Source organism: Panthera tigris, chromosome B4, assembly GCF_018350195.1.
Source record: "Panthera tigris isolate Pti1 chromosome B4, P.tigris_Pti1_mat1.1, whole genome shotgun sequence".
NCBI lineage: Eukaryota > Metazoa > Chordata > Mammalia > Carnivora > Felidae > Panthera > Panthera tigris.
The window spans coordinates 25,201,318-25,445,110 of record NC_056666.1 but is presented as its reverse complement, the minus strand read 5'-3'; the positions used below and the strand labels follow the sequence as shown (position 1 = coordinate 25,445,110).

General features: G+C 38.2%; 1 protein-coding gene across 4 annotated transcripts; it reads left to right on the top strand.

Moving 5' to 3' along the window:
• Positions 1–1,818: 1,818 nt before the first annotated feature.
• ODAD2 (outer dynein arm docking complex subunit 2) lies at positions 1,819–201,103 on the top strand. Of its 4 annotated transcripts, none has more exons than XM_042991290.1 (21): positions 1,819–1,926; positions 4,173–4,435; positions 11,108–11,265; positions 13,455–13,647; positions 14,275–14,381; positions 14,571–14,707; positions 16,985–17,101; positions 30,331–30,533; positions 31,870–31,968; positions 36,149–36,293; positions 54,595–54,741; positions 55,133–55,342; positions 57,316–57,558; positions 57,890–58,000; positions 60,226–60,380; positions 61,476–61,718; positions 99,011–99,125; positions 132,061–132,249; positions 133,539–133,760; positions 179,150–179,248; positions 200,729–201,103. In XM_042991290.1, exons 2-21 carry the CDS (start codon positions 4,212–4,214, stop codon positions 200,900–200,902), a joined length of 3,291 nt encoding a protein of 1,096 aa, XP_042847224.1. In that variant the 5' UTR covers positions 1,819–1,926; positions 4,173–4,211; the 3' UTR covers positions 200,903–201,103. The 4 variants fall into 4 exon arrangements, with proteins under 4 accessions (XP_042847224.1, XP_042847226.1, XP_042847225.1 ...); XM_042991291.1 differs by lacking the exon at positions 1,819–1,926 and adding an exon at positions 3,937–3,962; XM_042991292.1 differs by lacking the exon at positions 200,729–201,103 and having other exon boundaries at positions 1,822–1,926; positions 179,150–179,605.
• Positions 201,104–243,793: the final 42,690 nt, after the last annotated feature.

Sequence of the window (243,793 nt, the reverse complement as noted above, 5' to 3'; positions counted from 1 at the left end):
AAACATAGGCTTTTCTGGAGGTAAAGGCTACTTTAGGCAAAAACGATTCCACTTCAAACAACTTTTTTTATACTCTCAAAAAAGGAAGAAAAGAACCCCAAACAAAGGCCTATTCTATCTCATTTCTCAGTGTATCTGCAGAAAGGCTCCGCTTCTAAGCCAGGACAATATAATCTCCTGACGTGTAATATCCTAACATCATCACATATCTGCCCTTTTGACTTTAGGGAAAGAATCCAGTTCTAGTTCCTAAATACTCCGCCACCCTAAATTATCCAGTATCAGTCCCTAAACACTCGTCCCCCAAAGACAGTATACTGTTTTTTATCTCTTTTATTATTTTCCCCCCAATATTTTCTTTTATCTACTCCTTCAGCCCCTGCTGGTTTTTCAGAGCTTGGGACTCTTGTTGGTAGAAGTATCTACAGGTGGGGTTAAGGCCATCTTGGTAAAAGGTAAAAGACATTTACAAAGAGACGGGAACGCTTTCATTTCATTCCAATTCTCGGAATTAAACTACTGAAGAGCACTTTCTGCTTTTCTAGTGCGTATTAGCTTATTCCCCCACATTTGCTTTTTGGGAAGCACACTCAGGCCTCAAATATCCTGAGAGGCTCTGCGCTATTTTGCGAACTCCACGGAGATTTAAGGTGCATAGAATAAATACCTTATGGAATATTACGGAACATCTGTCCAGAAGCCTATGGAGACCCCAAAAACGGGGTTTCTAACGAACATTTTCTCTTTGCTGCCGGTCATATTGATTTGCTGCTCAAACCCCTAACTGCTGTGGCCTTCTTTAAGGTAAACGTTTCCCACCTGGTGGAGTGATTCAGGGAGAGTCCTCCTGGCAGAAGGAGGTCGAGTAACACTATTCCCAGGGAGGGGACGCGGCGGCTGCAGGCGTTAGCGAAACCCCGCGAAGCCGGGCGCCACCAGGGCCGGCGGCGGGGCGGCGGGGGCGCGGGGCCGCCGGGAGCACGCGGCTGTGGTCTGGGCGGGCTCCGGGCGCGATCGCACGGCAGGCAGCTGCGGCGCGGAGGGCGGGCTCAGAGCTTTCCTCCGCGGGGCGGCGACGCTCTGCGCGGGCGCCGGGCGTTTCACTGGCGTCCTAGCAACAGGCGGGTGCGCGGCGAGCGGCGCCGGGCGCAGTGCGGGCGCGGAGCTGAGCGCTGCAGGTGAGTGCGGCTGGTGGGCGCGGGGCGGCCGCCGGAGACTCGCCGCCGCCCCTGCGGCCGGGGTCTCGAAGTTCGCGCTCGCTCCGCGCTGGGGTCCTTGCCGCCTTCCGCGTGGTTCGAGAAATGGGGGTCTTTTCCGGGCTCCGCTTCTGTCTCTCTCGCCGCTTCTGTCTCTCTCGCCTCTGCCCTTCCTCCCCTCGGGACTGAGATCCATCTCTCCCCTTCTCTCTCCCACCCCCGTTTAGCCCCTGCCCCCCCCCTGCGGACACCCTGCTCCTGCCCAGCCACCTTCTGCTCCTTCGCCCCCGAGCCCCCCACTCCTCCCTGTCGGAACCACATCTCCTCTGTAATCCGTTCTGTTTCTCCCGCCGCCTCCCTGCCTCTTTCCCTCTTCGCCTTTCCCCTCCGCCCGTTCAGCTCTGCTCCCTCCTCGCTATCCAGCCTTCGCTGCCTGCCCCTTCCTTCCTGTCTCCACTACCCCGTCGTCCCTAGAAACTTCTTAGCCTTCAACTCTAACGCTTGTCACAGGTCTGATCGGTGCCATCATCGCGTGTTTTCACACAGGGTTTGAACGTAGTTTTTGATTCAGGGCCCTGTTCATATCAGTTCTCTGAAATTTTCATTTTTCTGAAGCTTCATCATTCTAGAAATGCCAGTGTGTGCACAGACTCCCAATCGACCTTACCAGCCACATTTCTAGATCCTAGAGCGGATGTTTACAATTACCTTAGCTTCATTGAGAATTCAGGTTTGCTTTTGCTCAAGTATTACAGACATTATTCACGGACGTGTTTCATTTTATTAATGATACAAGAAGCTTGCAACTAACCCTTAAAAAAGAAAAACAAATTGTATTATATCGATTTGATTAGTGGAGAAAATGAGTAAAATTAGAGAAGATGAATATGTGATTCTCAATCTATGCAAACACATGCACAAAAACTTTTTTCCTTTTAACCGTTAAACGTAAAAAAAAAAAAAAAAACTTAATGCAAAGGCATGTACTATGTATTGACATGTATTCGTTGTAACCGTGGTTCTTAGGCCAAAAGAACTCCTGGATGGCAATGGGTAGAAACTGGGGAGTAGCTTGTTTTAGGGAAAAAAAGTGTTCATTTTATATTTTTACCTGAGTTACACTGACCATTTTTTAACACCTCTGGGTTAGTGGAATAAATGCTGTAGCTTTGGTTCTTTTGGTAAATTAAGCCATCAGAAATTTCTTACATTTCTGATGAAAAACATTACCCTGTTTTCTTTTTAAAATGTATTCAGCCAAGCCTGCAAAGTACCTCTTTTTTTTTTTTTTCTTTTTATACCTGTCTTGTCTTGTTCGGAATTTCCTTCCACTTTTTCCCCTCTGATAATATTTTATTTGCCTCCTGGATTGTCCTAGTCCCCCTTCCTGGAGATTTTCTTACACCTGCCAACCAGCCTTCTCAAATGAAACCTGTTCACTGTCACAGCTCCTGGTTTACCAGATTGAGGAAAAACAATTTGAAAATTTCAAATATGTTACACTTACTTTTCTATAAAAATTTATCATGATGAAAAGAAGCCCTTTTGGCATTTCTTAGCTCTTGTTAAAGTGTCTTCCGGCAAGGTGTTGCCTGTATAGGGTGTACCTATAGGGTGTACCTATACAGGGTGTTGCCTGTATAGGGTGTACCAGCATTTTGGTACACTTCCATATAAAATTAGTAAATTCCATATAAAACAAAGTATGTTCAGCCTTCCTTTGGTTTATATGATAGTTGCAATCCTGACGGATTTAGTGTGTGTTAAAACTGTGAAAAAAAATAGTGTGATTATTTGCAAAGTGGAAGTAGGTTCTGAGCGCAGGTATTACTTACCTGAAGTTTTCCACTTACTAGATGCCTGGAGATTGTAGCGTAATTCTTCCTTCTGAGGACTGTCATGCATATTGCAGGACATGGAACATTCTCAGTCCTCATCACTAAACGCCAGTGATGTCCCTTTCATTTCAATAATGAAGTGTCTTTTATAATTCTTCTGTATTATGAGCACTGCCTCGCTGAGAGCCACTGATCTGGATGTCCTGTTACTGGATTTCAAGATGTAATACAGTACAAACCCCGAATCTCCAAGTCATTTCTGTAGACTCTTGGTTTTTACTAAAACCACTTCTGAGGTTTAGTAGTAATTATGGGGGGGAAAGCTAATTATATTTTATATTTAACTTTATAACCATGTTAGTATTCTGGAAGGAAGGCTTTCATGATCACTTTTAGGAGAAAGCAAACAAGTATGGATTATCCGGGAAAAAAGCCTTGAATCTTCACAATTAGGGTCAGAACTTGCTTTCTAACTTGGCTCTTATTTAATGTTACACATAATGTTACCTTTTAAAAAGAAAGTCACGGGTCGCCTGGGTGGCTCAGTTGGTTGAGCATCCGACTTCAACTCAGGTCATGATCTCACCGTGTCATGGATCAGCCCTGTGTCAGACCCTGTGCGGACAACTCAGAACCTGGAGCCTGCTTTGGATTCTGTGTCTCCCTCTCTCTCTGCCCCTCTCCTGCTCGCACTCTGTCTCTCAAAAAAATAAAATAAAACATTAAAAAAAAAAAAAGAATAACAGTTCAGTTTAATGGCACGGTCCCAAATGATGAGCAGTCCAGCCCGGAAGAGCATTGCTCACTTAGCCTCCAGCTCCGGCAGACCTGGGACCCATTTCTTTTTCTGTTTTCTTGTTTCCAGTTACTTGAACTTTCTCTCTTAGGCCCAGGGACATGAGAAAGTTATTCACCTCAGGGCAGACAGGTATGGGAAAATCCAAGTACTAGTCAGTTTTCCATAGAGTTGGTTCAGTGAAAATGCACTGTTTTTATTGCATTAAAAGTATAATTTGATGATTTAAAAATCAGCCTTGAAGATTAAGAAGCAGAATGTGAGTTGGATTGCTTGAAAGTGAAAATGTTCCAGGGACAAGGTGGCCGCAGTCCTCTGTGTCTAACTCTTTTTACTCGGCAGTGCGTGTGCTAAGCTCGGGTTTGAGCATTGACTGATACTATGGGCGTGGCGCTGACCAGGTCGGCGCAGTGGACCGCTGCCGGATACGGGACCAGAACCTTGGAAATTACTCCTCTCAATGAAGCAATATTGAAAGAAATTATGATGTTTGTGGAGAGCTTTATCTACAAATATCCCCAGGAGGCAAAATATGTTTTTGTAGAACCACTCGAATGGAAAACAGACTTGGACCCCTCGGCATTTGAATCAGGTTATATTGTCAGGTAAGCCAGTGAATTGCTTCTGGAATTTAATATCTTCACTGTACATATTTCTATCGATTGGTTGTAGGCTTGGGGCAAATAATTTAACATCTCTGAATCTCAGAAATACGCTGACCCAGGGATTGCAAGCAGAAGGCGCTCGGGTGAAATCTGAGACTATTTTGTTTGGCCAACACACCAGTCATCTAATTTTTATTTTTTAATTTTTTTAATGTTTAGTTATTTATTTCGAGAGAGAGCGTGTGTGTGCACTTGTGCACAAGTGGAGGAGGGACAGAGAGAGAGAATCCCAAGCAGGCGCCACACTGTCGGTGTAGAGCCCAACATGGGGCTTGATCTCATGAACTGTGAGATCATGACCTGAGCCAAAATCAAGAGTGGGATGCTCAACTGGCTGAGCCACCCAGTCATCCCATCTAATTTTTTAAGTTTGAAGTTGAATTTATTTTGATAGAGGATGCATTCTCCAGGTCACCACACTCCAACATTTGCTGTTGCTTTATGTCTGGGCTTTCCGACTCATTCATATGACCGTACAGGTGCCGACAGCATTGGTTTTGTGACCTCTGATATGAATAAGATCCCTACTGGTGTTTAAATATATTAATCCCTGAGGTAGCAGAGTGAGAGTGGTAAATTTTTTCAGTATACGGGAGAGGTTTTTTTTGACAATTGGCATTGTCTTCAAATGAGAACCTTCCAAATCTGAGACTAACAAAAAAATTCTACGTCCACCTCAAACAGGGGGCTGTCAACTTAGCTCTTGTGAACATGAGTAAAATGTATATGTATTTATATAAGTGTGATTATACTGTAATTACACATGATGAATTTATATATACATATGTAAATAGTTTTTGTCGTTTTGGTCAGCTTCAGTGTATTTTCTACTTTAGGCATTCTGATCCTCCTTCATGTTTGCACATGAACTTTTTTTTTTTTAATTTTTTTTTTTCAACGTTTTTTATTTATTTTTGGGACAGAGAGAGACAGAGCATGAACGGGGGAGGGGCAGAGAGAGAGGGAGACACAGAATCGGAAACAGGCTCCAGGCTCCGAGCCATCAGCCCAGAGCCTGATGCGGGGCTCGAACTCACGGACCGCGAGATCGTGACCTGGCTGAAGTCGGACGCTTAACCGACTGCGCCATCCAGGCGCCCCTGCACATGAACTTTTAAAGTCTGACCTTATCAAAAACAGGTCACTAACCAGCCGAAGCTTCCTGTAGATGCCCTTTTCATTTTTCCCCTTTAGGATTATTTGTGAGCATAAACTCAGAATTTCATTTTTGGAACTGAAAACCATTCTTGAACTGTGTCTCTGGAGTGTTTTGGTTCTGCTGTTATGCTTTACCTTCTCCTGAATTTCCTGAAGTCTTTTTTTTTAATTATGTTTGATTTCTAAAATTCTTTTCTAGCATTTACTCATTTTTGAGAGACAGAGACGGAGCGTGAGTAGGGGAGGGGTAGAGAGAGGGGGACACAGAATCGGAAACAGGCTTCAGGCTCTTAGCTGTCAGCACAGAGCCCAATGTCGGCCTTGAACTCACAAACCACGAGATCATGACCTGAGCCGAAGTCAGCTGCTTAACCAACTGAGCCACCCAGGTGCCCCAAATGTATTTGATTTCTAAGTGTGAGAGGTCACTTCCTCTCAAAGCGTTTGTCATTATTTATTGCTCCCACTTAAGTTTAATATAGTGTCACACACTGTTTTTTCTAACCTTTGAAGATGAACTCATGTGCAAAACCATACAGTTGAAAAACATGTGGGCTACTTAGTACAAACATGGATTTATTTATCTACTTATTTTTTACTTATTTATTACTTATTTTTGAGAGAGACAGAGTGTGAGCAGGGGAGGGGAAGAGAGAGAGGGAGATTCCCTCTGAGCTGTCGGCACAGAGCCTGACGTGGGGCTCGAATCCACAAGCCATGAGATCGTGACCTGAGCCGAAGTTAGACACTTAACCAACTGAGCCAGCCAGGTGCTGCCATACAAAGTTGGACTTAAAGCAGATGTCAGAAGAGTATCAAGAGTATCCTTGTATCTTGCCTCTGTACTTACTCTGTGTTCCAAGTACACGCATGGCCACGTCTGTGACCTCCTTAGGTGGGCACCTAAGCACACACATCTCAATCATATCACTATTTCTCTGTCTTTATCCTCGTCCAGTTTCTCTTGCGCTATTTCCATTGTTACACCTCTCCATACAGTCTTTATGTACAGTGTTCCCTCTTAAGCGGGATATTTCGACATCTTGATACCACGTGTATCCTGTCTTTCTCCTGTCAGACTTACGAGGCAGCTTTTCCTTGGGCCAGTTTTTTTTACTCATTGGTCTTGTTTCTGACCCATATTAATAATATCTTTGATGTTGGAAGGAAGAAGAAGGGTCTGATAGTAGCCCTTGTTGTATCTGAGGGAAACCATGCCTTCGTGGCTTGATGAGAACCAGGTAGGTACTGATTATCCTGAAGAAGGTGAAGAACACAGCTGAGATTTTGGTAGTAACGGAAAATACCAAATGCTTTCACATCCAGGTCTTGATGTGAGCCCTTGCTCCATCCTTCAAACCAAAGAACTGTCAGCAGCCCATAGCCACTTGTGATGCTATATCTAGCAACAAAGACAAGTCCTATAAACCAGAGATGCCTTCAATGGCTAGAAGAATGCATTGTTAAAACAGCCCCAGCTGCCTCATTCTTTGCCCTTTGGTTCACATGCACTCTTCTTGCTTAACTGCTGGCCCTTAGGACACCTTTTATTCACTTATTTAAAGGGGGGAAGCTGCTTTCCTTCCAGGTGGGATTCAGGTCTGTAAGTCCATGTAGATATAAATACCTAAGTCATCATAAAGACTTGGAGCTTGGAGTCTCTGGATGGGTTTCTGCCAAACAGGAGTATTCTTGAGTATTTTAGAATATTTAGGCAGACTCCTCTTCTTGGGAATATACATCTTCTCAGCCTCTTGTTCCAAAACATCACTTTTATCTGCATGGAAAGTCTGTTGGAGTAAGTAAGCTATCCTCTTTCATTGATCTCCGCAGATATTTGGGGAATATACTTATACTTGTGGCTTCATTTCTTATTTGATGTTGCCCATCTCCAAATTCACTCTTGGTAGCCGTCAATAAAAAGTTTGCTGAGCCTTCTTCTAAATTAGGCTGACAGGCATCTGACGCTGCAACTGATCTGCTAGTCACACACTGCACAGGTTTCACATTTCATCAACCACCTTCTTTTGTGCAGATCATTACTGAGTAGATGGGCACAGCACTTTCCACATGTTAGATGACTCATTCTTTTCCTTTAGAATCGTTTCCAACGTACGGCTCTTCATCCTGTAATAACATTTGTCATCATCCTTCCGTGTTCAGTGTTTTGGAGAAAAGAGCTCCACTTTCATTTTAATGGAAATCAGAAGTCTCCTTGTATTACCATTCTCAATTGCTTTGTTCTTATCAGGCAGGATGAGATTAATAATCTCTCTAAAATACCTCAGCATGAAGCCCAAGTCCACTGGAAGCTAAGGACAAATGACACCCTCCGATGATCAACACCATCTGTTGGTGGTTCACAGAGCTGAGGTGCTTTGACTCATTAGAATATAGCTTGGGAAACTTCCAGATTCGAGAAGCATTCAAAACCACTTAGTGACAATGTTATTACCTGTTCTTTTCTCTCCTTCTTTGGTAGAACTCTGATCTTTGAATGATGTCAGCTTTTTGTGGTATTTCAGTTGTGAATGTCTCTCTGCTATCTCAGGGATGTGTCTGATTTGGGATACAGTTCTCTTCCGGTAAGAGTTGTGTGTGGGTGAGAAGTCGGGTTCCTAGTACTGGCCCTTTTCCCCCTGTCCTGTACGCTTCCCTCACAATTGGTACCTTCCTTGTTCCTACTTTACTTTTCTCTTTTATGAATCTCCACAAGCATCTTTTTTTATTGCTTATTTACCAGTACTCCTTGGGAATGGGCATTGTTTAATCCTTTTGCTTTTTTGTTCCAGTCATCTTATCAGTGTCATGAAGGCTCAATTACATGATCTCCTGTTTTATGAGACAATAATTATTATGTTTTGGTAAAATTTCTAAGTCATGGTAATAAGATCAATGCCCATAACATTTATTATTGAGCTCTTTGTTTCTCTTATCTGAGAATTGCTAACTAGTTTCTCAAGTATGGTCTTATTTCCCTTGCTACTATTTAGACTCATTTATTGAGTAATTACTGTGTCCTAGACACTAAACTAGGCACTAGGGATGAAGTAAATGAGATATTTTCCTGCTCTCTCACTTTATAGTATAAGCTATTGTATTTCTACGTCCCTTCTACAATTCCAGTGTAAAAGTCTTTTGATCAGGTCAGTGGATTTCATTTATATCACACTCGTCTTTTTTTTTTTTTAAATGATTTTTAAATTTATTTTTGAGAGAGAGGGAGAGTGCAAGTGGAGGAGGGGCAGAGCCAGAGAAGGACAGAGGATCTGAAGTGGAGTCTGTACTGACAGCCGAGAGTCCAATGCAGGGCTTAAACTCATGAACCACAAGATCATGACCTGAGCCAAAGTCGGATGGTTAACCAACTGAGCCACCGACGTGCCCCTACAGCACATTCTTTTTTTTTAAGTTTATTTATCTTGAGAGATGAGAGGAGGGAGGGACAGAGAGAAAAGGAGAGAGAGAGAGAGAATCCCAAGCAGGCCCTGCACTGCCAGCACAGAGCCCTACATGGGTCTCAATCCCACGAACCCCAAGATCATGACTTGAGCAGAAATCAGAAGTCAGATACTTAACCAACTGAGCCACCCAAGCATCCCTACAGCACATTCTTCTTGATGTCATGAGGTGGGTGCATTATTTTTCTTTCTGAGAGCTCTTTCTTCAGGTGTTAGAAACTGTGAACCCAGAGACAAACCTGCTCTTCTACATCCTCCCTATAGCTGACATTTTACTTCCTACCGCTCTGTTGAGTTACAGGTTTCAACTGGTGGGAGCAAGGAAAAATGTGTCCTGTGCCCTTGACTTCCGGTTTCTCACCAGCAGTTTCACCTTCTTGAGTTCAGTGGCTTGATATTATTGGCATTCACTTGGCTTATAACTTAGTCTTGTCATCATCCACTTAGCACGAGTGTCCAGCCCTGTACAAAACTTTAAGAAATATCAATCCAGCCCTAAAGACACTATTCCAAAAGGTTTATGTTAGAGAAAACGCACAGTTTGTAAACAACACCTATCACCGATCAGTCTAGAAATCTTTCATTCATTTATTCCTCCTCTATCAAGCACTTTCTGTGTGCAGTTACTACATAAGTTCCTGCACATAGAGTTGTGGGCAAGACTGATGAAAGTCCCTGTATTAGCCTCCTGTTGCTGCTGTAACAAATTATCACACACTTAATGGCCTAACACAACACAGATTTAATTTCTTACAGTTCTGGAGGTGAAAAGTCTAAAATGAGTCTGTAGGGTTAAAATCAAGGTGTCAGCAGGCCTGTATTCCTTCTGGGGGCTGAAGGAAGATCCATTCTTGCCTCTTCCAGCTTCTGGAATCCACCCACATTGCTCCTTGGCTCCTGGCTCTGTGTTGCTCTGACCTCTATTTCCATGTCACATCGGCTTCTCTGACTTGACCCTCCTGCGTATTCCAGAATAGTCTTCCCATCTCAAGATCCTTAACTTTACCCATCTGCAAAGTTCTCCTTTGCCATGTAAGATAACACATTTATGGGTTTCAGGATTAGGATGTAGACATCTGTGGGGTGCCACTGTTCTGCTCCCCATAGTTTCTGTCCTCTTGTTTATTTCCTAATGAAATAGTGCTGTAGTGGCAGGTAATCTGAGTCTTTCAGGTTTACTTTTTCTAATGAACTGGCAACATTTCACATCTGTTTATCTGCATTCCAATTTAAAATATGTTAGATCAGGTCCTAGGATGAAAGCAGCTTTACCAGGGATATCAATATATAGTAAAAACCTAGGCAGTTTAGTTAATGTTTTAAGTGGTAGAAATCTACAGAAATATCACTGCCACAAAAATATCTTAATATTTTTTAAATGCCAACCTAAAAAATAATTAAAATGGACAGAAACACAAATCTAGGAGACCCAGTAATTTCTGATCAGGAAAAGTCCATTTAGAAAAACGGCTTATTATCCAAAAGTAAACCAAATTAGGGGGTTTGGAGTGGGAAAGCAATCCACAGATGGGATCTAGTTTGTCTTTTTTTCATAGTTTTTTGTTCAGAAACACAGAGTAGCCAAGAAAACGTCTAACCACTAATTACTGTGGTGTAAATTTTATAAATAGTATAACATTAGAAATCCCCAAAACATGAATGGTCCTGTAGAACCAGTGATTTTTTTTTTAAATATATCTGACACATTGTTAGAAAAACAAAAACAAAAACCATGAGTTCATGAAGGTATTCAAGAAATTGCTTACCATTTTCTTCCTGGATCTATTGTGTTGGTCACTATGGTTGCTAATAAGGCTGAGAATTTAAGGGTCTGAGTGTGTACAAAGTAGGAAAGGAGATGAGCTTCTAACACGCAGCATTTATATTCTGTGTTTTATAATGAGACATAGGAATAGTTCATCAAAATGTCTTCCACTTAACTTCACTAGCATCCAGGTAACCTTAAGTTTTCTTTTTTGTTTTCGTGTTGTAGTGAAACAACAGTCAAATCAGAAGAAGTGGATGAAAATGGACAGCCTTTGCTGTTTCTCTCTGTACCTCACATTAAAATCAGGAACTTTGGGCAGCTGTCACGTTTTTTACTTATTGCCAAAGATACAAAGCTGAAGGAAGCACAGGCGTGTGTTGAAGGTGATATTTATACTCCAGTCTATGATTTGAACTTTTAGAAACATAACCTCGGTGGTGGTGGGGAGGGGATCATTTGTTACAGTCTCCTGGACAAAGTTCTGTAACCTAAAAGGTAAAAAAAATTCCTGTGTTCAACTTCATAAAAAAGTCATTATTTTTTCTTGGCTGAATGTTAATGCTCATATCAAATTTCTACTTTAAAATGAAAGGCCTTAATAACTTTATTTACCACTAGAAACCTTCTTCTAATTTTCATGTGTGGTTTAAAGACAGGCTTCCTAGCTTCTGTAAAGACCAGAGGACTCTAGCCTTTGAGGTCCACACAGGAGAGAAGACGGATTAGAAGGGCCAGCACCGGAATCCACACTCTACTCTCAGTACTGCTGTGATGGATGATGATTTGTTTCCCTTAAAATGAATGTAGACTCTTCTTTTAGCAGAATTGGCTCATAATAATCTCACTGTCCATTGGTCTCAGCCCTACTCCATTGTGAGCTGCACGGCCTTGTGTGAATAGTTACATTCATTCGGTGGGAAATATTTTTCCTCTCCATTACGGATGAAGATTTTCATCCTTGTCTGATCGTCTAACATGCTAAAAGAATGCGATCAATTGCCTGCCATAATTGTACTCCAGATTTTTCTCATGAGTAGACAAATATCTAACAGTAGATAAAGATGCTGTATACATGGTTTGCTTCTTTGGAATCGTGTGACTGGAAGGTCCTAAGCATAAGGTGCCTGGGTTCTGCCTCTTGTCGTTCTTTGCTGTGTCTACTGCTGTGAGGTAGGAAGATGATCTTTTTTTTTTAAAAAAAAAATTCTTTAAGATACGAACCTCAGGGCAGCAGCCTCCTTTTTATCTCTTGCCTACTCTTCTTTATTAGGCTATCTATACATCAAACTACTCTGCTGAAGAGGAACAAAATCTTGAGAGTAAAGCTGAATTCAGGAAGGTCATTAATAGCATTAAATTCAACTTAATATATGAACATAATACATAGACTGGCTGCTATATATCTAGTTTGGCTACATATGAATCTTTGCTGCATTTTGTCCTTTCCGTGGGAGTTCTAGATACAACCCTTAGTTTTGGGTCCAAATTCCATGGTGCACAGCAATTTGGGGATCAGGTTTGTGTCTTTCCCCAGAATTCATCTAGTACCTTCTTTTCATGAGTCTTTATGAAATGACCACCATATTGGTGATAAGTTGAGATGCTCAATCGGTGGATGATTCCTAGATCTCCTTCCCCTGCCTCTCCCCTGATGTGGTCTTTTCTAAGAGGTCCTAAGCCTTTTCTGCTATTTTCTGGTGCCCTAGTCCCCTTCCTGTTGCAGAGTTCATGTGATCCCTGTGCTCTCTTCATTTCAATCAGGTCGAGCTTTCTGAACTAGTTCCGTAGGCCTTTTCCCCTCCCTGTCCAAACGCATCCATACTTCATCTTACTTGAATTCCTCCTTTCCAGATAAGGCTTTGCCACTTTCTTCCTTGTTTGCAACTACATGGTTCTTTGGCTTTTCCCAAATCCTGTTTTCAGCATCTCTAAGTTCGACTTTCACACCTGTGTCAGCCTTGATTGTGCATTGGTGTTTCAGGTTTTCACTGTAACTTTGGTATGTGCATAAGTACTGGCCAGTGTTTTTCCAACTCTAACATCAAAAGGCATTGAAAATATGAGCAGTTTGAACAGGTGGAGAAGACGGGCGGTGGATCTGTAGACTGAGAGAAACACACTCTCTTGGAAAGAAAGCATTTGTGAATGCACTGGTACACGTGCACACACACACACACACACACACACACACACACAGACACACAGTTCTAGTGATGATTCTTCTAAGGAGACCAGTATTTCCCTATCTTCAAATCAATTCTGAGTATATTAATTGAATGCCCATGCTGGACAATGCCCCACAGTCAACAAAAAAAAGAAAAGAAGGTCTTGGTCTTTGTCTTATTAGAGAGGTGACGTAACTAATGATCTTACAATACAAGGCAGGACATCCCAACGAGTGCAAGAGAGTTCCTACTATAGTAGAATCTGAGAAGTAGAGATCAATTCAAATGGAGTCCATCAGAGAAAGCTTAATGAAAGAAACCCATCTGGGTGGGCTTCAAAGGATTTGTTAGTCTATGTTTCTTGTAACAGAAGACAAGAGGATCATTTTTGTTTATTTTTTGGTCAGCTAACAGAGATCCTGTAGCAAAAATCCTGGGTTTAGATTATAATACAATGAAAGAAGACACATCCACGGTAAACATTCTTGATAAAGTTACCAAGGGTGAAGATTCTGAAAATGAGATTAAGATGAAGATCGCCAGGCTGCTCAGCCAACTGGATCTGCACCTCCTGAACCATTCTCTAAAACATATTTCACTGTGAGTCTTTAAAAAAAAAAAAAAGAAACCTCTAAAAATTAGTTACAAAAAGTGCTTTCGGAGGTTTTTCATAAACACACAAAAAATATAGACGTTATTGCCATTGACTTCGTGTGAAATTTTATTGGATTAAGATTGTAGTTTATCGCATGAATATTTCTAAAACTAAAAAGTTTGCAGTCAGCATTGCTAAAGTCTTCCGTGGGGTTTCGCCTAATTCTGAGGACATGAAGCGACCTTATTATTTTCAGTCTCTTCAGGCTGTTAGGTAAATTATTGAATGATAATGCAAATATCATGTAGAGTTTGTAAGATTAAAAACTTGTTCATTTTTCTAGTTTTTTTCCTGGTATTATAGTGTTATCACTAAGAAACGAAGTGAATATTTAAATGAGTACATTTAATGCTGCATTATACGTGAGTCACTGATTTTCTGATGTTTTGACAGTGTTGTCAGATTACAACAGGGCTAAAATTAACTGCAGTATTTTTGTTGTTGTGTAATTTAACCACAATTTTAACTATAAAAAACAATATTCCCCCCCCTGCTAAAATGGAATGTTTTCATGTGCTTTCTGCAGGTTCTCTTTTAAAGTGTCAAAATGAATTTCTTACCATTTATTTCAGAGAAATAAGTTTAAATCCCACAAGTGTTAAGAACGATATAGAAATGCTGAAAAATTTCTCGGGAAAAGGAGAACAAACTGTCTTGGAATCTATCAGCTATACCTCAGGTTTATATTATTCTCAGTTTCATTTTGTGTTAAATATAATTATTTCCAAATGCTTCAATAGCGACCTTAGGATTGAATATTTGAAAAGATGAAAACTTAAAACTTTAATCATATTTATTTTTTTAAAGCCAACATATTTTATTTTTAGGAGCTCCTTTTAATTGATTGAAACTTATTAATTGGTTTCAGATTATGAATTTTCAAATGGATGTAGAGCCCCACCTTGGAGACAAATTCATGGAGAAATTTGTTACGTGCTGGTGAAACCACACGATGTTGAAACTCTGTGCATTACTTGTAGTGCAGAAGGAGTATTTTTAAATGGTGTAAGTAATTTTTTAAGAAGTCTGTTGGTTTTGGTGCTTAGCTCAGTCTCTGTAAACGCAGGCATGTGTCCAGGATTGAATCCTGATGACCACAGAAAATGCGATACTGCTCTGTGGGATTGAAGCAGATCCCCTTGCTGAGTTTGCCAGGCAAATCCAGAATGGCCTCAGAATTAGCCCAGTGTTCCCCATTGCAGATCATTAAGTCAGTCTCCTATGAAACGATCTCCAAAGGGGCCTGTGCCACTTTATACAACAAAAACCTCCTTAATCAGTTCCCTGATTAATTATACAAGTATTAGGGAAAAGAAGAGGCAGAAAAGGAGCAAGGAAGTAACACAGAAGCAATAACTACAGCTTTTACCCTAAGAGTTGAGAGGGCAAAGGGAAGCGAGGCACTAAAATGTGGGAGCTTGGAGGAAGTACCCCATGAAGCTGGGACCTACATGTCTGGTGAGGGGCCAACTGCTGGGCTGGGCTGGTGGCTTAGGATCTCAGAAGATGGACCTTCCAGAGCTGAGATTTAGACCTGTGAAGAGTGGACCCCACTTACATTGGCAATGGTGTGTTAGGAGTTCAGAAGGGGGACCGCACAGAACTGGGACCCGCAACTCTGAGGAATGGTCAGTTCCAGGAGAAGCTGGCCCCCTCTGAGCTCAGGTGGTCCCCCTGAAACTGGCATCCAGACCTCTGAGGAGTGCATTGCCCAGTTAGTGTTGGTACCTTGGGAGCTCAGCAGAGGATGTTTGCAGAACTGGCAGAGCTGAGACCCAGACCTTTGGAGATGGAACCCTGGTCGGTTTATAATGGTATTTCTGAGGGGTCATAATGAGCCTGGTTCCTAGAGTACAGGGGAAAACCCTGGGAACTAGAACTAATTGTTCCTACTGGGAGCGACTGCTGCTGCCAGCGGTGAAGGGCCGTTGCTGGGGTAACTCTAACAGGGACAGCAGATGAGGAAGAGGGAGTATGTCCCTTTCTCCCTCCAGCTTGTCAGTGTTCCTTTCACTTCCTGCTGACTGACGCTGAACTAAGCTGGCAAAGGAAAAACACAGTGTTGCAGATCCCAAAGCCCTGAGCATCACTAAGCAGAGAGATGGCCTTCCAAAGCCTCTAGATTAAAAAACGTTTAGTCTTCTACCTGTTCACTGAGGTCAACTTTCTCCTTTGCGGTGTAATTTGGGGCCTCACAGGCAAAGTCTGCAGGGAGAACCCAAATCTGTAACGGGGACCCAGCCGTCGGAGGGGACTGTTTGGAGATTTGCTACCTCTTGGTTTGGATTGGTGTCAACGTTTCGGTGCCGCTTTCTTGATTCCCGGCAGACATCTGTCCTGATGTGCCTTGTTCGTGCTTTTTTTCTCAGCGTGATGCTTAGCTTATGTCTGCACAGAGGAGGGAGACAGCCTAAACATGATTGTACTTTTGGTTCGTCTTGATACTTTAAGTGAAATTTCCAATTAGGCAATAAGAGGTAACAGAAGGAATGACTTTCTTTGACTTTCTAGAGTGGGGCAAGGAGACTTGGTCTCTAGCAAAGGCTGTTGACCTACGTACAACTTTACTTGATATGGAAATCTAAGTATTCCTGTCTATTAAAAAAATGAAAGATAAGGAACATGAAACTATTCAGTAATTACAGAAAAATGCAGAACACACTAGAGTTATATGTATATGCATGATGTTTATGGATATATAACACACTACAGTTTTTTATGTATACGTTTGGTTAAGGGAGAACCAAATTTTTTCTATTAGGGTAGGAAAAAAAGGGAAATGATCAAAGGAAAGACAAAAAGAAAGAGGTACAGAGACAAAGAGTGGAGGGATGGACTGATACATAGAGATTAGAATTCTAGAAAATATAAGCCTATAGCAACCGTGTCACACAGAACAAGAGCAAGGGTGTGACAAATAGAAACAAGCTTTTCTGTGCTGACATTCTAATCTTGGGGCCTTTTATGACTTCGCCAGAGGCTCTTGAAGTCATATTGCTTTTTTACATTTGAGAGGTACAGAGGGAAAGAAATTTTGATTCTTTGCTGACCAGCAGAGTGCCCTACATGCATATAGGAGGTAGTCAGTAAAAGCATGCTGAATGAATGAATGGATGGATGGATAACTGTAAGAGAGAAAGATTTTGCCTATATTTCTTATGTATAAAGACTACCACATGGGTCCTTTAGAGAGGAAAACGATATGTGGGCTTGGGTTGTGATGTATTGATCAGGCTCAGTTGCTATTACATTAATAACAGCATCAAACTTTTTCTCCCAAAGGGCAAAACAGACAATGAGGGGGAAATTAATTATGAGAGAAAAGGTGAAATTTATAAAGACCTTGTCACATTTTTAAAAGAAAAATCAGCAAAATTTTCAGAAAATATGCCTAAACAGGTAAGTTTATAGACTCTTAAAATTTCATAGCATAGTGTTACTTGACTCAACTTTCTAATGAGAGTGATTCTGCCTATATTTGGACTTTGCTTCTATTTTCAGTGTTTTTCACAATATAACATAAAATACGAAATAAGTGTAGTACTTTGAGAAAGTTTCTGATTCAGGTAACAGGTGTAAAATATTTCAGATTGCTTTCTAAATAGCACTCTTCATCTTCCCTTTTGAATTAATAACACTAAGAACAAAGGAGTCAGCCCTGTTAACGAAGCCCAGATGTTTTGATTATTTTTATCCTTTCTCAACATCCCATGATTACTACCGAATTGGATTGCCTTAATAAGTGTCACCTGCATATGCATAAGAACTGTGCTTCCTTTGTGTCTTTCGTGGTTTTTGAAATAGTGTTGCACAAAGAAATGAGTTAATAGAGTTATTTCATGAAGTAAAATCTTGATTGAAGCTGATGTAGGCAAGAAACAATATGCAAGAAATACTAATGAAACACACTTAAACTCCAGGCTGATTCCCAAGAGGTCAATTCCACAAATCCCACAAGAGATAACTTATCGGGCCCATTGTTTCCCTTCTGACCCTGCCACTTCCGGAGGACTGTTTTCTTACTGCACTGCTGCTACTCTTGTCCCGAAACTTCTCTTTGTCATCATCCTGCAAAGGCTTTTTATTGCCTGGTGTTTGAGCACCTGATTTCCTGGACTCCAGTTTTTCCTTTGTTGTTATTGTCGCAAAATAACTATACAAAGCATAAAATTTGCCGTTTTCACCACTTGAGTGGTATCACTGAGTGGTGTTAATTACATTCCTAATGTGCAACCATTACCACTGTCTACTTCCAAATCTTTTTCATCATCTCAGACTAAAACTCTGTTCCCTTTATGTAGTAACTTCCCCTTTTGCCTCCCCCAGCTCCTAGTAACCTCTCTACTTTCTGTCCCTAGACATTTGCCTTTTCTAGATATTTCAGATAAATGGAATCACACAATATTTGTCCTTTGGTATTTGGCTTAATTCATTCAGCATAATGTTTTCAGGGTCCATCCATGCTGTAGCCTTTGCCAGAACTTCATTCCTTTCTATGACCGAATAATACTCCATTTTTATATTACGCCACAATTTATTCATTCATTCATCTGTTGATGGACACTTGGGTTGTTTCCACTTTTTTGACTATTGTGAACAATGCTATAAATACTGGTGTGCAAGTATCTGAGTCCCTATTTCAGTTTTGGAGAGTATATACCTAGGAGTGAGATTTCTGGGTCATATGGTAATTCTATGTCTTAACTTGTAGAGGAACTGCCAAACTGTTTCCACCTAGACCGAACCATTTTGTGTTTTTACCTGCAATGTACAAGGATTCTGGTTTCTCCACATTCTCACCAATACTTACTATTTTCTGTGTGTGGATTTGTATGTGCATTTATTGTAGACAACCTAATTATGAAGTGTGGTATTTCATTGTGGTTTTGATTTGCATTTACCTAGTGATGAGTGATGTTGAGCATATTTTCATGTGATTATTGGCCATTTGTGTATCTTTTTTTTTAAAGAAATGTCTATTCAGTTCCTTTGTCCATTAAAAAAATGTTTTGTTTTGTTGTTGAGTTGTAGGAATTCATTATATATTGTGGATATTAACCCCTTATCAGATCTAATATTTGCAAATATTTTCCCCCATTCTGTGGGCCGTCTTTTCATTCATCTTGACAGTATCCTTTGATACACAAACATTTTTAATTTTGATAAAGTCCAACGAATACATTTTTTGTTGCCTGTATTTTTGGTATTGTACTTAGGAAACCATTGCCAAATTCAAGGTCATGAAGATAGCTATGCCCCTCTTTTCTTCTAGGAATTTCATGGTTTTAGCTTTTAAATTTAGGTCTTTGATTCATTTTGAGTAAAGTTTTGTATATGGTGTAAGTAAGATAAGGATGCAATTTTATTCTTTTGCATGTGGATTCCTAGTATTATCTGAGGAAGAGATTGTTCTTTCCCCCACTGAATGGGCTTGGTATCCTTTTGAAGATCAGTTTACCATAGATGTAGGCGTTTATTTTTGGATTCTCAATTCTATTCTATCTTGTTTATCCTTATACAAGTCCTATACTATTTTGATTACTATATCTTTGTAGTAGTTTTGAAATTGAGAAGTAATGAGTCCTCAAACTTTGTTCTTGCTTTTCAAAACTATTTTAGCTGTTTGGGCTCCCTTGACTTTTTATCTGAATTTTAGGTTTGGTTTTACCATTTCTGCAAAAAAAAAAATAGCATTGGGATTTCTAAGGGATTGTATTGAATTTATAGATTACTCTGTATAGCATTGTCATCTTAATATTCTTCCAATCAATGGACACGGGGTGTTTTTCCATTTGTTTTTATCTCCTTTAATTTTTTTTCAGCAGTGTTTTATATTTTTCAGGGTCAAGTCTTTGTCTTCTTTGTTAAATTTATTTCTGAGCATTTTATTCTTTCCTGATGCTATTATAAATGATATTGTTTCCTTAATTTCCTTTTTGATTGTTTCCTGCTACTATAGAGAAATAGAACTGATTTTTTTCATAGAACATGCAGGCGTGTACACAGGGTGGAGAGGGGCAGAGGGAGAGAGAAAATCTTAGGCAGGCTGCATGCCCAGCGTGGAGCATGATGCAGGGTTGATCTCACAACTGTGAGATCATAACCTGAGCCAAAATCGAGAGTTGGATGCTTAACTGACTGAGCCATCCAGATACCCCACTAGAACTGATTTTTGAGGGTTGAAATCAGTTCTGACTTTTGAATATGAATTTCAAAATCGAATCCTACAACTTTACTGAATTCATTTATTAATTCAGTTTTTAAAAAAAATTTTTAACGTTTATTTATTATTGAGAGAGAGAGAGAGAGAGAGAGAGAGCATGAACAGGGGAGGGGCAGAGAGAGGGGGAGACTCCAGGCTCCGAGCTACCAGCACAGGGCCCTACGCAGGGCTCGAACTCACAAACTGCAAGATCATGACCTGAGCTGAAGTCAGTCGTTCAACCAACTGAGCCACCCAGGCGCCCCCATTAATTCAGTTTTAAAAAAAATCTTTTGGTCTTTCTACATATATGATCATGTCATCTGCAGAGAGAGTTTTACTTCTTCCTTTTCAATTTGGATGTAATTTCTTTTTCTTGCCTCATTACTATAGCTAGACCTTTTAGGACTGTCGAATAGAAGCAGTGAAAGGTACCTCCTTGCCTTATTCCCGGTATTAGGGGAAAGGCTTTTAGGCTTTTAGGCTTTTGCCATTGAATGTGATGTTAGCTGTGAGCTTTTCATAGATGGCCTTTATTGTGTTGAAGAAGTTCCCTTCCCTTTAGTTTTCCTTTTGTTGGTGTATCCCATCATTTTGGTGGAGCTTCCTAAGCAAAACAGGCACATTAGAGGGAAAAAATTGAGGGTTAGTGTGTGAAAATATCTTTATTTTTCTGTCCATTATTGTTTCTGTAACGATAGTTCAAAAATAATTTTTACTTAGAATTTTTAAGGCAATTTTTCCTATGTGGCCTGTTTTAGCCTTTCCCATCTATCAAAGCCTTTAGGATCTTTTCTTATTCCTGATGTTCTGTAATTTTCATGATGATATGGTTGGTGCTGGTGTTGTTTGTTTTTCATCAATGGTGACATATGTCCTTCAGAACTAGAAAAATACTTTTTTTCCTAATCATTCTAATCATTCCTTCCTCTCTGTTCTCTGCTCTCTTTTTGAAACTTACTAGTTGTTTGTTGGGACTCTGAGATCTTCTGATTTTATTTTCTGTCACCCACTTTCTGTAAATATACTTTTACTTTATCTTCAAGACGTTGTGCATGTCTTTACAATTTAAACTCTCATATTTTTAACATTTTGTTTTCAGGCGCTTATCTGTACAGATCATATGCTTTTATTTCTCTTGGAAAATGTGGGAATAAAACAGCAAGATCAAACGGTAGTTGTATGTTTAACTTTTTAAACAATTTGTAAACTGCTTTCCAAAGTGGTTGTAATATTTTACATACACACCAGCAGTGTATGGAGAGTTCCAGTTCTTCTGCTTATCCGTCAATAATTGGTCACGGGCACCTGGATGGCTCACTTGGTTGAATGTCCAGGTCTTGATTTCAGCTCAGGTTGCTCTCAGGGTCATGAGATGGAGCCCTGTGTCAGGCTTTCTAAAAAAAGAGAGATTCTCTCTCTCCTTCTGCTCCACCCTGGCTCACATGTGTTCTCTCTCTCTCTCTCTCTCTCTCTCTCTCTCTCTCTTTCTCTCTTTCTCAAAAAAAAAAAAAATAGGTAAGGTCAAACCTCTAATTTTAGACATTCTAATAGGTGCATGTACTGGTATCTCCCTGAGTTTTCATTTACGTTTCTTGAATGCATTCTTTCATATGCTTATTTGCCATTCATCTATCTATCATATGTGATGAAGTGTCTATTCAGATTTTTTTGCCCAGTTTTTTATTGGGTTGTTTGATTTCTTACTTAGTTGTGAGAGATCTTTATATATATTCTTGGCTTACATATTCTATCAGATATATGACTTGTAAATATTTCCTCCGGGTCCATGGCTTATTTCATTCTCCAACCATTGCTTCTAAAGAGCAAATGTCTTCAATTTTTATGAAGTTTAACTTGTTAATTTTTTCTTCATAGTGTTGTATCTGATAAAGCTTTGCCAAACCCAGTGTCACAAAAATTTTTTCCAATGTTTCCTTTCTAGAAGTATTCAAATGTTAGGTTTTACATTCAGGCCTTTGTAATTTACTTCTTGTACATGATATGAGGTGCGGATCAAAGTCCTTTTTTTTCTTTTGAATGTAAATATCTAGTTGTTTCAGCACCATTTGTTGAAAAAAAAAACCATCCTTTCTCCATTGAATTACCTTTATATCTTTATCAAAATTCAGTTGTCCGTTTGTGTGAGCGTATTTTTGTTCCACTGATCTGTTTGTCTGTTTTTATACAAGTACTAAACTGTGTTGATCACTGTAGCTTTATAGTAAGTCTTGGAGTCAGGTAGTGTAAATCTTCCAATGTTGCTTTTTCAAACTTGTGTGGCTATTTTACATCTTTTGCAAGTCCATTGGAATGTTGGGATCAGCTTATTGAATTCTTCATAAAAACACTGAAAGAATTATGGTTGAGATTGTGATAAATCTGTAGATCACTTTCGAAAGAGCTGATGTCTTAACAATATTGAAGTTTCCAGTCCATGAATATAGTAGGTCTCTCCATTTAGTTAGATATTCTTTAATTTTTCTCGGCAATATTTTGTAACTTTCAGTGCATAGTCCTTACACATCTCTTGTGAAACCTACCTGTAAGCATTTCATATTTTGGGGGTGTTACAAAAGAAAACCACAAGCCCGAAGTGGCATCACTTAGGCCAAGTCAACCACCTAACAGATATATTATTATATATCCTAAAATATGTGTTACTATTATTATAGTATTTATACCTAAATAACTACAATTTCAACCAACCAGTAATGTACCCTGCAACCAGTCAACTGGAATTTCCTGGTCAATACCAGGAAATTTACTGATTTACCCCTTCTTCTCCTCTTAAGAGGGCAACCTTGACTAAACAATATATTCCTTGAGAGTCAAGTCCCTTTTTTAAAATGTTCTTTCAGCCTTTAAAAACTTTTCTTTTGTTTACTTCAGTGGAGCATCACTCTAATTACCAGATGGGATGCTGCTGGATTCATGAATCCGTTAATAAAGCTAGTTAGATCTTCACACTTACTCATTGAGTTTTTATTTCACAAGGGCTATGGTTAATGGTAGTTTTAAATTTTCAATTTGTGATTATATGTTGCCACTCAAAATACACTTGGTTTTTATATATTGATTTTATATTCTGAAACACTTATTAGTTCTAGTGTCTGGTTTGTACATCCCGGGGAGTTTCTATAGAGGATCATATGATCTGTATATAAAGATCATTCTGCCTCTTCCTTTCCAATCTCAGTGCCTTTTTTTCTTTCCTTAATGCCCTAGCTGGAGCCTCCAATATAGAATTATATAGAAAAGGTCTTTTGTTCCTAGTGGTAAAGGGATAGCTTTCAGTTGCTACTACGTATAATGTTAGCTGTAGCTTTTCCACATACTAAATTTATAAGGTTGAAGAAGTTCCCTTCTATTTCAAATTGTTAAGAACTTTTATTAGGAATAGATGTTGGATTTTATCAAATGATTACCTTTTGAGATAATCATGTTTTTTTTTCTTTTTTTAGTTTGTTAATGTAGTAAATTACATTGATATGAGTTTTCAAAAAATAAACTAACCTTATATTTCTAGGATGTAGTATCTCTATTTATATATGATTGGATCTAACTTGCTAAGATTTTCAGTTTCACATCTATATTTATAAGGTTGTTGGTGTGTCATTTTCTTTAATACCTTTGGTTTTGGTTATCAAAGTGATACTGGCCTTATAGAATGAGTTGGGAAGTTTTATCTCCTCTGCAATTTCTGTAAGAGTTTGTGTAGAATTGTTATTATTTCTTAAATATTTGGTATGGAAGCCATCAGGGTCTGGAGTGTTCCATGTAAGGTAAGTTTTTTAAAAAGAGATTCAATGTCTTTAATAGTCATAGGGCCATGCAGGTTATCTATTTCTTTTTGAGGGAGTTTTGGTAGATTGTCTTTATTTTATTTAAAAAAATTTTCCACTGGTGTAAAGTATACATAGCTTTTGCTATTTTAACCATTTTATTTTTATTTTGAGTAATCTCTACCCCCAGTGCAGGGCTTGAACTCACAGCCCCAAGATCAAGAGCCACATGCTCTACCAACAGCCAGCCACATGCCCCAGTAGATTGTCTTTATAGGAATTTTTCCATTTCATCTAAGTTGTCAAATTTATTGGCATAAACTTGTTCAAAGTTACTCTTTCATTGGGGTGCCTGGGTGGCTCAGTCGGTTAAATGTCTGACTTCGGCTCAGGTCATGATCTCACGGTTGGTGGGTTCAAGCCCCACGTCAGGTTCTGTGCTGACAGCTAGGAGCCTGGAGCCTGTTTCAGATTCTGTGTCTCCCCCTCTCTCTCTGCCCCTTCCCCACTTGCACTCTGTCTCTCTCTGTCTCAAAAATAAGTAAGCATTAAAAAATTTTTTAAAGTTATTCTTTTATTAATCTTTTAATGTCTGTAGAATATGTAGCTATTGTTATCTCTCTCATTCCTGATAGTGGTCATTGGTGTTTTATTTTTTCTTGATCTGTCTGGATAGAGGTGTATTGATTTTCACAGTTTCCTCAGAGACTTAGCTTTTAGTTTCATTGATTTTTCTCTATTTTTTTTTCTACTTTGGTATTTATTATTTCTTCTTTTCTTTTTACTTTGTGGATTATATCATGTGGTTTTGGTGGTAAGTTCTTCCATATTCTTATTGATATTCTATCAGTTGTCAAGAGAGGTTTTGAAGTGTTTTAACTATAACTGGGGATTTGTCTAATTTTTCTTTTAGTTCTGTTTTTTTTTTTTTATTTGAAACTCTGTATGTGCATTTAAGATTGCTATTTTCTCCCTCTCTCTCCTTGGTTGTTTTTCTTTTTCTGAAGTCTACTTAATCTGATAATTTTATACCACTCCTGCTTTCTTTTGACTAATATTTGCATGTTCTATCTTTCCCCTCCTTTTACTTTCAAGCTACTTATATTTATATTATTATATTTGAAGTGAGTTTCTTCTTTTTTTTAAGTTTTTATTTATTCATTTTGAGAGAGAAAGAGAGCACAGGAGGGACAGAGAGAGGGAGAGAGAGAGAATCCCAAACAGGCCCCACACTGTCAGCATAGAGTCCCATGTGGAGCTTAAACTCACAAACCAGGAGATCATGACCCAGCCAAAACCAAGAGTCAGACACTTAACCGACTGAACCACCTGATGTGAGTTTCTTTTAAATAGCATATAATTGAGTCATTTAAAAAAATTTTTTTTTCACATTTATTTATTTTTGAGACAGAGACAGAGCATGAACAGGGGAAGAGCAAAGAGAGAGAGAGACACAGAATCTGAAACGGGCCCCAGGCTCTGAGCTGTCAGCACAGAGCCCGACACGGGGCTCGAACTCACGGACCGTGAGATCATGACCTGAGCCGAAGTCGGACGCTTAACCGACTGAGCCACCCAGGCGCCCCATAATTGAGTCATTTTAAAAAGAAATTTGTGAAGCTTTCTATTGGTGTATCTACTGATGTGTTTAGATCATTTACATTTAATATTGATATGTTATGGCTTACACTTGCCAGTTAACTTTTGTTTTCTGTTCTTCTATTTTTCATTTGTTTTCTTTTTCCAGTTTCTATGGATTACTTGAACATTTTTTAGAATTCTATTTTGATTTATCTGCAGTTTTTAGTGTATCTCTTTGCATAGATTTTGTGTGTGTGTGGAGTTACTCTGGGTATTGTACAATATTATACATACATAATTAATAATTATCTATTGTTTGACATCATAACAGTTTGAGTGAAACATAGAAACCATGTCTCCTTCAAACAATAATTGTATATGCCTCAATCCTTGCAACTCCTGGTATGTCACAAAAAGAAAAGCTGTCGACATATTCTTCCTTTACAAATTTACTCTATGAGAATATGTCATTTCTCTTTCAACATAAACTTCTTACAAAAGCTGTAATAACTATTACACTGATGTGACTGAAAAAATAAATACAACTTTAGTAAAAAATTAAACCATATTTTCTTTTAAGTCCCTTTACCCTCTCTAATTTCTAATTGTCTTTTTCTTCTGCATACATTGATAACTATATGAGACAATGTTATATTTTTGTTTCAACCATCAAACTTCATTTAGAAAACTCAAGAGCTGAATGAAAGTCTTTTGTATTTACCCACACTTTTATTCTTTTCCATTGTTCTTTTCTGATATTGCAATGTTTTCTTCTTTTATCACAGTCTTTCTGTTTAAAAACTTATTACCCTTTTAAGGTAAATTTGTTGATGACAGATTCTCTTCGTTTTTCCTTCATCCACAAATTGTTTTCGTGTTTCTTTCACCCAAGAACTTCTTGACATCCCCTTCATTTCTAAAGTATACTTACCCTGGATATAGTATCAGGCTGACAATTCTTTACTTTCAGTGCTTAAAAAAATGTTGTTTTAATTCCTTCTGTCTTCCCTGGTTGCTTTTGAGAAATCTGTTATTATTTTAATTGTTTTTCTCTTATAAGTAAAATATTGTTTCTCTCTCAACTGCTGTTAAGAATTTTCCTTGTCTTTAGTTTGTGAAGTTTGATTATTGTGTGTCTTGGCATGGATTTCTTTGAGTTTTTCTTGAGTTTGTTTAGCGTTTTTTCAACTTTTTGAATCGTAGATTTATGTCTTTTTCCAACTTAGGGAAAATTCAAATCATGTTAGAATACATTTTTAGTCTGACCCTCTTCCTCCTCTTTTTCTGTTATTCTGAGGACATGAATTTTGGAATTTTTGTTTTGGTCTCACAGATCTTGAAGCTCTATTCATTTTTGTTTCCAATCAATTTTCTCTTTGTTATTCAGATTGGGTAATTTCTGTTGATCTATCTTCAACTTCATGGATTCTCCCCCTCTGTCCTCTCCATCCTGTTGCTAGGCCTATCCACTGAGTTTGTATTTTGTTTTGTAAATTTAAGCTTCAAAATTTATTTTTGGTTCTTCTTCATATCTTCCATTTACTTGTTGAGACTTTCTAGTTATTTGTTTCAAGTCTTTGTAATTGCTGCTGAAGCCTTTTTATGATGGCTGCTTTAAATTCTCATCAGATATTCCAACATTTGCTTTCTCTCAGTATAAGCATCTTTGCATCATCCTTTCACATTCAGTTCTTGATCTCCCTGGTTCTTGGTATGATGAGTGATATTTTTATTGTCTTGGACATTTGGGGCATTATGTTGTGAAATTCCAGATTTTATTTAAATCTTTTGTTTTAATGAGCCTTCACTGGCACATCCTGCAAAGTCTGAGTCCTTCACTTAGTTTCCGTTGACAACTCTTGTGGTATGGGGTGCTTCGTTACCATTGGACAGGGGTGGAAGTTCAGTCCCCACGAGGCTTCTGCTGACACTACCCTGGCTGGGAGGGAAAGAGTGCCTTCTTATATGCTTCTCATGGGGCCTCCATGTAACCCATGGGAAGTGAGCCCATTGGGGCCTGGAACTGGTGATTTTATTGCATCTTTTGAGATAATCACATGATTAGCCTTTTGTCTGCTGATGACCATTACATTGATGTTTGAGTACTGAATTAGTTGACATTCAATCCTGGGATAAATCCCACTTGGTCATTATGTCTTACCATTGCTGGGTGAAATTTGATAATATTTTATTGAGGACATTTGCATCTATAATCAAGAAGGATATGGGTAGTGTGGCCTCAGAAACTAAATTGGGAAATATTCACTTATTTTTCATCTTTCTGGAATTCTTCATATAAATTGGATATTATTTCTTTCTTAAATGTTTGATAGAATTTGACAGTGAATCCATCTGTACCTGGCTTTGTTGGAATGCTTTTATATTGAGGATCTTATTTCTTTAATAGATATATAACTATTCAGATTTTTTTCTTGTTGAGCTTTGGCAGTTTGTGTATTTCACTGAATTTGTACATTTGATACAACTTATCTGTTTTATTGACATTGAGTACATTCCATTATTATTCTTTAATGTCTAGGGGATCTTTTGTGATGATACCTCTTTCATTTCTAATATTAGTCATATATGTCTTCTCTCTTTTTATTCTTGATAGTCAGGAAAGAAGGGATTGATTTTGATCATTTGAAAGAACAGCTATTTGTTTCATTGATTTTCTTTATTTTTAGCTGCTTCCCTTTTTATTTCTACTCTTTATGATTTTTTTTCCTTCTGATTTTTTTATGCTTAATTTGCTCTTCTTATTTAATTTCTTAATTTGGAAGCTTAACCATTGATTTGAGACCTTTATTTTTTCTATAAGGTTTTATTCTGTAAATTTCTTTATAAGCACTACGTAAACTGCATCCCATAGATTTTGATATGTTTTCATGCAAATTAATATATCTGAAGCTTTTCCAGGTATTTTTCTTTTACTGATTTCTAGTTTAATTCCATTGTTTTGAGAGAAGATCTTTTGTATGATTTTAGGTTGTTTTTTTTTTTTAACTTTGTGGATGTTTGTTTTATGGCCCAGAAAGTGGTCAGTTTTGGTGATTCTTTTTTGTGTGTGCATTTAAGAAAAATATGTGTTTTTCTGCTGCTGTTGGGTACTGTGTTCTCTGTCAATTTTATCAGTTTGGTTTGTACTATTGCTCAGGTCTTCTATATTATTAATTTTTATGTGCTTATTTTGTTGATTACTGACTAAGGAGTTTTGAAGTCTCGTAATTGTGGATTTATCTATATTTTTCTTTTTAGTTACATTTTTGTTTTATGTATTTCGAAGTTCTGTTGTTTGGTGAATACACAATTAGAGCTGTGTTGACTCTTTGTTATTATGTATCTTCCTCTGGTCTGATGATATTTGTTTTGAAGTCTACTTTGTTTGATTTTTAATATAGACATTCCTGCATTTTTTGATTACTGTTTGCATGGAAAGTGGGTTTTTTATACCACAAATAGTTGGTTTTCCTTTTTCATTCAATCTGATTTCTTTTAATTGAAGTTTTTCTTTTAATTTTTTTAATGTTTATTTATTCTTAGAGAAAGACAGAGCTTGAGCAGGGGAGGGGAAGAGCGAGAGAGGGACACAGGCTCCAGGCTCTGAGCTGTCAACACAGAGCCCAACTCAGGGCTTGAACTCATGAGCCATGAGATCATGACCTAAGCCGAAGTCAGATGCTTAACCCACTGAGCCACCCAGGCTTCCCTGATTGAAGTTTTAAAATCATTTTTATTTGATGTAACTAGTGATAGAGTTGAATTTAAACTTACTCTCTTGGGGCGCCTAGGTAGCTCAGTCAGTTAAGCATCTGATTCTTGATTTTGACTCAGGTCATGACCTCACAGTTCATGAGAGAGAGCCCTGAGTTGGGCTCCATGCTGGATGTGGAGCCTGGTTAAGATCCTGTCTCTCTCTCTGCCCTTTCTCCTGCTCCCCTCTCTAACAAAAGAGTTACTTTTTTGCTGGTTGTTTTTTATCTGTCCCATTTGTTCTTTGTTCTTTTTTCTTCTTTTTCTGCCCTTTTTGTACTAATTGAGCTTTTAGAAATTATTCTATTTTATTTATGCTATTAGTTTGTCAGTTATACTTCTTAAAAGTTTCATGGTTGCTGCTCTAGGGTGTATAATATATGTCTCTAATTTATCATGTCCACCTTTAAATAGTATCTTACCTTTCCACAAATAGTTTAAGAACCTTGCCACAGCATACCTTGAATGCTTCTCCCTACCCTTGGCACTATTGTTCTACATTTTACTTTTGCGTGCTATAACCCCTCAACACATTGATACTATTTTTGCATTAGAGAGTCAATTATATTTTGGAATGATTAAAAATAATACAAATGGTCTTTTATATTGATTTTTACCATTTCTTTGTGTAAATGTTGTATGATAGTCTTCCTGGCATGATATTCCTTTTGAATAAAGAACTTCATTAATATTTCTCTAGCGCAAGCCTTCTGGCAGTGAATTCTCTGTTTTTTGTTCATCTGTAAAAGTCTTTATTTTGCCTTTATTTTGAAACCTTTATTTTTGTCTCTGTTTAGAATTTTGATTTGGCAGTTCCTTGGATTTTTTTTTTTTTTTTTTTTTTGGACTTTAAAGGTATCATTCTCTTTTCTTCTGGCTTGCACTGTTTCTGATAGGTCTCTTTTAATTGTTGTGTTTCTCCCTCTGTCTGTCATGTGACTTTTGTCTCTGGCTCCCTGCAAGATATTCTCTTTATCTGTAGTTTCAGTAGTTTGTACATGATGTGTCCCAGTCACTATAGCATTTGAGTTTACGTTTTTTGACAGTGGCGAGGAGTGAGTAGGTCAAATGCAGCTATTGGATCTGTGTGTGCTACAGCAGGGGGTGAGTTTAGGAACATCCATTACTATCAGCCTAGCTCTGTTAGAGACCTCAGTCCTGAAGTGGCCCTCATCCAATGTGTGCCACTAAGCAACAGAAATTAGATGCATCAGAGACTTGAAGTTACCACCAGTGTTAATTTTCAGATAGCACTAGATAATTCAGAAATGATATCATTATAAAAATTATTATTTTTTTAAATAAAGGAGAAGAGATTCAGCGACGAAAAGGAAAAGAAAGAACCAACTAATGAGCCACCTGAGAAGGAAGAAGCAGCCCCCGTTCAGAAAGCTATTACTGGTTCAGGCAAGAGAACACTGGAGAAGAACCAAATTAATTTTGGGAAGAGTCAAATGACCAAGAGATTAGAGCCAAGTTTAAGCTGGAAGGCTACCGTTCGTTTCAAAGAGTATGTGGAAATTTGCGTGATGGGTTTTCTGATACATCCTCAGTGACCACATTTGCCTAGTTTTTCACATAAGTTTATGTCATAGCAGGAAAGTACTAGAGTAGATATTTACATTCCCTCCGTAATGCAAGTGGATCCCTCCCTACTCCTCTTCATATACCAAGTAGAAGGATTTGATGTGAATAGGGTTTACATGTGGGCACCGGAAGGGAAGGGAAGGGAAGAACACAATTCACTCAGTAAGTCAGGGGAAATAACGCATGAAAAAGATGAGAAAACACATGGAGACATCTCAGGAGCAATGTGAACATAGTTGTAGGGACCTGATTAAGTAAGTGCTAGGAGCATTTAGGATGACTAAAATTATGTGGAGTTAATCAGGGAAATCTTGATAGAGATAATGTCTTGTCATTAACAGAACTTTAAGTAAATACTATAGAAAGGCTAGTAAATATTAACAAGCCTAAGTAAAGTAGACACTGGTTTGTTGAATGTCTGAAATATACAAAACTAGTTCCATTTTGGGCCATCTATAAAGAGGTGCCAGAGCACAGATTAAGGACCAGCGTTATGTAAATATCAGAGCAGTCAGAAGTGCCTAGAGCACTTTTTAAATTAGCAAATAGGCTTACAAGTTTCATGTCACCTGATTGGGCAGGGATTCTGAGGACCACTGGGTGATTGCATTTTGCCTACAAACCCAGAGAGCAGACGGAAGGAGTCCTGTGGAAAGAGGAGACACTCCTGCTCCTCTAATTCTCAATTTTGAGGTGTTTGGCCTTTGTGACTATTTGAGTCTGAAAATGACAAATACATGGGCTGCTCTGTTACCTGGAAGGTGAATTTTAAAAAAACTGCGTTGCCCACGGGCTTACGTTTTTCAATCAGGAAATTACCTAACAACAATTTAGTGAAAACTCACTATGTGCCAAGGACTGTGCTCAACCTGGGAATACCTGGAAAACCAGATATGGGCCCTGCTGTAGTGCTGGGTGTGGAAGATCAGAAAAGGCAGCTTTCAGCCAGGGCAGTAGGCACTGCTAGTAGAAGGCACAGAGGGCAGGGCCACCACAGTGATGGCAGCCTGTTCCTAGCACCTGTTCCTCACGAAAGGCCTATTGGACCACATGCTCCTCCACTACATAAAGTACATGGCTGTGCCTGAGAGACAGAAGGGACATCTCAGATGTCAGATGAGGCTGGAACTCATAGCCGTTTTCTGTATTAGGAGAACATCACTTGGGTGCATAAAAGTGATGGAATATTTGTATGTATTTCTATTTTTAATTTCCAATTAATCCGCATAAATTAATTTTAAAAGTTTGTGTGTTTTTAGGTACAGAAGCTTACTAAGAGACCCCCAAGAGGAGAAACACAGAAGAAGACCTGAAAGGTCAGGGCCACCCGTTAAACCCGGAAGAGCGCAGTTAGTTCGGTATGTGTCTATTAACATGATCTATTCTCCCACCACCCTCTTTGTTTATTTGTTTGATTTATTTGAGAGAGAAAGAGAGATGGGGCTTGACGAGGGAGGAGCAGAGAGAGAGAGGGAGAGAGAAGATCCTGAGCAGGCTCCGCACCGTCAGTGCAGAACCCGACATGGGACTTGAACTCATGAACCATGAGATGATGACCTGAGGCCAAACCAAGAGTCGGACACTTCACCACCTGAACCACTCAGGTGCTTCTCCAGTTTCTTTAGATGCAGGTTTATATTGTTGACTGAAACTTCTCTTTACTAATGTAAGGATTTAGTGCTATATAGCTTATAGGGCTATAACGCTAAAAAGCAGTGCTTTCTGCACTGCTTTAGCTCTGAGCTGTGCACAAAAGTTTTTGATATGTTGTATTTTCATTTTCATTCAGTTCAATGTGTTTTTTTGTTGTTGTTGTTTGTTTGTTTGTTTTGTTTTGTTGTAATTTCCTTTGAGACTCTCTTCTTTGAGCCAAGAGCATTATTTTGTTTCCAGGCACTTGGAGATTCTCCTGTTCTGTTTCTGTTACTGATGTTTTAGTTTGAGTCCACTGTGGTTAGTGATCATACTCTATATAATTTCAATTCTTTTAAATTTGTTGAGGTTCTGTGTGGTCAAGTTATCTTGGTATAAGTTCTTTGGGTGCTTAAAAGAATGTGTAACCTGCTGCTGTTGGGTGGAGTGTTCCATAAATGTGGAATAAATAATGTTTATTTGGTGGTGTTGATTTCTTCTATATCCTAGCTTATTTTCAGTCTAGTTCCATAAATTGATGAGAGAGAAGTATTGAAGTCTCCAACTATAATTGCAATTTTTCTGTTTCTCCTTTTAGTTCTGTTTTTGCTTTATGTATTTTGCAATTCTGTTACTTGGAAGTACATATTTAGGATTATCATGACTCCATCTTTATGTAATTTCCTCTGTGTCCCTGGTCGGTTTTGCTCTGTTTTGTTTTGTTTTGTTTTTCTTTTTTGATGTCTACTTAATCTGATATTATATAGCCATTTCTGCTTTCTTTTGATTGTTTGCATGGTGCATTTTTCTTCCTTTTCTTTCAAACTAACTATAACATATCATTATATTTGAAATTAGTTCCTTGTAGATGGCATTTGGTTGGTTCCCTTTTTTTTTTTCTTTTTTGTCCATTAAGTTAAACTCTGTCTTTTAAGGGATATTTAGATCATTTACCTTTAATGTCATTATTATGTTAGGGCTTAAGTTTGTCATTATGTATATTTTTTTCTGTTTGTTCTTTTTGATTTTTATTTTCTTGGTTTTCTTTCTCTCCCTCTAGTCTCTCTAACTCCCCCCTACTCCGTTCCATAAAAGTCTTTTTTAATTTATTCCATTTTGAAGCATGGTAAGAGAATGGGTAATTTTTAAACTGTAATAATTTTTGATATTTTCTGAGTCTTAATTGTTGGATTAATTCTTCTGAATTCTTCCGGGTCTTATTTAAATCTTATGTTTTAGCAGGCCTCTGATACCACATTGGCGGGATAAGGTGTATGGTGCCTCCTCAGATTAGAAAAGGAATTGCAGGGTTCAAGTGGGCCCTCACTTGACACCTGGCGGGGGGATGGGGGTTGGTGTAGGTGAGGGATCCTCATTATTTATGAGTGGTAGTGGAAGTTCAAGCTCTGCCTAGGCCTCTATGGATACCAGCTTGTCTGTGAAAGGCATGGGCCTTTTATTACATTGACATTGGGGTTTGGGATCAGTGGAAGTCCTGACTCCCTTTTAGGCCTTCTCTAACACCACCCAGCCTGGGGATTAGGGAGCTTTGCTGTAGCCTGATAAAGTTCTCTGGCCATTGCTAGCAGAAGTGGGGATAGGGCACAGTGTTTTCTGTGGTGTTGACAAGAATAAATCATTTGTTGCCTAAAAGTTTTCTGTTGTGTTAAGCTATTCCTTTTCTGTTCCTCTGACGAGAAAGAGCAGGCTTTCCTTAGGTGCTTGTTTTTAAATTTATTTCTGAGAGAGAGAGAGACAGAGAGAGAATGAGCAGGTGATGGACAGAGAAAGAGGGAGACACAGAATCCGAAGCAGGCTCCAGGCTCTGAGCTGTCAGAGCAGAGCCTGACACGGGGCTTGAACCCACGAGTTGTGAAGTCATGACCTGAGCTGAAGTCGGATGCGTAACCAACTGAGCCACCCAGGCGCCCCCTCCTTAGGTGCTTTTCTCCTCTGTGCCCACTGGTATTTCCACACCACTGTCTTCTCCAGTACCCTGTCTGGGATATGTGAGACAAAAAGAAATCCAAGGAACTCCTCACTGTGTTGCTTCTCAGGTCTCCAGGTCCCTAGATAGTCTTTCTTCTCCATTCTACCTGTCAGAGTTCTCTCCTGTTGGTTTTACATATGATATCAAGGATTTTTATGTACTTAGTGGGAGGAATAAGGAAAGGTATATCTACTTCATCTTTCCTGAAATGGATGTTTGCTCTAAAGCATTTCAATTTTAAATCAAATTTTAGTGAGTCCGAGAACTCCAGAGTGATAGATAAGGGTAAAGGGGTAGTGTATCCAAGCAACAACCATTAGTCAGCGATAAAAATGAGAACTTCTCTATCTCTTCTTGCTTAAGTGGGTACAATGATGTGGTAGAGAAGTATTTCTTATGGTCGAGTTCATAGCTCAATGAAACATTGAGGTTTGCTTCTTTTTACCTCCTGAATGTACAGCTGCTGTGGGACAGGACAGGACAGGAAGGGAATCTCATAAAAGGGGAAAGCCATATAAAGTTATATGTCAAAGGATTCATCACTGGAAAAAGAGAACAACTTTCCTTTGGGGTATTGATTTTTTTTTAACATGATTTGAGAGTGATTGCGTAAATCACCTGCTCTTAACTCCAGGAGTTTGTTAAGCTAAAACATTTAGAGATTCCCGAGAGAATATAGGTTTATTTAGTATATGTTTATATCTGGGACCTTTGAGTTAAATTTACCTTGGTTCTTAAGTCAGCCTTGTCTACCATATTTTGCTCTGTAACCAACCTAGGTTTCTGGACATTTGTTAGACGAGAGAATACATTAAATTAAAACTCAGCTCATGCGACTTGTTGAATTGGAACAGACGCTTCAGTTCAGGATTTCATTCCACTGTGGCCCAGAGAACAACTCTCTGCGCCACAACACCTTTGAGAAATTAAAAGAATTATAGAATCTTAATAAAACTTGCAAGTTACTACTACTATGAAATTACTAGTAGTATGCTTTCTACTGTGCTTCAAAACAGGTGAGAAAAGACATTTATAGAAGAGAGCACATGAGGGTTGGAGGGAAGAGAGGATGGAGATAAACAGAAAATGAGAATTAGATATGGTCGTGAAAGCTTGAGTGAACTAGCTGGTGACCATGACCTTGAGGTTAAGTTGGAAGCTTCTAGAGCAGTGAGGAAAAAGTGTACTTTCTTCCATAAGGGAGACACTCTCCCTGTGAGGCATTTGCAGCACTGCCCGATTAAACTTCCTATGATAATAGAAATGGTTTATATCTGAGCTACCTGGTATAGTAGTCACCAGCCACATGTGATTGTTGAGTGCTTGAAATGTGGCTTCTACAACTGAAGAACTAATTTTTTTTTAATTTTTTTTAACGTTTATTTTTTGAGAGAGGGAGACAGAGCACGAGCCGGGGAGGCGCAGAGAGAGAGGGAGATACAGAATCCAAAGCAGGCTCCAGGCTCTGAGCTGTCAGCACAGAGCCCAACACGGGGCTTGAACTCACAAACCATGAGATAATGAACCTGAGCTGAAGGACGCTTAACCAACTGAGTCACCCAGGCACCCCTGAAGAACTAAATTTTTAATTGTATTCTATTTCAATTCAATAAAGACATTTAAATAAATATAAACATATAAATAACCACAAGTTATTTAAATACTGTGACTGGTGGCTATCTTTTTGTACAGCACAGCCATAGGACATATACTAATTCCCTGTTCATTTCTATTTTCTTAAAACAGCATGCAATTATTCATCTCCTCACTTAGATCTTAACAAAGATCAAGAACTGAGAAGGTGTTAGATCTTCTAGAACTCGTTGCTTAAGTTCGTATTGCTGAAAGAGTAACGATTATAACCAATTCCATGTTGTAGCATAAATATGTTATGTGGTGATTGTTATTGTTCTTAGTAAGAGTAATGAGAAGATTGAGGAAATCATTAGTGAGAGCTCCTCAGAGAGTGAGGAAGGTGAAGAACCACTTGATCGTCAGGAAGCAAATGCAGATTTGCCATCAGAATATTGGCAAATTCAGAAGCTGGTGAAATATTTAAAGGTAAGACAGACCTTTTGTATTGTGTTTACAATGATTATTTTAATTCCTTTCCCAAAAAAGGTATATTCTGCTTCCACATTTATTGTATGTTTCTTTCAAATAAGGGTAGTAAAAATCCCTGTTATTATTTAAGTGTGCACAGGGGAAGGTCTTACTACCCTGAGGATAGTAAGGTTACTTCTCACAGAGCAGCCAGGCTGCCTGGTACCAGCCCTCTCCCCTGGGCCACAGTAACCAGCAGGTATTATGACTTGCCATCCTTTTACAATTTGTGGTATGGTGTGGTGGCAAGAGCATGGAGTTTTGAAGTTGTACTACAAATAAATTTTAGGCCATGTCACTTAGCAGTGTGGCTTTTGGTTACAGTTTTGAGCCTTATTTTTCTTAACCCATGGAATAAAATTAATACCTGTCCTGTAAGATAACTTTAGCATTGGAAATACATATTTGAAAGATGCAGCATAGTGTTTGGTACATTGTAGTTGCTTAAAATATGTATTGGTCCATTTCCATTACTCTCAACATATGTGAAAACATGTTACATAATAATGGTCTATATAATGTATTTAAGACTTGAATGGGGGCAGGGCAAGACAAATGATTTGCCAAAACCCAGATTAATGTTAATAGATCGTTGATATTGATAACGTCTAGGTAGGCCATGTCTAAAGCTGTAGTTCAGAAGCACTTGTAAAAATAACATTTTTACTTAGCTCTTAGTTTCCTCTAGCTTCCTAGGTCTTTGATCAGATGAACCAAGGGCATTTGCCAGTGGCTTTGCATATGTAAAGATGTGTATGTGACTCCCAAATTACTTAAGGATACTTTCCTGGTGCCTTTGAGGTCCTTCCAAGCTGACAGGTAAAATAGTTTATGTGAACATTTTTGTGAATTCGACAAAAGTCTTCTGCATGGACACAAGATTGTAGCTGAAAAAGTTCTTTTTGCAAGAAAAATATGCCCCTTTTCTTAGCATGGCCCCAGCTGCAATTCCCTGCATTTCTCAGAAAAAAAATTTCTATGTTTTCCTGAATCCTGAATCCCAAGGAAACTTAGTCAAGAAATTGGGAAATTGGGAAAAAGTATTCTAATTCTCCATTGCAACATAGATTTCAATGGCCAAACTGGAATCTGGGCAAGCAGATGAAATTTTCATCATTAAAAAAGGATATGAGCTTCTGTGAAGCAAGCCTTAATGCCCACCTTGGCTATGCTTTTGAAAGCCTCCTAACAATTTGACCAATGTCAATGCAAAATGCAAGATGCATTTGACCAATGCCAATGCAAAATGCAATGCAAAATGAAGAATTTGTTGTGTGTGTCTGGTGTATTTGTCGTGAAACAAAAATCAAGACTATTGGAATAGACAGTTAATGCTTTGTTTTAAAACTTAATTTAAGAATAATATCTTATAAATAGTAAATATTTTTACATCATCTTTCAATATTTAAAATGACTTCCATTTGGCATTTATTTGTGGTAATGTCTCCCTCTTTTAGTGTTATCAGCTATCAGGTGGAGATCATTTTTACATGTTACTGTAGTAGATATACTTTGTTTTTTTAATGTTTAGTTAATTTTTGAGAGGGGGGAGGGGCAGCGAAAGAGGGAGAGAGAGAATCCCAAGCACAGAGCCCAATGTGGGGCTCAATCTCACAAACCGTGAGATCGGACCTGAACTGAAACCAAGAGTCGACGCTTAATTGACTGAGCCACCCAGGCACCCCTGGTTTGGGTATTTTTTTAACAGAAAAACCTCTGAAATTTTTAGTATCTCTATCACAAAAAGTGACTTACTGTTTATTATTATGGAAATTCTTCACCATTATGGTCATCATTAATACCTAAAAACATATAAGTAAAATTTGGGGAAAAAACATGGAATAACTTACTATTTTAAGAATTCCACAGAATTGGGAGGGTATTTTGATTTCTTATTCTCTGATCTTGAATATTCATGTCTCTGTCGGGAATTTAGAAACCCTATCTGGAGCACAGGCTGGAGTTCAAACTCCATGGTCGTGCACAACCCCTTGGCAGGCGTCTTTGTACACAAACCATGCAGTCAACACAGTGGCCCCACTGAGCACACATAGCACCAACGTCCAGACTCAGGAGACCTTCCTGATCCTTTACTGAACCATGGATCTTCCCATGATCTCTCCTGTCTTCATAAAGCACATGTCACTCTGGGGGAAAAATGGCATCAGAGAACTTTGCCACCCCACACTTAAGTAGCTTGAGCCAGATGGACATTGTGGCTTGGACATACCTTTTTGGAAGGAGATTGGAAGAGCCCTGGTGTTTTTCCAAAGAATTCTTTTCTATTAACTTTATTTCCTTAGTCAAAGGAAATAAAGACTCAACAGGGAAGATGCATGGATGGACCAGGAGGCAGACTAACAGAGCAGTCTTCCATGTTGGAAAGACTTTAATGGAGTCGGTGTTCTACTAACTCAGTAGCCTTGAGGGAGTTGGCTAACCTCTCTAAACTTCAGTTTTCTCATCAGTCAAGATGGCAAAAGAAATGTTCTCATGTTTTAGTATTATTATGAATATTAAGTGAAATCTAACATGTAAAGTGCTTAACAGAAAGTACTCGATACTTGTTAGCATTAATAATGATTTCTATTACATATTATTATTGTAGACAACATATGGTATGGAATCTTCTTGACTTGCACAGCTGGCCCTTCAATTTTTGCTTCACATTTTCTAGCAACCAATAAAAAGGAGGAAATGCAGTGAGTTAATACAGTGAGGGAAATACTCTTACCATCATAAGGTAAAAACGGCCCAGTTGCCAATGTGTGTAACTGATCCTGGTACTAAGAGCAGAAAGAATTTTCTCTCTGAGGGCTTAATGGAGCAGACAGTGAGTGTGGTAGTGAGTGACATCCTTAATCATAAGCTCCCAGTGAACATGGCAATGAGAGTTTCTCATAATAGCCTGACTATTGAATAACTATCTTGAGTTTTTCAACTATTTAGGATAAGTCTATATAATATTAGGCCAGAAAGGGATGCACTGTTTCTGTCCCAGAACAGCTAAGGAAAACATGTATTGATGAAGTGCTACTTAAGCTTGCACAAGTTATTCATCAATAAATCATGTGCAAATGTGATACTTTTGGCCAGACAGTAAATTGCTGGGAATTATTATAGTTCCCACAGGTAGATATTCTTAACATAGCCAGCAAAAGAAAAAGTATCTACAAGTGGTTTTGGGCTTTTTGACACAGATAAATGTTTTATATGGGGACACAAAAGGATATTAAATGTCCAAGAAATGCAAAATTGAATGTCTCTAGATAATCTCAAAATAAATACACCTGACATTTTAATTTGCAAAATTATGCCTTAAATGTAGACTTACACTAGCAGAGAAATGTTAATGTTGAACCGACTTTCTACTTACCATTTTCCAAGTGATTGCTGAAAAAAATTCGAAGAGCTCATTAATACCCAAACAGGTCAATGAACTATAGCTTGTTATTTATCCAGAGCTATGAGCTCAGATCTTGGCATGTAAGTAAAGGGAGTTTGTATTTAATTATTTGGCTTTGACATACATTCATTTCAACTTACAAGTTTTATGTATGTATATATTCTTTTAATCTGGATTTTTAGAACACAATTTAATTTTTAAACTATTGAAGACTTTGCATTTTTACTCACCAACCTTCCAACTTCTCCCCTCCCCCCACACACGGAACTGATGACTCTATGCCCTAATTCTAAACGAAGCAATAAACCACCTCTTCGGCTTCCTTAGTGAGAAACACTTACATTCTGCCTTGTTATCTTTATTGTTCAGCTTGTCTGTCGCGTCAGTTACTTGAATGGAAAGACCGAATTAAACTCATTGCTGTGTCTTGCAGGGTGCCTAGCCAGTGAGCACAGGCTTGCCCTCCGCTTAGAAAGTGTGATGGGGAGAGAATGAGGTTCCCTAGGGGCTGGGCTGTGCTGTTCTTCACGCTCAGTTCCTTGAGAGCAGTTTTTCCTTCTTCTGAGCCAGAGCTGTTCCTCCTGCTGTTCACGGTCTTTCCCACCTTCCCTTACTTTCCTCTCTCCTCCTTTTCCTGCTCCCTTTCTCCTTGTAGATATGCTATTTTATTGCTGTATTTGCTAGCTTTATATGGATATTATTTTCTCCCCTGGCCAGGGCTGCTTTAAAATCTTGCAATAAAATGTTTCGCTTTGGATCTATTCCAGTGACTGGGAAGATGGTTCAAGTGTATGTCCCACAGTAATCTGTAAAGGTAGTGTGAAAATAATTCTGCAAAGATACAGAAGCTTTACCCATTACTAAGTCAGTTATATGGAGAACCCCTTTGTGCAATAGGAGGAGAGTTGCTGAATTTTATTTTGTTTGGAAATGTGGATTTATTAGTCACAAGTATTAAATGTTATAAATTAATACAAACAGGTTCTCTTCAGTAAAGTGAGATAAAATATTGAAAGGTTGTCACCATAAGTAGATCTGCATTTCATACACCTTAGTGTATCATTAAACTAAAGACTGAATTTCTGGACACAGGGTTGCAAGCCTACGAAATCCATTTTCTATGTGGATTGAAGGAGGTCTGGGTCTGGAACTCAATACTACACGATAAGTAAATCCAAGAGAAAACTGAGGAGACTATAGAGTGATGCCAAGAATGTGGTTGGTCAGACTTTAGGTAGTTGGAAGGGATTTCAGAGGCTGGGTCTAGAATCATGCTTTATCTCCCCCGTAGGCATTTCCTTGTCACTTGAGGATAAGATGTCAGTGTTGTCCTGGCATCAGCTCCAGGCTCAGATGGGGGATTATTAGCAAGCAGGTTTGTAGACATCTGCCCCTCCTCTGATGTGCTTCATTCAGCTGGTCTTATTCCTGAGTCCTTGCGGCAGGCAATAATGGAAGAATCTAGGGTTAATCCCCAGGGCCATTTCCCCAGTTGTGACTCCTCCCTGCAGGATGCCTCTTTCTACACCTGGGATTTTGATCAGAGTCCAGCCAGGGGACCAGGATGATGAAAGCAATGCTTTAGAAAGCATTGTCCAGCAGCAGGTGGTATGTGGAATGAATCGGAGTGGGAAGAGGCAGAAGGCCAGTGACAAGGGGGCTTCAAATAGGATAATGTCCTTGGAGGCAGCAAAGAAATGGATGGGAAAGAAAGCAGGCCAGTTTATGAGGAGGCTTTGGTTGGGGCAGATGAAGTTTGAAGAGTGTGAAATACCCAACAGAAACTCCTATACCGTAGTTGGAAATAAAGGACTGGAGCTCACAATATTCGTTAGAAATTGAACTACTGCTTCAGGAGCTCAGGCAATAAATGTGTGGGGCATGTGGGCTGGGTTTGGTTTTTTTTACTCATGGTCAAATAGGACCTCTTAATAGCTAATCAGAAAGCAGCTGCCTCCCCCTCAAGTTAGTACAACCAAGGCAATATTTTTAGATCAAAATTCCAATGCTACGCTGACAGTCTTTCCATAAATGTTAGTTTGCCATCTTACAAACAGATTGCTTCATCGGCTTTTTTAAAAAAATACTTAAGGAAAGTAACATTTTATTTGGTAATTTTACACAATCAGCTAGTAGGGAAAAAAAACTAATTAAAGAAAGATGAATAGGAAAGTTTGAAGTAAAAAGAGAAAAAGATTTATTTTTAAAGTAAGTTTCCTTCCAAATTGAAAACTCCTACACACGCAAACCATAAGGCGCTAGCTATGAAATCAGGGAATGATGGGCTTTTTAATCTAAATTCATAAATGTGGTATCATTCTTGCATCTGAGACCATGCGATCATTGTTCCTGAGTCCCAGGGGATGGTGACGTTATCTGAACATGTGTCACTCCATGGAGAATGGCTCTCATCGGCTGCTGAGTGGCAGCTTATGATCACAGCTGGGCATCACGTCACATTTATCCTCTCCCAACCCTCCCCCCCCACCATGTGTAGGTGAGGGGTAGTTCCTAATTTATTTATCGTATGTGATCAAATTCATAAAACACTGGTGTTGATTTCACCTTTCCTGTGAGCTGGGGGTCTTGCTTGTTATTCTTCTGTTCTGTTATGTATTCACAAATTCATATTTCTCAGACCATGACAGGTGAAGGTACTTGGTGGCTCCCCCAGCTTAGCAGTGACCAGGACCCTACTTCACAGTAACTTCTCAAAGAATCACCTCAGAAATTCCACAGGCCTTCCCAAGAGACACTCCAGGCTCCGTCCTTGGCATGTTTTAGATTTCCACTCTGGAAGAGAATTTGCTCCAGAGACATTTTGAAATTTTCAAAACCTTTGTTAAAGAATACTTTTGTGGCATTCAATTCCTTAATCGTCTTTCATGAACTGATTAAACACACACACGCGCGCACACACACACACACACACACACACACACACACAACTACCTTAATTGGTTAACAAGTTCTTCTAAGTGGTAATTGGGACTTATATGATTTTTCATTGCAGGAATTTGATGTACTTTGCAATCAATTATAGTTAATTAAATTCCTTTCCCATTACTCGGGTTTTGGGTATGGAGGGGTAGGTAGTGTGATCCTTGTTTCATTGGTGGAAAAGCTGAGAAATAGTTCACTCTGGCCCACACAGAAGGCAAGGCGGCTGTGGGCCAGGCTGGCGCCCAGGCCTCTATCTTTATTGCCCGTTGCCTGGTTATTCTGTCCTTCTGTCAAGAAATTCAGGGCCCAGCAGGCCTGCAGACCTTGCTGTTGTATGTTCGTATTTTCTCTCCCTTGGTTTTCTTCATTTAAGTAAGAGACTAATTAAACAGAGCATTTCTTAACAAAGGAATTCAATGTTCATTTTTGGAAGGCGGTATGAGAGTGTACTCTTTTGCTAGGTTTTACTTAAAGAGATGGAGAAGACTGTGATAGTATGGTGTTATTCATGCTCAACAGAATCTTTCAAAAATAGAAGTAATGTTCACTGTTTATGTATGCAAATAAAAGCCAGTAAGAAAGGAAAATTACTACCACCTTCCTAAGAAATGGTCTTTAAGTTAATACATATGGTATTATATTGATGTGGGTTAACTTTAAAAAAAGTCTCCATGACATTAAGAGTAGGAGTTTTGTGCTTTAAAAAAAAAAAAACACTATCTGTTAGAAATTATGAATATTTTATTTAAATTTTTTTAAATGTTTATATGAGAGAGAAGCGGGGGGCAAAGCATGAGTGGGGGAGAGGCAGAGAGAGAAGGAGACACAGAATCTGAAGCAGGCTCCAGGCTCTGAGCTGTCAGCACAGAGCCCAATGTGGGGCTTGAACCCATGAACCGTGGGATCATGACCTGAGCCAGAGTCGGATGCTTAACCAACTGAGCCATCCAGGCACCAGAAATTACAAATATTTTAAATTGCATCATCTAAAAAAATCCCTACTTAGCAGAGTTTGCATTTATGTTTTCTTAAATAATGCAGCGTAAGACAACACAATTTAAGTATTTGGGTTGAGATGTGTGTTAACTTGTATGTTTATATATTGCCCACAAAAAATTTATCCCTTTTTATTTTTATTATAAAGAAGGCGATGAAAATAATGGAGAGGCTCCCATCTCCACAGAGGAATCTGTACTCCACAAATAAACTAATAACCTTAGTTATAGTTTTTGAGCTATAAATTATTTTTGCCTCTTGACTATCATAAACAAGAGTGGAGAAGGGCAAAGATAATTGGAAAAGTATGATAATATAATGCTACTAAATCATAATAGTTTATACCACCATTAGCTAGCATTCATTATATAACCACATCAACTTAACTGCTGAAAAATGACAATATTAAGAATCTCCAGGGAGGTCTTTTAAGCCCTATCTCATTCATTCATTCATTCATGCATTCATTCATAAATGGATACTGTAAGCTCACCCAGCTAGACCATAATTATATATTACACATTGCCCATCTAGCTATTCGTAAGATTTTTGATTGGAAAGAATTTTGCCATCTAAGTTTTATGTGACGTTCTGTTTAGTTTTATGTAATCTGGAAATGTAATAGATCTTTGGGGGGAATGTGTTGCCTGATGTATTTGCAGCAACACTATTTTTTGTTCCTCAAAGTACACTTTCCCCCAAATTGATTTGAGAGGCTAAATAAATTGGAGGAAAGTAGTGTTGCCTAGTTCCCAGTTTATATAATGCTCTAGACTGCTTTACCTTTTTTTTTTAAACATTTATTTATTTTTGAGAGACAGAGACAGAGCATGAGCAGAGTAGGGGCAGAGAGAGAGGGAGACACAGAATCTGAAGCAGGCTCCAGGCTCTGAGCTGTCAGCACAGAGCCCAATGCGGGGCTCGAACCCACAAACCGCGAGATCAATGACCTGAACCAAAGTTGGATGCTTAACTGACTGAGCCACCCAGGTGCCCCTAGACTGCTTTGATTTTTATTCTAAAAACACATAGTCGTGTCCTATTATAGAAGTTTGCACACTGAAGAATTTATAAATGTAAGGGTTAAGGAGTAAAAGGTACCAGATTTGGTATAAGTGATCTTTCATTTTGCATGTATACACTTCTGTTGTACTCATTTTTAGAAATTGCATATTTGTAGGACAAACATTAAAGCCCAGGTCCATTTTGGTCCACTAGCCTTTGCTCTTCCCACTGGCAAGGGCTGCGCCCCTTTACCCACCCCTGCTCTCTGGTAGGTGTGGCCTCCTGATATTTCTGTGACACATATGGCTGAAGCCTGTGTTCCTCTTCTAGTCCTTCCTTATCTCCCTTCGGTACTTAAAGTGCTAAAATCTTATGGGGGCTCCTGGGTGGCCCAGTCAGTTGAACATCTCACTCTTGGTTTTGGCTCAGGACATGATCTCATGGTCGTGGGATTGAGCCCTGAGTCAGGCTCTGTGCTGATGACATAGAGACCACTTGGGATTTCTCCCTCTCTCTCTGCCCCTCCCCTGCTAGTGCTCTCTCTTTCTCAAAATAAATAAACATTAAAAAATAATATTAAAATCTTATAAAAATAACCCATTAACACATACCCTTGGTGAATATTTAAGCCATGCCAAAGAATAAAAGGGAAAGACCTTTTCCAGATGTTTCATATATATATATATATGACAGATATATATATACACATGTATATATATATATATGTACACACACATATATAATTTTTATACACAAAATGAAGTCATACTATGTTGCTCTATATTTTGCTTTTTATATTTCGTGTTTTCTTGGTGATCTTCCATATCTACCACTGTCCTTTTAATTACCACATAGCATCTTATTATATGTATGTATCAATAATTTACATACCAGCTCCCTTACTGATAACTTTTTCCCTTGTCCCCCATGTCAATTTTTATTATTACAGTGTTGCTGAAACAAATATTTTTACGTATTCTTTGGATATGTATACTGTTTCTGTAGGATAGAGTCTTTTTGATGTCGAATTGCTTGGGTCAAAGACTATGTACATTTAAAATTTCAATAGTTCTAAGGTGGAGGTGTTGTTCAATGGGTATAAAATTCTAGTTTCACAAAATGAAAAAGCTCTAGAGAGCCCTACAACATAGTGCTGATAGTTAACAATACTGTATTATGCATTTAAAAAAATGTAAGAGAGTATTTGATCCTATGGTAAGTGTTAATGCCACAAAAAGGGAGGAGGCATGAGAAAACTTTTGGAGGTGATGGATGTGTCTGTTACCTTGATTGTGGTGATGGCTTCACGGGTGTATGCATATGCCCAAACTCATGAAATTGTGTACGTTAAACATGTACAGTGTTTTTGCATATGATTTCCTCCTCAATAAAGCTATTTTAAACAAGAAAGAATATATGCTCAGGAAAGTTTGAGAGGTACTACAATGAAATTTTTTAAATTTCAAGAGAAGTAATAAATCAACCAAGCTTGGATTATATGAAAAAGTTTTTGATAGTTCCTGACACAAAGCAAATGTCAATTTACACTCAATTAGTAATATGCCAAACAGAATGAAATCAGCCAGGCTCCTAAAAAAACAAACCAAAACAAAACAAGGGCCCTGATGCCCAGGAACCATTCATGGAGGTTTTAAACAGATTGTTCTGAAGTGGGGTCTAGGCATCGATGTTCTTAAAATCTTTTCAGGGTATTAAAATAGTTTACCTAAAAATAAGATTCGTTGGTACAAATTCTCACTAATCTACAGTCTCTTTTTATGTTTTATTTTGGCCAATTCTAATCGGGATGGGAGAATGTATGTTGTTTGAATTTGCATATTCCTGATCACTAATGAGGTTGGTAAATACTTTCATGAGTCTAAACGCCATTGGATTAGATACCTTACCTATTTTCCTGTGGTTGTCTTTTGATTATTAATGAAAATTAGTCCTTTGTTATATTATTTGTAAATATTTTCTGTCATGTCTTTTTATCTGCTCTTTTGTTTGGAAACTTTAAAATTGTACATTAATAAATATTTTGACTGTTTCTTTCCTGACTTAAGAGTTTTGTGTCTTAGGAGCTGGGAAGGTTTTTCTGAAGCCATTCCAAGAGAACAAAATTTTTTTCTATTTCCTTCTGATAGTTTTATAGCTTAAAAAAATGTTCAGATCTTGATCCCAACTGGATTTCACTTTATGTATAGTGTGAGGTAGGGATCTAATTTTTTTTTCTTTGATGGATTGTCAGTTGTATCAACACAGATTATTGGTTCATCTACTCTTTCTTCTAATGGTCTGAGATGCTGTCTTTATTGAATAGTCATCTCATATGTGAGAATTTGTTTCTGGATCTTTCACTATTACATTGAGTTATTTGGATGCGCCCATGCCAGTTCCATGCTATTTTAATTACTGTAACTTTCATATATTTTAATATTTGATTGGCCAGAGAGTTTTCTTAAAAATTTTAAAACTACTTCTTGCATATTTTCCATTCCAGATCATTTTTAGAAAAGCTGAAAATCAAGTTTAAAAAAACTTAAAAATGCTGTTGGGGATTTTGGTTGGTCTACATGAATGTACAAACTACTTTTGGATAAATTGCAATTTTTTTCAAGTTTTTATTTAAATTTCAGTTAATGACAGTGTAATATTAGTTTCAGGTGTAGAACTTAGTGATTCAACACATATACAACACGTGATGCTCATCACAAGTGCCCTCCTTAATTCTCATCACCTAGTTAATCCATCTAACCCCCCCACCCCCTCTGGTAGCCATTAGTTTGATCTCTATAGTTAAGAGTCTGTTTCTTGGTTTTCCTCTCTTTTTTACCCTCTATGTTCATTTGTTTTGTTTCTTAAATCCCACATATGCGTGAAATCATATGGTATTTGTTTTTCTCTGATTTATTTCACTTAGCATAATACTCTCTAGCTTCATCCACATCATTGCAAATGGCAAGATTCCATTCTTTTTGATGGCTGAGTAACATTCCATAGTGTGTTTGTGTGTATACACACACACACACACACACACACACCACATCTTCTTTATCCATTCATCAGTCGATGGACATTTGGGCTCTTTCCATAATTTGGATATTGTTGATAATGCTGCTATAAACTTCAGGGTGCATGTATCCCTTTGAATTAGTGTTTTTATAGCCTTTGGGTAAATACCTAGTAGTGCAATTGCTGGCTCATAAGGTAGTTCTATTTTTAACTTTTTGAGGAGCCTCCATACTGTTTTGCACAGTGGCTGCACCAGTTTGCATTGCCTCCAAGAGTGCAAGAATGTTCCCCATTCTCCACATCCTTGCCAACACCTCTTGTTTCCTGTGTTGTTAATTTTAGCCATTCTGACAGGTGTGAGGTAATGTCTCATTGTAATTTTGATTTGTATTTCCCCGATGCTGAGTGATTTTGAGCATCTTTTCATGTGTCTATTGGCCATCTATATGTCTTCTTTGGAGAAATATCTGTTCATATTTTCTGTCCATTTTTAGATTAGGTTGTTTGTTTTCTGGGTGTTGAGTTTATACATTCTTTATATATTTTGGACAGATACTAACCCTTTATCAGATATGTCATTTGTAAAAATCTTCCATTCAGTAGGTTACCTTTTAGTTTGGTTGATTGTTTTCTTCACTGTGCAGAAACTTTTTTTTTAATTAAGTCCCTGTTTTATTTCTGCTTTTATTTCCTTTTGCCTCAGGAGATCTCTCTAGTAAGTAATTGTTACAGCCAATGTCAAAGAGGTTACTACCTATGTTATCCTCTAGGATTTTAATGGTTTTCTGTCTCACATCTAGGTCTATCATCTATTTTGAATTTATTTTTGTGTCTGGTGTAAAAAAGTGGTCCAGTTTCATTTTTTTACATTTAGTTCTCCAGTTTTCCCAATACCATTTGTTGAAGAGACTGTGTTTTTTCCATTGGATATTCTTTCCTGCTTTGTCAAAGATTAATTAACCATATAGTTGCAGGTTTGCAGTTTTTAGTAAAATTGAGTTATCCTATTCAGGAACATAGTATGGCCATTCATTTATTTTTAAATTTTTGTGAATTTTATTAAAACTTAATAGCTTCTTTTCCATATATTTTCAACATATTTCTTGTGAAATTTACTCCTAGATATTTTTGTTATTATTATTTTGCTAATACTAGCATGGAACATTTAAAATTTTTTTTTAATTTTTTATTTTTATTTTTTATTTTTTTATTTACTTTTTATTTTTTAATATAATTTATTGTCAAATTGGTTTCCATACAGTAACCCAGTGCTCATCCCAACAGTTGCCCTCCTTAATGCCCATCACCCACTTTCCCCTCTCCCTCACCCCCATCAACCCTCAGTTCTCAGTATTTAAGAGTTTCTTATGGTTTGCCTCCCTCCCTCTCTGTAACTTTTTTTTTCCCCTTCCCCTCCTCCATGGTCTTCTGTTAAGTTTCTCAGGATCCACATATGAGTGAAAACGGATGGTATCTATCTTTCTCTGCCTGACTTATTTCACTTAGCATCATACCAAGGGATATAGGAATGCTGATGCTAGGGGCACATGTACGCCAATGTTTATAGCAGCACTTTCAACAATAGCCAAATTATGGAAGGAGCCTAAATGTGCATCAACTGACAAATGGATACAATTTAAAAAATTTGTAATGTTTATTTTTGAGAGTGAGAGAGAGCACAAGCGGGGGAGGGGCAGAGAGAGAGGAGGACATAGAATCCAAAGTAGGCTCCAGGCTCTGAGCTGTCAGCACAGAGCCCGACATGGGGCTTGAACCCATGAACTGAGAGATCATGACCTGAGCCAAAGTCAGAGGCTTCACCGACTAAGCCACCCAGGCGCCCCTTCATGGGAACATTTTTCAAATTACACATTTTGATTTGTTATCCTTAGTGTATGAGGAGTTACTAATTTTTGAATGCTGCCCTTATATCTGGTCACTCTACTGAGCTATTTTTATTAATTATCATAATTATTCAGTGTATTCTTCTGAATCTTTTTAGGAATGCAGTTATATTTGCTACAGATTTTTCCTCATTGCAGTGACTAGGGCATTCCAGCAGATTGTCTATGTCTGTAAATGTTCCATGGGTATTTAAAAGGAATGCGTAGGGAATGCTTGTATTGTTCCTTACCCATTCCTAATAAAAATTCTCAGCAAGCTTGTAATACAAAAATCTGAGTCTAATTTCTTTTTTCTTCTGGAACAGTATTTTCTTATTTTCTTTCTTGGAGATCTCTTGAGTCTCCTCTCTTGAGTCTCAGGTTTATGAGTGCTGAATCATCAGGATAAAATAGGTTTGCAAATAAACAGAAAGCAAAGCAATATACTTTACTACCTTGACTTAACATAGTCATATGCCACTCTCTTTGAGCATTGACTTTTTCCCGTTCCTGAGCCTGGGAGATGAGAGTATATGTAGGCCAACCTCTGTGCTGGATGCCAGGCCCTCTGTCATCATTAATAAACAGTCACTGGCAGAGCTTCACTTTTCTTGCTCTCTCAGCAGCATGTTCAGAGGCAAAAATGCCGAGAACATTGAAAGCCAGCTGGATAGCCGTGTGATGGCTGTGTCACCTCACTGGGTCTCATCCACTGCCCCTTGATTGCAGACAGTGGGGAACAGAAGAGGAGCCTCCACTCCTGATGGTGCCTCTGCCTGCCTTCTCTTCCGGTCGTCATGTGGGACTCGGACAGTAAGCTCCAAATGGTGGCCCTGTGAGCATGGAGCCCATCAGAGTTTCGTCTACTAGTTTTATAGTCTCCTTTTCTGAGCCAATTTATTTGAAGTCTTTATGACACATGATGAGTCACCTTGAGCTCTCCATCCCGGTTAGCTCTTCTCTGGAGAGCTGCTCTCCACGTGTCCCACTTGCCCTGTCTAGCCAGGGGCCTCTTCAGCCAGAATGATCTAAAAATGTACTCAGCTCATGTTGGTCTTCTCTGCCTTCCCTAAAACAATAACCCTTGAATATTTCCTATCAGTCTTAGAGTAATGATTAAAATATTCAGCCTGGCCTATGGGTCCGGCAGGTGCCTTTGCCCACCTAGTTTTTCAGCTCATCTTGGACCATCTACCACCCACTCTCTGGGTCTCAGCCACACTGGCCTTCGTTAGGCCATGTTCCGCTTCTCCATCGACCTTTGCAAATACTGATTCCTCTGACTGGCGTGCCTTTCATCACTTCCCTCCTCCTTCACCAGGGAAGGTCTCCCACTCTGTCCACACTTCAGTCCAGACATACATTCCTCAGGGAAACCTCCCCTGTTGTCCCCACCCAGTCAGAGTCCTTGATTGCAAGTTTGCATAGCACTTCTTCAAGTTTTCGTTTATTTGAATGGGCTTCAGAAATTAAAATCTTCTCTACTACATTTGATGAGCTCCACGAGGCAAAGACCATGTCTGTTTTTGTTTACCAGGATGTCTCTAATGCCTGGCCTCGAACTTGGTGAAAAGTAAGTGTGCAAATTTTTTGAATGCAAGAATAAAAAAATGACCAGAGACAGCTTGCCCCCTAATCTAGTCTCGAATACATTCTTCATCTCAACTCAGTAAATGTTTATTTCTCTGTTATCAGCAGTAAGGGGGTTGGAGGTAGATATTACCCTATAGACCAGATAAGGTAATACTACTTTATTTCAAAAGTTCTATTTAAAACCACGAGAAACATTATTTAGAAACGTGTCCTCTATTGATCTTGTCCTTCCAAAAGAAATTTTGAGAAAAACGAGGGAAAGCAACATTCATTAAACTTTTGCCTGTTTGAAACGTGATTGTAACAAGGAACAAATGCTTCCTGGTCATAGAAAGGAACACGAGCCACAAAGTATCGGAAGGCACACTGAGCCTAGAGATGTCTGAGGAGAAGCAGGGGCAGGAAGACAACCAGCAAAAGACTTGCATTAATTTAAGAAGTGGAAAAGCTTATTGGAAGCATTCTTCAAAACCCTTCAGAAGCTAGTAAAATAATATTTTACTATGTTTTCTCCAGCTCTTAAAACTTTACAAATGCAAATATGTGATAAAATGTGAAAATAAGTATTGGCAACTAATTACATTCTCCGGGGAGATTTAATTGAAAAACAAGCATATTTGCACTGCTTCTCCTTAGTAAGATGTTTATGGCATCTGGTCAAAGTAGAACAAACATTTGAAAATCCTTTGACATAGCTGGTATTTAAAGAATAGCAATTGGCTAACATTTGCGGCTCTGTATGTTGAATATTTTGGCTCCTTTCCTCTGGTATTCATTCTGAAAGATTTATAATCCTTTGGGGAGTGTGGTCTACAAGAGTAGAACTGAATCCTGAAATGTGGAAAAACTAACTTTCCCTAATATAAAACTGTTCTAAAAAAATCTCTCAAGCCTATGAATATGTTTCCAGATTTTCAGAAAAAGCTGATGATTTACAGAATTTTTTTTTCTAGAAGGATCTAACTTCCTCATGATAAATGTAAATTTTCCATCCTTTGGCTTCACAATTGGCTTAGAGATAATTCAGAAAAATATAACATCGTACCTTTCTGGGCATCTGCTGAAATGACACGGCCCTTTAAAAATTTTATGTCACTGGTTACAATGTATATAATGAAATAAAGCACAAAAGGTAGGAATAATCTAGAAGAGAAAAAGTAAGAAGCCTTGAAGTGACATAGGAAACAATGATTGTGCTGAATGTATAAGTAGGAAAATACTACCAAAGAAAACACAGTGCAAGAATAGCAGTCAAGAAGGTCCTTGATCACGCACAACTGAGAATGCTGGGACGGCACTTTCTCCTTCAGAGTCTGACGGGTGTGGGTGGACTCCCTTGGCTTGACTGAGGTATGACATGCTGTTTGACGTCTTCTTGCTTTCAAGCCATGCTGGGGTCTGAAGCCACTGCCTAAAGAACTCTATCTGAAGCTCTTGGTTTGCACTGGCAAACTTTTAATGTGGGAGCCCAGCTCTGTTCCTTCAGGTATCCATCCCAGGGGAACTTTCTTTTTTTAACCATTTAAATTCAACAAAAGAGCCTTTTAAAATTAATTTTCTCCCTCTCTCTCTCTTTCTGTCTCTTTTTTTTAATGCTTTTTTTCTGTAGTATTTTCTTTAATTATGGTTAGCATTTAGATTATTCTTTATGGTTTATGAAATACCTGGCTTCTGTTTTTAAGTGCTTGTGTGTGTGTGTGGGGGGGTGTCCTGTGCCCCCAAACAAGGGAGATTATAAAACTGAAAGTAATAAATGAAGGATTTACTGCTTTATATTTCAAACCAACTGTAGGAAAATTGGTGGTGTTAAAATTTCTCTTGATATCAAGAAAAAGACATGAGGAGCTGTAAGAACAAAACTTACTATTTTAAATGTAAATAATAAAATGAAGGCTTTTGTCATTGTAAACTTGATCTTGAATATAGTGGACAGCCTGGATTACCCAGAAAGAAAATTAGTATGAAAAGCAGACAATGACAGTGATGTCAACACAGGATAGTGGTTCATAACATTTTTTAGAGATGTAGAGGGAGTTTTCTGGAAGGGTAAGAGGAAAGGCTGAAGTCTCGACCTTTCCATCTTTTGGATGCTTAAGTTCTTATAGTTCTATTTCAGCTTCTTATTTTAAAAGGAATACATTTTACTGAATTCACAAGAGGTTTTACATATGTGATAGAAGGAGGGGCTTGGGCTGCTTGAATATAATTTCCATTTTTGTGCTAAGTGTATATAGACTATATCTCTGTACATTTATATATAATAGATGTAGCAATATAAAGTAATAATTAGCAAATGAGAATAAACATAATTTGTAGGTGTCTTTCCTCAAAAAGGAAAGAAAGGTTTATTTGAGGCCATTGGTACTATGTTTTGAAGTAGAGATCCAAAGCCATCTTTCCTGACCACACTTTACAAAAATGTCTATTCTTACCTCTGTTAGAAATATTGCTTTTGTTATTTGCTCTGTTAGAAATATTGCTCCTACAAACTATTTCAGCACTTATACTGGAACTCTTATTTACCACCTAGTCTTAATAGCGGGAGAAGTAATAGGTACTATGCTGTGTCCTTCAGATGATTTTCAAAGCATTAACGATCAGTGGACATTGCCTAAGAATTCCTGCAGTAAATTCTGATGATAATTTCCTGGCAGGTTTGTTTCACTGATCAATCATTACTTTGTTGTTTAATATCCTAGATTGTTTTACCTTAAAGGAACAGTTCCCCACTACCCTTTACATTTGGTGATCAGCTAAGCAGACGTTGATTGCATGATTCTCTACGTTGGGCCAACATTTTGCCCATGATACTGAAGGCTTCTTTTTTTCTCCTTCATCAACCCACTGAGTCATCTCCAGTTCTTAATGGAATTGCCTCCTCACTCCCCACCCCACAGCCCTTCCCCTACCTACCGCGGTCCCAGCATGACTGTTATACTGCTTCCCACAGGGTTTCCCTTTCTCCAGAAAGACTGTTCCAGACTGTTCCACATACATCTGTAAGAATAATTTTCAGGCACAGTTTGGATTGCACAGTACTCTATTCAAGAACTTATAGGGACTGCCTATTACCTCTACATAAAACTTACATTCCTCAGTCGATCTCTCAACGCTTGCCCCTTGACTCTATTTAATGTACTAATACCGCCTAATGTCATAGCTGTTTAAAGCAGACAGACCACCTTTAAATGTTGACTCTTAATTGGAATAATGTTTTATGATACTCTGTAAAGCTTTTTCATGCTTCAGCTCTACATGATTCATTTAACAAATTATAACCCACTCAGAGAACTTAAAAAAATTTAATGTGCCATGTAGGGGGAGACACATTTCCCAGTTCATGGATTCATAACCATTAAGTAAATTTCCATGGAAGCATGACCTTATTTAACCTTTCTGTGGCATTGTGTCTTCCTAGGGAGGAAATCAGACAGCTACAGTGATCGCACTGTGTTCAATGAAGGATTTCAACTTAGCGCAAGAGACCTGCCAGTTGGCAATCAGGGATGTTGGAGGCCTTGAAGTTTTAATAAATTTGCTTGATACAGATGAAGTCAAATGTAAAGTGAGTGGCTTACCTGACATGGGTGACGAACCTTCTAAACAACTTCTCGTGCTTCTCTTTTTACCAATAGGTGCCTGCTACTTCTGCCTACTTCTTGTCTTTGTCTGCTATTATCACTGATAACTTGCTCCTTGTACTGTTAGCTGCTCTTTGCATCTCTGCCTTTCTTCTTTATCTTCTGGTTCCTTTCCATTAGTATGTGCTTCTTAAATGATGAATGTTTGCTTACATAATTGAGGGACAATAAGGAACATGCGTGTAACACCCGGGAATAGAAAGTATTTCTTTAAAAAACTTCACTGGGGAAGGATTTTAAGTAGACTTGGAATTTTTTAAAAACTTGTGCTGGTTAAACACTTATTTTCACCTCTAACTACTTTTTCTCATTTAGATTGGTTCATTAAAAATCCTGAAGGAAATCAGTCATAATCCTCAAATCAGACGTAATATTGTTGACCTTGGGGGCTTACCAGTTATGGTTAATACACTTGATTCTCCACATAAGAGTCTGAAGTGTTTGGCAGCTGAGACAATCGCAAATGTTGCCAAGTTTAGAAGAGCCCGACAGGCAGTGAGACGCTACGGGGGCATCACCAAACTGGTGAGTACTGCGGACATCATCATCAGCTCACCCTCTGCCACTAAGATGTCAACTCTCTGCTGTCCTTCCTAAAGGAGATGTTGCCTTTGCTGAGTCTTTTTTCTTTAATTTTTAAAATGTTTTTTTTTATTTTGAGAGAGAGAGAGGGAGAGAGAGAATCTCAGGCAGGCTCTACACTGTCAGTGCACAGCCTGACACAGGGTTTGATCTCATGAACTGTGAGATCAAGACCTGAGCTGAAATTGAGTTAGATGCTTAACTGCCTGAGCCATCCAGGTACCCAACCTTTGCTCAGTCTTGAAAAGCGAGTAGGTATTTGTCATGCAGACACACCAGGGAAAGGCAGTTCAGGAAGATGAAGCTGTGTTGATAAAAGCCCAGAACTGGAAAACAACAGAGTATTTGGAAACCGCAAGTGGCTAATGTGGCTAGACCTAAGATGAGATGGGCTGGGTAGTAGGAGGTGAAAGTGAGGGACCATGGTGGTCACACAGGGCCTTATCCAAGAGCTGAAGAGTTTAGATTATTTATAGATACTAAGGGAATAACTGTTGGGGACACATGTTTTCAAGCTGTCTGCTCTCTGTTCATCCCATTGTTTTAGAATGAAAAGCCATCTGGGGCGCCTGGGTGGCTCAGTCGGTTAAGCGTCTGACTTCGGCCCGGGTCACGATCTCACAGTTTGTGAGTTTGAGCCCCGCATCGGGCTCTGTGCTGACAGCTCAGAGCCTAGAGCCTGTTTCAGATTCTGTGTCTCCCTCTCTCTGACCCTCCCCCGTTCATGCTCTGTCTCTCTCTGTCTCAAAAATAAATAAACGTTAAAAAAAATTTTAGAATGAAAAGTCATCTAAATGTCCTTCCTTGGGCTGTAACTAGTTAGGCCATGAGTGTCCACTTGACTCAAGCTAGTCCCACAGATGTCTCTCCCAGGAATTTGGAATTAGGAATCAGAGACTCTACTTAGTCTGGACTACTCTTTACTAAACTCAAGATGGTGGTCATGATTATGTGGACATATCCATGGAACCTGGCCTGCAGAGAGAAGAATGAACTAGACACACACAGGGTAGAGATAACCCTGGGTGCCCTGGCTTCACTTCCTCTGGAGCACCCTTACTTATATAAGATAAGTAGCTTATATAAGATAAGCAGTAGCTTATCTATATAAATTGCCTTTCCCTTAAAGTCTTCAGTGACTTTCGTTATTGCAAAAGGAAGGAAGGAAGGAAGGAAGGAAGGAAGGAAGGAAGGAAGGAAGGAAGGAAGGAAGGAAGGAAGGAATAAAAAGAAGAAAAGAAAGGAAAGAAATGATCCTGGCAGCTGTGCCATGTGGATTGGTTGGTTTTGGTAGCTCAGGTGGGGAGCCATGTTCTCCAAAGAGGTCTCATGGTTTTAAGAATATACAAGCCATTCAGTCCTCACAGAAAGTTCTAATGGCTTTAGGGACTCTAGTTTTCTGAGATACCAGGACTGAGGATATAGTTTACAAATCTTCCTAATGCATATATTATAGCTATGTTAAGAAAATACAATCTTGGTGAGATTAAATTTCTTATAGAAAGGAAATGTAAACACTCCCAAATTTGGAGGAAGGTGTTTTGAAGGGTTTTGTTTCTTTGTTTTTCATGTGTAGTATGAAAGTTAATTTGTAAAAGTATTCTTATTGTTTTTTAAGTTTATTTTATTTTGAGAGAGAGCACACACACGTGAGAGGGGGAGGGGCAAAGAGAATCTCAAGCAGCTCTGAACTGTCAGCACGGAGCCCAATGTGGGGCTCGAACTCATGAACTGTGAGATCGTGACATGAGCTGAAATCAAGGGTCTGAAACTTAACTGACTGAACTACCCAAGTGCCCAGTAAAGGATTCTTATTTTTGATGGAGATTATCTTGGTAGCAACCCTGTAGCTATTGAGGGATATGTTGTTTTATTTTAAAGATTCCCATGTACATCATATTCATCTATTCTTGTAGGTCGCTCTACTCGACTGTGGAAAGAGTTCAGCAGAACCGGCTCAATCGAGTCTGTATGATGCCAGAGACGTGGAAGTGGCTCGCTGTGGGGCTCTGGCATTGTGGAGCTGCAGTAAGAGTTACACAAATAAAGAAGCCATTCGTAAAGCTGGGGGCATTCCTTTGTTGGCTCGCTTACTGAAGACGTCTCATGAAAACATGCTAATTCCAGTGGTAGGGACATTGCAAGAATGTGCATCAGAGGTACTCAAGCCAGCTCTGCTTCCCTTGCTTTCATTTACCTTGACTTTCTTTAGTTGAAAAATAATTTTCAAGGTTATCATGACTGCTAAGGATTTTTTTTGAGAAGTCAGCAGTCTATTAAAGAAGATGAAACTAACAGAACATTAATTAAGTTGGTACCCACGTGATGTATTTTTGAAAATGTTGACTAAATTCTCTTCTTATATAGTTGTGTGAACCTTGGACTTTAGTGTTTATTAAGAAAGTTTGTTTGGCATAATTATTAGTAAGTGTAGACAGGTACTTAATATTCGTGTCTTACACACATAAATATTTAAATCTGTGTTCCTAGGAAAACTACCGAGCTGCGATCAAAGCAGAAAGGATCATTGAAAATCTGGTGAAGAACCTAAATAGTGAGAACGAACAATTGCAGGAACACTGTGCCATGGCCATCTACCAGGTGTGGGGGACTCTGTGGGCAGCTGTGGTCTTCTTCTCCATGTAGTTAAGGTGGTGTTTCTAAACATGGGTTCTCATTCTCTGGTGGAATGGAATCAGCATTTTTAACAAGAACCCTTTAGGGATTTTCCTGTACACATAGGTCTGAGAACCACTGTCCTGTGCTAATGACAGATGCCTGTATACGTGAGAGAGAAACCTGCACCAACATGTCTTGATTATTTACATTTCTAGAAGGCACTTATATGTCTTTCTCTCCTAAAACAAATTACTTAGTGTAAAATAGGAAAATATATACATGGTGCCTTTACATTGCTTTACAGGCACCCTATTCAAACATAGTGGTCTTGAGAAATTTATCTTCTACCAAGACAAAATGGATGGATGAATGAGTGTGATGTTGCGTGTGTGTGTGTGTGTGTGTGTGTGTGTGTGTGTGTGTGTATTCCTGTTTTATCTTTTTATTTACTTTAATCTTTGTTAACTTTTTGTGAGCTATACACTTTATAGTATAGCAGAAAACAGATTAGAAAGAAAGATGGCTTCGAAAAATTAGTAGATGGCTGGTTGCTGGCCATGCCAGCTTCTACCTATCAGAGACATCAGAGTCCATTTCCTAGAGGAATGCATTTAAAACATGCATATTGGGGCACCTGGGTGGCTCAGTCGGTTAAGTGTCCAACTTCGGCTCAGGTCACAATCTCACAGTTTGTGGGTTTGAGCCCCACATTGGGCTCTGCACTCATAGCTCAGACCCAGAAGCCTGTTTTGGATTCTACGTCTCCCTGTCTCTCTGTGCCTTTCCGCACTTGTACTTTCTCTCTCAAAAATAAACCTGTAAAGATAGGTAGGTAGGTAGGTAGGTAGGTAGGTAGGTAGGTAGGTAGGTAGATAATAAAATGTGCAGTGAGAGTATGCCAAAAAGTCAGAGTCAGAGAAAGGGGTTCATGTCAGTAGAGGATGGTATTAGTTTGCTAGAACAAAACAAAATACCAAAACAAAATACCATATGGTGGCCTGTTAAATAACAAATATTTATTACCTTATAGTTCTGGAGGCTAGAAGTTTGAGATCAAGGTGTACGCAGCATTAGTGCTTTCTGAGGACTCTCTCCTTGGCTTGTAGGTGGCTGTCTTCATGTTCACATACCATTCCTCCTGTGTCTCCACATGTTCCTTCCTCTGTGTCCTTATATTTTATGACATCAGTCATATTGGATTAGAGCCCACCTCAATGGCCTTATTTATCCTTCATTACCTCTTTAAAGACCTTAACTTACATCCTGAGGTACCAGGGTTAGGACTTTGACATATGTGAGTTTTGAGGGAACACAGCTCAGTTCAAAACAAGGATATATAGCCTTGACTTGCATATGTAAGCCTTATCTGAGTAACTATGAATGATTGGTTAGAAATAGTGATTATTTTTTCTAAAGTTGGAACTGAACCAGAAGCAAAAGTCATAAATAGAAGAAAAGCATGACAGGTGCCTTGTGGTGCATTACAATGAGGATTTCTTCTAGTGGCCCTCGTGGATGATCCATGACATGCATCTGTATCATATGGCCTCAGAGACCAACTGTATACTTAGGATGATAGCATATCTATACTAAATTTATCATCTTTTTGCTCTTTAACCTGGGAAGGGCGATCAGCTGGGAACATCTATGTAGTACGTATTTATTTCAAAGGATGACACAAACGTGTGGATAAACATATGTGAATATAATGTCAGTTGCTATTGCTATAACTTACTGCTCTGGGCATAGAAACTCTATTGAGGAAATGCTCATCTCCTAGATTTTGGGGGTCATTGAAGCTCTGACTAAATCTGTATCACTTGTGTTTTCTCTGCTACATTTTCCCAAGACTGTGTGTTGCATCACTGCAGAAATCCTCTGTCCACGCATGTAGTGTTCTAGGTTTCTAACCAACCAATCTCTGTTTCTGTCTTGGTGGAAGCCCAGGTTACCTCAGAATTGGCTTGGCAGAATTTCTAAGTATGTAGAAACTGCTAGACGCGGCCAAAATTATGTAAGGGAAAAGAGACAGTGTCAGATAGCTGCCAGTACAGAGAAGAATTAGATTTTACTTGGAGGCCCCTTCAGAAAATGATACTCTTTGAAAAGAAGTTTCAGCGCCACTAAAATGGCAGCCTCTTTAGCAATTACAGAAAGCTTGATATGCTTTGATCGCTGAGAGCCTCTGATTTGATTTTTGTGTGTAGTGTGCTGAGGATAAGGAAACCCGTGATCTCGTTAGACTGCATGGAGGTCTTAAACGCCTGGCCAGTCTGCTCGATAACACGGACAATAAAGAACGGTTGGCTGCTGTCACTGGGGCAATATGGAAATGTTCCATCAGCAAAGAGAATGTGACCAAGTAAGAGAAGACATTCAATATTCTGTAATAAAAATATGGCCATCGAGGAATAGCTGTATTCTTAACTTTCAACTAAAACATCTTTCATTAAGATATAAATGTTTCTAAATACAAGTATAGATGCATAAAAAATATGCCTGTTGAAACACATTCCCGTAATGTTATTTTAATAAACAGTCAATTATGATGCTACTCGTAGTATAGTTTCCATACTTGTGTGTTCTAGACTAATTTGGCAGTATTAAGGATTTTTAGAAATGAAAGACTTCTACTTCTTATCCCACCACCTGGCTATGGTTTTCTGTGCCTCACTTAGTAAGGCTAAGGGATGTGCTGACACAATCTTATCTGTGTGAATGGGCTCTTTTGCTTGTGGGCAGCCATTTAAATGACAAGTACCTCTGATCTCCTGCAGAGACCTGTCAAGGTGAGGGGATGAATTCCCACTGAATCTTTAGAGATGGAAGTGGTTCCATTCTTTTTGCTTTTCTAAAGTTAAACAAGATGAGTCAGCTAAATGCCAGCTCAAGGGCTGTGTAGCCACTGTCAGATAATTTCATTGAATTTTAAAGTATTTGTAAACTTTATAACTGATTTAATCTTCAGATTTGTCTCTTCATATATTTTTAGGGTTCTCAGACTGTGTGGTGGATATTCTGAGGCAACCTTCCTTGTCTCATTGTGATGATTTTAACAAGAAATTCACATGTCATATTTAACACAAAATAGGTTTATTTTGCTTTGTTCATGTAAAATAGTCTCTGTGACCTGGGGAAGACACCCGTAGCATAGTAGAATTGCTGACACTCTGATTTGGAAGAAGTTGGTAGTTGTCTTAGAGACCATACAGTATAGTGATTAATGGCGCGGATGGCTGGAAGTGGAAACCAGCTTCACTATTTACCAGGCTTCCAATTAGCTTTCTGAAAATGGGGATTATGGTAGTATCTGCATCATAGAGTTTTTGTATAGACCGTATGAGCATGTAGTTGGCATTTAGTAATTTTGGGCTCTTAATGTTATTAGCTAATTATACCAAAAGTAATACTGTTTCTCCTCCCCTCCCCCCCCCCCTTCTTCTCTTGATGAATTTAGGTTTCGGGAATACAAAGCCATTGAAACTTTGGTGGGACTTTTAACTGACCAGCCCGAAGAGGTACTTGTGAATGTGGTTGGTGCATTGGGAGAATGTTGTCAGGACTATGAAAATCGCGTCCTTGTCCGGAAATGTGGTGGCATTCCACCACTCGTGAACCTCCTCGTTGGAGTAAACCAAGCTCTTCTTGTCAATGTCACAAAAGCAGTTGGTGCTTGTGCAGTAGAACCTGAAAGTATGATGTAAGTGGCCTGGCAACGGAAAGATTTTATTTGAGAGTGATGGGGGAATGCTTGGGTAGTCAGAAACAGTGTCCTCCCTTAGAATTGGGGTGCACAAATGATGCAAAAGTAAAACGGATTTATATATAAATAGCCACGAGGTTACCAGTAATGAGTTACTGAGCCAAATTGTTCCCTAGGAGGAGCTGGAGGGCTAAGGCTAGGCATATTGGGAGGACTTAAAATTCCCAGTAATTAATTTCCCATGCAGAAACCTTCGTACAATCAACAGAGTTTTTCTCTGCTTCCTAGGGAAGAATTCTCTCTCTCTCTCTCTCTCTCTCTCTCTCTCTCTCTCTCTCTCTCTCTCTCTTTCTGAGAGCCTAGGTAGTTCTAGTATAGTATCCTTCTTGTTTCTCAGTTCGGTTCAGCAAACTTATTTTGAGCACCTAACAAGTGCTGTGATTTGATGAGGGGAGAAGACAAAGGGTTTTCACCTGTGATCTTAGTCCTGAAACAAATTCTTGTCTAATTAGGAAGAAAAGATTTAAATGTAGTACAACTTAAGAACAATAGCAAGGGTTGCCTGGGTGGCTCAGTCAGTTAAGCATCTGATTTGATTTTGGCCCTGGTCATGATCTCACGATTGTGAGATCGAGCCCCACATTGGACTCTGCACTGTCACAGTACAGAGTCTGCTTGGGATTCTCTCTCTGTCTCTCTCTCTCTCTCTGCCCCTCCTATGCACTCTCTCTTTCTCAAAATACATTTAAAAAATTGGGTTGTTTGTCTAAAAAATAAAAAGAACAATGGCAAGATTATATAGAGATTATATATACAAATATATACTTAAACATAGAAATAATAACTTGTATATAAATTAAACATATATATTTATATGAGACATAAATATATTTAAGTGTGTGTGTGTGTGTGTGTGTATAAAGTCCAGAATGGGAAGAATCCATATAGGCCAAAGCTATTGTATAAGGGTTCTCTAGAGAACCAGAAGCAACAGGATGAGAAAGGTAGAGGGAGGAGACATATGGAGATATATTTAAGGAATTGGCTCATGTGAATGTGGTGTCTTGGCAAGTCCACATTCTGATGGGGGAGCCTGGAAAGCTGGAGACTCAGGAAAGAGCTGCAGTTTGAGGTCAAGGCAGTCTGCTGGCAGAATTCCACAGAGGAAGTCAGCCTTTTTCTATTAAGGCCTTCAACTGATTGGATGAAGCCCACTAACATTATGGAGAATAATCTGCTGTACTCAAAGTCTACCAATTTAAATATCATCCTCATCCAAAAAACACGTTCACAGAAATATGCAAAATAACATTTGACTAAATATCTGGGTATCCCTTAATCCAGTCGACTTATAAACATTAGCTATAACATGTCCCCTCTTTGTCAACTTGGTACCCATTCATGCATCTCCTTAAACCATGCTTAAGTCTGTAGAAAGATAATAACAAGGCCATATTCCTGCCTAATACTATACAGCTATCCAGTGTACCACTGAAAATACACTAACCCTTTTCCCAGAAGAGGAAGCAGAGTTCTTGGATGATATTTACTCTTCTTCTTGATATCCTGTTACTTAAATACTCTGATATAAAGCTAACCATTCTTAAAAGCCATGATATAAAGTCATTATGTCTCATGTTACATGACAAGAGGATAAGAGAGGGAAGAAAACAAAGATACACACATATTTATAACAAAATAAAGAATATTCATGACAATTATAATATTCATTCTGTAACTGGTCATGTGGTCATAGCTGGTATTTATAACTACCTTCTTTCATTCCTCATTCCATATTCCCTTTGCCCTCAGCAAGCACTTTAGCTGGATGTGGTTCTTTACCTGGTGGGGTAACCCAAACCTTCATTCCTGAGGGTCTGGGCCATTAGTAGTCCTGCCTGGATTGGGCTGTTGTAGTTTTCCATCGACCTTAATCACAGGGCATGGTAATACTTAAGACCTGCCCTAAGGGATCTCCTGTTTTCCAGATATAGTCTTCTTTACTTCCATTGTGGAATAGCAGTTCAATTTACCCTTGGTAATTGGGATCACCCCAGCCAACACAGTAACTCCCTTCGTTGCTTGTTGATTTAGAGGCATGGGGAGGCCAAAGTGGTCGGGTGGCAATTTTAACTTTGAATTCAGTGCCCATGAATCCTGGCTATGGAAACAATAACACCTCATTATTTGCAGCTTGATAGCTCTTTTGGCCTATCCTATAGACTCCCAGAGGTCTGAAAACCTTCCTTCATTTCATCCTATCTCTGTCCCCTTCAGTCGAAGTTGGCAGTTTCTTGAGATGGTTGATTGGATCCATGAGTCACACCTGTAATCTTGTTATACTATGATTCTCCTATATATCTCCTATATAATTTGATTTTGATTCACTCATTCATTCAACTCTTCAATATGTGTGACCAGGCACTCAGGGCTACTGTGTATGGATATACCCTGCACAACCCTAGGGAACACCATTCACATAGACATATACAGAGTACCACATATTGTGGGGCCATACATCAACTCTGCTGAAGTGTAGTTTGCTATTTCACCATTTGATTATTAGAGGAAGCTCATAACGTACGCCAGTAGTCTCTGGTAGTACCTTCCTTCTGCTCACTTTCCTGGCATTTGTGATTCATTTGTGTTCAGTCAGGTCCTCTTCCTTCACAGGGAGCCTGGAACTCGATAGCCTTGGAGCCCTGTTAATGTGATTCTGGTCTAACCACATGTCTGGTATACAAGCACTAAAGCCACTATAACTCTTTTTGGATTTGGTTATTGGAGCCTTAGGCTCAGGTGTTTCAGACACCAAGGAACACTAGTTGTTACCCATGATATCTTCGAGAGAAGAACATCAGCCAGACTTAGAAGACACTTTTCTGATGTATTTATCTTTCTGAAAAGCACAAGGTGTAGCACCTGATAAATGTTTGTCAGAAATGGTTTTGTGTATTTCTTTTGACCTATGGCTCTTGTTTACTTTTTGTCTGCTCATATCTGCCAACTACACCCACTGCCTCTGAATGTTTTTTGAATGTGTCCTCCTGCTCTCTGCCCTCAGTTGAGGTTCTGTCTTCTTTTACCTGGACCATTGAAGCAGGTCCTGTTTGGTCTCATCTCACATCTGTCCCCTTCCATACCTTTCTGCATGGCACTGAAATTTGGTTTCCTAAACTGTAGATCTGATAGGGTTGTTTCCTTGGCCTAAGGAACCGTCAGGGACTTCTCAGCCTTTAAAAACCAAACCTAAATTCCTTCACCTGGCATTTAAAGCATTTGCTTCCTGGCCCCTTCTGCCTCCCTAGCTTCATCTTTTCCCTGCAGATGTTAGTTAATTAGAGTTATATTGTTATTTGTTTATTCCTTATTCATTACACAAATATTAATCAAATATCTTTTGTGGTAGGCACTGAAAGGATAGCATACCCAAAGCAAAGTTCCTGCTCTCTTGGAACTTACATTCTGTTGTGTATGTGGCACACAGACTCTAAACTCTTAAACAATTTCAGATGGTGCTAAATGCTATAAAGAAATTAGCACTATAGGGGCACCTGGGTGGCTCAGTCAGTTAAGCATCAAACTCTTGGTTTCGGCTCAGGTCACGATCTCGTGGTTTCATGGGATCGAGCCCTGCATTAGGCTCTTTGCTGGTAGTGCAGAGACTGCATGTTTTTCTCTGTCTCCCTCCTGTCCCTCCCCCATTGGCGCTGTCTCTCTCAAAATAAATAAACTTAAAAAAAGAAAACTGCACAATTGAAAGAGAGTGAGTGAAGGTGGTTACATTAGCAGCAGTGGAAAGAGGAAAGAGAAAGTGGAAGACAGGACAGTAGTCTCTGAGAGGATAATATTTGAACAAAGATCTGAGAGATAAGAGGACAGCCTGAGGGAAGAACACCAGACAAGGAGCAGCAAACACAAAAGCCATGGGATGGGGTTGAGCTCAGCTTGAGAAGCTACCTTGAGGTTGTTGGGTTTTTTTTTTCTATATATACTTTTCATATATATTTTATCACTGTGTGTCTTGTTAGTAGTATGTGTTTTCCTATATCACTGTGTGACTGTGTCATGAATCATCTTTTTATCTCTTGATGATTACTAATTGATTTTTAATTGAGTTCTTTACTTTAATTTCAGTATAGTTAACATGCAGTGTTATATTAGTTTCAGGAGTACAATATAGTGATCCAACACTTCTATACATTACTCAGTGCCCATCACAACAAGTTCACTCCTTAATCTCCATCACCTATTTCACTCACACCCCCACCCACCTCCCCTTTGGTAACCATCAGTTTGTTCTCTATACTTAAGAGTCTGTAGGGGTGCCTGGGTGGCTCAGTTGGTTAGGCAACCGACTTCAGCTCAGGTCATGATCTCACAGTTCGTGAGCTCGAGCCCCGCGTCAGGCTCTGTGCTGACAGCTCAGGGCCTGGAGCCTACTTCAGATTCTGTGTCTCCCCTCTCTCTACCCCTCCCCTGCTCATGCTCTGTGTCTGTCTCTTAATAATAAATAAACATTAAAAAATTTAAAAAAAAGTCTGCTTCTTGGTTTGTCTGTTTCTTTTTTTCCTTTGTTCATTTGTTTTGTTTCTTAAATTCCATATATGAGTGAGATCATATGGTATTTTTCTCTGACTTATTTCACTTAGCATTATACTCTCATGTTGTTGCTAATATCAAGATATTATTCTTTTTATGGCTGAATAATATTCCATTGTGTATATATACTACTCCTTTATCCATTCATCAGTCGATGGACACTTGGGCTGCTTCCATAATTTGGCTATTGTAAATAATGCTACAGTAAACATAGCTATGCATATATCACTTTGAATTAGTGTTTTTGTATTTTTTGTGTAAATACCCAGTAGTGTAATTCCTGGGTCATAAGGTAGTTCTATTTTTGACTTTTTGAGGAAACTCCATCCTCTTTTCCACAGTGCTGCACCAGTTTGCATTCCTATTAACAATGCGATAGGGTTCCTTTTTCTCCACATCCTTGCCAACACCTATTGTTTCTTCTGTTTTTGATTTTAGCCATTCTGACAGGTGTGAGGTGATATCTCATTGTGGTTTTGATTTGCATTTCCCTGATGATGAGTGATGTTGAGTATCTTTTCATGTGTCTGTTGGCCATCTGTTTGGATTCTTTGGACCAATGTCTGTTCATGTCGTCTGCCTATTTTTAAATTGGGTTATTGGTGGGGGGGACTATTGAGTTCTATAAGTTCTTTATATATTTTTACTAATTACCCTTTATTGGATATATCATTTGCAAATATCTTCTCCCACCCAGTAGGTTGTCTTTTAGTCTTGTTGATTGTTTCCTTCTCTGTGCAGAAGATTTTTATTTTGATGAAGTCTCAATAGTTTATTTTTGCTTTTATATCCCTTGCCTCAGGATACCTATTTAGAAAGATGTTGCTATGGCCAATGTCAGAAATCACTGCCTGTGCTCTCTTTTTATGGTTTCGCGTCTCATACTTAGGTCTTTAATCCATTTTGAGTTTATTTTTGTGTATGGTGTAAGCAAGTGGTCCAGTTTAATTCTTTTGCACATTGCTGTCCAGTTAACCCAACACTATTTGTTGAAGAGGCTGTCTTTTTCCCATTGCATATTCTTTCCTCCTTTGTCAGTGGTTAATTGAACATATAACTGTGGGTTTGTTAGGGGTTTTCTATTCTGTTCCAATAATACATACAAATATATTGAATTTCATCTGTATAGACTAGAATTCATTCTTGCAAAGCCCCTTCTTCTATCCCAGATTTAATGACTTCCACATAAGTCATCATCAGGTTATTTAGTTGACACCTAAAAATTACTTCTAAATATCATCATTATTTTCACAGTGCGCCTCCAAACCCATTTTAATATAACTCTGTTAGATAAATTGTTATATTTACTGATTTTTCAGTTGAACCCATTCAGGAAAAAGCCAGAGAAAACACTTTCCTTGTTCTGAATTTTAATGTAGGTTTTGAAACAACAAAATGTAATGAGAGAAGAACAACAACTCAGTGACAAACAACAGGCCTTAAAGACCTTTTGACTGAGTTGGGGAGACAGACAAGCAATTTTAAAATGTCAGAGTAGATGATGAAATGGCAGTAAGTAAAAATTTATTTGTAAATACACAGACTAATTTGAATAATTTTATGAAAGGCTTAACTTCTGATTAATAATCTGAAAACCACAAAAAAAGAACAAAAGTAGGAAAGAAAGCATATTCTCCCAAACAAGGATATGTCCACAATTCCAAATCTTAAATGTGAAACACACCTGTAAAATGTAGGTAAATTATTAACCCGTGTGTAATATGCTGACAGCTAACACATGCTGCTTCATATCTTTAGATTTCCCCTCAAATAAGTGTCATGGTCATGAAATGCATGGCCAGTCTTTTTTTTTTTTCCCCCATAGCAGAGATTAGGGGAATGAATCGGCCTTGGAAGAAGTGAGGAATTTCCCATCAGAGACCTAGTTTTGCATTGTAAAACAGCAGAAGTGGAGCCTAAGGAAAAGTCATATGGACATGTCGTTTTATATTGTCTATGATAGTCTTCTAGCCTAAGGAGATTGCTAGAGACCCTTTGGGTAAAAAGGATACTAGAGATGATGATTTCGGGATTGCAACACAATGAAGCTATAAATTTTTAGAGATTTGGAGTAAGCTAGATTGACTGAACGCTCAGAACTGAATGGAAGAGTTGTGTTCACAAGGCAAAGAGAATTGAAGATTTTTGTAGGATTGTGTTTGAGGTAATTCTATCATTAAAGGAAACAGACAGATTCTGACAAATAATTTCCCCACAATCACGAGGCTATTATATACCCCCTGTTAGTAAAAGAGCCAAAAGAAATCACATAAAATTTTACTAAAAGACTGTATCAGACAACTTAAATAATTGTGACAAGCAAGTAGTCAGAGCTCAGAAGAGAAATAGAAAAATTATTGAACTTAAAGCCTGAATGAATGCAAAAGAAGTATAATAAACAACTGAAAACACAGGCATGTGATGTATAGGACATACAAAATGAAATGAAGAATATACTAAAATTACAGTAGGGAAATTGATAAATATGGAACCCAAGGAGATCCAACATAAACATAATGGGTATTCTGTAAGAAGAGGTTGGAACCAGTGGAATGTGATCGATCTTAATTAAAGATGCAACAGGGATGCCTGGGTGGCTCAGTTGGTTAAGCGTCTGACTCCGGCTCAGGTCACGATCTCATAGTTTGTAGGTTTGAGCCCCACATCAGCTCTGTGCTGACAGCTCAGAGCCTGGAGCCTGCTTTGGATTCTGTGTCTCCCTCTCTCTGCGCACCTCTCCTGCCCCCCACTTGTGCTCTGTTTCTCTCTCAAAAAATAAACATTAAAAAAAAAGATACAATAGAAGAAAAATTTTTGTGTGAATCTGTAGGTCAAACAACCCAAAAAAACCCTGGTAATATTGATACAGAGTGGCCAACAGTAATGAATTCTGATAAATCTACTTGCATTTCAAAAGTAAAGGAAGAAATATCTAGGCAAAAGAACAAACCATGAGGACAGAATGTCTTCACACTTCTCCATAGCTTTGGTTAAGGTCAAAAGACATTGATTGAAGGATCAAATCTCTCTCAGATTAACATTCTGAAGGAGAAAAAATATTGCCTAAGAATTTTGCATCCAGCCAAGTTGTTCTTCAAGTATGAAGGTAGAAACACATTCTCAATCACACAAGGAATTAGTGACTACAGTACTAGCTCTTCTTGAAAAAACTGTCAATTATAAAAAGTCAATCAAGAAATTACTCAAAGTATTTGAAAAAAAAAAAATATGGCTAAAAGGTATTAGTGGAAACCAAAGAAAATAATGGAGGAGTTATCATTAGGGGAATTATCTACATTTTATAAATACTGATGATAATGTAATAATACAACTGACAAAAAATAAAACCTAAGTGCAAGGGGGGTGAGTTAGTGTGCAAATTTGATCATCTCTCACATAAATGAATCAGTAGATACTATATACAACATTCTTTTACCTATTTGTTTATCATCTATCCATCCATTTATCTATCTCTCTTACATATCCATCCATCCTGTTATCCAACTTAAGTCATAAAGAAATGTTCAGAATCACTTATATTAGTTATCAATGATTGTTATTTCTGAATGGTAGGATTTGGGATCATTTATTTTCTTCTTTGTATTTTTCTGTACATGTATATGATGAATATGTATCATCTTTACAAAACCAAAGTTCTTGTTGAATGCCTTGCATAATCCTCTTTTATTCTGTATAGAATAATGACTGAGAGCGTAGATTCCGGAACCATTGCCTGGGATGCCAGTCTCACCATTTACCAGCTATGTTTCCTTTGACAAATTATTGACTACTTGGTGCCTTGGTTACCACATATATAAAATGGGAATATTAAGTGTACCTGTCTCATTGGGTTGTTGTGACTATTATGCAAACTAATATGTGAAAAGTGCTTGATACATAATAAGTGCTGGGTAAATGCCAGCTTGTATTGTTCATGTAGCAGTAGCTTCAATTAATAACAATTTTAAAATGATAATACATAAATAGAAAATTAAAGTCAGACTGTCTGGTGTTTGCACTCATCTATAGATGAGTTCCTTGTTTTTTGTGTTTCTCTTGCATCAAATTAATCGTGTTATTTAACTTGTTATAAAATTTTGAACAAGTGACCCCTACATGGTGACTAACTCACTTTAAACTCTCAGCTGCAACTAAGGAGCTTGGAGGGTGTGGCATTGACATGTAAAGAGGCAATTATAATTCAGGTCTTTGCATCATGTTAATAAGCTTGTTTTTTGTTTTAAAGTTGACTGAAGATTACTGAAGGGTTTTAAGTATAACTTGAGATAGAGGAACATGTTAAGGGATCATTGTAGGCCAGAGGTGAAGGTGGCTTAAACTAAGCCAGTGGAATATAATATAATAAAGAATAAAGAAATGAACAGATTAAAGAGAGATATAAAAGGAAAGAATGGATAAACCAGGTGAACGATTGAACATGAGTTCTAAAGAAGAAGGAGGAGTGATGGATGATATTTAGGTTTCTTTTCTTTTGTTTAATTGAATAAATTTGAGGTGCACATTGTGTAAGAGTATGATATATGTACAGCATGTTACTTTGATATATGCATATTTAGGTTTCCGACTTTGGCAACTAGATCAATAATGGTACCACTTACTGATATAGGGAATATAGGTGCAGGACTAAGTGAAGGAAGACTGAACTTCACTTGGGGAGATACAAGGTCAATTTGTTCATCATTTTAGTGCCTAACACAGTCCTAAGCTTAGGGTAGGCACCCAACAAACATTTACTGTATAATGAATGGATGGTGAATTCAGCTATGGTTGGATGGGCACTGAGGTTCCCATGATACACATCCAAGTGTGATGGCAACCAGTCTATTGGATATTTGTGTCTAAAGCTCAGCATAGAGATGCAGGTCAGAAATAGTGTTGTATTTGGTAACTGAAGTCATGGCTATATGTGAGAGATTGTGAGGAAGGGAAAGCAAAGTGAACAGAATCCTACTGAACCCAGTCTTTTAGGGAGAATGCACGTACCCAAGAAGTAGCTATAAGGAAGCTGAGAAGGATCAGCCAGAGAGTCGGGAGGAAAATTAAACAAGTTATTGAAAAAGAGAGGGAAGAGAGCGTTTAAAAGAAAGTGTTCAAAATTGTCAAATTCCATGAGAAGGCCTCATAAGATAAAGATAAAACTGTCCTTTCTTGGGCAACAAGGAGGTTGATGAATCCTTTTGTACTTGTAAATACGGTTTTCCCACAAATGTTTTTATAAACGCACTAAAGCAGTTTCAGAAAACAGTGTTTTGAGTTTGGTAGGAATCCAAACAGCATTACCCTTGGCATCATATTTCAGACATGGCTGTTATTGGTAGATTTGCAGGATTTATTGCATCTTTGAGCTTTCAGTTAAATGGCAAGGAAATGACAAACAAATAAATACCTCTCCCCTGTGTAAGTCTTATATAATTCATAGGTTAGGAACTTATTTTAATGACTAGCGGTTTTATGTTTCAGCGATTTGTCTGTGGCTGGGGCTAAGACTTAGGTCACAAAGCAGGATAAACATATATACTCATAGCACAGTTTTATTAACTTTGTGCAATATAATGCCTAAGCAATTCTCTTCCTTTCTATATATTTTTAATAAGAAACACTGTAATAGTAACAGTTTGACTACTGAATCAAAAGTAATTTTTAAGAAACCAATGATTTCACAAAACTCTATTGACTTTTTTCCACACTTCAGATTACTGCTTTTAGAAACTCAGTATAAATTATTTCATATTAATTATGCCCTCCCCTAGGATCTAAAATGGAAACAGGTATTCTCACATACCAAGTTCATGAAAAAGTAGATTTACTTGTGCTGAATTTTATTCTTTTATTGACTTTGAATATCTATTTAAAATATATAGAATTCATCTGGAGGTAAGCTGGCCTTACCAGATATATGAAATCCCACCAACACTGCAAAAAACATTTGTGTTTTGGGGAGTGTAGCTTTCTATTAAAATACTATAAAATTCCAAACAACTAAAAAATATTGAAGCTAAAAATTTTAAGAAATATCTATGATTTATTTTCTACATGTCAAGATTTTTACTTTTTTAAAAAATTCTTTTTAGCTTTTATTTTGCAATAGCATTAGACTTATAGAAAAGTTGCACAATTGGAGAGTAGAGACTACAGAGAGTTCCCATATACCCTGCATCCAGCTTCCCTTAACACTCTCCATAATCATAGTGAAATTATAGGAATTTTTATTTGTTGAATTCTAGTTTTTTGACTTAGAAGAGTCAAGTTTCCTTCATTGGATTTTGTACATTTTTGTTCAGTTCATTCCTAAGTATTTCCTCTCCCTTGTTGATGGGGTACATGTGTTTTTTCCTGCCATGATGTCCCTCCATTTATTGTCTCTATGAACACTATTAAATTTTATATATTAATTCTATGTGCTACCACCTTGCAGAATTCTCTTATTGTTTAAGTTCATTTTATTGTTAATTCTCTAGCACAGTGGTTGACACACTACAGCCATGGGCCAAATCCTATCTTTATTAATAAAGTTTTATTGGAACATAGTCTCACTCATTCATTTATTACCATCTTTGGCTGTTTTTATGCTACAATGGCAGGGTTGAGTAGTTGTGACAGAGATTGAATGACCCACAAAAACTAAAATACTACCTAGCCCTTTACAGAAAAATTTGCTGGCCTCTGCTCCAGGGTATTCCAGAGAAAATTGTACTTCTTCATAAATTCTTTAAATTGATTTCTCTTGTCTAATTTCACTAGTTTCCTAACATAATGTTAAATAATAGTGTAGGCAGTGATCTCCTTTGCCTTATTTATTCCTGATTTTAGTGGAAATGCCTCTAGTATTTTTCTATTAAGTACAATAATGTCTTGAAGACTAAAGTATATATATTTTATCATCTTAAAATTTAAATTAATTAAATTAAAACTCAATTTCTATTTTAAAGTGTTTTTTTTTAAATCAGAAATAAGTATTGAATTTTGTCAAAGGCTGTTTACACACTTTAGGAGATTATGCTCCATATGTTTCATTGTGATATTTCCCTTATATCTATTAATATGGTGAGTAATATTAAGTGGGTTTCCAAGGGTGCCTGGGTGACTTAGTTGATTAAGTGTCCAACTCTTGATTTCAGCTCAGGTCATGATCTCATGATCGTGAGATCAAGTTCCGTGTCAGGCTCCACACCCAGCATGGGATTCTTCCTCTCCCTCTCCCTCTGCCTCTCCTCTACTCTCCCTCAAAAAAAAAAAAAAATAATAATAATAATAATGGGTTTCCAAACACTGAACCAACCTTGCATTCCAGAAATAAATTTTATTTACTATAATGTACTATTTTTTAGTGTAGTATATGATTTTACTCATTAATATTTTATTTAGTATTTTTGTAATTGACACCAGTGATATTGGTCTTTGGCTAGTTTCTTTTTCTTTTTTTCTCTCTTCTTTTTTTTTTTTTTCCACTCTCTATGAAGTCTAGGTATCAGTGCTATACCTGCTTCACAAAAATGCCTTAGGAAGTTTTCTTTCATTTCAGTACTCTGGAATAATTTATTGACCAATGGGACCACCTAGGCTTTAAAGGTTCAGTAGAAGTCTTCTGTGCAATCATATGGCCTTGCTGTGTGTGTGTGTGTGTGTGTGTGTGTGTGTGTGTGTGTGTGTGTGTGTTATTAGTTCCTTATTAGCTTTCTCTAGTTCTTCTATGGAATCTGTTCTATTTACATTTCCTAATCTAATGGTCAATTATGGCATCTGCAGTTCCTTATAAAAAGGATAGATTCCATTTACATTATCAAATTTATTTGAATTAGTGGTGTGCAAAGTAATATCTTATGATTTTTAAATTTTGTCTTTTTTTAATGGTTATTTTCCACTTGTCATTTTTTGGTTTTGTATATGTGAGCGTTAGTCTAGTACTTTCCTCAGTAAGGTATCCAGTATAGCTTTTCTATTTTTATTTTTTTCTGAAAGAATAGTTTATTAATTAGATGTAGTGTTCTATTCTCTACCTCAAATTTCTTCTATCTTTAGTAATTCCTTGTTGCTTTCTTGTGGTTTATTTTGTAACATTTTTCATAATGTTTTGAGCTGAGAAGTTATGTCATTTATTTTTATTCTTTGTTTAAATAATAAAAGTAGTTTGTGCGTAAATTTTCCTTTTACATACTTTAAATATCCCTTGTATAGTTGATATGTAGTGATTTCATTGTCTTCATTTTTTAGAAATTCTTTTATTTCAGTTTGTGTTTTCCTTTTAGCCCTAGGAATTGTTTAATAAATATTTTTTGTAATTCCACAAGGAAGAACCTTCTGATTTTTTCTTGTTAGCTATTTCTCATTATAAAGATATCCCCCACTTTTTGGAAGTTAACATTATGCCACTTCAGTTTTATGAAAGACCTACATTAGTACCTGTTTTCACTAACTGAAAGAAATCCAAAGAGTTTTCTGCTTTTATGAGAAAAGGCAAAAAGCAAAAATAGCGTGCAACATTTGTTTCACAGTGAGCCATTACAGAGGCAGTGTGCACACCACACAATGAGAGTGGCAGCCTCAAGCTTCTTCCCCAGGAACTACAGTCTGCATCTCGGCATCAAACCGCCATAGTTTTTTTTAACTGTATCTGCAAGCATCTGTGCCTTATCTCAATTAATTTTGGGCATCTGTTAGTAAGATGTGTCATAAGGTATCAGAAAAGCCTAAGAGAGGTTATTTTTGGAGTCTGGGAATGCTCAAAGACTTTTTCATATAAATTAATGGTAATTCTTTGCTTTATGCCCTGTTGGCTAATGAAAAGTTTCATGGGAGCACTCTAATTTTAGATAAACTTATACTGTGTTTTGGTCAGAGTGTGTTGATTTTTTAATTTCTACTTTTTATGGAAGTTACTGATTTTTTCCTCATGAGCTAATACAAGGTAGATTTTTACAAAGCATTTAGAGCTACTTGGAATGACAATATATTCCCTATCAATGACGAGTGTAGAGTTTGATCTGCTTTATTATGTCCCTTAGCTCTTCTATCTCTACTTATTGTTTATGCACTTGATCTGTCTTGTACTGAAAATCGTATATAAAAATCTTTCCATTAGTGGGCTTCTGTCTCTTTGTACATCTCATAAGTTTTTACTTCTTAAAGGCAGGTGCTATATTATTTGGTACATGAATGTTTTTAATAGTTGTGAATTTGGGCTTTTAATATTCTAAGAACTGTTCTTTGTTATGTTTATTGAGTTTGGGCTTGATTTCTACTTTGTCTGGTATCAGGAACTTTCTTGCTTTCTTATTGTTTGAGTTTTCCTGGAATATCTTGGTCTACCCTTTATTTTTAGTCTTTCTTGAATCATTTTTTTAGGTATTCCCGTTTAAATAGTATATATAGATGGGTCTTGCTGTGTAAACCAAATTAACAATACTTTTTCTTTTAATGAGTTAGTGCAGTCACTTATTGATAATGCTTAATATTTTTGGTCTCAACAATGTTAGAATATTTTATAATCATTCATATTTTGTTATATTTGCTACTTTTCTATAAGATTTATGGTCTTTGCTCTTTAATTTTTATTATTATTTAGAAAGCTTTGCATTTTTGTTTTATTCTAGTTGTTTGTCTTTGTACCTGTAAAATTTTTTAATTCTTTTTTTTCTTTTATGTAGATATTTGCTGTTTAGTTTCTCAGTTTTTACTGGTAATCTTTTTTTTTTAAAGTAAGCTTCATGCCCAATGTGGAGTCCATTGCAGGGTTTGAACTCATGACCCTGAGATCAAGACCTGAGCTGAGATCATGAGTCAGAGGCATAACCCAACTGAGCCACCCAAGTGCCCCTTTACTGGTTATCTTTTAACTCTTGCCTATTGTCTATATATTAGTCAATGGGCATATTCTGTTTTTCTCTTTCCTTCCTTCCTCCCATTTTAAGTGCATTTTAAGTGCCTTTGTCATAACATATAAGATTTGAACATTATTATTCCACCCTTGACCCTGTCCCCCTTGTTTAATCATACATGTATCTCCACACACACACGTATGCACATGCACACATATATGTATATACACACGCACACCCATTGGTTTTTTGTTCTAGTTTAGTCATTTTATTTTTTTCTATTATTTAAATTTTATTATTTTTTAATTTACATCCAAATTCGTTAGCATATAGCACAACAATGATTTCAGGAGTAGATTCCTTAATGCCCCTTACCCATTTAGCCCATCCCCCCTCCCACAACCCCTCCAGTAACCCTGTTTGTTCTCCATATTTAAGAGTCTCTTATGTTTTGTCCTCCCTCCCTGTTTTTATATTATTTTTGTTTCCCTTCCCTTATGTTCATCTGTTTTGTCTCTTAAAGTCCTCATATGAGTGAAGTTATATGATATTTATCTTTCTCTGACTAATTTCACTTACCATAATACCCTCCAGTTCCATCCACATAGTTGCAAATGGCAAGATTTCATTCTTTTTGATTGCCGAGTAATACTCCATTATACATATACATATATATATATATATATATATATATATATATATATATATATCACATCTTCTTTATCCATTCACCCATCGATGGATATGATGGGTGCTCTTTCCATACTTTGGCTATTATTGATAGTGCTGCTATAAACATTGAAGTGCATATTTCCCTTCGAAACAGCACACCTGTATTCCTTGGATAAATACCTAGTAGTGCAATTGCTAGCTCATAGGGTAGTTCTATTTTTAATATTTTGAAGAACCTCCATACTATTTTCCAGAGTGGCTGCACCAGCTTGCATTCCAATTTGCAACAATGCAAAAGAGATCCTCTTTCTCCGCATCCTCGCCAACATCTGTTGTTGCCTGATTTGTTAATGTTAGCCATTCTGACAGGTGTCAGGTGGTATCTCATTGTGGTGTTGATTTGTATTTCCCTGATGATGATGATGTTGCACATTTTTTCATGTGTTGGTTGGCCATCTGGATGTCTTCTTTGGACACGTGTCTATTCATGTCTTTTGCCCATTCCTTCACTGGATTATTTGTTTTTTGGCTGTTAAGTTTGATAAGTTCTTTATAGATTTTGGATACTAACCCTTTATGTGTCATTTGCAAATACCTTCTCCCATTCTGTCGGTGGCCTTTTAGTTTTCCTGATCGTTTCCTTTGCTGTGCAGAAGCTTTTTATTTTGATGATGTCCCAGTAGTTCATTTTTGCTTTTGTTTCCCTTGCCTTTGGAAATGTGTTGAGTAAGAAGTTGCTGCGGCCAAGATAAAAGAGGTTTTTGCCTGCTTTCTCCTCGAGGATTTTGATGGCTTCCTGTCTTACATTGAGGTCTTTCATCCATTTTGAGTTTATTTTTGTATATGGTGTAAGAAAGTGGTCCAGGCTCATTCTTCTGCATATCGCTGTCCAGTTTTCTCAGCACCACTTGCTGAAGAGACTGTCTTTATTCCATTGGATATTCTTTCCTGCTTTGTCAAAGATGAGTTGCCCATACGTTTGTGGGTCCATTTCTGGGTTCTCTATTCTGTTCCATTGATCTGAGTGTCTGTTCTTGTGCCAGTACCATACTGTCTTGATGATTACAGCTTTGAAGTATAGCTTGAAGTCCAGGATTGTGATGCCTCCTGCTTTGGCTTTCTTTTTCAAGACTGCTTTGGCTATTCGGAGTCTTTTCAGATTCCATATAAAGTTTAGGATTGTTTGTTTTAGCTCTGTGAAGAATGCTGGTGTTATTTTGATAGGGATTGCATTGAATATGTAGATTGCTTTGGGTGGTATCGACATTTTAACAATATTTGTTCTTCCTATCCAGGAGCATGGAATCTTTTTCCATTTTTTTCAATTTCTTTCATAAGCTTTCTATAGTTTTCAGTATATAGATTTTTCACCTCTTTGGTTAGATTTATTCCTAGGTATTTTATGGGTTTTGGTGCAATTGTAAATGGGATCGATTCCTTGATTTCTCTTTCTGTTGCTTCATTGTTGGTGAAGAGGAATGCAACCGATTTCTGTGCATTGATTTTACATCATGCAACTTTGCTGAATTCATGAATCAGTTCTAGCAGTTTTTTCATTGAATCTTTTGGGTTTTCCATGTATCATGTCATCTTCAAAGAGTGAAAGTTTGGCCTCCTCCTGGCCGATTTGGATGACTTTTATTTCTTTGTGTTGTCTGATTGCAGAGGCTAAGACTTCTAATACTATGTTGAATAACAGTGGTGAGAGTGGACATCCCTGTCTTGTTCCTGACCTTAGGGGGAAAGCTCTCAGTTTTTCCCCATTGAGGATGATATGAGCATTGGGTCGTTCATATATGGCTTTTATGATCTCGAGGTATGCTTCTTCTCTCCCTTCTTGAGGGTGTTTATCAAGAAAGGATGCTGTATTTTGTCAAATACTTTCTCTGCATCTATTGAGAGGATCATATGGTTCTTGTCCTTTCTTTTATTGATGTGATGAATCAGTTAATTCTTTTGTGGATACCAAACCAGCCCTGCATCCCAGGTATAAATCCCACTTGGTCGTGGTGAATAATTTTTTAATGTATTGTTGGATCTGGTTGGCTAATATCTTGTTGAGGATTTTTGCATCCATATTCCTCAGGGAAATTGGTCTATAGTTCCCCATTTTAGTGGGGTCTCTGTCTGGTTTTAGAATCAAGGTAAGGCTGGCTTCATGGAAAGAGTTTGGAAGTTTTCTTTCCATTTCCATGTTTTGGAACAGCTTCAAGAGAATAGGTGTTAACTCTTCCTTAAATGTTTGGCAGAATTCCCCTGGAAAGCCATCTGGCCCTGGACTCTTGTTTTTGGGGAAATTTTTGATTACTAATTCAATTTCCTTACTGGTTATGGGTCTGTTCAAATTTTCTATTTCTTCCTGTTTAGTGTTGGTAGTGTATATGTTTCTAGGAATTTTTGTCCATTTCTTCCAGATTGCCCATTTTATTGGCATATTATTGCTCATAATATTCTCTTATTATTATTTTTATTTCTGCTGTGTTGGTTGTGATCTCTCCTCTTTCATTCTTGATTTTATTTATTTGGGTCCTTTCCTTTTTCTTTTTGATCAAGCTGGCTAGTGGTTTATCAATTTTGTTAATTCTTTCAAAGCACCAGCTTCTGGTTTCATTGATCTGTTCTACTGTTTTTTTGGTTTCGATAGCATTAATTTCTGCTCTAATCTTTATTATTTCCTGTCTTCTGCTGGTTTTGGGTTTTATTTACTGTTCTTTTTCCAGCTTGTTAAGGCTTAAGGTTAGGTTGTGTATCTGAGATCTTTCTTCCTTCTTTAGGAAGGCCTGGATTGCTATATACTTTCCTCTTATGACCGCCTTTGCTGTGTCCCAGAGGTTTTGGGTTGTGGTGTTATCATTTTCATTGGCTTCCGTATACCTTTTAATTTCCTCTATAACTTCTTGGTTAGCCCATTCATTCTTTAGTAGGATGTTCTTCAGTCTCCAAGTATTTGTTACCTTTCCAAATTTTTTCTTGTGGTTGATTTCGAGTTTCATAGCATTGTGGTCAGAAAATATGCATGGTATGATCTCGATCTTTTTGTACTTGCTGAGGGCTGATTTGTGTCCCAGTATGTGGTCTATTCTGGAGAATGTTCCATGTGCACTGGAGAAGAATGTATATTCTGCTCCTTTAGGGTGAAATGTTCTGAATATATCTGTTAAGTCCATCTGGTCAAGTGTGTCATTCAAAGCCATTGTTTACTTGTTGATTTTTTGATTAGATGATCTGTCTGTTGCTGTGAGTGGGGTGTTGAAGTCTCCTACTATTATGGTATTACTATCGATGAGTATCTTTATGTTTGTGATTAATTGATTTATATATTTGGGTTCTACCACATTTGGCGCATAAATGTTTACAATTGTTAGGTCTTCTTGATGGATAGACCCCTCGATTATGATATAATGCCCTTCTTCATCTCTTGATACATGGGATGGAGAACCATCTATCATGCTAATGATCAACAAAAGAAAGCCAGAGTAGCCATACTTATATCAGACAATCTAGACTTTAAAATAAAGACTGTATCTAGTTTAGTCATATTTTAATTTTTTGGAACTCATACTCTAGTAGAATCTTCAAAAAGGACTTATGGGTACAGAATTCCCTAATTTCTTAAATTTTTAAAGTGTCTTTACTTTTATCCTGCTTTAGAAGTATAATTGACAGTTTTTAAAATTGTGTATATTTAAGGGGGACAACATGGTGTTTGCATATAATATACCTTGTGTAATAATTACCACTATCAAGCTAGTGTATTACCACACACAATTACTAGTTTTTTGGTTGTGTGGTGAGAACACAAGATACACTCTCTTAGCAAATTTCAAGTATAGATTATTATTAATATAGTTACCATGCTGTACAGTAGATCTCCAGAACTATTCACTTTATAATTGAAATATTGTACATTTTATCAATATCACCCTATTTTCTCCATGCAGCCCCTGGCAACTACCATTCTATGTTTCTCTAAGTTCAACTTTTTTAAAAAAAAATATTTATTTTGAGAGAGCATAAGTGGGGAGGGGCAGAGAGAGAGGGAGAGAGTGAATCCCAAGCATGTTCTGCACTGTCAGCACAAAGCCCCATGTGGCACTTGAATTCACAAGAACAGTGAGATCCTGACCAGAACCAAAACCAAGAGTTGGACGCTTAACGCACTGAGCCACCCGGGTACCCCTCAACTTTTTAAAAAGTTTTTTATTTTAATTCCAATGTAGTTACAGATATTAGTTTCAGGTATACAGTATAGTGATTCAACAATTCTATGCATTACTGAGTGCTCATCTCAACAAGTGAACTCCTTAATCCCCATCACCTGTTTCATACCCCCCATCCACCTCCCTTCTGGCAATCATCTGTTTATCCTCTATAGTTAATAGTCCATGTCTTGGTTTTTCTGTCTCTTTTTTTTCCTTTCTTCACTTTTTTTCTAAATTCCACATATGAATGAAGTCATATGGTATTTGTCTTTCTCCATCTGACTTATTTCACTTAGCATTATACTCTCTAGTTCCATTCATGTTGTTGCAGATGGCAAGATTTCATTCTTTTTATGGCTGTATAATATTCCATTGTACATATATGCCACATCTTCTTTATCCATTCATCTATGATGGACATCTAAGTTCATCTTTTTTAGATTCCACATATAAGTGATATCATGCAATATCTGTCTATGTCAGGCTTATTTCACTTAGCATAATGTCTTCCAAATTCATCCACATCATCACAAATACCAGCATTTCTTTCTGTTTAAGGCCAAATAATATTCCAGTGCGTGTGTGTGTGTGTGTGTGTGTGTGTGTGTGTATATATATATATATATATATATATATATATATATATATATATACACATATATATATATACTCACAATTTCCTTCCATTCATCTGTCAATGGACACTAAGGTTGTTTCCATATCTTGGCTATTGTGAATACTGCAATGCACAGCAGAGTGCAGGTATCTCTTTGAGATACTGAATTCATTTCCTTTGCATATATACCCAGAAGTGGGATTGCTGGATCATATGCTGGTTCTATTTTTCATTTTTTGAGGAATATTTATCGTGTTTTCCATAATTACTGTACCAATTTACATTCCTAACAACATTGTGCAAGGGTTCCCTTTTCTCCACATCCTCGCCAGCACTTTTTATCTATTGTCTTTTGGGGACTAACCATTCTATAAGGAGTGAGGCAATAGTTTATTGTGGCTTTGATTTGCATTTCCCTGATAGTAATGTTGAGCATGTTTTCATATACCTGTTGTCCATTTGTAGGTCTTCTCTGAAGAAATGTCCATTCAGTTCCTTTGCCCTTTTTTAAAAAAAAATTTTTTTTAACGTTTATTTATTTTTGAGACAGAGAGAGACAGAGCATGAACGGGGGAGGGTCAGAGAGAGAGGGAGACACAGAATCTGAAACAGGCTCCAGGCTCTGAGCAGTCAGCACAGAGCCCGACACAGGGCTCGAACTCACGGACTGCGAGATCATGACCTGAGCCGAAGTCGGACGCTTAACCGACTGAGCCACCCAGGCGCCCCTCCTTTGCCCTTCTTTAAAAATTATTTTTAATGTTTGTTTATTTTTAAGAGAAAGAGAGAGAGAAAGAGAGAGAGAATATCTATGGCAGGATCCAGGCTCTGAGCTGTCAGCACAGAGCCCGATATTGGGCTCAAATCCAAGAGCAGTGAGATCATGACCTGAGCCAAAGTCAGACACTTAACCAACTGAGCTACCCAGGCACCCATACTTTGCCTATTTTTAATCAAGTTGTTTGTTGTTGGTTGTTATTTGGGGGGGGGGGGGGCTACTGAGTTATATGAACTCCTTATATATTTTTAATTTTAACTCCTTATCAGATTTATGGTTTGCAAATATTTTCTCCTATTCCATACATTGTCTCTTCATTTAATTGTTTCCTTTGCTGTGTAGAAGCACATGTAGATATCCAGTGAAGTTATTTTCCTATAAATACTCAGAGAACAGACTTGCTAGCTATAAAATCTTTGCTCTCACTCTTTTCATGGAAGTAATAATAAATTCTCCATTTTTTTACTTCATACCTTTGATTTTTTGAAGTCTTATGCTAGTCTAATTCTTTTGTCTTTGTAAGTTATATGATCTTTTTTTCTGAACACCTTAAGGGTTATTTTTTTTGTTTTTTTGTTTTTGTTTTTGGTCTTTATAATCTAACATCTTTTATTAGGTTTATATCAGAGTTGATTGCTAACTGTTTGGTTAAACTGAAATATAGTTATAACAGGAAAAATAGGATAGTTGATTTTCCTTCCTTTTGAAAAAAGTCAAATTTCAGATATATGAATTGTTAGGAACCCTAGCAAACTCCAGTAGTAACAGTAAGGGCTATTTTGGGGATTTATTATGAACTCCTGGGTCTTCATGATTTACTTCAGTCTCTACTGTTCTTTTATATACAATGCCTGGTGTGGGGCACCTGGGTGGCTCAGTCAGTTAAGCATCAAACTTTGGCTCAGGTCATGATCTCACAGTTTGTGAATTTGAGCCTTGCGTCGGGCTCTGTGCTGACAGCTCAGAGCCTGGAGCCTGCTTTGGATTCTGTGTCTCCCTCTGTCTCTGCCTCTCCCCCACTCAGGCTCTGTCTCTCTCTCTCTCAAAAATAAATAAACATTAAAAAAAAAATTAAATGCCTGGCGTACATGAGCCAAAACATGTTAAAATCCTAATGTCCTAAGTTTTTCATTACTTCAAAATAACCTTAAAATCTAAAGATCAGCTTTCAAATATAAATGCCTGCCTATGAAAGAGTTAAATTTCATGTTCTTTAGAAGATAATCAAGAAAAAAAAGTGTTTCTGTTAATATTCTATAAAGGCCCAGGATTTTCAGAAATTTTACATAACAATCTACCTAAATAGTGTACTAATTTCCTACAATTTGTCCTATAAAATATTTTCCTTCCACACATTGTAAAATAAACATTTGCTGAACTGATTGTTACATGGTACAGTGTTATGTGATCATGTAATGAAAGACTCTTTTATAAAACATGTACACAAGGATAGAATTAAAACTTACCATGGAATCTGTAACTCTAAATTTCCTGTCTTCTGTGGTTTAAACATAATTATGTTGCATTTACATAGTTTTTTCTTTATTTTCACATTGGGTTTATTTGTCCTTTTTAAAAGAGGGGGAAAAAAAGTAAAGCTATGCTTGTTTGTATGCAGAAGAGATTTAATCTCTTTGTGGCTGCCCAAATATTTCTTTTACCACAGGACCAGTCTTTGTGACCTTTTAAGGTTTCTGCAAGACATGAAATAGACGATGTTTTATATATTTGTATCAGTAAGAATATTTGTCCTTCCTTTCACATTTTTTCTGTTGTTTCTCACCTGCCTACTTTTAAAAGCATATGGATTTACTTGAGATACCAAAATGACAAATGCAAAGTAACGACGTGAATCAGTTAATCTCTGAATCTTCATTTTCTCATTTTAAAACAAGCTCTGGGGACTTTTAATTTGAAGATGATGCAGATCTTAGTTATCCACGTTATGTATTTCATCCAGCCAGTTGTGATGTGTGCTTAGCTTAATAGCTGAATTAAATGAGTTGTTCAGTACCATTTCCTGTGGGAGAGAGAGAATATGTATGTGTATGGAAATTAAAATGCATTTTTAAACATTTATTTCATGAGATATAATGTGTGTAAAGGAAAGTACATGAGGCAAAGGTACATATTAGTAAATTATTGAATAGGGAAGACTCCTATAACTGCAACACAAGCCAAGAAGTACATTATTGTCATGACCCTAAAAAGTCCCTGACTGTTCCTCCTTACCATATGGTACCCACTGCAACCTGTCTTCACTCTGGAGAGTGCCCTTCTCTTGCCTTTTTTTTTTTTTTAAGTTTATTTATTTTGAGGTGGGGGGCAGAGAGAAGAGAGAGAGAAATCCCAAGCAGGCTCCAGGATGTCAGTTTGGAACCCTACTTGGGGTTCTATTGCACAAACCATGAGATCATGACCTAAGACAAAACCAAGAGTTGGATGCTTAACCAACTGAGCCACCCAGACGTTCCCCCTTCTCTTGCCTTTTATGGTAATTCATGTCTTGCTTGTTTTCATAATTTTATTGTTGAAGATGCCTCCCTATAGAGTATAGTTTAGTGCTGTCTCTATTTGGAAACAAATGGAAGCATATAATATGTGTTTGTTTTGTCTGACATTTTTTGTACAAAAATTAGAAGTTATTTTATCACTTAATAAATGTTAGGAATCTATACAGATCAATTTATAGAGAATGAAAATGTTAACAATATTGAGATTGCCAGTCCACTAATATGGTATATGTCTCCATTTATGTAGGTGTTCTTGAATTTCTCTCAGCAATATTTTGTAGCTCTCAACATAGAAGTCTTAGATAATTTTCATTATAGTTTTTCTAGGTATCTATGCTATTGTGGTTGGTAATAGTTTTTAATTCATTTTCCAGCTATTTGTTATAAGCAGTGAATATATGTGGTTATTTAATATACTTGTATATATTCAAATATATCTTTGGGCATTCTTACAACCTTGCTAACTTCATTTATTCTTTCTAATAATTTTTTATAGATTTTGTAGGTTTTTTTTACATATAGAATTATGTTATCTGCAAATAATGACAGTTTACTCTTTCCCGCCAGTCTTTATGCCTTTTATTTCTTGTTCTTTGTTGCACAGGCCAGGACCTCTGTTACAGTGAAGTGAGTGCAGACATCTGTGTGCTTTCCTGATCTTGGGGGGAAAACATTCAATTTCTTACCATTATGTGTGCTATTAATTGTAGGGTTTTTATAGATGCCCTTTATCAGATAGAGAAAGTTCCATTTATTCCTAGTTTGTTTTGAGGGGTTTTTTAAAATCATAAACAGGTTTTGAATTTTGTCAATGCTGCTTCTGCAGCTTTTGAGATTATCAGATAAATTTTCTTTGTTCTAATAACAAGGTGAGTTGCATTAATTGCTTTTGGAAGGTTGAGTCAACCTTCCATTTTTTGGATAAAATCACTCTGATCATGTTGTATTGCCCTTTTCGTGTATTCTTGGATTTTATTGGCTCGTGTTTTGTATTCTATGTTTATGCTGATGAGGTATATCGATTTATAATCTTATAATATTTTTGTCAAGTTTTAGTTTATGGGTTATGGTAGCCTTATAAAACAAGTTGGAAGATCATCTTTCATCAATATTTTCTAATAGAGTTTGTGTAGGATTATTTCTGTCTTAAATGTTTGGTAGAGGTCACCAGCAAAACCATCTGGACTTGGAGTTCTTTGGGGAAAGGATTTTTGTTGATGGTGATTTATTTGTTTTGAGTATTAAAGATAAATTATATGTCTTTAATAAATATGGTACTACTTAGGTTTTCCATGTCTTCTTGGGTCAGTTTTGGTAATTTGTGTTTCTCAATGAATATATTTGTTTTCATTTAAGTTTAGTTAATTGGCACAAAGTTATTTATAAATGTCCTTGTATTATTTTTATCATTTTATCACTTGTAGTTTCTGTAATGATAGTAATTTGTGTTCTCTCTCTCCATGTGTCTCTTTTTTGATCAGTCTGAAGCAGCTCATGGTCCATCTTTTAATAACATGTGAACTAAAAGTGGTTTTTACATTTTTAAATATTTATAAAACAAAAACAAAACAAAGAATATGAAACAGAGATCATATGTTGCCTACAAAGCCTAAAATATTCACTGTCTCTTTATATAAAAAGTTATCAACCCTTGCTCTAGTGGTTTATCAGTATTATTCATCTTCTTTTTATTTTTTTAATTTATTTTCTTATCTCAGGTTTAAGTTTTTGCTGCTTTTTCTGTTCCCTTGAAGTAAACGTTGTGATATTATAGGTCAATTCTTTTGCCAATATGAGTATTTAAAGCTATATATTTTCCTCTAACTACTATTTCAGCTCATCTCATAAATATTCTGTTTTCTTTTTATTCAGCTCACAATATTTCATTAATTTCTTTATGATTTCTCTCTTTGGCCCAGGGGTTATTTACAAGTGTTGCTTAATTTCTATTAATTTGGTATTGATTTCTAGTTTAAAACTGTCAGAGACTATATTCTCTGAGATTTTAACTTTTTCATATTCAGCTTTATAACCTGGACATGTGGTCCGTTTTTGTAAATATTTTATTTGAGCAGGGGAAAAATGTGTATTCTGTAGTTGTTGTGTGTCGGGTTTTTAAGATGATGAGGTCAGATTGGTTAAGTGTGTTTTTCAGTCTTCTAAATCTTTATACATTTTTTCCTATACTATCAGCTCCTGAGAAAGGGGTGTTAAAACAGTTCACCACGGTTGTAGATTTGTTTATTTCTAGTTTTCTCTATATCTTGGTAGTTTCCTCCATTAGTAGTAAGAAACTGATTCACATCTGTACTTATTAGACCCAGGTCCCTGTATATAACCATGTTCACCCCTATCACGTCCCCTTTGCAGATGCCGTGCTCACCCTGCTTTAGTTCTGATTCAACATGCTGAACTGCCCAGGCTCCTGTGTGCTCTCTTTATGCTATTCAGGCTCCGGTCCCCCATGCTGGGCCACCTTCCTCTTGTATGTCTTCACTGCTCACCCTCTGTCAGTCTCTGATTTCCCATGGCAGGCTGCTCTACTGTGTTGTTACCCTCCTCACCCTGTTCAGGGTTATTTATCATTACACAACAGGCTGATTCTCAGGGGGGCTATCCTTCTGCTAGAGTCTGTCTTCCCACATTGAGTTGTACCCCTAGAGAATGTTCTGATCATGTTAGGATTGGATGCCCCATGCCTGATTTACACTACACTTAGAGATTCCCTCTTCATCTTCTTGGGCTCTAACATCCCATGCGGGGCCACTAAAGCACTTTTACCTTCTACCGAGGGTGCCTACATGGTTCCGCCCCACATAATGATTTTGGGGCTGAGTTATTCAGGAGGCAGAGGGAAGGGGCTTTACCATTCCTTTTGAAGGATAGTTTTACTTGGTTTGGAAAAATAGCTGTTTTTCTTCTAGTACATTATAAATGCCATTCTTTTGTCTTTTTGCTTTTATTGTTTCCTGTGAAAGGTCAGCTTTTGTTTTTATTATATTTCCCTATACCTGATGTATCTTTTTTCTGTAGCTGGTTTTAAAATCGTCTCCTTATCTTCGGATTTCAGCTGTTTGATTACGATATGCTTCAGGGTGGTTTTCTTTGTATTTATTCTGTTTAGGTTTCACTGAGCTTCTCAGAGCTGTGGATTAATGTCTTCCATAGATTTTAGAAAGACCTCAGTCATTGTCTTCACAAGTATTCTTGGTCTTATTCTCTCCTTTCTCTCCTTTTCCTGAAACTCCAATTGCACACATATTTCATGTAATAATACTCCACAGACATTGGACTCTGTTTTTTTTTTCATATTTTCTCCTTCATTTTCATTTTTTCTCATTTCTCCTTTTATTTTATTTAAGTTCACAGACTCATTTCTCTGCTATTTCCAGTTTGCTAGTAAGCCCAACTAATAAACACTTCATTCTTATGCTGCAGTTTTCAAGTCTAGCATTTCTGTTTGTTTTTTTGTTTTGTTTTTTAATAGTTTTGTGTCTCTGGCTGCAGAATTTTCTTTCTTCTGAACCCAATTATAAACATTTTTGAAAAGTACATAATCTTAGCCAAATTATATAAATGACCCTTAATTAGGAAATGACAAATTATCTCATGCAATTAAAGGATGTACATTTGGTAGGTTATTGTTCAGTCACTAGCGCTCACACCCATACTATTAAAAACAAACAAGTAATTGTGCAGGTATGGAGAGATTAACGGAATACAATAGATACACTAAATATATATTTATATCTCTATCACTATATATCAATATAACTACATATCAAAATGTAAGGTATTATGACTGATATGAGGTGATGGATCATTGTGGTTTTGACTGGCATTTTCCCCTGATGATTAATGATGTTGAGTATCTTTACTTGTGTCTCTTGGCCATCTGAATGTCTTCTTTGGAAAAATGCCTATTCAGGTACTGTACCTATTTTTAATCAGATTATTTGTGGGGCTTTGTTGGGTATTGAGTTGTATTTCTTCGAATATTTGGATATTAACCCTTTATCAGATGTACTTTCTCTCATTTAGTAGGTTGTCTTTTTATGTTGTTGATGGTTTCCTTTGCTGTATGAAAGTTTTTTGGTTTAATGTAGTCCCAATAGTTCATTTTTGCTTTTGTTTCCCTTGCTTTGGAGACTGAACCACTATACTTAAAATCTTTTTAATTATTTTTCATTTTTAATTAATTTAGGTTATTATCATAGAGTGACCATAAAAAAAAAACACTGGATCCCTACTTCCTTCTTATAGAAAATTCAGATGATTAACAGATTTAAGTATAAACAAAGTAAGTTATAAGAGAACAGAAGAAACATTCAGTTTTATTATCTTGTAGTGTGGATGGCTATTCTAAGCATAAGTTAAAGGTCAAAATCATAAAAGAAATATTTGATAGATTTAATTACATAGGATTTTAAATCCTGAGGAAGAGTGCAAAGAGAGAGAGAGAGAAGAAAAATCTCCTTTGCTTCCACTGGAAATTACCATTACAGTAACTCCTTATTCAACAAATTAGTAATTAAAGGGAAAGGATTAAACATTTATTCTGCCTTTCTATAGGGTAACTAAGTCCCCGGTTGATGAGAGGAAGCTCTTCTTTGTAAAAGAATGTCAGTTAATAAATAGAGTAGACAGAATTTTAAAAAAATCACTGTAACTCCCAATAAAATAGTTCTTTTTGGCAAGGATAATTCATGGATGCTGAAACTTTAAGGTAGTGAAAATGTTCTTGGGACAGGACCTTCTCAGAGTGACAAAGTGTCACCACACAGATTGTTACTTAATGAAAATGGAAACATACGTCTTTATAATGAAGATATATAGTGGTTATAAGTGTAGTTAAACGACCAAACTTGGCATCACTAAGCGTGGAACACCTGGCATTATGAGCCTCTCAGTGTGTTGTGCAGTGTGAGTTGCATGGTATCACCCATGATGGATTCTGCCAAAAATATGTAATTTGAATCAAACTCAGATTTTAGTTCTAGTTTCCTATTCGTAGAAAACACAGAGAAGAGAGGAGAAATTTAATAACACCTTGAGGAAGACACATTGTGAGACTTGATCTCTTTAAAGAGTCAGTGCCATAAAGGTGTTCTAGAATAAAAGAGACTTTTAGACATATCAGAAATACAGTGCATGATCCTGGTTTGAAACTAGGTTTTGTTTATAAAGCTCTAAAGGAGGTTTTCAGAGCATTTAGAAATATTTGAATCTGAACTGGATATTTGGTTATTATTAGGGAACTAATTTTAATTTTCTCAAATGCAACAGTGGTACAATGATAGTGTAAAAGATTGCACTTTGTTTTAAAAGATGAAAATTTGAAAATTTTAGTTGTGAATCGATGTGATATCTCTTGTTTGCAAATGGTTTATAAAAATGAACACACATTTATATTGATAGATGACACAAACATTTTAGGTTTTGAAAGTTGTGTTATTGGTATTTATTTTACCATTAAAACTCTAAGTATGTTTGATATTTTGCAGTTAATGGCAAAATCAAGGTAGTAGCTAATGCTGGTGACTGGTATTCTTATGATCTGTAGATGTGGAATCAAATTGACATAACTTTTATGGAGAACAGTCTTTTATGTATTAAAAATTAAAATATATAGGGGCGCCTGGGTGGCTCAGTCGGTTGGGCATCCGTCTTCGGCTCAGGTCATGATCTTGCGGTCCGTGAGTTCGAGCCCCGCGTCGGGCTCTGTGCTGACAGCTCAGAGGCTGGAGCCTGTTTCAGATTCTGTGTCTCCCCCTCTCTCTCTGACCTTCCCCCATTCATGCTCTGTCTCTCTCTCTGTCTCAAAAATGAATAAACGTTAAAAAAAAATTTTTTTTAAAATTAAAATATATAGAATCTTTACTGAGCAGTTCCATTTCTCAGTATTTTTGTCCTTAGCTGATAAGCAGTGCATTGCAAAAGGATGCAGGGATGGCCTTTGCAATGTTACTTCTATTCCATTATTATGCAAAGCCAGAAAAAACCTAACTTCAATTAGTAAAGGACAATTAAATATATTATGGTGCATCAATACAGCAATACTATCTAGTCATTAATAATGATTAATATAAATCCATATTCATTGACTTAGAGGTTCCATTACATATACTGAGTTTAAAAGGTGGATTATAAAACAGAAGGGGTAGTGAGGGGAATAGGTGTCTTGTCATTGTGGTGACCATAAATACTAACATTTGCGTTGGTCCATTTTGCTCTTTTGAGCAAACCATACCTCAGCTGTTTTTAAATTTTTTTTTAACGTTTATTTATTTTTGAGACAGAGAGAGACAGAGCATGAACGGGGGAGGTTCAGAGAGAGGGAGACACAGAATCCGAAACAGTCTCCAGGCTCTGAGCAGTCAGCACAGAGCCCGACGCGGGGCTCGAACTCACAGACCATGAGATCATGACCTGAGCCGAAGTCGGACACTTAACCAACTGAGCCACCCAGGTGCCCCTCCTCAGCTGTTTTTAATGAAGTCATCTAGATCATGTGCATTTTTTTACAGACAAGAAAGAAAAGATAAATTATGTCTTATTTGCTCTTACAACCAACATTTACTGAGTTGCTTAGGCACTCTACTTCTGTTTTCTCATTGTGTAGTACAAGTGTTGAAGTAGATGTTCTCTAGGATCCAATACTAATATCTGATTAATGTAATGATGACTGAGTAACATTCATTTAATGTTTACTGAAAATGACTAGTTCTCCAAGCCAGGGACTGCACCAGGTACCAGAATACCCTTCCCATAGCCCCATCCCAGCTTCCCTCACCACCACAGGGTTGCTGCCACATGTCACTATCACATGGACACTCTCCTTGCACCCTCCACTTCCATCCCACCACACCTGTCTGTTTCGTTTTTCTCCAGTCACTTTTCAACATTTCACACAATATGCAGATTATTTCTTTTCTATTGTATGTGTTTTCCCAAAAGAATATTAGCTCCATAGAGCAGGGATTTGTTGGCTTTCAAAGTGGAAAATTCCCCCATGCCTCAAAAATTGCCAGGCACCTGCAGGCACTCTCTTAATATTTACTGTAAGAATTATTTTTTTTCTAAGAAGATGTTTCTAGAACTTTTCTGATCATATTGTTTACACAACTATAAAAGGGTAGACTATCATCCTGTATTACCAGGGCCAAGAAATTCTGGGACATACCCTTTCCTGGGGCTGTCACATTCACTACTTTTCTTCAAATTTGATCTCACATAGAATTTTTCAAATAATAGAGATATAAAAACTCTGAGAATCTGTATAAAAGAGTACAGTTCTTTTTTAATTACAGCTTTTCACAGGGTTATTTAATTCTGACATCCTTTTCATGTTTCCATTTTTATTATTGCCAAGTTGGTTTCAAAACCTATGGATTTCAGTTGCATCCTTTCATGTGGTATAAGAATATCGTGTTCTCCTTAGGCTAACCACATTTAGCAGAAGTCCTTGTCATGTATTAGTATTTATCAGTGTAATTTTCAGTGAAAATTGTGAAATTTTTAGAAATCATGAAAAATTATGGTTTCAAACTAGTTTCATTGGCATTGTCAGAAAGAAACTCTACAACCTTGGCATTGCCTACCATGTGGGAACAGACTCTTCACTTTTGTTCATATATGTGTCCTCAATGGGCGGGCAAGCCAGCCAGACTTCTTAACAGTCTCAGCAAATGTTATGATAACAACAACAACAACAGCAAAATTAAGAAACGTAACAAGCAGCTACATCATTTTTGGCTTGTTTGGATTTAATAGCCAGAATATGAATATGTATTCATCTTTCATCTTTCTAGAACTGTTTTTCTGCCAGCCACACAGTTTGACATCTATGATGAAGTTGAAGATTTTGGTTTTTTTTTTTTAAATCATTATTATTTTTTTACAGATAGTTATTTATTTACTTAAGTGAGCTCTATACCCAACATGGGGCTTGAACTCAAGACCCTGAGATCAAGAGCTGGGTGCTCTCCCAACTGAGCCAGCCAGGCACCCCGTGAAGTTGAAGATTTTGAAAACACAAGTCAGTTTTGTGTTTATAATGTCAAAGAATTAATGTAAAATTCAATTGATAACAAAAATGGGAAGAGTTTACATATTACTAGAAATGAATCAGAGCAAGATGCTAATGAGATTTAAAAACTATACAGAAGGATATAGAACCATCACAATGGACAGTGGTGTCAATTAATACTACCTATAAGACCACCATTGTATATGCAAAAAAACAATAAAGTTATAAAGAAATTCTATGACAATGTACTTTCAACTGAAGTCAACTTCAAATGAAAACTTACTCTAGAGGTTAGATTTAGAACTTGGACAGGTACTTTGCAAGAATGAGGTTAAAATGAATGTATTTGTGTTGGGAGAGATTTTTGATTCGTTGCACATAGACTGTCTTGTTTCAGGTCCATTTGACCAATATTTCATTGGCTGTGGTAAGTATGCCTGAAGCATAGTGCATGATTCCTGCTGCCAAGGAAATTACACAATAATTATAATAATGGGGAGGGAAGTATAGACACATCCCTACAAGGCAAAGCACTGTGTCATGAATACCAGAAAGGGGGAGAGCAAAACTCAAAAGAGGCTTAAGGAGGGAGAAGCCAGAGCATTTGTGGGAGAGGTTTTGTTATAGACCTTAGAAGATGGGTTATTACAGCAAAAGATGGGGATGGCATAGGGAAAGGCTTATAGCTGAGAACATTTCTGTAGCCTGTGAGTAAACTATTGTCTCCCCTTTGTGTTCATATGGAACCCCATGCACACATGTATTGTAGCATTTATTATAATTGATTATAATGGTTTCTTTATCTCTCTCATTAGACCGTACTTTCCTGAAGGACAGTTACAATCCTCAAAATTTGCAGATGCTGTATTTGTGAGTTCATATCCCTGCTGAAATTTATTTGTGACGCCCAAAGCAATACTTAACAGCCCTTTCGCATGTGCAGAGCAGGGAAAAATCTGAGTCACCTCATGCAGCTGTCCAGCTGATGCTGAACAAAGCCAGGCTCTGCCTTCTTGTTTCAGCTCTCATACTATAAACAAGTGTCCTTTTTTACAGCCTGTATAGTGCCACATTTTCACACTTCTGTGTTTTGAGTCGGTTATTTTGCTGTTTCAAATGGCCCCTAAGCAGAGTGCTGAAGAGCTATCCAGTCTGATGTTCCCAAGTGCAAGAAGGTTGTGATGTGCCTTACAGACAAAATATGTGTTAGGTAGGAATTGCTCAGGATGAACTGCAGTGCTGCTGGCCATAGGTTGGTCCAGTGTTAATGAATCAACAGTATATATTAAATAAGGTGCTTTACATAGACACACACATAAAACATGGTTATAGATTGATCTGTTGATAAATATGTTCTGACCAAACGCTGTCAGGAAGAAAATTTTGTGTTTCCCCCAAGACCAGTGGTTCAGTATTTACTAATCTCCTGTTTTTAGTGACTTTATAGAACATAAATACCCCGTGTAATGAGAATTAACTGTATCTGTTATTTCTGTATGCTGAGCACTTAGTGTTTAGTAGATGGCCCAAGAGTTTATGAGCAAATGCCTGAATATAGGGAATTGGGAGGAATAAATCAGCTCATTGGAAATGTTAGAGACTGAGTTCAGGAGTCAGGGGTTTTTTTAATTTAAATTTTATTTAGTTAACATACAGTGCAACACTGGTTTCAGGGATAGAATTCAGTAATTCATTACTTATATACAACACTCAGTGCTCATCACAACAAGTGCCCTCCTTAGTACCCATCACCCATTTAGCCCATCTGCCACCCACCTCCCCTCATCAACCCTGTTTTTTCTCTATCATTAAGAGTTTCTTGTGGTTTGTTTCCCTCTCTCCTCTCCCCTTCCCCTCATATGTTCATCTGTTTTATTTCTTAAATTCCAAATATCAGTGAAATCATAGGGTATTTGTCTTTCTCTGATTTACTTACTTCGCTTAGCATAATACATTTTAGTTCCATCCACGTCATTGCAAATAGTAAGATATTCTTTTTGATGGCTGAGTAATATTCCAGTGTGTGGGGGGGAGGGGCATATCTTCTTTATCCTTTCATCAGTTGATGAACATTTGGGCTCTCTACATAGTTTGGCTATTGTAGATAATGCTGCTATAAACATTGGGGTGCATGTACCCCTTCAAATCTATATTTCTGTATTCTTTGGTTAAATACCTAGTAGTTCAATTTCTGGATCATAGGGCAGTTCTATTTTTAGTTTCTTGAGGAACCTCCATACTCTTCTCCAGAGTGGCTGTACCAGTTTGCATTCCCACCAGCAGTGCAAGAGGATTCCCCTTTCTCTACATCCTTGCCAACAAATGTTGTTTCTTGTGTTGTTAATTTTAGCCATCCTAACAGGTGGTATCCCATCATGGTTTTGATTTGTTTTTTTTTCCTGATAATGAGTGATGTTGAGCATCTTTTCATGTGTCTTTTGGCCATCTGGATATCTTACCTGCAAAAGTGTCTGTTCATGTCTTCAGCCTATTTCTTAACCGGGCTATTTGCTTTTTGGGTGTTGAGTTTGATCAGTTCTTTAGAGAGTTTGGATACCAACCCTTCATCACATATGTCACCTTGCAAATATATTTTCCCTTGGTAGGCTACCTTTTACTTTTGTTGATTGTTTACTTTGCTGTGCAGAAGCTTTTTATCTTGAGGTCCCAATAGTTCATGTTTGCTTTTGTTTCCCTTGCCTTTGGTCACATGTCTAGTAAGAATTACTGTGGCCAAGGTCAAAGATATTGCTGCCTGCATTCTCCTCTAGGATTTTTATGATTTCCTGTATCACATCTAGGTCTTTCATCCATTTTGAATTTTTTTTGTATATAAGAGTGGTCCAGTTTCAGTCTTCTCCATGTCTCCATCTAGTTTTCCTAGCACCATTTGTTGAAGAGACTGTCTTTTTTGCATTGGATATTCTTTCCTGCTTTGTGAAGATTAGTTGACCACAGGGGTGCCTGGGTGGCTCAGTCGGTTAAACGTCCGACTTCAGCTCAGGTCATGATCTTGTGGTCCGTGAGTTTGAGCCCCACGTCGGGCTCTGTGCTGACCGCTCAGAGCCTGGAGCCTGTTTCAGATTCTGTGTCTCCCTCTCTCTCTGACCCTTCCGCATTCATGCTCTGTCTCTCTCTGTCTCAAAAATAAATAAACGTTAAAAAAAATTAAAAAAAAAAATTAGTTGACCACATAGTTGTGGGTCCATTTCTGGGTTCTCTATTCTGTTCTATTGATCTATGTGTCTGTTTTTGTTCCAGTACCATACTGTCTGATGAGTATAGCTTTGTAATATAGCTTGAAGTCTGGAATCCTGATGCCTCCAGTTTTGTTCTTCTTTTTCAGGACTGCTTTGGCAATTCAGGGTCTTACGTGGTTCTATACAAATTTTAGGATTGTTTGTTCTAGCTCTGTGAAAGATGCTGGTGGTATTTTGATAGGGATTGCATTAAATGTGTAGATTGCTTTGGGTAGTATGCACATTTTGACTATGTTCTTCCAGTCCATGAACATGGAATGCTTGTTCATTTTTTTGTGTCCTCTTCAGTTTCTTTCATAAGTGTTCTATAGTTTTCAGAGTATAGGCCTTTCACCTCTTTAGTTAGGTTTATTCCTAGGTATCTTATTGGTTTTGGTGAGGAATCAAGATTTTGCTACCATACAGGCAATAGGAAACCATTGCAAAGTTTCTCCTGGGAGTGCACACATTTATTGAATATGCTAGGTGGTGTGATGGACAGAATGAATATCCCTGGGGCCCTGCTCTCCAGGAGCTATTACAGAAGCTCCAGAAGCTCCCTTAGGAAGATTAATGTCACAGGAATTTATAGGCTGGATGGACCTGAGAGAAATTGAAGCCCCCAAATCAAGGGTGCAACTACAACAGCCATCCTGATGTGAGGTGGTAAAGACCAGAATTAGGGTGTTGGCAGGAGGAGCAGGGACGTAAGGGGCAGATACTTGGGTTATGGTGAAGTGAAAGTCATCAGTAAATAACTTGAAACAGAGAATAAGGAAAATGGAAAGGACAAAGTTAAACCCTGAAGTTTGCTACCCCCTGACTTTGTTAGCTCCTATATTTACAAATGTGATTCAATCATGTTTTCCTCATCTAAGGTTATTATTCTGTGCTGTGCTGAGTCTTTTAAGGCATCAGTTAATGGGGTCACAATCCTCAGCCCTTACAACTATGCAGCCACCGAGTTGCCTAAGGCTTCAGGTAATGGTTGGGGACAATAGATCTAGCTTTACAATTAATAGTGAATTTTAATAGTTAATTGTGAAATTTTGCCTGGGGACCCCACACTGAATCCCTCCTTTAAGAAAACCTGGGGATGCATGGGGTGCTCAGTCAGCTGGGCATCCGACTTCGACTCAGGTCATGATCTCACAGTTAGTGAGTTCAAGCCGCACATCAGGCTCTCTGCTGTCACTGTCAGTACAGAGCCTGCTTCGGACCCTCTGTCTCCCTCCCTCTCTGCCCGTCCCCTGCTCCATGAGCTCTCTCTCAAAAATAAATAAACATTAAAAAAAAAACCTGGAAAAGTGTGTCATGCAAATGACTTCTGCTCTATGTCAAGTTATGTCCAGCACTGTACAGTTAAATATTACTAATGCAAGTTTTACTGCTACATTTACAAGAGGGCAGGACAGACCTATCGTTCATTGAGAAATTGCATGTGAATAAATACAGAGACCCAAGGATCAGCAACAATTATGCTTTCAGTGGTATATGTAAAGCAGTAAGATTGTTTAACTTTGTAAAGTAAATCTTTCATTGTGAAGTGCTCAGTCTCTTTACATTTTCCACCAGTTGAGAAATCAAACTTTTTCCGTCAGCAGAAAACTGACAGCTATTGACAGAAAGCTTTAGGTTTAGAAAGCTGAAGTTAAACTTTGTGTTAAAATACTTTCTCAATGTGCATTTTTCTTACTACAAGTCATTCTCTAAGGAGACAATTTATGTCTTACTATAAGCTACTTGCATTAACAATTATTTTATAAGGTTATGCAAAACTGATCTCATACTTGGACCCTTTGGAGTGATACATTTTTCCCCCTGGCAAACTCATCTCAGATAATCAAGAAATGTAGTCGTCTTTATGTCAACTTTCAAAAAAGAATTTGAATGGCATTCTAAGCTGGTAGTATTTATTCTGTCTGGGGCTAAATACTACATGTGTTTAACTCAACTTGAGATTAAAAATCAAAGGAGTTTTGATGTTTTTTATCTTTTTTCATCTGCGTTGAGTTTAACGTATCTTTCCGAACAAAGCCATGTTTGTCGAGGATATTAAGTTTTGTTTGGCCACCTTCTCAACTGCAAGTACTCAATGGACCTTAATGCAAGGTTATGCTCCCTGGACTGATTGATATATAAACAGAAGACAGATGGTGTAGAGATGACTCTGATGATAATTCATTTTTCAGCTAGTCATGAAGATATTTTGATTACAGTGTGTTTAAGTAATTATAACACAGTCTGCAATGTTAGTCTTGCTGGGAAGGAACCACATGGAAAACAAGTTACGTGTTATCCGTGCCTAACAAAGGGTGCACTGTGGTGTAATGATTTTAATTCCTAATGCTAGATTAGGACTGGAGGAGTTTAAAATATGTCATACGGTAAGGTAAGTCAATTAAACATAGACCAAATAAAAAAGGTAACTTCACAGTTTTGAGGCATAAATATTTGTTTTGGAAAGTATATAGATGTTACTATATGAAAGAAACCAGTATTTTGACATTTAGGTAACAGTCTGTGTACTGCTAATTAAAAAATTACATGGCTTGATTTTGAGTTTATGTGAATCATAATTATCACGGAGCTTGCTTTCTGTGTCATGAATTTAAAACCGAAATCCACACTGACAGTTCAGCAGCATGTTATATTCCTGCTATTGTTAAACTTTTGGGGAAAAAAATCTAAGCAAAATGTTAAAAGGAGAAAAGTAGAGTTGTGTGGATAGAAAGGCCATTTAAGTTTTCATTTTCAGATATTAATTAAAATTTATGCTTCTGTTTTTGGCTTCACAAATAGGATAATTGATCGCTTAGATGGAGTTCGTTTGTTGTGGTCCCTCCTGAAGAATCCTCACCCGGAAGTGAAGGCCAGTGCAGCATGGGCCCTCTGTCCCTGCATCCAAAACACTAAGGTAAGAACAGACTGCAAATCAGCCCATTCTAAAATATCTAATACTGTATTGAATAATGTCATCACAGGTCACTAGTTACTTTCAACTTAATTTTGGTCCAACTTATCTGGTAGAAAAGTGCTGAATGTTTGTGCCATATGAGCAATGCCTTTTCCTGGTTGGTTTTTAAATGCCAAATCAAACTAGGCTTAGGTGGCAGTGCTTACCAACTTCTGCCTGGCTGGTGCAATTGAAACAGGTACCCCAGGGGCACTTGGGTGGCTCAGGTAAGTGTCCAACTTCAGCTCAGGTCATGATCTCACAGCTTGTGGGTTCAAGCCCCGCATCAGGCGCTGTGCTGACCACTCAGAGCTTGGAGCTGCCTCAGATTCTGTGTCTCCCTCTCTCTCTGCTCCTCCCCCACTCTGTCTCTCTCTCAAAAATAAATAAACGTTAAAAAAGAAAAAGAAAAAGGTACCTCAGGTAAAATCAAGGGGAAGAAAAGTTGACTGTTCTTATCTCTTGGGTGATAAGAAAATTGCCTGTGTTTACCTGCTACTTTAAGAAGCATAAAATTGCTTCTATCTTATTTATATAGCCTGAAATATGACAGTGAAAGATCACTAAGTTCTTTGTTACCTTGAAAAAGTCAAATAATTTCATGAATTCCACTTTTCTTAGCTGTCAGTAAATACTGGTATATAAAGCCGAAAAATAAAATTTTTACAAGACAAAAAAAAAAAAAAAGACTGAAAGTTTCTGAAGTCTTTTAGCTCTTCATTTGTAAATTTTATTATTTTCTTTAAAGATCCCTTTTCAGCCTATTTCTATTATCTTAAATTTTTTTCTATAGATTTGGAGATTGCCTTTTCAGTTCCTGGTTGCTAGAGATGTTTTTCTCTGTTGAATATTTTTATCTAAAGGATTTTATTCCTGTAATAAATCTAACATGACTCTGAATATCATCCTAAATATTTGTGACTAGCAATAATCTTTTGTAAAAAGTGAATTGTGGTGTGTACTAATAATAGAAGGAGACCTGTTACAAACTGGTCAATAGAACTATTTTTTTTATAGCAAGGACATAAAAATAAGAACACCTCAAGTGTCAACCTACAGGAAAATGGACAACAGGATGATACTATGGTCATACTGTATCATACAGAGCAGCAGTAGAAAAGGAATGTATTTCAGTAATGGATTCATCAATATCAGCACACCTCATAAACATATTGCACAAAAAAAAACCCCAAGTTTCAGAAGTAGATACACAATGTAATTCCTATTCTATAAGGTCCAAAGAAAAATTTTAAATGCAGAATTTAGGGGCGCCTGGGTGGCGTAGTCGGTTAAGCCTCCGACTTCAGCCAGGTCACGATCTCGCGGTCCGTGAGTTCGAGCCCCACATCAGGCTCTGGGCTGATGGCTCGGAGCCTGGAGCCTGTTTCCGATTCTGTGTCTCCCTCTCTCTCTGCCCCTCCCCCGTTCATGCTCTGTCTCTCTCTGTCCCAAAAATAAATAAAAAACGTTGAAAAAAAAAATTAAAAAAAAAATGCAGAATTTAAATACTATTTAAGGAGCAAGGAAGAGCCTACTGAGGAAATACCACTACCTATCTTTGAAGGATATCCTTATCAGTTACCTGAACTAATCAGCCCAGTCCTTCACTTATAAATATGAACAACTAAGGATCACCAAATATTTAAGGAAGACTAATGGTACTTAAGACAAGCCAGTACTAAAAAGCAGAGTTAACTTCAGAGGAAACAGAGATAATGTAAGGAACAGACTATAACATGAAATTTTAAAAATTTATATCCTCAGAATGAGCAAAAAATTTAGATCCTCCGAATGACCCAAGGGGAATAAATACTATACCTAAAAAGGCTGTTATTAAAAAAAAAGATACATTTATAAATTAACAAAGGCTTTTGGAAATTAAAAACATTTGAGAAAACAATAAATTTAATAGAAGAGACGAATATTAGGTATGACTGAGTAGTTATCTGCAAGTTTAAGTCTACTAAATAATAATGTAAAGTAAAAGTAAAAAGAAAATAGCACAAGAAAATACATGAAAGGAAAGAGCAGTGGAAGGGTAGAAAAAATCATCATTAAAAAAAATGGAAGCATCTGTAAATCGAGGAGTTGAAGAAAGATTCTAGTCTTCAGGTTGAGAAGATGTACTTAGTGCCAAGCAGAAAATACAAAGGAAACTATCTATACCTAGACACAAATTCAAATACGGTGTTTCCAGAAATTAGAGGAAAGGAAAAAATTCTATAAGAATAAGGATCACACCAGTATTAGACTCAAAATTGTTCACAATAAATTGTAAAAGAAAATGGAACAAATCCTCTACTGTCTTTAGAGGAAGGTATTTTTATCCTGGAATTCTATATCCTATAAAAACTAGCATTCAAGTGAGTGTGGAGTAAGAACAGAATAAAGACATTTTTCTTTTAGAAATGTCAAGACTCAGGAAGCTTATTCTCCATAAACCTTCTCTGAAAAAATAAAAATAAAAAACTTTAGACTATTTTCCAGCAAAACAAAAGACTCTAAGAAGGAGAATAACGTTAGCTATAGAAACAATAATAAGCAAATAACTCACTGGAATTGAGTTAAATATAAATTTGTGTTGATAATATGACTTTCAAATTTTATAAAGTTTTTAAAAAAGGAATTTCTTTAAAATAAAGAAATGACATAAAGTAAAATAAAAGCAGACAGTATAATCACAGTAACAATCTGAATTTAAACTACCAGATGATTCCAAAAACATGTTACATAGTGTAAAGTAATAGGTAAACACATAATAAAGGTCTTTACTTTTCCTGGAGAAGGATGTTATAGATACTGGTTCATTCTCAATCATCATCAAAAATAAAATCTTATTTAAATATACAGTTTAATTTTGTTTCATCGATGAGATGCCATTGTGTATATAGATACAAAATTAACATAGTGCTGTTATTATGTGTAAATTGTGTCCTTTATTCTTGTGGATTTTTAACTCCAAATCTGCCTATTTATCTATCGCTAGCTGTAAAAAGACAAAGACATTCTGTAAGAGACATTTTAATATTTTCATTTTTATTATTCCTGCCTAGGATTTTTTTTTTTTTAAGACAAAGTGAGAGCAGGGGAGAGGCAGTGAGAAAGGGAGAGAGAGTATCCCAAACCGGCTCTGCACTGTCAGTGTGGAGCCCGATGCAAGGCTTGAAGCCAAGAGTCAGATGCTCAACCAACTGAGCCACCCAGGCACCCCCTGTCCAGGATATCTGTCCGGAATATCTGACTGGTCTCCTGTGCTAGCAACCTAAACTGAACCATAGTCAGACATAACCCAACATGTTTGTCTTTTAGCCCTTGGCCCCAGGGCCTAGACTGGATCCAAGCCTCCGTAAAGAGTTCCTACTTGTTCACCTCTGTTGAATCTTACCTGCCCTCTGCACATTCTCTACTGCTACTACCTGAGTGTCTTTGAATTTTTCTTAAGAAGAGGACACCTCGGCCCCCATCTTATCACTCCTGATAGAAAACAGACGCACGATCTCTGCTTGTTCACTACTCTTTTTTTTTTAATGTTTATTTTTGAGAGAGAAAGACAGACAGAGTACAAGTGGGGGAGAGGCAGAGAGAGAGAGGGAGACACAGAATCCAAAGCAGGCTCCAGGCTCTGAGCCTTCAGCACAGAGCCCGACGTGGAGCTCAAACTCACAACCTGTGAGATCATGACCTGAGCCAAAGTCAGACACTTAACCCACTGAGCCACCCAGGCACCCCGATTGGCTCACTACTCTTACCAATAACTACACTCTTCTGTATGCATTATCATTTAGGTAACATGAACATTTGAAGAATTTTAAACAAGGAAGTGATGTGAGCATATTGGTTAATTAGAAAATATGAGTGGGTGACTAATTAGGCTATTGCAGTGGTTCAGGTGAAAGCAGTTAGAATCTGACCTAACACAGTGCCAATGTGGGCAAACAGAAAGAGTCAATATAAGAAATAATTGTGAAGTAGAATCAGAAATTGGTGTATGATTGGATGTTGGCTGCGAGAAGGAGATCAAGAGAGAGTTTGAGGGGTTTTTTGTTTGTTTTTATATTTTAACTTTGTCAACTAAGAACTAGTAACTTTAAAAACATGAGAACATGATTTGAGGAAAAGATGGCAGATTTGTTTTCATCTAGATAGAGATGGGCAGTCACTTGAGTATGTGAATCTGGAGAAGACTCAGGACCAGAGATGGATGGATATGTGAGAATCATCAACATACCAGAGGTAGCTGAAGTCTGAAGGGTAGAGGACAGGCAGAGGGTGTGGAATAAGGGAAGAAGGGTAATGATGAAGAGGAGTCATAGAAGAAGACTAAGGAGTGATAGGTAATAATCAAGAGAGGGTTGGGGCGCCTGGGTGGCTCAGTCGGTTGAGCGTCCGACTTTGGCTCAGGTCATGATCTCGCGGTTCGTGAGTTCGAGCCCCTTGTCGGGGCTCTGTGCTAACAGCTCAGAGCCTGGAGCCTGCTTCCGATTCTGTGTCCCCCTTTCTCTCCGCCCTACCCCTGCTTGTGCTCTGTCCCTGTCTTTCAAAAATGAATAAACATTAAAAAAAAAGAGAGGGTGACAAGAAAGCCAAAAAAGGAAACAAATTCAAGAAAGGGGGGAGCATGTTCAATAATATCATTTGCCCCTAGGAGGTTATTTACCTTTGAAAACCAAAACAAGTATGAAAAAATATGAAAAAATAAGTGATCATTGTTCATAGACATTTTAATTGAGAACAGAGAATTTAAGTCAAATGGCAGTGGGGTAAGAAATAAGGGGAGAAATAGATGTAAAGATGATTAATAGTTCTTTCTAGAAGTTTAGCTGTTAAGAGAAGGAGACAGTATGAAGTTTAGAAGACACCTAAAGGAATGATTAGTATAGGAAAGGTATGAGAGGGAGGGAGAGGGTGTGTGTGTAGCAGATATGGAAGGGAAGAAGGAGGAGAGGGAAGGGAAGGAGAAGGGAAGGGAAGGAGAAGGGAAGGGAAGGAAGAGGGAAGTGAAGGAAAGAAAGGGAAGGGAAGGGAAGAAAAGGGAGGGAGGCATGAAGCAAGGAAGGAAGGAAAGCTCTCACTATTCCTTAATCTTATAAAGCATCATCACTGAATTCAGAAGTGAGAAAAATATCAAAAGAATCTGAATTAATACCCTTATGTGAATTTTAAAAAAATGAAGTCAGACTTTTCCTCATTGACAATAAGTAAAATTTGGCTGATTATTTCAACAATGAAGACTGGTTTTCTGATTAGGTAATACAGAAGATATATCCATAAAGTAAATTAACTAAATATTCAGAGTCAAAATTTTGATGGCATATATGTAAGACAACATATCTTCTATGATTAAATTTATGATGAACATTTTTAGATATCAATTTGAAATAGATGAGGAGGATACATATGTTTTCAAAAATGTATTTGGATTTGTGAGCAAAAATTTTGAAGACTGTTAGTGTAGTATACTGGTTTTGGCCCTTGAAATGAGAAAGAAGGAAATTTAGAACATCTTTCCTCAAGAAAATAGCCTGATTTGCAAGCCTTTTTTCTTTTTGAAAAATCCTATTTTCTAGGATCAGAAAGTGAATGAATATTACATGGGTCTCTTTCCTTGCATCTTTATAAAACAAAATTCATCTTCCCAAGGTAGAAGGATACCTCAGGGGTAGAGTATGAAAGAGGCCATGTGCTCAGAAAGGCAAAAGGAAGAAAGCACATTTATAATACTGAAAAAAATAGCATCTCATAATTTATACATATACCAATCAAACCATGGTTTAAGACCACTCTGTCTAACAGAACTTTCTATGATGATCAAAATGTACTCTTCAAATATGGTAAGCATTAGCCGCCTGTGGTAATTGAGCACTTGAAATGTGACTAGTATGACTGAGAAACTGAGTTTTTAATTATATTAAGATTTAACTTCATTAAATCATTTAAATTAACCTTAATTAACTTAAATTTAAATAGCCACATGTAGCTAGTGGCTGTTGTTTTGGATAGCCCAAGTCTAAGATATGCAAATAATGGAGGGTTGTTTTTTTAAGGCAACCCCTGCAAAGAGCTATAAATCTCAAGATTTACATGATTACCTATGGTTACATGCTTACTATGTAAAATATAGAAAGTAAATAAAAACAAGGAGCTTTGTGAGTTTTTTCCCACAATTTAAAAAAGATGTTTTTTCATTAAAAACAAAAGCAAAGGAAAAATACTACCTGTAATTTCAGTACTCAGGGGTAACCATCACTTAGTGTTAGATTGGGTTTTTTCCTTAACAATGGATTGCAAATATCTCTCTTGTTCTCTATATATGTCTTTTCATACCCCTGTCTAATTCTTGGCTGTGTAGTATTTTGTTGTATGGCCATATCAAAGTTTATTTATGCAATTAAATTTCCAATATTAAAGGAGAATGAGGTTAGTGAACAAAAAAAATGTTAGAGCTTTTCTAAAATGGTCTTTTCACATAGAGAGAGAAAATAAAGTTACCTCTGATCCACTGGTAGAAACCTGAGCATAGTTTCCCAGGGCTTAATCCATAGTTTCCATTAAATAGTTAAAAAGTATAGCCCCACAAAAAAAGACACCACAAAAAAAGAGAACAGGCCAATATCTCTTATGAATATAGATGTAAAAATCCACAATAAAATATTAGCAAACTGAATCCAACAATGAATTTTTAAAAACCATTCACCACAATGAAGTAGGATTTTTTTCTTGGGATGCAAGCATGGTTTAATATTTGCAAAACGATCCATGATATGTCACATGAATAAGAGAAAAGAAAAAACCATATTATCATTTCAATAGATGCTTTTTTTGCATTCAACAAAGTACAATATCCATTCATGATACAAACCCTCTGCAAAGTAGGTCTAAAGGGAACAGGCCTCAACATTATAAAGGCCTTATATGAAAAACCCACAGCCAACATCATACTCAAAGGTGAAACACTGAGCACTTTTCCACTAAGGTCCAGAACAAGACAAGGATGTGCACTCTCACCACTTTTATTCAACATAGTACTGGAAGTCCTAGCCACAGCAAGTAGACAACATAAAGGAATAAAAGGCATCCAAGTATGTAAGGGAGAAGTAAAACTCTCACTACTTGCAGATGACATGTTACTGTATAGAAAACTCTAAAGACTCCACCAAAAAATTACTATAACTGATAAATGAATTCAGTAAGGTCACAGAATACAAAATCTGTGTACAGAAATCTGTTGCATTCCTATGCACTAATGATGAAGCAGCAGAAAGTGAAATTAAGAAAACAATCCCATTTACAACATAATAAAATATTTAGGAATAAACTTAACCGAAGAGGTGAAAGACCTGTACTCTGAAAACTATAATATGCTAATGAAAGAAATTCAAGATGATGCAAAGAAATGGAAAGACATTCTATGCTTATGGGTTGGAAGAACAAATATTGTTAAAATGTCTATAGTATCCAAAGCAGTCTACACATTTAATGCAATCCCTATCAAAATACCAACCACATTTTTCACAGAGCTAGAACAAACAATCCTAAAATTTGTATGGAACCACAAAAGACCTTGAACAGCCAAAGCAATCTTGAAAAAGAAAAATAAAACTAGAGGTATCACAATTCCAGATTTCAAGCTATATTACAAAGTGGTAGTAATTAAAACACTATGGTACTGGCACTAAAATAGACACATAGATCAATGGAATACAACAGAAAACCCAAAAATAAACCCATGGACACAAGGTCAATTAATCTTTGATAAGGGAGGAATGAATATCCAATGGGAAAAAGACAGTCTCTTCAACGAATCGCGTTGGGAAAACTGGACAGCCACAAGCAAAAGAATGAAAACTGGACCACTTACTTTCACCGTACACAAATATAAATTCAAAATGGATTAAAGAACCAAATGTGAGACAGGAAATCATAAAAATTCTTGAAGAGAGCACAGGCAGTAATCTCTCTGACATTGGCTGTAGCAACATTTTTCTAGATATATCTCCTGAGGCAAGGGAAATAAAAGCAAAAATAAACTATTGGGACCATCAGAATAAAAAGTTTCTGCACAGGAAGGAAACAATCAATAAAACTTAAAGGCAACCTGTGAACTGGGAGAAGATATTTGCAAATGGCATCTCTGCTAAAGGTTTAGTATCTAAAATATATAAAGAACTGCTATAACTCAATACCCAAAAACCAAACAATCCATTTAAAAAATGGGCAGAAGATATGGACATTTCTCTAAGACATACAAATGGCCAACAGACACACGAAAAGATGTTCAACATCACTCATCATCAGGGAAATGAAAATCAAAACTACAAACAGATACCACCTCATACCTGTCAGAATGACTAAAATCAAAAACAGGAAACAGCAGTTGCTGGTGAGGATGTGGAGAAAAAGGAACCCTTTTGCACTGTGGGTGGGAATGCAAACTGGTACAGCCATTGTGGAAAACTTTATGAATGTTCCTCAAAAAATTAAAAATAGAACAACCTTAAAATCCAGAAATGAGATTACTGGGTATTTACCCTCAAAATACAAAAACATTAATTCAAAGGGATACATGCACCCCTATTTACAATAGCCAAACTATTGAAAACAGACCAAATGTCCATCGATAGATGAATGGATAAAGAAAATGTGGTAGATTTACACAATGTAATATTGTTCAGCCATAAAAAGAATAAAACCTTGCCATTTGCAACAAGGATGGAGATAGACAGTATAATGCTTAGTGAAATAAGTGAATCAGGGAAAGACAAATGCCAATGATCTCACTCATCTGGAATTTAAGAAATAAAACAAATGACCGAAGTAAAAATAGAGACAAACCAAGAAACAGACACTTCAGAACAAACTGATAATTACCGAAAAGGAGATGGGGCGGGGGGATGGAGAAAACAGAGGATGGGGATTGAAGAGTACGCTTATCAGGATAAAAAATAAATAAATGAAATGATATGATGGGGATTGAGGAGAGCACTTGCTGTATGAGCACCAGGTGTTGAATCACTATATTTTGCACCTGAAACTAACATTACATTGTATGTTAAGTAACTGGAATTTAACATTGAATCGCTGTATTTTGGAAGTGTTGAATCACTATAATTTGCACCTGAAACTAACGTTACATTGTATGTTAAGTAACTGGAATTTAAATAAAAACTTAAAATGATTTCAAAAATAAACAAATAGATGATAACAAAAAAACAGAAAAAGAAGTAGTATGGGCCCATAGATGAATTTGTCCAGAGAGTTTCTACTTTAGTTAACACGGTCATCCCTAGAGATGTTTCCCTCTGGGACTCTCAACTCTTCATCCAGATTTATGTTGTAAAGCAGGTTGCATAGTACTTATCTCTTTTCACACGAGACTGTCATTCTACTGTTTTCACCATAACCATCATTATTTATATGTGTAAACTATAGCCTTTCACATACATCATCTCAATTAACTGTGCAACCAATTATTTTTGCTTCTGAGGAGAAAGTCATCAGAGTATTTAATAACTTGCTCAAGATCACATAACTAGAGGTACAATATGAACCCCAGTTCTGCCCCCACATCCTGTGCTGTGGTTCCACCACAATACAGCTGCCACCCACATCAACAAGCAAGTCTATACAGTTTTCATTTCATTTCCAAGAAGATTTTTCTGGGCGGTTCCTTTGTGAAGAAAAGCCCCAGAAAAATTGCTCCAGAAAATACGGGATTTCCCAAAAGTCTTAGGGCTGTCTTAAGCTTTGAGAACTTGAAAAATGTAGATACTGCAAACTTTAAAAAATATATCATTTAGTGTACCGCTTTAGAGGGGTATTTTAAAAATATCTTTGGTGTGCCAAAGACATTTAAAAAAAATCTATGGTGGGTACCATTGATTATGTTGATAATGGGAGGCACTGTGCATGTGCGTGGACAGGGTATGGGAAACCTCAGTACCTTTTGCTCAGTTTTGCTATGAACATAAAACTGCTCTAAATAATAGAGTTTGTTTAAAGAAAGAAGCTTTAAAAATCTCTTGAAATTTTCATTATTTAACTTTCTCTAAGTTTTAGAAACTTGGAAGTAAAATTCTACCTTTAGCGTTTTGTTTCCATCAGTATTTGCCATCTTCAGTGAGAGAAACTAAAAAGTTAAAATTAAAAAAAAACGTGCTTTTCATAGGTCACCTGGGTGGCTCAGTCGGTTAGGCATCTGACTGGCTCAGGCCATGTTCTCATGACTGATGAGTCAGAGCCCTGCATGGCGCTCTGTACTGACAGCTCGGAGCCTGGAACCTGCTTCGGATTCTGTGTCTCCCATTCTCTCTCTTTGCCCCTGCCCTGCTCAGACCCTGCTCACACTCTGTCTCCCTCTTTCTCGAAAATAAATAAACATTTTAAAAAATTAAAAATTCACAAAAAAAGTGCTTTTCAAAAGTCACAAAAGAATTGAAAATGAAATGCATATCATCAAATTTTCAAATTTTGAAGCATTTATACTTCTGAAATACAGTGTAAGCCGCACTAAGACATTTGGGTCTTGCTGTATCTATTTTAGTAAGTTTTCGACAATGTTTTATATTTTATTGAGTAATCCTTTTCATGCTAAACCAATTTAATAATTCAAATCCATTAATTGTTGATCTCTTTGGTTTTTCAATGCTTATGTCAAAAATGAATCACAAATCAAGAACAAAAAAAGTTTTGTTTTGGTTTTGATCCCATTTTTAATCTATGACATAGTAACCTGAGGATTGAATCAGTTTTGGGTTTTTTTATGTTTCTTTTTGAGAGATGGAGAGAGTGCTCATGTGTGTGTGAGGTGGGGGGGGGGCCAGAGAGAGAGGGGGTCAGAAGACCTGAAGTGGACCCTATGCTGGCAGCACAGAGCTGGATGTGGAGCTCATGTTATCAGGAACCACAAAATCATGACCTGAAACTAGCATTACATTGTATGTTAAGTAACTGGAATTTACTTAAGTAACTTGGAATGCTGCTTAACTGACTGAGCCACCCAGGCACCCCAGAATCAGTTGTTATCCCTGTTTCATCCATGTATTATACCCAAGCAGGTACAACATCTTCTGTTACTTCCATTGGCTTCCTTGAAGTAAGTGTGAAAGACAGCCATTGCATATAAAATGATGCCTGAGAGGAATATGTTGTAATATTAATAATTGGACTGGCTTTACACTTCTTTTTTTAAAATTTTTTTTTCAACGTTTTTTATTTATTTTTGGGACAGAGAGAGACAGAGCATGAACGGGGGAGGGGCAGAGAGAGAGGGAGACACAGAATCGGAAACAGGCTCCAGGCTCCGAGCCATCAGCCCAGAGCCTGACGCGGGGCTCGAACTCACAGACCGCGAGATCGTGACCTGGCTGAAGTCGGACGCTTAACCGACTGCGCCACCCAGGCGCCCCTGGCTTTACACTTCTTAAGCATTTACATTTAAATTTTCATTTTGCCTTGAAGAGCTTTGTGACAATACATGCATATAATAAAATTAAAGGTTAAAATCAATATAATTAATATAATAGTAAAACTTAGCAATGATTTAATTTAATCTCTAGGCATATCTTCACTATAACTTCATTAATTCAACATTATTTAGCACTGTTGGCCAAACCCTTTGGAGGTGCACATTACATTCTGTATGCCTTTTTAATATCATCGTAACAAAAATGTGTAACATTACTCAATTAAGTTTCCAGGGTTAAAATAGAGAATGAGGTTAAACAAAACAATTGAGCCTTTCTAGAATGTTCTTTCACATAGGGAGAGAAAATAAAGTTACCTCTGACCTATTGGTAGAAATTCAAACATAGTACCCCAGGGAAGTGTTTTATAATTCACATTGCATCATAGGTTAAAGGGTAGTGTTTTCCTTGGTGGTATGTAAAATAATAGTGCATTTTATAATCAACTGCCTTTTTGGATTAGCTGAAATAATATGCGTAAAGATACTTGTAAATGTCTGTATGCAAGGAAGTTATGTGTAGTTGGGACTTTTTTAGGGTCTCCTGTATTTGACGTCACCCTCGAAAACTTATCCCACTTGATTATATTCAATTTAGCATTTTCAAGTAGCAGTTTGGATATTCTGCTGTTTTTAGGTTTTCTAAGAAGATTGTAAGTTCTGAAGGAAAGTAGAGGCAGGAAACATTTTTTGAAAATGCTGGGTATCCAGCTTGCAGTAAAATAATGAACTAGAAGATATCTTGCCAGATATTTTGGTCCATTTTTCCCTCCTCCTTCCCCCCATTCAGGTAAGTTAATGACTGCACTTTCTAGGAAAAATTGCCTTTTATTTTGTAAGAAAGGATTTCCACATTTTTTTCGCATAAGATGTTTTTTTTGTAGGTCATTTAGGCTTATTAACTTCTGAATGATAGGATTTGGCACCATTTTGAAATAAAGGACTTCTTTGTCTGGATTAAGAGCACTGACAGAAATGCTGCAGAAATAAGCCATTGTCAATTATAGCTAAGAGCAACACAAATGGGAAGAAAGCATAAGCCTAGCCTCCAGTCAAGTTATGGCAACCTCAGGGTCCCTGCCACGGCTGTCTGTCAGGCATCATGAAACCTAAGTGCACTCTGTATGAGTCCATGTGGAATGGATGTGGTGAAATGTCAACTGTTCAAAACAGATGTTATCCATTTTTTATATTTTTAACAGCATGTGTATGAGAACACATTTTCAGATCTATCTGCTAAGAAAATGAGATGTGAAAATTAGTTCTAGTGAATGTATTGCATCTTTTCTTATAAAGAAATATTTAAAGCTACCTATCAGTGAGTGAGCCAGGCAGCAAAGTACCAGAATCAGAGACTTTGGTAATGAACTGTGGGATCGTTGAGACAAACAAAGATTCATCATGTAATTTTGCATTGTAGTGGCATTATAGTTGCTGTTAGATGCACAGAACAAATGGAATGTGAGATCTTTGTAATAAGGAGGATTGACATTTTCACTGGTAGACCAGTGTCTCAATTAGAAGGCATAAAATTTTCCTTTGTTTTGAGAAGGTCAACATAAAATAGTTTTTGATAGCTTATGAGTGATAAGGAAAATGTGCCAAGTGAAAAAGATATGTTTTGCAAGCTTAATAACTATTTGTCCATTCTTTCTATGATTGGAAAATCAGAATGTGAAATATGAATCTGCTTTATGCTCCTATACAAAACTTGAAAGAATAAGACAGAAAAAAAGCATCTTCTGTTAGAAAACTACCCAGTGTTCTTCAGTCTACCAAGAACTGAAGAACAGAAGGCTGACTGAAAGTGAACTAATCACAAAAAACTCATTGCATATTTTTCTAAGTAACTTTATTTAACAGTGCACCACTTTACGGTGAGTTTTTTGTGTTAGGCTTAAGGAAAGTTTGTTGTTGTTTTTTTCCAGTTAAGTTTGCTAAAAAGAATAAGATCCTAATGACCTCTGTCTACAGTGATGTTTATTTGGTAAATTTCATGAGCTGCAAGTATGGTTGCAGACAATTAAGTACTTTGTGAAAAGTGTGAGAGATTTGTAAATGGAAGTGAAAAGCTGTTCCTTTCAAGCTGAATGATCAAACACATTTTTGGAGAAAAACGGTGGTTGAACAGGTGTTCAGTATTACGAACTTGTAATGTAAAGAACGCAACAGCTGAGTCTGGCAAGAGTCCATACATTAAATTCTTTGTTCTTAAGAGGCAAAACTCTGTTGCAGAAAGTCAACTCAAATTTGTGCTCCATGAACAATAAGGTATTGAAAACTACAGAAACTCAAATAAAAAATATATCATTACATCGCTTCTAATCTCTTTCATGTCTTTTCCCAGCGTAAGAATCATTTTCTTTCTTAAAATATCATTGCATTTTTCTGTTGTTCTTTTTTTTTCATTGTTGCAAGATAGTACTTGATTTTCTTAATTCTGTTTCTTTTCATTGATTTTAGAAAGTTTTAGTAAGAAAAAATAAAAGCTTAAATATGTTTGTATTTTTATAAGGCAATTTATATTAAAATTTTATATTATAACTACCACTTAGGAATTAGATAGGAAACAGGTAGTCTCGTTTTAGAATAAATACTCTGAATGTGTAGTAAGCCAATTATAGAACTAGGAAGAAAACTCAATTTGTCTTCCAAATCAGTAATACATCCATGAGATCATTTGGCCTTGTAACTTTTTAAACTTCATTTTGCCACTTGTTTAGAAAATACCATCTGGTTCTGAATTTTGATCTTGGAGAAAATAATCTCCAGTGATTTTGAAACAGTGGCCTAAGGATCTCCTCTAAACAGAGAAGCTAATCAGAGACATTTCAGAATGTTTCCTCAAAAGAGAAGAGAAAAAGTTCCTTTCTGTGAGGTTGGAATACATGCTTTGGCAATTCTAGCCAGGAATGTTGAGCACTGAGTGTGGACGAGGCCAATTTCTTGACTCCAGGTGTGACAGAACACAGCTGATCAAACAGGACAGGAATTTGACATCACTCTCTGTTTAACTTCAGCCGTCCAATGACCCATGCCCAATCAGGAAGCCAAAGAGAATCTGGAGAAGGCATGTGTAGGGGTATAGTTACATGCTAAGAATACTGCCATAAACATGGTTTATGAGCTTTGATTTGGTCATGTTTGGGCCCTAGAATGTATAGTTGTCTAACAATATACCAAAGAGGCTATGCAGTTTTTTAAAAAATCTAAAATCTCTTTTAAAATGTAATCCGTGTTTGTGTTCTGCCTCCCTATTTGGGGTCTGCTGTCATTTTTAAGTCACCAAATAGTTCAAAGTATACTCATCTGGCCCTCAGTTCCTAAAATCCTAAAAGACTAAAGTGAAATGTATTACAAGTATTTTTTTCTGCACGTCAGATTTTCAAGTGGGGACATGAAGCACAAAAACAATAGTGAGGGTATTAAACAGCTTATCTTTAGACTATGGCCAGAAGGACCACCATGTAAGGTCAAATCCGTTGCTTTCACCTGGATTCCTCTCTGGCTCTGCTATTGCTCTCCTGTTCCATGTGCCCTGCTTCTCAGACCCTACTCTGAAAACTGCTGCAATGCAGGTTGCTAGTCTAGGAAAGGGTAGAATTAACAGAGGTGTAATACACAAAATGGAAAGTTACAACCAAAGGTGTAGCCTATTCTAAACCGATATGTACAAAATCATGCCAACAACTAGCTATTTATGAAACCACTTAACTATCTTATTTTGGAAGTAGAGTTATTAATTACCAGTTACTTTATTAAATTAATAACCTCATCCATTAAATTGATCTTATCATTATGTCCACCTCAGCCAAGAACTCCCAGGATCACACACTGTACTTTGTTGCCATCAGAAACGGTACCATCTCAGGACAGCTGAGTGGCTCAGTCAGTTAAGCATCCAACTTGACTCTTCATTTCGGCTCAGGTCATAATCTCATGGTTCATGAGTCCGAGCCCTGCATCAGGCTCTGCACTGACAGTAGCGTGGAACATGCTTGGCATTCTGTCTCCATCTCTCTCTGCCCCTCAACTGCTTGTTCTCTATATCTCTCTCAAAATAAATAAAATAAATAAATAAACTTAAAAAAAGAGAAACTGTGCCATCTCAAAATTCACTGATGCAGACATCTAACTGGGACCCATATTTCTAGTCACAAGGTCACACCCCTCTCTAAGGCCCAAAGCTTCATACAAGAAGTAGCCATAGAGAACAGTTAGGAGTAACGTTTTCCTGCATCCTTTCATGAATTGGAAGCCCTTGTGTACCCCTGTTTTTAAGAAGTGAAATAGATTTGGGTCCTGTGCCTGGATTACTTTTATTATACTGCCTCTAGACCATAATTCAGCATGCACATAACTTTAGCTTCATTGTCCTTTGGATTCTTTTCTTCTAGGATTTTTATAGTTCAGGTCTTACATTTAGGTCCTTAATCCATTCTGAGTTAATTTAAAAGATTTTTAATATTTATTTATTTTTGAGAGAGAGAAAGAGTGCAAGTGGAAGAGGGGCAGAGAGAGAGAGGGAGACACAGAATCTGAAGCTGGCTCCAGGCTCTGAGCTGTCAGCATAGAGCCCAATGCAAGGCTCCAATCCACAAGCCACAAGATTACGACCTGAGCCGAAGTCAGATGCTTAACTGACTGAGCTACCCAGGCACCCCTCTGAGTTAATTTTTTTTAATGTATTAGAAAGTAAGGGTCCACTTCATTCTTCTGCATGTGTATATCCAGTTTTCACAATACTATTTGTTGAAAAACTGTCCTTTCCCCATTGAATGGTCTTGGAAGCCTTGTCAAAAATCATTTGACAAAATACCCAAGGGTTTATATCTGGATCTCTATCCTATTCCATTGGTCTACATGTCTGTTTATATGTCAGTACCACGCTCTTTTAATTACCATAATTTTGTAGTAAATTTGAAATCAAGAAGTCTGAGGAATCCAACTTTGTTTTTCTTTTTCTGGATCATTTTGGTGATTTAGGATCCCTTGAGATTCCATATGAATTTTAGGATGAATTTATTTATTTCTGCAAAAATTGTTGAGATTTTGATAGGGATTACATTGAATCTATAGATCACTATGGGTAGTATTGACATCTTAACAATATTAAATCTTCCAATCTATGAACAGGATATTTTTCCATTCATTTGTGTCTAATTTATTTAGCAGTGTTTTGCTAGTTTTCAGCATACAAGTCTTTGGCCAAATTAATTCGTAAGTATTTTATTCTTTTAGGTGCTATTGTAATTGGCACTATTTTCTGAATTTCCATCTCATATTGTTTATTATTAGTGTATTAAAACTCAACTGATTTTTGCATGCTGATTTTGTAACCTACAATGTTGAATTCAGGTATTAGTTCCACCAGTTTACTGTAGAATTTCAGGCTTTCTACATATAAGATCATATCATTTGTGAACAGAGATAATATTTTTTATTCCTTTCCAATTTGGATTTTAAAATGTCTTTTCCTTGCCTAATTGGACTTAAGAATTCCAACTGGCTAGGACTTCCAGTACTATATCGAATAGAAGTGGTGAAAGCAGGCATAGTTGTATTGTTCCTGATCTTGGAGGGAAAATTTTCAGTCTTTCATCATTGGTTATGATGTGAGCTATGGGTTTTTCCTGTGTGACTTTCGTTATGTTGAAAAAGTTTCCTTCTCTTCCTGGTTTGTTGGAGAGTGTGTGTGTGTGTGTGTGTGTGTGTGTGTGTGTGTGTGTGTGTGTGTTAGTGTGTGTGTTAATCATGTAAGGGTGTTCAATTTTGTTCAACGGTTTTCATGCATCAATTGACATACTCATGGGTTTTTACCTTCCTTCTCTTAATGTAGTACATTCTACTTACTGATTTTTGTATGTTGAACCATCCATACATTCTAGGAATAAATCCCACTTGTCATGGTGTATAATCCTGTTGAATTTGGTTTCCTAGTATTTTGTTGAGAATTTTTGCATCAATATTCACAAGCAGTATTGGTCTACAGTTTTCTTTTTGTGTAGTGTCTGTCTAGCTTTCGTATTAGAATCATGTTGCCCTCATTCACTGAGTTTGAGAATGTTTCTCTTCAATTCTTTGGAAGAGTTTGAGGGGGATTATCATCAATTCCTCTTTAAATGGTGGAATTCACCAGTAGCACCATCTATTCCTGGACTTTTATTTATTGGAAGCTTTTTTATTACTGTTTCAATTTCATGACGAGTTACAGGTCTGTTCAGATTTTCTATTTCTTCATGATCCAGTCTTATTAGGTAATTTTCAGAAACATATCCATGGCATCTAGGTTATTCAATTTATTGGCATACAACTGTGCATTACATTCTCTTATAATCTTTTTTATTTCTATAGAATTGGTTGTTATGTCCCTTCTTTATTTCTGATCTACATTACTTGAATCTTATCTCTCTTTTTCTTGGTCAATCCAGCTAAATATTGGTCAATTTTATTGATCTTTTTTTTCTCTGTAGGAAACATATGTGATTTCTTCTTTAACTCATTGGTTATTTACAAGTGTGTGGCTTAATTTCCACATATTTGTGAATTTTCCAGTTTTCCTTCTGTTGTTGTTTTCTGTTTGCATTCAGTCATTGTGTTTGGAGAAGATACTTTGTATTATTTCAGTCTTTAAAAAAATGAGATTGGTTTTGTGGCCTAAAATATAGTCTATCCTGGACAATGTTCCATGTGCACTTCTGCTGTTGTTGGGTGGAACACTTTGAGAAGACTTCTGTATATCCATGTATTTACTCAAATTTGGGATGTTTTTAGTTATTATTTCTTGAAATAATCTCTCTGCCCCTTTATTTTTTCTTCTGGGACTCCCATAATGGCCATATTGACCTGTTAGTGATATCCTTTACATCTCTTGGGCTCTCTCTTTTTGCTGTTTGGACTCAATAATTTCAAATGTCTTCAAGTTCACTGATTCTTTATTCTGCCTGTTTGAGTCTGTTATTTTATCCTAGTGAAATTTTTAATTCAGCTGTTGTTTTTTCAGCTCCATTTCTATCTCTTTGTTGATATTCTCTTTTTGTTCCTATATCCTTTTCCTTATTTTCTTTTGTTCTTTATGTTTTCCTTTAGCATTTGAACATACTTAAGACAATTGTTTTAAAGTCTTTACCTGGAAATTCTGATACATTTGTTTCTTCAGGGATGGCTTCTGAGGATTTATTTTGTTCCTTTAAATGAGCTGTGTTGCCTTGTTTCTTGGTATGTTTTGTGATCTTTTGTTGAAAAGTGAGCATTTGAAAAAACAGCTACCTCTCCTAGTTTTTCCAGATTGGTTTGGAAGACCTTTGTAGTTAACAAGATCTTGTCATTCCTATTGGAATCAGCCCAAGGTGAAGGTATAAGGTCTTCTCAGGTCTTTTCTGAGCATGTGTCCTACATGGGCCTGTGTGTATGCTTTTTTAAAACTTCCCCTGTGTTCATGGCTGCTTTTAAATGCCCTAATTTCCCAAAGAGAGTCACTCCAGCTTCTCTTTGGGGGCATAGATGTTTTATTATATTCCTCAAGTATCTGTGAGGCTGTAGTACTCCTGTAGTTTTTACACATCACAATGCCGTCCACAGCTTTCACCAACTGAGATCCAGACTCTGCCACAATTTCCTGTCTGAGCTCTGAGTCAGGTGAGACAGAAACCAGTCTCTTTAGGTAGCCCATGGACAGGCCAGAGCGTTGCAAATAATTTCCATTCTGCTTCTTCTGGCCACAGGAAGGAACTGCGAATTGGTCTGCTTCCTCCTGACCACATTGTGCCATTGCCAGGACTGGGTGGAACAAGAGAAAGTAAAAATGCCAGGAAATTTCTTTAAGTTTTTATTTTGACTTTTTCTTGCTTCTTTGCTATAGATCTCTGAATTGGTTTCCAGAGCTCCTATAAAGTTATATTAGTTAGTCTGTAGTTGTTTATTTAATATTTCCATGGGGGAGCAAGTGTCTGGAACTTCAGACTCCCCCATCTTGGTAGCATCTCCAAGCTTTCTGAGAAGAAGTCAGCTGTTACTATAAATGAGGTTTCCTTTTATGTGACGAGTCATGTACAGCTTTCACATACAATTTTCAACTTTCAAGTTTCTCTCTTTGTCTTTCACCATTTGACTATAATGTGTCTAGGTGTTTATATCTGAATTTATCCTCCTTGGAATTCATCAAGATACATGAATACATAAGTTAAGGTTTTTCATAAAATTCAAGAAGCATTTGCCATTATTTCTTTCAATATTCTTTCGCCCTCTCCCTCCTCTTTTTCCAAAACTCCCATATATGTAGGATGGTATGCTTGATGGTGTTTTATAGGTGTCTGAGGATGTGTTCATTTTTCTTCATTCATTTTCTTTTAGTTCCCCGGACTGGGTAATCCTACTGGCCTATCAGCAAGTTCACTAAATCTGTCTTCTGTCTGCTCAAATCTGCTGTTAGTCCCATGAAGTGAATTTTCTACTTCATTTATTGTATTTTCAGCTCCAGAATTTTTAATGATTCTTTTTTTACACTTAATTTCAATCTCTGTATTAATATTCTCTACTTTCTGAGATATTGTTCCCAATCTTTAATTGTTTAGGCATGGTTTCCTTTAGTTCCTGGAACACAGTTTTAAACAGCTGATTTAAAGTCTTTATCTGTTAAGTCCAACATGGTACAGGCTTCCTTAGGGTCCAGTTTTATTGACTGCTTTTTTCCCTTGGTCATATTGCTTGGTTACATTTTGTGGTATACATTCCTCTTTCTTTGTCTCATAATTTTTTGTTGGAAGGAAACTTAGTATTTTAAATAATATAATGTAGAAACTCTGGAAATTAGATTTTCCTCTCCTCAGGGATTGTACTTTTGCTGTCTGTTGCTGTTTTGCTATTATTTGTTAGTGACTTTCTTGAACTAATTCTATGATGTCTGTATTCTTTGTCCATGTGGCCACTGAGATTTCTGCTCAGTTGACTCATTTCAGCTAATGAGTTGACAGATCTCCTTAAATTCCATGCACTAGTAGACTTCTCACCCTTTGGTGAGGTATTCTGTATGTGTTTTACGGGGCACACATTGAACACTCCAGCAGTTTACAACTCTATCTTACCCTTCTTTTCTGTTCATGTAGAGCCTCAAGATCAGCCAGAGGTGAGCATTTAGGGCTATCTCAGGTCTCTTCTGACTATGCACATAGCCCTGCACTTACCTGTGGCATTTTAGATCCCGACAAATATGTTGGATTTTTTTCAAGGTCCTCTATGGACATCACTTTTTGAGATTTTCCTTTTAATTATGTTTTGGCCAGCCTCTGGTTTGTCCCAAGTGATATTACCATCTCAAACAGCTTTTATGTTAAAACAGTTGCCACTAATGTTTTTTATGACATGCCCTGAGAATAGAATTTTCCTCAGTGGGTGATACGTGAGGTAAAGACAAGCCTTTGGACGTTTTCATAGAAGCCGCCGTTCAAGTCAAATCCCAACCATTCCATTGGAGTGGAGCTTTTAGGGGAGCTCCACACCCACCTTCCCTCCCTAGGCTGCTAGGCTGTGGGTTTTCCTAGATACTATGGTTTCAAGTCTACTACAGAGCTGAGAAGAGGGAGCTGAGAATGGGGAAAGCTAAAATGCCACAAAACTCACTGTTCTTACTGAGATTCAGCTTTTTTTTTCTTGAATAAACATGCTGTGTTTAAATTTTCATTAAATTCTAGAGTTCTGAAAAAATCAATTTTGCCAATTTTTGCTAGTGTTCTCATTCCTATGATAGAGGATTCCAGAAGGGCTCCCCCTCCTCTATTCTTAAACTAAACATGGGAATTGGAGTTCATCACCAATGCTATGATTTCTGTAAGTAACAGCAACACGACTTAAATTGTTCACATCAATCATTCTCTATTCTAGATACACATTACCTTCAGAGCTTTAAAAAAAACGTTCTCATGCAAGAGCCCTACCCCCAATATTTATATTGAGATTGAAGTTTAGTCATTCATATTTTTTTAAGTTTACTTATGTATTTTGAGAGAGAGAGTGAGTGAATGCAAGTGGGGGAGGGGCAGAGAGGGAGGAAGAGGGAGAGAATCGCAAGCAGGCTCTGCTCTGTCAGCGCAGAGCCTGATGTGGAGCTTGAACTCATGAATCACAAGACCGTGACCTAAGCTGAAACCAAGGGTTGGATGCTCAACCGACTGTGCCACCCAGGTGCCCCAGCATTCCTATTTCTTAAAAAAAATCACTCCAGGTGATTATAACGTGAAACCAAATTATTTATTTTGAATCCCACAACATAAAATAGTATCTTAACATTTCTGAGGCTTCTAATTTGCCAAGTGAATGAATGTATGAATGAAAGTAGTTTTAATGATATAAATAAACATAGATGTATTACCTAATTACAATCAAGGATGTATTTTTGCCAACTCATTCTTGATGGGTTTTAAAATAGGATTGTGGGGCGCCTGGGTGGCTCAGTCGGTTGAGCTTCCGACTTCGGCCCAGGTCACGAGCTCACCGTCTATGAGTTCGAGCCCCGCGTCGGGCTCTGTGCTGACAGCTCAGAGCCTGGAGCCTGCTTCGGATTCTGTGTCTCCCTCTCTCTCTAACCCTCCCCCACTCATGCTCTGTCTTGTCTCTCTCTGTCTCAAAAATAAAATAAAACATTAAAAAAAATTTTAAAATAGGATTGAATACATAGTAAAATGTTGCTACCTGAGTTACATATTTTGAATATATTCATAAGGATGATTGATAGGTAGAATCAGATTTCAAGGGGTTATTCCTTAAGTTGATATTTTGTTGTGCAAATTATTGGTAACAAATACATTCTCAAAATATTAGAAAATAAAAACAGCTATTATCATATGCCAGGCACCTTGTTATATGCTTTATGTGTATCCTTCTAACAACCCTTAAGAGATAAATACTATTATTAGCTGCATTTCACAGGTGATGAAATTGAAGCTTAGCAAGTTATGTAGCTTGCTCAAAGCCATATATCTAATAGTGATGAAACGGGACGTGCCCCAAGGCCTTCTCACTATTTGACTTAAACTCTTAAACCAGTGGTTGTCAAACTTTGCTATATATTGAGATCACCTAGAGATATGTATGGATGGGTCCTACCACCAAATCTTTTGATTGAATTGGTATGGGATCTACCCTGGGCTTAGGGAAAGTTAAAAATTCCCCCAGAAATTCTAATGTGCAACACAGTTTGGGAACTACTGCCTCAAGAACTATATTTTCTGCCTCCCTGAGGAATTTTTTAACATAATAATGGTGAGATAAATTACTTACCTCAGAATATCCAGATGTTTCTCAAAGCTTCACATAGAAATGCACTTTAACAAAGTGAAATTTACATCTAAAACTTATCTCTTTTATATGAAAACTGTTCAATCCCTTTTATGCAATAAAAGGAAGCTGGAAATCCTGTAAATGCAGGATGTGAGAGTACTGGCTGTATAATAATTCACTTGTAAAAGATATAGGGATTTTGGCTGACTTCAAAGCTTAATGTGAACAAATAGGGCAACGTAACTGCTGAAATAGTGCATGCGTTTGGCCACGCTGGCAGAAGTTCCTTGTCTAGATCGTGGAAGATAAGAATTCCGATGCACTCTGTTCTGGTCAGACCACATCTGGAGTTGTGTTAAACTCTGGGTGGGTTTTAAGAGGAACTTTGAGGGGCACCTGGGGGCTCAGTTGGTTAAGTATCTGACATCGGCTCAGGTCACGATCTCACGGTTCATGAGTTTGAGCCCTGCGTCTGGCTCTTTGCTGACAGCTCAGAGCCTGGAGCCTGCTTCGGATTCTGTTTCCCTGTCTCTCTGCCCCTCCCCTGCTCGCTCGCTCTCTCTCTCTCTCTCAAAAGTAAATAAACATTAAACAAAATTTTTTTAAAGAGAAACTCTGATAAAAGAGGAGACCTATGAAAATCATTTGACGTGACAAAGTTACACATCACAGAAGATGAGGGAGACAAGTATCTGGCTTCAACTATTAGAACATTCATGCAAATGAGGATTAGTTGCAGTTAGTGTGTTATAAGTCAGGTTCATTATGAGTTAAATAGACTCTTATTTGTCAAACTGAGACATTAACCACATATTTACAGCAAAATGTGATGTTGTAGACCCAACAAGTAAACTTTTAGAAAACAGTCTCTCCATAAATGGGGAGACTCTTGGCATTTTTAGAGTATAGTGTTTCATAGAGTTAATTTTTTTTTCTGTTAAGATTATGGTTTCAAGTTGTTGTTCTTAGCCTTATGCATACAACTCAGTGTTCAGAAGCATCTGACTGGATCTTAACCAGAAATTGCTGTACTCATTTTAATCTGTGTCACTGAGTACAAGTGGAGAAAAGTTCTATATATATTTAATGTTAAAAATTAAATATATATGTGTATGCACACATAGATTTATATAATAGCCATTTTATGATAATATGACTTAGATTTGTTTAGTTCTTTGTACAAGTTGTAAGCATTTTTCAAAGACATCATCGGTTAAGAATGTCATTTAATTAACTCTATAAGCCTCTGGATACACAATGGTTTCTCACAGTTTAGACCTCCTCATTAATAGAACACTGTATCTAAAGCAGAATCAACACAGGACATAGTAAAATGGCAAAATCACAGTTCTCTGTGGCATTTAAGAAAATTATCTTAAATTAGGCTAGGAAAGTAGAAAAAATCAGAACCATTGAATTTATTCTCTTTATTTTTCTTGTGATTTAATTTGATAAAGCTACCTACAAAGTACAATGAATTTTCTGCTATCTGAATCTACACTGTGAGGACTGAATCATTTATTTTACTTGAAATTAATTTACTTTTCCTTCAGTTCAGAATGAAAAAGTACTAACTGATATCCTAACTTTGATTTTTGAAGAACTACATTTGAAAGTGTAAAGCAGTTCTAAATCAGTAAATTTTTTTTTTAAGCCGTAGGACTTAACTTCTAGAAACAGAACAAGGATCTTATTGTGATAGAGCCACACAAACAGTCTGTTCTCCTTGTGTGTGTGTGTGTGTGTGTGTGTGTGTGTGTGTGTGTGTGTGTGTGTGTGTGTGTATGTGTGTGTGTGTAGTATTTAGAATTTTAAAAGCATTTGATATATTGAATATACTTTTAGGACAAGATTTGCCTGTTCAGTTTTGGTTTCTCTGACATGCTGTTCGAATGTGAATGTAGCATTTTTGGAATTTTTTATATGCAATGTGCTATTTTTAAATCTTTTTCAAATACTGTATTATGCATTGTATGGTGTCTGTATGGCACAAAACAGTGTTTTTATAGCCCTCCTGGTTACAAATTTTTGTTCTTAAGTCATGTTACGCTTGCCTTGTATGTGCTTTAAAGTTGCATTATGTATATCTCACCTCATCAGAAAACTGCCAGTTCTTTTTGCTGGAGGCAAGAGAAGGAATTTCATACCCATTAATTTAATTGCTCTTTGCCAAAACATCCAATTTTCTGTTTTATTCATTAATCTGTAAATAATGTCTTAATATTTTCCTATTAGTTGAATTTCAACCAGAAGTATTTTGTTACTTTATATTTTTCATCCTATTTTGTGTATTTGACTTGATTTGGGTTCATTGAATTTGACACCTTTTCCTACTTATTCAACCATTCAGACTTTAATAGCAGTATGAAGGTGTTTCATATTCTCTTTCAGTTACTGTTTTTATTTGTCTTAGGAACTGTCATTGGCAAAGTAGCTTCATCTCTTTGGAATTGTTAACCCTCTAAATTGTGAAGATTCTTCTGACTGTTTATAAACTAGGTATAACCCGGTAAATATTAATTGTTGAGACTTGCAGGTCTAAAACACAGTGTATAGTGAAAAGACATGAAATGAGAAATCAGGAAACATACAGTTGATTTTTAGTTTTGTCACTGACTATTCATGAACCTTGAGCCTTCCTGTCTGTAAAATGAGGACATCATGCCTCCCACAGGCAGAGCTGTGAGGATCAGAGGAGACATGCATGAGGAAGTCCTTTGTAAACTGCAAAAAGTTAGACTTTGTTATTGTTATGACTAATATTATTCTAATTGAGGGTTTTTGCATTAGAGATGAAAATTTGAATTGTGCATAACCAATATCACACCAGTGGCAAAATTGGCAAAGACTAGTTTTTAAGATATGTGAGAAGGTGGAAAATGTGTTGAATTTGCCCAGTCGTTTAGCATTAGTGAAAGACAGTATTGGCAGAATAATTACTTTTTCCATCCTTAAATATACTGTCTCCCTTTCCATAGAAACTATGTGAGGCAAGATGTCATATGTTTAGAATCTTTAAACCTAAAAAGAAAAACAGAGAGAGAGATCAAGACAGGGGGTGGGTCCTTACCTTCCAAACAAACTTTGGCAGGACCTGTACGCTTGAGTCTTAACATTTCACTGTCCCACAGATTGTAAACATTATAAGACCTTGGTGAGCCATGCCCATGATCTCATTGAGACTTTGGCTCCCTCTATCTCATACCATGCACCTTAGGAAGTTCTTGGAACAGAAGCAGATGTGATCACTTTTGTTATTTCTGCCAGTATGGCCCCAGTGCTGTGGCTGATAAAGCAGTGAGACAACCAGAAGTCACTAGATGATGAGGTCGAAGTGGTCTTATCCATTTATATTCCATTTTATGTAGTTACATTATTAATGCATAATGAATGCTTTTTGCTTTTTAGTGATTGTGACTGCGGCTAAGTATCTTAAAGTCATAGTCCCCTTATTATTTTTATTTTTTCACAATTCCACAAAGATTTATTGGAAGTCTACTGTGTGACAGACACCAGACCATATCCCAAGTGAGAGTCAGAGAATAAGACCAGGCAACTCACAAATTAATGGAGAAAGGACCCATAAGAAACAACTGCAATAGAATGAAAAAAATGGCTATAGATACCTTTGGTTTTAAATAGCCAAAGCAGAATTTAGGCCTGGTTGATTCAGCAGTTTGACAATGTCATCAAGGACCCCAGGCTATTTTCCTGTGTCTGCTCTGCCTTTCTCAGTGTGACCTGCGATTATTCCTTATTATAAATAGGAGAACTTCCAGAAGATTCCTAGGAGACCTCATCTCAGAACGCACTGGCCATAATTGGGCCATATCTAGCCTACTCCTAAACAAATAATGGCAGAGGCAACGAGACTTCCGTGATAGGCTTAGGCCAATCAAGAGTTACATCTGGGGTATAGATGCATTTTCTCCAGGTGCTTCTGTGTGAGAGTTAGATACCCAAATAAAATCAAGGCTTGGGAAATACGGGAGAATGAGGGAATGGATTTTGGATAAAATCATCTATAGGAATGTAGAGGGGAGGAAATGAATTTACTGAGAAGGGGAGTTGGGGGAGGGAGTGAATTTTATGGAGGAAATGTTATTTAAGCTGCTATTAAAAGGAGTCAGTTTTGAGGGCTGAGTAGGAGTTTCTAGTTTAGAAGGGCATCCAGGTAAAGAAAATAACATAGTCAAAGATGTAAAAGAACATGGCACCAGTATTCTTAGAGGCTGCAATATAGTTTATGCAAAAGGGTATACTGGGAAATAAGACCAGCAGGTGAGGTTTAGAGAGATAGGGAAAATACTTGAATGTCATGCTAATGATTTAAACCTCATCCTGAAGGAAATGAAGCCAATAGGGCATTTTAAGAAATCGGTCATCCTTTTGTCTGTGTCTTTTTAGTCTTTTGGAGATCTGACAGTCAATGTCAAGGGGATTCCTCAGAAGGGCCTGTGTTAACACATTCCCTGGAGTCTTCCACGTTTATAACAGTTTTATATTTTTTTTAATGTTTATTTATTTTTGAGAGAGAGAGCACAAGTGGGGGAGGGGTAGAGAGAGAAGGAGACACAGAATCTGAGTCAGGCTCCAGGCTCTGAGCTGCCGGCACAGTGCCCGATGCAGGACTTGAATCCATGAACCACAGGATCATGACCTGAGCTGAAGTCGGACGCTTAACCAACTGAGCCACCCACGTGCCCCAATAACAGTTTTATACTTGAAGGTCATTTTGGCCAGATATTAGGACGTTGATTCACATTTTCTCTTGAGTAGTTTACATATGTTATTCCTTTCCCTCTGCATAAAAACATTCCTATTAAAAGGCTAAGGATATCTTATTCTTTCCCTTAGAAGTGACTTGGTCTTTTGCCTAGATGACCAAATAATTTTTTTTATTAAAGTCCAGCAGTTGTACTAGAATATTTCTCTATGTTAGCACATTCTGGGCCAATTTTCCCAGGTACATAGGGTGACTCTCAGGTTTTATTTATTTCAGGAGAGAGTTTTCTTGAATCCTGGTTTTCAAAATTTGCTCCATTGTATTGCTTTGTTCCCTTCTTAGGGACTCACTATGCATATGTTATTTTCTCTGCCTAGTCTTTTCAATTTTTTGTTAGCTTTTTCCCTATCATTTTTTTTTAAGTTTATTCATTTATTTTGAGAGAGGCAGAGACAGTGTGAGTGGGGGAGGGGCAGAGAGAGAAGGAGAGGGAGAGAATCTCAAGTAGGTCTCACACTGGCAGCACAGAGCCCAAAGCAGGGCTCAAACTCACGAACCTGTGGGATCATGACCTGAGCTGAAACCAAGAGTTGAATGCTTAACCGACTGAACCACCCAGGTGCCCCCCTCCCCCAACCTCTGTCACCTTGGACTCCACATATTCTATTTATTTAAAGGTATTACCCATTATATTTATTAATTTTTATGTTCCTTCTGGTTTACTCTTCATTTTCAAAATGAATTATGCTTTCATGTCTAATTCTTTGTAGATGGGTTTCACCTGCCCTTAACAATTGTTTTTTTTACTAATCACCCAGTTTATAAGCTTTGATAATTCTAATTAACATTTTCTTTTCATTGCTTCTGTAATTTTCTTTCAGCTCATTCCTTTTCTTCTAGTAATTCTATATGGAAATTGACCATAGTCTTTTTGTTTTGCTCATTTTTAAGTGCAGTGAGTTTTCGTGGTGTTTTGAGAGGGAGATGTGGATCAGGGTGGCATTTCTAATTTCATGGTCCTCAAGATCCCATTTCTGTTACTTTCCCAGTGATGGAGAGCAGACTCAGACTGCTTTGTTCCCCTCCTCTCTTTTTACCTGGACTCTATCATTCCTTCATCCCTCTGTCCCTGCCGTGCTCTATTTGTATGCAGCTCCCACTAGTTTCTCCTCAGTGCAGGCTTCAACCTAGAAGGAACCTTCAGTTTGTAGTATAACGAGTTCAAAGGATTCAGACCACAGAATGCTCCAGCACCATCAGACCTGGGGGCATTTTGGTCTTATTCATTAATCAGTGTGGGCTCCCTGGTTCCAGGGCCTTTACAAGTCCCTCTTTCTGCAGATTTCTGGTTTCTTAGAACATGTGGGCTTTGTAATTTCAGTAGTTTTCCCCGATCTGCTTGTATTTGGGGGTCTGTGACGATATCTTTTCATCTAGCATTTCTGTGCTTTTTGTTTTGCTGCCACTAGTGTGTCTATTTTCTGAGAGAGTCTCAAAAACTATGCCACCATCGTCTTCCCAGAATTCCTTCAGTCTTTCTTGAGAAAGAAAAATCGTTCTGTAGTTTCATAATTGACTAATATATCAGCTTATTGACACACATAACATCACTTAAAAAAGTGGAGTTTGGGGGCTGCACTTTGGAAGTTCCCTGCAATTCTAAGAGCCATTGTTTTTGCTTTTGAGTTTACTCATGCATCCGGACCAAGTACATGATTAAGATTATGAATTTATTTCATTTGGACCAATGACTGCAGTATTGTAGAGTGGCTTCGGGGCCAGGCAGACGTGGATTCAGATCCCACTCTGCCGTGTATTCTTCTTGTACTGTGCACATATTAATTTATTTCTCTAAGGTTTTCCTCACCTACAACATGGAAATAGCACTACAGCAACTACCACTGCTAAGTGCTTCAAATGGCAACGTGGATTAATTTATGTGGGATATTTGGCCAAAGGTTAATAAATTAGCTTTTACAGTCTTTTGATTTGATTGTGCCTTAGTGCACAGAAGTGTAATGAGGTGACAGTGTAGAATTCGGTTGAAAGTATAATCATTTGTTTTATATAACAAGCTTTATCGTAGAATTTTAGGGAAAATGGCAGATATTTTGTAAGTAATTTTATTAACGCATCAGAATGTGAAAGTGTGTCCTGTATTTACATGTGGTATTGAGAACAAGGCCACTAATATTGTTTGCACAGTCCCCATAGCAGGCAGGAAAGGCAGCGTGTTGTGGAAAAGATACTTTCCACTTACACTTGGGAAGAACCTGAGGGGGTCCTGCCTTCACCATTCCCTAGAAGTTTAGTTTGGTTCATTATGTCCTCAGAAAAAGCTTCCTTTTGTAGCTGTGAGTTTGCAAGTTCATTCAATGGGGTTTCTAGAAACTTGCCAGAAACTTTCACAAAAACTCGGCATACAACGATAAACAAAGGCAAATAAATTTAAGTCACTCCTGCAGAGAGCAGTAAATGCTATAACATGGAAGAACCAGGTGTTATAGTAAGAGCGGCTTAATCCAGACTCACAGTTCAGGAAAGCCTCCCTAAAGAGAACATTACCTTAGTTGGTAGCCGAGGCTATGTGGAAAGTCCCAAGCTAGTGGGGAAGTAGACAAAAAAGCCATGGGCAAAGATACAGAGACATGCAAGTGGCACGGTTGAGGACATGAACTTGAAAGACTGATGTTCCTAATATTGGCTGAAGTTCAGACTCACAAGAGAGATTAAAAAAAAAAAATTCATAGGCCCCATCCCAGACTTAATGAGCCACATTCTCAGAGAGTGAGTGTTAGAATTCTGATTATTAACTCCTGGGCCAGGGGATGGGGGTGGGGGGTTGGGGTGGGACTGGCTTAGGGCTCATGTGTAGGGGGTTGGAAGAGGGGATCAAGGCAGAGAGGTGAGGCAGGAAAGCCAGGGGCACACACACCATGAAAAGCTTGTAAACCACATGTGGAGTTTGTTTTTTATCCTAAGGGCAAGAAGAATTGCCTAAGGGCAATGAAAGAATTGGGGAGATAGGGGAATGAGATGTTCAGATTTATGATTATAAAGTTCATTAAGATTACTAGAACACAGACCCTTGAGGGACACAGTCTAGTTTATGGTATTCAACATCTTTGAAACCTCAGTCTTTAAAATCTAAAATGGAAATAATATCTGTTCTGTGTGGTTTTTGTGTGATTTAACTGAGATAATGTATGCAAAGTGCCTGATACATGATTGGCACTTAGAAGGTATTAGTTTCTCTTTGGAAACTCCTTCTTGACTTTATCTCCCCAACTCCATAGAACGCCCCCCCACCCCAGCCACACACACACAACTCCAGTACAGCTCTTTCTGCCCATGGTTCCTGTCCCCATGCTTTAATAAAATCACCTTTTGCACCAAGAAAAAAAAAGGTATTAAGTTCTTGAGAAAGCCCCAGAGCCAAATAATTGGACATCACACAGCCACCACCATACATTAGGGAGGTGAGGATTTCTGGGCAACCATCCGTTTTCAGGTTCCTCTGGCAAATTCTTTTCCCACCCACACTTGCAGCACTGACACAGAGAACCCACTTCTCCCTCACTCGCCATCTCTCACATGCATTATTTCAGTTATGGTCTCCATACTGACAACTTCCAAGTCTATGACACAAGCCTGGTTTTCTTTCCTGAGCTCCAAAGGCATATATGCAACTGACTTGCGGATGTTTCTGCTTAAATGTCTTGTAGGCATTTCATTCAAATTAGGCCTCCTCATATCAAATACCATCCTTTCTCACCGTAAGAACACAAAACAACACCCTGCCTTTCCAACATGAGAACCATGGGGCCAAACCAAAAACATGGGCATCACCATCAGATCACTGGTCCTCATCGTCTCCAGTTGGTGCTCACCAACCCACACCCCTTTCTCCAGGTCCAGACTATAACCTGCATCCAAACTGCCACCACCTCTTAAGTGACTTTAATGAAATAGCCTCTGAGTCCCCAGCACATTCTTTGCCCCAACCTCAACTCTGCAATCCTGAGAGAGCTATTGTGATACAAAATTGATAAAATGCCCTCTCCCACTCTTCCCCCACAAGACACACACTTAAACCTTTTCAGTGGCTTTCTCATGCCCTTAAAATGATGTCTATACTCTCTGCCAAGGCTAACAGTAAAGAGCCTTCAAGATCTCAGGAAGTATCATTTTCTCCCATTCTCCCTTTCATACTTATGCTCTAGCTACACTACACTGAAGAAAGAAAAAAAAAAAAAAGTGCCTCCTCTCTCATTCTCAGGTCTGTTTCATGATTATTCCTCCATCCTGAATCCCCTCCATCCTGGATAACTCCTTATCTTTTAGACTTTAGTTTACCAACATTCTCTTGGGGCGGGGTACGTCCTTGAATGCCTCCCTTGTTGCGTGTCATTGTAGTATCTTTACCTCTTTCCTCTTAGTGCTGTTCATTACACTTATCTCCTAATGCCACTCTTCCCCACTGGATGGCAAGCAACATGATGGCAAAAGAGCATGCACAGTCAGTCTACATTCTTCACAAAGTCTGTTTGGGAATTTTCACCCTGTTGCTAAAATTTTTGTAACCCTGAAATCAATACTCACAGCACTCCCATGGTCATTCTTGGACGTGCACGGCGAGGTGAAAATTTTGAGTTGCCCAAAATGCACGTTCTCAGCTGAGGTTGAACAAGATGACTCTCTGCCTTTTTGTTGTTAGCTCCCATACTGTTAACAAGCATCAATTTTGTTGTCTAGTTAGTGCCATACTTTTCACATCTTTGTGGGTTTTGTTGGTGATTTCACTATTTAACATGGCCCCTGTGTGTGGTACCCAGTGCTCTCTAGTGTTCCTAAACCCAAGAAGGCTGTGCCTTTCAGAGAAAATTCATGTGTTAGATAAGCTTCCTTCAGGCATGACTTATAGTGTGGTGGTGTCCATGAGTTCAGCCATGGACTCACCATGAGTTCAGGTGTCCATGAGTTGATGAATTAACAATATATGAAATAAGATAGCCTAAGTGGAAAAACCCATAAAACAAGGTTATCTATTGATCAGTGATGTATTGATCTGTTGACCTAACACTGCATTCCCCCTAGAAACAATGGTTCAGTATTTACTAACTCAGTTTTTGTGATGACTTCATAAAGCATAACTACTGCAAATAAGAATAAGCTGTATTTTACTAACTTCTGTATTCCCAGTAGTTAGCACGGTAACTCTCACATAATAGTTATTCAATAAATATTTGTTGAAGTTGAATCGTGTGGTTATATACATATGCAAACATACATAGAAATTATGTATAATAAATAAATTGAATTTTTTATACCAAAGGTGTACTTAACAGCCTTATCCTTACTTTCTGCTTTTTTGAAAAAAATGCTAATCAAAAGATTATTTTTGATAACATCTTTTGTTTTTAATTGTTCTCTAGGATGCTGGAGAAATGGTCCGTTCCTTTGTTGGTGGTTTGGAACTTGTCGTCAATTTACTGAAATCAGATAATAAAGAAGTTTTGGCAAGTGTATGTGCTGCTATTACAAATATAGCAAAAGACCAAGAAAATTTGGCTGTTATTACAGATCGTGGAGTTGTCCCTTTATTGTCCAAACTAGCAAATACAGTAAGTAACACATCCTTTTATTTTAAATGTATATGGTCTTAAGATATCATGGGGTAGTGGTAAAAACCATAAACTTAGAGTCCGGAGACCTGGATTCAAGCTTAATATCCATCACCTATGAGGTATGAGATTTTGGTCAACTAATTTAATGTCTCCGAGACTGATCAATGTGAAAGTGTGTTCTAACTGTACAATTTAATATGCAAGATCCTTGTAAAATATAGGCTGTTTTTTACTTGTCACTGGCAAGTAAAGTAGTGCCAAATATAAGTGTTATTATAGAAGTGTTAACTATCATTTTCCATCACCACCATCATTATCATTCATTATCCTTAAGATGATTGTTCATGCCAACATTACAAGTTAAATGCTCTTCCCCAGGCTTAGCAAGCTTGGATTGATGGCATTCTTGAACTAGAAGACTTTGGCAACCACTGTATTATTTATTCAGAGCTGTGCCAGATAGAATAAGCAGCCTTGAGAGATAATGACTTCACCACGATCAGAGGTATTTGAGCATAGCTTGGGCTACCTCTTGGCAGGAAAGTCATAGAGCAGAAATTCAATCACTGGAAGGATGCTTGGTTTAGAAGACTTTTTAGTCTAATTCTGAGTTCCTAAGAATAACTGCCAGATTCAGTTAAGGACACCAAGTTGTTGCCTCAATCAAGAGAATAGTACAATTATTAAGCAGAAAACTGTATCCTATTTGGTTATATTATACCTATTGCAGTTAATTACATACAAAAAAAAGGATATAGTGTGTATAAAGGATAAAGGAAAATGGCGGACTCAAACATATCATTGTTTGCTGCATTGTCTTCTCCCTCTAGAAAACCAAGGCATATTACTGATGTAGAAGTATTCCTAGGGTGAAAGTATAGGGTGAATCTACCTATGCCAGTTAAATGAAATGCTCCCTTAAGAATGTCCAGTATTCTTTAACTACTTTTCTTTTTTTATTAAAGCACTTGCTCAAAAGGAAATCAAACCTTGAGCAAATAACAAATGCCAGGCACTTGATTGCTTTTGAGTGTATTAACTATGTTCAGTAGTCAATTAAAAAAAGTTAAACATTTTTTAAAGTCATAAGAAGAAAATTCAGGATTGAACGTTGGTCCATCGGGGCCACCAAAATACTAATTTCTTTCAAGACACCACCTGAATAGCCACTTAGCCCTTCTCCCTTGACTCACTGGCATTTTATTGGATAATAAACAGGTAGCACAGAAACATGACCTCACGGGTTCTTGGCAATGCATGTACCACAATTCATTTCCTTTGTGCAGAATAATGATAAACTGAGGCGTCATCTAGCAGAAGCTATTTCACGGTGCTGTATGTGGGGCAGAAATAGAGTGGCCTTTGGCGAGTACAAAGCAGTGGCTCCATTAGTGCATTACCTGAAATCAGATGACCCCAATGTGCATCGAGCAACAGCTCAAGCCTTGTACCAACTCTCAGAAGATGCCGACAACTGTGTCACCATCCACGAGAATGGCGCAGTAAAGGTACAGTTGATTGACTTTGTGGTTTAGTCCAATGCAGGTGTACAGAGGCTGGAAAGAGACTTATGTAACAATAGGGTTTAATTGATGGGGGATATTTGGACACACAAACTGCCCATGTGTTGGATCATGGCTGCAGCTGAACCATGTGTTAGTATGGTTTATGCTGCAGGAAAGTTAGAGATCGAATTTTTCTAAATCAAAGATTATAAAACATACTCACTTTAGTAATTGCTCTATAATCTGAATTTGATTAAGGAAATGGATAGCCCATTAATAATTAGTGGCACTCATAATTCCACTTAATATATTATTTACTTAGCACTTAAATAAAATACTGGCATGAACTCAATAGCAAAGGAGCTGACTGAAACAACTAGACTATAGTTTGACGGCCTTAACTGTGACAGCAAAGGACCATTTCAAAGACAGATTTTTTCGAAAAAAAATCTGTGCATCAAATTTTCTTTGCCTATAATCAATCAATACACAGGTAAGAGAGCTTCTGCACATAGACTTTATATATCTATGCATTCTGTTATTGAACAGGACTCGCACAACCTAACATGCCATCAGTAGAGTCTTTAAAAACAATGAAACTATAAAAATTAAGTACCCTGGTACATATGCTTAGACAATTGCCAGTTCGTTTAAGAAGAGAATTTCTAGGCTACTCAAAGTCTTAAAATTCAATAAGGTTTACAGTTTAATTGACATAAATGCCAGCTGCACATGCAATTCTGAGTTATTTCCTCTTAACGCAAGTCAAGAGATAATCCAAAATCACTTAGGAATTGTATTCTGCTATGTAAAGTAATGAAACTGTGTTCACCGACCCACACAGCTTACATGTATTAGAAAAAGAAGGCAATAAAAATAATTAGGGGGAAGGGACAGGAAAGAGAAAAGCAAAGAAAGAAAATAGGGTTTGTTCTGCTCTAAAACCCTTTCCTGTGTCATCTTAAGGTATCTTGAGGGCCTGTCCATCTCACCTATTTGCATTCCTAACTACCAGCTATTTCTACTGGAGAAAAGAACAGGACGTTGTTTTTTTGTAAGTTACTCGTCACCATATAGCGGCAGGCCAAATCGTGAGCCCTCCCTCTTGGGACCGTGGGGGCAGCATATGGACCTGTGTCTCCCTTCTCTGGTTTTCTTTAAGGAGGAAAAAAATGTGGATGTGGCGAGTGGGTGTTGGTAGAATAAATGGGGTTTGGTGCTTGGCTATGGGGAATAAAGGAAAGGGTTGAGTCAAAAATGACTCCAGGTTTTAGGCTAGGTGAAGAGGAAGATTCTATTAGCCAAGATCATGTAAGAAAATATTTGGCACATTTAGGTGGTTATAGTACCTGAGGTGAATATGTTACAATGTGTAACTGCTCACATTTCTGACTCCAAATGCATATACACTTTATCCACTATTTTGGCAAATCCCTGGTTGTTTTCATTCATAACTGCTGTACCTTTCTAGTCAAAAGCATATAGTGTTATTTCCCAGTCCTACATACATTCCTGCCGTAGCTGCCCATGAGTGATGCTGACAGGCTCTTTGACAATTACCAGAGTCATCCTGTCACCCAGTTCATAAGTTATTTATCCTAGAGCTAGTTCCTTCATCATACAATTTCCTTAACAGCAGCAGCTGATGTTATACAAGCTATGTGTCTCATGCCAACTGATGTTTATTCCATAATAACAGTGAACAGGCTTGAGGGTCTGGAATAGATTGGTATCAGTTTCTACTGTGTTCAATTTAAATGGTCAGTTTGAATTTCAGGTCTAGAGCAGCGCTGTTCAGTGGAAATGTAATGCAAGCCACATATGTAATACTAAATTTTCTAGGAGCTAGAATTTCAGAAAAGATAAAAAGAAACAAATGAAATTACTTTTAGTAATATATTTTATTTAACCCAATGTATCCAAAATATTCTTCAACATTTAATCAATATTAATTTTTTCTTGTATTTGTGTTTTATACTTATGATACATCTCAAGGGGGACTGGCCACATTTCAAGGTCTCACTAGTGACTAGTGGCTTTCTTATTGGACAGTGCAAGTCTAGAGGCAGGAGAGAAGGGAAGATCGGGATTATCAGTGAGAGGTAATTAAGTCGTAAGTGAGGGTGAATAAGTTGTTTTTGGCAGAGAGTTTAGAGAAGCTGGGGAAATGTCTACATTTGCATTCACAGAGCATATAGGTAGGAAGAAGAGCTGTCAAGATAACTTCAAGAAGTTAACAGGTTGTCTAGGAGTTCTAGAAGCCAGAGGAAGAGGGAGTTTCCAAAGGGTTTGTGTTTAAATACTGTTAAGCGGTCAACAAGGATTTCCTGACTCAATTATGTTGAAAAATAATCCTGGAGTTAGAGCCTTTCCAGGTAAGACTCTTCTATACACCCTGAGAAATCTCCTGTTCTGGTAAATGCAGCATGAGAAGAATAATATAATCCTTATCCTCTTTATGATTTTACACAAACCTCCTTCTCAAAAGCATCAGCCCACGGTCTTGCATCGTTACAAAGCCTTGTGAACGTGGATGCAGATCTGTTGGCAATTCTGCTGAAAGTGTGAGAAGTCTAAGGGATGTACCAAGGTTATTTGCTAATTATAACAAAACCCTAACACAGGAAAGTCATACAAGGAGGGAAAGAAGTTGCAGGAAAAACTTCTGAGCAAGATGAGCAAAACTTCACTGAGCAAGATGAGCAGAAAAAGTGATCAGATAGAAAGATGATGAGCACCTATAAAAGGCATTAAGCTCCCTTCCCCATTATAATGTTGGATTTGTTTTGCAAATATCTATACCAGGCAGGTGAAAGCTACATTATGACCTGTAACTTTCTGGAAGGCAGGAAATTAAAGAGATTGCAGAAAATACAACCAGAAGTGGGTCCAACAGAGAGAGGGAGGAGCAGTTCAAGTTGGGTGGAAGGAAAAGGTTGTCTTGGCAGCCTCCTAGACTCAGCACATGAAGTGGCACTGCAGAGAGTGTGGAAGATGAACCTTGAAGCCTGGCACAGGAAAAGAAAAATATCACTAACACTTTTGAGTCAGGTAAAGGGACTTCAGAGGCTAAGATCACCCAGTAATTCTCACAGTAATGCAGTCCACATACTTAATGTTTGATTGAACTGTAATATTTTCTGTTAATTAAAACTCTTTATGCAACTTTGTGGTCTTGTGTACTTTCCTCACACTCCAGATACTCCCTGGAGTGCTGGGGCTAGTCTGTTGGTGATATGCTATTAAATTACTTAGTTAGTACTAGTACGTATGAGTGACTATGTGATGATACCAAATATGGAGTTATATATAGACTTGCTTCTGATTGGCTTTTTCCTGTTATTTGCATTTATCCTTTAAAGTGAGAAAGAAATGTAAAAATTACTTAAGGATTCCAGCAAGTTAGATTTTTAACTCTAATATTTTATATATATATATATGTATATATATATATACACACATATGTATATACATATATACATGTATATATCTCAAATGTTTTCCCTATTTCATTTTTATTTAACTTAAAACATGTGATAGCTTTATAAATGACACATACATGCACATGTTTAGAAGGTCAATTTGAAAAATTTTAATGTATATATGAATACCCAGAAGCCATTATTAGATCAAGATAATGACTTCCCCCCAAAGTTGATGTTGATGAAGTTCTATTTGTCTTTTTCTTTCTTAAATGGGGTTATGTCCAAGAAATATTTGCCTAATACACAATCACAAGGATTTTCCATGTTTTGGTATGGAAGTTTTATAACTTTTTGGTTCTGCATTTAAGTCTGTGAACGATTTTGCATCAATTTTTGTTTATGATCCTAGGGGGCATCTGAGCTTCATTTGTTGAAATATACCCTTTCCCCACTGAATCTCTTTTGTAATTGGGGGAAAAAATTTAGTTGACTATATCTGCTTTGTTCCATTATTCTGTTTGTCTGTGTTTACACCAATACCACATTGTCTTAATTACTATATTGTTATAGTAAGCCTTAAAGTTAGGTAGTATACATTTTCCTACCTTTTTCTTTTTTAAATTATTTTGGCTATTCTAGTTTTGTACATTTCCATAAGAATTTTTAAACCAGTTTGTTAATTTCTACAGGAAATGCTTTCTGAGATTTTGAGATGGCATTGAATTAGGGGAAAATTGACATCGTAACATTATTGTCATCTGACTCATAAAGAAGAAATATCTCTCCGTTATTTTTGTGTTATTTATTTCTCAGCAATATTATGTAATTTTCATCACATAGGGTTTTTACATCTTTTGTCAGATTTACCCCTATGTAAATGTTTTTGATGCTACTCTAAGTGGAATTTTTAAAATTTCAATTTCTAATTGTTCATTGTCATTATGTAGAAGTTTAATTGATTTTGTGTATTAATCTTATATCTCACGACCTTGCTAAATTCACTTATTTGATCTAGTAGGCTTGTGGAGATTCTGCATAAATTTTCTATGTAGATTTTCTACACAGACCAGGGATTGGCAAACATTTTCTCTAAAGGGCCAGATAGTAAATATTTTAGGCTTTATGGGCCACATAAAGTCTCTGTTGCAGATTCTTCTTTTATTGTTGTTATTATTTACAACTATACAAAAATGTAAAAACCATTCTTCATTCTTTGAAGCCATACAAAAACAGATTGTCAGTTGCCAGTGTCTCACATAAACAATCATGCCATCTACAAAAAAAAGACTTCTTTTTCTTCTTTTCTAACCTGGATGCCCTTTATATATTCTTGCCTGACTTCATGGGCCAGAAGTTCCTGTATATCGGGGAAAAAAGTGGTAAGAGCAGATATCCTAGTCTTATTCCTTATTTTGGAGGGAATACAGTCAGTCTTTCACCATGAAGTTTACTGTTAGCTATAGGTTTTTGTTAGGTGACTTTCATCAGGATAAGTTTCTTTCTATTACTACTTTAATGAGGATTTTTTTTTTAATCAGGAATAGATACTGGATTTTGTCAGATGCTTTTTACTATATCTATTGAGATTGTCTTATGGTTTTTCTTTTAGAGTTTGTTATCATAAAGAATCATACTGATTTGGTTTTCAAATGTTAAACCAACCCAGCATTCTTGGGATGAATCCACTTGGTCACAATATATTATCCTTTTTATACATTGTTGAATTTAATTTGCCAAAATGTTGCTTAGAGTTTTGCATCTATGTTCATGAGGGATATTGGTTTGCAAGTATTCTTTTCTGGTAATGTCTCCTTTTTGCTATCACAGTAATGCTTCAGTAAATGAATTGGAAAGTGTTCCTTCCTCTTCAGTTTTCTGGGAGAATTTTATAGCACTGGTATTATTCATCCCTTAAATGTTTGGTAGAATTCACAAGTTAAGCCACCTGAACCTAGTTTTCATTTTCGAAGGTATGAAACTTCAAATCCAATTTCTTTAATCAATATAGAGCTGTTCAGGTTATTTCTTTCTTTCTGAAATATTTCTTGAAATATTTGTGTGTTTCAAGGAATTAATTCACTTCATCTAAATTCTCAAATGTATTGGCATAAACTTGTTCATAATATTCTCTTATCCTTTAATATAGATTTATAATCTATAGTTATGACATTTTTTTCACTCTTGGTATTAGTAATGTTTGTCTTTTCTCATGATCAGTCTAACTAGAAGCCTATCAATGCTACTATCTTCTTGAAGAACTTTTGTTTCTTTGATTTAATCTCTTTTTCTGTTTTTTATTTTATTGATTTCTAATGTGATCTTCTTATTTCCTTTCATCTGATTACTTTGGGGTTTCATTTGTTCTTCTTTGTCTACTTTCTTAAAGTAAAAACTAAGATTATTGATTTGATAATTTAGTCTTTTCTAATAATGATATTTAGTTGTATAAATTTTCCTCTAATACTATTTTGGCTGCCTCTCAGAAATTTTGATGTCATGTTTTTATCTTCATTCAGTTAAGAATACTTTTATAGTTTCCCTTTTGATTTCTTCCTTGACCCATGGATTATTTAGAAGTGTGATATTTAGTTTTTAAATATTTGAGGATTTTAATTGGTCTGTTACTGGTTTATAATTTAATTCCATTGTAGTCAGAGAACGTATATTACTTGACGATTTGTTTTAGTGTGAGATTTGTTCTGTGACCCAGAATATGGTTTAACTTGTTAATATTCCACATGTACTTGAAAAAAATGAGCATTCTGATGTGGTTGATAAAGTGTTCTATAAAGTTTAATAAGGTCCAGTTGATAAATATTGTTCAAATATTCTACATCTTTGTTAATTTTATAACTACTTGTTCTATCAATTATTATGTGAGGCAAATGTGTTAACCAGTACATTACAGAAATACCCATTATTGTGGATTTGCCAATTTTTTTCTCACAATTCTATCAGTTTTTTCGTTATGCATTTTGAAACTCTTATTAAAGTGCAAAAGTATTTAGGAATAGTATGTCCTCTTGATGACCCCTTTATATGTATGAAATTACCTGTATACCTTGGCATATTCTTTGCTTTGAAATATGCCTTTTCTGCTATTAATAGAGAAACTCCTGCTTTCTTTTGGTTAGAATTAGCATGCTAAATTCTATACCTGTTTCTAAGCTTTCTAATTCTAATCCAAATTGGCTATTTGTGGGCAGCATTTAATTGGGACTTGCTTTTTTTTTATTCATATCACTTCTGCCTTTTGGGGGGAGGGTGTCTGCACTATTTACATTTAATGTGCTATTGACATGGTTGGCTTTAAATGTCATTTCATTTGTTCTTCTCTTTTTCCTTTCCCATCTTTTATTTTTGTCATCTTCTTGGCTTAATTGAACATTCGACTTTATTCCTTTTTTTGTTATTTATTTGTTTAGTTTTTATTAGTCATGATTCTTTGTTGTTAGATTAATGGTTGCTTTAGAGTTTATAGTATACATATATAATTCCGCACATCATCTTCACATTATATTATACACAGAAACATATAGTTGAAGAATCATACAACACTGTGCCTCCACTTGTGTCCTCCTGACTTTTGTGCTTTTTCTCATGCATTTGACTCATACATGTTGTAAACTCTACATTGTTCTTGTTTTGGGCTATAAATGACCGATTATAAATTACAGAGATTTAAATAAATTAGAAAAAGTGCTATTTACTCCTTTCTATAAATGCAGATTTTCATCTGGTATCATTTTCTTTCTGCCCAAAAGACTTTTAACATTTCTTGTAGTACAGCTCTGTTGATAAATTCTTTCATTTTTAAGTGTTTATTATTTATCTATTTATTTATTAGAGAGATAGATAGAGAGCAAGCAGGGATGGGGCAGAGAGAGAGGGAGACAGAATGCCAAGCAAGCTCTGTGCTGTCAGCACAGAGCCTGATGCAGGGATCAAACCCATGAACCATTGAGATGATGACCTGAGCCAAAACCAAGAGTCAGATGCTTAACCAACTGAACTACCCAAGTGCCCCTCTTTCATCTTTTATGTGTCTAAAAAAGACTTTATTTTGTCTTTGTGTTTGAAAAATATTTTTGTTAGGCATAGAATTTTACAATGACATTTTTCCCTTCAGTAAACGTGTCGCTTCATTTTATTCACACTTGCGTTGTTTCTGAGAAGAAATCTGCTGTCCTTCTATGTTTGTTTACCTAGATGTCATTTTTTAACTACTGCTTTTAAAATTTTATCATTTTCACTGATTTTGAGCAATTTGATTATGATGTGTCTTGGTGTTGTTTTCTTTATGTTTCTTATGCTTGGGTTTTATTGAGCTTCTTGGATCTATAGGCTTCTGGTTTTCATCAAATTTGGAAAATTTGGAGCCATTATTTCTTCAAATAATTTTCTCTGTCCCCTTCTCTTTCTACTGTCCTTTGGAAACTCCATTTTCACCTACATCTGGCTGCTTGACATTTTCACACAGCTTCTTATGGCTTTGGTCATTTTTTTTCAGTCTTTTTTCCTCCCTGTGTTTTAATTTGGAATGTTTCTATTCCTATGCCTTCAAGTTCAGAAAAAAAAAAAAAAAAAAAAAAAAAAAATATATATATATATATATATATATATATATATATATAGGCAATGTTTAATTTACCTTTATTTCCGTCAGTGGGTTTTACATCTCAGGTAGTATAATTCCATCTCCCAAAATTAGATTTGGGTCTTTCTGTACCTTTCGTGTCTCTCCTTAACATACTGAGTCTTTCCTCTCGCTCATATGAAATCCAGTTCTGGTAATGGTTCTAGTATCATTTCCAGTTTGCTTTCAATTGGTTGATGTTTCTCTTTATCATGGGTCATGTCAGACACTGACTTTGGGGGCAGGGATGGGGGTGTTGTATTACATTTTTTATTTTAGTTCCAGTAGAGTTAACATATGGTGTTGTATTAGTTTCCGGTGTACAATATAGTGATTCAACACTTCCATGCATCACCTGGTGCTCATCTCAGGTGCACACCTTAATCCCCATCTCCTATTTCTCCCGTCCCCTCCTCCTATCTCCCCTCTGGTAACATTTGTTCTCTGTAGTTAAGAGTCTGTTTCTTGGAAGACACTGAATTTTAATGTGTTGAGTGATAGATCGTTTCTATAAATATTGTTGAGTTTTGTTCTGGGATGCACTTATGTTACTTAGAAACAGTTTGATCCTTTCAGGTCTGTGCTTTGTTAGCAAAAAATACAGTAAGGCTAATTCTTCTCCACTTCTGAGGTCAGACCCTTCTGGTTACTCTACCCGACACCCATAAATTATGAAGCCTTTTGCTGAGTGGTAGGATCAGGCACTATTTGACCTGCGTGAGCCTCAGAGACTGTTGCAGCTGATCTATCAGGTGGGCCTTTACTGTCCTCGGGTATGCAGTTTCCTCACACACAGGTGCCGATGGGTTCTGTGCTGAAGCTTCAGGCGCCCCGACTGCAGGTCTCCACAGTTCTGTGCTCCGGAAGTTCTCCCCTCTCCAGTAATCTTCTCCGAAGACTCTAGTCATCACAGAGCCCCAGTCTGCCAAGCTTGGCCTCCCAGCTCTGGGAAGCTGCCGCGCTTCGCTCGGGTTCTCTCTCCCTGGGCTGCGAGTGGCCTGTAAACTCTGTCCTGGGCAGCAGGCTGGGACCGTAGGGTTCGCCTCTTGAGTTTTCCTTCTCTCAGGGATCAGTGTCGTTTGACGCCTGACACCTGATGTCCAGTATCTTAAAAGCCATATTGCTTTATGTGTTTTAACCATTTTTAAGTTGTTTTAGATAGGAAGATAAATCCAGTTCTTGTTACCCTATCTTGGCATGAAGCGGAATCCTTATTTTCTTTTTGTCATGGAAAGTGAGAGAGCCGGTGGAGGTGAGTTATCCATTTTAAACACACAACTTGCAGATAAGGAATGTAAGGCCCAGATCGGTGAAGTACCGAAAACCACATAGTCAACACATGGCATAACATCGTAAATGACTGTGATGTCTAGTTTAGGGCTGTTTCCACTAGATGAGCGAATTTCAGACCATGTCTTGTGGACTGTTAGGGTTCCCCTGGGAGAGATCAGGGCGCAGTACTCAGGGCAAGGAGGAAGCCAATGCTTGGTGTAGGGGGGTGGTCACCTACTTTAAAGAGAGCAGTGAGGGTTTTTTCCCCCATTTTATATGTTAGTAATCATGCGTAAGATCTTGTTTCGAAACAGCTTTTTGTTGCCTTAAAAAGAATTGAAAATTACGGCATGAGGCCACGTTGCCCTTTAATAGTTGTTTATGAAACCCAGTCAGAGCCATCTTGTCCATATTTATTTAGCACTTTGCTTTGACAGGGACATTTACAAAATAAGAATCTCTTCAGTAGGAATTCAGAATTTTAATCTTAATTCTTTGCATTCTTACAAGTTTAGTGCATCTAAAAATCTGATTCAAGAATGATTCTCTAAAGCCACTTTTTTTTTTCTTGTTAAGTTTTCCTTGGAGAGCTCTAGGCAATACTTTTTCCCATGAGGTCTTCTAAAACCTCCGGGAGCCCTTGGGAAAATCAAGTGTGTCTAGGACGGTGTGGGCTAATAGGATGTTTGTCTTCTTCATTCATACTAGCTCTGCTATAATGAATCCATCTTGCTTCTGCTAAGTCACCACCACCGCACGCGAGCAAAGTAAATCTCCCTCCTTAATGTTTGTTTAAATCAACAAACATTTTAAAAAGTTAAAAATATATAAATAAAAATAAGATATATGAAAGGTGATGTTTTTTAATTTTAAAAACATGACCCACCATCAAAGGACGGATTTCTGGGTACTATAAATACCATTAATTATTATAAAGTAAAAGGAAAACCCCCTGAGGCACCTGGGTGGTCAGTCAGTTAAGTGTCTGACTCTTGATTTCAGTTCAGGTCATGATCTCACAGTTCCTGAGATTGAACCCTGCATCCAGCTCTGTGCTGACAGCACAGAGCCTACTTGGGATTCTCTCTCTCCCTCTCTCTCTGCCCCTCCCCTGCTTGCTCTCTCTCTCTCTCTCTCTCTCTTTCTCAAAATAAATAAACTTAAAAAAGAAGAAAAGAAAAACCCCTAATGAAAGAAATTAAATTGAAAACCTAAGTTCAAACTGGAAACCTGGGACAAAAAGCTCACGTCTCTTAGTGCATCGTGACTAACAGTGACCATTCTTAGCCTCACAACTTCTTACGACTCAGAGCCTTCATGTCTCCTTACAGGATGCTCTGAGTATTATGGAACATTCCCAACAGTTACTCCTGGGCCACGTTCATGTACTGTGGTCCACTGAAGCAGCGTTTCTCAAAGGGTGGTCTAGAGTCCACCCTGTCAAGAAGCAATTTGGAGCTTGAAAAAAATAAAATAAGGGTTGCTGGACCATACCCTGAATTGACTAACTCATGTTCTCCACGAATAAGACCAGGAAACTGTATTTCAACCAAGTTCCTAACGTAACTGAGAAGCACACGAAAGCTTGAGAGCCACCGATCCACAGGAGTTCCAATGGCAAGAGAGCCACATGATCATTTGCATTCGTTGGCCCATGATGCCGAACACAAGGGATACAAAAATCCACCTTCTCAAAGGAAGAGGTTAAAGAACCCCGGAGGATGATTAATCCATTGCATGGAAAGCTAATCCACCCAACAAATATGACTGTGCGACGTAGAATGCTCCAGTGAATGATGTCATGCTGAACAGAATGAGTGTGGCTCTGCCCATGTGGAATTAGGATAGGCATGTAGTTGTAGAATTCTGCTTCACAGGACCCCTGGCAAATGTGAAGACAGTCTCCCCGGGGCACTTTATTTGCTCCCCCATCAAAGAAAAGAAAACAAGGAGAACTTTTTGCTAATACTATAAAAAATACAAGTTCCTATAAGTGAGAGAAGACAAATTTACATGGTACCTAGTTTAAAATACGACCCTCAAAGCTATTAGCTTTAAAAATAAGGAAGATCTAACCCAGTGTGCCAGATCCCTGGCCAATCCAATTAATGTTGTTGCCTTTGAAAGTATATTGAAATGCGTTATGTCATTGTCTTCTACAACACTGCTTCCTAAGTTTTTCCCTGTCAGCAGAAAAACATGTAATATTTGCATGGCACACTGGAATAAAGGGACAAAGTTGCTCGTGGCTTGGAAGCAACTGGTCTGGGGCCTTTCCTGGCTCTTCAAGGACTTCCTATTCAAAGTGTGGTCCCAGCCAGAGAGCAACAGAAGCGCCTAGGTGCTTGTTAGAAATGCAGAATCTCAGACCCCACGGCAGACCTACTGGATCCACATCTGCCTTTTCACACAATTCCCAGATGGTTTGCATTCACAGCGAAGTTCGAGGAGCACTGGGTAAGGAGCACTGAGCACTGGAACTCAGAACAAAGAATTAAATGATACTGAAATATTCTTTCCATGACTGCCTTTATGAACTATTCAAATTTGATACAGTTTTAATATTTTCTATAAAGTTGGCCTAGATGTATGTTAAAGGTATAAATGTAATTTAATTTTTAGACCCTCATAAAACTTTTTATATACATTGCTAAAATTCCTGATTTGGGATCAGAACATGTGGTCACTATAACTTTTCCAACCCTGATTTAAGTATTTCACATTATTATCCCAAACCACCAGTTAGACAAGAAAATCCGTTAAGCCTTCTACTCTCAGTATAAGGCAAACTTATTTGCCCTTACATGGCTGACTTCATATTTCAAGGGGACTCTCTTCTAACATCCTGCATTTGGATGAGTTAGTCCATATTCAGCCTATTTTTTAAATGAATTTATTAAGTTTAGATGCTAAATTTTATGATTATCTCTCAGGTAACTGTGATGTGTAGAGGCACCTTTCATCAGCCAATTGCTTTTCAGCCACCGTAGCCTCCACCACCATCATATTCAAATTTTGAATATTTACGTAGATTATTGGAATGATTTGTAAATTATTATTGATTCAGCTCTATCTTTCCTAACCCTCAGGATATTTGTGCACAGATTTGTGTGCAGACAGACAGGCTATTTCTGTTTTATTTTTAAGACTTAATATTTCATAATAGGTGACTTCAACCTTTTAGTTTTTAAACCATGACACCAGTTTCTAATTTATTTCAGATATTGTTTTCTAATTTATTTTAGATACTAGTTTCTCATTTGTTCTAGAGGATATATAATATGTCACTTTATGTATAATTGCAGACATTGTTTGCAAATTATGTAGTACTTATTCAACATTCTTAGAAACTTATGAATGGACAACTTGAACATGACACTTTTTAAATAATCTTCTACATGTTAAAGTGAGAATAAGTTAGGTCTATTACAAATAGGGCTGCTATGAGCAATCTTGACAAGATTTTTGGTACACCTACATACTGACTGATCATTGGTTTTATTATTGCTAAATGATTATTTTACTGTGCTGATTTCATGCTAGATGAGAGTTACATGTAAAATTGAATATTTTTTGTTAGAATTTTTATTACCTAACTGACTTGACTTTTTCTTTCATCTTATCATTTAAATTTGTTTAAAGATTTTACCATGGGGAATTATCTTTTAGTTTCTACTTGAAGTTAATCTATCTGGAGATGGTCTATGGCTTTATAGAATTTATTTGGAGATACTTTTATATGCTTCTGAATATCCCTTTTAGCAAATTAATCCTTCAAATGGTTGAAGATTGATAACACTTTGTGAAAAGAGGTGATTCCCCCCTACTTTATTCCCCTGTACTGGTTATTAATTTATTGAAATCAGAGGAAAATATGCATTGCTAACTGAGAGCAAGACCTCTTGAAAAGTGTAGTCAAGAATGGCCACACATGGTTAGTGCCAATCCAGGAAATGACTCCTCCTTCACAAGGGTATCCCTTTTCAAAGGGGTAGAATAAATACACAGTATACAGATTCTCCACACAGGCAGGACTTGACCTTCTATTCATCACTCCCAGAATTCAGGAGGAGAGAGTAGGACCAAGGGTCTCACAACTTTCTCAAGCACTATAAAAGGGGTCTGGTAAAAAATAAGTGAACAAAATAATTACCAAGTGTACTTAATGCTATGAAAGAAACAAATGGGGTTGGATGAAGAGTAACAGAGAGCTAACATACTTTGGACAAGGAAGGCAGAGAAAGCATCTTGGAGCAGGTGCATCTAAGCTAAGCTATGAAGGATGAAGACAGGAGAAGAGTTTGCAGACAGAAAGTATGTGCAGAGGCCATAAGGTGCAAATGTGCTTAGAGTTTCCAAGGACCTGCAGGAAGATCAGGGCAGTTGAGGCTGAGTGATGGAATGGGGGAGTGAACAAGATGTGTTCGGAGAGCCGCAGGGGGTCGAGGGGGGCTGGATTACATGGGGAGTGCCAGACCACAGTAAAGAATTGGGATTTTATTCTAGTGCAGGAAGAAGCCATTGAAAGATTTTAATTGGAACAGCGCTATGATCCCATTTATGTTTTTGAAGATCACTCTTCAAGGTGTGTAGGGAGCAGGTCACAAAGAGTGGAAGTGAAGAGCCCTCTGGGAAGGTGGTGAGCTGTCAGTGCATGAGAACACAGCAGCCTAAACAGGACTTTGTTACAGATTAGATGCAAGATTAAGGGAACAGGAAGAATTAAGGACTTATTCACAAACCTATTTTTAAATAAGGTTTTTACTCCAAAGTGAGAAATAACCACAGTGATAATAGGTGTTAGCAAGCCACTTTAATTTTAACTTTCACCAAATAATTTGGAATAGCCCATTGGATGAATGATTAGCAAATACTAAAATATTAGCTTAATAAGAGATTGAAGTGCTTTCCCTTGACTAACAAATATGTAATATGAATGGCTGTATATGTAATGTAAATTACAGGATAATCTCTTTTTAAAATAGCAGCCCATCACTTAGTGGTCACTGCTGAGGTAGGTGCTTTATTTCTTATTTCATTTAATCTTTGCAATAACCCTGTGATGCAGGCATTCCTCTCCCCATTTTAAAGATTGGGAAGCTTTAGTTCAATAGTCTAAGTGATGTTTCAAGACCCATAGATGGAATTCAGAATCAATTATGATACAATAAATTGCAAGCAACATAAATAACTCAAATAAGCTCAGGCACCAAAGAGGATACGTGCATGTTTGACAGATGTCATGGGCAAGGAAACAGCTGAGCCCTAACAAGGTGCCTGGACAAGGGCCTCACGGATTTTCTAACATCTTTTTCTCTTTCACCTGTCATCTGTCCTCACTTCTGTATCCATTTCATTTTATTCTTTCTCTGTCCATTGGCTTTCCCTATTTCTCCACTGTTTCCTCCACTGTGTCCCCAAGCTTCACTCTCCAGTTAACCTTAGTGTGGCCAAAATTATTCCTAATTTTCAATTCAGAGATGTCACAGAAAGGAATCTGATTGGCCTGGTTTGGGAGAAGTGCCCACCCCTCATCCAATCAGTGTGGACAGTTGTCAGAGAAGGGAATCTGATTGGCCTGATTTGGGAGAAGTGCCCACCCCTCATCCAATTGGTGTGGACAGTGTGTGCCCTTTACCGAATGGCTTCCAAGGCTCACCTGAGTGAGGGTGAGGTACACGGACAGTCAGGAGCATTCCCGGAGGGCCAGGAAGACACTGTAAAAGGTGTGCACTAATGTAATGAGCCAGGATTTAGATTTCTGGATCAACTAACTGACAGGAGAAATTGTTAGGTCATTGGACATGTACTGTCTTTTATCATCATGCTGTTATTGAGGGTGTTTTTGAGTTATATATACTTTACTTATGAGGTTATTGTTGCAGATCCTTTAAAGAGGTACAGAAGTCATTTTACCCAGTATTTCTAAAGTGTGCCTTGTTGGTTAAAATTATAAATTCTTGCTAACAGCTCTGGCTAGCTCTATTTATTATTATTATTACTTTATTAAAGAACTTGTTCTTGGGGTGCCTGCGTGGCTCAGTCGTTAAGCATCCAACTCTTGATTTCGGCTCAGGTCATGATCTCATGGTTGGTGAGATTGAAGCCGTCTCAGGCTCTGCACTGACAGCATGGAGACTGCTTGGGATTCTCTCCCCACGGCCCCTCTGTGTCTTTCTCTTTCTCAAAATAAATAAATAAACTTAAAAGAACTTGTTCATAAAGGAAGCTTTGTGAGTTAAATGGATGTAAATTATAAAATGTGAAAGGTAATTATTTATAATTTTTATTGAAGATATTTCAGACCTCGCTATTGCCAACTGCTGGTATGGATTTAGCATTCTTAAATTTAAATAGTGACTTTTGGCTCTTTTTTCTTGTCAAATACTTTGTGATTAAATGTGGTCTATTATTATACTGTCATCTTAAATTTAAGAAACAACACTCCTTTAGCATTTTGAATCTATGCAAAACAGCCTTTATTTTATGCACATATAAACCAGTGAAGCATTCACATGTTGGTTTTGGGACTTTAAACTTGGCAAATTATAGATTCTCATTTTTATATCTGTCACTGTTGGCTCCAGACTTTAAATTGAAACCACAGGGTTTATCTGGCACTCACACCAAGCTAATGCTTTTCCCTTGCTTTAAATTAGCTGCTACTTTATGGTTAAGAAAGAGTGCTCTATATGGCAGATAACATTAGAGCAATAATATACACAAATCACTGCCAACTGTACAAAGGCTGCTTGAACTTTTGGCTGTTTAAAAACCAAAACGTGTCCATCATGTTGCATTCAAAAACTTCACAGCAACAGGTGAGCACCCTAATCTTTTATTTTTGCTTAGTTCAGATGAAACCAATGCAAGGTAAAACAAAAAGTCATTTCAATCTGAGTTGCACGAGAGGCATATCAGGTGTGAGCTTCCCTTTCCTGACTTGGGTGAAGCTGGAAACCATGGCCTTGGTACTTGATCCTCAACATCCTATTTTTAGGGATTGCTACTTACCTATCCTAATAAGTTTACTAGAGTATCACTGCCAGATAAGAAAAATATTTTAAGGTTCTGAAGTGTCGGAGTCCCCGAAATTTAGATTTGGGAGTGGCGAGTTACTCTTTTACTTCACGTAATCATGTTACCAAAATTAGGAACATCAGGCTACATTAGAGTTTTTCTGATCCCAAATAAAAGAAAATGACAGGACCGGGTAGCTTATGTTGTCTAAACTGTACGGTCCAGGATTCCTCAAATTTACACAGGTTTGGATATCAAGGCATTAGGTTGGCATGAGGTGCTATTGGCACATGTTAAAGCATCTTTTGGTCTCTTTAACTGCCGAGCTGTAGGTCTGCTGGAGCTGTTCAGCAGTAGCTGTGCCCTGCAACTTTTTTTGGTGATAAATGATCCATTTCAAATAAATGAAATTGCAGCCAACTCTGCAGAAAGAATCACTTTCTAAAAAAGAGAGACCATTTTGGAGGGTCAAAAATGCACAAACAGTATGGTAAAATAAAGTATATGCTGCTCTTTTTAATGGAAAAGATTGTTACTGGTTACATTTGCCAAATTCAATCACTATGCCAAAAAGTCGAGGAATCTGGCAGGGACTGCGGAGAGCAGTTCCATCTTTCATCTATATTTCTTCTCTGTATTTATCTAGCTTCAGAAAATGCCGGGAATGTCTTTTCCTTCCGACTTGGCCCTTCTGCTAAACCACAGAAATACACCGGGCAGCTTCTCGTAATTGTTTGGTTACTTATAGTGCAGTCTTTAATCTTGTGAAAAATATATTCTTTTCTATTGGAAATTTATGGAAATCACCAACAACTGTTTGTTTTCATTTTCTGAAATTTATCCCAGGAACAAAGAAAAAATCAGTTTTATTAATTGGCAGCTACTTAATGCAATACACAGAGGCAGGAGGCCAGCTCATTATTTTTGGCCTTCAGCTGACCCAAAATGGTTTTCTCGTATAAGAAGCTATTCACAGATGCTAGACGTAAGAATTAATAATAATAAAAAAAAGAATTAATAATAATAATAATGCATTTCAGACTCCATAAGTAGTTTTTGGCACTTAAAAAATATCTTCTGTTTTTCCCTTGAAAACAGCAATCCTGTTATATACAAAAAGCAAACAGTGCTTGAATTAGCACGTTGCAGTCTTTAATGTACCAAAAATATGCATGCATTAACATTCCCTTCTAAGGCTCCTTTTTTTTTTTCACTTCCTTCAGGATCAATCAGTTTTTGTTACAAAAAAAAAAACTCTTAGATTCTTAGGAGCTGTGTTCTCTGCATTTTCCAACCCATTGCCATGGTGTAAGATGCCTCTCTGAAATGTCTTTGGACTGAAATTTAAAAGTACAGGTGCTAAACAAAAGTTACATTTTTAAAATCAAATTAATTATAGCTTATGCAGATTGAAATCAGAGCAGCTATGTCTGTGGTTCAGGAATGATCAAACATAATGGCTTATCCTTATGGTTAACAAGTCGGGACTTGTTTATAAAATTCTAGTTTGCAATATGCTTTTGGGAAAAAGCACTGTATTCTCCAGGTCTTTGGTTACCCATGAGTAAAAGTAAGAAAAATATTTCTAAAGTTGAAGCTATTATTTCTTATAACCCACGTTTAAAGTTTGAATCCCTGAGGAGGAAAATATCAGAAAAGCACCCCTAAGTTTCCATTTTCAGCAATGAAAACTGACATGCAGTTGGAAGGGGTCTCTTTATGACACGGGGCTTAGTATTTTTACCTCTGCTTCTTGTAAGAAGCAACAAAATATGCACACTGACTGCTGCAAATGTTGATGCTCTCCCTAGATCATGCTTTTCTGATTGGGGGAAATCTGATCAAATTTCCGTGAAAACAAATTTCTAAAGATATTTTTTCTCAGATGGTCACTTGCCAGTGAAACTATTTATAAGAAGGTTGACCTGATAATTTTTATGCCATTTTGCATGCAGAGAAGAAAAATGGAAAATCTCTTTGAAAATTGTCATCTTTGCCAAAGAAAAGTAGAAACACACCTAAGATGTGTTGCACGATCAGCCAGGGACGGATCTGGGAGTGCCGCGGGCGTGATGCCACACAGTCTGCACCGATGGAAATGCAGTGTTTGCACTGTGACTAGGAGAGGCAGCAAAGATGCTTCTTCACAGTGAAGCTGTGTGTTGACAACAAATTATCATAGTCTGCATATATATCTGGATGTTATACACCTTTCTTGCACCAAAATGTGCCCTCTGTTTTGCTTGTACCAGTCCCGGAAATCCTCACGGTGGGGGACTCTGGGTCTGAAAGTAGGGCATGCAAGATCTGGATGTACCCAGTGGGTGCCGCTCTTTTGTCAAAGCCAGGGCAAGTCCCCACTCTTATACACGTGTATGTGTATATATGCTTTTACACAGCTGTCGATGGACATTTATTATTCAAATTACATAAAGAATTATTACAACTCAATAAGAAGATGAGCAACTCAATTAAAAATTCGCACAATTTCTGAATAGACACTTCAACAAAGATACATGGATGGTAAACAAGCACATGAAAAGATGTTCAAAACCATTAGGCATCAGGGGAATGCAAGCCCAAACCTCCTGAGACATCAGCACATGTCTGCCGGAATAGCAGAAATTCACAAGCCTGACGATACTGAGGGCTGACAAGCACATGGAGGAACCAGAGCCCTCCTACGCTGCTGAGAACACAGCATGAGACAGCCACCTTGGGAGACAGCTTGCCAGTTTCTTACAAAACATGCACTTACCGTACGACCCAGAACCTCTGCTCCCAGGTATCTGCCCAAGAGGAATGAAGACATATGTGCACATAACAACCTCTCTGTGAACAGTTACACAGCATGACTCATAATCACAAACACAGAAACAATCAAAATGCCCCTCAACAGGTGAATGGATGAACAATGACAGGTCCCTCCAGACAATGGAATGCTACCCAGCTACAAGAAGGAACAAACCACCAACACATGCAACAACAGGGACAAATCTCAAAACCACTATGCTCAGTGAGAGAAGCCCCATTTATAGTTTTGAGGCTGTGTTTCACTCAACTCTCTTCCTTAGGTTTGACTTTTATTAAATCAGACCTCCATGCTTCAGTGCCATTTCAAGCTTTAGCTCTGACGGTTCCATTAAATTAATAATTGATTATTAATCAATTGGTAGTGCTTATTAATTAAATCAAAACTACCACCTGACTTATCTGTATTTTTCGTATTTGTTGACTGAAACCCAAAAATAAATGATGTCCTATCATAAAAAGAATAATTTGATACTGAAGCCTTTAGACAAGGATCCAGACAGCTTATAGGCACTAAAGCTGCCACAAGCCATTTTTTAAGCTATTTTTTTAAGAATAAGAACATCAGGGGGCGCCTGGGTGGCTCAGTCAGTTAGGTGTCCGACTCTCGATTTCAGCTCAGGTCGTGATCTCACAGTTTGTGAGTTTCAGCCCTGCATCGGGCACTGCACTGATAATGCAGAGTCTGCTTGGGATTCTCTCTCTCCCTCTCTCTCTGTCCCTCCCCTGTTCACGCTTTCTCTCTTTCTTAAAATAGTTAAAAAAAAGAATAGGAACATCAGAATTTTCTGATGTGCTTTTTATAGGATATAGCCAGTGATTTGCATGCAAATTTAGGTAGGTTTTGGAAAAAATCATTTTGGATGATAGATGTATGTAATATAATATAAATATAATTTAGACAGATGTCCCAAAACTAGTTCATTGATCCAATTTCTAAAACGGATTAAATCTGAGGAAGAAAACTACTAACTAAATAACACAAGGTGCAGGGAAATGAGCATGAGTTTGGTGCCAGACAGAACTGGGTTCAAATCCTGGCTGTGGGTGCAGGTGCCAGGTCACCCAGGTCTTCATCAGTTGTGTAAGAATGATAATATGTACCTCAGATAGTTACAGAGAGGATGAAATAACAAAAATGAACACATACACACACTTATATCGATCGACAGATAGATAGATAGACAGACAGACAGACAGATAGATACACACACACGCTACCGTTGTCTTTACAGGAGTAGCATTCTGCCAGGTCGAGGCTGAGGGTGTGAGATAAGTGGCTCTCTAAAGTGCTCCTTCCTGGATTCAAGTCCAGTTTCCGTGTACTGAACCGATTCAGACAGCAGCTATCAAGTCCTCAGCCTCGATGTTCCAGTGTAGACAGAATTTGGGGTGCTGGCCTGAATGCCATGGGGATGGCCCTGTATCCACGGTGGGATCTGACAGTCCTCAGAGAGGATGCAGGCAGGAATGTGGTTTGGCTCTCTGTGGCTTGGCCACAATGCAGAGGCCATGCTTGTATTCACAGATAAGAGTGTGCTGGTGGGGCCACCTCTGCACCTCAGGATGTGTGCTTTGTTGGGACCTGTGTGACCGTATGTAAACTCAGAGCACACCCTAGGGTCACTGACAGTATAAAGCTAAATAACACAGGATATTTCAGATTTCTGTCTATATCTGCATAAAACTATCTGTTAATGTGAAGCCCCCAGGCCATTTGTTCGGAGACCATATGAGTCAGACATGTGTCCCCTGAAGGTGTATTTGGGTTGTGGGAAACAAGGACATGTGACAATTAGGTGGGAGAATCAGTGGGAAACCTCGGCTTGTGTCTTCCCTGATTAGTCAAGGCTTTTTTTTGCAAAGCCTTTTCTGTGAGCACACACTGTCCTCATAAATCTGCCACTGCCCTTTTTTAAGGGCTGCAGCTAGGTTTCCTTTGCTCTGAACAAGGCTTTATGTGATTTGACTCCTGCCGGCCTCTCTGCCATCATCTTGCCCTTCTTTCCCACTTGCCCTTGTGGCATGGACTGCTAAATATCTGCTGACATCCATCCTCCCCTGTTTGCTGCCGGCTTTAGCACAGCACATGATGTCCAGCCACGGGATACATTTCTCACACCCCCTGAATCTTGGTGTGACCATGGGACCAAGTTTTCACACATGAGAAGTGAGAAGTGATGCATGCTGCTTGTGTTCCTTGTCCTACATGAAGAGATGCATGTGTATCCCCGTCCCTGTGCCTGAAGGCTGAAGGACAGAGACCACTGGAGAGCTTTGGGCTCAGAGAAGAGGGCAGAGCCGCGCTCCCAGCCCTGGACCATTTGCAGTGTCACATAAGGGAAACAAGCTTCCAGGTTGTTTAAACCACTAAGCTTGGGGGTCTCTATGTGAAAATAGTTTATCCTGGACTCAAATTAATATACTCGTAGGAGTTGGCTTGGCAAGCATTTGCTACTTCCGTGTGGAGAGGAGGATGCTGTTGGGTGTGGGGCAGCTGTGTGCCAGGATGTGCACGTAGAGGGCAGAGCAGGGACCAGATGCTACTCACCTGCTCTGCTGGCACCTCTGTGCTCTGTGCAGACCGCTGGTCCCTAGAGGGTGGCCCTTGTGTTCTTCCTGTGTCTGGAATGCTCTCCCAAACCCCCACAGCACACTTTGCATTGCTCGCATCCATCCTTTGGACCTTCAGGTTCACTTTTGTCCCTCTGGGAAATGTGCATGTCCCCTCTGCCTCCATCTGTGCTCTCCTAAACTTTCTCTTCCTTTCTGTTGTACGGACATCACTCTTTGTCTCCACAGACTATATGATTCCTGAAGGCTGAAGCCAGGCCAGTCTCCTCCACTTCTGCTGTCCCAGGCCCAGTTCGTGCCACGGAGCAGAACATAGTGAATATTTGTTGAGTGAAGTGATGAACTTCTCCTCATTTTTAATATTGCCACATAACCATAATATCCTCCTTTGAAAACACTCTGCAAATGTGAAGACAAAATAAGAAATATTTGAGGAGGGAATATATATTTACAATATTTTTCTTCTCTGTAGCCACATAAGCCCCAGTGCTTACATTGTTTATTTTTATTTTTGAGCAATACAGAAAGGGGTTGGGAGCATTTGATTTTCAACTCTGTATTTTCCCTGCTGCTAGAGAAGTTTAATTTTCCTCTGTGATTGTTTTCAGTTTGTACCCTGGAAAAGTAAGGTGATAAATATAGGCAATCACTGCAAAGTATGACTATGGCCAGGCGCTAATGTTTTCAAATTGCTGATGATTTTTAGGGACACCACAAACTGGCCGCGCTGTCAGAAGCATTTGGCAGTCATAACTGGCAGCAGGAAATCAGACTGTAAATTTAGAAAGCATTGCACCATATTTGGGAATGCACCTCAGAGTCACCTCCAAATATGTCATGGTCATGTAGCTGGGGTTCGGAGTGAATTTAACTATCCTTTATTATGTATTTTGTGGTACATGAAAAACTTCAGAAAGTATGGCTGGGCAAGAGAGAAAGCCGGTCTGTTTCATTAAGGTAAAAATTTCATCACAGATTTTACCAACCACTGCCAAGTTGGGAAAGCCATTTTACACTGATACTTTCCTCATATACCCTTGACTTTACTGAAAAAAGTTTAAGATTATTTCTGTTACTTATGATTATAATGTTAATGATCATTAGGATAATTTTCTTAGTAATGGCTTATGTCAAAGTATATTGAGAGGCTAAAAAGAGAGGTTTAGTTTTAACACAGGAGAGCTTTAACATGCCATAGGACCACAGAGAGAATAAGATTCACATTGTGAATGTCCCCTCTTGAAGTGCAACATTAAGTCCTTTAACCTTGTGTCAAGAAATAAAGCTCAAGGAGAAAAAAAACCATTTACTGGTTACATGTATTTCATGTCATTTATGAAATGTGCTTAGGGCTCCTCTACTGTTGCAAAGGAGGAAATCAGCCATCATGTAAGTTTCTAGGATGTTTGTGACAAAGTTCTGCACCGAAACAATTCAAAAGAAGTAAGCTTTGCTTAGGGAACCTGACAAGGGCCCCAGAACAAGAGAGAGTAGAGGGGCCCAGCTATTCCTGAACAGCATTCATCAAAGGTCAGTACTAGGAATAACCTTACTGAAGAATTTAAAAAAACAATATACACAATGAAATCCAGTGTGTGAACACAAGTTAGCCAGGAGGAATATTAAGCCAGTGTCATTGTGCCCAGGCATAAGAGTGACTGTTAAGTTTTAATGTGTACCAGAAAAAAAAAATCTCAAGTGCTTTTGAAAAGGAATATGAATTGAAATGAATAGAAGGATCAGAAGAGCAATTTTGAAATCTCAGCTTTGTTTTGTTCTGGAGCTGAAATATGCAGACAATCTTAAGCTCAGAATGGTGTTGATTGAGTTAGCTCCTGGGGATACACAGATGAAAGTAAGGAGTTCAGCCTTCAGGAGAAGGCCTGAGTGTGCTTGACTGCACACCTAGTATGATGCAGGAGCATTGGTGCACCATCGGTAGAGATGGGCATCTAAAAGGTCAGCCACAGGTAGGTCCTGGTCTCCACAGATTGCATATAGCATACAGGGAGCCACATGTTCCCAGGGGACCCACGGGGAGAATTTGCAGAAACAAAGAGGTCCCATTGAGTGGAGCCTTTGCAGATGGAGGCAGTTGATTGTGACTACAGATTTCAGGATCGGATATGGGCATGATGGCCAAAGGACCAGGGAGAACTAGACGCACCAGGAGGCCAGGGACCAGGCCAGACCAGCCCCCTGTCCATGGGCACTTACAGCAAGGGATGCAGTGTCAATGATGGGTAAGAGCATGGGATCTGGAGCTTGTGTTCAAATCCTAGCTTTCCCCAACATTGTAACTTTGGGCAAGTGACCTAATCTCTCTATGCTTTAGTTTTCTCATCAGTGAAACTAGAATAATAATGATAATCTTTAACTTTGGATTTGTTGACAGCATTAAATGAATTGACATACATAAGGCACTTTGAATAGTACCTGATACATGGTAAGCACTAATTGCTGAAATGTTAGCTATTGTTATTTTTATCCCCTTTCTTCTCACGAGATATCCATCCTCCCTGCCTCTCCTGGATCTGTAATGGTGGAATAGGTGGGGAAAGTCATTTCGCATGCAGCCTGGGTGAGGATGAGTTGAGAAAAGGCTGCCTGAGCTTCAGCTTATGTCCAGCCTAAGCTTTGCTTTGTAAAGGGAGAGATCTTCCCTACCATCTATTCCCTGAATCACTGGGCCCATAACATCCAGAAAGCTGGGCAGTCACCCATCTCTGTCTCCTGGGCCCTCCACCATGACACAGAGAGAAGGCTGTTCTGGGCCACCAGCTGCCACATACCTCGCTCCTCACCCAGTACACTCCTAGAGGACTGGACTGTGTCTTCCTTATAGTGCCTTTCATATCACCTCACAGGTGATCAGCAACACCTTTTCCTGATTGACAAAGAAAACAAAGACCTGCCACCTGCTTATCTTATCCATATCATATCCATATCACATCATATCATATCATATCATATCTTAAAGTCAGATTGAAGCAATGACCTCACGAAAATGTTTTATCAGGATCTCTGTGTTGGTCCTGGAACTGGCTTGGGGTCCCCATTCCATCTCTCTTAGGAGGATACTGAGACAGGCTGGTATAACATACAAACCATGTTCTACACGTACCATTTTAGGAGGGCCCATAAGACCTTCCTAAATAGAACTGTTTTATTTGTGCTGCCTAAAATGTATCACTTTGGTATATAATTTGAAATTTCATAAACTAAATATTTGGCTTAAAAACTCTCTTCGCTAAAATTTGTAACATAAATTTTTAAATCTGGGAAGAGTAATAAGCAAGGCTATCACTCATGTAAAACTCCATAGCAATGTGTGCAAACTGTTTTCTCCCAAATGTGTAGCTGAGACCATTGGATTGGAGGGGATTCGTTTTTAGGATTGTGGTACAAGGAGTGGTTTGGGGCAGCTGTTGGAAGAGTAAGTGTGGAGGAGCAGATCTGTGTGGAGTGAACGAGCCATGAGCAGGCTTACATCACTAGTTGAGGAGTGAGCGGCAAGGGGAGGCGTGTTGTAGTGAGAGAGAAATTCTAAGAAATAGAGGCATGGAGACCAAAGATTGGCCTTCCTCCTGTTATGAAGATGAAGTTTTTTGTGTGTATCACAGAATCAGAGAAGACACCTTGAGAGTTTATGTAAAGAACAAGAAGGAACAGGCAGAGTTCTAGGAACCCACACCCTACTTTTCTCTTCAAATATTCTATTTTATCTTACATATGTATATTTATGTATATGTGAATTTCATGAGATAGTTAAGGTTTTGTTTGGGGGAAGGGGGAAGAAAAGATTTCCACTGCTGGAAAAAAAATGTTTGGTTTTTTTTTTTTTGTTTTTGTTTCTGTTTTTTTTTTATAATTGCTGTCTTAGCTACTGTGCTTAGGGCCAGCTCTGCAGTTCTAAACAGCTACCCTGGCAAAAATCATGCAAGATTGGGCTCTGAAATGAACATGGTCTTTGCCAGAAGAGGAAGAAGGATCATTCTTTTATAACATTAATTCAGTTCCTTTCACTGAAATTTGAAGTTCTTGCATAGATGACACTAAGAAGTATCATTTTATAGAATTTTAGCCAAAAAGAGAAGACTACAATTAATATGTAGGTATATATTTAAAAATTTTAGAGTATCAGGGGTTTTGTCAGAGTTGGTGGAAACATTACTTGGTAAAATTTTCTGGTAATATTTTTTTAGGTTCCATTTTTTAAAATCTTAAACATTAGAAATAAGTTTTTTTTTAAAAAAATTTAGCATATTCACATTTGACTTACTCCTTCCCACAAATTGTATCAGAAAAGGAAAACATTTCCCAAATGGATAGCAAGTAACGAGATAGACTTTTAAGGCACACTGGATACCAGTAGGGTGCTTTGAAAGGAAGGGCAGAAGAGGCCTTGAGAATGAGGTTAAGTCAACTGGAGTTTAAGAAAAGCAACCATTGAGCCAAAAGAATCTTTCATTTAAGGTTATTTCCCAAGAAATTAGTCATTTATTTTCATCCTTATGAGCTTGGTTCCAATTTAGTAGGAGCAGGGAAAGCTATTTCTTTGACATTGAAGAAGAAAAATTGTGGCTCTTCTCTCCAGCCCTGTGCTTTATTTTTTCCATATTAAGCTGCTCTTGAAAGCTGAAAAGAAATCAAAATAAAATTGGGAAAGTGATTTCACTCAAGGGTTTGTTTGGGGGTTTGGGGTTTTTTTTTTGTTTCTGTTTTTGTTTTTTTTTTTTCCTTTTCAATTCTTTGCCTTCATCTTTTCCGGATATCTTTGCATTTTTGCTCCCATGGGGGATAAATCCTATATCTGGTAAGGTGTTTTAAATATTAGCATGTCTTTGGTTTTGAATTCCTTCTAATCATGTGCCAATTTTTGGAGATAAATATGAATGCAAACAAGACAACATTAAGAAGTCAGACTTGTTCTAATATTGAAGAAGATTGTGGAAATTTTATTATCCATTTTAATATATCCATATTGAGATAATTCTTGGCCTTATTTTTATTTTAAGCAATTTAAAATATTTTCTTAGCATGACAAGATTTAATTTTACAGTTTGACATCAGATTTTATAAATTCTTAGCATTTCCTAGAGCGAACTTGTAAACCAAAACAAAATCTTTCTAATGAAGATTTCTTTATGTAATTAGGATAAATTGTCCTTATAAATAGTGTATATCATTTATTGTTTTAAAATACTTTGATGTGAAATTATCAATTATAAACCTGGGTCTGTATTGTTACTCACATGAACTTGCCTTCAAAATTAAGATGAAAATTAATGTAACAGGCAGAAAATACCTTGACTTCCTGTCCTACACCTACAGACTTATCTGTAGCTACATTCAGTCTATGCATCTCTCTGGTTTTTGAGGATTTCTTCTCTTGGCAATTCCCACCCACTGTACTCATGATCTTTTATCTCCAGTAGCTGGAAATTCTGACTTTGGCTATTCCAGTTACTGCATATTCAATATTAAAGTCTCCCTGCCTACTTACTCATTTTCTCATTCCCCATCAACTGATCATATTCACTGTGGAATCCACCATATCATAGGAGTAATATTCTCTGGAGATCCTCATTTCTCCAACTGCCCCTGAGTCTTCAGCCGACTGCCACTGACTTTTACCTTCAAAAATTCACAGACTGCTCTATCAATAACCCAAGGCATTCTTTTCAGTCCTCAAATTAATTAATCTCCCCAAGGCTCATTATAGTATTGACCCTACCATTTTCTTAAAGTGCCATCCTTCCTTAGTTCCCATGATCCAGGGTCTACTAGTTCTCCTTCTCTCTTCCTCTTTGTTAGCTCTTCATTTCTTTTGCAGGCCTCACTTCTTTCTGGCTAATCCACTTGTTATGACTTTTAAAATAATATTAAGTAATGTATGTTCACTGAAAACAAATTAGAAGCTGAAGATGAACAAAAGAGAAAAATATTTAGCAGACCCTGATGAGGATGACCTCTGAATGTTTTGGAGGAACTAGAATTATAGGGCTAGGGCACTGGGGAGTCATTGACATGTTTTGAGCAGGGAGTCAGGTGGTCCCATTTGCATTTCAGAAGTTACTCTGGTTTGAGAATGGATGGAACAAGGATGGGTAGTGAATTAGATAGCAGTTCAGAAAGAGATAATGGTGGCTTCAACCAAGGTTGTAAGCACTGGAGACAGAGAGAAATGGGAAGAGATATTTGGGAAGTAAAAACAATAGGACATGGTGACTTTTTGAATGTGAGGAAAGAGGTAGAGAGAAGATGCCTCAATGTCTAAGTAGAACAACTGGATTCAAGGATGATAGAAGGAATCTGCTTGTGGAGAAAAATGAGAGCTCATTGAGGAAATATTGGCTATGAACATCTTGGAAGATACAGAAATGTGATATATATGTGATGTCATCTATATATATGATATTTAAGTACACACACACACTTGAAAGGTATATGAAGCCTTAATGACACAGATTTGAGAGCCATGGTCCATGAAATAATGAGAGTGGGTGACAATTCTCTTGGAGGGTGTACAGAGAAAAGGAAAAATTAGAGGTTTGATCTGATATCCTGAGTCATGCCATGATGGGCAAAGAAAGAGGATTCTATGAAATAAAGCAATTAGAGTGTTAAAGAGAAAAAAATCCAAACAAATCAGGAAAGTGCTATTTTAAAGAAGTCCAGAGGAGAGATTATTTTAAGCACAAGGACATGACCAGTGGGACCAACTGAAAAGTGCAAAAAGACAAGAACAAAAAGAGTCTACTAGATTCATAGCAAAGCAATTCCTAGTAACCTTGGAAAAGACATGAGGAAATGAAGGCAACAAGTGAAGCCACTCTGAAAAGTTTGAGAAGAAAAGAGAGGAAGAATGATAGCTGAAAGGGGATGTAAAGGAAGTTTTGGTGGTTTTCTTTCTTTCATTTGTTCGTTTTGTGTGCTGAGACAGCAGACACGAGAGTGTGCTTATGTGCTAACTGGCAAGAGCAGGAAGGGAGGGGAGACGGTGAAGCTATCAGATGATGGGGATAATGGAGGAGTAAGCTTCTAGAGGAGTGGAGAGGTGGGGGAACACAGAGCTTGAGGGCACAGAGATGAGTTTTGTCTGGAGGAGAGGCACCTCTTGTCTATGACAGATGGCAAGGGGGAAAAGGATGGGGGCACTTGCAGTGGGAATCTGTGCGTGAGATGGCAGGGAGCTGGGCAATTTCCCTTTTTGTGATTTCTATTTTCCCCATCAAGTAGGAGGCAAAGGCACATGCTGAGAGCAAGGGAACTGAAGTGGTAGGTTAGGTAATTTGAGGAGAGCAGAGAAAGTTTTAAATAGCTGCTGTGGAGAAAGCTGATGAGAAAGATACCTACACAGATTGCCAGAATTGAGAGCCAGATGAGATAAGAGATCATGAATGTGTGTGTACCATCCAGAAGCCTCGTTGAGATCTAGATTTCAATTTTTAATATTGGTATAATAGGAGAATAGTAGAGAAAAGAACTAAACTAGTGACAGAAAAGCAGCTGACACAGTGGATCACAGAAGGTAGACGAAAGCAAGGAGACTGTGAAGACACAAGTGCCTCCGGTGTTCTCGATCCCATTCCATGTCTTCCAGAACCTAGAGCTTCTGGCAGAGCGCAATTAGAGGCAGAGATGGAACAGTTGCTGGTATTAGTAAGGCCCAGGTGGGACCAGGTGAATAGCTGACTGGTTGATTTGGGGCAGGGGAAAGATAATGGAACCGAGAAGGATGCCTGGGTAGGTCAGTCAGTTAAGTGTCCGACTCTTGGTTTCAGCTCAGATCATGATCTCACAGCTTCGTGATTTCGAGCCCCACATTGGCCTCTGCACTGACAGTGTGGAGACTGCTTGATATTCTCTCTCTTTTCCTCTCTCTCTGCCCCTTCCCCACTTGCACGGTCTTTGTCTCTCTCAAGGAAGGAAGGGAGGGAGGGAGGAAGATTAGGTAGGTGATAGATAGATAGATAGATAGATGGATAGATAGATAGATAGATCGATAGATAAAATGGAGCTGAGAAAGTCAAGTTCGGAGGCTATAGGCAACATTATTGTTTGGCTCAAACTGTTTTTTGGTTTTTGTTTTTTGAGATATCATTTTAAGTCATAGTTTTATTCGTTACCACACACACACACACACACACACACACACAAAACAAAAGCATATTCAGTAGCTCAAATATTAGCTAAGGCTGCCATTCCCATGATCATGTAGGAAATACTGGCTCAAACTTCCCTCTGCTTTCCGTGCCCCAGACAACATCTAATTTAGAGGGAATTCTATATATCACCCAGCTTCTGATAATTTGATTCAGGTTATGGATTGTTTCACTTCTGTAAGCATTTTGTTCCTATATTACAAAGAGCTGGTATAGACTTGAAACTTTACCCTTTTATCTTGTCCTCCCCACTAATTTCTATCTTCATGAAAACAACAAACAAAACAAGAACATTCTTATAAGGCCATTGTATGCAAAGCAAAACAGTAAATTAGAAAATCAAAGATTTGTAGTGATGGAAGGCAATATACATTGCAGCAATGCCAATAAGTTCCAAGTCAAGTATTACATTTGGCAACTCCTCAAAATCCCCGTGGCCATTTCTCAACTAGGCTTTCATTCTCCCAGTGGATCACTTTACTGTCTCTTCTCTTCTCTGCCTTTTCTTCTTAAAAAGAAAGAAAGATTCTCCCAAATTGCCAATCTGAGTGATTTAGTTTTCTCTAGCTTATACCTTTCAAAGCCAGCTCCAGGTCTACTTGCATATCAAAAACTTGGCCTAGTCCTTAAATTCAAGCAGGAGTTGAGAGTGGCTCAGATCACGGCAGTGGAGATAATGAGAAGAGGTCAGATTCTGGGTACATTTTGAAGATAAAGGCAGTGAGAGAAAGAGAGAAGTCAGGGATACTCCCAAGACTTTTGGCCCAGGCAACGGGAGAGAGGAGTTGACATGAACTGAGGTGAGGAGGCCATGGGGAAGCAGGTGTTGGAAGGAAGGATCAGGAGTTGAGCTTTGCTCATATGAAACTGAGTACGCATGTCTTATATCCAAGTGCATATGTCAAGCAGGCAGTTGAATGGCCTGAGCTGGAGACTCATATATACATACATACATTTCATTTATATATATATATATATGTGTATATTATACATATATATATATATATATATATATATGCATATATATACAACTTCCCTCCAAAAAATATTTCTAAACATTTTTCATAAAACTGATCTAACAATAGAACATAGACAACCACATAGAGACTTTCAGTTTCTTCCCAATGGGAGATAACCCAAGTTAAATTCAGGCATTGTATCCAGAGTAGATATCCAGGACATTTTTCCTGGAGTCTGGAGAAAACCTATAGCTTGTTCCAAGTAAAGTAGCAAATTAAACTCCTGAATCTAATTTTATTTGCTTCTCAAATCCAATGTTACATTAAAGGAACTTAAAAAAAAAAACAAAACAACAAAGAAAAAAACAAGACCAAGAAGAACAGGGAGAATTGGAGAGGAGAGAATAACAAAATTTTGTAAATTGAAATTCAGAGGAAGAGTGACAACTGGCTAACAGACCTCAGGAATCAGAATGCCAAGTCAACAGTAGGAGAAACTGATAACAGACCCAGTTTACAATGTGGAAGCCTCAAAATATTAGGAACTGGTAGCACTAAGTGCCTCTGGAACTGGTTGGTAGGGTTCCAGGTTGAGGCCACAATAAGAAAGACTGAGGAAAACCTAGGGCCACTTCCCCACTTCAGGAGCTGTCTAGAGAAGATAAACTAGGGTCTCAGATTGGAGGACAGCAGCCACTATAAGGCAAAGATATTCTACCGAAGATGTAGATAAAGTGACCATAATGAACACTGAAAGCTAAATGGACTGTGTGCCCTATTCAGTCCCAAATCCCTACAGACCAGTCCCTTCCTCTGTGGGTTGGAGTTTGAAAAGTTCTTCCTTGGAGAATTTGACCAGCTCGACACAAAAGATTTCAAGATATTGACTTGGGGAGAACCCCAGCCAGCCTTTCCAGGGCCTCTACTGGCCTGTGCAAAGCTTTTGTGTGTGAATTAGAAAAAGTTGATCCCTCTGGGCAGATATAGCTTTGACCATGTTAAAAAGACTTAAAAAGATCACACCTTTGTAGGAAGAAAAAGGCATCCCTTCAGGAAGATGTAGTCCCTGACTAGTGTTCATGAATTGGTGAGCAAGTGAGAGCTGTATTTTAGGCCCCTTCAGTCTGGTGTCTTCATGGAGAGCACAACTCTGAGTGACCCTGAGACCACCCAGGTTACCCTGCAGTAAAACAAAGTCAACAAGCCCCACCTATGAGCCCAAGCTTTCTATTCATCCAACAAGCAACTCACATCTGAAGGATATCTTGAACGTAGAAGACAGACTGAAACAAAAATAGAAACAAACAAATCAGTCCTTGGAAGAAACAGAGTATAGAAGAGAGAAGGGAAAAAAGTGAACATCCTCAGAGTGATATAGAAGTATTGCATCTGGGGTGCCTGGGTGGCTCAGCTGGTTGAGCATCTGACTCTTGATTTCAGCTCAGGTCATGATCCTAGAGTCATGGGATTGAGCTCTGCATCAAGCTCCTTCTCTCTTCCTTCCTCTGCCTCTTCCCAGCTGGTGTGCATGCTCTCTCTCTAAAATTAAATTAAATTAAATTAAATTAAATTAAATTAAATTAAATTAAATTAAATTAAATTAAAAAGTATTGCATCCATGAAACTAGAACAGGACTCTAAAAATAGAACATTCAGGGAGCACAAATTCGATAGAAGAGTTGGAAGATAAAGAAATCTCTCAAAAAGTGGAGCAAAAAGATAAAGAGATGAAAAGAGGAAAAAGGAAAGATAAAAATTAGAGAGCCAGTGTAAAATATCTAACTTCAGAATATTAGTTCCATAAAGGGATAACTGAGAAAATGAAGAGGAGGAAGCGAAATGAAATGATTCAAGAGAATTTCCCAGAATTGAAGTGCATGAATTGCCGGATTAAAACGGCACATCAAGTGCCCTGTATACAATGGATAAAAGCAGACCTATTACAAGATATAGCATTGTAAAATTCTAGAACATTAAGTGTAATAACAATAAAGGATTCTGTAATCTTCAAAAGAGGAGAGGAAGAGAAGAACAAGTAAGAGAAACCAAACATCAAGAACACTTTAGGGGCACCTGGGTGGCTCAGTCGGTTAAGCCTTCGGCTCAGGTCATGATCTCACTGCTCATGGGTTTGAGCCCCACATCAGGCTCTGTGCTGACAGTTCAGACCCTGGAGCCTGCTTCAGATTCTGTGTCTCCCTCTCTCTCTGCCCCTCTCCCACTCATCCCAAGTGTCTGTCTGTCTGTCTGTCTGTCTCTCTCTCAAAAATAAACAAACATTAGGGGGTTTGGGTGGTTCAGTTGGTTAAGTGGCCAACTTTGTCTCAGGTCATGATCTCACGATCTGTAGGTTTGAGCCCTGAGTCAGGCTCTGTGCTGACAGCTCAGAGCCTGGAGCCTGCTTCAGATTCTATGTCTCCCTCTCCCTCTTCTCCTCCCCCACTCATGCTCTGTCTTTCTCTCTCAAAAATAAATGAACATTTAAAAGTAAATAAATAAATAAATAAATAAGTAAAATGTTAATGCTTTAAAAAAAATGAACACTTTGGGTTTCTCACCAGTAATACTGGAAGCAAGCAGAAAATGGAGCAATGCCTTCAAAACTCTTTCAGCTCTTCAATAATTACTTCTAACCTAGAATTTTCTATTCAGGCAAACTCTTAATCAAGTATGAGAGAAGACACGTGAGCCTTAAGAAGTTTACCTCCTCTGGGGTGCCTGGGTGGCTCAGTCAGTTAAGTGGCCAACTTCAGCTCAGGTCATGATCTTGCAGTTCATGAGTTTCAACCCCGCATTGGGCTCTATGCTGACAGCTCAAAGCCTGGAGCCTGCTTCAGATTCTGTGTCTCCCTCTCTCTCTGCCCCTCCCCTGCTCATGCTCTCTTTCTCTCTCAAAAATAAATTTAAAAAAAAATTTAAAAATTAAAACAAAAGTTTACATCTGCACATTATTCAAGAAGCTGCTGGAGGAGACTATGCCAATATCATGAAATCTTCAAAAAGAATGTTGATGAGCCCAACTTATTTTCTAACTCATATTTGATTTGTCTTAACCACATATTGATAAAGTTCCTGACTGCTTTATCTATTTCCTAGGTCATTTTACCCCACAGAAGTGTTCTCTGACCTACTACTAAAAACCAGATGAAAGCCATAGTGAAACCAAAGGCAGCAAATACAGATGGTCTATTCCATCTACTATGTTTCTCTGGGACCCACAGTAACAAATGCATATTATAACCTGCCAGGGGCCCACCTGCTGGGAACCATATCTCTCAGGGCTCACCCAATTCTCCAGAAGGGACTCTTAGAACCTGTCACAGAAGCAGAACTTGATAGGAACTCAGAGACTCTGCCCTGCTGACCTTCCCCCTGAGGGCCTCTTGTCATTCCTTACAGAGGTGCCCACCCACGTGACTTTCAGCCTGCACTGGGTAGCAACAGCCTGACTTCTTCTTGAGAGGATTAGTCATGCCAACCAACACAGTGCTGGATACGTTTTGTCACATGTCACTTGTTACTAGCATCAGGACAAGTGGACATGCCTGAAGTATGTTTTCTATTGGAGTAATAATGGCTAACAACTAGAGAGCAATTACTGTGAGCCAGGCCTTATTCTGAGATCCTTAAAGATGTAACTTTGCCTTCTTTATGGGGGTATTACAGATAATAATAAACTTCCAGAGAATTATCTTTGTCACTTTGAGCCACCCAGTAGCAGAATGCAATGCTAAACGACCTTGTCCACTTATATCTTTTAATCCATTTTTAGCCTATCATTTCTTTAGCATTCTTGCCAGGAAACTCCCATATGCACAGGTATTCTTCATATTTGATAGGAATAAAATTTGAAGAGCAACTTGAAGCCATTCCAAATGATATGAACTTCCCCCCAGGTCAGGTGAAGACTTGCCACTTCCTTTTCCTCTGACAAAGAGTGTGGGGTCTCACCGTCTCCTGATGCAGCCAGTAATTGTCCATTTCTACAATTTCTAGCGTTCTTTAGAAGGTTGTTGGCGATCTACTATATACCCCATTTCTACTTCCCAGAACTCTAGACCCAGCACTCCAGTTGCGCGCGCGTGTGCGTGTGCCTGGGCACAAAAGCTCTCTACTGGAAGGCTCATGGAAAAGCAACGTGGAAGGAGAACCAGAGAGCAAACCTACTCAAGTGCAAACGAACATGAGCACGGAAGAGGCATCAGATCAAACAAGTAGACCCCACTTTCAAGCTTTGCAGACGTGAACCTCAGATCCCGTAAATAAGGCACACGCTCTTGTCACCGGGAGGCAGACAGACACCGCTGTAAAGCAAGCCCCTTGGCTCACTTCACTGACTGAACAGAATCAAAGGTTTTGCCCCAACCAGCAAATGCAGAATGTGTTTTGAGGCCCCCAGCTCTGGTGAGCCGTCATATGAAATAAATTACCAAGGCTCAAAGTCGGGATGTGAGAGAAACCGCGGAGGAACGGCAGCCAACCTGGACAGCCTGGAAGCCGCTGTGCAGGGCAGACACGGTGCAAATGCATTTCTTGTTACTGGGCTGGGCGTTAGTGCTACAGCCACACCGCATTGCCTTGTGAACTGGAAAACAGCAAATGGGTTCACGGTTCAAATGAGCTCTGGGAACTCCAGATCTTCCTGGAAAACCCACTTAGCTTGGTGTGCATGCAGGTATTTCAGAGCTCATCCGGCTCTAATTAAAACTCCTATTTCCAGTCTGTGTTCACCCAAACAATGTGGAGTCAAACCACAAGAAAATCTGTTATCACTCAAATTGGTACATATTTTTTCATACGACTGAAATATTATATAAAATCATGAGCTGTTAGATATGCAAGTAAAAATTGAATGCAGACACCGATTCCCATGCTACCTTTGTCTCACCTTCCAGGGGATGTGAATCATAGGTCACAGCTGCATGCTGAGGGCACGCTCCTTGAGATCAAAGCCTTTGCCACTGGAGGAAGTTATTCGTGTTAGCCCAATCCACAAACCACGCTTTGTGCCCTCCCCTCGTCCGCGTTCACGCCAATGTTGTAAAAAGTAATGTGTTTGAATGATGCTTTAAAGTGCTCTATGCAATTAAGTGTGAAAGCAAGGGGGGCTAGTGTTCCTTCAGTGTACATATGAAACTTCCAATAAATTTAAAGTCCTTGGGTGTGTTTGGGGGAGGGAAAGATTAAAAAGAGGAAAGTTTTTGAAAGGAACAAACACTTCAAAAAGGTAAACCTGAGGTGTTTTTCCCCCTTATAATATCAAAAATGTTTTTATAGCTGGAAAATGTCTACAGAGCAAAAAAATATGTACCAAAAAAAGTACACTGCTTCCATAGTCACTTGTACCCAATTTGCATCTCACTTTCCTAAAAAAAAAAAAAAAAGTACCCCTTTTAGTTATTATCACAAAGTATTCCAAACCAGCCTCACCTTGCCCCGTGTTTTAGTGGTTGGAAAATATCCGTTGCTCTTTACTTTGTATTAGCTGCCCATCCAGTACAGAAGTTTGCTCCACATCTCTGTTATGCAGATGTTTATGTTTATTTTGTTTAATGTTTACTTTTGAGAGAGAAAGAGAGAGGGCACAAGCAGGGGAGGGGCAGAGAAAGAGGGGGAGACACAGACCTGAAGCAGGCTCCAGGCTCTGAGCTGTCAGCACAGAGCCCGACGCGGGACTCGAACTCACAGACCGTGACATCATGACCTGAGCCAAAGTCAGACACTTAACTGACTGAGCCACCCAAGCGCCCCTGCTTATACTTAACTTTTTTAATGTTTATTTATTTTTGAGAGAGAGGGAGAGACAGAGTGTGAGCAGGGGAGGAGCAGAGAGAGAGGGAGACCCAGAATCTGAAGCAGGCTCCAGCTCAGCACAGAGCCCCACTCGGGGCTCAAACTGGTGAACTGGAGGATCATGACCTGAGCTGAAGTTGGCCGCTTAACCAACTGAGCCACCCGGGTGCCCCATGTTTATAGTCATTTTAAAGCATTCCTCTGAGTGCCCTAGCTTGCTTATGCAGCTCTTCGGAAAAATAAAAGCATATATTCCCGAGTCCAATTCAAAACCAAGACACGTATATAGTACATGTTTTTCAGATGGTGGTCTGGGAAAGTAACACATCCTTACTCAGTTTGTAAAGCAGCATTAGCCACACAACCAACAGGTGTATTAGCACAGCAATGAGTAACATTCATTGACAACAATAAGCAAAAATAGAGGAAAAACAATAAATTCAGAGAGCAGCATCACCAAGAGAGTCCTAGAAGTGAGTGCTCTCAAATGTCAAGCCATTCATACCCTGAGCACACAGAAAATTCTACACTTCCAACACTGTACCCTTGATTGAGAATGTTCCTGGCTAAGGAAAATGGGCAGAGCAGGATAAATGAACTAGTGACGAATAAATCACAGTGCCTGGCACACAGTAAGCTTGGTAGCTAATAAAATCATTTCACGTTGTATGAATGTTAGGTAACCTCCGGGCCCAATGCCAGTGAGTCACTCCAGGTACATTTAAGGAAGCAACCTCACTGCCTACCACATGTACTGTGCTAAGCCATCCTTTTCTCCTTTTATTTTTTTAAATGTCACCCTTGCCTCTACTGTAGGCCTTCAAAATACTGGACTGCTGGGTTCCACTGGTCGAGCTTTTAGACTAAACATGTACTAAGTACCATATGTGATATGGAATGAAACCTCACGGTTAATGCAAGAAACTTGGGCTAAATTAATTCCCCAAAGAGCAGCAGCCCTCTTAATGCATTCGGGGCTAGAAGTTACACAGGTCCTAGAAAAAGTCATTTACAGAGTCAAGTCCTATAAAGGGTCCTGTGTTGACTGAACGTTGCGTCCTAACGTAAAGCAAGCGAATGCACAGCAGATCCTCCCCTCTGCAACCTTTATCTAGCTGATTCCTGGCACAGCCAACACACTGCAGGCTCTCTGAAACACCGAGATGCCAGCAGCCTGCCAAACGTTATGACTAGTCCACTTCACACTCACAGTTCATTAGTTTATATAATATGAAATTATATAACTGGCATCCAGGGTTTAGGAATAAATGCAGCTGACTTGGAACGCCAGAGGAGGGGGGAGCCACAGAGCAGCAAGAAGATATTAGGGAGTACGGGCAGAAGGCAGGTTGGGTTTTGGCAGGCATCAGCCCAAGGGGCTGCTTTCCAAGAGAGCCTTGCAAGGTGCGGTGGCAACAGCTGATGCCAAGTGAAGCCTGGGCCATTGGTGTGCCCAGTGGGGTCAACCAGAGATGAGGTGGGGAATGCAGCAGGTGCTGACAGGGCTAGACTGACCTTAGGGCCAAAATTCCTGCTTCCTCATTCCTCCCCAACTACCCAGGGCTGGACTCCAGGGAACAGAAGCCAGAACCAGACTTCAGAACTGGCAAAATAATCACCATGATAATGAATACCACTTATGGAGCTCTTACTTTGTACCGAGCATGGGTTTGTGTGATTCAAATGCATAACCTGTATGAAGCCAAGTGGCCTCATGGTCCAGTCCCGACATGGAAATGCAGTCAACACAAAAGCCTGGCAACCAAGTAGCAGTTGAAAGTAATTGTAATCCTAGTTTCACTCTTTCTTGAAAACAGCACAATCGTGCACTTTTAAACTTATTTAAAATCCTCTTATCTTTTTTTATTCTCAGTACATCTGTTTCACCCTAAAGTTGCTCCTAAAATAACCCCCCTATAAGCTTTTCCCTCTCTCCACCTTCCTCCCTTCCTTCCCCACATGTTGTTTCTTTCTCTCCCACAAGGAATCCTCTGCCCTTTCTGGTGTGAATTCTCTCTGCCTGAGTTCTCCAGCTTTTCCTCTCATGCACTGCACACTTGGATCCATACACGGCTCAGGGAGAACAGTTAGACAAAACAGGAAGAGGGGTATGGAAGAAGATCAAAGGATGTAAAGACAGGAAGAAGCTGTGAATAGAGGTGCTCAAACATTGTTTAAAGGTCTCTATTATCTTCACAATAAGCCTCAGAGGCAGATGATCCCATTAAACTTATGGGAACATAGGGTTTAGAGGTTCGGTAACCTATCCAGTTAAGTGAAATGGAAGAGTCAGGATACAAAGCCAAGGAGCTCTGACCTCAAAACCCTTGACTACTGTTTGCCTTTTCTAGAAAGTGTCTAGTTCCCTGCTCAGATAGTCTGGGTTCACAGCTAGAACTCTATTTCACCTCTTCCCAGATTTGAAAAACAGCCACAACAGAATCTACTGGATGAGAGACCAAGGACCAGAGCAAAAGCAAGGCTGGCTGGCCTTGTGGGATAGGCATTAGGTGGGCTTGTTAGAGCTGGCAATCTGTGTTCCTCCAACTTCTTAAACAACTTATATAGGGAAATTGGACACGAGATTATCTGTACATCCCGTTTTCTTGTGGACCTCAAGCTTTTTAAGCATATTTATATATTTTGAGAGAGAGAGAATATGCACAAGTGGAGGAGGGGCAGAGACAAAGGGAGGGAGAGAATCCCAAGCGGGCTTCACGCTGTCAGCACAGAGCCTAAAGCGGGGCTTGATCCCACAAACTGCGAGATCATGACTTGAGCCAACCAAGATCAAGAGTCGGATGCTTAACTGACCGAGCCCCAGAAATTAAGCTTTTAATGTAGCATCAGGCCTCCCTCTTCCAGGGCCCAGAAAAGCCTACATGTAACTGACATTCTTCATTATAATAATATGGCTGTAATAAAAAATTAATTTGGTAATAAAAATTGTTTATTAAAGTGATTAGGCTATTGGGAGAATTTAATGCTATATTTATAAAACAATGGAATCGATGAAGGGACTCATGAATTCTTTTGAATCATCTACTTGGGAGAAGGAGAGAGAAAATATGTTATGTAAAGGGAAATTATTAATAACTTTTCAAAATCCTCAAGAGATTATATAATTTACCAAAAAAATCATTGGAATGTTTTGTTTTGATTAAAGAACCAATTTAAAGTTTGGAAAGCAGAATTGAAAGAAAAATTGTTCCATCTGAGAACAGAGAAGTATCGATATCCAGGCTTCCTTGGGGTCAGGACTGGGACGACTCTTGTTTATTGATTTAGTAATGATGCACAGGAGCAAAATCTCCACATTTATAGCTAGTACTCAATACTCAAGAGTGGTGAAGCGTTCCAGCAATGAAGGTAGACAGCTAAAATGTGTGAGTATGAAAAAAAAGTGATGGATGAAATTGTGTTAAGTACACATTTAGAGGAAATAGTCTAAGCTTCATATAGGTATATCTGCTTTAACAGCTTTCATATGATAGTAAGATGAGGCATAAGCAAATAGATAAATTGATAAAAATATGGCATTGTAGACCCAAGAGTTAAAAGTTGCAAGCTAGGAAAGGGATTTAAGTGTGAGTTACAATACCGAGACATCTAAGCCAGTAACCGAGGAGAGCTGGCTACTGTGTTCTTCCTTCTCATTATTTTTCCACCAGTTCCTCTTTATGCAGAGAGAGAAAGAGAATAAGAATATAAGTTAAGTAAATGTGTTCATAGGTGTGTGTGTGTGTGTGTGTGTGTGTGTGTGTGTGTGTGTGTATGCACACATGTATGCACATATACAATTGCCTAATAATCCTATATTGACCTGTGTTCCCATGGTCACATCCTGGACCTGGATTATTGATCCTTTTTAATAATCAAGTCAACTTTATCTATAGAATCTTAAACTCCAGATAATCCATTCTCATACTCTAATGTCCTATTTTTCAACTTCTTCCTGAGCTTCAATGAGCTCAAACAGCACTAACACTGTTTTCTTACTTCACAGAGGTCTCCCTTCCTAATTCTTCCAGACATCAGTAGCCTTCTGTTTGTACTTCCCTCCCAACCCAGCTTGGATTATATAACTATTCAAATGAATTGCAGTCCCACAACCTATTTCCTCCAACTTACACCTCAGTTATTGAGTAATGCTGGAGAAAAACACTCAGTAATGCTGTTAAAACATAAACTGAGGCATGATTCAAACCAGGCAGCATAAAACTAAAAGTGGTTAGAAGAACTCCACTGCCAGGAGCTAAGGGAAGGTTTTCAATAAAGAAGATACAGAAGTAGGGGCGCCTGGGTGGCTCAGTCGGTTAAGCATCTGACTTCGGCTCAGGTCATGATCTCACAGTTTGTGAGTTCGAGCCCTGCGTCAGGCTCTGTGCTGACAGCTCAGAGCCTGGAGCCTGCTTCAGATCCTGTCTCCCTCTCTCTCTGACCCTCTCCCACTCACACTCTGTCTCTGTCTGTCTCTCTCTCAAGAATAAATAAACATTAAAATTTTTTTAAAAAGATACAGAAGTAAAGCAAGGAAATTATTTGACTGGCTATAGCATAAGCAGTTGCCTTGTTTGGGAGAGCCTAGTTGGCTATTTGTGATTGATTGGCTTCAGGTTTCATTTTCTTAGACTCAAGTGTGTTGACTCTGGTTTAGGTTTTGGTTTGCTTATGCAGGCCACCAAAACATTAGAGCCACCTCATCTAATGGCCTCCTTATTTAATTACTTGAACAATGCAAAACTCCCAAGGCAGGAACTCCCCCAGATGGCCCTGTTTCCCTTACTCAGAAGAGAATATTTCTTTCTCTTAAATCTCAGAAGATTCGATCATGTCTTATTCCCTTTGTTTCTCTAGAATTTTGCCCCTTGTTGGTGAACTTTACAATTTAGGACATTACTCTGGATGCAGTGTTGCATTGATTGATTGCAGGCCAGGCAAGAGAGTGTGCAAGGACAGTGGGAACCTGCTCTAGGCTTTACAGGGGTGGTAACAATGGCAACAGAAGCGAATGACTTTGGAATAAGTGTAGGCAGTTGAATCACAAAGATACAATAATTGTAGGATGGAGTGCAGGGAAGATGAGGTAGGAATGAGTGTAAGGTGAGGAAATTTCTGGTTTGAGAAACTAGGTGGTGATATCTTCACTGACACAGGAGAATACTGGGGAGGTGGGGGAACCTGGGTTTACACAGAAAAAAAAAATTAGAAACTTCATCTATATATTAAGTTTGAGATAGTTGTGAGACTGCCTAGTGGAGATGTCTAAGAAGATGATAGGAAGTGCGCTCTCCAGAAGAAGATTCTGAGGTGGAGGCATAAGTTGAGAAGATGGCTCCAGATAAATGATATTTGAAGGCAGATAGTGAAAGAGAAACCTTCAAGGGAGAGAAAACAAGATAAAAGAGGAATTTGTTCTAAGGAACTCTAACAACTTATGGAGGGGAAGGGGAGAAAGAGCCATCACTGAAGAGCAAGAAGGTGAGGACAAATGGATACAAGGACAGTATGATATAAGAAGCCAATAGCATAGACCATTTTAAAGAGGAGAAGATGGTCAGTTATATCAAACACTATTAAGGAGCTGAATAAGAGGAGTCAAAAATGTCTATTCTTTGCAAGATGAAAGTTTTCGATGACCTTGAGAGGGCTGTTTCAGTGGGGAGCTGAGGCAGAGGCCAACCTGGAGTAGACTGAATAGACTAGAGACAATGAATCCAGACAACTCTTTAAAGAAATCTGGCAATGAAGAGAAAAAAAGGAGTCAGTGTGGTGGGGGGGGGGCAGGGTAATAGGGAGGTTAAAATATGGGGACATGGTTTAAATGATGATTGGAAGGAATCAGTAGAAGGGAGAGGTTAAAGATGGGTGACCCTGGACACAAGGGGCTGAAATGTGGTGAAGATCATGGACAACAAGGAGGTCAAGGACCTGAGAAGCCAAACATCCTTCAATACCTCAATTTGTTCAGAGTTTTCTCATCCACAACCTTCTAAATCTTTTACATTTTTTTCTTTATTATTTAAATCATTAATCCATGGGCACCTGGGTGGCTCAGTCAGTCGAGCATCCGACTCTTGGTTTCAGCTCAGGTCATGATCTCACAGTTCACAAGTTCAAGCCCCGCATCGGGCTCTTTGCTGACAGCTCAGAGCCTGGAGCCTGTTTCAGATTCTGTGTCTCGCTCTCTCTCTGCCCCTCCCCTGCTTGCACTCTCTGTCTGTCTCTCTCAAAAACAAACTAGCATTTTAAAAAATGTATTTTTGAGAGAGAGACAGAGACAGAGTATGAGTGGGGGAGGGGCAGAAAGTGAGAGGGAGACACAGGATCCAAAGCAAGCTCCAGGCTCTAAGCTGTCAGCACAGAACCCAAAGTGGGGCGGGGCTCGAACTCACAAAAGATAATGATCTGAGCCAAAGATGGACGCTCAACTGGCTGAGCCACCCAGGCTCTCCAATTAAACATTTTTTAAAATTAAATCATTAATCTACCTGGACATGATGTTTATGTATGATATGAGATTACCATTTTCATTTTCTTCTATTTGGATAACTAGTTATCCTTGGGCCATTTGTTGAATGATTTAACCCCCAAACGTCCCTTGAATTCATTCTGGCCACCCCACCCCTCCATCCTGCTGTATTCAGTCCTCATCCTCTCTGGCCTGAAGCATCGCAGAACCCTTCCATTTCTTTTCTGTATAGTCCATGTTCTGTACAGTACCAGGAGAGTTATCTCTCTACAACACAAATGTGGCCATGCTACTTTCCTGATAAAAGTTTTTAAATAACTTCTATTATTACCTGGGGAATAACAGCCAACCCCTAAGCCTGCCATATTTAAGATGTTTCATAATACTTTATGGTATTTCTTAGTTTATCAAGTCATCCCTATTTTCTGTCCTTATCCACATTTATTTGTACTCACATACTACTGTGTAGAGAATATACAGCTCAGATTTTCAAGTCCTTTGTCAGAACTACTCACTGGAATCATAACTGATATATTTTTAAAGTTCTAACTCATTTATTTGACATTTATTTGGCATCTACTATGTATTAGACATGATATGGAATTATAAGTTTCAGAGTTTACAACCTAAAGAAGGACAGAAAACATAATCCAAATATGTGTTTAAAAGAGAAGATGTACAGGTGCCAGGACATCTTGGAGATGTCCTGGGGACATCTAGGAGAGTTCTGATGGGGAGAAACGCCATTTTATTTGATGGAAATCATGGAGGCTTTGTGGAAAAGTTAACTGGGTAATGAAAGATAGATAAAATTTAGAAAGTCAGCCTTTTAGGTACAGGGATGGCATCAAGCAAGACAAAAGAAATGAGGAAGCGTGTGCCCTTGGAGATGGAGCAGGAGAAAGATGAATGGCTAGAAAGGTAAACTGAGGCCAGAGCACAAAAGTCCTTTGAAGGACAAGTTAACAGACTGGGCCCTAGTTATTTAGCACTGGGAGTCGGTGCAGTTAGGGGATTGACATAATTAGGTTGTGACATGATCCGATGGGTTGGAATGCAGAGAAATTAAACCTAAGGGTACACACTAATAGTCTAGGCATGGTGTGCTATGGCTCCTTGGAGGCAGAAAAGCCAGAACGAATGCAACAGAAATTTTAAAGCAGAATTTATAGAGGTTAAATGACCAAATGGAGGAGGCAGTAACCGGTCCAGTTTGGCTCCAGAAAATAGCTATGGTGAGCATTTCATGAGAAATCCCTGCCTCTGGTGAAGCAGCATTTATAATTGCATTTGCCTAAATGGAATTTCTTGTACTTTTTCTTTCTTTCTTTCTTTCTTTCTTTCTTTCTTTCTTTCTTTCTTTCTTTCTTTCTTTTTTGTGACTTTAAAAAACATTTAATATTTAAAGTTGCTTCCAAAGCCTAACTTTATGCCTTGAGATTAATGGTTTTATACTTGCTTCCCTTTCCCTCCTCTTTTTTTTTTCCATATATGAAGTTTATTGTCAAATTGGTCTCCATACAACACCCAGTGCTCATCCCAAAAGGTGCCCTCCTCAATACCCATCACCCACCCTCCCCTCCCTCCCACCCCCCATCAACCCTCAGTTTGTTCTCAGTTTTTAAGAGTCTCTTATGCTTTGGCTCTCTTCCACTCTAACCTCTTTTTTTCTTCCTTCCCCTCCCCCATGGGTTTCTGTTAAGTTTCTCAGGATCCACATAAGAGTGAAAACATATGGTATCTGTCTTTCTCTGTATGGCTTATTTCACTTAGCATCACACTCTCCAGTTCCATCCATGTTGCTACAAAGGGCCATATTTCATTCTTTCTCATTGCCACGTAGTACTCCATTGTGTATATAAACCACAATTTCTTTATCCATTCATCAGCTGATGGACATTTAGGCTCTTTCCATAGTTTGGCTATTGTTGAGAGTGCTGCTATAAACATTGGGGTACAAGTGCCCCTATGCATCAGTACTCCTGTATCCCTTGGGTAAATTCCTAGCAGTGCTATTGCTGGGTCACAGGGTAGGTCTATTTTTAATTTTTTGAGGAACCTCCACACTGTTTTCCAGAGTGGTTGCACCAATTTGCATTCCCACCAACAGTGCAAGAGGGTTCCCATTTCTCCACATCCTCTCCAGCATCTACAGTTTCCTGATTTGTTCATTTGGCCACTCTGACTGGCGTGAGGTGATATCTGAGTGTGGTTTTGATTTGTATTTCCCTGATGATCCCTCCTCTCTTTTACATGTGACAGCTTCTGCTGGATATGGTTGGATCCACTGACCAGGACCTCCAGGAAGCCGCAGCTGGTTGTATATCCAACATCCGCAGACTGGCTCTTGCTACAGAAAAGGCAAGATACACTTGAAATGTGAACAAACATTATAAGCTACCAAATTTTACATGACAGAGAACATAGCAGTCCCATGGCCAGGAAGCCTAGAACATTTATTAGCAAATCCTTTACAAACAGATAAATGTCTGGATGAAAAGACAGGAATTAAAAATAGCAAAGGGTGCTCTCCATCCAAAAACTGCATAGATATTTTTGTTCTATTTAACATTTTAGGGATATGCCATGTAATGAAATGTAAAGCCAATAAGTTTGTGATAATTTTCCAGGAATTGGAGAATATATGTATACGGTACATAAACCTATTTCAGTGAGATTTTTGTATTTGTGATGATTTTAATAAAAGGTATGGCCTTCCTGGTGTGCAGTTTTACAGCCATTCCTGAATGTCTTTAGAATTCCCTTTCTGTTAAACCTATCTCACTGCCCCGTCATTATGGTGTTGTCTGTTTGATCACTTGCAACCCACGCGAGAGCTCTAGGGAGACGTGGTGATTTCGCGAACTGTTATTAAACAGAATTTAGATTTGAGCAGCAGGACCTGAGAGAGCATCCTGAGGTCATTCCAGATTTCTCCTAAATACGATCAAACATCGGAGAAGATCATGTGTAACTGTCACCACACCAGATAATGCAAATCACAGAAACACAAGCAATGAGCAGGATTTTTACTTTGGGGCTTACAAAGCATAAACAATTATACGTTTTATTTCCCTCATAGGACTGACCAACACTTTTATTGAAGAATTAATTTACGCTGCTGTAAGGATACTGTTACTTCACATAAATAGCTTGAAATTTCTGAACTCATTTGTAGCACACGAAGTACTTTTTTAAAAGGTGGCCACAAAAGATTAATAGCATTTTATCAGGTTGTGGAAACATGAGAGGTCACTTAAAAGAATCGCATAAGTAACCTTGGTGTGCTGAAATGTTTGGGAACTAACTGTCCCAAGCATCTCATACTAGCCAGGAAAATAGCTTTGTATGCACCAGCTCCATAAACCGGCAGTGTCAGTTAATTCTTTGAAGAGCAGGCTAGGCTGTTTTCTTAAAAAAGTATTAAGTACTATCTATGTTCATCATAATTGGGAGAAGATCATAAACCTAATTGAATTAAATGCAAATAATTTGTATGAAATGAAAAGCCTGTACAGGATGAAAAATTATACTAGTGATAGATTCTCTGGTAAAAAGAAGTTTCTGAGAATTTTGAGGTTTTTAAAACACCAGCTCATCTTCCCTGCTTTTCAGAGGAGGTTATAAAAGAAGATAATAGGAACAAGGCAATGCTATTAATGATGCCAACTAAGAACTGAATTTAAATAAAAGTGTAAATTCTTCAACTATCAACACGCTTCTAATGTTAAAGTTGCCGTTGGGCTGTGCTTCACAAACATTCAAAATACCTCTAGAAATCATGGATTATGACAGCTATAGAGAACAAATAACGTTATTCCATTTTTACTAAAGGAAGCTTTCACCACTGCCTTAGGATTTCAAGTTATTCTTGGATTTAGTGGGTCCTAGGAGTGAAGGGAAGTACCAGGTAAACAATTGCAACACAAAAAATGTTGGATGAGTGATGGTAAAGAAGGATTGTTCCTTTATGCTATGCTTGATAGAAGAAAGCTGGAGGTTTTCATGTTTTATGGTTAATAATACGTAAAAGAAAAGCAACAGTGCCACTTTAAAAAATGAAGAAGCTAAGCATTTTTAAAGAAGCTAAGCACTTGGAAACAGATAAAGGAAATTAACATGAAAATCATCTTGTATGTTCCTAAGAATTTTTTTAAATTCTTAAACTCCCGGAAGTTGGTATCCTTAGGTACTACAAATGAGAAGCTGAATTTAAGGGTCAGTTTTTGACTCTGTGTGTGTATGCGTGTGTATGAAATGTCATTAACAGAAAACTCTGATCTTACTAGGAAAATGTCAAAGAGAGTGAAAGTGCTCACAGCTATCAGAGAACAAACATGGGGACAGTCACACCATTTCTTTGCCACTACATGCTGCAATGGCACTCGTGGTTTTTTGTTTTTTTGTTTTTTTTTCATTAGTTTTTGGTAAGTGTTTTTTGTGTTGTATTTATTTTCTGCTATTTAAACCTGGCAACATTAATTCCTTATAAGTTTTCAGCAACAGTTCTTTTTTTTTTTCTTTTTTTTTTTTTTTTTTTTTTTTTTTTTTTAGGTTTTATTCTTTCCCAGGACATCCTGGGAATCCAATATACTCTTGGTGATAGCCAGCTGTTTCTGTTTGAAAGGAGTTTAAGGTGGAAGGAATTTTAAGTAGATACTCTTTGATCTCCCACTGTCTATGGTTTGCAGGGCTTCCTTCTAGAAATCCCTGCCATGATCAGTCTGCTGTCCTTAGTGAATGCTCTTTCGCTACTATCAGGATCACTTGCATTAGAAATAACTGGTTTCTTTTTCAAACTTTCCTAGGTTCTGACAGTTAACAGAAGGTTGGTTTTCTTAGGGGGTGGCACTGTAAATCCTGTTACTTTGATACTCTCTAAGGCATTTGCATGGAATTGAGACACTAGATCCAAAATACTCAGAAAGTTTATTTCCATTTAGGAAAATGAGAATCTCAGTTGTTGATAAGCAGACAACTGAGATGGTTGAATAAATCTCTTCTTTTTCTTTTACCTAATGGGATTAGGTTTAAAAGATCATTTCACAGTCCAAATTAACTCAAGATGTTTAATCTCATCCCACAGAAGACTTGGGAATGAAATAGGCTATGTTTATTCCTATAATTCAGTGAAAACAATAAGGAAACCCACTTAAGAACCTCCCTGCCTCATATGCACTAAATGCCCCCCAAAAAACCACTTTCTCATGTACTCAAATGTAGAAAGTAGAATTCTGTCCCTCAGTGAGACTGGAGCAGAAAGAGAACCAAATCGTACATAATACTAATATGTCGAGGACTGTATTAAGTACTTCCTACTTGTGATCTCATTTAAAATACAGAAGAGGGGCACCTGGGAGGCTTAGTCGGTTAAGTGTCTGACTCCATCCCAGCTCAGGTCTTTTTTTTTTTTAATTTTTTTTTAATGTTTATTTATTTTTCAGACAGAGAGAGACAGAGCATGAACGGGGAGGGGCAGAGAGAGAGGGAGACAGAATCTGAAGCAGGCTCCAGGCTCTGAGCCGTCAGCCCAGAGCCCGACACGGGGCTCGAACTCACAGACCACGAGATCGGGACCTGAGTTGAAGTCGGACGCTTAACCGACTGAGCCACCCAGGCGCCCCAAGTGATTCAGCTCAGGTCTTAATCTCAGAGTCATGAGTTCAAGCCCCTACACTGGGCTCTGTGCTGGGTGTGAAGCCTACTTAAAAAAATACAATACGATATGATACAATAAGTACAGAATTGTACTGATAATCTCAGATAATCTCATATCATACTAGGGTCTGTCTAAATGGGCACAATCATACTGCCAGGGAAATTTGGCAATGCATACCAAAAGCATCATAACTTTGTGTGCCTTTGGGATTGTGCCCAACAGTTATTCTACAAGAGTATTCACCACATCATTGTTTTTAATGGTACAAATGTTAGGAAAAACTTTGGTTAATTCAATGATGGTCTAGCAATACAATGAAAACATGTTATAGAATGCTAGTTAATGACATAGAAAGCCTTTTGTAAAATATTGTTAAATTGGAAAGCAGGTTCTGAAGCAGTATATACAGTGTGAGCACATTTTTAGAAAATTATATACATGCAGCTAGTCACAACAGAAGAAGACACAACTTAAATACACCAAACTGTGATAAAACAAATGATTATATCTGAATGGTGCAATACGAATGATTTTTGTTTTCTCTTTGCTCATCTGTGTTTTCTAATCTGTTCACGATTAACATGAATGACTTTTTTTCCCTAAAGACACTCCCAATGAATTTTACTTTTTTGTTATTTGGAAACTTCTAAGGCAGACATTCTTCCTAATACTAACTTTAAAAGAGAGGTCCTCAGTTAACAAATGGTATACACAATCCATAGATAAAATAAATGAGCAGGATTGTTGTTGTTGTTGTTTTGACAAAAAAAGAATTGTAGCTTCAACAACATCTAAACCACTATTGAAATATTTATAATCTTCAAAATGAACATTTGCAATAGCTTTCAACTATACCTAATCAACAGTACAGTATAACTGATACATGCTGGGGTGGCCCGTAGTAAGTTATGAACATTTTGTTATTTGGTTTCTGTAAACTAAGCAAATGAATTCTAGTCCCAAGCACATAGGAAGCCAACAAATGAAGTAACTCAAAAGGTCACTGATAGATTGCTTCATAAAATGTTGTTGTTTTGAAAAGAATGATTTTGACCCATTCAGTTGTCTACTTCATTATAGATACCTAAGATGAACAATACTGTGATTTACTAATATATTTTGCTTGAATAAATCCAATAGAAACACAGTCCCAACAAAATTGTGCCCACCAATAAGTAAATACAATACCCTATCATAGACTTCTGGTCTTCCCTTCTGTGTGCTATTCTTTTATGCTCAAATTTTAGATTAAATTTTCTTGCCTTTCAGTAATTGGTTTCCTTTTCTCTCTCCACTCAAATCTCCGTGTCTCCAGTTTCTGTTCCTGCTTTCTCTGACAAATGGTTATTACCTATTCTGCCTCTTAAAATGGTTTATGCTTTAATTTCTATAAATGCAAGATGTAAAGTTAGCATTTCAATGGTTTCGATGCACAACTGTCATGGCTGACTTGAAATCATGTAACATATGGAATCCTTATACTCCCAACCCATTATTTTCAAGTTTTCAAGTAAAAGTAATTTATTCTTTATTTGCATCTGTCAAGACCAAAGGGAGATTTTCTTCTGCCAGTTCATGCCACCCTGATTTATTAGTTGATAAAAAGTCATCCTTTGCAAATTACATAATTGGCTCATGATGTTCAGAGTTAAGATTTGTCATTATTTTAGATTTATGTCCCAATTTATTTTAATGATTGAAAGGTATATTAGTGATATCAGTATGGTTCATAGAAACTTGAAGAATCTATAGCTGGTTGGGTTGCTTACAGAGAATGACCATATATCAAAAATGAAGTTCAGAGAGAGTGTGGGTAGTTAAATGGAAATCCTTTTGCATTACTGGAAAGAAAACTGACCTTTGTCAGTAGATATGTTACATTAGTGATTATAAAGCTAAGTGTTCACAAGGGCTAGGCAAGTAACATAAATGAGCAGAATGAGCTAGATATGTTGTTGTTTTTAAAATAATATTGGCATGAGGTGGGTGAGTGAATGGGGGAAATAGGTGATGGGATTAAGGAGTGCACTTGTCATGATGAGCACCAGGTAATGTATGGAAGTGTTGGATCACTATATTGTACACCTGAAACTAATGAAACTCTGTATGTTAATTATACTGGATTTTTTTTTAAATGATAAAAAATAAAATAATAGTAACACAATTGGTTACTGACCTTTAGTCTTCATGTCTGGGAGAGAAAGGGATTCTTGGAGACTGGAAAACTAGAGAATGCAGACAAATTAGTCCTCATCTCTAGCCAGATGTTGCCAATCTTACAACTTCTCAAAAGAAATTCAGATTTTTACAGGCAACCTCCCAAATTTTAAATATTGGCTATTGTATCAGTCTGCTAGGGCTGCCGTAACAGAACACCACAGACTGAGTGGCTTAAACATCAGACATTTATTTTCTCACAGTTCTAGAGGCTAGAAGTCCAAGATCAAGCTGCCAGCAGGTTGGTTTCTGATGAGGCCTTTCTGGCTTTCAGACAGATGCCTTCTTTCTGTGTGTCCTCATATGGCCTTTCCTCTGTGTGCATGCAAAGAGAGACCAGTCTCTGTGTTTCTTCCTCATCTTATAAGGACGCTAGTCCAGTGGGATTAGACCCCACCCTTATGACCTCACTTAACCTTAATTACCTCCTTAAAAGGCTGTCTCCAAATTTTGAGACTGGAGATTAGGGCTTCAACATACAAATTTTTATGAGACACAGTCAGCAACAGCAAACATGCAGAAAACTCAAAATGATTCTGTGAACTAGATATGGTTCACAAGTCTGCAGCACCATAATCTTTATCTATTGGAATGAGAGCTTATTTGATTAAATCCTGATACTTGTATCCCTAAAGATGCCTGGAGCTACTCAATAGAAAATCAAAGAGAACAATTTGTGTAAAAGGGCACATGTCAAAACTATCTTGGTCTATGTAGATTCATGTTATGATATCAGCACTATAAAGTGCAGTACTGAAGAGATTGACTTCCTCAAATTCAGACAGAAGCTTGGAAAAATTACTCTGAAGTTGTAGATAATCATAACGGTAAGTGTAGGGTCATGGAATAGCAGCGCTGGAAACATCTTTAGGACCAAATCACTGGCCTCAGTAAAGCATGTATCAAAGCTTCTCAGGACAGAAGCCTGTTTTCTTCCAGACGTTCTCTAGGTAATGGTTGCTTCCCATTCTCCCTCAGACAGATTGGACTAACCAGATTATGAAGGTAAAAAGAGCCTTGAAAATTACTTTGAGGAATCTGAGCTTAGTCCTACATATCATTGTTCCTCGGACCTCCTGTGTAAGACAGTCTGGGGTACCTGTTAAAATGCAAAGTCTGGGCCCCACCCCACCTACTGATTAGGAATCTCTGGGAAACCCAGAATCTACAAACTCCCCAGACTGTAATCATTGGGTTTTGAGCATAGGAAAAAAAATCTACACAAAGGTTTCCTAAAAGTTAATCGGTAGGAGTACAGTGAATAGATTATAGGAGAGGAAATGAAACCAATAATCATTTGTTATATAGGATCTAGTTTAAAGCTGCAGGGGGCCAAGACTAGGGAATAGGAATAGAAAGGAACAAGTATCAGAAGAAAATGTTAAGAAAAAATTGGCAGAACTGACAAAGTCTTAAAAGTAACATGATCCACGATCATGAAATGAACTCTCTCTCTATTCTGTTATACTACGAAGTGCCCCCAGAATAGTGCTGTCCCATCAGAAAAAAAGGCAAGCAACTGTGTATTTTTTATTATTCTGCTCAACATGACTATCAGGCAAATGCAAATCAAAACCACAATGAGATATCAGCTTACACCTGTCAGAATGGCTAATATCAAAAAGACAACATATTGGTGAGAATGTAAAGGGAAACCTTATGTGCTGTTTGGTGGAAATATAAATTGGTGCACATGCTTTGGTGGTTCTAAAAATTAGAACTAACACCTCTTGGTGTTTATCTGAAGAAAACAAGAACACCAATTCAAAAAGATATACACACCCCCATGTTCATTTCAGCATTATTTATAATAGCCAAGATATGGAACCAACTTAAGTTGTCCACTGATGGATGAATGGATAAAGAAAATGGTGTGTGTGTGTGTGTGTGTGTGTGTGTGTGTGTGTGTGTACTATTCACTCATAAAAAACAACAACAACAATGAAATCTTGCCATATGTGACAATATGGATGGACCTTGAGGCCATTATGCTAAGTGAAGCAAGACAGATGGAGAAAGACAAATACTGTATGTTCTCACTTATATGTGGGCTCTAAACAACAAAACAAAAACCCAAGTTCACAGATACAGAGACCAGATTGGTGGTTCCCAGAAACAGAGGGAAGGGGTGGATAAAATGGATAAAGGGAGTCAAAAGGCACAAACTTCCATTTATAAAATAAATAAGTACAACATAGGGACTGTACAACATAGGGACTATAGTTAAGACTACTGTATTGTATATTTGAAAGTTGCTATGAGAGAAGATCTTAAAATTATCATAAGAAAATTTTTGTAACTATGTATGGTGATGGATGTTAAGAAGACTTACTGAGGTGATCATTTCACAATATATACGAATATGGATCATCATGTTGCAGACCTGAAACTAATAAATGTATGTCAATTATATCTCAATAAAAAAGTAACAAATACAGGGACACCTGGCTGGCTCAGTCAGAAGAGTCTGCAACTCTTGATCTCCAGGTCATTTGTTCCAGCCCCGTATTGGGTGTAGAGATTATTACTTATAAACATTTAAAAAGGTAATAAATACAGGGACACCTGGATGGCTCAGTCGGTTAAGCATCTGACTCTTGGTTTCAGCTCAGGTCATAATCTTGCAGTTTCGTGATTTTGAGCCCTGCGTTGGGCTCTGCACTGACTGTGAAGCCTGCTTGGGATTCTCTCTCCTTCTCTCTCTGCCCCTCCCCCACTCACACTGTCTCTCTCTCTCTCTCTCTCTCTCAAAAATAAACAAAATAAATAAATAATAAATAAACAAAAATTTTTTAACAAATACCTATTTTTTAAAAGTTTTTAAAAAGTAACAAATACATAAACATAAGTAAAATAAAATTTCTGGTATCTCTATTAAAAAATGTTAAAAGAAAACAGATGAAATTAATTTTAATATGTTTAACCCAAAGCATCCAAAATATTATCATTTAAACATTAATCAATATAAAAATTATTGAGATACATTTTATTTTTCACTAAATCTTTGAAGTTGATGTGTGTTTTACACTTATAGCACAATTCAGTTCAGACCAGCCACAATTCAAGGGCTCAGTAGTCATTATATAGCCAAGGGGTGCCATGTTGGATGAGTTTTAGTCTATCCACTTGGTTAGGTTAAGGGGTTTCTTTGATCAGTATTGTTGCTTTAATTTACACGAACTTTCATTATTTCTTTGAGTTATGCCAGACCATCAGCCATCTTGTGTGGGTGCTTTTTTTCCCTCCTGATCTCTCAGAGGCATGCTCTTTCTATTGGCATGATGACTCTTTAAATTCAAATTTGTATGAATTTTGGTGCAATTCATCTAGAAGGCTGTAGTCAGCATTATATTTTGGGTACAATTATTTTTTTTCTTTTTTAAAATAAAGTTTATCTATTTATTTTGAGAGGTGGGAGGGGCAGAGAGTGGGAGAGAGAGAATCCCAAGAAGGCTCCCCATAGTGTGGAGCCCAGCATGGGGCTCAACCCACAAACCATGGGATCATGACCTGAACTGAAATCAAGAGTCAGATGCTTAACCGACTGAGCCATCCAGGCGCCCCTTGGGTACAATTATATTTAAATGTTTTTTATTGTGGTAAAATACACATAACCTAAAATTTACCAGTTTATCCATTTTTCTATGTACAGTTTAGTGTCATTAAGTTCGTTCACATTGTTGTGTAACATCACCACCATCCTCCTGCAGAATCCCAAACTGAAACTCTGTATCCATTAAACAGTAATTCCCCATTCTCCTCCCTTCCCCAGCCCTGGGAATCACCATTCTCCTTTGTGTCTCTGAATCTGACCACTCTAGGAACCTCATGTGAGTGGAGTCATACAGTATTTGGGCTTCTGTGTTCAAGGTTTATCCATGTTGTAGCACGTATCAGAATTTCCACTATATTTATAGACCACATTTTGTTTATCCGTTCACCCACTAATGGGCACTCGGGGTTGTTTCCATTGTTTGGCTATTGTAAATAACACTGCTATGAACATGGCTGTACAAATATCCATTCAGTTCCTTGCTCTGAGTTCTTTTGGGTATATACACAGGAGTGGAATTGCTGAATTGGGTACAGTTATTTTTAAAACCTAACCAAATCTATAATAGAGGAGGTGGTTTGGGGCATCCTTACCAGTAAAGTCAGTGGACTTGAGATACACTCACACAGTCTCTCTAGAAGGAACTCTGTTCCATAAGCATTCCACCAGCTTCACAGTCACTGACTCATAGACAAAGAATCCCCTCAGGCTGCTTCAGTAGGTTCCAGTATATTTTAAATTCGGAATGAGCCAAGTTCTCCCCGTGTGTGATTCAGTGAGTGCAAATTAAGCATTTAAGAAGGTATGGTCCTACTTTTGGAAAAATAGTAAGGTCTTGCAACTGTGCCACTAATAGTACCAAAATGGCCTAAAAAAATGAGCACAGCTCTCCTAAAAGTTCCACTGTGTGATGTTTAGGTTGTGCTAAGGGGCAAGGGTGACTTTTCTGCAACTACTGTGTACAATACTTTACTTTGAGCGAGAAAAGGAGGCTGAAGGCCCTGGAAAGGTTTGTGCCGGGACCGTCAGAACTCTTTCTTGGGTGGGAGCTGCCATGAGAATTTGTGCAATTTGCATGGTGGACGCAAACCAAACTTACATAAAAAGAGGCCTGTAAAGACAGAAGACTGGTTTCCTGACTGCTTACGTATGCTGCTGTCTGATTTTGCACACTTTTCCCTCCTGCTTTATACCTCTCCACTGCAGAGAGACGGTACCGCCACCCGACCCTCGTCTTGCTTGAGTGCTGTGCACACATCCGGAGGATCTCACGGTTAGACCCAGGTTTTGCCTTGAAGGAAATGTATCACTTCTTAAAGCTGTGGTGGTTGTTTCCAACCTTCACTTGCAAGGTGTATAACATTAAGGTTGCATCTTAGTTCTACTGCCTTGTTTGAAGCAACAAACAGCTGCGGATGTTGATTTAAAACAAAAGACAAGTAGGGCGCCTGAGTGCCTTAGTCAGTTGAGTGGCCGACTTCGGCTCAGGTCATGATCTCACAGTTCATGGGTTCGAGCCTCGCGTCGGGCTCTGTGCTGACAGCTCAGAGCCTGGAGTCTGCTTTGGATTCTGTGTCTCCTTCTCTGCCCCTCCCCTAGTCATGCTCTGACTCTCTCTCTCTTCAAAATAAATAAGCATTAAAAATATATATAAAAATAAAACAGAAGACAAGCTAACACATTGTAATCTCTGAGGTCAATTTATTTGGGTTATTCTCTTAATCTGAACTAATTATGAGCTAAAACAACAAACTTGAAGGTGTAAAAGGACAGTCTTTTTTCCTTCTCTGCCTATGAGTGTTGTGAATGCATCAGAGAAATGTGAGAGACTGATGTGCTCTAGCCAAGACTTGTGGTCCATCTTCTCAGTTCCACAGATTTCTGCTTGTGAGCCCCGCGGAGCTCAGACAGATTTCCCTGGATGGTGCTGTGTGAGATTTTCATTTTTGGATAATGTTGTTAATAATTTCCTGGAGAAAGAATATTTCTATTTATGCCCTTTAGGCAGAGGACTGATGTGCCAAAGAAGGAATGAGGAATTACTTATGAGCATTGGAAAACTCTCAATTTATTCTTTTTTTAAAAAAACAGCTTTATTGACTTTTAATTAAAATACAAATAACTGCAAATAATCCATGTGTACAATTTGATGAGTTTGGACCTGTGTGATACCAGTGCTACAATCAAGATAATAAACCTATCCAACACCTTCCAAAGTTTCCTTGTGGTGTGTGTGTGGTAAGAACACTTAACATGAAACCTACCGTATTAACAAATTTGAGTTGTGCATTACAATATTGTTAACTATGGGCAGTATGTTGTACAGCAGATTTCTAGAACTTACTCATGAAACTTTACACCCAATGACCATTTTCCCATTTCCTCCCAGCCCCATCCCCTGGCAACTACTATTGGTTTTTCTGCTTCTATGGATTTGACTATTTTAGAAGAGTAATAGAAAACCTCATCGAAGTGGAATCATTCAGTATTTGTTCTTCTGTGACTCACTTATTTCACTTAGCATAATGTCCTCCAGGAGAAAACCTTCAATCTACTCTTAGATTATCAGATGTGGTCCTGGCCCTTCTGTTGAGAGATCAGGAAAATTGACATCAATGTCTTTGATTTCCCTTCCCTTAAAGAATACTTCAGTGTTCTAATTTCGGCCTACCTCCCCAGTCTTCTCTCCCACTGTTCTCCTTCAAATATATTCTATATGTACTCTGGTCCAAAAAACAATCATCTATGTTGACTCAAATGTGCAAAAATGTCTGCAACATCCTTTAATTTTTACATGTCTTTCCACTAATGGTTGAAAAACTTGACTTTTCTAATTACAAGTGTCTAGCCTCCCTTGATTTAGAATAGCTCCTTTGGATTAATGCCTACATTTTTCAGGATGTGCCCCCTTCTTGAGTGTTCTCCACTTTCTCACCTCCTTCCTTCATTGGCACCTTGCAGGCAGGAGGGATTCCTGGGATGCAGGGAGGAGCCTCCAGGTAAGTTATGTTGCCCTGTTTGTCTCATCACCAGCCTGCCTCCCCTGTCACCCATGACAGTTTGGATTCTCATGGTCACTGGGCATCTTGTGTCAGTGGTGGTGGCTGCTGGCATGTGGCTGGAGTTTAAGGTGTTGTCCTGGAACCTGTGCTGATGCCTGGAGTCCTCCATGGACCCTAGTCAAGAGCCCGCCCCCCCAATCTCTGCAGCTGCTGGACCCTCCCAGAGGGCTGGGGATGAGCTGGTGACTTTCCCAGCACCATACAGCTGTAAGGGAGAACTCTTGAGGATGTCTGAGCTCACCAGCTTAGACGTCTACCCCAGCCAGGTGTGCTGGGACATCTCCCTCCAGGGTGCTTTGCCGACACTGGATCCTCTCCAAGCCTTGCCCCTACCCAGGCTCTCAATATTTTTTATTTCCCTCAAACTCCCAAGTGGTTCAAGCACTCGCAGGCAACTCCTTTCTCTTTTCTTGCATTTGCCAGACATCCCTCCCAAAGTAGAGGGGTTTGCTGTCCTCTGTATAGCAGGTACTTTCTCTAATGGTATCCTTCATCCTTCTCTGAGGCCAACTCTCCAAACTTTGGTTCTTTAAATAAAAACTCTGCTCTAAGAGGTTTGAGAAAACATTCTTCTACTACTTCAAAGTCTAGTTTGTTCTATTGATTATTCACTCAGTTATTTATTTATACAAATATCAGTGCATAGCTCGATGAATATTCTCACAGCAAACACATCCATAGAAGATGAAGACCACACAGATCAATGAATGGACATCACTAGAAGTCCCTTTCATACCCCTTCCCAGTCACTGTTCCCACAAAGGCTACCACTCTTGATTTTCTAGCACTTCAGAGCATTTAAAAGTCTAATTTTTGGGGCCACCTTATTTATTTCTCCACAGACTTTATTTTCAAAATCTAGTTTGAAACTCAAAGCTAAGCAAGGGCTTTGTTCTGGGTAGTGTTAAGTCTCCCTTTCCACATAAAAAAAAAATTATCTTCAGCTTCTTCATTTAACAGAGGGAAGGCTTCAGGGTTTTCAAAACAACCAACTAACCAAACAAACAAATTTAAAAAACCGACTCTGGAAATAATAGGGAGGAAAAATACATCATATGGTATTTCAAACAATTGTCCACTATCATCAGCCAAACTAAACTGTTTCTCTTCCCCAAATATCCTGGACTGTCCTGCTTCTACATCTTGCCTGCAATGTTCCCTTTACCTCAAATACGTCTAAGCATTCAGTTTTCACTTCACACTTGCTTTGCCGTTGCCTGGCTTTTTACAGGGGTTGATGAGCTGATTTCTCTTTTGATTCCAGATGTATTAAAAGAAAAATTAGCAGTGAAGCAATGAAAATTACTTCTTACTGATGTCAGAGCTGAACTGGTGTGCCATACAATGTTTTCGGCATCCACCTTACACTTTCAAAACAAATGAAAAGACACAACATTGTGTATGGTAGATAGAAACTATGTATAACCTGGTGATTTCAGCTCTTTGTGGCTGAAAGTTCTCTGGTTTTTTTTTTTGGGGGGGGGGTGACCCTATGCACTAAGATTGAGAAAAAATTGGCTTGAACCTACTTAGAGCAAAACAAAACCAACACTTCCAGTATTTCCAGGAATTCTTGGGTGGGACGTATCTTTCCAAGCTACCACCTGACCCTCATCATTGCTTGCTTCCTCTAGATGTTCAGTTCACTCAAGTCTTACTTCTGGCAGCGACTCCCCTTTCCTTCCTCTCTTCATACCCTTGTGATCGCAGATAGGAAACACAACCCCTTTTCTTTGATTCTGAAAAATACCAGTCATCCAAGGAAAACATGAGTAGGAGTCGTTTGTGGAAGATTCCGGGGTTAGAGCAGGACTAAAGAAAGCTTACTGTGTACTACCAACCTCAGCTCTGTCTCCCGGCCACTCTCATAATCAAACCTCTCACTGACATCACCTGCCCTGTTGGGCTCTTTTTTCTCACCACCCATTTTCCTTTCCCATAGCCTGCCCCCATTCCCAGCACTCCTCCCATGACACTATCCTCAGAGATTTAAATGTTTCTGTATCAATTGGCTTCTGTTGTTTAACAAACCATTCCAAACAACCGTTTATTTAGTAGTGATTGTGTAACTGTTCAGCAGTTTGGACTAGACTCAGCTGGGCACCCTCACGCATCTGCTGTCAGAGGCAGGTTAGCTTTGCTTTTAGTAGGCGGGCTCTCACGTGTCCAGGAGCTCGGGTGGGATGAATGTCCCGACTTGAATCTCCCATGCAGTCTCTCATCCTCCAGTAAGCCAGCCAGTGTTTATTCACATGGAGGTTGGGCTGGATTCCAAGAGAACAAGCAGATGTACACAAGGCTTTTTGAACCCTAGGAACAACTGGAACACTGTCTCTTCTGCTACATTCAAAGCAAGTCACCGGTCCCCACTTGAAAGAGTGAGCTACAAAGTCACACTGCAAAGACGAACGCAAATGGCGGGCTAAGGGTGGGGTAAGGAATAATTATATCTATTTTAGCAGATAATTTGCAACTTTTTACTTCTTTCTGAATTATTTGCCTCACTCTGGATCCATCTAGGAAAAATCCTAAAGACTATCTTTCCACAATCAAAATGATCCTTAAATTGTTTTTACTAAAAAGGCATTTCTCTCCTCTCAGAACAACTTTGCAGCCACCTCTTAAACCTTCTTCTCAAGAACACATGGAAATAATGTCAGTGTGTGAGTGTCTGTATGGAGTGGGGGGCACAGGAGATGTGTAAAAAAGTAAAAGTCATTCTTTTGGCTCCTGAGATTATGGTAATAACTTAACTTTTAATGTTCAAAATGTGTTACTAGAGTGACTGTGAGATAAGCAAACAATATAAACACACATTTACATCTCCTTTACTTTACTCCTTACAGTATTATATGAGGACAAGAATCCTAACACTCCAATATGGTGATCACACAGGTTTCTAACTTCCCTGTTATTTGCTATAGAAAATGGGTCAACCGCAAACTGTGAAATAGATTTAAAAATACACTGGAGATAATTACTTGTTACAAAATGCATCAGAAGGCAAAAATCTTTTTTTAATTCAATTTTCAATAAGGGCAGAGTCAATAAAGACCTAAAAGAGAATTGAAACTTCTGTAAAAGTAATAAAAAAAAAATTCCTTTCCTAAGGAAAAGGAAAGAAGCTGATGAGGGAAAAATAATCAGTTCTGGGAAAGCAAATTTCAGCAAGTGTAGGGCACTGGCAAAAAAAAAAAAAAAAGAAAAGAAGAAAGAAAGAAAAAAAGCAAGCACGACCTGATGGGAAGAAAGGAGTCCAGAAGAGCTGGATGCTCTTTAAACAAACAATTTTGGCAGGTGAACAAACTATATGGGAAGTGCAGGATAGGGAACAGCTTGCCAAATTGGCAAAGCAGAACTGTGCAAAGTTCTGAAAGGCAATTTGGAGAACCAAGGAAAGATGTCCAGCCAGATCACCAAGGATGAACAAAAAGAAGGGGCACAAATGTGTAGGGACCACATCAAAAGTGAGAAAGATAATACAACGTAGGGTAGACACAAAAGACATCAGGAAGCAGTTAATCAGCTGCAGTCATAAAAACCAAGGTATTATTGACTGTTTCCATTTGGCTCAATAACCAGCCCTGGATTTCATACATTTCTCTGCAAGCCTGTTGCCTGGCACCACAATAAGCACCGATTAAGATGCAGTTAGTTGCATAGCAGAAACCCTAACTCAAAGTGGCATTCAAAATAAAGGGAATTTATTGGTCCATATAACCAAAAATCCAAAGGTAGAGTGATCTTTGAGTAAACTTTCATTAAGGTTTGAATTTTACTGTGTGAAATTATGTTGGCTGTCCCCTCTACTGTATGTTGGCTTTATTGTCAGCTGGGTTCCCTCATGGTGGCAAAACAGCTGCAGCAATTCCAAACATCACATCTTCACACTGCTCTGTTCAGAGGAGTTTCACTTTCTTAAGCCACTGAGCAAACTGGGCTTCCTGCTGATTTAACTGACTCAGGTAATGACAACATAGATTGCCTTAGGCCTAAGTGTATCCATCCCTGAGGAACCAAGTTAAGGGGATGGATTTATGATGATTTCCGTGGGTCCTATGGAGACAACAACACGGGGGCTCCGTCTCACCCAACCTACATAGCTGGTACTCAGTGGAGAGGTGTGCAGTGGAGGGAGCCAGTGAAATGCCTGCCTCAGGTAGTGCAGACGGTAGCAGGAATAAACTGTCCTTTACTAGTCTGCTCTGGTTTGGGTGAATACATAGACAAATAGTAAGAAGGCCATCATGTAACAAACCATGGCAGGTTAGAGAACATTCTCAGGGGGTAAACCTTAGCTTGGATCTCTCCCACTTCTGCCTTAAAGGCAAGCAACAGTTCCGTGTATTAGAAAGTGTAATGAGTGCTATAAAGCCATCTACTTTTCGGTAATCGTGCCACTAAATGTGTGGGTGTATGAATCCCATCTCTCACAAAGGGTCTTCCAAAGAGTCAAACATTCTTGTACGTGGGAACATGCATTACATTTCATTGAAATGAAAATAGAATTTATTTAGACGATAACTACAGACAGGACAACTGTTTGTATTGAAAATGTTTTCAGCTTTATTATGAAGTGAGCTGGGTATTAAGTGATGTGTGATGGATATGAAGGAGGGAACTTGTTGTGATGAGCACTGAGTATTATATGTAAGTGATGAAACACTAAATTATACTCCTGAAACCATTACTACACTATATATTAACTAACTAGAATTTAAATAAAAATGGGAAACAAAAAATAAAAATATGTGTGATACATTTATTCTTAAATTAACAGTAGTTTTGGCTCTTAAAAAAGGATAATTTCAGTCTTTTCCTATAATTACTAGTCTTGATGTCCTTGAAATTTCTAGAAAAAAATTTTTATTTCTTAGGGAAAATGTTTAGAGTAGGCCTCTAAGCCTCATCTGCAAAATAAGAATAATCACACTGACTTCATAGGGTAACATGAGGATTAAAAGAGTTAACATATGAAAAGTAAGTACAACAGTGCCTGGCATATTAATATGTTATATAATATAATTTATTAATATAGTAATATATAATATCATTATAATATACAATAGTAATATCATTATTACCCCATTTTACCTGTGTTTATTCAGTCCTTAGACTAGACCTCAAAGGGTTGGTATTATTTTTTAGCCCATTTTACAGTGGAAACTGAGGCACATATAATAAATAAGGCGATTGGTTTTCTGAGGTATTGACGTGGCAGGATTTTCCTGGTGAGTCACAGAGTAAGATTCACACCTTAAAAATAACTTCAGGGGTGCATGGGTGGCTCAGTCACTTAAGCATCCAACTTCAGCTCGGGTCTTGATCTCTGGTTCCTGAGTTTGAGCCCCACATCAGGCTCTGTGCTGACAGCTCAGAGCTGGAGCCTGCTTCTGATTCTGTGTCTCCCTCTCGCTCTGCCCCTCCCCCATTCAAACTCTGTCTCTCTCTCTCTCTCTCTCTCTCAAAAATAAGTAAACATTTAAAAAATTTTAATAAAAAAAATAATTTCAGATTTATTCATCTCTAACTTTCCTTGCACTCTCTTCGGATTTCTACCCTTCTGACTCAGTTGGAACACAGCATATGCATGAATGAGAGACTTTCCCATTCATTCATAGTCAAGCTACCCTATTGTGCTTTTATTACTAAACTCTCTATCTTCCAGCCTCTTCCTTTTGTTTTTGGTTTATAGATTATGTAATCTTCAGTTAAGCTTAATTATTTAGCCCTACAGTTAGACTTAAATACCTGGCATTTAGTAGGTAGTCATTAATATTTATTGAAGGAATGAATGAATGAAACAACACTAAAGGAAAAAAAGGAGTCACAGTAAATGTAGACACCCTAATTCTTATACCATCACTCCGGCCAACGAGCTAGCTGTGGAAACCAGGAAAAGTGGCATTTACATGCCAGAAATGTAATAGAATATCTGCTAAATAGAACATAAATGTAATAGAATTTCTGCTAAATATAACAGGAATAGGAACAAACTATAGGAAGTCACATAAGGTCAACTGTACATAGAGTTTTGTGAATGCTTTTTATTACTATGTCTTAAAATTTTCTTCCAGGTGAATGTCAATATTGCCACTTCAATTGCTTATAAACATCTCGGTATTTGTATGTATAATGATTTATTTCATTCTTGCTACCGTTTAATTGCATCAATCTTTGCTTTTACAAAACTGGCATTGAACATCACGAATTTTTCTAATTTTTAAAGACACCTGCTTGCAGAATGAGAAAAAGATTATAATTTTCAAAAACTATAAGGAAAAAAGTAAAACCAAGTGCATATAAGAAAAGACTAAAAAAAGCAAAAGAAATCATAAAGAAATTGAAAACAACAAAATAAGGTGACAGACCAGGAAATATATTATTAAATGAATGTAAATGGATGAATGTACCTCTTAAGAAGTTTAAAAAAAAATACAAACAAACCTGTGTTCAGATCTGAAGCAATTCAACTTTATTCAGGTGATATGAGGCACTAAAAGAAAAGTGATGCATAAAAATTAAAAGGACACCACTTCAGAAAAAAAGGAACATAATTACACAAATAGTTATTTTGTGGATAAGTTATTGACTCGTTAAAAAGGCATAAGTAAAATTAAACAGATTTCAGAAGATAAATTTGATAGTGATATGTTAATTGCATTGCAACAGAAATGGACCGTGTATTTGACCATATTTGAAGCAACTGCATTAAGTTTATAGTGAATAAAGAGGTATTCTAGGGAGTTGAAGAAAGGCAGCAACATTTCAAGAAATATTTCTAGGACACATTCAAAAACCTCAGTGTTTAACTGGATAAGAGTGATCATATTGAGAGAGAACCAAAAGCTAATCTTAATTTTTCAGTTCCAGGAATGAGAAAGTAGTGCTAAGATGAAGAGATTTAGAATGTGGGTAGATGATCTTAGCTGTGGAATAACATGATCAGTCATATTTTAGATGTTTTTATTTTAAGATGAAAACGAAACTTTCAGGTGGAAATTTAAATTATAATTTATAATTATAAAATTAGAGCTTGAGGCCAGAGCTAAGAATATAGAAATTATTAGCATAGAAGTAATAGCAGTTCAACTAAAATAACACAAGAAGAATATTGCTGACATGGTAAGAAGACAGAGAGAGAAACTGAGCCATGTCCTCATTCTTTTTCATACTGTTCTTCTTTTGAAGCCTCAAGACCCACATCAAATTGCATGAAATGTCTGTGGGCTTTTCTATTTTTTTTTCACTGAATAATAGATGATAGATGGGTGATAGAAAAATGACAGATAGGTTTTCTCATTTATGTTTCCATAAAATTGTTTCTTCAATTAAATGCTTCAAATTCACATATAATATTTTTGCACACATACCTCTCTGATTTTACGTTAAACCCCATAGAGTAAATCTTGAGATTTTACTATAATTTCAGATTAACCTGCCACAGACCTGCCACAGTTTGTGGAGTCCCTGTAGTATTGTTACATCTTTAAGCAGTAGATAATAAAGCCATCAATTCATTTGGGAGACATCCACATTACACCCTAAAATCATATGTACATATATATTAAAGTACGTTAATAATGCAGTATCAATTTTTACTTCCTTACATTTCCACCTAGGAAAAACAGTTGAAAATCTTCCATCTGCAAATCTGGTAATTTGTGTGCACTACCTTACACAGAAATTGCAGAAATGCTTAACTTCCGTTGCAAATAAAAACTAAAACAATAGCTTTTCTTGGGCATTGTAAGCTAAACTGAATCCTAAGTAAGGTGTTTATTAAGCAAAACATTTAAATAAGAATAATAATAATGCAGGAATGATAGGTATTATTATATTCTTATAGAATGTATTTAAATAATAAATCTATAGTTAGTGTGTACTTGATTTTTCAATGATAAATACAGAAAATGGGAAAAAAAATTAAAAGGGTATGCAAAAAGGAATTAGCCAAATGGTTGCATGAAGGACCCAGGTCCTTTCCATCTCTCTGCTCTTACATCTCTGTGTTGGTTTTTAGGCTTGTAACAAGACGGTAGCAGCAGTTCTGCGTACCATACTAGAAACAGCAAAATCCAGGTGGGAAAAAGAGACCATGGCTCTTGCTCAGAAGAAGAAAATTTTCCCAAAGCCTCCCCCCATTTACCCGCACACTTCATTTTGGCCAGCACTGGATCTCATGCCCTATAATCAATCAAAATTGTTGTTCAAATCAATCAAAATCTGTTGTTCTGAAAAACAGAACGTACTCACCCTTAGACCAATCAAGCCTTCACCTGAGACACTTAGCTGTGTGAGACAGAGGTGGCTATCTGAACAAACTGAGGTTCTATTGGAAGAAGGATAAATGGATTCTGGCTGGACAACCAGTGATGATCACAACACCAGATACATAATGACCAAAGAAAAGCTAATATATACTAAACAGATCTAAGGGGGGAAAAAAGCATTATTAAGGATCAAGAGCTACTTAATGATAAATTCACCAGGAAGACCTAATTATCCTGATTCTGTATCCACCTAAAAATACGTGTAACAAAAAATAAGCAGAAAAACAGGGGGGCAAGAGGACAGTGGAGTGGGTAACAATTTACAATTATAGATCAGAGTGGAAAAATGTTAACATACCTTTCTCAAAGACAGTTTAAGTAGATCAAAATGAAGTAGAAATTGAGACAATCTGAGCACAGACTTATTAAGCCTGACATAACTGATATATATGTGTTATATATGTATGCTGTATATGTATAGGATCCTACAAATAAATATTTTATAAACATATTAATTTCAAGCACACATTGAACATTTTCAAAAGCTGATCAATACTTGACCGCAAAGCACAGCTCAACAAAAAGCACTCCAATAAAATTACAAATGCAATCAGTAGCTAAAGAGAGCCAAGAAATCGATAAATTCAGAAATTTTAAAACCCACTTCTAAATAATTCAAGGGTTAAAAAGAAATCATATTGAAAATTACCAAATAGAACTGATTGGCAATGTAAACCCGACATATTAAAAACACACAGGATTATTTGCAGGGAAAATTCTTTCTGAGCAAACTGGAGCTAATCTTTTTCCTACAGCATATTTCCATCCAAAATGCTGACAGTGATAGAAAAATTTAGGAAAACATCTTACTTCTTCCATATACATTGGAAAGATTGCTCTTTGTTCTTTCTTTCCCTGAGTGTTTTCATGAAGTGTTTTCATGGACCAGAGTCCATATGCTGTTCATTTTCTCTTTATTAAGCATTTTTGTGGCAATTTTATACAATAGCCAGTTCGGTAATGGTCAGCCTTTCTGCACTGCCACCTCACAGAGGAATGTTTTCCTTATTCTATCAGGTGGCTATCAGAAGAGTCTCCTACTCCCTTCTGGGCCCCTCCACGAAGAAATCTAAATTGCCCAAGTATTGCCTTATGTCCTCATGGACTCTTACAACTCTGCACGTTGGTAACCTCCTCTGCCTAGAACATCCGCATGTGAATTTAAAAATCTACAGACAGAAGAGACATTAGTTCAAAGCCATGCAACATTTCCCTTCTAACAGTAACTCGAAAAGAACTGCATGATCAACCTGATACAACTAAGGAGGAAGAAAGAAATTAGCACTTCAGTACCTGCTCTACATACCGAGAGGGTTTGCAGAGAGGTTTTCACTTGACATGTCAAATGGGTATGGTAATGAACCCAAATAAGGGAGATGAACAGAATGATTTCCGCTTGCAGGTATATTATAAAAATAATTCATTATTATTTTTACTTAACATTGATTTGTTCTCATGGGTATCTAAAAAATGCACAAGTATTTTTATGGATCATCTGTTATGGTAAAGAATGATTTTGCACATGGTGGCATTAAGGAAAACCTAGTTTCCTCTAACTCCATTCTAAGATCACAAATGTTGGCACGCTTAACCGAAAAAAGGATAGACTTCCCTAAGCATGTTTCATGATAATAGCTTTCATTTTATTTTGGTTGGCTAGATGTATATTGCCTCTCCAAGTCCTCAATTATATAACCTGGGATTTCCACATTGTTTTTGACAGAAAAGTAGAACAAAAATAAGTTATGCAGACAAAATTTGAAACACATGATATGGAATTGAAAGGACTTAGTGATGAAAAAGTTGTCTGAGTTAGTGGTAATCAAATCTTGAAATAGATTTCTTCTTAAACAAGCAAACAGTTCAAAGTATTTGGCTATGCCTCACTGTTTTTTCAAGCTTGAAGAGATTATACTGCCCCACTTCTCAACTATGGTATATTTACAGCTGGACTTTGAAAGTGATGCAGTAAACACTAACCTCTTATTCCAATCTTGAGTTATATTCTCCATTAAGCAGTCACTGTAAGGCTCTGGCTGCAGTATCACAGAGAGCAAGCAAGACTTTTTACAACTGAGGAAAAATAACAAGGTTTTGAAAACCATGGGCTGTTGCAATAGATGTTCTGCTTTTGTCATTCCAAAAGGATTAAGCTGTTTTATTTTTTTTAGGTTTATTTATTTATTTTGAGAGAGACAGAGACAGCATGAATGGGGGAGGGGCAGAGAGCGGGAGACAGATTCCCAAGCAGACTCTGCACCTTCAGCCCAGAGCCCGATGTGGGGCTTGAACCCACAAAACCGTGAGATCGGGACCTGAGCTGAAACCAAGAGTCAGAAGCTTAACTGACTGAGCCACTCAGGTGCCCCAAGGATTAAGCTGTTTTAATCTTTTAATGGTATAAAGCCAGGTTATATTAAACTCTGATTCCATATCTATTATCCAATATGTGATAGGCTCTTAATCTATTTGGGGTTATGAATGCTTGTGTGTGTCTGTTGAAAGCTATAGGTCTGGGTCATCAAAATTGTGACTGTCATCTCAGTGAGTGAACTCACAGACTCGTAAGTTCCCTCATAGACCCCAGTTAAGAGTCTCAATTCTAAGGAATTTGAAAGTGTGAACTCTGAAGAAAAGTAGTTTTTCTTTAACTTTTGGAACACAAGATCCTCTGATTGGACACTGGATGTACATAGGGACCATCCATATTAGGTAATTTTTAAAAAAGGATTCATGAGAATATTAAAGAGAAAATATGTAATTGTTAGAAAGATTTTAACATTTGCAATCTTTTTGCCAAAAATCTACATCAATCACAAAAATGGATAGCTAAAGTGTTAGATTAGGCCCCATGTTCAAACGGTTTTATTTTTAATTGTTTAATCTACTAGATAAGAAAATTCTAACCACAATTGTAGGTCATCAGAACTGGCAGAAAATGTTTTATTGGCTCTGACAAATGGTTCTGGATATTTGGATTGAAACTATGGAGAAACTTCCAATTGAGGACTACTTTCAGCATTCTGTCAAAGACTAAATCAAGGAACATACCACACTCAAAAGCTGGACCGTTGTGTGCTTTGAATTGGAAGTTAGGGGCAAATGGTTTCCATTCTTTGGTTCCATTTGACTCTGGAAAGCATTCCCACTTCTGTTATAGCATATGTATGTGGTTTTCTAATGTACCCAATATGATGTCATTATTTTTTTTCCCCTAAAGACGGAAGAAAATGGAGCATGTGGTATTTGAAAGGAGTTATACACACAGTGATAGAGCTGTTTGCACCACAGTTTGATTTTTGTAAGAAATTCTCTTTTCTTCTCTTCAACATTAAAAAATTATTTTTGGCTCTGAAGTGATAGGATCAGGCCATTAACAAAACCCACTCTACTGCATACATGCTACTTTGGCAAACCTCTTGAAATCACGGAAATGATCTTTACGGACATTTTTAAGAGAAATTGAAATACATACTATGACATTTCTTTTTTTTTAATAGGCCCCACGCCTAGTGAAGGGGGGAGCCTCACTGAATGTGGGGCCTGAACTCACAACCCTGAGATCAAGACCTGAGCTGACACCAAGAGTCAGGTGCCCAACTGACTGAGCCACCCAAAGACACCCATAATATAATGTTTCTTATTGAAGTTGAGGGCCTTCCTCTCACTTTAAACACGTGAGATAAAACTGAATATCATACATGTTCATTGTTCACTGAGCACACTGGATACAACTCATTACCAATGGTTCCAATTCAGTTATATTCCCATTTTCCACTATTACCCCAATATTTTAATCAAGAATAGAAAGCATATTCATGGCCACTATATCAGATAGGACATAGATACTGCTTCAGGTTAAACCCAAATACAGAATCTGAAACAAGAGAGAAGCTTATTTTTCTCTACCACACAAATATCCAAGCTGGTACCAAGGGTCTGTCCCATAAAATCAGCAGATGGCCATTCTCCTCTCTTGGCAGAGTGTTGTTCTGGAGTGTTGCCCTTACCTACATAATCTAAGAGAGCCTACTAGATCCATAATTAGCCATGGCAAGGGATTAAAGGGAAGGGCAGAGTGCAAATTAAAAGCTACCAATATGCCTGTACATGTATCCCATCCAATAGAGTATAGTCATGTGACCACACCTAGCTTCAAGAGAGGCTAGGGACTGTTGCCTTTATGCTGGGTAGCCACGTGCCCAGCTAAAATAGTCTAATACCATAAAAAGAGGAGGGGGGGGTGGACACCGAGTATAAATAGTAGCCTCTGTCAGAGTTACTACTCGGTGAATCAGGCATTCTGGGTTTGACTTTCAGTCAAAACTTTTTTTTTCCCCCAAGCAGCACCTTTCTTGCATACAAAGCTTGTGCTCCATCAACTTAACTTTTCCATAACCCAACTTTTTTCCTGGTCTTCATCATGCGAGCTTTCACAATTATTAACTAAACCAAAAAAATTAAAGGATTTCAGTGATCAACAGAATTAAAAAAAAAAAAATTGAGCACTTTCTCCTAATCCTTTCACAGCACATATTATTTGAACAGGTTACTATTAAGCATACAAATAATTTAATACAATTGTAAGGCAAAAGATCTACGGGCACACATACACAAATAGGGAGTTTTATTTAGGTCCATCTCACATTGGGAATTTGTCGGTTCTGGTAGCAAGGACTTCCAACGGGTGATGCCAGCTTTCAGCACAAGTTGTCTAGAGTCCACATTTGGGAACAGACTTAGGGTTATGTGTCAGAGGGTTTTTCTTATTGCAAACAATAGAAATTGACTCTGGCTAGCTTAAAGGGGAAAGAAATGAATGTATCATAGTGAAATGGGGGTTACTCATAGAAAAGAAGAGAAAGCGAAGGACCAGGTCTCATGAAAGACAGAAGTCAAGTCAGGGCAGTCCTGGGTACTAATGGAAAGACCCTCCAAGACACCCTTCCATAGTGAATCAGCTTTGCCATGTTCTGTCTTTGGTCACTGTGCTCTGGATTCCAACTCTGGGAGAAGATTCTGAAGCTTTGTGTTATGGGCTTAATTGTGCCCTTGCCCCAAATTCAGATGTTGAAATCCTAACTCCCAAAACATCAGAAGTTCTGAGAAAATATATAATGACCTAAATATCATACAGAGCTGCTCAACGGTATAAAATAGAATCAATTACATTATAATAGTAATTAAAACAACTATTATCATTATTATAGACAAACTTTATTGAGTACTACCATGTGCCAAGCACTGTGAGGGACGCTTTTCTGCATTATATTATTTAATACACCCAACAACCTCATGAGCAAGTGACCATTACTGTCCCCATTTTTAAAATGATGAACCTAAAATTAGTAAGTGACAAAACCAGATTTTGAATCCAAGTCTATCAGAATTTAGAGCTAGGATTCTTATCCTAGCAAGTAACATTACCACTCAAAGTATTCAAACAGCAGCTCAACTTCTGCTGTGGAAGCAGAAGTCATAACTACCGTCTTCCAAACCCATAATCTCCGTTGAAGCTCTTGATTTCTAGAGGTGCTAGACTTTCCTGTGTTTCAGTTCTTGTTAGCATATGCTTAGGGGAAGCAGAGACTAAAGGGCTCAGGCAGCAATGGTTAACGAAAAGCTTTAGAAAGTTAAGAGATTGTTAAACTTTGTGCTACACTGAATAAGAAAGGTAGAAATTGTTAGATGAAAACACATGCTGACAGCAGAAAGAAATTAAAGAATCAATCCCAGTTACAATTGCACCAAAAACAAGATACCTAGGAAGAAACTTAATCAAAGAAGTGAAATAAAGACCTTTACTCTGAAACTGTAAAACACTGATGAAAGAAATTCAAGATGATGCAAAGAAATGGAAAGACATTCCATGTTTATGGGTTGGAAGAACAAATATTGTTAAAATGTTTATACTACCAAAGTAATCTACACATTTAATGCAATCCCTATCAAAATATCAACAACATTTTTCACAGAATTAAAACAAACAGTCCTAAAATCTGTATGGAACCACAAAAGACCCCTGAATAGCCAAAGCAACTTTGGAAAGAAAACCAAGCTGGAGGCATCACAATTCTAGACTTCAAGTTACATTACAAAGCTATAATCATCAAGACAGTATGGTACCGGCACAAGAATAGACACACAGGGGACACCTCAGTGGCTCAGTTGGTGAAGAGTCTGACTCTTGGTTTTGGCTCAGGTCATGATCTCACAATTCACAGGTTCAGGCCCCGTGTTGGGCTCTGCACTGATGGCATGGAGCCTGCTTGGGATTCTCTTTCTCCCTCCCTCCCTCTCTCTCTCTCTCTGTCAAAATAAATAAATAAATGCAAAACAAAATAGACACATAGGTCAATAGAACAGAATAGAAAACCCAGAAATGAACCCATAACTATATGGTCAATTAAACTTTGGCAAAGCAAGAAACAATATACAATGGGAAAAAGAGTGTCTTGGGAGCCTGGGTGGTTCAGTTGGTTAAGCGTCCAACTTTGCCTCAGGTCATGATCTCACAGTTACTGAGTTTGAGCCCTGAGTCAGGCTCTGTGCTAACAGCTCGGAGCCTGGAGCCTGCTTCAAATTCTGTGTCTCCCTCTCTCTGCCCCTCTCCCACTTACATTCTGTGTCTCTCTCAAAAAAAAAAAAAAAAAAACATTAAAAAAAAAGAGAGAAAAAGGGTCTCTTCAACAAATGTTGCTAGGAAAACTGACAGCCACATGCAAAAGAATGAAACTGAACCACTTTCTTACACCATACACAAATATAAACTCAAAATAGATTAAAGACCTAAATATGAGACAAAACTATTAAAATCCTAGAGGAGAACACAGGCAGTAACATCTTTGATAGCGGCCATAGCAACTTCTTTCTAGATATGTCTCCTGAGCAAGGGAAACAAAAGCAAAAATAAACTATTGTGACTTTATCAAAATAAAACATTCTGCACAGCGAAGGAAACAGTCAACAAAACTAAAAGGCAACCTACAGAATAGGAGAAGATATTTTCAAATGACATATTTGATACGGGGTTAGTTTCCAAAATATAAAAAGAACTTCTGGAACTCAACACTCCAAAAAGGAATAATCCAATTAACAAATTGGCAGGTACACACACACAGTGGAATATTACTTAGCCAAAAAAAGAATGAAATCTTGCCATTTGCAATGATGCGGATGGAGCTAGAGAGTATTATGCTAAGCGAAATAAGTCTGTCAGAGAAAGACATGGAATTCACTCATACGTGGAAATTAAGAAATGAAACAAATGAACAAAAGGGAAAAAATAGAGAGAGAGAGGCAAACCAAGAAACAGACTCTTAACTATATAGAGAACAAACTAATGGTTACCAGGGGGAGGTGGGGGGGTGGGTGAAATAGATAGTGGGCATTAAGGAATGTACTGGTCATGAGCACCGAGTGATGTATGGAAGTGCTGAATCACTATGTTGTACACCTGAAATTAATTACACTGTATGTTAACTAACTGGAATTTAGATAAAAACTTAAAAAAAAAAACACACATACTGACAATGTGTTCATAAGATAGTGAACTCCTAACCTATGCTGGAAGAAAAGGCCTTCCAGTAAGTGTCTGTATATTTCATGTTTTACAACCATTCTGTTCTGTACCTCATCATTATAGAATTGACCAAATGCTACCTTTTTTGTAAGAAGCCTATTTTTTTAGGTCAGACTGAAATGTTTAGCATTATCTCCCATATAATGTAATCGCTCCTCTTAGGGAAACATCTGCCAGCCAGGGCCATACATTAGAAAGCCGGGAGAGCTGCTAAACAATGTATAAACTTGGGCCTCATTCCCGGAAATGGCAATGCCATTGGTCTGGGATGAGGCCTGGGCATGGGTATTTTTGGAACTCTCCCCCAGTGCCTCTACTATGCAGCCAGGGTTGAGAACCACTGCCTCGTTACTGTATCACCTAACTCCACTTCAAACTATTAGTGGAACTCCACTTTTCTTTAAGACACTTACCTAAATTTATTTAAGTCAGAAAAGCATCAAACTCTCTTTCTGGCTTCTATCCCTCCTAATAAAAGTTCTGACGGTATTAAAAAATCCATCCAGTCAAACAAGGTGGGTATAAGACTTTTTCTCATTCACTATCAACAATGCAGGAGATTCCTGGTATAGTTGCAAAATATGAACAAATGGTGTCTTTATATTTTGTTCTAAACTGTTCTACATTTACAGTCTGCTTAATTAAAAAAAAATGTTATATACGTGAAGGGAAGTTGCTTAGAAATAGGACTTCAGTAATGTGTCCTTATCTATTGTGACAATAACAATGCAAAACAGTCACAGACCCTCACTGGCAGAGAATTTTGTGTTCATTACTCATGCATCTGGGGTGATTTGAGGATTGGCTTAGCAGTTCTGCCGATATCCACTGGACCAGTTCACATAGCTGGGGGTCAGCTGGCCATTACCTGATCCAGGTGACTAGGCATGACCAGGGTCATTTCTCACATCCTCCAGTAGGCTAGCCCAGAGATATTCTCATGGTGATGTCCAAGGTGTCAGCCACAGATGCCGTTTTCCAAGACTTCACTTGTGTCGGGTCAGCTAACATCCCAGTAGCCAAAGCAAGTGAGCTGGCTGAGCCCAGTGTTGAGGGATAGGCCGTCACTCCATTCACTTGCAATGAGATGGCCAAGGGTGTGAATACAGGCAAGGGAGAAAGAACTGGAGCCATCACTGTAATTCTACAACTATTGGAAAAACAAATCCAATAATATCAAGCCCTGAAATGGCATACTGAGAACTAAAGAAAGATGCTAAAATGATGAAATAAAACATTGGAAAAACAGAATTTTTAAGCAGAAATGGGAGACTAATGGTGTAACTCTGTCGGCTTTCAATCTGCTAAATGCCAGAGAATATGAAGGAAGGAATTGGCTCCTAATTGCTACTGTTTTTCTCCAGTCTAATAGATGACTGTTAAAATCTATGGACAAATTATAATGTCTTCAAGAAAACTTGAAGGAAAAAAACATGTCACTGTGAGTATACTTCAAACTAAGCAGTTAAACTGCATCATAAAATATCGATGAAGTCACCGAAATTATCAGGGAATAAATATGTTTTCGTCAACTGCTAAGAAATATATTAATTAGGTACAACAAGCTATATTCTTAAATCTCTTAATAATTTGAAAATCAACTTTGAGATGCTATTCTATCAAATTTCATATTATTTGTTTATTTGATGTTAAGCAATGAAACAGATGTTTGGCAGAACATTATTAAAATAGGGAGCCTGGAAACTTCCAATAGCTCTACAGCACAGTTCCCTTGGTTTTCTCAATTCCAATTAGGTGTTCCTTTAAATGATTTCATTTATATACAAATCAAAATAAAAGTGGTTCCTAGACCTTTTAACATTCCCAAATTGCCTGGCTCTTGATCTGAAAAGGCAGATACAGTTTTTTAAACTTTACAAAAATGCCTTAAACTGACTGCATGATATTTAATGAAATTATCACATTATTTTCAAGATTTGGAATACAGAAGATGAATTTGGGTATGAATGCTAAAATGGCTTTCTCTCTGGATCACATGAATTACAGAAACAAAAGGACTCATTAGTAATCACCTCCACATAAGACACAGAAAAATAGAAATCTGGTAAGATTTTAAAATGTTGCGTAGCTAAGATGACAAGAAATTATAAACTATGCATGTTTTTAAAATGTTTAGCTATCATTTCTTCTACATTAAGGAGTACTTTTCCATAAATGTGGTATTTTTATGTGGTATTGGAACATCAATATATTTTTTTAGACAACAACATTTTTGTACTTGAAGGCAACTTAGGGGTCACCTTATTTATCCCCTCAATTTACAGAACTGGGAAGTAATCCTCAAATAAGTTGAAGTGATTTGCCCAAAATCATGCAGCAATTTAGCCATCATCATGATAATATCTATTACTTATGTAGTTTACAAAGGATTTTACATTCACAATGTCCATTAATTTTAATAACAGCTTTTTTAAAGTATGTAGTACAGTTTTCATCATCTTTGTTTTGTTTTGTTTTTTTAGATGAGTAAAGCAAGGCACGGAGAGATTAAATAACTTATCCAACATCACAAAACTATATAAAGGTACACAACGATTTCACTATATCTCTGCATATCCTTATAGCATCAAAGTAGCCCAGCTGGCAATACAAGCTAAAACCACAGCGGGATGCACCACACACCTATTGGAATCAGAATGTCTGAACACCAAAAAAAACTGACCATATCAAGTGTTGGTGATGATGTGGAGGAAATGGAGCTCTCACACCCTGCTGGTAGGATGTGACATCCACTTTGGATAATAGTTTGGCAATTTCTTTAGAAATTAAGCATATACCTACCGTACGACCCAGACTTTTTACTCCTCAGTATTTACCCTAAAGAAGAGAAAGCCTATGTCCATGCAAAGCCTTGTACACAAATGTTCACAGCAACTCTTTGCTAATGGCCTCAAACTGGAAACACAACAATATAGATGACTCTCAAAATAGTTACGTTGATTGAAAGAAGCCAGACACATACAAAAAAAGAGTATGTAATTTATGATTTCATTTATTTGAAACACTACAAAAATTCAAACTAATCTTCAGTGACAAAAAGCAGAATGGGGAGTGGGAGTGCTGGAAGGATCTGGAAAGAAAACAAGGGCCAAGAGGAAACTTAGACATGATGGAAAAATTCTTTATCTTGATTGTGCTTGATGGTTTCATGGGCGTATACACATGTCAAATTTATCAAATTGTGCAGTTTAAACTCTGCAGTATACCATATGTTTCAGTATGTATGTCTACCTCGATAAAAAATAGTGACCCAGCTGAAGTTCAAGATTCTGAAAAATCTACTTAATTATACTCAAGCTGTTAGATCACACTGATCCAACATGCATCTTTCTACTTTTTTCATTGAAATAAACACTAGTAATCAAAAAGTACACAGATACACAAAACAAAATAACAACAGCATTGTCACGACAGCATCTATGCCTTTTAAGGCAGTTGAAATTATATTTATGCTCTTTCTAACTCATACCACTGTAAATTCTAACAACAAGAAGTTAGTTATGTGTTCTATTCATTTGTTTTGTTTAAATAAGAGCAAAAATTCAATCAGAGAGGCACAGTTAACCCTTGCTGGTTCAAATGCAAATTAGAACAACCTTTTGGGGACAGAATTAGGCATAGATGTTTCAAGGAACTTAAAAACCAGCTTATTTCTTTGGTCAGATAATTATGTATCTGGAAGTTTAGCCTAAGAAAATAATCTCAAAACAAAAAATTTACGCAAAAATTGCTCCTCCAAGCATTATTTATAATAGCCAAAAATGGAAACAAATGTAATGTCCAAAAATAAGGGAATTCTGGAATAAGTCATGTTACATTCACTCCATGGGCTATTAAATAGCAAATAAATAATTTATAATAATTTCTAGAGAATCACCCGAAGACTTTCCTGAAAAAAAAAGAAGCCAAATCACAAAATGTCCCTCCCCTTAAAACTAATAAAATGAGCAGAAATAGGTTAAAAACACAAGAAAAAAACAACATTCAGAGAGAAGGCTAACTTCTTATAATAAATGTTTACTTGAAAAGTGGCATTCAAGGCAAGAAAGAGACCAATATATTATGTCATTTGGATGAGCTCCTAACTCTCCATTCTAGAACAGTGGGAAGTGAGAGGGAGGAAGAAGGTGAGTACATGAAATCCTAAATGGTCTTGTGACTCCTACTCAGTTTGGAGGGAGGCTTATTTGGGACAGCAGGAAGCAGCATAGAGCATGAAAAGCAGCAAACTCTTGTAGAAGAGAGAAGCCTTTTGCCCAAGCTGGTGTGTTACCAGTAACAAGGAAGTGTGGCTTGCCATTCCTGTTTTTCTTGACTAGAAGACATGGAGAACACTGCAGAGCAGTCCCTCATGAAGTGCAGACAAATAGCTCAGTGATAAACAAGGATTTGCCAGAACAGAAAGCAAAGGAGAAAGAAGGCAAGTCCACTGTTAGAGAACATGGGGCAGAGAGCTCTAAGGGGATTCCCACTGTTCCATCCCACCCACACCCGCACCTAAGAATGCCTGCATCAAAACCCTTGGGATTCCACCCCTCCCCCCGCAAACCCATGAGACATAGCAGCATTATTCGTAATAGCCAAAAAGTAGAAACAACCTAAACGTTTATTAACTGATGATGTAAAATGTGGCCTATCCATACAACAGAATAAACAAACAACTTGAATGAAGAAAATGCAGTATATACAGTGGAATGTTATTCAACCTCGAAAAAGAGGGAAATCCCATAATATGTGACAACATGGATGAAACTTGAGGACATGATGCTAAGTTCCCAGTCATGGGACAAATACTGCATGATTCTACTTCTATGAAGAATCTAATATAACAGAACTCATAGAAACAAAGAATAGAATAGTGGATGTCAGGGACTGGGAGAGGGGAAACGGGGAGCTGCTAATCAATGTGTGTAATTTTCAATTGTGCAAGATGAGTAAGTTCTAGCGATCTGCTGTTCAATATCGTGCCTATAGACAATACCGTACTGTACACTCAAAATTTTGTTAAGAATGTAGCTTTCATAATTGAGTGTTCTTACTATAATTTTTTAAAAGTACATGGATGAACCTTGAAAACATCATGCTAAGTGACAACAGGTCACATACCATACGATTTCGTGGATATGCAATGTCCTGAACAGGCAAATCCATGGAAAATAGACTGGCAATTTCCAGAAACTAGGAAGGTGGAGGGGGGAAAGGACAATGGATTGCTAATGGGGAGAGGGTCCCTTCTTAGGGTAACAAAAATAGGGATGATGTTTGCACACTACTGAAAATATATAAAAACACTGAGTGCACTTTAAGATGAAAAATTTTATGGTATGTGAATTTTTTAATGTTTATTTATTTTGAGAGAAAGAGAGAGAGAGAGCAAGTGGGGGAGGGCCAGAGAGAGAGGAGAGAGAATCCCAAGCAGTCTCTGCACTATCAGCACAGAGCCACAGGTGGGGCTTGAACTCAGGAACCATGAGATCATGACCTGAGCCGAAACCAAGAATCCGACACACTTAACTGGGCCACCAAGGCACCCCTATGGTATGTAAATTTTATCTTAATAAAACTACTATAAAATAATGGGGCACCTGGGTGGCTCCATCAGTTAAGCGTCCGACTTCGGCTCAGGTCATGATCTCACAGTTTGTGGGTTTGAGCCCCGCGTCAGGCTCTGTGCTGACAGCTCAGAGCCTGGAGCCTGTTTCAGATTCTGTGTCTCCCTCTCTCTCTGCCCCTCCCCTGCTCACGCTCTGTCTCTATCTCAAAAAATAAACATTAAAAAAAAATTTTTTTTTAAAAGAAGAAGAAGAAGCCAGAGAAGTGTGTGTACAGCTTCTCTGCAGAGCCAGGGGAAGGGAAGGAAGTAACTCTTAGCTGAAGTGCTACAGCCGGAGTTGGGGAAAGGATTTGAAGCTTAAGGAAATTACCTAAGGGAGTAAGAAATGCCACTGCCTAGACGGAATTAATTCCATTACAAGGCTTTATATCACATTACAGAAGAAAGATCAGGACTCATTCACTAAAGATCAAAACCCAGGTACTCACTGAGTTTTCTCTCTTCATCCAGAATCCCAGGCTTCCAAAAGCATTCAGAACATCAGCAACCAGCCCTAGATATTCTGAGGTTTCACAGAAATGAGAAGGGAATTAAGATGACTCACTAAATTCAGATGAGAGACAACACCTTAGTAGAGCTGCCTTACGGTAACAAAATGACTTATCGAATATATATAAATACACTAGAGCAAAGATAATAATGGGAAAGATCACAGAAAGATAAACAGTGAGCAACCCTCACTCGGAGAAAGCACAATCCAAGGACTGGTAGAAAATCCCATGAAAACAGAAAAATGATATGCTATAAAAAACATGAAAGGCCATAATCAGATTCTTAATAAGATTTTAGAATCATGAAAATTATCACTTAAAAAATAAGACCACTGGGGCACCTGGGTGGCTCAGTCGGTTAAACCTTGACTTTGGCTCACGTGATGGTCTCATGGTTCGTGGGTTTGAGCCCCGCGTCAGGCTCTGTGCTGACAGGCCTGGAGCCTGCTTCCCATTCTATGTCTCCCTCGCTCTCTGCCCCTCCCCCGCGCACACTGTCTTTCTGTCAAAAATAAACATTTAAAAAATGTTTTAAAATTAATTAATTAATTAATTAATAAGACTACCATTACAAAGCAAGCCATAACACTAAAAGAGACCTCTGGTATAATACTAAATCAAAAAGATCTACTAGTATATATAATATATGATTACAAATATTTAATAGGATTACAAGAAAATACCCAGGTCTGATAAAGGTAATTGTTTTGAGATATTTGGGCAATGGATCTTCTTCCCTTCCTTTCATGTTTTTACACTTTCTAAGTTTTCTTTTTTTATGTAATGTTTATTTATTTTAGAGAGACAGAGCACAAGTGGGGAAGGGGCAAAGAGAGAGGGAGACAGAGCATCCGAAGCAGCTCTGCACTACAGCAGCAAGCCCGTTGCAGGGCTCGAACCCACAAACCATGAGATCATGACCTGAGCCTAAATCAAGAGTCAGCCGCTTAACCGACTGAGCCACCCAGGCGCCCCCATTTTCCTTTCCAAGCAAGGACATGTATGGAACTAGAGAGTATAATGCTAAGTAAGATAAGTCAGTCAGAGAAAGACAAATACCATATGATATTAGAAATAAATGAACAAAGGGGGAAAAAGAGACAGATCAAGAAATAAAGTAATTATACTCATTTTCCAAGTTTTCTACAGTATGCATATGTTTTTTTTATAATGTACATCTTAAAAGATAATGGTTTCTAAATGCCACAGTTGTGGACATGCTTGTGTGGGGGTCAAGTTCTATGTGCACAGTAAACAGCAGCAATGGACCTGAAGTCTAAATAGCAGGCTTGCTATAACAAGGTTCGTTATCCTTCTCCCAAAATCCCACTGGAATTTCCAAGGAGATAAAGAGTAAAAAGAATAAGCTCATAAAGTGCTAGAAACCAAGGACTAGCATCATCAGGAAAGCAGCTTTGTGAAGGGTTTCTGGAGCACATGAAGCAAATGAGTTCAAGTTTATGAAGAAACCAGAGCTGAGTGCCCGTAAGTCCAAGCACATACAGGAGACTGCCAGAGAAGCATGTGACCATCTTCCCATCTAGAACACTCTCAGCCACCTCAGGTAGAGTCCGTAAACCCACGGAGCCAAAGGGAGTCACACACTTGTAGAGGGATGCCTACTTAAAACTTTACAGACGTACTAGACTTAGTGCTCCACAGAAACTGTGGCATTTTCACCAGAATAAAGCCCGAAAAACCATTCTCCAAAGACAGCAGAGGGACTATACCGGGGGATCCTGGTGGAGCCAGAGGTTAAATATGATTATTAGAAAAAGAAAAAGCAGTGGTAGAAAACACCACACCCAGTTAGGAAAGACAAATTTTCAGACTAAAAGATACTCCTGGGCCAAAAACAAACAAACAAAAAGCTGAGCAAAGATAGCAAAAAGAGAGACAGCTAGGACACTGCATACTTTTCAGAGAATAGAAAACGAAGAAAGGCTGCCCAGATCATTTTATGAGGGTAGCATATCTTTAATAACCAGAACTAGACAAGATAATAGAAGAATAAAGAAGGAATCCATCTCGGGGTGCCTGGGTGGCTCGGTTAGTTGAGCATCCAACTCTTGATTTTGGCTCAGGTCATGATCTCCCAGTTCCTGAGTTTGAGCTCCACATTGACCTCTGCACTGACAGTGTGCAGCTCGCTTGGGACTCTCTCTCTCTCCCTCTCTCTGCCCCTCCCCTGCTCATGCTCTCTCTCTCTCTGTCAAAAATAAACTTTTTAAAAAATTAAAATTTGGGGCGCCTGGGTGGCTCAGTCGGTTAAGCATCCGACTTCGGCTCAGGTCACGATCTCGCGGTCCGTGAGTTCGAGCCCCGCGTCAGGCTCTGGGCAGATGGCTCAGAGCCTGGAGCCTGTTTCCGATTCTGTGTCTCCCTCTCTCTCTGCCCCTCCCCCGTTCATGCTCTGTCTCTCTCTGTCTCAAAAATAAATAAACGTTAAAAAAAAAAATTTTTTTTTTAAAAATAAAAAAAAAATAAAAAAAAAAATTAAAATTTAATTAAAAATTAAAAATTAAATTAAAATAAACTTTTTTAAAAGTTTATTTAGTTTTGGGGCGCCTGGGTGGCTCAGTCGGCTGAGCGTCCAACTTCAGGTCAGGTCATGATCTCACAGTCTGTGAGTTCGAGCCCCGCATCGGGCTCTGTGCTGACAGCTCAGAGCCTGAGGCCTGCTTCGGATTCTATGTCTTCCTCTCTCTTTGCTCCTCCCCCGCTTGTGATCTGTCTCTCTCTGTCTCAAAAATAAAAACATTAAAAAAAATTTTTTTTTAAAGTTTATTTATTTTTGACAGAGAGAGAGACAGAGAGAGAGAGAGAAAGAGCATGAGCAGCGGAGGGTCAGAGAGAGAGGGAGACACAGAATTCGAAGCAGGCTCCAGGCTCTGAGCTGTCAGCACAGAGCCCGACGCAGGGCTCGAACTCACAGACCATGAGATCATGACCTGAGCGGAACTCATCGGTCAACTGACTGAGCCACCCAGGCGCCCCAAAAATAAATAAACTTTAAAAAAATGAAAAAAAGAAGAAATCCATCTCCTCTTTGAACACAGATGCAAAATCAAAAGACCAAATGTACAAAAAATAATAATATAGAATGACTGTAAAGATTTATCGTACTGGGGTGCCTGGGTGGCTCAGTCAGTTGTGTGTCTAACTCTTGATTTCGGCTTAAGTCATGCTCCCAGGGTCATGGGATCAACACCTGCCTTGGGCTCCATGCTGAGGGTGGAGCCTGCTTGAGATTCTGTCTCTCCCTCTGTCCCTCTCCCCCACTTATGCTCTCTCTCTCCAAAAATAAAATAAGTCTTAAAAAGAATTATCCTACTAATAATACGGTGTTGCAGCATTAGAAAAATCTAAGAATGCAATCCAATATATTAAAAGATTAAAAGAGAGGGGCACCTGGGTGGCCCAGTCAGTTAAGCGTCTGACTTGATTTTGGCTCAGGTCATGATCTCACTGCTCATGAGTTCTCACTGCTCATGACTGCATCAGTCTCTACACTCTCAGTGTGGAGCCTGCTTCAGATTCCCTCTCTCTCCCTTTCTCTCTGCCCCTCCTTTGCTCACACACTCTCTCAAATGAATACACTTAAAAAAAGATTAAAGAGAAAAATGTTACATTTATCTCGATAATGGCAATGAGATTTGATAAAATTCAAGTGTACAGAATTCATTTTTTGAAGTTTATTTATTTTGAGTGAGAGAGAGAGAGAGAGAGAGAGAGCAGGAGGGGCAAAGAGAGAATCCCAAGCAGGCACCATGCTGTCAGCGCAGAGCCCAACCGGAGGGTCGATCTCACAAACAGTGACATGATGACCTGAACCAAAACCAAGAGTCAAACACTTAACAGACTGAGCCCCTGGGCACCCCTCAAGTGTACACAATTAAAAAACAAAACAAAACAAAACAAAATAAAACAAAAACTAGCAAACTAAGAGCGTAAGGTAGAAAGAATAATCACTTGTCTCCTCAGCTGCCACCCTCATTTCTTCCCTCCTTAACGAACCTCTACCCTTATTCACTCTTCTCCGATGGCAATTGTGATGGTTTTGAAATATGTCCACAAATTTTTTGATACTCATTTCTACAAGAGGTAGAGCCTGCTAGCGACTCACTTCTGATGAATGAATGAAGGGGAAGTGACCGTGTGTGACTTAAGGCACCAGGTCACTAAAGGCAGTGCAGCTTCCCACTCTCTCTCGTGGTGTTTGCCCCAAGGGAAGTTAGCTGCTGAGTCAAGAGCAGCCCCGAGAAAGGCTCACGTGGCATGGAACTCAAGACCTCAGCCAACACCTCAGCTGAAGCCAGTTGGGAACCGAGCTCCCCTCACCCCCAACAGCCATGCTGCTGAGCCACTCTGGAAGCAGAGCCTCCGGTCCGCGTCAAGCCTTCAGATTATTGCCACTGGGTCTGCCAACGTCACCGGAACCTCATTAAAGACTTTCAGCTGCCACCACCACCCTGCTCAGCCGTTCCCAGATTCCAACTCTCATAAACTGTGTGACATAATAAATGTTTGTTGTTTTAAGCTGCTAAATTCAGGGGCTAATTTGTTACCCAGCAAGACGGAACTAGAGCAACAAATCTTGCAGGAAGGGTAGACTTCTCCCCAGGCCAGAGGGTAAGTCTCCACTGAAGCAAGCTAATCATGGTGATCTCACTGTTTAGGACTCCGTTTTGAACATTAGTGTAAGTGTGCTTTAGATGGCTGGCAAGGTCTCCTCACTTTGACACAGTCACACATATTACCATTTCTGCCTCAGAACATTGTTGCCTGAGTGTGACACCCGGAACTGTGGCAGCAATTTCAAGGTCATGAGAAAAACCAGGAATTCCTACATGTCTGTAAGAACACAGATAGTGTACTGAACACCAGAGTGAAAAGATGAAGGGACCCATGTCCCTGATGGATTTGTGAGGTTTCCAGCCTTGGAATTACCTGAAACTCTAAAGTTCTTAAGGGGGTAACAGATGCCTTTAATGTTCAAGCCCTACCTAATTAGCCTTTTCACTACTTGCAGCTGAGAACACCCTAACTGATTCGAAAGAAAACCCCTGTATTAGTCAGCTGGCACTGCCCTAACGAAATGCTATAGACTGGGTGACCAACAACGGGAATCTGTTTCTCATAGTTCTTGAGGGTAAAAGTCTGAGATCAGTGTCAGCACGTTCAGAGTGTCATGAGAATCCTCCTTCTAGTTGGCAGATACCTGTCTTGTCACAGTGGCCCCCCACGGGAGAGAGAAGGAGAGGGGGAAAAAGAGGGACAGAGAGAGTTCATTAGTTCGTGCTCTTCCTTTTATTAGGATACTAATTCCATAATGGGAACCTGACACTTACGACACCATCTAAACCTAATCACCACCTAAAGGCCCTACCTTCAAATACCATTACCTTGAATGAACTGGACAGGAGGGGAGGGGTGTGGGGGTGGGGGGATGGACACAGACATTCAATCCATAATAACTCTTTGAATCTGATAAAGGATATCTGTCAAAAACACATAGTAAGTACCATATTTACTGGTAATCTATGGAAACAATCCCATTAAAGAGAAGATCAAGACAAAGATGATTGATATCAACACTTCCATTCAATATTTGATTGGAAGTCCTAGTAAATGGAAGGAGAAAAAAATTGTATAAGAACTGGAAAGGAAGTATTTAAAATGTCCTTTTTTGGAGCACCTGGGTGACTCAGTCAGTTAAGTGTCAGACTTTGGCTCAGATCATCTCAGTTCGAGCCCCACATCCGGCTCTCTACTAACAGCCCCTTCCCCACTGGTTTTCTCTCTCTGAATAAATAAATAAACTTCTAAAAGTATTTTAAAAATATTAAAAAAATAAAATATCTTTTTTTTGTGAATTCTATGATTGTACAAAAATCCGAAGGAATTTTGGGAAAAAGTTATCTATTTTTAAAAAGTTTGTTTTTAATGTTTATTTTTGAGACAGAGGGAGACAGAGCATGAGCGGGGGAGCGGCAGAGAGAGAGGGAGACACAGAATCTGAAGCAGGCTCCAGGCTCTGAACTGTCAACACAGAGCTCAACGCAGGGCTCAAACTCATCAACTGCAAGATCATGACCTGAGCCAAAGCCAAAGGGTCAACCGACTGAGCCACCCAGGTGCCCCCCAAATTATCTATTTTGATGCAATTGTAAATTGGTAAAGATTTCTGCAAAATAATTAGCATCTATGAAAATTTTAAATGCAGAAAGTCTAATCAAGTATATCATTTCCAGGAATCTTTCTTACAAAGAATTTTCTAAGTGAGTAAAAATGTATTTCTACATAGTTGTTTTTCAACATTATTTGAATATCAATTTGATTAGAAATAACCTAAATTCTCAATTGATAGAGGAATGGTTAAATAAATTCTAGCACATAAAATACTATATAATTAGAAGAATGAATTAGATTACACATACTGTCATGGGAAAAATGTCAATGAAAATTAGGGGGGAAAAAGCTTGTTAAAAGTCCATATATATATGGAGGTATGTGTAATGTCTGGGAGAATATACACCAAAGTGTTAAACTATTATCAGAGAGATTGAATATTTTTTATGTACCTCTGAATAATTTGAAATATTTCCAAAAAAAAGGTTTTTTTGATGGACTCCAAATAGTTTATTTTTGCTTTTATTTCCCTTGCCTGAGGAGACATATGTAGAAAAATGTTTCTGTGGCCAATATCAAATAAATTATTGCCTATTCTTTATTTAGAGAGCTTTATTTTTGATAAAAATAAATGTGTTAAAATAGAATAGTTTTCCTGATTTTAAAAGAATTTTAAATTAAAAAGAACCTAATATATATATCAAAAATTAATTATTAAAGACAAGAAAATGTACAGTGGTCTTCCAGATCTATGTATCAGAAATATGTCACATTTTCCCAGGACTATAATCACATCTAACTTTAGGATTAGAGAGAACAAAAACCAATTCAATAAAAAACTAGATATGTCACTTCAAGCTTTTGAGATTATTTTGATATTTCATTTAAGTAATAAATTTGAATATTTTTAAAAATTGACAAAATTGGTGTTTATATCCATTTTGCTCCTATCAACTTGTTTCAAACATCTTAGGAGCTCAATATGGTTTTTAAAAAAACTGTACTACAAAAAATGCACTGAGAGTAAGATCCATACCCCCTCACTCCTTTCAAAATTTTAACCATTCTCCTTTTCTGTGTCCACCCTCACAACACAAGGAATTGGATTAGCACCCCCTGAAAAGGAACTAGCGTTCAGGGGAGTTGTAGAAAAGGAAAAGATGGAAATGAAGTGGTTTCACCTGTGATCATGAAAAGAGCACTCAATCAACCAATAATAAAAATAACCATGCAAGTCTCAATTTTGACCCAAAAAATCCATGATGTGAATCAATGTGAATTTGATTTGTGTGAAGTGTGATTTTCCTCACAGTGTTCCAGAGCAGAGCTTGACGTTGCTAAACAGTTGCTCTCTTTGTCCCCAGGGCCATCAACGACAAAGAAGCCTGGGCACAGGCACTTGCTGAGAACCTCCAAACCAGGGTGACCTTACCAGACAGTGAGACTACAGGCACCACCTTTCTAAGGAGTTTCACCTCCCAAGCCTGAACCACTCTGCATTATTTCCTGAAAGAGACCCCGCATTTATGGGATGACCATCCTTCTCTGATCCCAACTGCTGCCAGAGCAACTGTGTCTTATCGTGTCATATGAGGGAGGGGAATACTATTTCCGAAGAGATGGTCAGTAAAATTAAGAAGTGGGCATGTTTTGAGAGCCTTCAGGAATGAAGTTTTCTAAAGTGAGAAAATTGGTTATAGGTGGCTAGAGGTAGAGGACTTAACCTCCTTTCCTTATTAGTATTCCCTTTTCTTCTTTTTACCACTTTAGTATCCCCACAACACTCCTTGAGGAAGTAATACTCAAAAACAACACGTTCATGTTATCAGCTTGCCTCTGTGAAAGCAACCTGTGTAGATGCCATAGCTCTCTCTAGAAAGACAGATTGGCACTAGAGCTGCTCTAGTGTCTGTGCTGTTTGGGCCTCTGCTCCCCCAAAGGAAGCAATGACTTAAGGAAGCAAGGTTTCATCATGGCATGACTGACAATGGGGTTCTGGATGGTTCATCTTAGGGATGGTTTGTGGAAACCTCCAAGGAGTTTACACATTTCTTCTATGTCTAAAAAGGCGTGTGGGGCACCTGGGTGGCTCAGTCAGTTAAAATTCCAACTCTTGGTTTCAGCTCAGGTTATGATCTCATGGTTCATGAGTTTGAGCCCCACATCAGGTTTTCTGCTGGCAGTGTGGAGAACGCTTGGGTTCTCTCTCCCTCTCTCTCTGGCCCTCTCCTGCTTGTCCTCTCTCCCTCTCTCTTTCAAAATAAATAAACTTTTTTTTAAAAAAGGCATGTTAACAATGAGTCTCATAAAAAAAATAATAAATCTCTGGAGAGGTTTTTAACCCCTCTATGATGTGATTAATATCTAAAGCTACTCAAATTATGGTCTAGGAGGAAAACTTCAACAAGAAAATCTCTCTTGAACATTAAAAGAATCTACTTGTTTGGGAGCTCCTGAGTGGTCAGTCAGTTGAACGTCCCACTCTTGATTTTGGCTCAGGTCATGACCCCAGGGGCATGAGATCGAGCCCCAGGTCTGTTCTGCACTGAGCATGGAGCCTTAAGATTCTCTCTCTCCTTCCCTCTGCTCCTCTCCTCCAGGTGTGTGGAGACTCGGACCCTCTCCCTCTCTCTCAAGTGAAAAAGAAAGAGAGAGAGAGAGATAAAAGAGAGAGAGAGAGAGAAAGATTCTACTTGTTTTGTAATCTTCATTTTTATTCCCAAAGGGCCTCTCATCCCTGGACTAATTCTGCAGGATTCTCTTTTTTTCAGGCTGCACTCTTTAGCATCAGCCCTATTAGTGGATGGTCCCAAGTCCGGAAATATTTTGAAAGCAGCTCTTGCCTGCAATAGTAGGGACACATGAGCCTTGTACAGCAATCCCTTGATGGTAAAAGTATCTGACAGGATTTGGACACTCAGAGTTCTGCTTATGGTTATTCTGCCAGGTTTCATCATCTGCATTTGGCAGTTTATCTTTTTACTTTCTTTCTTTTTAGAAACCAAGAGCAGATGAGGGGTGAGGGAGAGAGGAAAATGGGTGATGGGCAGGGAGGAGGGCACTTGTTGGGATGAGCACTGGGTGTTGTATGGAAACCAATTCGACAATTAACCAATTCGACCAATAAGTTATATTTTAAAAGAAAGAAAACATTCTTTTCTGTCTTTTAATCTCTGTATGACCTGATAGCAAATTTTACTTGTAATAGTCACCTCAACAAAAGGGAAAATATTTAAAACTAATAAAAAGAGGCAGCAAGACAGATAGTAGAAAAATCTTTATGTTGAAATCAGGCAAGCCCTCGTCAGACCCTATGCCCTAAAGCCACCGACCTCTCTGAGTTGCTTCCATGTCCTCATCTATAGAATGGGTTTAATCAGAACTACCTAAGGCAGAATTTCTAAAACTTGATTAATCCTTGGAGACCTTAAAAAAAAAAAAAAAAGAACCCTATTGTTAACTCAAAATGCTACTGAGCTGTGTATAAACATAAAATGAGGTATGAGTCCTTTGTGCTTATACCTCTTATGTGAATTATATCAATCAACTAATACTAACTGCATAACTGACAACTCCCAAAGTCTCAGTCACTTGCACATGTAGGGTTTTTATTTACTGTTTGGTTTGGCTGGTGTCAGCTGGACTAGGTGGGGACTAGTACGAGGTTACAAGTAGAATCACTTCTCCTCATGTCTTCATTTTGAGATCAGAGGCTACAGGGGCTAGGGGGGGTTTTGTTTTTGTGGTTGTTTGGTGTTTTTTGGCTCTTGGGTTTTTTGGGGGGGGGGGTTGTTTGTTTGTTTTTTTTTAATGATGTATCACAGGACTGAAGAGGCCACGCCAAATCATGCACACGTATTTAAGCCTCATCATGTTTACTAACATTCCAGCCAGGTCCAGCCTCAGTGGGGCAAGGAAATATCCTTAGCTGACTCTAGTGGAGACACGGCAAAGTCACATGGCAAAGTACATGGATGAATAGATCTCTAACAGGAAGTATATGAAGAATTGAGAACAACAGTTCAATCCACCACAGTCTCCTTCAAATAATAATTATTCACTTTGCTCCCTGATGCGATGTACTTCCCTGCCGCCTCTCAAGACAGGTAAAAAGTCTCATCCAATCATGGCAGCAGGCTCAAGGTTCAGGATCTGTGCTTTACACTGGGGCCAGATGTGGCTCTTCTTTAGTAAAAGGCGAAAGATTTATGCGATCTGAAGAGAAACCAGAGCATTGGTGTGGCTCTCCTTGATCCAGATATTTATAAGCTAAAACAAAAACAAGGAATCTGTCACCCTATATGCCAACATACTGTCAGGAAACAGGGACGAGAAATAGTAGTAAATACTCCTATTTGAAAAGGGAAAGAATGGGAGGTATATAGGGGTCACCTGGTCCGTAGGAACTCTGAAACAGGAAAGTATTAGCCAGTTTCCCCACTAGGGTAGGGAACAGTCCTTTACTAAGCCCTAGCACTGCTCCCTGGGAATAACACACCAGTCCCATTTTCTCCATAGCCCTGCTCTGCCTCAGGCCTGACCCACCTTTTCCACCCTTCAGGGCCACATCTGAAAACAGAACTGCAGAATATGAGCAGCTCTCTTGTCTGCTTGCTACTTGCAGAAAGTTGGGAGCCCAGAGCTCTTTTATCCATCTCAAAGTCAGCCTCTTAATCCAGCATGGCGGTGCTTCTGCAAACAGGGCTCTCACAAGCCTGTTGGGTTTTTGATGCAGTTAATTATGGCCAATCCTGGTGCCAAAATCCACACTGTAATTTTTGTGAGGCTTGTCTCTCTCTAGACTTAATTACAAGTACTTTGGGTTCATAACCACTTTTCTCAAAGTCATTTTGTCCAGGTGAAAGTATCGACTGCCAGACATTGCCTTAAGGCTTGTCTTAATGAGGTGGTGCCTGGATTTTGTTATTTCCATGAGGCTATTTTAGTAGGTCTGTTAGATACAAAGTATTTTTCAATATTATCTTTCACTGATTGGAAATGAGAATTTTATTTATCAACCTTACAGCTTCTGGAATTTCTAGGCTCTCTACATTCCTTCTCGGTTTTACCTGCAACTGGCCAATTTTTCTGAGCTCGTCACTTTCTTGTTCCACCTTTTCAAATGCAGCAAAGTGCAGCCTGTTCGCATTATCAACATTCTCATTGAGAACCCTCTTGTCCAATGCCACGGGTCCATTAGGTACAGTTGTTTTTTGGTTTTTTTTTTTTTGCCTTTGTGTTACTGAAAGCAGCAGTTTTGCCAATGTTTTGTTGCCGCCTAAACAGGTTGCTTTTTTTCCCTCAGTCCCCTATACGATTCTGCCGTCTGTAGCAAAAGGTGCTCTGCCTTCTCTAGCAAAAAGTCACAGGACACAAGCTTGGCCATATAATCGTATAATAGAGAAACAGAGAAAAATTGGGAAGAATAATCCAATTTACCACACTGATATAAATTAACACATATTTGTAACTTTGTTAAAATACTCATAAAAACAACAAAACTCAAGGAAACAGCATTAACGACGTGATGATGTTTTCTTCCTCAACCACATCAGTGTTCAAATGTTAATACTGCTGTGATGCACATTCTTTAGAATATGACTGTCTTACCATATGCCAGGGGATGTCTCAATCTCTCAGCCCAATTCTGAATTTGACCTCCTGCAAAGTCATCATTCATTTCATACAGTACGAGGTCTTTTGACCTCTACTTGGCATACACGTATCATTTACATATTAAGTCTGACTTTGTGCCTTTTTCATTAGTCTACCTCAATTAAGGTAGCAATGAGATACTATGTGACTCTTTGGTTATAATTATTTGATTATAAGATAATCCTCCTGATGATCTAGAACATGCCCCAGTGTTTCTGTCAGTGTCAGCCTAATTGTTACTAAGACGTTGGGCCAGGAATGCCCAAGGCCAATGACCTGGGCCCATATTACTTACAGCAGCCTTCTATAGACATTTCCCCTGACCAGAGCCAATGGATGTGGCTGAACCAGACTTTGTGTTCTTACAACTGGAAGACACAAGACACACCTCAGCAACAACCACAAGGGAACTTGGTGGGAGGTGGGGCGGGGGGGGGGGGGGGGGCGGGGAGGAATATCACAAGTCCTGGAGGATACACAACATGTCCAAGGGCCACATAACGAGGTCATAGAGAGAGAGGGAGGGACCGTGGATCTGGGGCTTTGACATTACTGGGTCCAAGTGTGGGTTTTCTTGGGTTCACTCTTTCTTGGTGAATTTAGAACATAAGAAGGCAGGAATTGGGGTCCAGGGAGGAAAAAGCAGGACCACTCAAGCAGTCAGTTATCTAGGTTATACAGGGCTTTCTGGAAAGGGGACTTCCCAAGTGGGGGCACCCTAACTCCTCATCTGGTTGTTCAGCTAGTGGCCGTGTCACACCGCCGGCTGTGTGTTTATTTGAGATGGTTATATTTGAAATGGATGGCTCAGCAACCAAAAGCTTAATGTCAGCCACTTACATGACAATCAAAAAAGCTTATCATAAGGCACTCACACTGTAAAGTGTTAAGCATTTTCATGTTATTTTTGGGATGAAAACACAAGCACTTTAAAATCTCACCACTCGTGTTCTACTGAGAATAGTATATCCCCAAGCCGAGAACACTGATCTGAAGGGTTATGGGGGGTTTTAAATGACATGACATTGTTTAAAGAGCTTAACACAATACTTGAGTAAGTGCTCAGTAATTTTCAGTTTCCTTCCCTTCCCTTTTCACTTTATAGATTAGACTTTCATAGTCCACTGTGAGCATTAATTTGTTCAGCTCTGCCTTCAGGTGGAACATCTGTATAAATCCAGCTTTGTGAATATTTTTAAACTGAGAGATTTTCCATCTGTTTTGGAGTTACAGCGGCGCACATTATCCTCACTTGAGCTCTTAATGATATATGTGTGATGGAAACAAGACGTTTTAACGCGTAAGTATTCATGGCCTCCCCATTCCTGTCCGTGCAGATTCTACCCTTCCCCCCACCACCGTAAGCAATTCTTTTTTTTTTTTTTTTTTTTTTTTTTTTTTTTTTTTTGCCAGTCTAGTTCTTGGTGTTTTTGTAACGCAAAACTAGAAGACAGGGAGAGCAACTGGGCCAAAGATGCTTGAAGAAAAAGGGAAAAGAGATTTGCTTTCTGGGTCAGCCCTGGGTTCTTTCTTGTGGAGAATCCAGGTAATGAGCAAAGCAGAAATGAAACCATAAAAAAGAAGTTCAATTCTAAATTGATCTCAATAAGAAAGAGCTTGAGGTGGAGGCAGGAGGAAAGAAGACAGAAAAGCGAGAAAAGGTGGGGGTCAGGGGAATTGGGGGATTTCAAGAAGACTCTGGAACAAATACAGAGTATGAAAGAAGTGTGGAAGAGAGATGATATTTTTTAAAGTATTGTTATGGATTATGGCACAGATCTCCCTAACAGTCCTTGAGAAATGCATATAAAATATTAAAATGTCTTTTAATTCATTTTGGGCTACAGGACTATATATTCTTCAAACAGAACGCTATGCTAAAATTGATTCATCTGAACCCCATATACACACACATGTACACACTTTATATTTGGATCATATGTAGTCCTTCCTAACTAAACAGCCAGCATCCACATTACATATTCTCTTTAAATTCAGCCTGGGTCTCTACCTGATCTTTTGCCCACCCAACCTGGGAAACCACGTCCTTTCAGACTGCATGGGAGAGAAATACACTTTTATGTCTGAACCAGTGACTTATGGAAGTATTTGTTATTGTAACTTAGCCTGTACTATAATCCATACATTTAGAATATGTTGCTTTCTGTTTAAGGAATTATTTTTTTAGTGTTTTACTTATTTATTTTGAGAGAGAGAGAGAGAGAGAGAGAGAGTGAGCATGTGTGTGTGTGTGTGTGTGTGTGTGTGTGGTGTGTGTGTGCTGTCAGAGCAGAGCCTAAGGGAGGGTTGAACTCATGAACCATGAGATCACGACCTGAACTGAAATCAAGAGTCTGGATGCTGAACCAGCTGAGCCACCCAAGCACCCCAGTTTAAGGAATTATTGATTAATGGATAATGTAACTTTTATATACAACTCTCTGTACTATGCAAACAATCCAATGTAGTAAAAAAAAGTTCAGTCATCAGAGAAGTGCCATTCACTGCTATGAAGATTCATCTCCTCCTGTATCATTGTGTTGTGATTGATTAAAACAAAGTTCCGATTTGCAAAACTAGACCAAACAATTGTAGTGAACCAGCTGATAGCTATACATTCTCGATTGCATTTATTCACTTATTTATTAAAAATTAGCAAATGGTTTCCAATTTATAGTCCAGCACCGTAAGTAGTTTAGAAGTCATTTCTCCTATCCATACAAAAAAAAAAAAAAAAGCTGAATAAACTGAAATTAACAAGTCATCTGGGATCCATTAGAGAACTGAGGTCACAGGACAAACCTCTGCCCCCAAAATTATGGACAGACAGGTGAATCCCACCAGGAAAAACCACCTAGAGACCCAGCACCAGGGTAGGAAACCTAAATTGTAATTGACAAATCCTGGAGGCTATGTGCTGACAAGTTTGAGAATTAAAAACTCCAGAGTGGGATCCAGCCTTGGGAAGGTGGGTGGCACTTTTATGAGTTTTACCTCCAAGAGCCTTACCACGTTCTCATAGCAAAGATCAGAGAAAATCCCCCTCTTGTTTCTGGCAGAGAAACTGAAAAAATATTGAATACTTACTACGTAATGTACCAGGCAATGTATTTGTTGGAGTTACAGTGGTGTTAAAAGCTCTCCCTTCATGGAGCTTAAATTCTAGTGAAGAAATGGGACAAAAAACAACATAGTTTCAATTAGCGATTAGTGGTATGAAGAAAATAAGGTAAAGTGAGTGAAGCCTGGAAAGTGATAGGGGAGGAAGATACAGCTATTTCAGATAAGGTGGTCAGGGAAGATCTCCCTGAAGAGGTGACATCTGAGCTGAGGCCTGAATGGATTAGAAGCTCACTTTGTAAAAACAGAGAGATCCATATTCAGTCCACTCACGTTTTTTTCTCCCGACCTTCTAGACATGCATCGACACCATGGAACACAAGAGAGAAGTCCGACGTCCAATGTATCAGTAAGGTCAACTGCTTGACCTCTGATGCCTAAGGTTATTACAAGGAAATGTTTGATGAGGAAAAGAAAGTCTTCAAATTCCTGGATGAGTCATGCAATAGGTCTGTTCCCCCCAGCCCCCAAATCTGCCATTCTTTCTTAGAAGTCCTTCTGAATTTTGTGTACTCTGTTGAGATTGCTGATTAGTTACAGTGTGCTATGACAATGTTCTTTATTAAATAAAATGTTCTGTGATTGGTTAATACAGTTCCCATTTATTTGAATAATACAACTTTATTTCTATTGCTAATCAAACACACTGTTTCCAGCTGGTTAAATATACTGTCTGTAGTAGTTTTTATTTCAGAAACTGGGCTTTCAGTCAGGACCCTTAGTGCCTATGTTAACATAGTTAACATCATTTTTATGGAAAAGTCAGATTCAAATGATATCCAATTGTATCACTTTGACAAACAATGCTGTTTCCAGTAAAAGCTGGATTCCATATATAATAACTTAAAACCTGAATATGATAGTTTTCATACTCTTTCTGAACAGTGGGAATTCTGTCTGTAAAACATAAATTCAGAGCTGTTCTCAATAAAGTGCAGTGAGAGATCAGCACCTGCCTTCCCCATCCTCATTTACCTGAAAAGTAATACTCATTTTTTATACAACTGTTTACATTCCAAAACCAGAGGAAAGGGTATTGAAAAGCCTAAAGTAATGGTTTACAAACTGTGCCCCCCAAAATAGCTACGTGAAGCTGTCTTAGGAGGTGGGTAGAAAGCAGAGAGAAAAGGAGAGGCAGTGAGAGGCTGGCAGTGGAGGGATGAGAGGTGGGGACTACAAGACTTCAGGCCCATATTGTCAAGAGAGACACGCTATGTCGTGATGACATATGATCTCAGCGGCATCATGCAAGTGTTTATTTCTCTCCCCACAAACACCAGTGTAGGGCAAAAGGCCTTCTCTTCTGTCTGGTAAGTCTAGGGTCCAGCTGTTATGGTGTGATGCTACTATATCAATACATGGACGCCACTGTTGCTGCAGTGGGGAAGAGAGAAATGGAGGGTCCACAGGGGTTTTAGGGCCAGCTAAGTGTGACATGTTTCATTGGCAGGAATGCAGTCACATGGTGTTAACCTAAGTTCAAGGGAGTCTGGAAGACATAAGCAAGCACCTGGAATATACAGGGAGCACACACTTTCTGGAACAGGCCCTATTGCTGCTTTGATGAGAGCAACTATTTATTTATTTACTTACATATAATGTTTCCAAGGGATATTTTACCAGAAGAATGCTAAAAAAATATATATGTGAAGGCACCGATACAAAAAATACAAATGATCATTCTGGAGGCGCCTGGGTGACTCAGTCAGGTAAGCGTCTGACTCTTGGTTGTGGCTCAGGTCATGATGTCATGGTTTGTGAGTTCAAGCCCCATGTCAGGCTCTGTGCTGCCCGTGCAGAGCCTGCTTGGGATTGTCTCTCCCCCTCTGTCTCTGCCCCTCCCCTGCTCTCTCTCTCTCTCTCTCAAAATAAATAAACAAACTTTAATATTGCCTCATTCTGGTATACTTCTGAGAATATAACACTTTCGTGATCTGACCAAGTTCAGGAAGATTGTCGATGTACTGACTTGCCATAATCAAGAAAAAAGGACATCATTCCATATAGATGTTGTTTCTGTTCTAGAACAGGGCAAGTATTGGTGCCTACCATTCATTCCACCCTTTTTCTAGTCTTTTTCTAGTCTCCTCAGGCTATGGAGACTAGAGACTTAAGAGGTACATTTCCCAGACTACCTTGCAGCTTGGATTCTCAATGTGATCTAGGTTTGGCAAATCAGATGCACTCTGCAGTGGATTTGGCATTTGGGAGTAAGGTAGAGGCCTTGCCTCAGCTGTTTTGCCATTTCTTCTGGCAAGCCTCCTCACAGAGACATCTGAAGTTTTTCATGCCACCCTCAGCAGATGCTGCAGTGTCCACACACAAGGTCAATGGGTATCAGAGGCACAGTGCAGGACCTTGAGGCTGCTTGTGTGAATCATAGATCTGGAACCAGCAGAAGTGGTGGCTTCTTCATTATGGCAATTCTTGACAATGACACAGGGTGGTGGTGTTCTGGAGCCAGTAGCTCCCTGATCAGGGACAAGACATGGAAGCTTTTTTGGTGGTCCCGCTTTGTAGTGCACTTAGGGAGTCGTTTCCAAAAAATCTACCTAGAATTTACCTATTTAGCACCTCTCTTGTCCCCAGTCTTAAGCTCTTAATGATTTCCCATGTTGTTTAATATCCTGTAATTCCTTCCTGATTAAACTAGCTAGAATAGATTCTGTTTACATCAATTAAATCCTGACCGATACAAGACCAAAATGTGGAACAATTATAAATCTTATTGATAAAATAAAGAAAAATACCATGTGGGAACATTTGAGTAATTTACTCAAATAGTCTACTCAACCTCCAGGATAAGTGCAATTCTCACTTAAGCCCTATTTTTTTTTTAGCATTTTGTAGAAGCTACTGGTTTTTATTAATGAGCCAGAGTTGAGAGAGGAAGGAAAAATAGCCTAAAATATGTAACAGAAGCTGCAGGTTTGTCTTCCTTTTCCTTCATAGCAGGGATCAGTAAACATTTTCGGTAAAGGACCAGACAGAAAATAGTTTAGATTTTGTGGCCTGTATGTTTCCTTTCACAACTACTCAGCTCTGCCATTATAGTGTGAAAGAAACAATAGACATTATGTAAATGAATGGGCATGGTTATGACTTAATAAAATTTTACTTACAAAAATAAGCAGTGGTCAGATTTGGCTTGCGGGTCATAGTTTGCCAACCCCTCTTCCAAAGTAATAGTATCCTAAATTTTGTAGATGGCCACCATGGCCACTTGGAATAAAGATTGCATTTCCCAGCTCTCCTTGCAGCTAAGTGCAGTCATGTGATTAAATGTGATCTGTGAGATACAAAGAGAAGTAATGTGGGGGTGGAAGAAGCATGTATTTCTTTCTCCTGTTCTCCCTTTCTGCTTACCGGAATGGGGTCACAATGACTGAAACTCCAGCAGCCATCTTGGACCACATAATAATCTCAGGACAGAAAGTCATGCCTTGGAGAAGTAACAAGACAGGAGATGACTAGATCTTTGATATCTTGGAATGTCAGGTTGGATCCCTGGATATATAAGAAATAGGTAGATAAACTATTACCTAGGTTGAACCATTTTGATTTAGGCTTTTTCTGTTAATCCCAATCAAATAATCCTAACAGATCAGGCAAAGATTCAAAAAGCACAGGAAATAAATAAGGAGCTGCTCAATAAATAATTTTTACTGAAATAATAAATGACCATGAATTGAAGTAGCCACTACATGAAATAAGGCTATCAGGGTTTGGCTCAAATAATCTAAATGTCAACTCTAGTTACAAGGTAAAAAAATGTATTTGGTTTAAATTTGCAAGACCTCATTTCTGTAAATGAACTTTCTTTGTAGAAGGTAATTTGATATATGCATGATATGAAAAATTAATTTCATCAAAGGGGAGTAAAACAAATCTAATCTACTTATAAAGTATAAATTAAAAATTCATAACTAAAACACTCAGCAATTATAGGATAATCTGCTATTATATATAGTATTCATATTTACATCATAGTCTAGTCACTGTGTTACAGAAATAGCTTTCTTTTTTTTTTAATTTTTTTTAAATTTTTTTTTAATTTATTTTTGAGACAGAGAGAGACAGAGCATGAGCAGGGGAGGGGCAGAGAGAGGGGGAGACACAGAATCTGAAGCAGACTCCAGGCTCTGAGCTGTCAGCACAGAGCCTGGCATGAGGCTTGAACTCACAGACTGTGAGATCATGACCTGAGCCGAAGTCGGACGCTCAACCGACCGAGCCACCCAGGCGCCCCAGAAATAGCTTTCTTTAAAAAAAAATTTTTAAGGTTTATTTATTATTGAGAGACAGAGAGTGAGCAGGGGAGGGGCAGAGAGAGAGAGAGACACAGAATCTGAAGCAGGCTCCAGGCTCCCAGCTGTCAGCACAGAGCCCGATGTGGGGCTCAAACTCACAAACCGTGAGATCATGACCTGAGCCAAAGTCGGACGCCCAACTGACTGAACCACTCAGGCGCCCCCAGAAATAGCTTTCTTAATTAGTTTTTACAAATACTTCTCCATACCAACAATACCATTGAAGTAGTTTTTCCATCCCTATCCATGTCCCCATCACTTCCTATAAAGAGAGTATCACAGTGGGTACTATTTGTCTTTCCAGGTTAACAAGAGAAAGTCTGAACTAAGCTATAGCTAAGCTCTTTACAAACTTGCTATTCAAAGCGTGGTCCTTAAAAAGACAAAACAAAGGCAAACAAACAAAAAAGCAAAAACAGACCCATAAATACAGAAAACAAACTGATGGTTGCCAGAGGGAAGGACAGTTGGGGGAAGGGCAATTGGGTGAAGGGGAGTGGAGGTACAGGTTTCCACGTAGGGAATGAATAAATCACAAGGATGAAAGTCACATCATAGGGAATACAGTCAGTGATATTGAAATAGTGTTGTATGGCGACAGACGGTAGTTACACTTGTGGTGAGCACAGCATAACATATACAGTTGCCAAATCACTATGCTCTGCACCTGAAACTAACGTAACATTGTGTGTCAGCTATACTTCAATTAAGCGAAAGAAAGAAAGAAAGAAAGAAAGAAAGAAAGAAAGAAAGAAAGAAAGAAAGAAAAAAAAAAAAAAAGTATGGTCCTTAGGTCATCAGCACCACCTAGGAGCTAGTTAGGAATGCAGAATCTTGTGCTACACTGAATCATAAGCTGATTTTAATAAGATCCTCTAGGTGACTTCGCATGCACGTTCAAGCTTAAACTACTGCTTTTTAATTCTCCTGCACTGATATCAAGTAGCAAATATCCTTTAACTTCTGTTAGCTCTTTCAATCTTAAAAAACTCAACAACCTGAATAAAATATTTCTGTATTCTTAATCTACCCACCAAACACAATAACTCAGGTCAAATATCTGGAAACCAGAAAAAGAACTAAAATAAAATATATGTCTCATAGGATCACATTCTTTCCCTTTTATGATCTCAAAGGAATTTTTTTTTTAACTCAAAAGCACCTAGGATTAGGCTTATCTCTCTGTTCCTGAGGATGAAGAATGAGATTTCAGTCCAAATCCTTAACAATAAGGTATTATTATAATATCTGTAAAACCATTTGGAGATCCTGCAGTCTATTAAACTAATGATTTGATTTCTTGAAACATCAAATTATTAAGACTCTAAAACACAGATTATTATATAATACTATTTTCACTAAAAATATGACAGTTTCATGACTGCTATAATTTAAAGAATACAAAAACTTGTATTTTTTTTATGCTGGTTAACATACCCAAATGTATGCATTAGGGATTTGGAGGAGAACACAGATATAACTAAAGGCTTAAAAGTACAAACTTTGAAGAAAAGTTGAAAGCTTCTAGAATTAAAATACTTAAAGAAAATTGAAAAATAATCTTCTAACCTTTGTCAAAGAATGGGTTTTGGCTGTTCACAATTTTTACCATCAACCAGAAACAAAAAATCTGATCTTTATAAAGGATGAGAGTTTGGGTAAGGCATAAAATTAACAACGGAATATCCTTTTTTGAGAGTATTTAAAAATATATTGGGTATAATCCCATCATGATCTAGTTGTGGCCTTGACTAGATGTGGAAAGATAGATTCTATAATTCCTCAAGGTCCTTTTCACCTTAACATTCAATGAATAGTCTCTGTAAAATTCCATACTGAAAATCAACTCAAGCACATTGTACCTTCCACCATTCTCCTTTCTAAGCTTTAGCTGAACTATTCAGAAATACTGGCAATTATGCTACCTCTTCTGAAGAAAACATAGGTAGTAAGATTCTTGATCCCTTTCATAACTAGCAGTTTCAAAGACTTTTAGTGCATTCCTGATACTTCTTTGAATTCATATTCTCATGTACTTAATAAGTTATCTTCCCACCAGTTTGACACATCAATTCATGTCTGAATTAAAGGCCTTATTAAATGTCTCAGTCAAGGGGCACCTGGGTGGCTCAGTCAGTTAAGCGTCCGACTTCGGCTCAGGTCATGATCTTGCGGTTTGTGAGTTCGAGCCCCGCGTCGGGCTCTGTGCTGACAGCTTGGAGCCTGGAGCCTGCTTCGGATTCTGTGTCTCCTTCTCTCTCTGCCCTTCCCCCACTTGTGCTCTGTCTCTGTCTATCAAAAATAAATAAAAGTAAAAAATAAAAAAAATTAAATGTCTCAGTCAAGAATAGGAAGATTCAGGGGTGCCTGGGTGGCTCAGTTGGTTAAAGTGTCTGACTTCAGCTCAGGTCGTGGTCATGGTTCGTGAGGTTAAGCCCCGCATTGGGCTCTGTGCTTCCCTCTCTCTCTGCCTCTCCCCGGCTCACACCCTGTCTCTCTCTCTCAAACACAAATAAACATTTAAAATAATTTTAAAGAACAGAGATCTGTTGCTGAATTCCATGCTGTTTTTACCTGGCAATTTTCAGGTCACCAACCATCCCGTTTTGCCTGGGACTGGAGTGTTTACTGAAACATGAGACTTTCAATGTTAAAGTCAAGACAGTTGGGAACTCTATAATTTAATAATACGTCTTTCTGGGGTACTTGGGCGGCTAAGTCAGTTGAGTGTCTGACTCTTAATTTTAGCTCCAATCTTGATCCCAGGGTCATGAGATGAAGGCCTGCGTTGGGCTCTGTGCTGAGCGTGGACCCTACATAAGATTCTCTTTCTCTCTCTCTCTCTCTCTCTCTCTCTCTCTCTGCCCCTCTCCTCTGCTCACACTCTCTCTCTAAAATTAAAAAAAATTGTTTTTAAATAATATATCTGTGTGTGTGTGGGTGTGTCTGCACATGCTCACATGTACCTGCTCATACACATTTATCATTTTCATGTTCTTCTGGGTTTAACTTCACTTTAGAAGACAGTATAATAAGGAAAGAAATACACGCCTCTTTTAATGTATGTGCTATAGAATTAACTGTGCCATTAAGCCAGTAGTTAGCCATTTATCAACTCATTTTAAAAAAAGAAAAGAAAAAAATCTAAAGTCCAATATCTGTGTTGTTACATAAAAAAGAAAAAGTCCCCAAATAGAGACATCTTACCTTGATTCTGGTGCAAGTGAACAGTTACTGAAATGGTGCCTCCCTTTCAGTCTCAGTAATTCCACTTTTCCAAGAGTAAATTCATTTTAATCTTGTGAGGCTGACAGACTGAACTTCACACACTACAACTGGTGGAGGGCATAGTCTGAGCCAGGTGGCTCATCATGTGTAGTGAAAGGGATTTTCACCATCTTGTCAATCTCATTTTTTCAAAACATTCGTAAAATTGTAGAATTGGCTGTATCTGTTTCTTTTAAAGAACACCTCAGTGTAAAACAACTGATGCTGAATTACTCAACTTATAACTTTTGAGACCAAAAGTGTTTCAAGGTTGTAAGGACACTGAATGAATCAATGAAAATCCATGAATAGAGAATGGTACTTAAAAATGGGAAAGCACCATTCCCTGTCAGATATTATCATTTGAGGCAGTTAATTAAGTAAGGTTTTCCCTTTGAGCACATGTATCTAATGGGGAATATTAAACATTAATTATGCCTCTCCAGTTAGACTATATTACAGAGTAACCAAACCAAAACAAACAAACAAACAAAAACAAACCCAACCCCACTTGATGAGAGAAAGATTTACTTCATACAAGAATGTCACCTATTAGGAGAAAAGGAAGGATTGAATTAGATTTTAATCATTGTTGATCCCTAATGAAATTACTGACCGAGGCAAGGATTGTCAGGTAGTGTTAAAAGCATTAAGTACATGATTTATGGGGAATCTGACATTCACAGAGTGCCAAAGTAATACCACAAAGATTTCTTTCTAGTCACAGGAGGAAAACGTAAGTGTACATTCATGGAGGGATCAGATTTTCATCACCCAAATCCAGTGCTCAAGTTTAGCCCCAAGAATGGTGGAGCTATCCAATAATACATCTCCTGACGTGACACATAGTAGACTGCAAACCATCCCCTATGGTATATTCTAGCCAAAATGTTTAACCTGAACCCAAAAAAGTTTAGACCTAACTTTCAGCATAAGAAAATAGTGGGGATGGGGGGAATGCAATGACAACACCAGAAGGCACCCAGACAGAATAAAGATGAATCATTCTGTTGAGATCCTTGGTCTGGTCTATTCAACAAGTTGCTGAACAATGGGGAAAAAATTAAGGATGATGCTAGGATAGAAAACTGAGAGCCATAAAAACTAGATCCAATATGTAGGACTAACTAGCTCTAAAGTGTATTATGAGGATAATTAAGGATAATTGAGAAAATTAGTGATAGATAATTAGATAAGATTAAAATTTTGACACATAAAGGGAAATCTAGCTTTCTTAAGGTACGTATGCAGTGTTTGAAACAATAAGACATATTTCTTTATTAAACAAACTATAAGAATTATGCGCTGAGGGTAGGAGTACCATGATTCGAAGACCTTGGGGATTTATGTCTTTCTGATACGTGGCACTGATTACTGCAATAATTTTAAAGACAACTTTAAACAGAGAACTTTTAATCCTAGGTAAGGGCTATTGGCGAAGATTTGCTTATCCTCCTTTTGTTTATTGTTAATAATATGACTTCTGATAATAAGAAAGTGATTCTGTTTGAAAGGAAGGAAGGAATTAAAAACAAAAACAAAAACCAGGGGGCGCCTGAGTGGCTCAGTAGGTTAAGCATCTGACTCTTGATTTTGGCTTTAGGTCATGATCTCATGGTTCGAGAGATTGAGCCCTGCATCTGGCTCTGTGCTGACAGCGTGGAGCCTGCTTGGGATTCTCTCTCTTCCTCTTTCTCTGCCCCTCCCCCACTTGCTCTCTCAAAAAATAAACATTAAATAAATAAATAAAAATTAAAAATTAAAAAAAACAGAAGGGCAATGATAGGAAATTTGTGAAGACAGAAATGAAGAAGGACAGAAGTGAGGAATGAAAGAGAGAACACATGATGTCAAATTTCAAGTACCCTGATACACGTGAATGAAGCCTTCTCTACAGCCCCTACCACTCTACCTACCTGACTTCATTCATTCCTTTTGGAAGCCTTCTGTCTTCTTGAGTCTGTGCACAGACGTTTTAGCCCTATTAACAACTTCAACATGCTGTATTAATTACCTACCCACTTACCTCCTTCCTGCTAGACTGTAATTTTCCTGAGAGTAAAGGGACAGATTTTTGAAACCACTGGATCCAGGCACTGCCTGGAATAGAATGGATGCTTATATATTGACTCATTCAGAGGAAGCCGTCCAACAAAACACAAACTAATATTTACAATGGGCCAAGAAAATGTCCCAGCCTCTAATACTACATCTCTATGTCACAGAAATTAAAGAAACACGTTCCGTAGTAAATGATATCCAAAACAACCATACAGAGAACTTCTGCCAAGAAGTCTGTAGGCTTCAGAAAATCAATGCTCCACAAGATCAACTGATGATTTCAGATACTCAACCCTCTGCTCTGTTTGCAGATTTGGGAATGCAGAGGGCTCCTTCAGCAGGAGGGAGGGTGCTTCCTGAGGGTGTAGCATCCAGCCCCCAGGCACCCTCCCACATCTCCTCCATCTTACTGGGAAGCCCGAGTTGAGTGATAATCAGTAGGTCTGGGGTCATACCTGCATTTTAACTCCTCATGTCCACAAATGAAGTCCCCAAACTTGCCAGACTCCTGGCTCCATTATTTAGTAGCTACATGACCTCAAACTCAACTTCCTCATCCATAAAAGCCCGAAGACTGTGCCCAGGGCATTGTGTGAGTAGTAAATGAAGTGATTCACAGAAAACCCTAGCAGGGCCTGGCACCTAAGAGTTCCATAATTATCAGCTCTTGTTACTGTTACTATTCTTTCTCACAGTGAAGGATTCCACGACCTGCCCGGTTACTTAGAGCTAAGCATCATCTGAGAGGCCTCCGTGCCCCTCCCACAGTGAATGGCGATGTCTACAATTAGAATTTATGACCGCTCCATTTTTACAAGATACAAATGAAAGGAGTGGGCATAAAATACAGGCCTCCCATTTTCTAGCCTTTGCCCATTTCTTAGCAGTACTGTGATTTTCACCATTTCCTTCTCTTACACTTAAGATTTAAGCCACAGTAATTTGTTCATCTTCTTGAGGATGGGACTTTCAATGGGAATCTACCTTTTGTTAAAAACATAAAACACTCTTCATCTGCCCCCTTCAGGTAAAGATGACATTTAACAACAATTGACAAAGTAACTGCTTTCCAAAAGACACTCACGATTTAGAAATGTACCCATCACTGTGTGATTTTGTTCCTGAAAATGACTTCAATTACCTAAGGAAACTCCTGTCACGCTTTAAAAACTTGAAAACAGAATTTTCACATCTATTTTAAAATCTCTCAAGGAGTTTCAGGGAATTATTAAAGGCATTTGCTGAAAATAAAAATGTAACACTTTGTGATTCATTTACAAGAACTGGCTGATAATCATGGAAGACTTGTAAGCACAATTTTAAGCAAACTCTTTACAAAACTTGTGGATGGGCTGAAAACAAATGGTAAGTACAGTCAGAAATACACCTCTTCTGTGTGAGTCTGTCTTGTCCCAAAGTATCTTTTTTAGAGATGGCATGAAAAACAAGTCTCTAATTAACCTGAACTTGAGTCCCAACCTTTAAACTATTATTAAACCAAAATGGTTTTTTTTTTAGTTTTTTTTAACGTTTATTTATTTTTGAGAGACAGAGACAGAGCATGAGTGGGGGAGGGGTAGAGAGCGAGGGAGACACAGAATCTGAAGCAGGTTCCAGGCTCCCAGCTGTCAGCACAGAGGCCAACGAGGGGCTCGAACCTAGGAACTGTGAAATCAGGCCCTGAGCAGACGTTGGATGATTAACCGACTGAGCCATCCAGGTGCCCCTCAACCAAGATGTTTTTTAAAGCATGAAGCAATTCAAATTATATTGCTTTCATTAAAAATAGCCTGTTGATAATATTAATAAATATGTATTTATTAACGATGGTATTTTTCTGGAAGCAAAAAATATTTTTGTATCACTGAGAGATAAAACAATTAATTTAAAATATTGTTTATTTATCTCACAGCTTCGTGGGTTCGAGCCCCACATGGGGCTCTGTGATGACAGTGCAGAGCCTATGTGGGATTCTCTCTCTCTCCCTCTCTCTCTGCCCCTCTTCCATTAGTGCTGTCTGTCTCTCTCAAAATAAGTAAATAAACTTAATAAAATAAAATAAAATATTGTTTATTTCACCTTTGCCTTTTAAAAATCTGTTTTGTGTATGTGTGTGTGTGTGTGTGTGTGTGTGTGTTTTACAGTTTACATAATAACACAATAGTACGTGTATACCATTTACAAAGAAATGATTATATACTAGAGACGCCTGCCCAAAATATCTGTACTAATCAGGGTGTATAATTTAAAAAGCTAATGCGCCATTACCCTACATCAATTTCTTTTTCAAAGCAGGGCTGGAGAAACACCTGTATCAGCATCACCATAGGGTGTAAGCCCAGAAAACCTGATTTTCAGCATACATAGATGGGATCTGGAATGTGCATTTTTAACAAGCACCCCTGTTTAAGGCAGCTCATAGGCCACATGTTAAAAACATGGCAGTGAAGGAAATAAAAAGCGTTTTGTGGAGCTCATGGTTGCCTGTGAATAAGGCACGTAAGTCGTAACCATATTCAGTGCCCACAATCAGCTGTCTCCTCGTTGATCTTAAGGGAAATAACTTGCAAAGCTGACTTCACTCAGGCGTATAATCCTCTGACCCTCAGTGAAGACATTATTTCCTACAGGATGGCTCTGCAATAATTGCCCCTGTTAAAAGTGTATGTTACCCTGTCAGGGCTTTAAAACTGACCCTGCTTTCTGTAACTTCAGAGGTTTAACACGTGTTAATCACTGCAGGATCATCAAACGATAAACTCATGGAAAGGTTTCAGTAAGTGTAATTTTATTTTGATTCATCAGAGGGTTCAAGTTTAATAAATTCAAAAAATAAGCAAATAAGTGAGTATGTAAATAAATAAATAAATACTTAAAAACTTAAAAACACTCAAAACAACCAGTACCACCCATAGACCCAAGCAAAGAGCCACTACCCTAAATCTTTCTTTGAAAGGACCTACATCTCTCTCACACACACACAAACACACACACACACACACACACACACACACACACACACACAAACACAGAGACACACACACACACACATACACACAGAGGCATGCATGCACGTGCATGACCAGCATCATTCAGGGCCCATAAAATGCTTCTACACATCATTTGCTGTATGTCCTCAAAGTAAAAGGTGATCACATCCAAATATTGTAAAGGTTTGGGCTGTACTGCTAAGAACATTGGAGGTGAGTACTGCTTCCAAAAGCAAGGAGAAAAGGCAAATTAATCAACTCAGCAGATCCCATAAATGCAATATAGCCTTACCTCATGCAGTATTTGTTTTCCAGGACTGCCTGGCATCATTTTCTTGCTTCTCTAATCCACGGCTCTGTAGGTATTCAGTATTCAGCAAATCTTTGCAATGTTTGCACCTGGCAGCAAAAGAACATTTTGCAATATTAAACAATTCATATCACTCAAAGACTGGTGTGTAGATCTAGACAAATCATTCATGAAATCAGATACCAATACTTTATATTGACAACTAGCTGTGCATTGAACACTAGCGTTAACAAATAATTTTATTTATATAAGATATTTTAAGTTAATTGTTCCAAAATATTAAATAAAATTTCAGCTTTACTTAAAATCCTATATTCATTAGTTATTGCTTTCTCTTTTCTATTTGAATTCTATTTGAATCTATTTATTATATAATGTAAGCATTTTAGAATAAAAATAGTACTTCATAATAAAATAAATTTAACTTTGAATTTTTCTCTATTTATTTTAATGTACATTCTTGATGAAAATATACTCATGTATTTCATATATTCAATATGTTTTGGATATTTTTAGTAGATTTGCATTTTATTTGTAATCTTTCAGAACACAAATTCTGAGAGAATACTGGTTACAATAACATAGCAATTTTTGCTGAAATGAAGACAAGAAAAATAAATCTAATTAAATAAATACGTAATAAATGATGAATTATGTCTCTTTAATTTTATTACTCATCTCAACATTGCCAGTCCAACATCAAAGAGTCCAGACATGTGCAGTAACAATGAAACCAACTTGTCTTTGATATTTTCCCAACAAAAATCATAACTTTACAGTTTTTGATTTTTCATCATGATAGTATATTTGTCAAGGTAGAGGGATGCAACATAGTTTATTTAACAATGTTTTAGTTTGATTTGCAATTTTTAAATATTTAGGCATATGGGGTGTAGGCGTTCATTTGTACTCTTGCCTTGGACTAATGTCCTCTAACAAATGCTAGAAGCAGGCCTAACAACTATCACAAACAAAAACAAGACAAAACAAAACAGAACAAAGACATAACAGCAAGAAGAAGTTCATGAAGTTGTAGGAGCCACTATCATTTCCTCAGGCTCCTGAGTCAAAGCTACTGATTTTCACCTCCCTTGAGATATGCCACTTATAATCATGCTGTGTCTACTCCTACAACAAAGCAACATTTCCAGATTGCTGGGGCTATTCCAAAGCATGTTGTTTTTCATCGCTGAACCACTTCACTGCCTGGTGGGAAGGATGTTCTCCAGATTTAGAGAACCCACAGAAGAGTCAGCAGTTATTGGCTCTTGAATGTGACCACACACATGAAGATTAGCATGAAGTACAACCTTTTGACCATGATGTCGGAGCTGTGGGAAGACATCACATTCTAGGTGACGCTGAGAAAAAAGGCCACATACGGAAAGGAAAGCAAACACATTGGCTGAATTTCCTGCTCTTAAGTGAGGAACCAAAAGGTGTGCAACATATTTAGCTGCGCCTACAATTACGCAGTCAAGTATTTAGAGTTCTTTCTTTCTACCATTCCTATGTACCGCAAAGAGGCAGTTGGTTATAGTAAGGTGATTCAGCAAACAAACCCTGGCACCTGCCAGACTGCATTCAAATCCTGGCTCCACCAGCAATCAACCTGTGACTTAGGGCCAGTCTATGCCTCTGTGTCTTCTTCTACCAAATGGGTACTAATGGGTGCTTACCCCAAAGGGTGGCTGTGAGAATGACTTAAGTGCCTAGAATAGTACATAGTAAGTGCTGTGTTCATATTATGTAATTTAAAAAAAAAATCCTTTATTATGTCCCTATTTATAAGAGTCCAGAAGAGCAATGTTAGGATATTGTGTCTTGAGCTGACTGCTACTACAGGTCTAAGAAAAAAAAAATTGTGACATTTGGATATCACAAGGCTTCTCTTATCCTAGACTTTGGGCTATTTAAATTGCACAATTCATTGGCAAAACACTTTTTTTCCTTTTCCCTTTCCTGTAGCCCACACTCCTTTCTAAACAGGATTTATGACATCAAAGCACACCTAGGAAACTTCAATGAATATCAAAACAAATGGATGGCTAATGACTTAAGATCACTGTGTAGTTCTAGGTGCAGACCTGATGCCCCCACCCCCCCAACCCCAATCAGCTGCCTGCTGATGGGCCTGGAGTCCAGATAATTGGGCGAGAATTTGTCTCTTCTTGCTGAGGAGCAGTGGAGGCTTCTCCCTATAAGCCTCGAGAATTACCTCGCCACCACATATGACAAGTTTATTCACAAAACTCCTCTCCTTCAATCCCTCTCTCCCTTCAACAGTTTTCCAAAGGAGTGTGAAGGTGGAGGGCCAGAGGTAGGTTGCAGGAAGGCCTGGACAAGGAAAGGAGGAAAGAAAAATCACCCGCTAACCTGTGTGTTTACTCTCGCTGTAATTTTTTTTTTCAATGGAAGCCCTAAAACTCTCTCTTGAAATCCAGAGGTTTTTGGCATAAAACTTAAAAAAGTCTGATGTAAGAGGTGAAAACGCTGTTTTTCAATCAGGCTCAAATTTCTGAAGTAATG

Excerpts from the sequence above, each read along its gene's own strand:
- ODAD2 (XM_042991290.1), top strand. The coding sequence starts at position 4,212 with ATGGGCGTGGCGCTGACCAGGTCGGCGCAGTGGACCGCTGCCGGATAC. Across the intron at positions 57,559-57,889 it reads TGCAAGAATGTGCATCAGAG|GAAAACTACCGAGCTGCGAT; the intron begins GTACTCAAGCCA and ends CTGTGTTCCTAG. Across the intron at positions 99,126-132,060 it reads CCTGCATCCAAAACACTAAG|GATGCTGGAGAAATGGTCCG; the intron begins GTAAGAACAGAC and ends ATTGTTCTCTAG.